At 37.4% G+C, this 288358-nt stretch overlaps 2 protein-coding genes and 1 long non-coding RNA gene across 6 annotated transcripts; 2 read left to right on the top strand and 1 right to left on the bottom strand.

Annotated features, from left to right (window-relative positions):
- The first annotated feature begins 44979 nt into the window (after positions 1-44979).
- Positions 44980-61256, top strand: LOC148224770 (uncharacterized). Its single transcript, XR_015801392.1, has 2 exons — positions 44980-45259; positions 58631-61256. It is a non-coding gene; the product is annotated as an uncharacterized LOC148224770 (long non-coding RNA).
- Positions 61257-65700: 4444 nt separating this feature from the next.
- SACS (sacsin molecular chaperone) lies at positions 65701-98180 on the top strand. Its single transcript, XM_014879657.2, has 8 exons — positions 65701-65791; positions 68440-68527; positions 71551-71636; positions 74004-74115; positions 75247-75393; positions 76646-78128; positions 81025-81116; positions 85050-98180. Exons 4-8 carry the CDS (start codon positions 74100-74102, stop codon positions 96608-96610), a joined length of 13299 nt encoding a protein of 4432 aa, XP_014735143.2. The 5' UTR covers positions 65701-65791; positions 68440-68527; positions 71551-71636; positions 74004-74099; the 3' UTR covers positions 96611-98180.
- Positions 98181-102567: 4387 nt separating this feature from the next.
- Positions 102568-206603, bottom strand: SGCG (sarcoglycan gamma). 4 transcript variants are annotated; one of them, XM_014879659.2, is made up of 10 exons: positions 206402-206596; positions 175501-175592; positions 173574-173702; positions 153902-154099; positions 141510-141611; positions 137923-138010; positions 127776-127895; positions 122334-122406; positions 105426-105549; positions 102568-103905 (listed from the first exon to the last, which is right to left on the bottom strand). In XM_014879659.2, exons 4-10 carry the CDS (start codon positions 154094-154096, stop codon positions 103732-103734), a joined length of 876 nt encoding a protein of 291 aa, XP_014735145.1. In that variant the 5' UTR covers positions 154097-154099; positions 173574-173702; positions 175501-175592; positions 206402-206596; the 3' UTR covers positions 102568-103731. The 4 variants fall into 4 exon arrangements, with proteins under 4 accessions (XP_014735145.1, XP_088015620.1, XP_014735144.1 ...); XM_088159494.1 differs by having other exon boundaries at positions 153902-154096; XM_014879658.2 differs by lacking the exon at positions 173574-173702 and having other exon boundaries at positions 206402-206603.
- Between the last annotated feature and the right edge of the window lie 81755 nt (positions 206604-288358).

Here is a 288358-nt window from a genome sequence, read left to right as displayed (position 1 = left end):
ACTTCACTTTTATACTTTTTGATCATCAGCTCATGCTTTCTCTTGTAGTCACTAACCTAGCAAGGCATTCAAGCACAAGTAGTCTGAAATCCATTAGGTTCCCCTCTAGATACTTGATTCTAATCACTGAAATTACTGGGGTAGAAACAGAGAAACTGAGGACCCAACATTTACTCACTCTCTAGGTATCCTTTTCTGGAAGAAGCACTTGTGATTCCTGTGTGAAACCAGAGAGGTGTCTCCGAAGTCCTGCAGAGGGAGATGCTCTCTTCCTAATTAATTGCTTAAATTTCTCTAAATTTAGACAGATTTTTCCTTGAGAAATATTAAGTGGGTTTTTCCTTCTCTTTTTACCGCATGAGGATCTCAGGCTCTTAGATTCCTCTTTAAGGATTTTTAGGGAAACAGAACAAAGTGCCAGTGCTTAACTGGGTCAAAGCCATAAAAAATAGTCAGTTGATGGAAATAAGAACTTTCTAGAGGTGTTTCTTAAGTATAACTAAATATTGGGGGAAATTATTTGTGGAAGAAACAATCAAATCAAACAGAGGGGTTTGTACCCCTGCTCAATTCTTAGCATATCTAATATCTAATATTCAAGCTAAGCCTTATACACTTGTATCACATCAAATGATTTATCATATTGCTTTACACAGGTGCTGTCTGCACCTCTTTGCTGCACCTCTTTCCTTTGCTTTCCCTCAGTACATAGGAGCTCCAGCAGACGTTCAGAGAGGAGGTCAGGAATCACCACAGGAAAGGCAGTGCCATTGTTACAGCCCACTCAGTAGCCATGCAGCCGTTGTTTGTGGCAGCTGCAGCCTTTCTAAGTGTGGCATAAATTCTGGATATCCTATTATAAATATCACACAGCCAGCATTGTTGCAGTTTCAAGCTTTCATCGTGCACATCTACTGTGGCTGCTGTCCACTGTTGATAAGTGGTGAGATGCTGATTTAGAGAGGTGGAAGACCATTTCCAGAACCTTTTATGGCAGGTCAGCACTATCTCTGAAGCAATGCTTATCTATCCTGGTCCCAGTTGATGTCAGAAGTGCTGATCATTGCTCTCCTAAAGCATTAGGGGGATATTGTTCTGTAAGGCAAGTCGGTCCTGTGGTCAGGAGAGATATTTTAGAATACCCAAATCCAACCTCCTGCCTTATCTGTATTGCCATCCCGATAAAAGCTAACATCCTGTTTCTGCTGCATCACATGAGTGTTGTTAGTCCAGGTGCTGCTGATACCTACTCCCACTTCCTGCTTCAGCACTTGCAAGTTCCTTGAGAATCATAATGTTTAAGAACTTCAGATACAGCACCTTTAGGCAGAAAAATCAAGACCCTTTGGCATTTCCTGAAAAACTGGCTCACTGTTATCACCTGGTGTGTATCAGACTCACCTTAATCTGCAACGCTCTGCACAGTCAAGTGCAGTGCAACTTGCACTAGTTAATACTAGCTTTGGATGTAGTTCCATTAGTTTTTGACTTTCAGGGAGAAAAATTCTGTCTGCCATTTATGTGTTCTGCAATAGCAGGTCTCTGACCTCATGACTTGGGTGGAGTAAACAGCTTTGTTTTACCTGACTTTGGTCCTCAATTTTTATTGCACTTTGCCTGTGGGTTTTTCCCCCCATGGGTCTTCATAGGAGACAGCTTTGACTTGTTCCCTTATGAGTACCTTAAGATCTAAGCAAAATGGAGATTTTTAGTTCTTGGCTCACCAGGTGGATCACTCTAAGGGAGGCCTCACAGGCATTGCTACATCTAGATAACGTGGTAGGTTGGGAATTTGGCTTTGAGGTTGTCCTCAAGGATAATGTAGATGCATGCTGTAGGAAGTAATAGCTAATTTACCTGTGATTGGGAGTCAGAAATTGTGGTTCTATTACATGATTATGACTGGAGGCAAGTTACTTTTTCTCACTGTGTTAGATCCTCAGTTGTGTAAGTTTTACCTAAAATGAAATCAAAGGCATAGTGTCAGTTTATGCTCTATGGCCATCCAGTTCCCCTCAGTATGCTTCCCCATCCCTTTAGAATAACATAAAAATAATTGTTTGCAATACCATACCTGAAATAATGCAAAGCAATTCTTCAAGAATTCCAAACCAAAACAGTCTGGTTCTGAAACTTCAAAAGTTTCTGCATTGAAAGTGTTCTTGAAGATCAATAAGAATAACAAACATCCCTAGGGCAATAGTGTGCTTCTCACTTTACTGTGTACTGAAGTTTCACAGCCCTTACTTGTCCTCACACACATCCAAGAAGTGAAGAAAGAAACTTCTGTCATGTCTTCATTTTTTATTGTTTCATTAAATGAAAATGCAAAGTTTCTTCCCTCTTCTACATAGAGTTTTTCATTTGTACTGAAACGGTCTACTGTGATTTTCTGCCTGTTACAGTTGGTGAAGTTCTGCCCCAGTCTGCAAACTTTAATAACCCAGCACTCTTTCCAGAAGTGCTGGTGGAGTTGTGTCTGAATTGACTTCCCCAAGGCTGCTGAAGCTTGATTAGAAGTATTCCTCATGCAGCTGAAAGGGGAGATTCAATGATTTTATAATTTGTATTTCAGAAGCCAGCAGATATTTTTGAAGCACTGTATTCTCATCCTACTTTAAAGAAAAATTACATACCTTGAAGCACACCCTTTTCTTCAAAGCACTTTATCATCCAACCTTTACTCTTAAAGCATACTGATATTTCACCCATGAGATGTCATGTTTTGCAGAAAACAATATAAACCCCTCAAAACTCCAAATCGAATTCTAACTGCTCAATAGAAAATGCAATGAAATCAAGCTAAGTGGAAAGAAAGGGAATGGAGAAACAAATCTGAGATGTGCAATTCAGTGATCTGGAGCAGAGATCATAGCTGGCCACCTGCCTAGTTGTTATCAAAACACTGAGTTTCAGAGGCATTCCCTTAAGGAAACTTAGCAAAATAATTTCTAAAACAATTTCTAAAAGATCATGAAGTTAATTGCAACTAAAAAGAATGTTCTGATTTTAGACAAAATGTTGTTTATAAATACATATGTCTCATCATAGAGGCACTGCAATCACATCACCACACTTCTGTCTTCAAGCATTTGTTCAGTTTTGTTTTGCCCTTTATTCTCACTTCACGGTTCAGAATTCTCCCCATTCAAATAAAACACTCCCAGTCTATTTCACAGATCTTGTACTACCTCTCCCTTCCTCTTCCCTCATTTCTGCCAATCTTAAACAGAATTGGGGAAAATCTTTATTTTCCCCACAACTAATCAAGCACAAACTGAGAACAAATTTACTGACTTCTTTTTGGCCAGTGTTTTATTTGAAATTGGGTTTTTTTGCTTTACTTGAAATTGTTTTCTAAAACACTCTTTTATACCAGAGCTTTGATTCAGTACCTATTGAGGTAAAGCACAAACCTGTAGGAATGCAGTAGTCAAGATGCTCAAATAATACTTGTAGTTTCCTGTGAATTATATTAGTACAGACCTTTACTATACAATTCTAGTTTCCCTTGTTTGCCATTACTTTGGCATCTGGGAGTTCACTTCAGTAGTTCAAATGAAAAATCCTGTACTGCCTATATCAAATCCTACATTCCAAAGTACACATACTGGAACCAAAAAAATCTAAGTTTCTGTGCTGAGCAATTCAAGTTCCTTATGGAATGACTGCAAACTGTGGGCACTTACTCCCTCTGCAGTCAAGAGCCTAACCTTAGTCGCTCAAAAACTCATAGTCAAAAGTCAAAAGGGGGAGAGACTTGAGATATCTTTAATTCCAGCCATATATCCGCATAGCAAAGCACTTATATGTCCGTTTCTTTAAGTAGGAGACAGTCAGTAAGACATAAATAAATGCATATTTCTGAACTGAGGCCTGGCCTCCATGTTATTTTTGGATACTCAGACATAAAGGACCTGTCCTCAGATGATGATATAGTAACTGACTCTTAGAGCAGCATTAGTGTAATTTTTGGCTGAGTTTCACCTCCCAGAGAAGAGTAAGTTTATTTGTAGAAATTAAAGACAAGAAGATACACAGATTGTCACCACTCTTAAATAGGCAGCTTTGATAAATAGCACTATCATTAAGAAGACATCTGAACAGAATCAATGTCTCAGAAGAAATAGTAACTAGATCTAATCCCTAAGCAATTGTCTGCAGTCCCAGTTGTAATATATCATTTTTTTCACATATTCTACTTCGAAAGAGTTGATAGATTAGCTCTTTTTCTTTTTTTTCCCTGTTTCCTGGTTATAGATGATAAACTATACTTTGTCTGTATGAAGCATTCACAGATTTATCCTACTGTCCTTAAGAAATCTTCCATATTAGCTACAGCCATAAAAATACCAAACAAATAAGGAAAAATATAAACAAAAGAGCAGAGGTTATAAAAGAGATCAGGCTCAGCTGATCTGCTGCCAATTTTTTTCAGAGCAAATGTTCTTCTTCTGACATTCATCTGCTTTTAGTCTGGAGTTCTGTGTCTACTTTAACATGCATTTCCTAGCTCCCGATTTGCAAAGTTTCAGTATATTTTTCTTATATACATTTTTGCACTCTTCCTCACCTTAAAGCTCTTTGTGCTCTTCTAAAAAGCAATGAGCTATGAAAAAAATAGTTGAAAACGATAGAAAAAACAAGAGACTATAAAGAATAAGTGAAGATGACTCAGGAAAAGCAATTGTAAGTTCTAATAATATCTTCAAAGTCATATTATACAAGAGGGCAGCTTTTTTTAGATTTCTTACCAAATTTCCACAGAAAAGTAATTTCTTAGAAGCCTGTTTATTCTGTGGCACATGCCCTTGCATGACGAAGTGTTTTATTTCTTGACTTATTTTTGAGTGACATGCTTGCTCTCTCTCAAAACGTTGAGCTATAGAAATGTGGATCCATTATTTATGTGTTATATCTGAGCTTCTGACCTATTCTATGCACTTGTTTATTAAACACACACTTTTATCAAGGAATGAACTGATCTTCATAGCATGGCCCAAACATCAGTAACATGATAATGCCCCCATTGTTCTGCAACTTAACATCATGCTGGATGAAGCAATTCCTTCTTTTGTTTATTCTGGACCTCATGACTTTTTTATTTGATACCCACAAATTCTTGTACTGAAATAAACAGGGAAAATTTGTTCCATACCAACACTTGGATTTTGTTTTAAGTTTTAGTAGTAGTAACTAGCAATTGAAGGTTGCCATAATCTATGAGTTATTGGCTTCCTACATGATCCTCAAGATCACAGCAAATGTCTAGACCAAACCCTCTGCCCCAACAGGTTTCTCATTGGACTCCTTTTGTGAGCAGGAACTGTGTGAAGACAGTCTACAAGAAGCTACAGAATGGGAATAAATCTATAGGGTAATTCTGAGTTGTATTCTGAGGTCACCATCTTCAGTAGCAAGTGTTATCAGAAATTTTAGGTGCTACTAGTATGCCAGTGTAACAGTTTGCAATGATCACAATAGAGATCTTTTATTCTTTTCCTCCTGAGCCTGCAGCATCTGGCCCTACACTGCCCCTGCCTTTCTCCTGCAAGCCAGGACAGATGTTACTTGCAGAGGCTCCCCTCTCTAGTAGAAGAAGGAGCAGAGCCTTGAAACTATCTGTTTTCACATTCTTTTCTCTCTTCTCTGCTTCTTCTCAGAGCAGACTGGAGGATTCAGTAGAGAATCTGTATGTCCTAAAAGAAGAGGATGACAAAATGGGTCCTGTGAGACAGGAGAGGTGAACACAGAGGAGACCTCAGGCCTCTGAGAACCAGACTGCTTTGTGGCACCCACTGTCAGAAGTTATTTCCAGTCATAGAGTCAATCATAAAATACCAGGTTAGAAGGGACCTCAAGGATCATCTGGTCCAAACTTTCTTTGCAAAAGCCTGGCGCAGCACCCTGTTCAGCCAAATCATAAAATTGTCCAATGTTGGGTAGTCCACCACTTCCCTGGAGATATTATCCCAGTGATTCATTTCTCTCATTGTGTAAAATGTTCCTCTCATGTCCATTTGGAATCACCCCAGGAGTAACTTGTGCCCATTACCTCTTATCTTTTCCATTTGACTCCTTGTAAAAAGGCAGTCTCCATTTTCTTTGTAGCCACACTTTAAATACTGGAACATGGTGATATGGTCTTCCCTAAGCCTTCTTTTCTCAAGGCTGAACAAGCCCTGTTCTCTGAGTCTTTCCTCAAATGGCAGGTTTCCCAGTCCTTTGATCATCTTTGTGGCCCCTCTCCAACCTGATCACATTTTTTTTTTTGTATGATGGGGATCAAAACAGAGCATGGTGTTTTAGAAGAAGACATCCTGTACCCTCCATGGTACAAAAGCGAGAGTTCTGGAATGGCACTGACTGTTTCTGCAAAAGATTGTAGTAAGACTAAAACACTTATGACTTCATGACACTTTTTTGGTACTGGTATCAGTGAAAGGTTCACAAAGTATCAATCATCACTACTACAGGAAAAACATGTATGAAAGGGTTTCTGAGAACATTTTGCTCTTATTTCCTGATCTTTGATGATCTTCGCTGTATTTGCTTACTTAAAGTGAATAAAATTTGTCATTTCATCAGCTTCTGCTGATATCTGTCCCCAGTACACTATTTGTTCAGATAAGGGAAAATAAATCATTCAAATCAGCTGTAAGTACCTGTTCTGTACAGCTGTGCTGCACTCACATTCTGGTAAACTGCAGCTACACTGACTTCTCCAGCCTTGGTTAGTCACTGGGCTTCCTACAGAGGCATCTTTTGTGCCAAACAAAATCGTGCCAGTATTCAAATTTCTTTACAGAGAGTCTAATGGAAGAACCTGTTTGACCTTCCCTTTTGCATGCTGGAAAGTGTTTGTAACATGCCAGCAACTTCAGTTCAATAAAGCACATAAAGCAATGCCCAGTATTACTTCACTCTATGACCTGAGTTACAGCCATAGCCAAAGAGCAGCACTTTCATCCAGTGTCTCCTTCTGTAGGAGGCAGAAAGACCACCAATGTCAAGAGCTTTGGCTTATCCTCTGGAGGATTCAGTGAGGGGCTGGTGGGAGAAAATGCAGATTTGCCTACAAACTTGGCATTATATCGACACCAAGAGCTGATTTTAATAGCTGTGCCATCTTCTGAGCTGAACAGTGATGGGAAGCAGGTTGGCTGATACTACATTGTCAGGCTACGTGCAGCCTGCCATTCAGTTCTGTCATGCTGAACAGCAAGTATTTCTGTCAAATGCTACCTGAAGATATTCTGGTTGGAGAAGGAAAATTTGTGTTGCTGGGTATTTGTGAGGCAATTATTCCTGTGATTTATCCAACCTGCATGAGCAGTGTTGATGAACAAGCACTTTACTGAGATAAGGGAACAGCTAGAACAATGATTTTATATGTTTGCTCTTTATTTCACTTCCTATCTCTACTGGGTATATATACATAAACAATTCAATATAAAGAATAAGTATTATTTCATTTTATACCTCTTCATCAGCCACAGAGAAAAGAATAACAAGCACTGGTAAGGAGGCAATAATGGGACATCTGATATCTCTGAGACTCAAATATCTATGGGACAAGGGGGGGATCTTACTACCTCCCTATAAATGTACAGGACAACTGCTCATTGTTCATTCAGGGAGCCCAACCTGTTTCTAGTGTCCTGCATCACAAAGCTGTACACTGTACCTAATGGAAGATATAATTACCCAAAGGCTTGGTACTCGGTGGTGTTAGAATTTTGGCTGATTGAAAACAAGAGGCTTTTGTTCTGTAAACCTCTCTGAATAGTGAAGTGCCCAGTACTGTTCATGCTATTTATGCTGCCAGGAAAAAACTTTAGCCAGCAGTGGGTTCAAGATATACTTGATGACAGATGTGGGCTTCAGGAACCCTCAGAACACCACTGCTATCTGGACATATCAAATACTAGTCATTTGAGGCATTGTTGTGTGATTTCAAATACACTTATTTCCTGGACTCATTATGTTGATAGGAGTGCGCAGACACAGGCCAAATCCCATTACATAGAGTCCAGCTTCATGAAAGCTGTCTTTTCCTGACGATGGCCCACACATCCCTTTAAGAATGAATGCCAGTGGAAAATACTAAATCACTGGAAAAGATCTCTAGCACGAAGTCAGTGGGCAGAGTGGCAGGTGAACACAGACGAAAATGTGTTAAAATTTGCATTAACACGACAATCAGTAATTAAGAGGTTTGCTGCAGTATTTATGAAAATATACAGAGATTTACAGATTAGTGTTACATTTTCATGCAAGACTTAACAACAGAGCAACTTAGAAAAGTATGGGACCTTGCATAATGTTACAGTAACTTAAAGACAGAATTACAAATAGCAATAGTATAATAAAGACCCTTTCTTTTGCAACATAAAATGAAAGGTTCTGATGTAAGAACCTTTTATGATCCTTAGTGCCGTAAATATGTTTGTGTATGTTATTGGCGCTATGATTTACTACAACATTTTCACACTATTAAAAGCTTATCTTTCAGTCAGCTATGGGAAAGTGACTTAATTGCCAGCAGTTTGGGGCTGTACCAACACGCTGCGTAGATTAGCTCTGCACATCTGCTCTTCCTTCAGCCCCTCTGGTTCAGCCTGGCCAAAGCTCACTGTTGCCTGGCTCAGATCACACAAAGGTTTTGTGGGGGTGTTGACTCCATTGCTGAAAAACAGCTTGCCTGCATATCCAGCTCAGCAGAAAGCCCTTCATCCTTCTGTCCCGAGCCGCAGCCTGTGCAGGCTCCCTGGGGCCCTGCCTGCATGGACAGATGCTGCCCTGGGTCTCTGGTCAGTGAGCACTGGCTGCCTTCAGCTTTTGCAGTCTGGTGGGGCAGTGATCCTCTCTGAGTCAGGGAGCAGATGCTGCCTGCCATGCTGTGGGAAAGGCAGTGTGCAGCACATGGTGTGCTGCTTGATTCCTTCTGCCTGACACATAGGGAGCAGCATGTCACACCACTTCAAAATGGGCAGAATCAGCCCAGTAAATAATTGTACTACTTATTGGATCTTCAATCCTTTGACAATCGTGTCAAAGCTATATGTGTCTTGCCGTTTTGATATCCACGGCTTTCATGTGCCTCTTCCTCAGCATACACACTTAGAAAACAAAAATGCGTGTTAGAAGACTGTAGAAGGAGGAGAATGTAAGCTTTACATTTTGGGAACTGGCAATCTCTCTGGTTTAAAAGGCTTTGATAGCTACCTTTTAATTAAGGATGTGCTAACAGGAGTTTTCATCCCTATTTCTCAAGAAATGTAGTTCTGTTCAAAGCTATATTTTAGTGTCATGATATGGTTGCCCCAAATACTTTTTAGAGCTAGGCTCTTCCTCTTCATGCTGACACCATACAGAAACTTCTGTTGAAATAGAAGGTACTGTGAATATGATTCATGCTTGTCTGTCGTTATGTCCATTTCACCTTCATCTTTTGTGAATAGTATTTTGTATTTCCAATAAGTGATTTAACTTAAGCACTGCCTTCCACAGAAGCTCACAGTTAAACTCTAAATGTTATATACTTCCCTTTAATTATAAAAATACACCAGGTTAGTTTGTAATTAAAGATAATGATAACGTTGTTTGATACCTCATGGGAAAAAGTTTAAATATTTCATGACCAAGGAGTTCTAGAAAAGAGGGCAGCAAAAATAGCCAAAGGTTCTTTTTTTTACCTCCATCTTCTGGCATGGAGAACAAAGATAACAACCCCTAAGAAATCTGGTATGTAAACAAAATGCAATAAGCTGGTAAAAGTTGAACACTCACTGGATTCAAGGGAAGAGAGGTAGTACTGAGAACCCCACAGATGACCTCACACAGATCTTGAGACCCACCTCCAAGAGGTCACCACACCATTCCCAGATAACTGCTTGTGTTCTCCCAATGGAGACAGTGCTCCAGTGTCCAAACATCCTCTGGGTGAAGACTCTTTATCTAATATCCAACCTAAACCTCTCCTGATACAGTTTCTTTCACTTGATTTAAGCTGTGCATAAAAAGGGGTTATCAAAATGCTAGACTTGGCACAAAAGTGGCAGAGACTTTGTTTTAGATCCCCCTTGAAGAATTCTTCTTTCAAAGAAGTGGAACAGACAGCTGGAGCTCCTAGTTTTGCAGAGCCACCACAGCAGTGTGCACTAGAAGTGCTTTGTCAGCACTCTTAAGCAAGGCCTTTGCAGCCTCATGATTAAAAACAATATCTACTATAGACAAACATGCATATGTGAAATTATTTTGTGTTTTGTCAAGGCTGAATATTTCTTGGAATGATTGGTTCATATCTGATATTTGGGCATAATGAAATTTTCCTGCATCTGTGCTAATTGTATCTTTATAAAAGAGAAGAAATACTGAGAGTGAGGGCCACCCTTTCACAACTAAGTATCACTATTTGAAAATTCCATATGTACTCCTAGCATATAAATGAAAAAATTACCTTGGCCATTCCTGTTGTTTCAAACTACGAATGCTCAGCAATGTATTTATTTGATGTACCTCTGGAGGTTTTAAATTCCAGCCCATAAAACACTTTGTGGAGGATGAATTTCCTTCTCTACCTAGTTAGAGGAGGATAAATCTGAACTGCTATTTTTTAGTTTGCTGCTCTTTCATCTCTTTCATGCTTCATACATGTATATATATTAGTGATAATCTCATGTGGGAGTTAATCCATCTCAAAGGAGTTATTTTTACATGTGAAGTATGCTAATATATGTGGGAGACAACACAAGAAGGTCCTTAACTCAGCTGTAAAAGAATGGACATAAATCAGTCTGTGTGGGTTAAATGTCACTGAACTTATGGGATGGACTGAAGACTGTATAACTTTCATAGAGTTTGGAAGACTTGATTGTTTATTTTGTAGTAATTTTGTAAAATATACTTTGTGAGACATTGAGAATCTTGTAAAACTGTTACAGTAATGTTTTATCTACAGCTATTTTAGAAGGCAATAAAGTTTACAGCTGAGATCACATTTAAATTAATATTTGTAATGTTGTCTGGTTTGATTTTTAAACATTTATGACAGATGTACCTGGTCCTTTGTGAATGTTTTCAGGCAGGAGAAGTGGGGCTATTAGTCATAATTCCCTACATTCTTTAAGTTTGTTGAATATAAATACTGTGAAAAATACAATTGCATGCTAGAGAGATTAGAGAGGGCAAAGAAACTTTAACACTTTCTCCGAAGAGACCAAGGCCTCTCCCTTGATGTGGGTTTGCCACAGCAGAATCAGCTAGCAGGGTTTTGGATATTCCTGTGGGGCCAGACCATTGCTCTGCCATCCTCAGAATAGGAAGACTTCACCCCAAGTATTAACAGGTAAGTTACTGTTACTGTAAGCAGTAACGACCCTTTTTGTAAAAGTCCTTTTACAAAATAAAAGGTTCTTTAATAACATAATGTGAGGTTATCACTGGGAGGTGTGATGGCAGTAAGTGTGGGCACGGTGAGATGATTTTCATTTAGCTAACACTTTTTGATGTCTATGTTGTGGCCTCGGATGTGCTGTTGGCCAACGCTGCCTCGCAGAAGTCTGAAGCAAAAACCCATCTTTTCCCTTTCTGGCAGCTGCAAAGAGCCTTATGTACCTCAGCAAACTGCTGTAATGGACAGAAGTGCCCTGAAATATTGGAAGGATGCAGCTACAAGGGCTTTCCATACCTGCCCAGCTGAATGATTTCAGCCCACAGAGAGGAGACTGCTGCAGGCAGACCTGCTGAGGGTGGGACTGGCTTTAATGGTCACCAGGTCTCCTGTGTAAAGTGTCACTATTTCTATTTATGCTTTACTGGTAACTGTTAGAAATACTTGGTAATTGTTAATCACATTTCATGGTGATGATGCTACAGTTCATGTAACAGTATCTGTAATGGGTTAAATCCATTTGAAACCAGTAGCTGGAACTTTTCATCTTGTTATATTAACACTTGAAACAGAATAATTTTCCCTGTGTATGCTGCTAGATTATAGCATTACTACGTACTTTTGACTTAGATTATTTTGTTCTGTTGAAGTTTGCATTTAGAGCAGGCATAAGCAGCTACCACAGCTCAGGTGAGACACAGCAGCTTCTCTCCTTGCTCAGCCCCTAGTGCAATGAGATCAAGGTAAACAGAGGAGAAAAACAAACTTCTTTGAGTTAGCTGTCTGAACGAATCAGAAGCAATTACAGATGTTTGTCAGTATGAACGCTGCAGATGTACAGGAGGATGTCTGTTCTGATAATCACTACAATAGAAATACTGAAGAAAATCTAAAATAAGCAGCACAAAGAACAGAATAAAGGCTACTGTGGTCCAGCACTGCAGAAAAAAATGTGGCAAAAAAGCTTTTGGGTTAAGGGCTGACTGGTGCAGAATTTGCAGCTCTTCTTCCCATTGCTTGAATTATGCTGTGCCAGAGAACTGAGACCTTGCCCAATTTTTGTATCAAGAAAATACTCAGTCCTACTTAATAAATTCTTTAGCCCCCAAAAATGGACAACTGTCAAAACCAGCTAGTAGGTATGGAAATATATAAGAATTTTATGTTGATACTAATCTGAAGTAAATTTCTTTTTTATATCTGGAAATTATTTTCAGTACAATAGGGAGAAAGGGAACAAAGAAGTCTCCTTGCATGGTAATGATTTTGGTATTTTTTACAAATAACATAGAAGGTGAAGACATAAGGAGTTACATAAAGGATAATTAACTTCAAAAAATAGGTCTTAAATTTGCCCTACTGTCCTTTTTGACCTTTTTACTTGAAAATTCCATTACTTGCAAAAATAAATACAAGTTTTGACAAGCCTGGACTTGTTTGATTTTGCTAGATGTCTTATTTCTTCCACATTTCCTACAAATCACACTGTGAGGTCTCCCACTGTCCTCACAGTGATGAGACTTCTGAGTTTTCTTTAAAGAGTTCCTTTCTCTGGCTTCTCACTATTCAGAGAGTGTAAACCAGGGATAACCAGAGCAAGCCAAAATTTTTAGTAATCTGACTTTAGTAATCCTTTCTCACTGAATTGCTCTTCATATGCCCTGATGTTATACAAAGTACTACCAAGGTGGCATAGCCCAAAGCCTCAAAATAAATGCTTCAAAAGAAAGCACAAATTCCTGTAACAGATCATAGTGGAAAAAATCCCAGCACATAAAATCCTCACAAAAATTCCTGAGTGCCACAAGTTGACTTGTGCTTGACATCCTAACAGTTTCATAGTCCATAGATAAAGAAGTGGGTTCTGTCTAAGGTAGAATCTCTACATATTTTCATCAAATGCAGGGATTATGTCTGGGGCTTCTTTTGTAAAAATGTGCTTGCTCAAGCAAAAGATACAGTATGCTGTAAATTCTGAGTTAATTGTGATCTCTACATTTAATTTAGTATTTCCTTTTTCTTTCTCCAGAAAATATATTAAAATCATTAAAAATGCACTGAATTCTTATTTGCCTTATAAGCTTCTCTTCATGTGTGAGGGACAGAATGACAACAAAACAAAATGAAGAAGCTTATGTTTATGACATGGGTGACAATATGTTATCACTGAACAATCAACACAGATGCTGGAAAATAAAATACGTAAATGTTTTAAATTTAATTACTGCAGACATTTTGAAAAGTATTTGAGTTACAAAAGGTGGAAAACATAGGGATTTTTTTTTCTTTTTTTTTTTTGCTTGCTACATCCACTGGTTGAAGTAAATAGAACAATTCGCTTTACTAAAAAGAAATTTTTATTTATCTGCTTTAAATTGAAGACTTCCTAATGTAAATTTTAACTTCAAAGTATTATGGATACAGTGTGCTGAAGCACGTTTTCACATGTTTCCCAGTGAGCAGATGCTCCTTTCAGTAGGAGGGCAAGATAGAAGATATCATGAGCAGAATTAGAGGGCTCTTCAATTAGTATGAAAAATCAGCTCTGTTCCCATATTTTAAGTCTAGTACTTCCTGATGGATTTCAAAGTCTATTTCATTCTGCCCACCCATAGAGTAACTTGAGCTCTTACTAGTTAGAATTTCTGAATATTACAATTGGTTAGTGTGATTTATGTTCTCCTAGTGCTGCTGTCTCTTAGCTGTCATTTGTCTGGCAGGAATCTGTAGCCACCTGCCATGGTGTAAAAACAGCATTCTACAGTTTTATGCTGTGCAGCCTTATCTAAACTGAAGATGTGTCATGGTTCTATGCTTTATCATTATATTTCAATTTAGCATTCCATGTCTCGTGCCAAAATAATTTCCTGGAATTGTGTCTATCTTGATGCAGACAATTGTAGCTCTCTCTTTTACATGTAGCCTCCCTCTTTTGCATATGTAATTTCGTAGGAGGTGGAAGTGTGTATAATCTGATGTAGTTGTTCCATGCATATACCCACCTCATTTTGTATGCAGATGCTCTAAGCTCAGAAGTTTTAAACAGGTTTTTCTGGGCTATCAGAATGCCCCAGGTTTCCCCTTCCCATGGTAAGGCTTATGTGATATACTCTCTGTCAGGAAATGTGTATGAAAATCTCCTAAAGGTCTTTTAAGGGAAATAATACTTTGTTTGCCATTCTTTAAGCCCAGAGCCCTCTCAAGCTGGGCAGATATCCCATATCCTCCTTGGTTCATTGGGAATTATGGCAATCCCTACCACTTTTGTTTATTCCAGGGTCCGGCTGAGTGCTCATCCTAAGGTAACTGCAGAAATGTGTGGCTAACTCAAGGGTGAGAAGCAGTTTGAATGAACAGCATGGTGAAGAATAAATTATCTTGGACTTAGCACTGTCATCCTATGTTGCTATTGGGCTCCAAAGAATTTAGCTGTAAGCAAGGCAGGTTATCTCCATCTCACAAGTCAGTCTGCAGTCTGGTGGTGTATTGTCCTCTGAGGACATCCCAAGTCTGTGCAAAGGAGAACGACCTGCAGCTCTACTTCATCTTTTTTGGGGAACACTTCTGGGCCTGTGGAGGAAATGCTACGTGATTCACAGTCCTGACTTTTGCTGTGCAAGCCCTGCCTTCTGCCACCTGTGACAGGTTCTCCTGGGGGTGCCTGACAGATGGGTTAGTGGCAGACACACCCTCCAATGTCTCTTTTCCCAGAGGAGGCAGAGAGTGATTTGGGGGTGTGATGAGGGCCACATGTGAGGAGTTCCCTGCAGGCACTGAGGTGGGCCAGTAGTTTAAGCATCATAGAAGATCATGCTCACTTAATAAGATCTTGGCTAGTTTGATATTCACAGTGGTTTCATTTCTCTTGCTCTTTCCCACCCTACTAAGCAGCAGTGATTAAGAACTACTTTTTGGTTGATTGCTTTTTAATTCTGCTGCTTTAAGTGGTAAAACTGGATAAGATACACAAAATACGTTATACCACTTGTGCTTTATGACTACTCAGCTCTCTGGAGTTGCACTAAGGCCAAAAGAATCAGAACCAAAAATTACTCTGGCCTTTGAAATTAGCTTTGTTTAAACACTTCCACATATCTCATAGCCTGGGGTGAGGAAGCTTGTAGCCTTTCAGCTGTGACTTGCAAGTGGTTCAGATGCAGTTCTCATGATAAGGCTTCAGCAGAAGGCTGCCAGCAGTGCTGTAGCTTCTGGCTGCAGGAGGAGGAGAACAAGCAGGAGGTGGGGGACATTCCCAACATCAGCAGGGAATGTGACACCAAGCTCCACGCTCTGCACTTCCCCAAATTACAGCAGGACAGATGAATTCCCACTGCACTGCTGTCACCCTCATCCTCTGAAATATGCCTGGAGTTTCCTGTGTCCTTCAGATCTCAGGGTATATAGTGTGTGACATTTGGCCTTTTCTCCTGTGAAGATTTTAAATGCTTACAGGAGAAGAATGGGTGTCCTAATGGCAAATCTCTAAAATACATTTAGGCAAAGAAATTAAAAGCTGTCTCACCTTGTCTTCTTCAAATGCACTACTTCTTCCTTTTGGTCATATTTTAATAACAACATCTTTTGCTTTTTTTCATTGCTCTAAGTTATGCTCTGTGTAAATGATTTTCATTTGGCTCAATGGTTGACTGAAATATCAACTTTGATCAAAGGAAAATGTTCTTGAGACATTCTGTGTGCAATTTCCCTAAAACTAACGTTTGTGACTTTGGGATGGTAAAATGTCATAATTGCCAGTGTTAACACTGGCAAATACATAGAGATATGGCAAATGCACATACAGATATGTGCATGCTTGCAGACAGATACCATGTGGCAAAGTTTTGCTGTCACTTATTTCACTGCATACTTGTCACATTGTTATGTTTAAATATGTTTAGGACAATTTCAGGTAGAAAAAGCTGTGCATTTTTCAATATCATTTATCTGCTGAAAAGGCTTAGAAAAACATCAAGAAGGAGGCCAGAAATTAATGCTATGGTAGGTGAAGATCCTGGGTATGGAATGAAACCAGTTAACACAAAAAGCATCTAAACTGTTTCCAAAGTAATAGAATGTTGAAAAATAAAATAATTACTGCAGAATAAGGGCACATTATTAATGTAAAAATAGCAAAACCAGCAAATAACCAGTTTGTTCTTACTGTCATGAAAACAGCAAATAAAATTTTTAGTTAATACAAGAGTAATTATAATAATAGTATCTTGAATTGTTGAATGCTTCGAGGTGAAGATTCTCAATTTTAAAAAAGAACAGGCTAGAATTATTATGATAACAACAACAAAAGATGACAAAATCAACTCATATCAAAAACATCCATTGAAAATCTTTTGGCAAGTATTAAAAACAAGACCAGATGTGTCGATGTAGAGGAATTCTTATATCCTCGCTGAGGCAGTAATTTATGGAAAGGATTTGTTGTGGAATTTACCCCTTACTGCAGAATTGTTGTCTCCATTTCGAGGGTGTGCCCACACTTGTGAAGCTACTGGAATTTATTGAAGTAATTACTCCAGAATAAGTTGGTAAATTTCCAGAGAAACTCCCAGCTCTAGTTTGAAAATGTTTCTGGCCCCAAAGTTTGAGAAAGTATGTGAGTTTATTTGTATGGTTGTCTGGAAATAGAATTGCCTTCCTGAAGTCACAGAGAAAGCCAGAAATAATAGAGTTGAGAGATGGGATCTGCCCTGTACCAGGCTTGTTTAAACTTAAAAAGGCAAGTCCACAGCATAGTAAGGATGAAATGTAGACCGAAAAATGAAATAAAAACAACTCACTATCAGATAGCACAGAAGCAGGATTATAGAATGGATGCTTCCTCGTCAGACTAAAACTTAAAAATGCTTGAAAATAGAAAAAAATTCAGGGGTCCATGAAGTCATAAACTTCTGGCAATTGTCCCTCATGTACTGCAAAATTTGGGATCTTTCCTTTAAAAAAAAAAAAACCCAGCTTTCTGCAGAGCACACTAAGACTCCGAAAGAAGCTGCACGTCATGCTTGAGGTCTGGCTAGGAAGATTTTACTGGGTAAAACTACACACACTTTCAAACCCAACCTGCTACAGCTCTGTATAAGAACCTTATGTCCTACAAACACTCACATGGGAACCTCTCTTGGTAAATGTGACTCAGTCCTGCAGGGGCAATCAGAAGAAACATTGCTCAATTCAACAGAGTGCCTCAGGATGTAGAATTTATATTATATTGGCATCACATAGCTCCAGAAATATTAATAAATTCTCTTCCACCTCAGTGAAGTAAATAGTTTGATTTTAAACATGTGCACATATGGGAGAAGTTATATTAAAAAAGTGTATTAAGGTGAGCAGTAGAGATCTATTAGTAGAGTCAATTCTGATCTGTGGGTTAGGGAGTCTGCACTCTCTAAGAAGAGTATCCATATTCTCTGTTTCTCAAGCTCAGCTGTTCTGTTTTGGGTTTTGTTTTTGTTTACTTTTTTATTTTTTAAAATTAACAAATTTTGATCATCAGGAAAACTGGCTATTTTGTACAACAGTGATTTTTTTTCCAACAATTTTATTTTTTTCCCCAAAACCTGTGAATGAAGCATTCCAGTCCTAGTGTTAAGGGACTGGCTCATAGACATTGAAGTCAGGGGTAGTTTTATGCTGATTTCAGCAGACTTTGAGGATCTGTAATCAGTTTGTCTCAACTTGTTCCTGTCTAAAATGTTTGCAATTCATAGAATTAGCAGAAAGTTGTGGCTGGGGATATTTATTTTCCTGTTTCTAAATTTAATATTGCTTTGATGTACAGCTATGAAAGAATAAAATCTAAAGTATTCTACAGAGCACATTATGAGTGGGTGATATTTTTCAGTTCAGAAACCCATGATATACTGGTTAAAGACAGTTTTGATATATTTCAAATGTCAAAGTTTCTAGAAGTTCCAAGGAGCTGTAGAAAAATTTGATTTATTTTCCACTCACGATTATCTTAGTAGATGAAGATATATGGTGATTAAGTATCTGTAATGGACTCAGAATATGCAAAGCTCACTTCAAGTTCTTTTGGGGGAAGGAAGAATTATTAAAAAAAAAAAAAATTCTTTAAATACTGAAACACACGTACATATTTTAATATGCCTGTCGAGATGATCTGTGTGAAAGATAATGTAAAATGATTCTCAGTGCTCTTATATGAAACTTTGTTCTGATGTTGAGATGCTTGGGGAAGAAGTAAATTATGAAAGACAGATTGCAAATTCTGGCTCATCTGTCTCTCAGTAATTGAGTGTACAATTACCTGCCATTAGTAAGAACAGCTTGATGCTACTGGTAGTAACACTTGAATTCATAAATGGTGTCCTGATAGATGTTGGCTGTGATGTTTCCCTCCCTGTCTCAGTATCCTTTGCAGGAAATTTTCAAGACGATTGTCATGAGAACATGATACATTGTTGAAAAAGAAATTTTCTTTCTTTGGATGTGCAAAGAGTGAAATATAGACTGAAAATCAACCTGAAATATTGTTTGTGGCTTTAGATGGTCACAGAGCTTAGGGAAAAATTTAGTCCGAGGGTCTCATGTCTACATGTCAAGAAGGTGAAGGGCTGTAGCAATGACCAGAGTCTGAAAATCTTGCCTCTGGGTGAGATTCAATGAATGCTTAAGTACCTATATCAAATCCAGAAACTCACTATGAAAAGGCTTTTTGAACTCTAAAACAAACTAGGCTTTAATAGCCTCCAGTTGGTGCAAGATGAAGCAGATAAATGTAAACTACAAATAAAGCACGCATTTTTAATAGAAATGTTAATTAAACTCTGGAACAGTTTATCACGGGTTGTGGTGGATTTACCATCACTGGAATCATTTAAATCGAGTTCATATGTGTTTCTCGAGGTCTCCTCCAGTTGAGAGGAAGTTAATTCAAGGCAGTCGTGTGGCCAGTATTATTTAGAGAAGTTAGGTGATCTCAGTCGTTACTGGCCAGGTTAAATATTAATCTAACAAACCCTACTTTGTCTACATAGAATGAGGAGAATTAACTATAATTTGAAACAAATAGAGAACCACAAACTATTTCAGAAAACAAGTAGCCTCAGAGATGGAGCATGAGTTGGGCAGATGAATAGAGATCTTGGAAGACAAAAAATTAAAGATGTAAAAGGAACCAGAGTAGTAAAAAAAGGCCAAACAAATATAATGAAAATGGAAATCAATAAAAAGCATTTATCGTTTGGAAGAAAGAAACAACAACAACAACAACAAATCAAACTACCAAAAAAAAAAAAAAAAAAAAAAAGCCAATACCTCCCCAAAACAAATGAACAAACAAAAAAACTCCCAAACTACCCAACATGCTTACATGAAATGAGTGGAAGGAAGAGAATATATGGACATAGAAGACACAGAAAGATAGTGTGGTCAGAGATAGCTTATGCTATGTGTCAGTGGGGAAGAAATCAGCAGATTAATCTGATTCAGAGTTCCTGTCTGAAAAAAGTAAAAATTAGTTGCACTAGTGTTGAAACACATAAAGTACTAAATGATACACATTGGAACAGCAGTGATCTTTTGCTTAGCACAAATCACTGATGTGTATAAAGTGTTGCAAATGGTGTTTACAGAGGACTAACAGGTAACGCTAACATGCTTTAAAAAGCTGCTAAAATTCCCTAACCGTTCCTTAGACTATTAGCAAATACTTTTTTAGTGCATATGCACTTGGCTAGATTGTAAGGTTATGCAACCCTTCAATTCTTTTGTGTGCCATCCATTTAATGATATGTTTTCCTCGGAATGCATTTTAATACATTTTCTTCTTTATTGGGTGTAAATTGCAATGACCTTATTCTAATTTGGCAGGTTGCTTCCCAGTGATTGCCATTAATGTAAAAGTTTTCAGCTGACAAGGATATACAGTGCTAGCACAGTAATGAAATCAGGCAGCCTAGTCTGGGTTTAGTGTCTTTAACCGAATAGTTTGTCAAAAGCACCCCAAAAACCAGTACTCCAAAGTAGTGCAAAGGATCAGATTTCTTATACAATTGGCTAATTCCTTGTTCTATAAAAGAGCTGAGTGGGACCCTGGACTATATTTGATGCTCACAGAGGAGTGGGATTAGCCCACTTCACTTCACTGGCACGAGGCTCGTGTGCTGGAACTGATGCTGCCATCCGTGTTTCCATCTGACCCCACTTCTTCTGACGGGGGTGGATTCGTCTGGGGACATAACCGTGTCTTGGGACCTACCTGAGGTGTCCCAAGGTAAAATGTGGGTTGGGGGGATGCTATATTTGAAGTTTAGAAAGGATATCCTACTCCAATCCAAGCTTCTGTGAAAGAAGGTCACAGCAACAGAGCTGTGGAGCTTGGAAATCCTTTTTCTAAAATAATTGTTAGGTCTTAAAATTAATTTATTGGAAAGTTTTAAATGCAGCATCACTTAGAAAACTTTAAAAGTTGAATTTTAATCCAGGCTGTGGATCAAAGGCACTTCTGCTTTGCAAAGAGGAGCAAATTATGTCTCTGCATGACAGGCAGCCCTGCAGGTTGCACCCCACTGCAGCAGGAAGCACAGCCCCAGGAGATGACCAGGATGCTTCTTAACTAAGGGTGGGTGGCTTTTGGTTTTTTTTGCCATGACAGCCCCTTGCAGCAGCAGTGGCTGGAGCTCTGAGAGCAGCCTGTGGCTCCTGCAGCTGTGGCCTATCTGCCAGGAGGTGGCACCTGGGCAGGCTTGTGGCTGCTTGTCACTGCCACTTTCTTCTTTGTCCCCCAGCCCTTCTCTGCCTCGAGGCACCTGCAGTTTCCTTCTCCCAAAGAAATAAGATGGGAGCCTGAGTGATGTACACCCAAACCAGGCAAATTCCTTCAGTCTTTACTTCAGCCTTCAGTGTTAGCAAGCTGCACATGGTGCTCAAAGAAAAAAAGCTGTCTTGGGACCTGGATAGCATGAAGAAATGTGTTCCCATTGTGACAAGGGATCCCAAGGACATGGGACAGCCTGAGTAGCACCTCCCATTGTGGTTTTGCTCTAGCTCTGTAGAATTAGAGTTACTCACATGCTCTACTGAGGGTTGGTTTGGCCATCAAGAAGTCTGGGATAAAGGGAATGGAAAAGTGGCTGATACTTGTTTTCTACACCTGTATCTCTTCTCCACCAAATGTGATCATTGTACAGCCTAGTTTTATACACTTACAGATGGACATCATCTCAAGATTGGATTTCAGGGAATGTTACAGACACAACCCACAAAACCTTGGGCTTTTCTTTTCTTTTCTTTTCTTTTCTTTTCTTTTCTTTTCTTTTCTTTTCTTTTCTTTTCTTTTCTTTTCTTTTCTTTTCTTTCTTTTGGTTGTTGTTGTTGTTTTTTGTTGTTTTTTGATTTTTTTCTTTCTTTATTTATCATAGTGCTCAGTTGTGCCTGCAAGGTAGTATCTCAGCAATTTATTTTCTCACAAAGATTGCATTTTTGGGCACAGGAGAGCCAGTGACTCAGTGGTCATAGCTTCTCTCAGTTATTCTTCCAGGACAGCAGTGTAACTAGTAGCAAAACACATGTAAAAGAAGAGCATTGAGTTTTCAACTTGGTGGTCAGCTAATGAGAGAAGAATGCACTTATCCCAAAAGCTTATCTTGGGAGGCAAGTAGGTCAAGTGCACAAAACATGATGATTCCTTTTAAAAATGTAGATTAAAGTTGGCATCCAAAGGCTTAAATAACATCAAGGTAATTAACTATTTCACCCTTACAGCTACTTCTGTTAAATCTTGTCAGGGAAAAAGATGTTTATTTAAATACCTGTTTTCTTCATTCTTTGCTCTTTTGCTAGTTTTCATGGCGTAATGAAGATATCATTTAAAGTCTGAGGTTTTAAAATTAAGTAATTTATAAAATTATAAACAAAAAAAGTCTGACACTTTAAAAGATCTGAAAACAGATGGCATTTTTATTTGCATCTCTTAGTTTGATGTCTTTCCTCAGATGGGGCTGGGAAAAATGCTTAAAGAACTTTTCTGCGTTCTGGCAAGAAACAAAGAAAAAAGAGACTGTGTAGTGGTGGGTTCAGGGGAAAGGAGGGCTGAAAGGAACAAAGAAAACAGAAAATTTGAAAGAGGGAAAGCTCATTTCAATGTGAACTTTGATTCAGCAGATGTTGGTACAGATGCAAAGTTTCTTCTGATTCAGGGCTTCAGGACTGAGTTTGTTATAGATGCATTGTTAAGTTCTTAAGGATGATTATATTTTCTTGCCTGGACTGCAGATATGAAGTGAACATTCATCATATTTTTCATTAAACCTTGTCTTTTTCTCACTATATTTCACAGATTTTATATTAATTACCTCTTTCTTAAGTTTTTATACATGGTGATAGGACTTAGATCTATATTAATTCACCAAAACATATAAAATTTACCTTCTTCATTCATTCACATTATATATATTTAAATATTTAATACATAATTTGGGGAAGTTTCCCAAAAGTATGATGAAAACATGTGAGTATTGTAAAAATCATAAATTAATTTCCCTCCAGAATTTCAGCAATGCATGTTTCTTAAAAAAATCTGCATCAAGGCCACAATAGTTCATTCTTCTCCAGCCTGAATTCTCTCTAGCTTCCACAGAGTTTGTCCCACAATATTATTACTAATATATTAGTAATGGCTATGAACTTATCAAGAAATCTGTGGCATATGTTTTGTTCCTGTCAATGATCAGCCTAATTTTGGTTCAAGTAGTTTATGCATGAAATTCTAGCACCTTCTAGCGAATGAACTTGTTTCCAGTTGTCAATGAAGGCTATTTTTTTGCACTATTCTATGTAGCCTTAAAATGATCAAGATATTTATCTTTATTAAAATATGTAAATACCATTTTGGGAAAATATTCAGCTCCCTTTCACCACCTTGTTAACAAGTTAAAAATGGTTTTGAGTGATAGCAGAACATGACAGGTTAGAGAGTGTCACATAGCATAGAGAAATATCCATGTATCCAAGATGGAGATTTAGCTCTCAGGAATTTTTTTCCTGCGGTTTCTTTTCCAGTTCAAGACAGTGAAATAGGAGGCTGAGGGCTAAAATTATTCTTTGTAGAGTTAGTGCTTGGTCTTGTTTATTTTCTGTGTCCTGAACGCTGTGAGATGCTTTGTAGTCAGAATACAACATCTCAAGTTAGAGAGGCACCTGAGTCCTCAAGTGCACAAACTTCAGCTTTATTTTTGTATCCTTTCACCCCACTCTTGACTGGCACCTGGTGGTGTAGCCATAAAGTGAATAATTTAGTGAAAAAGCAAAACATAGAGAAAACAAACAAATGTATGTTTTGGTGTATTTTCTAGGCTTGGCCTCCATTGCTTTCTTATGAAGCATGAATCATCCCCACTTTCAATCAGTATTAAGGCACAATTTTAAGGTCTGCAACATGTAAATCACGTGAAGATGTATCAGTCCATCCTGGAAGGGACAGGCTGTGAACTGGCCACACAGCAGGTAAGAACATTGGGCCCTGGACACTGAGAAGCCAAGATAAATAACATCCAGTCAAGCTACAGCGAGAAGTAAAGGAGAAGAAAAGGATTATGGGAATGACTGGGAGTGACCATGCAAATAGAGACTATGCAATGGTCTGTAATTGGCTGGAAGCTTTCTAGCACATTTCCTCACAGTCTATATAAGTGTGGGCTCATCCCCATTTTGGGGTCTTCTGAAGGAGCTACATAGGCCTGTGAACATCAGGCTTCTGGGGAGCAAGGACTTTATTTCTTACAGGTAGCTGTGAGCATTTCGGTTTATGTTTTATATTACACCCTTGTGCGCCCCCTTTTATTTCTCCTTATGTTAAAGCTTTCAGTTTCTAGCCCTTCAGTCATTCCTGTCCCTTTATTATTTATTTAGCCACTTTCCATCACCATCCCGGGGTCAGAGCAGGCTGGACCGCTTCATGAAGGTACCTGAGCTAGCTTTTTGTAGACATTACATTCAGTTGATAATATATGATTGTCCTGTCCTAAAAGCAGGAGAGACATCCATTCACCACTTCACCTCTGCTGACCTCTGAGACTGAAATTACACCTACTTGTGCCAGCATTGGCCAAGTGAGCCCTAGAGGGATTCACCTGACTGCTCCAACTGCCTTCACAATTTCTGGATGAGTGGAACAGCTGTATTTGGTGAAAGCTCCTTAATATTCCTCCACTGCATAAAGACTGATGAAAGGGATAAGACTCTTGCTTTCCAGCCACCCCACTTCTCCCTCCTCATAGCCAGCCCTGAAGTTGTAGGGGATCTCATGAGCGATGGTTGGTCTCTGGTGAGAGCAAGTCTAAGCAGGCTAAATTTAGGTAAACAATCTGAAAGCTGCAAGTAGTTTCCCAAAGTGTCCTGCTCTGCTTCACTGATGGTAGATGAAACAGTGAGTCTGGCTGAATGCAACCAATCCGTTTTGTGATCTGTCTGCTTGAAAGATGGGATAATCTAATCCAAAATTCTTATACAATCTGAACAACTGTTCTTTAATCAAAAGGCATCCATACACATTTTTGGTTGGATTGGCTACAAGCCAGATCTGACAGCAGGGTGCTGCATCCTCAGGCCGACAGGAAGACACTGGGACCTACCCTTCTCTCCCCATTTTCTACTGGTTCATGTACTTGGCAACTCAGTGTGGTCTCCTGTACATATCTCATTTGTAGATGCTTCAGACTCCACCAGGTAGTGTGGACACTTCAATATCTAATTTTGGTTATGAATTTGATTTTTGCCCCATCATGTTCATATAGCCTCATTCCACAGCAGTGCTCCAAGCATTTAACTTGTCTGTCATATTTGACATTGCTGGGCATTAAAATGACATAGTCATTGCAGAAGTGCTGAAGAGCCTAAATATTATCTTGTAAATCCTTGACAATGTGTTTCAGTGAAGTCAGTTATTAATACTGGTTTGTGCTACACTGGACAAGATATCTCCTTTACATCAAGCACGAGGGCTGTATATTAATCACAGCATTAAAACCATAAAATGAGAAATCTAACACTGTCATTAGAGATATAATTTTTGATTTTACATTTTATTTTTCACAGTAACTACATCTACAAATGTTAAAGCCTGAGGGCTGAATCACAATATAAAGTACCTAGTTTCATATATCAGATAAGTGCTTAGGAAAGATTAAAATCAATTATGCTATTGTAAAGTTTTAAAGTTCAGAGGAATTGAGATCTGTAAAAAAATGTTCAGATATAATCTCAAGGCAAAGAATTAGGCAGTTATGGCTTCATTTGAAAGTCTCCTCCATAATCAAAAGCTATTTCATTCCACCAGTTTTAGCTTGGGCTTCAGTACTGCAGTGTATTAACAGGGGATTTGATAAACCTCCTTCACGCTGAATTGCAGGAATCTCATAGCTGAACTGGCATCGCAGCAAAAACATTTCTATTTCCATTTGGTTAGCCTAATCCATTAAGAGATTGAAATATTATATCATAAAAGCTCCTGATAACTGGGTTTTTTTTTCATTTTGTAGGCTCACAAGCTCCTGTGAGCCCTGTTACTGAAGTCTAAGGAAAAATATGCCAGGAGCAGATAGATTACAAGCATACCTCCAGCAGTATTAGAGCTACAGCACAGAAAGTTTAGGAAAGAGCAGCCTGTAGTTTAGCATTTGCAGACTTAGACCTTCATGTCTTACTGCCAGGCAAACTGCATAGCTGTGGGGATCCCTGATTTCACAGCAAATTAACCCCAAAGTCACTGCTGGAAGTGGCAGCACTATGCAGCAACCTAAGCAGTGGGGCTGAGACCTTTCTCCTAAGAGTTTGAGCTACTTTGGATGGAAAATCCTGCAGTCCCTTTTTCTGCAATCTTTTCATCTAGGACAAGATGATATATACAGCCATCTGTGCCAGAGCTGAATTTCATCCATGAAGACTAGAGAAAAGAATAATGGTTTGCAGGTTTATATTCGTATTCATCATGAGAGAATTTGGTTTAATGAAAAAGAAAAAAGCAAAGGCTTTATCTTAGAGCTAGTGATGTTAAATTCATTGGAAAAAGTAGTTCTGAGGGACTGGGAAGGAGTATATCTGCATATATATATACATATGGAGAGCAGGAAAATACAGACCCTTGTGCTGTGTCTGTATGGGCAGGCGTGGGTGCTTGCATTTTGAGCCTGTCAGACAAGGGCCAGCTCAGGACTGACATCCATGCAAACATGCTAGTGTAATATGAGACACTGCTCAGAAAAATTAATTCCCCTTTATTCAGGACTCTGTTAATACAGATGCCTTGAAGGTCTGCCAGGCTTGGGAGATGAGTTTGGCAGATGTGCAACCATTGGTAACAAAATACAGAGACATGGCCACAAGCCCCCGTGCAGCTGTAGAAAGAGTGGCAAACTTGGCTTTCCTTTGATTTTTTACATAGCTACTTTTATTTTAGATTTTATTCCACCCCTTTTATTTTTACAACTGTATTCCTAGACCAGGATGCTCCAAGCCCTGTGAGTGCTGGGAAGCATGACACCAAGAGTCTGCCTCCAGCATCTCGACAGCTGGGTTGCCTGCATGGTTTGAGGGAGCTCAGAGAGGTGCCTGTGGCTGAGCAGAGCATGTGCAGCAGAGCCCAGCACCCTTTAATCTTTCCTTCCCCACAACCAGCTGGAGTGAAGTCATAAGGAAAAGAGGTTTTGCTGGGAATAAAGGCAAAACTTGTCAGGGCATACTCATATGTTGCTCATTTTATGAGACTACGCTTTGCTTCTTCTGTGTTTGCAAAGTAGCACTTAAGAGAATTTATAATTAATAACAGTAAATTATTCTACATTTTCTTATCAGATAATAAGAGATCAAGCAGCTGTCAAGACATGTTGTGCAGACATATACAAAACTAATGATATCTGAAGATCCACAACAAAAAGGAAAATTTTGGAAGGTCTTCAGTCAGCACCTAACAGCTGCAAATTTTGCTTAGCATGAAATAACTAACCCATCTAAGGGTCTCTCTCTGAGAACAATCTTGCCAAATTATTCTTGTCAGAAGCTGTATTTGGCTCCTCACCTTGATATGTTCCCAAAAAAGGAATTGGAACAAGCACCTCAAAATGGGTAAACCTAGGTAACATTAGGGTATAATGAATAAAGAAAGAAAAAAGTAGCCTTATATGAAATTGTTCTGCAAAACCAAGACACACTGGAGATGCTGCTGAAGTTGCTTTGGTATTGCTTACCTAAATATCTTCACTCATATTTATATTCAAATTTTACACTAGATAATATGATGTGCAAGATAAAACTCAAATCTAAAATCAGCCAATGCCCTTAAGGCCATGATACAAATGCTTCTATTTGTATAGTATTTGATTAACTATTATATTGCTCTTGTTTCACAGTTTAGATTTCTGCAATGAAAATGAGTTGCTGTACTGGCAACTAACAATGCAGGAGCTAGTGAGGGAAAAAGGGACTAGTTTTGGAGCAAACACACTGAAACAGAGATTCATTTGGCTGAGATAGAGTTAATTTGAGATTCAATCCGTTTTGTTTCTTTGAGACTGTTTCTGTCCACAAACAGAATGAATGTCTTCTTCACAAGTGCAACTGTTTAAGGAAATACATATTTAATTGCATAAATATGGATTTGCCTTTTTTTGAGACAATTGTGTCATCATTCACAACAATGACTTTTTACTTGAGAGTTGTAACCCTTTGTTGAAAAAATCATTTGAGTGATGTAGCAATTGTGAAATTCTATTTATACACTGCTGTAAGAATGTAGTTTATTAACTTCTGGGCAAAACTGATATTAATTTGGAAGTACTTTTATGTGTATTTATTATTTTGGCAAACTCACTGGTTGAAGGCACATTAATCAGCCATGAATTAGGGACAACAGCATAATATGGATGGTGCATGTTAGCTGAAGGCAACAGCTATGGCATGTTCATATAGAGAAGGATGAAAAGTTGTCACACAGCTTGGTGTGTGTATATGAGTGTGTGATGCACATGTGTTTGTAGCAGCCTGGTCCCCACACTTGCATCTTGTTTTTTTGTGTGTATCATTGATACAGCTGTAATAAAGCTCTTCTGAATGTGGAGCCAAAGGAGTTTGGTTAGAAAATTTGCTGGTATGAAAGACTTTAGATAGACACAGGGTCCCTCTGTTAACACAACTAAAACTCACCATTTTTTGTTCTTTTTCTTTCTGGCCCAGAAAGTACTAAGCTTTAAAAACAATATTCATATATTAACTGCGAGGTAACTACCCATTCAAATGGTCAGGGCTCCTGTGCTCAAAAGTGTGCTGTGTTGTCGAAATGCATAAACATCAGTTAGCATTGTGGAATGGGTGGCAGGCCAAGTTAATCAATAATTTAATTATCAGTGACCCATTTTGTTTACTTCTAGTTGAAAGGGAATTTCTGCATTCTTGCGTAAGTTATCATTTATTCAGTTTTTCACAGACGGATTCAGATGATGCTTTTCCTGCCTTCAGGATGAGATGAACTTAATCCAATGTTATAAATTAAAAACAGGTGTCCAGATGCACACTTTCCCTGACAGCTTGCATTGCATTTATTTACCTAGAATAATTCCTGAAAAAATTTGCTGTCAAAAGTTTAAGCTACCTTCACTTATGCTGAGTGTGGCCATGGATGCAATCGCTGCAGTGACTGTCAGCAATGTTATTTTTTAAAGCTGCAAGCCCTTGTGAGAAGGCTAATGTTCACGTGTTGTAGTTATTATTATTACTCATTTTTATTGAGAAGGCAGCTGGCTGGAGCTCCAGAAATAGAACAGTTTTAAAGTGAAGCAGAACTTTTCATTTGTCTCTAAAAATAGGTCGTCTTCCAGAATGGAATTTGAAACTGCCGGTTTTTGTGCTTTTGAATTCCCAGAGTTATTCCTGTTGGATTTCTCTTCATACAATTTTAATATGAACCCTTTGAAATTGGATGCTGGCTGAAGTGTTTCTTTGGCTTGAAAGTCGGCGTTTCACTTACAGTTGCTTTAGTTAAAAAAAGAAAAGCTGGACGAGAACAGGTGGTGTGACATACTTTTTTTAATAAGCATTCTGCATTTATGTGGTGTGTGGCATCACCACAGCCATCACCACAGTCAGGCTGCAGCAGAGAAGCACACATTACATATCCTTTAGAGATCAAACTTCAGTTTAATCTGCCCTTTTGGTTTCTCATAGTATGAAGTATGATATGCTCTATATAGATGCTATAACACTTTGCAACAAATTATTGGGCATGTGTTAATTATAAAACTGGCTAGAGATCTAAACAGAAATTAGAGCGTGCATGTCTTAACCCTCAATAAGGAACTCAGGAGATCATTATTACCCCTGACAGCAAGCAACATGGACAGCACCATTTTACCTCCACTATGCAGACGAGAAACCTATGTGCAGGAAAATGAAATTATTGTCCCAGAAGCATTAAGCCTATGTCTAGACATCATAACCCAGGAAACATCTGAGTTTCTGGCTCAGAATGTGCACAAAGGCCATGTCTGGATCACATTTTGAGGTAAACCCATATGCATGCCAGCCATCTCACCTCAGATACCTGGTTTTCATAGGAAAGACATCTGGGGATGTCCTAGCCAGGCTAAAGCTACAGTGAACTCCAAGAGATGCCTGGCCAGCCAGGGAGCTGGATGCAGATGATGGAGCACCTTGGCAACTACTTGTGCTTCAGGCAGAGCCACAAAAAATAAAAATAACCCCCTCTAAACTTTACAAAGGTAACTCCAGTACTTAGGTGCACTGGTGCAAATTTGTCCTCTATGGGTCCAAACATTTAACAGGACTAAAATGTTTAGATGGTTCTCAGTGTGTGGGTACAGTTTTAAATAGGGTGATGGGGAAATGTTTGGAATATTTCCACTATTGTGCGGAGCTATTTGCTGGATTCTGGGAACAACACTTCTGTACAGCCACACTTTTCAATGAGCAGAGGCACAGAGCAGATTGATTAGGCATTTTTAAATATTTTATGATGATTTAAAAAAATAAAATGTCTGCTACACCATAGGTGGGTTACTGGTGAACTCCTAGATGTGCTAAAACTTTTTGAATGTATTAAAGAAAAAAAAATAAAGGGGCACTTCAAACTCAGAATCCTGCCTCTAGGCAGTGTCTAGTGCTACAGTAGCAGTGACCATTTAAGGACATAAGCCAGATGAATAATATGAATAGAGGTAATATGGTCTATATTATCCAAATATGGTCTTTATTACCTTTTCCTAAAACACTGTCTTTATGTATTTACTTCTGATCTGTCTTACTCTCAGCACAATGGTCTCTAGGTTTTTCTGAAAGTTTTTATGATAAAACTACTGCCCAATGTAGAATATTTTACGAAAAGCCTTGTGAGCATTTGAAGACAAAGCTTTGCTTTTATTTGCACTTCAGACTTCAATATAGCTGTAAGATTTATGCCTGCTCAACTAATAAGATCTTCAGAGAGCACATTCATTTAATTTAAAAACCAACCCCCAAATGTGAAAATTCACAGATGTTAATGATTACACACATGTTTTCCCTTATTGCTTCAAAGCCAGCAAAGGCCAAATTCAGCTGTAATTTGTACTGCAGTGATGAGATTTGAGTTAATATCAATGACATGAAGAAACATATTCAGGGACTTGGAGGTTTTTGCAGATAATGGGACATTTCTAGAAATGTCAGCTTTGGAGAAGTTAGTCCTATGCTTCAGCTCATAAAGCAGCAGGAGGGTTACTCCCTAATGTAAAGTCAAAGCTGTGCAGAAGGTGAAGAGAAAGGACAGAAGGCACCTTGTGCACCCCATGGTACCAACCACGTCTTGGAACCACAGTTTCCATGTTATGGAAGAAAAGGGGAAAAAAAAGAGGAAATGAAGTGATGGGGAAAAACATGACACTCAGGAGCAACTGCAGTGGTGATAACTGTGTAGCATACACTCTTCTACTGAGACTTTACTCATGCCTCCTATATCTATTTACATATTTCATGTTTCCATGCATGAATTTTTGCTGATATATACACTTTATATTATGTAGTTTCCCCATTCCTATAGTAATTCTAGTACCAATCATTGTAAAGTAAGACACTGAAATGCAAAAATAAAAGAAGCCTTTACATACAAAAACATGTGATCATAAATAATTTAATAACATGTAGAAATGTGTGCCCTAAGAAGAAGGTTTTCATATGTTTTCTTGCTTCAAAGCTGATGCAAACATATGAGTTTGTTCAAGTTTTTTCTACACAATTGCTAAGATTTTTAGAAGACACTTGGATTCAAAATCCCAGTCTTAGCATATAAGCCCTCTCCTGCACTTTCCATTCATGTTAGAAATATTCACTAAACAAAAATTTCAGAACTTTAAATTGTTTAAGTACAAAGCTGGCAGACTCAAAGCAACTACTTCTGAAAATTGTGCTCTAATCTCTGCAGCAGCCCCTTTTAAGGGTCAGGTTCTATTTTCTCTGAGAGGAATTATAATGCCTGTAGGAATACACATGCACACAAATATTTTTCCTGTCTCTTTAATATCCAGACAAAAAGCTGATGCTGTGGCTGAAGGCACCACTGTAAGGCACTTTCTAACTCACTTCATGACTGGGCTCCTACACAAGTCCATGCAAAGAATGTGCTGGTGCCTTTTGGGAAGGGCACTCCTCACCCACTCCCCCGTGGTGACAGTTCCATGGTGAACTTGACTCCTGGCTCCCCACACAGGAGCTTTGCAGCGATGGCCACTGTCCAAATGCCTGATATACTTAGCATCAGAAAGGAATTCAAATTCTTTCAGCTCATGTCTTCGGATTGGAAATTTATTCCTCTCTTCAGCCACTCTTTAATGACAGGACAACATTTTCCCCTTCTAATCAGCCACTCACAAGGTTACTTGATTTCCCCCTGGGTCATCCAGCACTGAAGCTGAAGTGTTTCTGGCTAGTGCATGCACACACACACACACACACACACACACAGACAGAGTGCTTTGAGTGTTGCAGGACGTCTCTGAGGTTTGTTTCTGAGGCACCACATGTGTCGGCACAGCCTCATTCCCCAGTTTCACTTGGTAACAGTGCTGTATTCTTATTGAACATTTTTGATCTGGGAATTAAGCAAGAGTTTTAGGGAGCTTAGGTAAACAAACATTTAAGTCTACTGGACTGTATTCTTACAGTGTCCTAATCATAAGTCACTTACACAATTTCGAGGCTGTAAGTGAACAGGGCATTTTGTCAAGACAAGGCACTGTCTAATTTTTACAAAAGCTAAAGCAGTTCCCCTGCTGCAGCAATGGTCTTGAATTACCTGAAATAATTTTGCCATATTTCCAAACTCAGTTTGATGGAGCAAGAATGCAACAGACACCTGGATTCATCACTGCAGTTAGTGTGAACAAGTTTTAAAGGGTTTGGGCTATAGAAACTCTTCATGGCTTTGACATCTGCCTAAGGGGAGCTCATGGCAGGACTGGGTCCAAAATGACCTGTTTCTCATATGAGGCAGTATCACTGCAGGCAAAGGGAGCTGAGGAACCAGATTTTCAGACACTACAAAGAGCACTATTGTGTGAACACTGAGGGTATTGAAGGGAGAGGTCCAATCCTGTATGGCATTTTTACAGTTGCATCATTTCAAACATGAGAATAATCATACTGATGTAAATGAATTGCTTACAAACTTAAAATTAAATGCATGCTTTATTGGATTAAGGCTAGGGCACAGTCTCCCCAAATTTAGCCCCTGGATCTTTCTAATTGTACAACTAGGCCAATCTGTTCCTCACCCATTACCTTTTGCAATAGCAATTAATTTGCAGCGAGTTGGTCTCTCTTATGATTTTAATTAATTTTTAAAAAATTGAGTGACAACCATTGAGATGCAGCATTTACCAAACCGAACAGGATGGTTAATTTGCTGCTGCCTGCACCTGCCTTTCATGTTGATGAATATTGCAGAGGTATGTGTCACTTTCACTACCACAGACCTTTATTCACATTCATAATTCAGCTGGAGCACACCCCTGCCTGAAGTCATCTCGATGCCTACCAAAATGCAGCTCCAAATACGATTCAGTGACAAGTGCTGTGTGAAAAAATTTAATGCACATCCATTTGCTAGGGGCCCACGCTTGGCAGCAAAATGTTTGCATACCCATTAAAATTTTCAAAGCAGCTTTGAAGAGAAAATAGTTGGGTTCATTTGAGGGCTTACTAGAGACAGAACATTTCTTTAAATTATTCAAAATATTTAGTCAATATCTTTTTTCCCCTCCTAGTTCTACTTTTATGATTTTGTTTTGTTCTTTTTTCTAACTTACCGTATGAAAAGAGTGCCACATGTAACTGCAGTCTTTCCAACACAGGCACACATAGAAGTGCAAAGATGAGACGACGTGGCAGGAATTTGTGAATACCATTATTTTAAATACCTTCTTAGGTAAAAGAACCGCAAACACCATTACACACCTGGGCGGATAAGCTGCCAGCAGACTGCTCTCTACTGGATCCGACTATTCCTGCTCTTATTCCCAATACAGATACATCCCGCGGCTGGCGGGGCTGGGGGGACCTCTCGCGGTGGCCATGCAGGGAACAGCCGAGTTCCTCGGCTCCCGGACACCCACAGCGAAACTGCGCTCCCCAGGGAAGCCGACTGGAAGTGGAAGAGGGAAACCAAGTGCAAATCAACAAGAAGAAATTAAACAGCAATTGCTGTGACCGCAAGACGTTGAGGTGTTGGAGTGTGCAGTGTCTGGAACACAGCTGCCATGAGGAGAAGCTTGTGGAGCTGAGTTCCTTAGCCTGGAGAAAGGAAGGCTCAGGGGGGAACCTCGTCCCTCTCTATAATAGCCTGAAAGGAGGTTGTAGCCAGGTGGGGGCTGATCTCTTCTCCGAAGTAAAAAGTGACAGGATGAGAAGAAATGGCCCCAAATTGCATCAGGGAAGGTTTAGTTTGGATATTAGGAAAATCTCATCACTCAAAGGGTGGTCGTGCATTGGAATAGGCTAGCCAGAGATGTTGTGAAATCACCTTCCCTAGAAGTGTTCGAAAAACTTGTAGATGTGGCACTTAGGAACACCTTTTTTTTTTTGGTGGACTTGGCAGTGCTTGGCTAAAGTTTGGACATAATGATCTTTTCCGATCTAACAATTTCATGATTCTGTGATTATCATAGATAGAACCATAGAACAGTTTGGGTTGGAAGGTACCTTAACATTCATCTCATTCCAAACCCTCTGTCATGAGGCTGGTCAAAGCCTCATCAACCTGGCCTTGAACATTTCCAGGGATGGCAACCACTTCTCTGTGAAACCTCTTCCATTGCCTCATCAGTGGAAGAATTTCTCCCTAATTCTAATCTAGATCACATCTTTTTCAGTTTAAAACTCTTCGTTTTTGTTCTATCACTACACTCTCTGATAATCAGTCCCTCCCTGACTTTCCTTCTAGGCTCCCTCTAGGTACTTAAAGGCTGCTCTAAGGTCTGCCCAGAGGCTTCTCTTCTCTAGACAGAACAATCTCAACTCTCTCAGCCTGTCTTCACAGGAGAGGTGCTCCAGCCCTTTAATCATCTTCATCTCCTCTGGACTTGCTCCAGCTGGTCCACATCCTTCTCATACTGGGAGCTACAGATCTGGACAGGGCAGTTCATGTGGAATCTTATGAGAGAGGACTAGAGGGGCCGAATCATCTCCTTTGATCTGCTGGCCACATCTCTTCTGATGCAGCCCAGGGTATGACTGGCTTTCTATGGCTATGATTCTATGTCTGTGATTCTATGACTATTACTCAATGCCAGTGCTGGTGCAAACATGAGCGCCTGCCTATATTTTAAAAACATATAGCATGAAAATCCACAGTTTTCTGAGTAATTAGTGCCTATATTCATTATGCAGATGTAATATTCAGTTCTTTCAGTGACACACAGTCCCAACACAAGAGTTTTTCATCCCAGTCTGAGGGACATGCTTTCATCCTTCCTCGGGCACTAATGTTGGAATTTTTTATCTATTCCTGTAGCATTAGTTTTGTGGAATTAAAGAAATGTCAGTCTATGCTTATATAAATCAATGTTTCTTGGTTTTTAATGCATTCTGGATTTTTTTCAATCAAAAATACCTAAACTATGAGTTTGAAGAAATTTGAAGATTCTAGTTTCATAAAAAAATTACGAACAATGCATTTGGTCGGGGAATGAAACTCTTCAGCCATGACCTGAACTATGCATGAGACAAATTGAGAACAGAATCAGATGCAAATGTAAACTCACATACTGCTCACAAGTGGGTTTTTTATTACCAGCTGGAGTATCCAATGGAAATGTACCTACATGAGTGTCTTCAAGGCACATAGCCCAGATTCCCATTTAAGCTTCTTAATGGAGAGATAGAGGGGCTTTATTCAGTCGTTTTTTACCTGTTTGCATATATGAAAGTAAGGTAAAGGTGCAGTGTTTTGTTTATTTCTTTATTTGTTCAGGACTTTTTAAACCAAGAACTACTGTAAGGAGGGATGAATAAGATTCTCCCACTCAGTGTACAAAGAAATCTGCTTCAGCCAACTTGCTGAAGTACAGCTGCACTGCTGAGATTGGACCTCAGGTAAGTACAAGGTAAGGTACAGCAAAAGGTTGGTCTGCAGATGCTTCCAGGATAGAAGTGAAACTGCTGCTGTGATGTCTGCCAGAATTTTAACTGACTGGAGGGACACATTTTCAAGAGGATGGATTCTAGGGATCACAGGATCATAGGACCACAGTATAAGCAGGCTGGACCACAGGAGGTATCTGGTTCAACTTTCGCTCCCAGCAGAGTCAGTTCTGAGGTCAGACCAGGCCTAAAAGGGTTTCATTCCGTCTGGGCTTGAAAACCCTCAACGATGGAGAGTGTATCACCTCTCTGCACAACCCATGCCTCTGCTTGGGTGTCCTCATAAGGACAAATTCTATCCAGTTGTTGTGGTTTAACCCCAGCCAGCAATAAAGCACTATACAGCTGCTTGCTCACTCCCCCACAGTGGGATGGGAGAAAGAATCTGAAAGGTAAAAGTGAGAAAGAAACGAATGTATTCAGATAAAACCAGTTCAGTATTTTAAAAGTTGTTTTGTTTTTTTAATTGTAAGGAAAAAACCCAAACACCAAAACATCAAAGAGAGAGCAAAATAAAACATACACACACAAAATTATGTATGAAAATTAAGTGTTGTTCATCACCCACCAAATAAGGCACAGTCAAGTCCCTGAGCAGCTGCCTCCCTGCCAACCTCCATTCACAATTTTATTGCTGAGAATGATGCCATGTGGTCTGGAATATTCCTTTGGCCAGTTGAAGTCAGATATCCTGGCTGTGTCCCTTCCCAACTCCTTGTGCATCCTCAGACTTCTTGATGGTGGGGTGGGGTGAGAGGCAGAAAAGATCTTGACCCTGTGCAAGCCCTGCTCAGCAGTAACCAAAACATCTCTGTGGTATCAACACTCTTTCCAGCATGAGTCCAGAACACAGCCCCTACCAGTTACTGTGAAGAAAATTAACTCTATTCCAGCCCAAACCAGCACAGCATTTTAAACTTATATTCTTTCAAAATATACCTGCTGGTTCCCATCTTCCTGTCCTTCACTGCTGTGAAGAACCCAGCTCCCCCTCAGTGACCTCCCTGTTGGCTCCAGGAGCTGTTAGGTCTCCTGAAACCATCTTGGCTCAGGCTGAGCAATCCCACTCCCCCAGCATTTCCTTATAGGGCCAGTGCTCCAGCCCTCACTCAAGTGGTGCCTCTGCTGAACTTGATCCAGTTATAGTCAATGCTTCTTCTGTATTTGGAGCCTGGCAGTAATATAATAAGTGCAGAGTTCAGGGGAATAATCCCTTACTTTGGTCTCTGGCTCTGCCCCAGCACAATATCTGTTGGCCTTCTTAGGTGCCAGGGCAGTGCTGGCTCACACTCATCTTGCTGCTCACTTGCTTCTCCACAGAGCTGTCACTAGCCAGGCAGGATCAGCCTGCACAGGTGCCAAAGGCTCTTTCTTTCCAGGAGCAAGACTTTGCATTTGTCCCTGAATTTCACGAGGCTGAACCATTCTTCCATCCTGTCTACATCCTTCTGAATGGCCTGTACTCAAGTGTGTTCACTACTTTACCCCCAAACTGGTGTCATCTGCAAAATTCGATTAGAAGTACATCCATGCATGTAGGCAAATGATATGGCTACACGATTTTTTGTAGACCAGCATCTGCTCGTTCTCTTTCTGCTCAAAGTGTTTATGTGGCATCCAGCCTAAGATAATATATAGTGCCTCTCAGCAGAGTTTAATAGCTTGGGATCAAGATTACCCTAATCACAGCTAAATAGTTAATATTTGCTCTGTTGTAGTGTCGTAGATTCTCAGAAGCCCATAACTCCGCCTTGAAGACTCTGAATTGATTGATGCAGTGATGTGGTTCATTTGCTATAGTCTCCAGTTTTGCCCTCTAAGATCCTACACACCATTTAGAGACCTGCTAGCCAGATTTCATCATCAAACAATTCCCTCAGAAAACACAAAAAAGCAAATAAAATGTGTTTTGACAAAGAGACCAGTAAAAAAAATCTGAACTATTGTGCCACTGTTGTAGAGGGGGTTTCCTGAATTCAGGGACTCAAGGTGGCTCAGAGAGGGGCAAGCTGCCCCTTTCTTCTTGCAGGTAACTAAAAGCCTTGTGAGTATCAGCACTGTTAAAGCAGCTCAGTTTCTCTTGCCAGCAGGCACTTGATGTTGCTACCACCGAATGGTTCAGAGGATCTATTGTCTCTAGGCTCACCATAGACGTGCCAAGCCCTTAGAGGACTGTGCCTGAGAGAGCCAGGAATGTAACCTAGAGCTCTGACCAAATGTCCCAGCACTGCCAGTGCTGATCTTGTGGCTCATGAGCTTGGTACGACTCACTGGAATAATTCTCACAGAATCACAGAATGGTTGGAGTTGGAAGGGACCTTAGAGATCATCCTGTGATTCAGTCCTCTGCTGTGGGCAGGGACACCTTCCACTAGACCAGCTTGCTCACAAGCCCCTACCCAACCCTTCTTGAAGAACACTTCTGAGGACACGGCATCCACAACTTCTTTGGGCAACCTGTTCCAGTGTCTCACCAGTGCCACGACAAAGAATTTCTTCCCAATATCTAATCTAAACCTGCCCTCTTTCAATTCACAGCTACTGCCCCTTGTCCTGTCACTACATGCCCTTGGAAGGGTTGTTTGGGAGGGAAATACTTTTTAACTTTACACTCAATGGTAAGTTTTGCTTAAAAATTTGTGAAATGTGGAACAGACACACAAAGGGTAAAAATGCATGAAAAATGAGGGGAGCATTTGTGAATAAGAAATTAATACTGTCCAGTAGGTTAAAAGTACATTCTGCTTCCTGGTTATCTATGGCTTTTGCTGGTAATCAGTCATATTTTCTTTCACTTCCTTTTGATAAACAAATTAAGAAGGTTTAATCTCTTTCCTTTAAGGTGAATATTGCTTCTCTAACTGCTTTGCTAAGGCTTCTCTGAACCTGCTCTCCATGTCTTCTTGGGATCCCACTTAATTGTGACTGAATTAGAATTACATAGAAACTTGTAATTAGTTCTCATTCATTAGTAACTTACCTTTTTCTGTCCTCTGTGGATCACACTTTGCTTCTTTATAGCTGCACTATGACAGCAGATAATGGTTATCAACACTTTTATAATAATTACTAAGATTATCAAATTTGTAGTTTTTGGAAAGAAACTTATTTATAAAAAAATGCACAAAAAATCATTGTATTTATTTATCTATTGAATATACACAAAAATATAACATATTTTTATCGTATTTTTAGTATTATTTGCTGCAATAATTAATAATATTTTCTCTGTCTGCTGGATGGAGGCAGGGTGCAGAGTGTTGACACTGCAGTCTGACTCATGCTACCCCTCATTTCACACAGCCTTTTCTTCTGTCCTGTCATGATGTCTGGTAAGCAGGTTGAAGAGAGAAAGATGAGAGCCCTAGAATGTTTTCCAAAGCTTTACTTTTATCCACTGGGGTTCTGCAAATGGTTATGTATAGGTCCTCATCGTTCTCTCTTGAGTAAATTTCTTTGTTATTTGAATTGTGGAAAATAATGTGTTAAGCATGGCTCTGCCTGACTGTTGAACACAGTGGTTCATGGTAGCTCATGCCTACCTTACACTCCCTGTGATATCATGTTGAAGAAGGTATTAGCTATCAGTGCTTAGCTGAAACATCTTCTCATGTAGGAGAGGTGAATTAATAAATAAACAAATCGAGACTGGAAGTGACACAGCTCTGAGCTGATTGCTGATGAACAGCCAGCAAAAGAGCAAAACTAATTCTACCTAGTCTTTCAAACTCTCCCATGGTAAACAAAACAAGCCCATCACACGAAAAGCTGATTCAGTTATTTATATCTTTGTTCACCACAATAAAGCACAGGAAAATCTCCATGCTGGCACCTTTCCAGACGGAAACTACACAGAGTTGCTGCCTTGGAGTGAAATATACATAGAACAGTACAGAAAATGAAGAATAACAAATTGCCAGGACCTAGACATTTTCAAAAATCGGTTAATTTAACAATTCTTAAGGGAAATATCTGAATGGCTGTCCATGCTTGCAAATTTTCTTTCAAAACCCTTTGCTTCTCACAGTGCTGGAAAGCAACTGATGGGACCATTTTTTAAAAAGGGTTCCTACAGGGATCTGAGGAACTACAGACTGGCATGTTCATTATCTCTACAGGAAACTTACACAAGATTTATAATAAAGAATAAAATTCGAGGACACATGGATAACTATGACTCTGTGAGAAAGTCAATATGAATTTTGTGAGGGCAAATCACACCTCACTACCTATTTACCCTGAGAGGAGCAGCACAAGGGGTTACAGGAAATCCTGTCTACCTAGAGTTCCAAATGCATTGGTGTCCACTGATGCAGGTTTTTTTAGGAACTCAGAGTAGTCACAGAATAAGACTTCATAGATACCTGGAGAGTTGATTAAATAATAGAAAATTGAAAGTTTCAGTAAATGGTCAATATGCAGATATGATTTTATAGAGAGTACAGAGTGTGCTTATAGATACACATATAAATAAATGCTACACAGATCCTAAGATGCAGTGTAGGTGCAATTCTGAGTTGAACACTGATGGTCTGAGTGCCACAGCCCAACAATCTTCTGTGACACGACTTCAGCCTTCTGTAGCTATCTGCTTCATGGCCCCACTTTTCCTGGACAGCCTTAGCCAAGGTCTCTGCCATGACATTTTTGCCCTTAATGTAGAATTTTGCCCCTCATTGGTGTTGTCAGTATTTATCATAGAAAAAGCCCAACTCGTGAATTTGAACATTTGGTGTCAATGACAACTCTCCCCATGGACCCACCCCCATATTCTGCACCCACCCTGGGATGCAGAGAGGGCTGCACTGCACTGCAGTGGTTAATGCATCCACTGCCCTGGGCAAATGGGGTCAGTCAGGCTGCACGGCCCTGGCTGCATGCCGTGGACTGACTGAGCTGGCATTTAAGTTTTAGTCTGAGGGTGAACAAGTTTCATCATTGTTTTAATTTCCTTGCTTGGAATTCCTACTTGATAATCCAGTCTTTTCACTACTTCCCCTACACAATATGTTAAATCTCCCATTATCATGGTGGTACAAACAAACACAAATATTTTTTTTCTTATGATTACGTAAATATTTGAAATATGCATATGCATATTTCAATGAGGTAAAGAAAAATCATCATGTCAAGCTAATATGAACCTAAATTAATTCTCAAAGGGCTATAACATTCCACACCATTGATGGTGCTAACACTAATAGCTAGGACTGGCAATATACTAATCACTTTGGCTCTAGAAGACTAGGCTGGTATTTTAATCACACAAACGCTAATTGCCTGGCCTTGCTGGCATTAAAATTGTTATGGCACTAATAGCCTGGGCAAGACGGTATTTTAATCATCCCTGATCACAGCCTAGAAATGTTAATTTATAATATTTTTCCTTTAATCTAGGTTAACAAGAGGTCTACCACAGATATGATCAATTACAAAATGCAGAAATCACAATTTCAACGTAAACCAGAAGAAAATCAAGTGTCTTGGCACTTAGAGTTCTTGAGAATTTTCGGTTAGGTCACCTCTTCCTCTTATTTTGTCTTTTTTTAAAACGTTTTCTTGCAGCAGTTTTAAACCACATGTGAGTCACTTGAGACAGCTGAGGCAGGTTGTGCTGAAGAGTTTGCTGTTCCAAATATTACAGTGATCTTACTACATGATCCAGCTAATGCAGTTCCATATATTTAACCTCAGAGGATTAAAACTCTGCCACTATTGTTGATATTTAAAAAATTATTTCAGATTGTCAACAATTCAGCTTATCTTCAAATGTCACTGATCCATTAAGTTATACATTCACCAGCTTCAAACACCCCACTTCATCTTTGCTGTTACATAGTGCAAGTCTCTCACGTATGGATTTTGTAGGAAGGTTTTATGGCTAAATTTTATTTTTATTCCCTTCAATTGGAGGCTGGCTATGTTGGGGGCTGGGGAGAAGAATGAAACAAAAAATTGCCAGTCCTCCTCCTACAGCTGAGGAGCGTGATCTTGCAATGCCTGGGAAAATCCAATAACATTGTGGAGGAAATAGAGCGCACTATAAAAATTAATTTTGATTAAGATTTTGCATTTTGTTTCATATTTCTCAGAGTGGTTGGGTCAGCTCTTATGAGATTTTCCACAGTTAAACCTTCTGAACTGGGTCTGTTACCTACATGCAATACACTGCCACTTGAAGAAGATTTCAGCTCCCCTCATTATGGGATGGCTGTGGGCTGAATCTGAGTGATGAAGCCATTTGCTTGCACTGGCATGTGACAGTAGCCCTGTACGTGGCAGGGTGAGTGAGGGGTTTTTGGCTGCCTCCAGCCCAGTGCTGCCATTCCCAGTGGGAAGCCAGCTCTGCCATTCTGCCCATTCTGCCAGTGAATGCCCAGGAGGCACAGGGGGATGTGACTTGGTGCCTCTCCTTCATGGACAACACAGAGATGCTGTTAATGCTGAGGGTGCTGTGTGAGACGATGTGTCTTGTTTGAGGAGGTGAAATTAAAGAGGAAGAGAAATAAGGAAAATGTTTCTGACTGAAAGAGGAGGCAGGTGAACTTTACAAGGTATCAGCTTTGCAGGCCACCAATTTGAGTAGCTGGCTGCACTTCACTCGCGTCAGCACCAATAAAAGTCATACCAAACTCAGCAGCAGCAGCAGCAATGAGCCTTCTAATTTTACTTGATTTTCACAGCTGGGATGCTAAATGCATCAATCAAATACTTATTTTTGCATTTATTTAAAAATGTCCCTGGAGGGCAAATTTGCCCTTCACCTGCTTCCCACGTGGGAAGCCCAGCTGCTTTTTCAGGCTCAGTTTTCAGACACAGGGCTGCCCTCAGCTGACATTCTTCTATAAGAAGATTGCTAATAATGCTAGTTGTTCACATTCTATTTTCACTCTAGGAATGGAATTTCAAAGGAGGGCTCTTTATGCCTGCTGCTTAAAAAGGATTTGAGCACTTTGTGAGAGAGTGCTTTTAAAGCATTTTAATTTCGACGTCCAGTCCTCTATTGTCTCCTATCCTTGCGACGCTTCATGTGTCATCTGTGACTTCATTCCCACTCCCCCATATGGATTTTTTTCTGCTTTCAGAATGTGACGTTGATAAACAGGGCTGATGCCATGCTACTGGCCTATGTGGCCAGCATGGCCACGGGCAGTTGCAGCCAACACCCGTGCCCTGCTCAGGAAGGTCGTTCTCAGAGTGCTGCTGCACTGGGGCCAATCCTTTCAGCAGTGAAACTTAGGAACAACACGACAGCTGTGTCAGATCAGTGTGCTGCAGGAGCTTATCCAGCAGGGCAATGTTTTGGAGACTGGCACTGCACATTTTCCTGGTTAAACAGTCTGCTCTGCCTGGTTACAATGTCCTTTTGTTTACTTGAACTCAGAGAGGATTTCTTACTGTTTCTGTAGTTAAAGCTGAGATGTGATGACCAGAAAAATGTGTTTTCCTTGATCTCTATCCAACACAAAGCAATATTCTAGGGACAGTGTTGTTGCTTATTTATGCTCAGTTCCTCTTGACCTTACATGATCAGAACTCCAAATATAAGGAGGTTGTTCTCCTCCGGTAAATTGCTTATGATAACACAAATAATTTCACTTACTATCAGATGTACTTTTAATATGAAACAGACTTACTTTCCTTGGAAGTATAATATTTTCTCTTATACAATGCAGCAGTAGCCTCTTAGTGTTTGCAGTGTTACTTAAACTTTCAACATGAGAGAAGTCAGCCTCAGCTCCTTGGCAGGAAAATAGGTTTTTCTAACCGAAAAAGAGTTGCAGTGACCAGCAGAGTGTTAGCAAAATCCAGGAGCTCTCTAAGGAGGAGTCCTCTGTCTGTACAAAGTTGCATTAGCACTTTGTGTTTGTTTTCTCTGCCTCTGTTGTCACTACCCTGTAGAGAAGCTATTTCTAGTGCCTCACCTGTGCAATTCAGGACTGCAGAGAGAAAAGAGAGCTCCAGACTCCCCAGAAATCCCTAACCTCATCCTTTGAGCTAGTTCTGAAGCTCTTGTGAAGTTCTGTGTTAATCCAGCATTTTAAATGAAGACTGACAGGTTGGAATGATGTGCTTCTGGCAGCAAGCTACTGGATCAAGGGGAGAGGCAGCATTCTACACTGTGGAATTCAAAGGAACACAACCGGCAAGATTAGGAGGGCTCTGAAAGGTTTCTTGATTTTTCTGGAGGACAACCTGACAGGTTAACAAGTGACCAAGGGGAGAGAATGAAAAATCTTAGAAACGCCTTAAATGCTGAAGTCTGCTTTATGGAGTTGATCACATGGATAGGAATATGAATGTGAGGTTAATAGGAGGCGAGTTTGAAAATGTAGAAGTGCTAACAGTTACCTGTGCCAGCTTGGAAAAGTGAAGCCAAGCTTGGGATGCTACTGATAGCCCACAGACTTCTGACTCTTGATGTAATCAGCATCAACAAAATTAATTTAAGGAAGTACTAAAGAAGAGTGTGAGCATACTATGTTGGCAAAACAGAGGCAGAACAGTAAACATATTTGCTAAAACTGCTATATAGACAGAAGTTTTAACAGGGGACTTCTTCAAATTGTGAACATTGTTTACATTTAAAATGTAAACATTCTTTGACATAGAAGGATAGTTGAAGAATGAAATAAATAAGCAGAAAACTTATTATTTCTATGACATAAGCTGAAAAGATACAAAACGTGGAGAAATAAAGCAGCAAAATGTCAAGAAAAAATTAAACAGAACCACTCACAAAATTTGATCTGATACAGGAAACAGCTCAAATACATTTTATGCCTTGAGTAACATCTCTTCAAATTGTGTTATTTTGGTCTTCTGTCTTGGTATCCTTCCACATCTGTTTGACTGCCTTGTGCCTGGAGCTTGTATTGTGCTCCTGAAACCTGAGGTTAGTCAGGACCATATCTCTTTAAAAAAAACCCCACACAGACAAAGAAAGAAAAAACCCAGGCTAGGAAGGGGGAGCTAAAGCCTCTGCTGCATTGGGCTGTTTGGATACACGGGCTGCAGCAGCGGTCACACATCCCTCCGCAGCCTGCTGATTTTCCAAAAGAAGGGACAAAGGATCATTTTGCAGTCCAGATGCTGTCAAACACAAGCAATCAAAGGAAGGAATGGCACAATAAGCAGACAAGTATGTGGAAGCAGCTTACGAAGAAATAGTTAAATACCGAGCTTTGCCCTGGCTGATGCTGTAATGTAAGTACGAGCTCAACAGCAGATCCCGTGGTCACTGCAGTTGTTTGTGGGAGATGTTAATGGGTATCCTGATGCTTTTAGCAGGTGGAGGAAGCATTAACTGCGACAAGCTTCGTAGTGTATTTAAGCAAATAACTCTATTGTCTGTGTCTCTACAGGATTTTTGAGTGACTCACCGGCTGCAGTGTGTTGGTAGGGTGGGTGAAGAGTAGGACTGTGCACATGAGCTTATTCTCCTTTCCTGATGGCTTCTCTGGGCTCTGCTCTATAGATGTGTTAGCAGATTGCTGCAGCACCACTCTCCCTGTGCAAAGGCCTCTCATTGAATTTCAGCTCTGCTTTCAAGCACAGGGATGCACTATACATTTTTCCCACTCCCTAGGATTATTTGTTATACAAACTTACTTCATACCTACTGCTTTATTTTTGTTTTTTCTCATATATGCAGTTGTAGAAAGCTTATGAAATTTCAATAGCTCTGTGTGTTACTATCGGGAGACTAGCTCTTAACATAGCTCTCCCAAGGAGAGTGCCAAGTATGATTTATTACTCAAAGGAATGTCCACTTTCCTATCTTTGGTCCGTTGCTAGCTGAAGTAGATGTATATATTTTTAAATGTAAGCCTTTTTCTTACAGGAATCCAATGTCTTTCTCTTTGGCAAATGATTTGCTGCCTTTTACTCTGCATATGCCGTAATGATCTAGTAAAGACCTGGCTTTAAAAGCAAGAGAAAAAGCAGAGCTAGGGAAAGTTACTGCACTCCATTTCTCAGCAAATTTTTCTGGTAATCAGACAAAATTTTTATTGTAGCTAAAACTACACACGTCAGCAGAGTGAAAAAATGCAAGGAGTGAGTGTTTCCTTGTTATTTCATGGGAATATTAATTTTGCTTTCATCTGTCTAAGTACTGCATAAAGCAGTGGTGATTTGCTCTAAGCCAGAGAATATAATCTATTTGATGTCCTCTGCAGCTGCACCTTGGTACTTAACACAGCTCCTGCAGAAACTGCTGGGAGATCTCACTCCAGTGTCGGGGAGGTGACAGCAGGGTAATGGTGACAAGCAGCCTGTGTGGGCCTGTTCAGAAGCGTGGGTAGCTGCTGCAAGGAGGAGACTTCTTTTGTGCAGCTCCTGATGCTGAGGGCTGGGGGGGATGTAGGGCAGAGCCTCCCTCACGCCAAGGAACCCACAGGGAAGTTTTACCATCGTTGTTTTGGAAGCTTCCCTCACCTTGTATTCCCAGAAGTATAAGAGCTCCATCAGCTGCCTATTTGAAAAACAAATTCTTATTGCATGCTATCAGAAACTGAATTATAAGAAGTCAAATTTATCCCTTAATGAGCTTATAGCAAATTACTGTTACCTAGGGAGTGCTCTGGCAGTGATTGTGAATGGTGAGGCTTGGTATTGACAGTGTTCATTCTTGTCCCTTCCTCTCTCCTGTGTCAGGATCATCACCCTCTCAACATCACAAAGAATCTCTGGCTGGAAACTGGATTTCCAAGATTAAGAAAGTAATCACTTGCAAGAATACAAAAATAATAAAAAACTCCTCTGTTCCACATAGCAAAGTTCTGTTCACCCACTGAAAATGTGCAGGACTATTGGAGGAAATAGTTTGACAGGCTGCTTACTGTTTTGTAGAGACAGTGGGAAAAGTTCAGCTCCTGTGTACTTCCATTTTTTTCAGCAGAATTACACTGGGGTGAATTTGGCATTTTTGAGGCCAACTCAAAAACCTTTTGTTTCTCTGTCCTTCTTTCTTGATTGTTTTCCTGTTTCTTAGACGAGATTTTTAAATGACCTCCAAGGCAACAGGCACAGATTTATAAAGTATAATAAAGAGGAGGTAAGAAGCTCAGGTTTGGACTGTATTTTCTTTCCATTAATGGAAGCACAACAACACTTCCAGAAAAAACTGATATATCACACATATAAAACTAGCACATGGTCATTGAACTTCACAATTTTTAGGGGCCCATGGACCCTACTCTCAAAAGTGGAGTTTCAAAAATACTGGATTAGTTTTTATGTCAAAATATGCAAAAGTGTAGGCTTCATAAAGCAAAAGAGCATTTCATTGAAGAGTTTAAACACTGTCTAGTTGTCAATTTGTATGAACCCTTGGAATAACACAGAATTGAAAACATGCATGTCAGATTTTGAAATACTTGATCTTTTGGAAGATTTACTCTTGTTTGAAAAAAGTGTTAATTCACTAGCATTATTTTTTGTTATACACACAATTATTCAGCAATTATTTCTGCCTCAGCTAAGAAATATAACAACTCACACAATTATTTGGTACAGTAGGTTGACATTTTTCTTCTAAGTGTGTACTTAATGGATATATTTGTACTTTAGCAGTCCTGAGCTAAATCTTTAAATGGGGTGATCTAGTTCATTAGCATTTTTGTCTACTTTTTGATCAGCTTAGCAGAAGGTGGTCATTGTTTGGAACTTTTAGCAAGCTGTTGGTTGTGATGGAGGTACACTAGAGCTGTGAGGAAGGAAGGTGTCACTTTGACCTACATGTGTTTATGAGCAAAAAAATGTGCAGCCATGAATGTCAGACTAGAAATAAATGATGCTTAGTTGACTTCCCTAAAATTATCTGTAGAAACGTTCTCCACCCAGGTGAAACCAAAATAAGGCATTATTTCTGATAGGTGATGATTACACTCATGAGAGGATGGCCAGGTGTTTTGATCTCCTGTGGTGACCTCACAGGAGGACACGAAGGTGCCTCAGGCCCCTCTCAGTGGTAAGGTTTGGTTTCTTTTTCCTTACAGGAGAATGTTACAGCTGGCTGCTTATACCAATCGTCACCTATTTCAGATATGACAGCTGGTGGAAAATAGCAAAGGTCAGAGTTTTAACACTCTGGTCTCCCATAAGGAAGGAAATAACAATGTTAGTATTTAAATTACTCTTTTGTCTTCTATAAAATTAATTTTCTTCCTGGAAGCTGGCACGGTGCTGTGTTTTGGATTTAGTATGAGAATGATGTTGATAACACACTGATGTTGTAGTTGTTGCTAAGTAGTTCCTGCTCTAAATCAAGGACATTTCAGTTTCCCATGCTCTGCCAACAAGGAGGCGCACTGGAAGCTGGGAGGCATTACAGCAAGGACAGCTGAGCCAAACTAGCCAAAAGGATATTCCATACCATAGAATGTCATGTGCAGTATATAAGCTGGTGGGAGGGGCTGGTTACTGCCCAGGGATGGGCTGGGCATTGGTCAGCAACTGTGTTGTGCATCACTTGTTTCGCTTGGGTTTTGTTTCTTTGTTGTATTCCTCTGCATGAAAATTATTGTTATTGTTATTGCTATTGTTACTGTTGTTTAATTACATTTCTTACTCTATTCTCATCTCAACCAATGGGTTTCACCTTCTTTCTGAGTCTCCTCCTCATCCCACTGGGGGGAAGATGGGTGAGCAAAGCATCTGTGTGGTACTTAGTTGCCAGCTGGGATTAAAGCACAATAGAGTTTTAGTTAAAGCTTCAGTGAAGCAAAAGGAACTGCCTGTACTTTTTTTCATTTTAAGATAGGCTGATTTACCTATCTCATTGTTATATATGGTACAATGTGGAGCTCTGCAGAGGTAATAGTAAAATTATTGTCAGATTTTAAATGATGTAAGCTGAGATCCTGGGGAATGTGGTAGTTGCTTCAGAGTGGTCTGATGTGCTTTACAAGAAAACACCAGCTGTTGCCAAATCCTGTCCCATAAAATCCTTTACACTATGAAAGAAATTGCTAATGTCAGGTGGCTGGAGACCTGCTGGGAAAGAAAGGGAATTGCAGGATTGTGCCCTTGATCCTTGTTTGTGCTACCTGTACGTTCCCCATAAAATGCCTTCTGTAAACCTTCCCATTCTTTCTCAAATTTCTCCCTCCATATTGTTCTTTGTCTCCATACCAGAATAATTTCTACATGAATCTCCATTTCTGACCAACACCAATGCAGAGTTTTTGCAACAGCAGTGTCCCCAGCCTGCCCCAATCCTCCAGCAGCATCTTGCATTTCTCCTACTCTCCAGCCCACAGATGTACTGCTAAATAAGAGGTAGGGAACTAAATATTACTCAAGTCCTTAGCTCTCTGTGCTCAGAGGTGCAGCCAAAATCCTGCCTGCGTGTTCTGAGCCAGGCTCTTGGTCTAGGGCAGTCCATGGGTAAGAGAGAGAGCAAGATGTGCACTGGAGGATGATTTTTGCACTATAGAGTGATGTAGAACCTCATTCCAGGTGCCAGCATATTTCAGTTCACAACCTTCATGTTCATATTGGACTCGTATTGGAAATGCTTCCCTGGATCTTAGCACTGGCTTGTGTTACCCCACTCTATGCCAGTCAGGATCTCAGCCTGACATTGTTGATCCACCATAGTGAAGTAGATTTAAGAGCGGAGGAACTTAAATTGCTCGAATTGCTTTCTGGCTTGTTTTTGTTGCTCCTGTCGATGGTAAAAACCTTTCTTTGACTCATGCTGGTTGCTTGATGTTTATACAATGTATGTATATGGACACAGGAGCATCCCTCAAACAGCAGTAGTGTGGAAAGCTCATCCCTTTGGGACATACACAATGATATACAAGAATCTTTTTAGTTGTATAGGTTAGCAAGTCCTTCCCTACTGCAGAAAAATGGATCATTAGATCTGAGATTTTTCATATCTTCTGTGAGAGATGCATATAGATGGATTTATTGCATTTTCTCATCAGCTGTGACAAGGATGATGTCAGACAAGTTGTGCATGCCCTGTCTTATAAATAATAAATGAGAAGGACCCTGTCTCCTCTTCAGCTAATGGATTAATATTACAGCTGGGTGGAAAAGCCACCAGCTTAATTTATGGAAGATAATGGAGCAACAAATCTGCTTAGACTCCCTTAAGTGTATTTATTCCAAGGCCTCCTGCTTGACCCTTTATCTTGATCTTTGGCATCTCTCATCATGTTGCAAAATTCAAGTAAAAATGAAGTCATACTGTTTTCTAAAAAAACCCCAAGAAATAATAGAACAAATTGCACTATTTTTGGTCAACCTAAACTCTATAATATAAAAATCTTCCACATACCCTTTCAGCATGGCTTCATTTATTAATTATTAGCATAGCAGCTGCAACCTAAAGCATACTTCTCATTTCTTTCCTTTTATTGTAGTGCTTGCATAGAGAGCTTTGTTGTTATAAGCTCATCATTAATCATAATTTTCACTAATAAGCTGTAGTTTAATCAAGTAGTTCAAAACACTCTGCATACACTCATGAATGCAGCTTTATTTATTTATGCATGCAGCATCTAATGCTTAATATAGCTCTCTATGAGTAACGTTATAGCTTTTTCATGTGTTGAAAAGTCCATGTTCAGACTCTTGGTCATTTTCTTTCAGTGTTAGGCCACATTTTTAGCATTTTTGATGGGTGGAAAACAAAAAGGGCATTAAAATGTAGAAAGTACTATGTAGAATTGAGTATGCTGTGAAGCAAAGGAAGAGAAGGATGTGGTGTCAAGTCATGGGTACAGCAAATCTGGGCAGAGTTTTAAGGATGTTTTTCAGCAACAGTTGCTGTCATGAATGGCACCTGCTACATAAACAGGTGACAATTCAGTGCTTTTCTCACTTGGGGGCATCTGCAAATGACTTGGGTAGTTTCAGCTTTTAAAATATTTCCTGTGCACTGTCTTGGTATGCTGTATCAAGCCAGATCTGTGTTAATCTCCTTGCTTCTGCAACATTTGGCATTCCTAGTTGAAAGTCTTCAGCACAATGCATCCCAGTTTAGTGACAAGCTCCCCCCACTTATGAAGTAGAAATTAATACAGATGAATTCCCTGCTTAAAAGCATACTAATCATAGACAGAAAATGCCATTCCATTTGTCATCAATTATGGCTGACAAATGACATAGAGGAAAAAAGCACTTCTGGTCATGTCTATCAAATCATATCCATACTTGTACAAGTATGTAGTGATGATAAAAATATCTTCCTGATTTTTTAATTAAAAAAATGGAGAAAATGAAGAGAAAAAAGGGGGTTTTTATTCACATCAAGAGCTGAACAAAAAAAAATATAGCTGTGCAGCAAACACTACAGAAGTACTTATCTGTTGGTCTGAATACCCTTTGCTAGGTATATGAACAGCACTCATCAGAGCTGATCTCTGATGTCTGTTTCTGACACAGCTCCCTGTCCTTCGCAGGAAAATTTGGCTGGTTACCATGTGGAATTGCTCTGGAGAAAGTAGATAGCCTGCAAAATATTCCCCACTTCTGACTCATGGACCTGCCTCTCTCCTTAATACCAGTCATGGAGACATGCAGAATTTACTCTGTGCTAGTAACTTTGTGCTAAAGAAGTACCAATTTTACACAATGTAACTGTCATTATTTCAGGTCTTTCGACCTAAAATTATCCCTGTTTCTTCAAAGTTCCCGCAAATCTCTCAAGATCACTGGGAGGTTGTAGGGGGCACAGAGACTTGGGAGCAAAGCCACCCTCTGGATGCATGGCCGAGATCTAGCCTGGTTCTGACCTTGAACATGGTGAGTCTGTGCATCTGATAATCCAGTTTCTGCACCCGGGACCAAGTAATGCCAGGCACATGTGCAATCCCTGAGAGTAGTGGCTGGAGGGATCTGGGGTTCATGGTGGGCAGCAGCTCAGTGGGAGTCAGCAGTGAGCCAGGAGGACAAACCCCTGAGCCAGGAGGACAAACCCCATCCTAGGATGCATCAAACAGCATCACCAGCTGGGCAAAAGAGGGAGTATTAATACACTTTTCCACAGGTCAGGATCAGCCTGGTCCAAAGTAATGTTTTGTCTTCTCTCCACACAGGTCTGGTCTATTTGTTCAGGTGGCTGTGATGTATCTGTAGGTTCTGAATTACATAGTTCCTTCTAATAGTTGCAGATTGGGTGCCTTTATTCTAGATTTGATACTACAGTGCTATGAAACAAACAACTATTGCAAAATATTTTGCTCCCTGGCCTAAGTCAGACAGTCTTGTGGTGTGTCTGGGTGCAAGGCAAAATTGATTTGTTTTGCTCTTCTACTCTTAGTCGAGCAGTCTTGTGGTATGCTTGGGTGCAAGCAAACAGAACAAAGTCACCAACATCAACATCGAAATTCTCTGCCAGCTGACTGAATAACAGTGAGCTTATGTTTCAGGAGAGAACACTAAGACAGTTTTTCTTAATGTATCCATTAATTTTTGGTTTATAGCCTACATTTAGCAAATCTGAGATGCATGAGTATGCTACTCATGGTGCACAAAGGATCTGTAGTTGCTCAGGACACCTTTTCCCAGTATCTAGTACTAATCTCTGATTCATTAAAAAGATTTCCTACAAAAATGGCAATTTCAGAGATAATCTAATTATTTCCAATTAGAGTGAATTAACTTTAATTCCTACCTCAGTTAGAGAATTTCAGTTTCTGCACTTTTTTTTCCCTAATAGCCATGTCATCTCGGTTCCCATGTTGAATGCTAAAAATAACAGGGAATGCTACTTGCCTTTGTTACCTTGCTCTGTAATAGTTCGTGAATGAGGCTTTCTAAGTAAAAAGGCTATATCTCAAATTGTACCCAGAAATTATTTGGAAGCTATTGCAGGGTAGGAGATGCATCATTCAGTGAACAAGTGCACTGCACACAGCCTGCAGTCCAAAACTGCTGTCCTGATGAGATGACTCAGAGCTCAGTTTCATCAGATGTATTTATGTCAGCAGTACACTTTTGTCTCACCTGAGGATCCCTCAAACTGGGGCTGTCTGCATATCTCATCCCTCCCAAAGGACAGAATGACTTGGCAGGCTCATGATGTCATCAAGATTACCTCATCATAAGCTTTCCAGTAACCCAGCATGAAGAAAGGTTCTTCATAGGAATAATCGAGGCCAGGAGAAGTATCAGGAGAAGGTTTGCCTTCATAAATGCTCCTTTGAGAGTTGTTAGTATTTCCCCTTCCATGAAAGTATTGGAAATATGCTGTAACTGTAGACTTGAAATTCTCTCATCAGACTTTTGTCAGTCAAATGCAGATTTCTGAGTTGTAAGAATTTCAGTCTAAGAATTTCAATCAAATTCTAACGAATGAGATATTGCAAAACCCATTCATACAATCAATCAATCAATTAATCACATGTATGGATATCTGGTACAGGTTGGTGCGTTTTGGCTATCAATCTTTCCTGAATTCGAAAAACTGTAAACAAAAGGGGGAACTTCTATGTAATAATAGATACTCACTTAGCGAATGCAAGAAAAAAATATTTCCACACTTGAAAATGCTTTGCTTTTCAGAACTTTCATATTACTGTGATTAGCAATTCTTTCCAATCTTCATTTTAATAATATTAACATTAACAACAACATCAACAATAATAATAATAGACACTGAACTGTCCTTGGAAGACAGAAAGTCTAACTAAAAACACAACTACTCTTCTCATCAGGCATCCTTCCTTCCTGGCTGTCTGTGCTGTAATGTGACCAAAGGGGAAAATGCTAGGCCAGAGAGAGTAGTGAGGCTACCTATCATGTTGATAGCATTTAGGGAACAGTAATGTCTAAATCAAACATCAAGTCATTTTACTCATTGAAGATAATTTTTAAAAGAACTGAACCCATCTACTTTTCATTGAAATGCTGAAGTTAGATCAGTAACAATGTTTGGACATAGCTAAACCCTTCACTAAAGGGTAAAAACAAAAACCATTTTAGATACAATGTGTGAAAGGATAACTTTCTATATATGTGTATTACTTTTTATAATTATTTGGAGTTTGATTTACTTAGTAAGTAAGAAAATTTCCTAAGTATATTTTTTTCTGCTTTAAATATTTGAATGTAAGCAAAGAGTTATTTGTGTACATTGAAACCAAGTAAATAAAGTATTCTTATTTAGTATAGTTCAGTATACCTAAGTCTGAACTGCCTGTTAGCTTACAGTACAGGAGGCAATGCATAAGGAATTTGGATATGAAGGTTAGGTATTCAGCATTTAGGTCGTAACTGACCTTATAGTATATAACTATTCTAAGTTCATCGTTGGAATAAGTTCAGTTACTGTTTCAGTTTAAGTGCTTATCTGCAAAGTGTACTTCAGGTGAGCTCTGAGGCTTCATGTATCTGTTATAATGGTTTTCTGTGTACAGCACAGTACAGTGCCCTTATGTAACCAGAAGGGTGTTTGGGTTTCCAGGTATTTCAGCCACTAGTAATGTTGCAAAACAATAATTACAGGTGTGAGTTTTTCCAGGTTACTCTTGAAGAAAACTGCTTGAAGGAGATTTTTTTTAAAGTTAAATCCAAACAAAATCTAATTTAAAAGAAAAAAGAGAGATAGACAAGGAAATCTGTAAAAGTACTGAGTTCCCTTCCTTCCTGTGGAATTGTATTTTCAGAGCACTTGACCAACCCCTTTTCCTTCCAGCCCTGTATCACTTACAGAGACTGAGTTCAATAAAAACTATGTAATTATTCTGAATTTTTAGTATTTTCTATATAAGGGTTCTGTTCCTATCTTGTTCTTCATCTGGTTTCTCATCAGAGATTTGTAAGACTGACACTCTGCTGTTAGATAATTCTTAAACTCTTGCATTGGCAAGTCTGCACAGAACAGTGTGTTGCTGTGGTGGATGGTCCAGACTGTTTCAGACTCTAGAAATTAGTGTTCAGCTCAGATTTGCTGTACCCTGCTTTAGAGCAAGAAGGACTTATCAATTAAGCTGTGTAACTGTGAAGGCATCATATTATGCAGTCAAGTCATAACTCATACCCTATTTTTTCCTCAGCTTAATAGCCCATTGTTTATATCTTTGTGACTGCAGTGCTCTTTAGGCTTCTGTATTACGGTTCATAGACAGTGTCAGTTTCCATTTCATTGGAAAGCACATTAAAAGTTTCAGAACCAACACTAAATACAAATGGTTCTCCTTCTGCTTGTCCTTTTTTTAATGACAACCATTGCTTTATATTTCAGAGAAAAGGTCTTAAAATCTCCACATTTCTGGATAACAGCAGAGAGGTGTTAACCACATGGCTCTTTCTCTCAGTTTTGTGGGGGGGTTTTAAGACTTTTCCTCCAGCTGCTATGCGTTGTTGAGAAATCACTTTGAGACATTGTCATTTGGTATCTGAGTTTACTTCATCAGAATTTGATAAAAGGATTCTTTATACATAATTCAACCACACAGTCCCAAATGGTTATGGTGAGGTCATTTGAAAACCATAGAATCAAACTTATTCATAGCACTGCAAGTAATTTTTAGAGTTTTCCTACTGTTTTGCATGTAATCATACTTCTTGAGTCACCTTTTCCGTAAGTGAAGTATGCCAGGCCTTGTGTTAAGCACATTTACATTTTAAGAATTGTGTTGTTTTTTTTTCCTCTAAAAAAGATGAAGTTGGTATAGGACCTATTTTTTGTTTCAGTTAACTTATTCTTTTATGTCTGAGAGACAAATTTCCTCAACTCCATGGCTTAAGATTGTTTTTGCACTTTGACTGCCAAACCTCTTCCATCAAAATTCAATTAAGGACACACATAAAATTCTCCAGCAGAGGTGCTTAATCCTAAAAAGTAATACATTTCACAGCAGAAAATTGGCATAGGCATTGGTTCTAACTGTTTTTTTTCCCCAGTAGAGATTTATGGTTGGCTATAGCATATAATTCAATTAGAGAATACTCTCAGATGCTGCACCTCAGTATGATATAAAAGTATAAGGTAACCTTTATGCCCAGCTCAGGCGCTGGGGAAGTGTAAGGTTAGCAAGTTAAGTGTGCCAGGATAAATCTGTATCTGGTATCTGACAGCCAAGTTGGCTCTGTTTCTTACCATGGGAGACAACATAGACATGAATGTGTTGAAATCTTTCTAGGATTGTAATGTGATCTGGTACCAAAGTGACAACACATTTTGGTCACATCTATGCTGGCAAGACCAAGCACCTTCGAGGACTATTGGAATTATTTGCTGGTGTAGAGATGTCACTTCACACTGTGCTATAACACATTTTTCTGCTAAGCAAACTATTCATTGTATCAATAATTTTGCACTGTTTATTAGCTAATTTGGACCTCTCAGTTTTCGGAACATGTTGTAATTCTCAAAAATCCTAGAAGATATTTTTGTTTTCCTAGCATGTGTCAGTACCAAGAAAATAACATATCAAGGGGCGATATAATAAAGGACAATCTTTGAGAGACCAAGTCTAGAAATAGAATGGAGTCTGAGAAACTGTGTCACTCACTAATTATGTAGAGTCTGTCTCCTAAAGTCATAATTAGCTTTCTATTACTTTCTATTATAATGTATTTTTCCTTTGTCGTTCCTCAAGGCAATTGAAGCTGCTCAAATAACTTGAAATAATTTTCATGTGTGATTTTTCTCATGACATCTTGGGGGAACTGCTATAAGCTACCCTTGTCTTCCAGCCATGGGTGCACACACAGTGCCTGGACCTCTTGAGCCTGGCTTTCCACAGCAGCCAAAATATCTTTCCTTAGCACTCCCCTCCCAATTGCAACCCATTATGCAGCTGGGCTGCAATTGTTTTGCTCTCTTCGAAATCATTCACATATGGGAAAATGGGGCTGGATTTGCAAGGCCCTTTGCTTCACTCTTTATTGCTTAAGTATGACTTAAGTGTGGACTTTGGATTAAAAGGTAGATAAACATCTCAACATTCACAGAAAGAAAAAATTATATTGAAGTCACCTAATAACACATTATGCTAACTTAAATTATTCATGATGCTTGTGACAGTAAACATGCATTCAGAATTCACACATTTCAACATTTTATTTACTGGGTAGGTAAAATCCTTAAGTATTAGAAAAAGAAAGAGAGAATTCAAGCCACAAATTCTACTTCCCCTTGTTTCATACCATTTGTAATTCAATATCATGCTTACATCTAATTAATCTTTTGCAATTTAGCCACAGTTGTTTTCCTTTCCGGGTCAGAAAGGAATGTCTGTGCATTGCTGTTTGAAGAGGGACATACACAACTGCACATTATGAAAAGACTTGCCAAAACTGCCAAAGGCTCAGAGAAGGATTTACATTTGCACAGATGCAGAACAATAATGGAACACCACAGTCAGTACTCCCAGCTCTCTTAAACATATCTTCCTTGAGTAATAACTTAATATTGAAGTATGTTGCATTATGCAGCTTGACAGCACATGCCTTGCCTCACTTGTACGTTGTGCTGGTGCTACAGAAATTCAGTGGAAATAGTTCCCAAAGGTAGCATCGGGTAGATGTTGACCTATATAGCTTGGGACTGAGGATTAGCTGGGAAGAGTTTGAATCCTCCTAGTGGAAAGTCATTGCAAGCTAGTTAATCTCTTCCCCTATCTGAAAGCCATTTGAATAGAAGGGCAAAATCCTTCTCCATGAATGTTCTGCCCAGCCTGTTATTTTCCTTGATGGCATAATTTTATATCCAGACTGTAATATCTAGCATACAGAAATATATGTCCTTGAACAGTTGCCAGTTGTACTGGTTTTGGCTGGGAGTTAATTTTCTTCCTAGTAGAGCACTGTGGTTTTGAATTTAGTATGAGAATAATATTGATAACTTACTGATGTTGCCATTGTTGCTCAGTGTTGCTTAGTCTAAATCAAGGTTTTTCAGTTTTTTGTGCTTTGACAGCAAGGAAGTGCACAAAATACTGGGAGGGATCAGAGCCAGGACAGCTGAGACCGAGGGGCTGAAGGGATGTTCCAGACCTTAGAACGTCAGGCTGACAATATAAAGTGGGCTGTATTGACCATGAGGGATGCATCTCTACTCAGGGATGGGCTGGGCATTGTTCAGCAGGTAGTAAGCAATTGTTTTGTTCATCATCTTTTTTGGGTTTTATTTCTGTCTGTCTTTTTGTTGTATTTCCTGGTATTGCCATTATTTCATTCTTACTAATATTAATGATAATTTCAATTACTAAGCTGTTCTTATCTCAACCCAGAGATTTTGCCTCTTGCTCTGGTTCTGCTCCCCATCCCACTGGGAGGGAGTGAGCAGCTGCTGGGTGCTTAGTTGCCAGCTGGCATTAAACCATGACACCCATTCAGTCAGCATACTTAAAGCTCTGTATGTTTGTCACCGTGCTGATTGTATGGTATTAAAGTGGAGGAGAAGCAGGAAACCTCACTGCTCTGTGTCAGCTCTCCCTCCGTGTGCCTACAAGCAGTGTACAAGGCAGTTTATAATTAGTATCATGACTCACTCAGTCCTGGTAACTGCAAGTATGCCCTCAAAGGAAATGACTTTTTCATACCCTTTGGTTCAACTGTGTTTTGTATTAATGGCTCTTCCCTTTTCCCTTGTGTCTCTTCTTCCAGAACTCATGAACTTATGTTACAAAGCAGGTTTGATGAAGAAGACACGTTAGACTTTGGGCCTCACTAATACTCTTCCAACCGTGCCTGCTTCTAGAAATAAAGGAAGACGAAGCAGAAACAGCAGCTTGCAGAATCCCACTCTTCCAGAATCCCACTGCTTTTCAAGGAGATAAATATAAATCAATTGCACAAGAATATAGCCTGAATTCAGGCTATATTAAAGAAACTGAATGAGACCTCTTTACTTTCTGAGTTCTGTCCTATTACATCTGTTCTTGATTATAAGAGAATGAACTTCCATGAACAATAGAGCAAGTGGCTTTAAAAGAAAACTGAAGAAGTAGCAGATGGTGATGCACAGAGACATCTTGGGTAGAAAAGAGATGGAGTGAACGCTGAGTTGATTTGCATATGCTTGGGCTTTCTGGTGTCCACTGAAGAGATGATAAGCAAAAAGGATTAAAAAATAACTTTCTAATTTATAAATCCAATATCTGCTTCATGTTCCTATCAAGAAGATATCAAAGAAAAAGAGACAATGGAGATCAAGGATAAGAACAGGTAAAAAACAATCAACCAAACAAAAAATCTCCTGAAAAAATTTACTGTTATGCTGACACGTTCTTGCACCAATATCCATGGTCAGTAGTTTAAAGAAATATGAAAATTGCCTAGTGTTTGTACAAAATTGTTATTTTTAAAGGTGAAATTAATTTCTTAAATTACAAAATATTATATAGGTGCCAGGTTCTGCTGCATTTATTTACAAATTATCTCCATTAAATTAATGAGAACTGCTTGAAAAAACTCCTGTGATTAAAGGGTTCATAGTCTAACTTTCAGTTTACAGTCTCCGTTCACTATAGCACTTTTTGTAAACAAGTGAAAGTTTCCTTCCTGTGCTTGCCTAACTCTGAATTTAACGTATTGTATAGGATGAATGTATAATATTGCCAACAGCTAAAATGCAAAGCAAATTCTTTGTGTGAATGGTGTCTAACAAATTTTATGAGGTGTTTACTTGTAACTTACAAAACATTAAGTTGCAATTAGAAGTGTTCTTAATTTGCTGTCAGTGGGCCTGCAGGAAGAAGACAGCTTCCACCCTCAGTCTTACAATCTGCAGAATCTCCCTTGATGTCATTCTTTAATATACAGCCTCTGCTTTTTCCTGTGTGTTAAGAAGATGGCCTTTGCATGGTGTTAGACAGTGGTTAGCAACAGCTGACTACTCTTTCAGGGCCTGTTCCACTGGCTCCCTCGGTAATTCTGTGAAAAGTCATGGAAGTTATGTATTTCCTTTGCCAGGTGACTGTGGGATAGAAAATTTGGGGGTTTTAATCTCTCTCTTTTTTTTGTAGGTTAGTTATCTAGGCCCTTCTAATGCAAATCTTATACATCTGGGCATCTCTGAGGATTTTTTCACTTCCCTGTGTTCACCCAAAAGAGGATGACCTGTGTGCTTTCTTCCCCTTTTCATCTGTTCCTCTTACTAGCCCTTACATGTGACTCATGTTTCTTCTTCTGTGCCACCTGTCCTTCTGTTTCCTGAAAGATAAGTTGTAGCTTGTATTGCTGTATGGAACTATGTTATGAGTGAGACAGAATTGATACAGAGGTAGAAAAGAGCTAGGATTATCTGGACGGATATTGCTGGATATCATCCACTAGCTCATGAAGCGATAGTTGCTAAAGTGCTTTAAGTTGTGTTTTTCGACAATTATTAAAACTACTTGTCTTGTATTTCCTTCTATTTTATATTCTTGTTTTCTCTGAACACAAAGGACTGTGTTCACTGATGCCTAGAAAATGTTATGAAACTTTGGAGCATGATTAAATGCAGTATTCAGAAAAAAATAGGGATCAGTAAATACTACTTAAAATGTTTAATGCATGTGTAATCCAGGCCATTTTAGTTACTGAGTTGATTTTCCTCAGTGGAAAGATCCTAGCTTCAATAACTCTGAAATTAAAATAGGAAAAATGTCTTAAGGCAGTATGGAAAAACCCTAGCTTTGATAACCTGATGAATCTGTGTCATAAACGGAGGAAAAAAACCTAGGCCTTGATTAATTAATGTGTTTAGGAGCCTACATTAGGCCCTGAATTTAATTTGCAAATTTATGCTCTGCTCTTTTGATGTTTCAAGGTTAGAGTGGATGTTCTGAATCTGTCCCTTTTATTGGCACCAAAGGCCAAAAGAAAATACCACCAGTAATTTAACATATTGCTTTTTAAAAAATGTATGCCAACAGCAGCTCTTGCAACACTGTAGTCCCTCCTATTGCAATCCCTAAAGAGCAGTTGAGGAGTTTATTTTTATAATTTGGTTTAATCTTTTGCATAATTTGAAATGTCAAACATTTTGTACTGGTATTTTGTTATTTGTGCCATCTGGAATTGAACATTGTGATTCTCAGCAATTCAAATTTGTGGAGTAACTGTTACTGCACTGTAGTTCAGTTGTCTCTTCAAGGACTTAGCTTAAAGTAGTATTTCCTTAAAGGTGGATCTAAGAGGAAATTTTACTACAGCATTTGAGATTTTGAAATCCTGTAATTTATTTCTGCCTTCTTGCTTGGCTCTTTATTTGCAAAGAATAAACTGAAACAACTTTCATAAGTCATTTAAGTATTTTCCATAGAATTTGCTTAGTGCCATCAAGGAACTCACTTGAACACCAAAGCAAATCACAGAGAGATCAAAATCATTAGATAATGATATATTATCTAATATCGTTAATATAACAGAAAATAAATGTCTGTTCCTGTCTCTGTGCCCTTAAAGGTTTTGCTAGTTTTCAGTAGTATTCAAAAGTATCCTGTTGTGTTGATATTTGACATTTAGAAACACATCAGCTTCAAAAAGGAATAAGATAATACTTCAGTTCTTCAATGTTTGACTAAGCTATGATCATGTAGATATTTTACCTAGAAACTGCTAATAATGATTTCACATGAGGGGTGCAAAGTAGGAGTATTTATTTAAACTCACTGCACCAATCTAAAATTAATTGTTTCATCGAAATATTTAATTTGTGTAATAGATCTGACGAAAAATTAGATACTTGCTTGAATCAAACACTTCACATTCTATAGGCTGGGTATTTTTTGGCCATTTGTACAGGATAGAACTCTAGCTAGAAAAAAAAGAGAGGTTTTCTGTTAGTGAAACAGAAATTGTACAGTAAGGGATGGCTTGCCAATGACTAGCACATGTGTCATCAACAAACGGTAGGCTTTTCTTCAAACTTCTTGAAAAGGCATTAGTAACCAAGAGTAAGGCAAGTTCCTGGCAGTGACTACAGACCAATGCAATCTGTAATCTCTGACTGCTGGAAAATACATACAGTGCAATGTTTAAAACATCTGCTGGTAACACTTAAGGAGTTGATTTAAGAATGAAGGTCAGTGCCTGCTATGTCATAGAAAGCTTTGCTGTAGGTTTGGTGTGCACTGTCTCAAACCCAGATGAAGTTGTTGAGTCACTGCTCCTTGCCTGCCAGCACTGCAGAATGTTACTTGCTGAGCTGGAAGCTGCTGTGCTGAAGCGGTTTTCCTCTGGCAGGAGTGACCTAATCATGTCTGTATCTTATCACAGCATACGCCCCTTTTGTAGACTCCATCTCATCTTTCTAATCACACTGACAGGATGGAAGGGACTTGCATCCATCTTTTTTCTTCTTCTGCAGTCTTACTTTAAATAACTGGAAATATAGGGTGATTCTGCAATGCAGAATTTTCTGTCTTTAAAGAAATGTTACTGTGAAAATAGACTTCATTTTATAAAAATAATTTAATGTTTCAGAGATTGTTAAAATGTTAAAAAAATTTTACTGCGTGTTCCTTCTTATATGGGTTATATGACTTCATTCTGAACCAAATAGAATTTATTTATAGCCACAGGAGAATTTTCCATATGTATTTTAAAATAAAACGCTAAATGCTGTTTTGCTTGGAAAAGTGGTTATAAAATTGTTAGCATAGGAAATTCTATATATAATATTTAAAAACTCTCAAATCAGACCTAATCCTTTTATATGTAAAAGTTTGTTTGTTTGTTTGTTTGTTTTTAATTACCATGGGTAGTCAAAAAATTCCTAGCTGGTAAGGTCAAATGATTTTTTAAAAATATTGTCATATAAAATCAGTTTTAGTAGTCCCGCATAACAAATTTGTACATGATACCTGGACTTTGCCAGGATTACCCAGCTTCCAAGTCCTGTTTTCAAACGGATAAGTTAGATTTTAAAATTTAGTTTTGTTGTTGTTGCAAAAATCTGAAAGCTGAGACACGTAGTCTTTTTTTTTTTTTTCAGTCAGTCAGTGTGATTTCTGTATCATCAATTTCCAGGATACATTTATTTAGATACGAAGAAAAAGTAAGGGGATCAGATTTGTGAGAACAGGCATGGCTAATTTCCAATAGCTCGAGTCCAGCTGCTTTGTCCAGAACTTTGAGAGATTCCACTTCTGTTTTACCACTTGTTCTCAACTCTTCCCCTCTACTAAGAGGTCACATACTAGACAGAATCTGTGGTACACAAAGAGTTCTTCCTCTAACATTAATGTTAAATCATCACAGGACATAATTTGTGAGTATTGTCTTGTTATGTGATGTAGCATAGGTTTGGGAACTTCAGCCTGGCGCCGATAGCAGGATGCTCCATAGCCCCAAATGTGTCCCACCATTTGAGAAGTTTCACCAGGAGAGGTGGCTGTTACTTGAGATAGCTTTGTTCCTCTCTAGGGTCCCATTCAAACAATTGTGCATGCTTCATAAGATGCTAAATCAGTCTCGTGATCCCAAGCAGAGAAGAAGAATTAGATTTTGCCAGTGCAGCTTGATGTTTCATAGCTGGTCTGGGGAGTATTTTAGTAGCTAATATGGATGGAACTGCATTGGCTTTCAACTCCTTCCATTTTGCCCAGTCACCCTCATTTGTGTCCCTTCTGCAGGTATTAAGACATAAAAAGATAAACATAAGAGATTAGAAAGCAGCCTTCTCATTCTTTTGGACATAGCAGGAAAAGTTCTGTGATGATGAACTCTGAAGGGGATGTAACAAAATGGAAAATTGAAAGGACAAAATGATAGAAAAATGAACAAAGTCCTAAACCAAAGCAAAGAGAGACATCTTGTTTATGTTAAAATTGGTTTTGTCTTATTTCTGGTGAAAGAGTGATCAGATCCACAAAATTGTTAATGTTTTCTTACAATCCTGTAGAATTACTGTAGATGAATAAAATCAGTTGTTGTAGCATTGGTAATCTGGTTGTAGCACTGGTATCTACCTACTTAGATACCATGTTGGATCCTGATCCACTGGATCTTTGTGGGTGTTTTTAGCCTTCTATCAATATTAGTGGGTTTATTTTTTTTTTTTCTTAGCTTGATACACTTTCTGCAAAGGTTCATTGTGTCCTTTTCCCCTCCCATAGAAACACTGTTGCCTTTGGCTGTCAAGCATCACTTTTAGCTCCCTGTCACTGAGAAAGGTCTTAAATGTTGTTAGTTTAGTCTTGGATTGGAATTGAGAACCTATTGGAATGAAGTGGAACTGTTGGCTGGAGGTCTGTAGTCCATATTTTTGCTCAAAGCAGGAGGACCAGTATTGGTTCAGGTCAACCATGTACCTCTAGACAGCTTCTCTCCTAGTGTCAGGATTTTTCCTGCTGTTTCATGTGAGCAGACCAAGCTACAGCTTGTTGCCATTGCTCCTTGTTAGCCTAGCACTACTAAGCAGAGCTTAGGTCCGTGGCCTTTGAAACTGCCCTTCAGGTATATGCAGGATGTTACCATACTGCACGCTATGGTCTCCTCATCCTCAGACTGAACAGCTCAACTGCCCTCATATACCCCTTGTAGGTCATATGCTTTGGGGCCCATGTCAGTAATCCTCTGCCTGGGAACAAAGCAAACCCAAAACACCACTATGTTCTGGTCACAGTATCCTAGACCCAGCCTCATGAGCACTAAGCAGAGACTCGGCTTTCCTTGATCTGGAAAGCCTGGTATCTCCCAGCTCCTTTGGAGCAGGGCTGCTGTTCAGCCCCTCTCTGATGCACAGCCCATGGTCCCAAGCACACTTTGGACTTTTTACAGGATGAGCAGTAGCCTTTCTGCTGGCCCCCTCCATAAGTTTCTCAAAGTACCCCCTCAACTCACTGGGATCACAGGCAGGTTAAGGCTCACCTTTCAGAAGCGAGAGCTCTCTCGTTAAGCTGTGAATGGTATGAGGACTTGACATACACCCTGTGAGATAGGGCAGGATGGAGGACCTTGTAGGAAAGCGACAGGCTTTCCGACAGAGAGCAGAAAAGGTGTTTCCTTCTGTGTTTTGCATCCTTGAGAAACAATGAAGTTTATCAGCTGTAACTGTGTGTGCTCCATGCGGTGGTGCCTGGATGCTGCGAATTCCGTGAACCACGAGCCTGCTTCCCTGCCGGAGGAGGGATGTGCCTGCGGTACCATGTCTGGATCCCACCCACAGTCACGGCTCACGCCCTACATGCGGAGCTGCAGCCTCTGCCTCGCCCCAGCTCTCTCTCCCGGGGGCCCTGGGGAGCCGGGAAACGCCTCCGTGTGCCCAGGCTGAAGAACCGCCCGGGCCCTACCGCACCTCCGCAGCCACGGCCGCCGCTCTTGGGGCGGCACCTCCGCCGCCCCCGCCTCCTCCTCCGCCTCCTCCGCGGCGCGGGCCTCCGTGGGCGAGCCCCACCCCTTCCCCGTGCGGGGAGCGCCGCCGGCGGGGCGGGTAGCGGTCCTTTGTGTGCGGCGGCGGCGGGATGTGAGTGCGGGCCGGGCCGGGAGACTGCGGGATTGGGAGGCTGCGGGATCGGCTTCGCCGCTTCCCCCCGGATAGCGGGACGGGCGCCCGCCCGCCCATCGCTGCACCCCGAGGGCTCCGGCGCCCGTCTCGGGCCTCCGCGGTGCCCGAGGGGGAAGCGAGCGGGCGGGCGGCGGCGCTGCGAGCCTTTTCTCATCTGGTGTCTGTCGTGTTGCCGCAGGCTGGCCCGGGTGACCGTCCTCCATGACTGCCTGGGCTGCAGGACCTTCGAGCTGCCGCCGTCCGCGGCCGTGCGGGACGTGAAGAGGCGGATCGAGGCGGAGGCCGGGCCGCCCCCCGGCCAGCAGCGCCTGTGGCACCGCGGCAGAGAGGTGAGGGCCGGGCGGGGCCGGGCCCCTCCGGGCTGCGGGGAGTCCCCGGCCGGGGCATTGTGCCGTGCGTGGGCAGCGCGGCGTGTGCTCCTCCTTACGTGTTCCTGTTTCCTTAAGTGTTCCTCTCGTGGGAAGCACGGAGGTCGTTTGGACGACCCTCATACTGCTCTTGATGGTGCCAGCTTGTATCATCTGAGTTTTTGTGTTTATTTATTTATTTCTTTCCCTGAAGTTGTCCATGTGTTTTGTCCTAATTTCGTTGGAGAGAGCAGAAATTCACCAGGGTGTGCTGATGTGTTTGTTCTGGCCTTCTCCCATTCTGGCCAGTTTCAAGAGCAGAGTTGACATCGCAGTGAGATGAAAGTGACAAGTTAAAATTTGAGGTCTGGGTACAGGAGAGAGTCGAATGAATGAATGACCTTGTTCTGTTGAAGGCATCAGCCTGGTGTCAGTCTTTCAGTGCTGCTTTGTGTGCTTCTAGCTGCACTCTTGGGAAAGGGGAACCTGGAGACCTGGTGGGATGGGATGAGTAGAGGCAGGGAGGGGAGAGAGAGGAGGTTGGAAATTAGTGTTGAATAGGACAAGGGGATTTGCAAAGGTGTAGAGAAGAGAGGGCTCTAGGGAAACTTTATTGTGGCCTTTCTATATAAGGGGGAGTTATAAAAAACTTGGAAAGATATTTCTGCCAAGGGACAATGGCTTTAAACCAAAGGAGGATAAGTTTAGATTGGGCACAAGGAAAAAATTTTTTAGGGTGAAAGTGATAAGACACTGAAACAAATTGCCCAAAGGAGTTGTGGATTCCCCATAACTGGATATGTTGATGACCAGGTTGGATGGAGCTTTGAGAGACCACCTCTAGTTCCTGTTCATGGCAGTGGTAGGAAGGAAGTGGAACTACATGTTCTTCAAATGTCCCATGCCAACCCAAACCATTCGATGATACAAGGAAAGATACACATGTTGGTTGTATTGCTCAGGAAGCTTTTAAGTAACACAAGTGGTCTTTGAGGGCTCAGGTTTGAAGCAAACTGCCTGTGGAGTTTTTCTTTCATTTTCTTGCCTGGTTTTATGTGTCCTTGATTTTGTTCTTGCCAGGCCTTCCTGTTTTGGAGGACAAACTGTATCACTTTCTAAAATTTGCCTGGAAGCAAAGGTCTGACTGGCACAGAAAACTTATCTTTTGTGGGGAACAGTCAGTAAACAGACTGTAATTGCTATTCCATTTGTTTGGTGTTTATTTTGTAATAAATTAGAATATATATAGGAATATTTATTCTGTACTGTAGCAAATTTGAAAATCCTTTATAAACTTCTGAAGTCCTGTTTATTGGGATCAAATGATTTTTTAATTTTCTGAGTAGTGGAATATTCATTCATAAATATTTTTTTTTCCATGAGAACTGTTATGTGCAGTTTACAGATGTTAAGTAAAGTCCAGTATATTTTCTGTCATAGTCCCTAACCATATTAAACTATGATTTGGATCTATTCAATGCCCAAGTTTCTAGTGGTGTCTTGGTGCAAAATCTGTACCTTAGAATATTTGGTTAGTCTGTCCCTTTAATGCTTGGCGATAGGTTCCAGCGTTCTGTGGATTGCTTTATATTTTAGTGATTTCAGAGTAGTTATGCTCAATTTTATGTCTCAAGAAAGTTAAACTCAAGTACAGTATTTCTGCAGTTTTACAATAAACCCACTGTTGTTTTAATCATTATTTAAAACTAATGTAAGTAAAAACGAATGTAAGGTTTTTTTCTTACTAATGTTGTTAAATAATGATTACATACTCTGGACTAGGGCTGTCTTTTATTAAATGTAGTTAGATTTATAAGCATCTATGTCTGTGTAAACACCAACTGCTTTCCAGTGATTTGTTTTTACCCACCAAAGTGAGGAAGTAGTCCCAAAATCTACTATAAACTGACACTAATATAATTTCACATAATAATATTTTAATGTAGTTTCTAATTAGTACAGTGGCCTTCTAATTCTGCATTTGTTGTTGCTTGCAGGATAACATATGTTGTATTTGAATTTTCTAGCAACACTTTGTATATGAATGAGGCACACATCATATGAAATTTGAATTGCAACAAAACCTTTATGTGCTATGATTACTTAATAGTTTTCCCAATGGCTGCTAAGGGATGTGTTGCTTAGTTTGCCTCAGTTTCTCTATGATGTTCCTGGTGGGATACTGGAGGTTGGGTTAGCTTTCTTTCAGTGGTCCCTTCAACCTTGATCATGCTGTGGTGAGTCTGCATGTAGAGGTAATGGGGGATGAGGCTGTTGAATTCTTCAGGGGTGTTTCTCTGACACACTTTTGTCTCTACACAGTGTCTTGCCAGCTGCTTTGAGCTGATGCTGCTTAGTTTAAGCCCTCTGTGAAACTGCATACCCAGATGTACTTGTGGAGTATACAGACCTTAATTTTTTTTTTGTGGGCATGCACCTTAGAACAATAACTGCTTTAGTTTTATGTTTCCAGAACTTCCCTGAATACAAAACTTTTTCAATTGTAGAAAAAAGAGGCCATGGCTTGCTCTTAGTATGCTTCTATAGGCATTTTTTCCGCCTGATTTGTTTTGGTCCTGTTATTATCAAATTGAAACTTCTGACCAAAATCTGTCTTATTTTTCCTTCAGTTGTCGGATGGTATCAAGATTGTGGATCTTCAGAAGTCTCAAGATCAAGTTTTTCTAGAGCTTCAGTCAAAAGGATTGAAAGGTGGAGGTATGGAAAATATTTGTCTCTGTTTATAAACTGGAAGCTCAAAGCATTTTCTGATGCAATATGGAGTTAATTGAAGTTTTTATCTTCTTTAAATAGGAAGCAGTTATTTTTCATGTAAGTCCTGGGTTTGTCATTTGTTTTTTTCATTCTACTCTAGAAAAATTAAACTTCTCTTTTTAAGTGCCTTGGTGTTTGTTTTTTTCCTGTGATATAATGTGTAGAATTTAGGTTATTGCTCTCCTTTGGAATCAATAAGACTTGCCTTTCAGTAGTGTTGTAGCTGCCTTGTCTCATATAAAATAAGCTGGATACTTGAAAACAATTAATATACTGGAAGGATATCTTTTCAGTAACTACCATGTAAAAAATTATAACACTGGTGAAAATTTCTGAATTTCTTCAGTTGTTTTTAGGGGTTTTTCTTTGGTAGTTTGGTTTTCTTTTGATTTTTTCCGTTATTTACATTTTAATTATAAAAACCTGAAGGTGTATCTTTTCATATGGTATCTTGATAACTGAATATCTTCAGAAATGCTCTAATTAAAATTTGTCATGATTATTTTGACTGCTAGCATTAATATTCTTCTCACAATAACTTTGTTGTAAGGCAATGAAATAAATGCTAATCAGATGGCATGATGAAGAAGGAAGCTCTTCCTCTCATGCAGATATTTTATTTGGTCTCACAAAATATTGTATTTCTTAGCCTATTCAAGGCATGGATGTACTGGATTATGCATTTTAGTGACAGAGGGAAGTTTGTATGTTAGCCAGATGTTCCTCTAAAATCTGAAGTGATTAGAAAAAAGCTATGAAAATGGACCTCATGGTTCTATGACATCAAACAATTTTCATTCTGTCATTCTTGACTGCTTGCTCTGATGTTTTGGTGTGTGTAGGCTGTGGTAGACTAAATAAAGAGTCTTATTTTCTGCTATGCCAGTATATAGAGAATAAACTGTAGTGGCCCTAAGAAATCTGTCATGGGAAATTAAAAGTGTTGCTGTATTTTTGTGCCTAGGATTGGAGATTTTCTTAGAGATGTCACTGTAAGCAATGTCTATGTCTTTATCAATGTCTAGATAAAGTGCTTAACCTTTCCTGGCCCACAGTTCTGATGTAAGTCAATTTAAAACATCTGAAGGCTTCAGTATCTGCCTTTTGTGTTCATTCTGGAGTCTTCCAGTTCAGAGATTTTTCCTTACAGAGGTGAATCAAGACGTGTCCTTAATTTCTAGCTTGGAAGTGCACGGTCAGTAGGACCAAGCACATGGGTTGCTGAAGAACTCTGAAGGTTATCCATGCCCCTTTCTGTTCATTCATTGTTGGTGTCTATTAAATAATGCATGATCTTTTCATAAATAATGCATGATCTTTTCATATGATCCCAGAATAATTCATATTGGAAGGGACATCAGGAGGTTTTTATTCTGCTGCTCAGAGTTTGGGCAGCTCTGAGGTCAGACTGGGTCAGTTGAAGGTTGACCTGGTTGAGCTTGAAAGAGGATAGAGACTGCACCAATTTTCTGGGCTCCTAAGTGCTTGGCTCCCCTTATGGTAGAATAATTTTCTCCTTGAAATTTTTTTAACAGTTTTGTTAAATATGAACAGCTGTAATACTCAAGACAAATCAGTTTAGCCTTTCATAGGATGCAATAAATAATGGCCTATAGCCTGAGTAATTGTTGTGACATGCATAGAGCTCTGCTCTTAGAGAGAACAAAGTTCTCTTTCCTGTCACTTAATGCTATTTCATTCCTGTCACTTAAAAGCTATTTGTCTGTTTTTGTGGTGGTTCCCATGGTGAATGAAATGTGTTGTTTAAACACTTCCACCTGCCAGCTTAGAGATCAGTTTCTTGATTTTAGATAATTTCTGTTGATCAGTTCACCTTATTTTGGAGGTATGCGTATTGCTTATTGGCTTTCATACACGTCTGTATACTGCAAAAATAACAGAAGTTATGAAATACTTCACACATTCAACTGTCAGTTGCATTTTTTTGCTTATTTTTTCACTGATGTTATTAAGTTACCTTAAAGAAAGTGACACAAGAAAATTTTAAATACAAAATATTAGATGTTTTTCCTTGATGCTTTCTCAGCAAATAGAACTCTTATTTGTCCCCCTTTTTCCACTTTGCTTTTTTATCCTAGTGTTTTATTCCAGAATATACATAATATGCGTGTTTGAATCTGTGTGCTTCATAAACACACGTATATATGCAGAAGAGAGGGAGAGAATAATTACTTGTTAATAGTTTTAAAAGGAAGCTTTAGATGGGGCATGATTAGGGTCTGTTTTCCTTGTGAGGATTGCATCATTACTATTTTTTTTGAAGCTCGTGTTTTAGAGGTTTGGTTTAGGGAGCTGCCCTTCAGTCTCAAACTGGAGTTTGAAATGAAGAGTACTGAACTTTTCATTTTGTGATACACTTTTTCTCTTGGAGCAGATGTTCATAATGCTGGGACTCTTTTCCCTCCAGCCTTAGACCCTGGCAACACCAAGGCTGTCACTAGGTCCATGCCCAGAGTATGTCAGAACAGGAAGTGTACACTAGAGCCAAAACCTTCTGTGGCTGTGTGTGTAGCTGTCAGTGGGGATCATCACTGGCTGTAGAAGAGTTAGAGCCACTGCTGCCCTGCAATACTGTCCTGCTGCTTAAAAACTAGTAGTCCTTTAGAAATTGCTACTTTTGAACATCCAGTAGTTGGAATTGTGGTATAACTGTTGCAAAGACTTACCCCCTAACTTTATTTCATCTAGATGTATGAAACAGCTCGTTGACTTCAAGACTGCTATTTCACCTTTTCTAATTAAAAGATTTATAATGTAGGATTTTCACAGTTGATTCTGGAAAGACAAGATTTTACAATAATAGGCCTTGAGTTAATTTAAAGAGACTATTGTTTCCAGTAATTGTTTAGTATTTTCTTAAATCTGAAATTAAGTGCATAGTAGCATAATACACAGCATTTATTTATTTATTTATTTATTTATTTATTTATTTGGGTTTTTTTCAGGTCGTTTTGGACAAACAACTCCACCACTTGTTGATTTTCTAAAGGATATATTAAGAAGATACCCAGAGGGAGGACAGATTCTTAAGGTAAACAAATAAATAGTATTTTTAACAGTCATTTAATATGCATGACATAATGCCAAAGTTTAACACTTCCCAGCAAAATCTTGTGGTTGCTTTATCTTATATTCACTGTACTACAGAAGATCTATATTTCCATTTCTGTGGACAAGGCAAAGCAAGCTGAGTGGTTTTTAGTTTGTTTTTTTTTCTTTAAATATTCCTGAGTTTGCTCAGTAGAAGAGGAATTGTGTGATTTATCATAGCTTCCTATGCGAATGTCTGAAAACAGCAGTTTGATTTTTTTTTTTTAGGAGAATGTGGGGCAATTAGTTGGATGTTAAACTTCTCCTCCAGCATGCTTCATCACATGGGTGGTAGAAACTTGATTTTCTTAGTGTATGGGAACACTAGTTTCTAATTAGTGGGATTTGATACAGATATATCTTATCTATCTATACATGCATACATACAAAACACACAAATGTTGACAGATGATGACGGTTCCTTATGTCTGTTGTCTTCTTTGCAACCATGGAACTAGAAGCTGATTATGCTTAGTGGGAATGCCCAAGATAAGCATATCTTCAACTGTTCTGGCAAATTGCCTCCTGGATATGTTCTGAGCGTTGTCTGCAGCTAGGAGGGGTGCTTACATTTTTATTATTTCTCAGCACTAAATGCATCTGTGAAATGCATTTGAATTAAGAACGATTCAGACCTCCTCAACATTTTAAACCCAAACTTTCATTCTAACATGAAGAAATAAGGTAGTATCTTTCGAAATCATATAGGTAAATCTACAAGTAGAAATGATGCTATTTTCATAGTTTACAATTTAGGGTTAACAGATTGTTGGAGAGAGATTACTACCAGGAATTTTGCTGATACCTTAAAATTTATTTCAGTGTTTTGATTCTTCAGATACAATGCTGTTACAGCTGAATGTAGCAGTTAACCCATGTGCCACAGCATGAATGCAAGTCTAACTTCATGGTGATTGCCATGCTTAGTATTTAATATTTCTGGAAACTTTGGGATATCTTACTGTGTCTTCATGAAGGACTGTTATGCTTGTTCTTTTAGAAGAAGAACTGCATATGAATATCTTGCAAAGATTCTTTAAAAATTTGTTTTTTATGCTTAACTGTAGATATGTTTCTTGCTATCTCATAATACTTCAAAACTATGTAGAAGTGACAATATATATAATATGCATTATAGACTGAACATACTGTCAAGAAATGCAAAATAAAAGGGTAATAATTTTGGAACCAGATATTAGATAATAGCGAGCTTATTTTAGTCTCAACAGTATACTTGAATGTAACCAAATCTTAAATACTTGCTGCTAGTTGTTGCATTTTTTTAAGTACAAGTTCATCTTGCTATCAAGTCTTTTATGTATAACTGGATGAAATTAAAGTGTATGAATACATTGCATGTGATACTTCTACATTGCTTTTCAATTCAGCTGAAGTACTTGCTTATGCCAAGCTTGCACATCCTCACATAAACATACACATGTGTTTCTGTGTCTGGAGCCCTGGCACACTGTGATGATTCAGTGTAAATAGGCCATTGTGTGAGGCTGTAATCCTGTAGGTATTTATAATCACGCTTGCGTGTCTACTGTTGATGAAAACGGGACTGGATAGGCGCATTTTATTAATGGTCGTGTTTACAGACCTGCTTTACTGACATCTGAGTTTTCTGTGGCTCTCACCACTGCTACTACTATTTAACAAATACTCAGTCTTAATATAAGCCTCTCTCCAGTCTGTGGGTTTCATTCAACAGGGTTGCTGCTCTGTTGGTTCATGACTTAGGCAGCTACTGGTGAGAACTCTTTTGCAGCCCTTTGCCAGAGGGGTGCTAGAAGGGTGGGCACCATGACCCAGGAATGGTTGGTTCATACTGTGAAATGTTAACTCAAACCTAATTCAGTTGATGTAAAGAAGAGTGCTGTGCATTACCCTTTTGTGAATGGCTGCCTCACTGTTATTGTACAACTGTTTGTAAGGACTTACCTAATAAACTTTGATAAATTTAAAATTCTTTTCTTCTCATGTTTGTCTTGATTTGAAACTTTTACAGCTTTGATTCAGGATTATATAGCAGTAACAGTTTGCTGACTTATTTCTCAACTTTTTGACTGCTTCTGTATGGTATTTGAGCTCCAAATTAAAATCATATTTATAGTATTTGCCTGAATATTTGTTTTATAAGAATAATTATTCTCATACATGTAAACTGGATAAAACCATTTTGGTTGAAACATACGAAAACAATTGCACTTGAGATGCTTGTTTTCTACTGTTTAAGTTCAAAAGCCATTGCTAGAATATGTATTACTGCATTACACTTTGTTTTGATTTATTTTGTCTGCCTCAGGAACTGATACAGAATGCAGAAGATGCTGGTGCCACAGAGGTTAGGTTTCTATATGATGAAACTCAGTATGGAACAGAAACGTTATGGTCAAAGGACATGGCACAATATCAGGGTAAGTATAAGTTGTATTAAATTTGGCCATTATTCTTCAATATGCATGTTATTTGGGGTTAGCTGTCCTGGCTAAGTCCCTTCTCAGCTCCTTAGCAGCCCCATCCCACTCACTGTTTGGGCCATATGAGAAGCAGAAAAGGTGTGGGCTCAGCATAAGCTGTGCTCAATGATAACTAAAACAGCTCTCGGTTATTTTCACTGTTTCTAGCACAAATCCAAAACACAGCCCCCAGCTACCATGAAGCCCTAGGCAGCACACCAGTTTTTAACATAAAGATGACCTTTGCTCTTTACATTTCAACATTTTCCAGGCAGTTCAATTTTCTTCCCCATCCCTTTTTCTCTTGACCTTATACTCAGCTTTACTCCATGTTGTCTGTATACTGCAAATCCAGTTTCTTGCAACTTTAAAATTTTTATATCATTTACTATGGCTTTGTGAGATAAAGGTCAATTATGTATTTAAAAGTGATTATTATTATTATTATTATTAATATTATTTTAAAAATTAGTTTGCATAGTCATCCCAAAAGGCATTCAGTTGTGATTTGAAGTTTCAATGATGGATGATCCATTACTTCTTTCTTCCAGCTTTTTTCAGTTGTTAATCAGCCTTATTATGTCTTCCAATATGAATTTGTCTGTCTTACTTTCTAGACACAGGTTATTATTTTATCTTGCCTTATATTCCCTTCCAGTGGAGGTATCTTTAAACTGTGACTAGGACATTTTTCAAACATCTTTTTGATAGTCTGAACAGATTGAGTTTAAGCCTTGTGCTACATGACACTTCTTTCAGAAGTTTTGTTGTTTTCTGCTTTTTGTTGAGTTTTTCAGAATCATTCTTTTAAAATATGGATGCGAGAATTAAATATCACATCAGAATACAAATCTAAGTACCATTTACAGAGGTAAATTCATCTCCTTGCTTTTGCATTTGACTTTTTTTTTTTTCATTGCCAGGCATCATTTGATGTCAGCTTAGAGTCATAGCTTCCCCATTAAGTTTGCACATGCACTTACTTCAAATAAATGCTTTCTCAGGTCTGTGAGTTCATTTCCTAGAAATCTTAAACATTAAATAATTTTCTTCTTCTGTCATCTTTTAACTCTTGCCTGTTTATTATAGGGCCAGCATTTTATGCATACAACGATGCAATTTTCACCCCCGAGGACTGGCATGGTATACAGGAAATAGCAAGAAGCAGGAAGAAGGATGATCCCCTGAAAGTTGGAAGATTTGGAATTGGCTTTAATTCAGTTTATCATATAACAGGTAATCTTAGTAGTTATTTTAAAAAGAAAAAGTTGAAGTTTTAAATAGTTAAATAACTTTAGATATTCACAAACATTTAATGTTTTCCCTCTAGTGTGTTTTAAAATTAGTTCATGGCTAGATTTTCTTATGAAGCATTCCTATTTTTCTGTAATCCTATAAGGTATCTATTTGGTTTGGAAGGTTTTTGAAGAAGATTGTTCTATTAGCATCATAATGTACTTAGCCCTTTATATTGAAATGAAGATTCCTTTACACTGGTATTACAGTTACACACTGCTGCTCATTTTATAGAGGCTTATAATATAGGGTTGGTATCCAAGTAAAGTGTGAAAGTTCTACTCACTAGACTGAAAGTCTTCTGCAGGTTCTTTGTGTAAGTAGGGATTTTTTTATTTATTGCTAGGAAAGATATTATGTAATAGAGGTATATGCACGTTTACACTTGAAAGACATAGTACATACTATTTTGCAAGCTTATAATATTCAGTCTTGAAATCTATTATTCTACCAGAATGTTTTATTATGGTACAGAAGAAGCATAAATAAGTCTCCAGAGTTATAATAATGCAGGATAAGAGGCAAATTTTAGCTGAAATAAAAATGTTTACCTTGTGAAGTGAATTTGTAAGACACATATTTTTAACTATATTTTACCTAGCTGAGCATGAATAAAAGTAATGGATTCAGTGGTTTCATAATACTGTGAATTTGTACTTTTAAATGTACAGAATTACTATTTGCCAGCCTTCAAGATCTGCAAAGTATGAATCTAGTAGAACACACATCTAGTAAATTAATTTGTTGGTTTTTTTTCTTGAAAATACTGGAAACATAAAAACATGTAGTTGAAAGAAATTGTAGTTGCTGTTGCTCACTGTCTGCTAGAATTCAAATGGTTGAATGAGTATTTATATATTTAGTTGCAGAATAGGTGTGTGCTTGTTTCCTGTTAGTAAGCACTGAATTATGTTATCAGAATCACAGAATCATGTAGGTTGGAGAAGACCTTTAAGAACATTGAGTCCAATATAAGCCTAATGGTACCAAGTACACTACTAAGCCATGTCCCTAAGGGTCATGTCTGCATGTCTAGGGATGGTGACTCAGCCATTGCCCTGGGGACTGTACTCAGTTCATCACAGTTTTAGAATATTTTATACTTGCCTTTTAAAAATTTGTTCCTTAACACTGTATTTTTAAAGCATGTTGTTTTAGGGTTATTAATAATCGTAATTTTTTGTGTATACAGATGTCCCTAGCATCTTCAGTGGTGACCAGATTGGAATGCTTGATCCCCATCAAACCCTCTTTGGACCTCATGAATCGGGCCAGTGTTGGAATCTAAAAGAAGATAGCAAGGAAATAAATGAACTTACAGACCAATTTGCACCTTTCATTGGTGTATTTGGCAGCACTAAGGAAACCTTTAAGAACGGAAACTTTCCTGGCACATTTTTTCGTTTCCCACTTCGTCTGCAGCCTTCCCAACTGAGCAGCAATGTTTATGACAAACAGAAGGTTTTGGAGCTGTTTGAATCCTTCAGAGCAGATGCAGACACAGTATTGCTTTTCCTGAAGAGCGTTCAGGATGTTTCATTGCACATTCGAGAAGCTGATGGAACGGAGAGGCTGGTTTTTAGAGTAACTGCCAGCGAGAACAAGGCCTTGAAACATGAAAGACCCAATTCTATCAAAATCCTGGGAACTGCAATAAATCAGTATTGTAAAGGAGTTCCAAGCAATAGCATAACGTGTGTGACATACCATGTAAACATAGTTGTAGAAGATGAGAGTGTTAAGGACGCACAGAAAACATCTTGGTTAGTGTGTAATTGTGTGGGTGGCCGAGGAATGTGTACAGAACTGGATTGTTTAGCTGATGACTTGAAATTTGTTCCTACTATTGGAATAGCCATGTCTTTAGCAACTAACGAGGAGGAAAATGGAGCCGTAGCAGACTTTTCAGGAAGAGCTTTTTGTTTTCTGCCTTTGCCTCCAGGCGAAGAAAGCAAAACTGGACTTCCAGTTCATGTTAGTGGTTTCTTTGGTCTCACAGACAACAGGAGGAGTATCAAATGGCGAGAATTGGATCAGTGGAGAGATCCAGCAGCTTTGTGGAATGATCTTCTTGTGGTAAATATAGTGCCTAAGGCATATACCACCCTTATTTTGGAAGCTATCAAACGAATGGAGACTGAGAAGAATTCAGATTTTCCATTGTCACCTGAAAGAATTTATAGGTTATGGCCTGATGAGAACAAAATCAGGGTACCCTGGAAACCAATTGTAGTACCTCTCTTTAAAGACCTGCTCCAGCATACAGTTATTTACTCAGTGAGTAATCAGTGGATAAAGGTGGAGCAGGTGCACTTTTCTGAAATGGATGAGAGTTTGGAGTACACACAGTCTGTTCTCAACTACCTCCAGAATTCAGGGAAGCAGATTGCCAAGGTACCAGCAAATATTGCTAGTGCAGTGCATCTTACTCTACCTACTGCTAAAGCTGTGAAAAAAGTGACTCCTGCTGTAGTGCGGCAAGTGCTAAGGAAATCTGGACATAGTGGACCTGCTGAAGAAAAACTTCATCTTTTAGAATTTGTGCTTTCTGATGGAGTCTACAGTGAACTGATTGGATTGGAGCTTTTGCCTTTACAGAATGGGAATTTTATTCCTTTTTCCTCATCTGTGTCAGAACAGGATGTAGTTTACATAACCTCAGAAGAATATCCCAGGTATGCTTAATATTTGTAATACTCTGGGGAGGTTTTTTTTAGGTGTTTCCTTTTTTTTATGTATATATTAAAACAGAGTTTCAGACTGTTCTTTGCTTGTCAACAAACAAGGCATGCAGCAGCATGTACTGTGATGAAATAAGGCATAGATAGAACTCATTTTTCTGTACATATGTATATGTCTGTGTGTATATATCTCATTTGAAAAGTTTGACACCTATTCGCCATTAACCCTTTATAAATGGATTGTGTGATCTGTGCTTTAAGAGATTACCTCAGGATACATACATTTCCAGTTCATTTTCTTCTTGGAATTATAAATATGAGGTGATTAGAAACATACATACTAGGAAGTTTATTAGATTAGGTAATGATAAGAGCTTTTATTACATTTAAGTCTTGAGATTACATCTGACTTTTTTTTTTTAACACAACACTTAATTTCAGTGAGGTAGTACTAAAAACTGGTATCAGGAAATAAGCAGATACTGTGATGAGCTGTCTTTTACATCTGCTCTCCCTTTGTTATTTCCAGTCCCTCTCCAATTAGTTTTTGTCCTTGCTTATTTCCCAGCTGCCTCAGTGCTCCAATTTGGTTCTCATTTCATCAGCCAGAAGAGCTTGCACTGACACTGGGGAGGGGATAGCAAAGAGCAGACTAGCTGGAATAAATGAGCTTGGGCTCACTGGGGAGAAAGCATGACTACTGCTTTTTATGGCTGTACTGGATTATGCATGTATTAAATATATGCTAAATCTGGACCATTCTACACACAATGACTAAAGGCTTGAAATCACTCAAACACAACAGATGTTTTACTGTTTTCCCCTTACAAAGTACTAATTCTATGCATGATTGCAATGAGCCCTCCTTCTACTTTGCCTCAGAGTTCCACTAATTTCCAGACCCTCAACTTGAGAGAATGTGACACTTGGCATATGTTTTGCTGCTTTTACTGCTCTGTGGATGGTTTAAAAGGGAAGGGGAGGTGGTTTGGAATGTGCCCATGTAGGTATTATTAAGGTAAAAAGTGCGGTCCTTATGTAAATTGTGTTTTGAATATACATTTAGACAGCCAGTCTTGAAGAAAAACAGTTGGATGCAAGTAACTTTTCCTCCCACGTTTCTTGAAAACAATTTGCATATCTTCAAGCCTGCTGCTGTTCTTTTTCTGCTCTATTCTAAATCAATTCAGAATCACAGAATGGGTCAGGTTGGAAGGGACCACAGGGGGTCATCTGATCCAGCCTCCTCAAGCAGGACCATCCCAGAGCACATGGCACAGGATTGCATCCAGGTGGTTCTGGAATGTCTCTAGTGAGGGAGGCTCCACAGCCTCTCTGAGCTATCAGGACTTATTCCAGTACTAGGTCATTGCACAGTAAAGCAGTCCTTCCTCGTGTTCAGCTGGAACTTCCTGTGCATCAGTATCTGCCTATTGCCTCTTGTCCTATTGCCTGGATCCTTGGCACCACAAAAAAGAGCCTGGCTCCACCCTCTTGACACCCTCCCTTCACATACATACAGATATGGATGAGGTCCCCTTTCAGCTCCCTCAGCCTTTCCTCATAAGAGAGATGCTTCAATGCCTTAGTCATCTTTGTAGCCCTCTGCTAGACCCACTCCAGGAGCTCCATTAATTTAAGCCCATAATCATAAACCCATAATCTTTTCTTGTTCTAAACAATTCAGGTTATTTATCAGGGGTATAAAGCTACTCAGAGCCTGTGATTCTAGTATCTTTTTCTAAAAAAAAAAAAAAAATGTTTTTAGCATCTATTTTGAGATCATTTATCTTTTATTGTTCTTTCACTTTGTTAATCCTTCCAGAAGTTAAGCCAGTATATTAATACAGCAAACATTCCCATGATGAGACTAACAAATTAGAGCCCTGCTTCGGACTAGTCATAAGATACTTCTTTTGAAACTTAAGGATACCAGTATTTCTTATCCAGTTCATGTTCCATTGGAAATGGACCTGGTTTGATTAGCCTTGCAAAATGGTTCAAAAGCATATTATAACAGGCATAGATCTCCTTGCTAGCGAAGATGGAACAGAAATTTGAAATAGTAATGCTTTCTTTGCATCTGTTCCTGCCTACCTCAAGTATCTTTAATTCTAATGTTTTAAGTATGATAAATTATGTATGTTAGATGTTTCAGAACCCTGTCAATTTAGGAGATTGGCTCTTACTCAAATTTGGAACCTGCTAAGAAGGTAAAAAAAGCTCTTAAAAATTTTCTTTCTGCTAACTGTGGAAGAACAAGATTCTATGTTGGTTTATGTCTAATGAACATACATGCAATCAGAATTAAACTGGATATTTATTTTTGATTTCACAAAGGCCAAAGTCCTGAAAACCGATTTAGTTTTAAGTGCCAAAGTAAGAGAAGGGGAGGATGAGACTGGCTCTTGGCAAAATAATTTTAAGTATTGACTGCAGATTTTCTAAAATCTGTAGATCTTTTCAAATCCACCGATCTGTGTGACATTCTAGAATTATGTGTTGTATTTTATGTAAACATTTCAAACAGAATTCTAAGAGACCTAGAATGGTAGGTGCTATTTTAACTTTTTTTTGTTACAGTACAAATAGGTGAAAATAGTCTTTTAATCTCGGTTTTTCTATCAAAGAAAACTTGCTTAGATATGCTTTGAAAAGTAGTTAGAAAAATTACTTTCTTACTACTCTCTGCTTCTAAATGTATAACTTTATTTGTCATAAAATGCTCACTGAAAGCCCTACTGTTCCTATGCACCTGATTGCTTTGCATGCTACTGATCTAGTAATGATTGCCATGCTGGTAATGTCTATACAGTAACATAAATAAATGAGGCTTTGCTAAAGTGTGGGGGCCTTTTTTTTTTTCTCTTTTATTTTCATGATGTGCTAGTTCACTCTTTCCTGGCCTGGAGGGAAGGTTACTCTCTGATGACCTGAAGCCTGAGGTCCTTGCTGCTTTGAAAGAAGCTGCCAAAAGCCGAGGTAATGTGTCTTTTGTATTCTCTTCTAGAACTTCTAATGGTTCAAACAGACTAGTTCTAAACCCAAGTGTAAAGTAATGCCTCTTGAAGCTGACTTCCCATAAATAAAACAGTCAGCTAAAAAAAAACCCATTAAGACATGATAGACTTGTTTGAATTGGAATTGCACAAATGAAAATTATAATTGAACCAAAAGGCAAAGGAAGAAGGATGAAAATTTGTGATAAAATAATAGATACTCATTTAGTAAAATGTATTCAAGGATGAAGAATTTTATTTAAATAGTATTCTTCCACCTAAGACAGTCTTATTTCTGTTTTGTAATTATAGTATTTGCATATATGCAATAACTGTATCATAGTTTTAGTATTGTGGATAATCTTTTAACGCACAATTGCAGGTGATCATTTCAGTACATTTGTTTTAAATCAGATTAAATCGGTTTAAGTATCTAGCCTCAAGCATGCTGTAGATCAAATAATTTCTTCATGTGTTTCCTGATTGTTAATTCATGGTTTATGGTTATATCAGTGTGGACCTACTGAAATACCCCCAGTCATGATCAAAAGACATGGTGAAGGAGTTTGTTTCATCTATAGATAAGATACCTATATGTTATCTGTTCTTCTCAGAGTTTGTCTGCACTTACCTTTCCACCCTTGTGTTTAGCTTTTGTTTGATAAATTTGAAGCCTAAGTCTCAGAAATATTTTCACGTAAACACAATTCACAAACCAAGTCACTTGTTAGCTCACCATATATTAATATTATTTAAAAGTAAGCTGTTCTTCAATGTCTAGAAAATGTACTTTTCAGGAAAAGATTATTGTATCTTTTTTTTAAATTATTTGATTCATCAAATTCTTTCTTAGACTGAAGATATTAGAACTAGGTGTAGAATACTATTGAATACTATTACTCACAGTCTTGATTTGCTTTTCTTTATATCCTTTATATCCTCATGGTCTTCAGTCATTTAGTCTCTATTTCTTCTGTGACCTTTTTTCCCCTTCAAACCTTTAAATCTTTCCTCTTTATTATTCTTTTTGTTGAGTTCTAAAACTCCTCCTTTCTCCATTTGATCATTCCTTCATTATCAAAAACAAAAGAAAAATAAGGTAATCCTGAGGCAAGATGATACGTTTTCGAAGTATGGCAAAGAATTTATGAAAAAATTAAAATAATTGAGTGACTTTTGCATAGTGTAAAACATGTAAATATTTAATATAAAATGTATTGAATATATTACATCTGGGACTTTAATGGAATATGAAGGACATCAAATTTGAAATCATTATAAAGAAAACCTTTATTTTAAAAAGGAGAATTTTGGAAGTCCTATCAGCATATTAGATGATGGATATTGTGTCTGTTAATGCAGTAGAATATGCTTGGTTTAATTTTTTTTCTCTATTGTTAATTTTCTGCAGTATTGTTTTTAAACAGAATGTAAAGTGTTGAAAGGAATGACTACTTTAAATTATATATCCAAACAGGGAATATTCGTGATCTAGGGTAGAACCAGAAAGAGATACTGTTTAATAATACCTTTTAAGGAATGAGTATATATTCCTTAGTATATCAAGACAACCACAGTGAGATTAGATGCATGAAGATTTTATGTCAGACAGCAATGTCAGTATAGAAAAATGCCTGTTCTGTGGGATGAAACCTTGAACTGATTTTCGAGATGTACATTCCTAGACAATTTTTTCTAAGTGAATGTCACAAAGCAATCTAAAAGCAGGCTTAAATTAAAAAACAGAGCAAAACAACAAAAAAATTCAGTATCTGCTTGAATACATCTTAAACAGAAAACGCTGACATGACAGAATCAGAAAAGCCCCTGTGTGTTATTAAACCTGTCCCCTGCTGAGTTCTAGGACATTGCTTTCCTTGCAGGCTTGGTCTCAGAACTGCAATGAAGTATTTCTAGCCCTTTTAGTTACTGGGGAGATTTTAGGTCACATTTAAGTCTTGCTTTTGTTTCTCTTTAATTCTGGCAGAGTCTTTGGATAATATTTTTCTAGGGACTTATTCTTGGTAGTATGCCTCTCATTCATTAGAAGAACATATTTTTGTAAATAAATATGGCTAGTATTCTTCTAAACGTTCTCTAAATTATTAAATACTATTAGATAATCCTTTACAAGATTCAAGTGTCCTAATTTTCATTCTATCTCCTCCTAAATTATTGTTCATTCAATGATTCTGCATAATTGTACAACAGCACTACCATAAAAGTTGTATGTTACTATAAATAATAAGTATTAGGGGGCGTTTTGACAGGTTTAGAAATCATAATCTGTCAAGAATTTTATTTATATAGCTGTAGAAATTCCATCAGAGAGATTTCTGATACAGTTGTAGGAATAGAAGCTTTTTATATTATTTCTTTGAGATGGGGTGCAATTTTTTTTATTGTGTTGTTCAAAGACAAACAAATCTGACTTTTAGTCTCCTAAAATGTGAACTGTATTTGTCTAGTTAGTAACTGTTTCTATACTTAGTGTATTAATACGTAGCACACAAGATATTTTCTAAAAATGGATTTGATTATATTCTAGCCCAACAGCTTCTCTGGGGATTTTCAGGTATGATTATTAACTGAAGATGTACTGGTTTGGATTGAAGCTTGATATTTGTGTGAATTTGGTTGTTAGCTTTTCTCATTGCTCCAGCTTTCTTGTAAAAAAACCTTGCCAAATAGTGCTGCCAAGAGATAGCAACCTAACATAATTATAAAAAGATTTCTAAATACAGATGAGGGGAAAATGTATTTTGATGAAGAAAACCTTGTAATTATGTTACATGGAAATTACTAATATTTTCATTGGTTTATTTATATATATTTAATAATTTGACATGCAGGAAGATTTCCAGTATTTTAAGATTACTGTATATTTTTAAAAACATTTTAAACTTCTGTTCTCAAATTAAAAAAATGGTATTTAAGTTTAGCTTCTAAGTAGATTCTTCCTTGGGCCCCTTCTGCTAGTTTTCCTGACTTTCACAAGGCTGATGTGTTTGCCTGTTTTCTTTTCAGTAGAGCTATCACAATCCATAGCTCTGTCGGCATGAAGTGAAAGAAAAAAGATTTTTTCTAAACATGTCTATAATTGCTCTTAATTTGGACTGATGCCTTCGAGAAAATGCCATTATTATCTAGATGTAAGATGAAAGATCTAAAATTCAAATAGATGTCTTGCTTTCACTTCTGTCATTATTTCTGACGTGTTGGGAGGTAGTGGTATTTTTTTATTCTGTGCTATTTTACCCCCAGAAGTTCTGTAGTTTTTAAGTATAAACTTTCCTAATGAAAATAAAGACATAATTGTAAAGATAGAGTTCTTTTAGTGAGAACTTCAATAATAAGGATAAAAACATATAAACTTAATTTCAGCACTTCCTGCCTAACTGAGTCTAGTTTGTTTAAGTTTTGTCAGTTTAAGTTGTAAGATCAGCTGCACCTGAACCACTTTGGTATATCTCATAAAAAATGTTCCAAATCTATTTGAACATTTGCAGTTATAGACAAATAAAGGATTAGATTTTTATTTATCAGTGGGCAAATAAATAGGGAAAAGAATCAACTAAACAAAAAAATGTTTGTAGTTCAATTCTAAATCTCTAGTTTCTATGTATGCCTGAGAACTTTTGTGTTAAACTAACAAATGTAATAACATATTGATAATTTTCAATTTGTTTATATTTTCATACTAATATGGAATGTATTTTCTTTTAATTAACTCCTGAAAGCAAAGGAAGCTGGTATTTGCACTCCTGTTTAATAAACTTTTTTTTTCCCCACAAAAAGACAAGGAGCAGATTAGACATTTTTCCCTTGTTTTCCGTTTTCCTTGCCCCCTGAAGCCATTTGCTAAGTAACTCTGCTCTGTGGTTTTCACAGCTTTTCCCTTCTGCTGTAATTGCAGGGAGGCCATGCACTCAGCTGCAGCTCCTGAACCCAGAAAGGTTTGCCCGGCTCATTAAAGAAGTTATGAACAGCGTGTGGCCTGGGAGAGATGTGGTTGTACAGTGGTATCCAGGCTTGGAAGAAAAAAAGCACCCGTCAGTTTCCTGGCTGAAGATGGTCTGGAAGAATCTATATATACATTTTTCTGATGACTTGAGTGTGTTTGATGAAATGCCGCTTATCCCCAAGACGCTGCTGGATGAAAATCAAACATCGGTGGAACTGGTTAGATTTAGGAATCCATCACCCATCATTCTGGAAGATGAATCTGAGACTCAGCTCCCCGAATATTTAGCTGATATTATTCAGAGAATTGGTGGAGTTGTACTTAAGAAACTGGATATTTCTATCCAACATCCACTTATAAAAAAATATGTGCATCCACCTTTGCCAAGTGCTGTTTTACAAATAATGGAAAAAATGTCCTTACAGAAACTATGCAATCAGGTTGCGTCATTCCCACCAACACATAAAGATGCTCTTAGGGCTTTCTTAGCTAGTTTAACAGATGCAAGTGAAAAAGAGAAGAGAATTATTCAGGAATTGCTAATATTTAAAAAAATTGAAAAATCATCTGATGAAAGTGCCCCTGTTTTTACTGGGCTAAAAGGTAGTAGGGTATTACACCACACTGCCAAAATTCCTCCTGGTCTAAGGTTTTCTGTTCCAATAATTGACAGCAGTGATGAAGCAACTATTCGGTTAGCTAATTTGCTGAAAATAGAACAGCTAAAGAGCACAGACTGCTTGAAGTTTGTTATAGAAGACATAAGAAGTGATTTTTATTCATATGATGAAACAGCACAGATAATGCAATGGGTTCTTGAAAATCTGACTTTTCTGAAAAATGAGAATACAGATGTGATAGAATGGCTGACACCACTAAAGTTTATCCAGATCTCACCGGAAAAGATAATGTCAGCAAACGAACTCTTTGATCCTGAGGTAGAACTTCTGCAACATTTGTTTTATGCTGAAGAGGAAAGTTGCTTCCCCCCTGTAATTTTTACATCCTCAGATATTCTTCATTCACTGAGACAAATAGGCTTAAAAAATGAAGCCAGTCTTGAGGAAAATGATATCTTGAGAGTGGCAAAAAAAATTGAAAGTTTGCATGCTGACTCTAACACCAATCATGATTTGCTGTTAAGAAAAGCTAGAACTCTCTTGATGATTTTGAACAAAAACCATATGCTGCTTCAATCATCTGAAACAAAAGCTGTAATGAAAAAGATAAAATGGATCCCTGCAAGTAAGGACAGGCCTCCAAATTATCCAGGGTCCTTAGTTTGGAAAGGAGATCATTGTAATCTGTGTTCACCACCAGAAATGTGTGATATATCACATGCAATTTTAGTTGGTTCCTCAGTTCCTCTTGTGGAAAATGTACTGTTGGATGTAGAAAAAGCACTTGGCATCCCCACCAAGCCCAGCATAAAAGCAGTTTTGAAACATTTCAAGGTGGTGGTTGATTGGCATAGCTCTAAAACCTTCAGTGATGAGGACTACTATCAGTTTCAGCATATCTTGCTTGAGATTTATGGATTTATGCATGACCATCTAGAAGAAGGCAAAGAAGCTTTTAAAGCCTTGAAATTTCCCTGGGTTTGGACAGGTAAAACATTTTGTTCCCTCACACAAGCAGTTATAAAAACAGTTCCTGATCTTGATCTCCAACCTTATCTACATTATGTTCCAAAAACTATGGCAAAGTTTCACCAGTTGTTTAAATGTTGTGGTTCAATTGAGGAGTTAACACTAGACCACGTTTCTATGGTCATTCAGAAAATATATCTGAAGAGTGAGCAGTCTCTCTCAGAACAAGAGAGCAAGCAAAGCCTCCACATTATGTTGAGCATCATAAGATGGCTGTACAGCAATCAGATCCCTGCCAGTCTGCACACACCCATGCCACTGTACAGTGGCAAACTTCCTTATAAACTTGCAATGAAGCCAATTCATGAGTGCTGTTACTGTGACATCAAAGTTGATGACTTAAACGATTTGCTTGAGGATTCTGTTGAACCCATAATTTTGGTGCATGAAGACATACCAATGAAAACCGCTGAGTGGTTAAATGTCCCATGCCTTAGCACAAGACTGATCAACCCAGAAAATATGGGGTTTGAGCAATCTGGGCAAAGAGAGCCTCTGACTGTGAGAATTAAAAACATACTGGAAGAATACCCTTCAATTTCAGATATCTTTAAGGAGCTTCTTCAAAATGCTGATGATGCTAATGCAACGGAATGTAATTTCCTAATTGACATGAGAAGAAATATGGATATAAGAGAGAACCTTCTGGATCCAGGAATGGCAGCATGTCATGGTCCGGCTTTGTGGTCATTCAATAATTCTGAGTTTTCTGACTCTGATTTCCTAAATATAACTCGATTAGGAGAGTCTCTAAAAAGGAGTGAAGTTGACAAAGTAGGAAAATTTGGACTGGGATTCAATTCTGTTTATCATATCACTGATGTACCTATTATTTTGAGCCGGGAGTTCATGATTATGTTTGATCCAAATGTCAACCATATAAGTAAGCATATCAGAGATAAATCTAACCCTGGCATCAAAATCAACTGGAGTAAGCAACAGAAGAGACTACGAAAATTTCCAAATCAGTTTAAGCCATTTATAGGTGTTTTTGGTTGCCAGCTACCACTGACAGTAGAATCTCCCTACAGCTACAAAGGAACACTTTTCAGACTGTCCTTTAGGACTCAGCAGGAAGCTAAAGTGAGTGAAGTCAGCAGCGCATCTTACAATACAGCAGACATTTACTCTCTTGTGGATGAATTTAGCATTTGTGGTCATAGACTGATAATTTTTGCTCAGAGTGTAAATTCAATGGTTTTGAAATACTTGAAAATTGAAGCAGATGATCCCGGCATGGCACAAGACGTTGTCACTATCAGAAAAAATCTGTGTTCTTCCAAAGCCTTGACTGCACCAAATGTAAGCGTTTTAAAGGAAGCAGCTAAACTCATGAAGGTGTGCAGCAGCAGTACTAAAAAGCTTCCCACTGAAACACCAAAGGCATCGTGTATCCTGCAGATAGTAGTAGAAGAATTTCACCATGTGTTTAGACGAATTGCTGATTTACAGTCTCCACTTTTCAGAGGTACTGAAGAGGATCCAGCTGCTTTCTTTGAAATGGCTAAATCAGGACAGACGAAAAGATCAGGTGATGAATTGCCACAGAAAACAGTAGATTCAACAACGTGGCTTATATGTTCTTGCATGGATGTTGGAGATGCTTTGAAATTTTCTTTGCATGAAAGTGGACGAAGACTAGGCCTAGTTCCCTGTGGTGGTGTAGGAGTGTTGCTGTCTGAAACCCAGGATCAAAAGTGGATTGTGAAACCTAATTGCAACAACATAGGTGAAGTGTTCTGCTATTTACCTCTGCGAATAAAAACAGGCTTACCTCTCCACATAAATGGCTGCTTTGCAGTTACTTCAAATCGGAAAGAGATCTGGAAAACAGACACAAAAGGAAGATGGAATACAGTATTCATGAGGCATGTTATTGTAAAAGCCTACATAGAAGCCCTTTGTGTTCTACGTGACATGGCAATCAATGGTGAGTTAGTTGACTACAGTTACTGTGCAGTGTGGCCAGATCCTGATTCAGTTCACGACGATTTTTCTGTTATTTGTCAAGGGTTTTACGAGGACATAGCTCATATGAAAAGCAAAGAAGGGATCAAAGTGTTTTCTGATGGGTCATCTTGGGTTTCCATGAAGAATGTAAGGTTTTTAGATGACTCCATACTGAAACGGCCAGATGTTGGGCCATCAGCCTTCAAGATCTTTCTGAAGTACCTTAAAAAAACTGGTTCCAAAAATCTGTGTGCTGTAGATCTTCCATCTTGGGTAAAGACAGGATTTGAAGAAGCAGGATGCAAATACATATTATTGGAGAACACTTTCTCTGAGAAACAGTTCTTTTCTGAGGTATTTTTTCCTAATATTCAGGAGATTGATGCAGAGCTACGTGACCCTTTGATGCGTTATGTTCTGAATGAAAAACTTGAGGAGTTCTCAGGAATTCTTCGTGCTACTCCATGTATTCCCTGTTCATTGGATGGACATCCATTAGTTACACCATCAAGACTGATCCACCCTGAAGGAAGAGTTGCAAAGTTGTATGATGCTGAGGATGGAAGATTTCCTTATGGTACCACTCAGGACTATCTTAACCCTGTTATTTTGGTTAAACTTGTGCAGTTGGGAATGGCTAAAGATGATATTTTATGGGAAGATCTGATAGAACGTGCAGAGTCAGTAGCTGAAATTAACAAGACTGATCATGCTGCAGCTTGTCTCAGGAGCAGCATTATACTGAGTCTTATTGATGAAAAATTAAAATCTGTAGATCCTAGAGCTAAAGAATTTGCAGCAAAATGTCAAAGCATTCCTTTCCTTCCTTTCCTTAGCAAACCAGCAGGCTTCTCACTGCACTGGAAAGGCAGTGATTTTCAGCCTGAAGCAATGTTTTCAGCAAATGATCTTTTCACTGCTGATCATCAAGACATAGTTTGCCTCACACAACCAATTCTTAATGAAAATTCCCCCTCATTTAAAGGTTGTGGTACTTTGTCATTAGCTGTCAAAGAATTTCTGGGTTTACTTAAGAAACCAGCTGTTAATTTAGTCATAGATCAGTTAGAAGAAGTTGCGAAGTCATTTGATGGAATCACATTGTATCAAGAAAATATCACTAATGCTTGTTACAAGTATCTGCATGAAGCAATGTTAGAGAGTGAATCAACAAAAGCCATGATAATTGAGCAGCTAACAAACTGTAGTTTTATTTTGGTTGAGAATGTGTATGCCGATCCATCAAAAGTGTCTTTTCATTTGAATTTTGAAGCTGCACCCTATCTCTATCAGCTGCCTAACAAATACAAAAATAGTTTCCGTGAGCTGTTTGAAAGTGTGGGTGTAAGGCAGGCTTTCACAGTTGAAGACTTTGCTGTAGTTCTGGAATTAATAAATCAGGAGAGAGGGACCAAACAGCTAACAGAAGACAACTTTCAGCTCTGCAGGAGAATAATTAGCGAAGGAATATGGGGCCTCATTAGAGAGAAGAAGCAGGAATTTTGTGAGAAAAAGTATGGTGAGATTTTGTTGCCAGATACTCGTCTTGCACTTCTGCCTGCAAAGTCTTTGTGTTACAATGACTGCCCATGGATAAAAGTCAAAGACACAACTGTTAAATATTGTCATGGCGATATTCCCAGAGAAGTTGCAGTGAAGCTTGGAGCCATACCAAAACGCCATAAAGCTTTAGAAAGATATGCATCAAATATCTGTTTTACTACCCTTGGAACAGAATTTGGCCAGAAAGAAAAACTGACTAGTAGAATTAAAAGCATTCTGAATGCTTACCCTTCAGAAAAAGAAATGCTGAAAGAGCTCCTTCAGAATGCAGATGATGCAAAAGCTACAGAGATCTGTTTTGTGTTTGATCCTAGACAGCATCCAGCCGATAGAATATTTGATGAGAAATGGGCACCACTTCAAGGACCAGCACTGTGTGTTTACAACAATCAGCCTTTTACAGAAGATGATATTCGGGGAATCCAGAACCTTGGAAAAGGTACAAAAGTAGGAAATCCCTGTAAAACTGGGCAGTATGGTATTGGTTTCAATTCTGTTTATCACATTACTGATTGCCCTTCTTTCCTGTCTGGCAATGATATACTTTGCATTTTTGATCCTCATGCAAGATATGCACCAGGTTCAACATCAACAAGTCCTGGCCGCATGTTTAGAGATTTAGATGCAGATTTCAGAACACAGTTCTCAGACGTACTGGATCTCTACTTAGGAAATCACTTTAAACTGGACAATTGTACAATGTTTAGGTTTCCTCTTCGAAATGGAGAAATGGCAAAAGTATCAGAAATTTCATCAGTTCCATGCTCAGATAGAATGGTCCAAAATCTTTTGGATAAGCTGCGTACAGATGGGGCAGAACTCCTAATGTTTTTGAACCATATGGAAAAAATTTCTATTTGTGAGATAGAAAAAACGACAGGAGCACTGAATGTCCTGTATTCTGTACAAGGCAAAATCACTGATGGAGACAGACTGAAACGAAAGCAATTCCATGCATCTGTGATCGACAGCGTAACTAAAAAGAGGCAGCTAAGTGAAATACCTGTACAGCAGATTACTTACACAATGGACACTGAAGACTCTGAAGGAAACCTCACCACTTGGTTAATTTGTAACAGGTCAGGCTTTTCTGCCATGGAAAAGGTATCCAAAAGTGTGGTTTCAGCCCACAAGAATGAGGACATTACTCTTTTCCCTCGTGGTGGAGTAGCAGCTTGCATTACTCATAATTACAAAAAGCCCCACAGAGCATTCTGTTTCTTACCCTTGTCATTAGAAACTGGATTACCTTTCCATGTGAATGGACACTTTGCTCTGGACTCTGCAAGAAGAAATCTGTGGCGTGATGATAATGGTGTTGGAGTAAGAAGTGACTGGAATAGTAGTCTAATGACAGCGCTGATAGCACCAGCCTATGTTGAACTGCTGATTCAGCTGAAGAAGAGGTATTTTCCAGGAACTGACCCTACAGTATCAGTGCTGCAAAACACACCTATTCATGCTGTGAAAGACACTTTAAAGAAGTTTTTATCCTTTTTCCCAGTTAATAGACTTGATATTCAACCAGACTGGTATTGCTTAGTGAAAGCAGTTTACAATTGCATTTATGAAGATTTGAAGCGTCTTTTACCCGTTATGAGAGCTCCAAATGTTGATGGTTCTGATTTGCATTCTGCTGTTATCATCACATGGGTTAACATGTCTACTGTGAACAAAGGCAGACCATTCTTTGACAATTTGCTACAAGATGAATTGCAGCACCTCAAAAATACAGAATACAACATCACAACACGGAAGACAGTGGCCGAAAATGTTTACAGACTGAAGCATTTGCTCTTAGAAATTGGATTTAATTTGGTATATAACTGTGATGAGACTGCAAATCTTTACCACTGTTTGGTAGATGCAGATATTCCTGTCACCTATGTGACGCCTGCTGATGTCCGATTGTTTTTGATGACATTTTCTTTTCCAGACTCTAATTGCCACATTGGAAAGTTACCCTGTCGTCTTCAGCAGACAAATTTGAAACTGTTCCATAGCCTCAAACTCCTGGTTGACTACTGTTTCAAAGATGCAGAAGAAAATGAAATCCAAATTGAGGGTTTGCCACTCCTCATTACTCTTGACAATGTTTTGCAAGTTTTTGATTCGAAGCGACCAAAGTTCTTGACAACATACCATGAACTGATTCCATCTCGCAAGGATCTCTTTATGAACACATTGTATTTGAGATATAACAATATTCTGCTCAGCAGTGAAGTAGCTAAAGTCTTTGATATCAAAAGTTTTGCTGAGTTGTTATCATCTGTGCTGCCTAGAGAATATAAAACTAGAAATTGTATGAAATGGAAGGAAAACTTTGCAAGTGAATCGTGGCTTAAAAGTGCTTGGCATTTTATCACAGAGTCTCTAAATATTAAGGAAGAACAAGAAGATACACAAGCAAAATTCGATGGTGTTATTGAAACTTTGAAGGACTGGACTTTGCTGCCAGGTGTAAAGTTTACTGTCTCAGCCAATCATCTGGTTGTGCCAGAGTGTGATGTTTTGCTGCCACTCAGCATCATGCACATAGCTGTCTTTCCAAACGCTCAGAGTGATAAAGTTTTCCATGCTTTAATGAAAACAGGCTGTATTCAGCTGGCATTGAACAAAATCTGCTCCAAAGACAGTGCTTTAGTGCCTTTGTTGTCAGGACGTACAGCAAACATAGATAATCCCTCCAGCATTCTGAAAGCCATACAATATATGGTACAGACATCAACTTTTAAGACTGAAAAGTTAGCAGAAAGTGACTTTGAGGCTCTCCTAATGTACTTCAATTGCAACTTATGTCATCTGACATCTCAGGATGACATTAAAATTTTAAAGTCTCTTCCGTGTTACAAATCGATCAGTGGCCGATACATCAGCATTGCAAAATATGGGACATGCTATGTCCTCACGAAAAGCATCCCATCAGTAGAAGTAGACAGATGGACACAATCGACTTCATCAGCTTTTCTTGAGGAGAAGGTTCATTTGAAAGATTTGTATACTATGCTTGGCTGTGTCTCTGTGGATGATCTTGAAGTGTACTTGAAACATCTTTTGCCAAAAATTGAAAGTCTGTCTTACGATGCAAAATTAGAACATTTGATCTACTTAAAGAATAGGCTAACTAGCATTGAAGAAACTTCAGAAATGAAAGAGCAGCTGTTTGAAAAGCTTGAAAGCATTTTGATCATTCATGATGCAAGCAATAGGTTAAAACCTGCGAAATACTTTTATGACAGGACTGTAAAAGTCTTTGAAGTTATGCTGCCTGAAAAATTCTTTATACCTCAAGATTTTTTTAAGAAGCTAGAGCAACTTACAAAACCAAAAAATCAAGCTGTGTTCCTTCCATCATGGGTAACTTTTCTGCGACATATCGGTTTGAAATTCATCATTTCACAGCAGCAGTTACTGCAGTTTGCTAAGGAAATCAGCATGCGAGCAAATACAGAAAACTGGTCTAAAGAAACACTACAGAATACTGTCGATGTTCTCCTCCATCATATATTTCAAGAAAGAACTGACCTTTTTTCAGGAAATTTTCTGAAAGAATTGTCTTTAATTCCTTTTCTGTGCCCTGAACGAGCTCCAGCAGAATTTGTGAGATTTCATCCTCAGTACCAAGAAGTTAATGGAACTCTTCCTCTTATACGATTCAATGGGGCACAGGTGAACCCTAAATTCAAGCAGACTGATGTGTTGCAGTTGCTGTGGACGTCATGTCCTATTCTTCCTGAGAAAGCAACACCGTTAAGCATCAAAGAGCAAGAAGGGAGTAGTCTTGGTGCACAAGAACAGCTTGAACAAGTTTTAGCCATGCTGAATGTTAATTTGGACCCTCCTCTGGACAAAGTTATCAATAACTGCAGGAACATATGCAATATAACAACTTTGGATGAGGACATGGTGAAAACTAGGGCCAAGGTCCTAAGAAGCATTTATGAATTTCTTAGTACAGAGAAGAGGGAATTCCGCTTTCAGCTTCGAGGAGTTTCTTTTATAATGGTGGAAGACGGTTGGAAGCTCCTTAAGCCTGAGGAGGTGGTGATAAACCTTGAGTATGAATCTGATTTTAAACCTTATCTTTACAAACTTCCTTTGGAACTTGGTACTTTCCATCAGTTATTTAAACATTTGGGTACTGAAGACATTATTTCAACAAAGCAGTATGTTGAAGTTTTAGGTCGCATATATAAGAGCTCGGAAGGAAAGCAGTTGGATCCTAATGAAATGCGCACAGTTAAGAGAGTAGTTTCAGGCCTGTTCAAAAGTCTTCAGAATGATTCTGTAAAGGTTAGGAATGACCTTGAGAATATGAGAGATTTTGCCCTTTACCTTCCTAGTCAAGATGGTAGGTTGGTAAAGTCTAGTATCTTAGTTTTTGATGATGCACCCCACTACAAAAGCAGAATCCAAGGTAATATTGGTGTGCAAATGCTTGTTGATCTTAGCCAGTGTTACTTAGGCAAAGACCATGGCTTTCACACTAAATTGATAATGTTATTCCCTCAGAAACTGAGGCCTCGCTTGCTCAGCAGTATACTTGAAGAACAGTTAGATGAGGAGTCTCCCAAAATCTGTCAGTTTGGAGCATTATGTTCTTTGCAAGGAAGGTTACAGTTACTGTTGTCTTCGGAGCAATTCATCACAGGACTCATTAGGATTATGAAGCATGAAAATGACAATGCTTTTCTGGCTAACGAAGAAAAAGCAATAAGACTTTGCAAAGCTTTGCGAGAAGGTTTGAAAGTTTCCTGTTTTGAGAAGTTGCAAACAACACTAAGAGTTAAAGGGTTTGCTCCTATTCCCCACAGCAAAAGTGAAACATTTGCTTTCTTGAAGAGATATGGAAATGCAGTAATATTGCTTTACATACAGCATTCTGACAGCAAGGACATAAATTTCCTCTTAGCCTTGGCCATGACCTTAAAATCTGCAACTGACAACCTGATTTCTGATACCTCATATTTAATTGCCATGCTGGGTTGCAATGATATTTATCGGATCAGTGAGAAGCTTGACAGCTTAGGAGTGAAGTATGACTCTTCTGAGCCATCAAAACTTGAGCTACCAACACCTGGCACTCCTATACCAGCTGAAATTCACTATACACTTCTAATGGATCCAATGAATGTGTTTTATCCTGGTGAATATGTTGGTTACCTTGTTGATTCTGAAGGTGGTGATATATATGGAACATATCAGCCTACTTATACCTATGCAATCATTGTGCAAGAAGTAGAAAGAGAAGATGATGAAAGTCACAGTTTTCTAGGGAAGATTTACCAGATTGATATTGGATATAGTGAATACAAAATAGTGAGCTCCCTTGACTTGTACAAATTTTCCAGACCAGAGGAAAGTTCTCAAGGCAGGGATAGCACACCTTCTACCCCAACCAGTCCTACAGAATTTCCAGCACACGGACCAAGGGCAATTCCACCTATCTTCACTGGTAGAGACAGCCACAAAACAATGTCCTCAAAACACCACTCTCCCAAAAAGATAAAGTCAAACTCGTTGCCAGAAATATTAAGAGAAGTGACATCTGTCATTGAACAGGCTTGGAAGCTTCCAGAATCTGAAAGAAAAAAGATTATTAGGAGGCTGTATCTTAAATGGCATCCAGATAAAAATGCAGAAAATCTTGATATAGCCAATGAGGTTTTCAAACATTTACAGAATGAGATTAACAGGATGGAAAAACAGGCCTTTATGGATCAAAATATGGACAGAGCCTCAAGGAGACCATTTTCATCTTCTGCTTCTCGATTTCAGTCAGATAAATTTTCATTTCAGAGATTTTACACTTCATGGAATCAGGAAGCAACAAGCCACAAATCTGAAAGGCAACAGTACAAAGAGAAGTGTCCCTCCTCCACAGGGCCATCTTACTCCCAGCGCTTTTTTGTCCCACCTACGTTCAGGTCCGTTGGCAATCCCGTGGAGGCACGTCGATGGCTTAGGCAGGCCCGAGCCAACTTCTCAGCTGCACGAAATGACCTTCACAAAAATGCCAATGAATGGGTGTGCTTTAAGTGCTACCTTTCTACTAAACTAGCCTTGATTGCAGCTGACTACGCTGTGAAGGGCAAGTCAGACAAAGACATAAAACCAGCAGCTCTTGCACAAAAAATAGAGGAGTACAGTCAGCAACTTGAAGGACTTTCAAATGACGTTCAGACATTGGAGGCTTATGGAGTAGATAGCTTAAAAACTAGGTATCCTGACTTACTTCCTTTTCCACAGATTCCCAATGATAGGTTTACTTCAGAAGTTGCTATGAGAGTGATGGAATGTACGGCTTGTATCATAATAAAACTTGAAAACTTCATACAACAAAAAGTATAAATGATTTGAAGAGGCTAGGGGACTGTTTTGTCAAGACTTTAGGTGTTTCATGTGGTGGGATACAAATGCAATTGTACAGATTATGGAATGTTCAAGAGGTTAAATGGTGCCAAGCAGTTTAGAAGTGTAGTACGCAAAGGTGGATGGTACAGAGGTACTTAGAACTGAAATTAAATGGGATTTTTTTCTTAACTGAGCCTGCTGTTAAGCAAACTGTAAAACCTGAATATTTTTTAGAATTTGCAAGGAAATTGAGCTGCAAAAATTAGATGTATGCACAACATTGTGATTAATTGGCATATTATTGAACTGCACTTTATATAACCAAAGCTTAGCTTTCTGTTAGATGAGGCCTGTAATTATAACTCCTTATTAGATGTATTTCATTTAATGTGATGTTTCTGAAAGGGTAATGTCAGTTTTCAATGTACTTGTCTTTAAGACTGGACATACAATGAAATGGGAAATGGAGTGGAAGTAAAAATAACTTTGGAGATGTTGCTCCAAAGCATATCTGTATTCTTTTGCATTCTGTGGACATTCATGTCACTCATAGTAGTACTCTTATCAGCTGGATCTGATTATAAATTTGCTGCAGCATCACATTGTAAACATTTAAAGGATAGTTTAGTACCTGTAAACTGGTACAGTTATTTTAATGCTGAATAATGATACTTGATTTAACATGCCACGTCATGTCATGCATTGATTGCATTTACCTTATTATAAAATAATGAAGTATTTAATTTACGTTTTTTTTAGAGCCTATCAGTTTTTGTTTAATGATAAAGCATGTGGATGATATAAAATCTGTGAACATTATTATATGGTGTTTTATGATTTTTTTTGGAACACCAAAACTCAGTTTTCAGATGCCTAAATGCTTGAGTTCCTTTTTTTTGCCCCTTGTGTGTGCCTTTGTTGTGTGTACATATATATATATATTTTTCCACAGACATTGGTAATAGTACAGTTCAGTAACTCATTTTTGGTGTACACAAAGCACTGTTTTTTGTTACATGTTTAAAGGTGCTGCAATGTAATGCTGGTTTTATTTTGTTATTCACTACAGCCCTCAAGAAATCTGGTTATTAGTTCCCACTTTTTCTTTTATGGTTTGTAATACTTTTGGTAATGTCATGCAGTATGTTCAACATTAGCTTTTTGTAAAAAGAAAAATTAAAAATAAAAAATGGAAGGATAATGCTAAATAGAAAGATTTTTCTTTGCTGGATCAGCCACATTAAACATAAATGTCAGACATTTTCCAGTGGCATGCTGTTACATTTGTCTACTTGACAGCACAGTGAAACTGCAATTTAACTTACTGAATACAAAGAAAATAACAGCAAGCTTGCAGGGCTGATACAGCTGTGATAGTATTGTAACACAAAAATTAAAAATCATGATGAGGTCTGCCTCAGTTTTGAGTAAATTATAAAGTCCTTGTTCTCAAAGAAATGTGACATTTGGAAAATGATACAGCTTCTGATTGTGGAGCCCTATTATTATTATTATTTCTGCTATTAAATTAAGTGCCATACATTTAATAAAGAAAAACGCAAACATATTTCGGTCCGATGTGTTTTGGTTTTATAATGTAAGCTAACTTTACCTATTATTTGAAGCTTTTATATAGGTAAATACACAATATTTTTTTTAATTAATTCTAAATAATTGTACAAATATTAAAATACTATTGAAAAGGAAACTTTTTTTTTGCATTGACAAATGTTTGCAGTTTTCTCAAAGAAATTGTACATTTTGCTGATGTTTTGCAATAAATAGCATGTAAGTAAAACACAAATCTTGGTGTGCCATGAAATAAATCAGTTTAGTTAATTCCCTATGTTTTTAAAATAGATTTCTTTGTGGTTTTTGCTTTGTGCATTAAGTCAGATGAACAGCATTCAGGGTAAGCAAAGTACTTGAAAAGGAAACAGTTCTCATGCTTTTCATTTTAAATGGAGCTAAAACATAAGGTCTCATGGAAGCATGCAAAAGTGGAGCACCATGAACACTTTCCTGTTTTTACATGAGCTCTTGAGGAAGAAAATCTTCTCAGTATATAACTGTGTTTTATAAACAACTTATGTTGCCTTACTAGTATTATTATTATGAACTGTTAAAATGGCTGTGTAGAACCACTAAACGATTCTGTTATAATTTTTATTTTGTTTATTTTGTATATACTGTTGAGCACTGACACTGAGAAAGAAAAGGGTGCCAGTTCTTAGGAAGCTAATGATCTGAAGCAATTTTAAACTGAGCCAAGCTGAGAAAGAAAACTTGAATGACACTGAAAAAGTAATTAATTCTGTTATTCTTGAATTGAAACTAACAATAAAATTTACATCTGGCAGCAGAGAGATGGGCAAGAGTGGTGTCTCAGTTGGAAGGCTCTTAGTTTTTTATTTGCTTAACTCGCTGTCACAGCTAGCCTAAATAAAGAGACTTTGTGAGACCAGGAAACCATATTCTGAGGGAACATGATTTTTAAAGTGCTATTTAATTTCTGATTAAAAGTAAAAACAAATAAATAAAATGCTTAATTTATTCTTCCTTTTGGCTCAGCTGGAAGATTTGGCAATGTCAGATGTGGAAGCTTAGAACAGTTAGGATGTGATGATTCTGTAGAAAGGGTATGAAGAAGTAAATGTTAGAAAGAAAGTTCCATAAAAATAGATTTAACAAGTAATTTTGCATGTTAAATGAGTTCTCATTGGAGAAAATGCCTTTTCATTCAGGTCTATCTCCTACCTTCCACAGGTAGCAGGAGTTTATCTAGGAAAAGCAGCTTCAGTTCTTGTCTCCCAAAATTACAGTTGAGGAGTTTAGCAAAAAGTCAGTGGTATAGGAAACTGATTTAACCATACATTGGACAGCTTAAATCTAAGGAACTGCAGCTGGAATAAGCCTTGACAGGCTTGTTACTATCTTATGCTTTAAAAACTTTTCTCTCAAACAATGGCATATACAGCTATTCTAAAAAGCACAGGACACTTGCCTCAGCAATTAGTGACAAGAAAAATACCTTTTTATTTCTTTTTTTTTTTTTTTAAGGAAATAGATTTTTGTGTAGCTGACTATCAGAAGAAAAATAAATGTTTTAGTCATGTAAAAATTGCAATTTTGAGATATTTGTACTCAAATCATTATCAGTGAAGTTACTGTAATGATTTGTAAAATAGGATTTAAAATTTAAGGATTGGTATACTTGGATTTCTTTAAATAAAGGTGTAATTAAATCTATTGTAATTTCTCCCATTAAAGTAGAGGAGGGTAGTACCAACTTTGAGATTTTCTGTTGCTGGATCTAAACTCTTTGAGAAAGGCTGGATTGGTCTTGGGGAACAAAGACAGAATGAATAGTTAAAAAATAACTAAACTTGGCAGCCAAAGTAAATGTTTTCATTTGAAGAAGACACACATTTTTTCATGTGAAGGGATTTGTCAATGAATTTTTAATCAAAACTGTTTATCTTTTCTTTGGTTTGTTTTCTGGATGATTAAATTCAGTAGCACTACCATAATTTCTTTGTTTACTTTCACCTACTACTGATTAAGATAAAGGAATTCTAGATGTCAAATGAAACCTAATTGTAAAGCATTGTAAATTCTGCGAAGGACATTTTTAGTTGGGACCAAGAATTTTGTTCATATTTTAAATAAAGTACATTTCACATTCTTAGTCTTGGAAAAATAAGTTTCTTTTAAAAATGAAAATATTAATTTACACTGTGTTTCATTTGAATACAAAAACAGAAGCAGACTGTTCAAAATGTATAAAGTTTATTCAAGGACTCAGTTTCCAATTCTTGCAATTTCCTTTTGCATAAAGCTATATAAAGACAGACAAATGCAAATACTAAAGGACTATGAAATGGAAAAAAAAAAGCGCTTGTGTTTGGGCAATCAACAGTGAACTTTTTCTATCATTTTTCCACTGTGTAACAATTGCAACCCGTTGCAAGAACTGCTGTAAATAATTATTTTTGAGGGAGTAAATATGCAAACAAATCAGTTCACTATGCTGGTAGTGTTTTTTTCTCTTCTCTATTTGGATAATACTTTTGGAAATAAACTAGAGAACTGCATACTCTCACTTCCCTGTGCCATAATTTTGTTACTCTGTAACTAGTTACTGAAGTTTGATTCAAATAGGAACAGTAATTTTGAATGAACGATGTTGAGATTAACAGCAATTCAAATTGTAGCATCAGCTGATTACACTCTGGTAATTTTAGCATAACTTTTGTTTCTCTACTAACCTCACCTAAAAGAAAAAAAAAATAGTGACACGATGGTGCCAGTCATGCTTGAAAAAATGTGCACAACTTCTATACTGGAACAATACTTCTGATGTCAGTGTTGCAGCATAATGAAAAGGAGAATGAAATTTAAGCAATTAAAAGGATCACTTTGATGACATTGGTGACTTGGATGATGGCAGTTCTGAGGGTACAGAAGACTTCTAGGTTTTGGTACTACTCAGAATCCACCTGTGAAATGAAGCAAGTCCAGAAGATTTATCTCCACAAGAAAGGTGGTAGTTACTGCAGTGCCTAAATGAAGTGCCATCCTACTTAATAGTGTTACCAGCTAGGGGACTGCACCCTGCTTTTCCTAGCACTTTAGGGTCAGGTTATTCTTGCCTGGAAAGCCTCAGTTCAATCCCTTGCTGTGAATTAACTGGCAAATCACGTTTCAAAATGTGCCTCCAAAACAAAAGCTTAAGATATATAACTTAGAGTGCTGTGCTTCTACTGCCAGCAGAACAAGCAGATTTAAACTATTTTACAGTATCTGGCTAATATCTAGGGGTTAGATTAGGTGAAGTAGTTGTTTGATACCCCACAGAAGTGGGCATATGTTCCTTGATGTCAGAACAATGGCTGAAATTTCTAAGGACTCAAGTCCCAGTTTTGCTGTTAATACTAGACCTGTAAGACACTGGTGACATTACAGTTCTCCAAGTTCTTTGTAGCAGCAGTTTTTAGGTATCTAGCACATGCAAGGGCATTTGCTGACCTTTATTTTAGTACTCATACTTTCTATCCAATGAGTAAGCTAAGTCTGCTTGTATTTTGGTTTGTAAAAGCTTGTGCATGGAGCTGGAACCACCTAAATTGACTTTAAAGGAATACTGAAGACAAGTTTCTGTTAAAATGTTAAAGTACGCCTCAGCTGAGGGCTTAGCTGTAGAGACAGACACAGACAAGAAATAGAGCTGTGGAGGTGAACATTTCTCTCCTTACAGCCAACAGCCTTGGACTCTCTCCTGAAGACAGGAGCAAGCGAGTCTAAGCCGGAGAAAAGGGATTTCAGATACGGAAGATGTGTGGCTTCCTGCTTCTCCTTTAGGCAGTGTAACAGCAATTGGAGCACTCTCCAGGTGACATGTGAAACCTTGCTTCACTTGCTTAAGCTCACCTTGAGTGTTTCCTAATTGCACTACTGAAGCTCTTCGAGCATTAATTACTGAGGGCTGCACGCTGCTGCTGAAGGGCAGGTTCAGTTCTGTACATCAGACTCTTGGAGAATTGCAAAGGCAGCCCTTGAAGCAGGGACTGCCCTGGGCTTTGCCACACTAACAGTGGAAAATGTTAACAGGGGACTCTTTCTCAGCTCAGGTTTTTGTGTGTACCTGGGGATCTCATTTGAGTGTTGGTTTTCTTCCCTTGTTCACCAGAGCCGAAGTAGCAAGTTTTTTAAAAGTTAATAGTTATTTTGAATAGTCCTGATTCATCTGTTTTAAGGATGATAATTAATTTTTTTCCAAAAGGGGGACATTCATGGTTTACTAACACTATGGGTTAAATTCCTTCTGTAAATAGACACCAAGGCACTGTGTAATAGCTCCTTCCTGGATAGTAAAATCATAAAGTATATACAAAATGGCATCAAAGGAATTAAAAACCCATGAGGTTTAAACAACAGACAACTAAATACAAATCTTGCTACCCAGAGGTGTGCAAACAATTTATTTGTGTTCAGTGCAACACCGTACAGGGGAACGGGTCTGCAGTTGTGTTTCTTTACACGGCCAATAAATGGTTTGTCAGCTCTGGTGAGCATTTACTTTGTATCCAAAGTCCTAATGTAAAAAGTAGTAACAGTTTTACTCTCTCTGTGATGGGAGTCCCACTCTGACAGGATCAGAAATACCAGTCAACAGGCGCAGCAGATGGAAGTGAAATATTCCTCTTAATTGAAATTTGTGGGCTGCATAAATGAATTTTTTCCCACTGCCCAAATAGTTCCTTATGTCAGACAATCTGAAGACACTTTTTTTTTCTTTTTACTAGACCAGCTGGCAAAACAGATTGCCTTGTTGAATTAGCATGTCCTAAAATAAAAAAGGATTTAAATGAATATGATGGTACAGGCAGTAGAACAAACAATTGCTATTATAAAATATAATAACATATTTCTCTGTTGTATAGTGAATGGATTTGAGACACAGAGGCCTTCATGACTTCTGGAGCATTTTGCATTAGTTGTTTTTGCATGAGTCCCAGTAAGAAGCAAATCAGCATATGTGTTGCCAAATTAAAATAGAAAGCTATTAGCAAATTAACATATTTTACACAGAACTTATACAAATACCACATTTTTCTATCTTGTGTTATTGCAAGAACAAAATTGCATAGACCATTTGCTGGCACTTTCTGAATTCTCCAAATAATGCTTTGTCTTACAAATAATTCAAGTAGTTCCCTCAATTTAATTTCACCCACTAATACAGTAAGTGTTTATATGCAGTGAGAGGAAAAACCCACGGATCTCAAAAATATGAACAATGACATAATCATCTGACTGAATAATAGTTCAGCAAGGAAACATATTTGTTTTATTTTTTTATGCTCTCTGTAAGGCTATTTTCCAAGTGTTACTGACAAAACAATGTAATTTGATTCAAGTCGTTCTTCTGAAGTGGAAATGTCATTTGTGCTCTTCTTCCCCTTACACCCTGTATTCCAGAACTGTAGGTGCAGATTTGTTTCCTAAATTGTAAGTGCTTTCTTTTAAAAATTTTGAAGAATATGCTTTCAGTAGCGCTCTTTAGGAGTAATACAAAACTCAGATGCACGAGGGGGCGTGTGGCGTTTTCGGGTGCCTCACTGGCAGACTCGGCTGTATTCTTGGCAAGTGGAGCCCACGCCGGCCACTGACAAGTAGAGCTTTCCATCTGGACACACGCAGATTTCATAGAGCCCCTGAGAAATCCCAGATCCACCCCTTGCACCCTCGGGCAGCTTGGGCAGTCGCACAGTTTCAGCATCGAGCAAAAGCTGTGTGGGGAAAAAGCAGGACAAATGGGGTTGTTAGAGCTAATAAAGTAATAACATGCCATGAGATAAGCTGAATTTGTCCAGGCAGAGGCTTAAGAATGGCCTTTTACACAGGGCTTATTATATAAAAAGTTTCTCTGAGCCCTAGGCTCTTGGCAGACATAAACACAGGACAAGAATAAGCTGGTGCTGACTCTTTTCTTAGCAGAGAACTGGCGAAGTTCAACGAGGCCGAGTGCAGTGTCCTGCTCCTGTGTTGGGGCAATCCCCCAAATGGACACAAGCTGGGTGATGAATGGATTGAGAAAAGCCCTGAGGAGAAAGATGAATGAAAACCTATGTATGAGCCAGCAATGCACACTCACAGCCCAGAAAATCCATCACATCCTGAGCTGCATCCAAAGCAGTGGTCAGGGGAAAGAAACGGAGGGGATTCTGCCCCTCTGCTCTGCTCTGCTGAGACCCCACCTGCAGTGCTGCATCAGCTCTGGACCTCCACATATGACATGGACCTGTTGAAGTGAGTTCAGAGGAGGGACACGAAGATGCTCAGAGGGATGGAGCACCTCACCTATGAGGAACGGCTAGAGAAAATTGGGATTGTTCAGTCTGGAGAAGAGAAGGTTCTGGGAACATCTCATTGCAGCCTTCCAGTACTTAAAAGGGGCCTACAAGAAAGCTGAGAAGTATCCCCTTTATGGGGAATACTGTTTTAAATTGAAAGAAGATGGATTTAGATTAGGTATAAAAAAGAATTTCTTTTAATGGTGAGGCACAGGAACAGGCTGCCCAGAGAAACTGTGGATGACCCATCCCTGGAAGTGTTTAAGGCCAGATTGGATTGAGCCCTGAGCAGCCTGGTCTAGTTGAAGGTGTCCCCATCCATGGCAGGGGAAGTTGGACCAGGATGATCTTTAAGGTGCCTTCCAGCACAATTCAGCCCATGATTCTAAGGCGAGTGACAAAGTCCTTGTCCACACACAGCACAGCAGGACACAAGCACGGCTGCTGGACCCGGGTCTGTCACAGCCTGAGCACTGAGGGTCACCGTGGAACCAGCTGGTTTAGGATGGACATGGGCTGTAGTTCCTCTGTGGAAGAACTGGCACAGTACACCCTTGCAGAGGGGATAAATAGGCTGCTGCATTTTGCCTCCTGTTGATTCTGCAGAGGTTCATTCCTAAATTTTGCCACTCTGGGGCGGCACCTGCTTCTGAGCCAAAGTGCCTGGGAATCACTGTGCTAGTGGGGAGCTATGCAGTATCCAAGTTTTATTAGAAAGCATCTCTCTAAGCTAATACAACATTATGTCTCTTGGTAGTATTATTTACATATAATAAAATAAATAATAAACAAAAAAAATTTAAAAAATTAAAAGCTTTATTATTGGCACTAATAATTTTAATATCCTGCCACCTAAAACCTGAGGAATTAAATTGATAGAACTTGAAAAAAAGACTTGAAGTTATAGTCACACAGAAGATCAACCACAGTTATGGAAAAGAAGGGCTTGTACTCACCACGCCATCACTGCTGTGTAGTTTGATATCCATCTGGGAAAGAGCTTCAATATTCCCAGCTTGTGCTTTGATATTAATTCCTCGTGGAGCATCCATGCTCAAAGATCGAGTTGGTGATTCCAGCCTAAAAGCAGGAACAGGAAATCGGACAATAACACAATCTCGTAAGTTCCTTTATTTTAGAACAATATGTAAACATTGAACAAGCTCTTGAAAGCTCTTGCCTGAAGTCATATAAAAGAGGCACCTTCCTTCAGGCAGACTTGAAAATGGAGGCAGCTATGTCAAAAACCAACAAAGCATCCCAAATGAAAAATACAGATTAATTAATAATACAAATGCAAGGTATTATTTCATACATAACTGCAGATGATTTCAGTGTAACAGTAATTTAATCTATTAACCTGAAATCCAGTTTTACATTAGTTAAGTTTCTTTTCATTTTTGACATAATAAGACATTGAAATGAATACAGTTAATACAATCTGGAACTTTTTCTAATAAATGAGATTTTTGACACTGCAATTAGTTGGACCAAGATTTCACTCAGTGTGTGTGCATGTGTCTGTGTGTTGTTTAACCAGATGACATCTGAAACTTAAAAACTGTTAATTTGAAATAAAAATTATACAGTATAACAAACAGGGAGTTGCAAACCCTACAGTGCCACAAGATGGCAGGAAGGCACTGTAGTATCTGAGTAATCACCTCGTCGGATCAGCTGTGCAGGAATAATGATTTTTATTTTTCAAAGAGATAAGGCTTTGTTCAGAATTTTGGTATCATTTCCATAGAAAGTAACAGGGATAGAAGTATAATTAAAAATCATGAGAAGGAAGGAAAAAGCCCAATCCTAGCAACAAGCTAGTGACTATGGTGCTTCTTTTGACCATTACCTAGAACTGTTTCATGTGGAGGCACTGCAGGATCAGAATTGTTACCTATTAGGTTTTGATCATGAATATTCACTCACCCTTTCTGATGACACCAGCCAACACTAAACAGGTGAATATGAAGGCTAGAAAAAGTGAGACAACTTCTGGTCCCTCTTTACATCTGTGCTAGCTTTCCTATTCCCAGGACACATACCAAAGCATGTGGGTTGCACCCACACTGCAGAACACAGACACACTTGTTCCCAAGCCTGCATGATCTCACCCACTGTGTTTTCAGAAATGTAGAGGGGTGTGTGTGTGTGTGTGAGTGTGTGTGTGTGTGTGTGCATGCACTCCCAGCAGATGCTGTGCTGGCTCCACAGCTGCCAGTCCGGGCAAGTGGAAGCTGTGCCCAAGCAGGTCCTTTACTGGGAATACATTGTGTAGTGAGTCCAGACTTTACCAATCACTGGCAGGAATTAACTGTCTAATTTACTGAGACTCTTTCAATTCTTCCTTTTCTTTTGGTTTTCCAGTTACTTCATTAAAACCAGAAGGTAAAAGAAGACAGTTTGTGCTTGTGAGAAAGTTCAGTTACATCTTCGAATCCTGAAGAAGCTAAATCCAGCTGATAACTTAAAACCTAAGTCCATGATATCTAAGCCACAGTCACTGAAACTTCATTTTTTATCCTTAAATCTGAAAATAGCTCAAGCAATATTGGCTTATCTCTGCTGGCCAGAGATAGCAGAAGATTCTATGTTCTCTGATCTTCAAAGGTCTCTTCCAACCCAAACCAATCTATGACTATGTTTCTATGATCTGCCTCTCGCTGACACCTCCTGGGTTTATCACCTTCAATTAATTTAAACTCCAGACTGAAAAATAAATAAAATACTAACAATGAGTAAATGCATCATGGCCGCATATTGAGACCATATCCACAAAAAAATTTGATGCCTCATTCCATGAATCGAGATAGCACAAACTTCTGTCACAATCATGCTGTGTACCAGGGCATGAATATGAGTTTGTTCTGCATCAGACAACCAATACAATATTAGCAATCTTTACTAAGCAGTGTTTTGAATTTAACAACTTTTGTATGAATTTTCACTTTAGATCTCTAGATTTATACCTCTATGAAATAGAAAATCAGTTCTTCCCTGAGTGATTAATGTGGGAGGTCTGCTCCATGGGAATATTTTTCAGTGCACATTTATATGCATTATATACTGAAAAATTAAACAAAGTTTCTATTTTCAATCTTTTAAATTTAATATATTTCATAAGTTAGTGTCAAAGTAGTTAAATATAACTTTGCCATAGTTTGTCTTGACAAAAAGCTATAAACTCCGAAATAGCTCGTGTTCTTTGTAAAGTATTTCACTTACATAAGCAAACTATATGTAGGCATAAATTTTTATTTTAAACTCTATTAAACATCACAAGACAGCAGACTGGGACAAATTTCTGAGAGTATATCAGACCTGGAGTTTAAAAAAGCCATCAAACACAAGAGAAATATTTCTTACTTTCTACAAAAATTAATGCTGGCACGAAGCCTACAGACTTCGGAAGCACTTAGATTTACGATATGACATATACATAATTTAAATTACATTGCAGAATTACATTTGCTATATTAATCACAAAGCTAAATTTCTGCTGTTTATACAGGTCCTATTTCTAGATTAACAGCCTAGATTTGTCTAATTAAGCACGTCATTGAAGCTTCCTGGCAATGCAAACTGTCGTGAATCAGTGACGTGAACTGTAATTTGTGAGATTCCAGCAAAGGCAAGAGTCAATAACACTAATGATGCATTTCTTCATACAGTATTTAAAGGTTCAGTGTCTGAAGTCCAGATGTACTCAAAGGGAAATGGACACCTAGTGTAGAAATAGCCTGAGTTGAACCTTGACTTTGAATGTCCCTTCTCAGTCCCCACATTGATGTGCAACCCTCAGGTATCCTGGCACAAGAACTCAGTTTGTTTGCAAATGATGGAGAGTGCTTGGAGTGTAAGAGGGAAGAAAGTAGTTGTCTTGGAGTTTTTGGTCACTTTATAGTGTTTGAATTTGTGCATTAGAATGATGAGGGAATATATTGTTACCAGTCACTGTATCTTTTTTTAAAACTTACAGACACATAAATTACATTTAAGAGGATGAAGTGAATGATCTTTATTATCTAGGGGAATTAATCTATGTAATCTACTGTCCTAAATGTGACATCTGACACAGCCTCTATCTCACTTGGGAAGATGGATTCTATACTTACAAGTAGCTTCTAGGTACTGCGGTAGCTGCCAGGGTCAATTAGCAAGGGGTGTGGTGCAAGAGAAATTGATCTGGGCAGCACAACATTTGATGCCAAGGACGTGACAGCCTATTATATGTGTCCTGAGGAGTACTCTGGACTAGCTGCTGCAAATTGGATGCCCAGAAAGGTTGGAGCACATTAGCTGTTCTCCGAGAGATCACAGCTTTCAGATTAGTTTAACACAAATGCCACCTTGCCCATGTACCCCAAACTGTTCCACAATGAAAATCAAGATGTAGAGAGCTCAGGCCATTGGGAGATTTCCTTCAGAAGCATGTTTCTAAAGACACTCAAGTAGACATGCCCAAAGATTATAAGGCAATGCAAGCCTCAGCTGGGCCCACTTGCAGAATAGTTATTTTGCCCTGCTCCCTTTCACCCCGACCCCTGCAGCCTGAAAAGCTGCACCATGTCAGCTTATGAAAGGCAGACAACAGTGAGGGAATAGGTGGTACTATCCCTGGCAATATTTTACAGCTGTCATTAGCTGGATATTGGTTCTCCATACTCCACTGCAACTAGAGAAATTTATTACAGCAAAGACAATATTTTCATTGCTGTCTTCTTACTTGTTGGTAAGAGTTCCAGGAGTCAACTATACTGGCTTGTATGGCTGCCAAAAAATTTGGTGCTGAACTGTGCTAAATAAATCATGAAGGACTATGTGAAAAATATTCTGAGGGAACCTCGACAGCATCCAGGCTCCAGATCTGAAATCATTCCAACAACCTAAAGGCTTGGAGGTTTCCCTTTTCCTATGAGCATGTTGCTAAATTGTGGAGATGCCAGATGCCCAGAAATTGCTCAGTTGGCTGTTAGGGAGGATGTGCGGGCAGTGAGAGCCTGCAGCAGTTCTGGTAAAGAAGCAGATGGCACTGCCTGTGCATGCTGCAGGAATACTGATCTCTTTTTTCATCCTGGTCTGGCAGGAGTCAGAAGGATACCTTACACATCTTGTAAGTACCACAAGGCACTAGAAAGCTAGTTCTAGGACTGAAGAAAGAGTACCACAAGTTTCCTACTGCAGTTTAGGGTTGCTTGACCCTTAGAGCAGGACAGAGGAACCAGCTTGCTCTTGGGTAATTGTTTATCCTTTCCTGTTGGCCTTTTTGACTGTTCCAGCTCATGAGTCACCATCTCTCCTAAATTCAGTGGGAAGAGAATTCTGTGGTATGACCTTAGACAGAAGTTGCCCATCTGTATGCATTCCTCCCAGCACCTATCTAAGGAAGATCAGGGTTACAGTAACTGGACTGAACAGGTCCAGGATCAACACTACCTCTAATATTGTAGTGCACTCAAAAACTGTGCATCCCTGGAAGTGTCCAAGGTCAGGCTAGACAGGGCCTTGAGCAACCTGGTCTAGGGGAAGGTGTACCTGCTCACAACAGGGCGTTAGAACTACATGACCTTCAAGGACCCTTGCAATCCAAACCATTTTGTGATTCTATAATCAAAACATCTTTTTCACATCATCAGGTAAGGAAGAGACCCTCATATGCCCTTGGTGTACAAAAAGAAATCCTGCCATGAACACCTGCCCCAGAGTTCACCTGACTTTGTAAAGGGCAAAGGGGAACAGAAATTAAAGTATGCAATGACTAGAGGTCATGGAGCAAAGGATGAATAGGAAAGGCTAGAAATAAAGAGAGAAAAAAGAAAACACATGAGGGGAAAAGGGGAAAAAGGAAAATCTTTAACCTGTCAAGGAACTAATGTTTTGAAAGGCAAAAAAGGAACCTAGAGGATTCTGTAGACTTAATTGGCCTCAGTTCTCTGTAGATGTCTGCTTTGAGCCGTGCTTTTTGAATGCACGTTAACCTTTAAAAGGCAATAGGAGTATATTGATTTTTTGATTAGTCTGAAAGCAGTCTAATTCCCCAGCCATGCAGCTAGACATTGTAAGAGAGTAAACCATAGGCAGAGCATGCACTAGTCACACAGGAAAAACAGATTGTCAGCATTTATTTATGGGGCAGTATACACAATTTCAAACCATATCCTTTCTTTATGAGGAAGCTGGATTCCTGTTGACATGAGCTGAGCAAAACTGGGCTGGAGCTAGAGGTGGAGAATGAGCAGCAGGCACAGAGTAATGCCTACTGCCAATCCTCACCCATTTTCACTTATCTCCCAGCAGCTTGCTGTTTTGAGGTCAGGTGAGTAGGGAGGGCAATCAGGGTGTAGCAAGAAGAATATGATTTCCCAAACTTGAGGATCTTGGTGTTCTGCCTTGTGGTTTTTGATTGCTTGCCAGAAGGTCCAAAGGCAAAGAAGGACAAAACATCAGGACTGAGATCTGTGTCAATATATGCCTCATTTCTGTATTTTGTAGAAGTATTTTCTTTGGAACAGCTCCTAAAATTACATCTCCTTGCAAAGAGGAAAAACGAGTTTCACAGCATATTCTAACAACCGTGTCTATCTTAAGGACACGGAAGTATCAGTATTCAACAGTAAACTATGACAGCTCTTACTGAATGTCAAAGAACAGAAAATACTAATGACTCATTAAATCTTCTTCCCTGATCAGTTTCTGCATAATGGAAATATAACAGTTACTTAGTCAAGCCTTAGCACAAAATTCTGATTTGGCATAACTTCTATAAATCTTTCAAATGCTGACTGATTTTTCTTTCTAAAATGTCCATTTTGCATCACACCTATTGAATTCCTTCATTTAGAGGTGGAATAATCACTTCCCACCTAGATGATATTGTCTTCCATATTGCCTTCGTTCACTTTGATATTCTAAGTCTGAACTTCACTGAGTTAAACTAAATTAAACATAATGAGAAGAATTGACTAAAAACTGCATCCATTTTTCCTTGTCAAGCCCATTAGTCAGTCAATGGTTATAATCTATCGCCCAATTTTTTGGAGCTTAGTTCAAAAAAAATCATTTTCCAAGGATGATTGCCTCTGGGAGTTGCCTGAACTAGGACGTATAATCTGTTTCAGTATGACCAATACAGCTCCTATACACTGAATACTAAGTTAATTTACTATTAATGCCACAATAAAATGTAATATGCAAACCAGTATGTTTTTAATGAATCAAAATTTAACAGCAATTAAATTAAAAATAGAGAACATTTAATAAATTTCTATCACGTGAATCTGGCTCTTCTGTTGCAGAAAAATTTACAGGAAAACTTAGAGGAGCATGAGATACAGCTTAATATCAAAACTGTGCTTTCAACTTAACTGTGTCAAAATTATTAACTCAAATAAAGATTTTGTGCCAGGAATAAAAAAGATCACCACTCTCTTGTGAAAATATGGAAAAGTTTTCTGATAACACTGTAAGAAAACACACAGGGTACAAGTGAATTCAGAGAAAAATACAATGAAAGTATCTGTTTAGAGGTGAATGTACATACATAGAAACTCCGTCAGAGAAATTTATTCGGCTGGAATATAAGCAGCTGTTCATAAAGTACCTAATTTTCTCAGAAATTCTGAAGCTTTTAAAAATGTCTTCATTGACCCTATGTTGTAACTTAAAGACTATAAAATGATAGAGCAATCTGTTCCAATTTGATTTTAAAAGTAACCTTTTTTTTTCTTGATTCTTCTGCTTATGGCTTAAATGCATTAATGAAAATGTCATTTTGGAAGGTCCATCATTTTCCAATCACCTGGGGAAGTCTCAAAATGTGCTGTGCTTTGCTGACAGCTTGTAACAGCTCTGACCTCTGAAAACAGACAGAAATGTACCTTGTAATGCACTGAAACATCCCAAACACTTTCATAACAGCAGAACTCCCCTGAAATAACTATGCAATGCTGTAGTAGGCTCTGCTTTTTCTGGTAGTCTTCTTTCTCTGGGCAATCACGTTCATGCACATAGACAGTCAGTCCTCACATGTGAAACACAAGCAAGTCATTACCAATAGCAGCACAGGCCTTCTGTATGGCATGCTGCAGGATCCTTTCCTTCGTGTTTATTAGACTCCCCTTCTAGAGGTCTGTGTTGCTAAGGCCCAGGAACACTTCATTACTCAACTCATTTCAGGGCTGGGTTCTCATATCTGGAAGGTGAAAAAGCCTCACTGAACCTCTTTCATATATCCCTTTCTTCTAACCCTTGGGAAAGCGTTTTCATCATACACAACACAGCTGGGCTTACTGAGCTTGGCTGGAATGAAGGGGAGTCACAGTGAAATGATAAAATAATGTAATGGAGAAACCAATAAATCAGATCACAAATACTAGGCTCAAATAAGCAACCTATAGGAAATGCACTTTCTAAAGCTAAAACAATCTTGTAATGACCTTTTGGAATATTGAGCCACTGCAGTAATTGATCTTAGACTCTATGCTTTTTACATTAAGACAATCATCGTATGAAAAGAATAATTAATTAATCTATTAATTATTATTATCATCTATAATTTATATATTTTTCATAGATAAATTAATCAATTTATCATTATTTATTCCTGTACTGAAATAATTTTATCCACAGACTTAATACAAGCTTATAGCTCAAAGATCTTGGATATGGAGTCAAGTCTGTTATGTGCCCGACTGCTGCATCAAGGTGTCTAGCTTTTACATATTCCAACATTAGAGATACAGGACCTGGGAAATCAACCTGGACTGTGTTCCTCTAATGATGCCTGTGCTAAGGACTCTATGAAAGAAAAGCACTTACAATAGAAGATTTTCATCCTCTGCTGTGTTTCAGGCTGTGGGCAATCCGATGACTCCAGATTTGAAGAAAAGAGAGATTGTTCTATTTTCCTGATACATATTTGAATATTCATAAGCTTTAAGAAACAAGTCAGTTACAGGAGGACACTGGAGATGAGTGTGCAGTGTAGGATAGAAGACCAGTAAAATGTTCCAAATAAGAATTGCAGGAGCCAAGGGAACAACTGTATAAGATAATAAATATAAATGTAAATACACGAGATGCACCATTATCAAGATTAGTATAAAAAAGAAGTCTGAATTTGATGCAGAAGACATAGAGAAGGTTCTCAAGGAAGAAGAGATTCAGAAACTTGATAGCAATGAAAACACTTAGATTGTATTTGAAATTCTCTAAGTTTTTAGTGAGTATAAGACAAACATGGATTTTTACCAACTAAGAAAAGATGCTTCTTTTAGGTAAATGTGATGGTGTCATGACTTTCCTGAAAAGAAAAAGTTATAGCATGGCTGGGGCCACCAAACTAATTATCAGCTTGGAAGGACTCATTACCTCATGCCTGATATCAAACAAGAACCAGTAATTTCTAATCCTAGTCACATGGTTATATAAACTATGATTAGCAATTTAGATGAATATATGAAATACTAGGTTCCAAGTGGAAAGTCTTTATTCTGCAATTTGAACATTTCCCAGCACAGTGCCTCATTTCTTATGATGAATTTTCATTTCTTCAGACCTTAACCAAACATGGTGTAATTGGCAAGTGGCAAAAATCCTAAATAAATGCCATTGATCTCCTGTGTATCCTTCAAAATTAAGAGAAAGAAAGAACAAGTGCTAGAGTATAATTAATCTGCTCAGTTTTAGATATCTCTGTAAAATGTCCTCACAATACCCATTGCCTTCCACCAAAAGTGATGAGATGCAGTACAGGTATCTGTACCCAGCTGTTCAAATTGAATCACCTCCACCTGATCATCTGCCCAAACAGTTGTAAACCTTTGGGGTTTACAGGAATATTAGTTTCTGTGTGAGTGGCTTGTGGGAGGATCCCTTTCCACTCCAGTAAATGAAAAAATGAATGAATGAATGAATGAATGAATGAATGAATGAATGAATGAATGAATGAATGATTTTGCTTGAGAGAGGAGTATTCTGAACCCAGATGGACATCTGAGATGCATCTGCTTATCCTGGGCACACAGAGGTCCTCTAGCTTTGGACTCTGTTGTATGAATGCAGCCTAAAGATGTAGGAGATGAATGGTAACCAGGAGTGTGTGCTGAACCCTCACCTAAATCACACACATGAACAATGAAGAAATCATTTACAATCAGCAAAAATGTTAGTCACATGCAGATGAAGGGGTTTTTGTATGTTTTCAGATTTTAGCCCTACTCCATTTGCATAGGAAGCACAGTTGATTTTTAAATAAATCTACTGGCGTTTTTAAAGCTTATTTTGCCTTATGCTAAAAATGATCAAGGATAATGATCAAGGGCAGAACCCCAAGGCACTGCATTCCTTTTGGGTGCCATTCTTAAATATTGGAAGTATCTACAGCTCTTGAAGGTGTTTTCTTCAGCATCTTTTTCTTTCCATAATTTAAATAAAAAATTCTTACCATAGTTTTATTTCTTGAAATAGCCTGTGTTCCAAGTTAGTTCTGAATTTAGGTTGTAAATCTGAAATGCGTGGCAGCAGATGATTCTAGTAAAGCTCAGTTATGAGATTCTGGATTCAAGGGAATTGTTCAGTGTAAGCACAGCAGGCACTAACTCTGCTTATGGCTTAGGGGGGATCTCTGTGCACAAGCACAATTACAAAGCCAGATTTGAATAACAGATGTTTCTAGCTCCCAAGGTTTTGGTTAACAGATTTTTTTTTAATGTAAGCCACATAAAAGAAGTGTTCAAAGTTCTAGGACAAATGAATTCATATGTTCTCTTAAAAAAAGAATAAAACAGTTCCCAGTTTTAATGGCACTTTGAAAAGGCTCTAAAAGCAATTTAAAACAACATTTATAATGTATTCCAGCAGATATGATTATGACAGTGTACTTATTTGTTCACTAGTACTCCATCCATTTTAAATATTGAGGTGTTTTTTCCTGTTTGCCCACTGTCACTCAATGCAGAGTTGCTGAAGGAATGAAGACTAAAGATAAGACTGAAACATGATTAAAATAGAAGCTTCTCTCAAGACTGACAGTTGAGATGAAGAGTGGTAAGAACTAATTCAAAAGAGGTCTCTGTGATGACCTCAATTTTATGATGTGCTGACTCTACAGGTAATTAAAAATGACCAAGGCCCCAGTGAATGTGATTAAATCTGGCACATCACAGATGTTTCCAGCATAGGTATCTTTTTCAAATTACTTTAATAATATTATAAAGTAATGTCTTGTATTATAAAATTTTAATCTCATATAATAACAGCACTTGCATCATTGTTGTAAAAAATGGGGTTAGCATTTTCCTTATGAGTAGTTTCAGAAAATTCTTCCAAGTTGAAATTTGCCATACCTTTCTTTTTTATGTATCTCAAGCAATTTTTTATCTAATATGCTGAAACATAGCAAGATTTCAAGTAACTGGAGTTCTTCAGTACATGCTGTTCATGGTGTTCACATATTGTCCATGAAAACAAACACTCAAGGGAAGAGGCTTTGCTGAAAAGCAGGTCACACCTTTTCCTTCTTGTGTTAGTACAGAGGCTGAATGTGCCATGCTGTCACCAGATTCCTCACAACTGAAATATCACAACTGTGCACACAGACTGAGGGAGAGGGGAAAGAGGGAGTAGTGATGGTGTACATGTGCAACACATCTTGGAAAAGTTACTCTTATCAGGAAATGCTTCTTTTCCTTTTTCCAGTGTTTGCCACTCCCATATCCTTATGGTGGGTGTCTCCTGTTTCAGGCCTCTGCCCCAGTTCTCCTGACGTATGTGCAGATAGGTTTGCAAGTGAAAGGTAAAGTAAGGGATGATCTGCTCAGCTCAGTATTACAACTTGGATCAGTGACAGCACCATCAGGCTTGCAGACAGGGCTCCAGGTGGTCACCTGCAAGGTGGTGCCTAAACTGTGACAATCTCCAACGAAATTTTCACAGTGGCTTGTGCTCTGGTGGAATATGCTGTAATCACTGATGACAAGTTCACTTTAGCAAACTCACTGAGTAGTCTGACACTGTCAGGGACCCAGTTCAACAGGTGCATTAATCATTACAGTTTTGCTCTTTGTGCTACTGATACAAGCAGCCATGGAAAATACTTAAATGACTGCCCCATACAAGCAGCAGAAACAACTTCCATTGTTTTTAATGTGTTAAGAGACATCTCTGAAAAATTGAGGCTTTAGGAAGAACATCAGCCATGTGACTGGAGCAAGTGGAAATCTATGACAGTGCTTGCAAAATTCTTTTCACTTTAAGACTAACGTTTACAGGTAAAATCACTGCTTACAAGACAACCAGATGTGATGTAATACACAAGACTTTGCTAAGAGAGTTTTTTTTTAAATATCCAAGTCAGAAATGCGTCTAAAAAGATGATAAACATGATGCCCTGTACTATCTAATCCTTCTAAGTTACACCTTTTTACACATTTGAGTCCATCAGATGAATGGAAAGTAATTCTTTAAAGCTTCCAAAAGACATATCTGATGGTGTTCTAAGTTAACCTGATTATGAAAAGTATATGAATGCAAATTTATATCTAGCAAATTAAAGCCAGGGCTCAAAATATTACACTGCAGTAGAAACATCTCACTAGTCAGGGAGCAGAGGTGCCTTGCAAACACTGAATCATGACCTTAGTCTTACTTTCTGTTATGTAATTAATTCTTTTCTGACTGACTGGGCTTTTGATTTACATAATGAATGCAAATCAAAATGACTGTACTTCAATTGGTTAGATGGTATTTTTAGGCAATTAGCATGTAAGCATTAGTATTACAAATATGATTAAACAATTATTTGGCAAATGTTTTTCCCCTGGTTGGCTTCTATACATTTCTCTAGATCTCCTTTATAATTCTTATTCATACAGCCATAAAACTTCACAAATTCAGTTTCCAGCTTTCTCTCTGTCTTATTAACTATAGCAAATACTTCATGTGCAAAAGGAAAAAATAGTATCAATGGGGAATGGAAAGGATAAAAATAAGACTTCAGAAAAAATCTGAGAGAAGTACAAGCCATAATTCAATCAGTAGATTTACAGGACGGCACAGAAGAGATGTAAGGGTATATGTCAACTATGAATATATAGACAAAGAAAAGTCTATCATCAGTACAGTAATTTACCCTAACCAGATACCTAGAAGACATAAAATTGGCCTTCAAATTATTAATATTCTGTAACATGTCAGTTATATATCAGTAAATATATATTTCTATGCTTTTAAGTGTTGGACAGATATTTCACTTAAATATAAAACAGTGCTTCTTAAATTACACATTTAAAGTTTTATTTAATGCCAGTACTATACATTTGCTTAGAATACACCAGTTTCCCTGGGGAATATTGAAATATTTTCAGTATATACCCATAAACGATTAAATATACCCCTAGTCTGGTAACATATATATCTCTCTATAAATTTATAATCATACTCTGACAAAAGTTGACTCTCTGGAACAGTGATATCATTCCTACTATAGTGCTTTGCAAAATCAAGAGTAGTGGAATGATGTGGATCATTCTGAACTTGGATGTAAGCCCTCAGTCAAAGAACTGTCAGAATACCATGGGCTGAATGTACTAAAGGTGATTTCCCACAGGATTTGTGCTCAGAAGGCAGAATTGCTGGCTGTCAGACAGCCATACATGGCAAATATGAGAACAAAGATAGTACTAATTCATAAGCATTATATTCATTATTCATAGTATACAGTTAGTTGATAAATGGAAAAATGCCACATTCATAGGTACATTTTTGTAAATTTGGGAAATGCAAATGCTCAGCTCAGAAACATTGTTTTGAGATTTAAAGAGTTTTGCTGATCCAGTTTTCCTTCAGAAAACCACAAGCCATGTAGGTGACAAGAAGTGAACGGTATCAAAATGACAGAAACATCTGAAGATGCTAATTCCAGTACTTAACATGGAACCTGGGGAAAAGATGACTTTTAGGGAACTGTTACAAATGTCTCTGTCTACATCATCTAGTTCCAGTACTTGCTGCTACAGATTTTTGACCTACATTTTGAGTCACAAAGTACGTGTCTGAACATGACCTTCCTTAATTCTGTTTAAATTCAGGTTTTTCTGGGAAGCAAGACACCTGTTTTCAATTAAAACTTCGCTGTGATCCAGTTACAGGTGTCAGCTAAATAAAATTCTTGGGAAGCCCCAGGAGACCTGACTGGGGCAATTTCTCAAGGTGCGAAATACACACCAAAGTCCAAGGCCTCATGAAAAGCCATGGAAAAGACTACAGAAGACTTTGGCAGGAATAAAGAACTGGATCATGGTAATCACTGACATATTTCTGTTCTCACTAATGACAATTGGCTGTTTTCAACCAGGTGCCTCCTCAGTGGTATTTGTCTGGGAAGGCTATTTCCTGGATATATCCAAACCTCTCTGCTGACTGTGAAATGCCATTGAGATGTCTGTCGGGCACTTATTACATGCAAAGCATCGTTTTTAGGTGTCCATCTGGTGTTAAAGTCTTAAAACATTTGTAAATGAAAACTATGTATCTTATTTAGATACAAGAAGTCCACTAAAGGTACTAAAAAGTAGGCAATGTTATTTTAAACTTAGGAAAGCCACAATCTTGAAATGTAGATTTTGTTGTTTTAAATCTTCCTACCAGTTAGAAGCAAGTGCAAGCACATCTACTTTTCTTTATGAGTGAGTCAAAAATTTGATCTTTTAGACAGAAAAGGACTCAGTAATTTTCCTTGAAATTACAAATGAAAAGACAGTCACTGACCGCAGCGTAATTGCATTGCTCTGTCTCAATAAGTTAGCTATGAAAAGACACATTCTAAAACACATATCTCTTTGTTTCCAGAAAAGCAGTCTATCTTGAAATTCGGCATTTGGACAAAAAAGCCAGCAGAATATGTAATTCCGAGGCCATTTGTGTCAGCTTTGTTTGAAATCCTGCTCTAAATCTGAATGACAGAGAAAGAATGTGGCCCCTGTTCATATGACACAAGCTGAAAAATTACGAGCATTAACAGCTCTCCAGCCAGCTCCCTGAAACCTGCAACTCCATTTGTAGTGGATGGCGTTTCTCAAAACACTATTCCCCACATTTAATGCTGCAGACCATGGCACTTCATAACACATTCATCCAGCATATCACATCCACATGGCACAGCACAAGCACTGAAGGAAAAATAAAGGAAAAATAGCAGAAGATTAATAGATGGTGAAAGTGTGGAGATAAGGCTCAAGGTAAGCAAATATACAAATAACTCCATACTCACTACCCTAATCTGGAAAGGAAACATGTTCAAATCTAAAATAGGAAAATAATACTTAAAATTGCATCTTAAATGTTCATATTGAAGTCCTTTTCAGTGGGTAGGTACCTGTATTTAACAGTGTGGAATGAAATGGAATATTTATGAAGCATTACAAAACACTGATTTTTTGGTAAACTTGTCTGAGTGCTTTCGCAACAGAACAATGAATTTTGTTTATGCTGACATTTAAGATTACCCTTGAAAGTAACCTTTTACCAGCTTGACAAAATGGTCTCCTCTGCCTAGATCTTCAATTACCATCTGCACTACAGACCACTGCTTTTCCTTCTTTAAACCTCCCCAGAAGCCGTTCATGAAAAAATGAAATCATTGCCATCTCTGCTTTCAAACTTGACACCGATTATGACAGAAAAAGAAAATAAATTGAAGGACTGAGGTAACCTAAACTGCTATGGGTAAAGACCTACCAGGACAAGAGAGAGGAGAGGGATGTTTAACAAGGACATCTAGTGATAGAACAAGGAGGAAAGATTTAGTTCGGATATTGAGAAACAATTCTTTACTGTGAGGACAGTAGGGCACTGGAACAGGCTGCCCAGAGAAGCTGTGGATGGTGGAGGTGTCCAAGGCCAGGACTCTGAGCACCCTGGTTTGGTGGGAGGTGCCCATGGCAGGGAGGGTTGGAACTTGATGATCTTTAAGGTCTCTTCCAGCTCAAGTTATTCTATGCTGGCACAAGTGACTGGAGCACACATTGCACAGCCTCTTGCCCAGAAAATCAGTTTTCTTAAGGTTAAGCTAACTCAGTTTCTAGCACAGATGTTTAGCAGCTCTGGATTCATGTCAAATACAGTCACAAGTGTGTCAGTGGCCAGGTCACTAGTTCCCTGACATCACAGTAATTACTCGCAAATTTCTGTTAATTCTGGGAAAATCTGTATTCCCATTATTTTAAGTTCATCCAAGACAGAACTGAGTGGGATTTTATGTATTCCATTTGAGCTCTGCTAACAAACAGCAACATTCTGGATCAAAACCTGTGTTTATAGCTGACATGGTAAAAGTCACCAAAAAGGCAGGCTGTGGGGTTAACTCATCCATGTAGGACAACTTTAGGAACACTTTGAATTAAGCTCAGTGTTTTCCTTCCTACTGTTATCATATAGAGGCAGAAAAATTATACTGAAAGTAGTTGTGTGTAGTCAGGAACATTGTAACTCTTGTTAAACTAAAGTGCAAATAAGACTTTAAAGTGTAACAATACATAAAATGTAGAATAAAACTATATTAAGCCTATTAAAATATTAATTGATTGCATTTGAAGCAACGTAACAACCACAGAAAATAATAGACATGTATCCAATTAAAATTTGCAGACAGCTTCTTGACTTTGCAATTAAGAAATTCGATTTCCTACTTTGCTGAAGTCGAGATAATCACAGAAAATGTCAAATTTACAACATAATGAATCCACTCCCTACAAAACCAGACAGTGTACGCTTATAATACAGAATATTGGTCAAAGTCTCTCACATCCAAATTCTACCATAACAGAAGAAACACATTTTTGAAAGTGGACATCAGTATGTTAAAAATGTCTTGAGCTCACACTGTCTTCAAATGCAAGCACAACGTAAAGTAAATCTTAAATATAAATGAGAAAATCAAAATAATTGTCTTAACAGTCTCTCATTTGTCATTCTCAATTTGAAAATTCAATCAGCAAGATACAGACAGTGCTTTCACCAGCTTCCACTGCTCTCTAGTAGTTATCCCTATTGGACAGGAAAACTAAGAAGAGAAATTATGACAGAAAGTAAAAAACTGCCAAGGTATGAAAGGACAGAAATACAATCGTTAAAGAGATCCTCTTTCATTTCAAATCTTTCTTTGAACTGGCTTATAAAATGAAAGATAACATGTTCATGAAGAGACTATAATTTGAGTTTATTACCTCATCATAATCAGCCTATTATAAACTTATTGGGGATACTCAAAATTAAACAGAATAATACACAAAGAAATGCTATCCGAGAATTAAGGAGCTCTGAAACATACAAAGTATTTAATAATGATTTTCTCAGCCCAAACTGCTTTTTAGCCATTTTAAATGTTTTTTTCTTGATTTCACTTCTTTTCTTTTTACCGTGTTCTCTGAGGTTGCCCCAACCAATTTTTAATTCTCTTCATACATTAGAGCTTTATACATTTCCAAACTTTTCTTCTTAGTCTGCTTCCTCAGATACTAGTTTTCAAAAACCTTGACTAATTACAGGTTGATGACCCACTGTAGACAAGCAACTTCTATTGTAACATAGTAGAAAAAGTCATATTTCAAAGTATTTCAAAACTGAAAAATAGAAATTTACAGAAAATCTTCCCACAGGAGTTTTAAATAAATTCACCATCAGCAACAAGTAATTAATAATATATTTCAAAATTGCAGAACAATATATATGATTTTCCTTCAAAATATTTTGTCACATAAACCAGAAAAAAAGTTATTACCAATCCTGTGTTGAAAATCACATGTTCAAAAAAATGAGTATTTATGGAAAATAACATTTACTTATTAGATTTATGTATAAATTCGTACCTAAGCTGTTTAAAAGCTTCTGCTTTCACAAGTGGTGTTTCTACAGAATGTTCAAAAAGTGCTCCTTCAGGCCCTGCAAAAAAAAAACAAAAACAAAAACAAAAGAAGAAAAATATTGCAATGTAACAGTTCAATTATAACACAAAAATAGCAATAATTTTTTTTAATATGGCCACTTGGATGCTGGAAATCAAGATAAGAGAACATATGCTAAGAATGATAAGACAATTGAAATACAGCCACATTATTACCATTGCAGTATTGGTTGGAACAATACAATACAGAACTAATATAAATGTACAGCTGTAAATTCTTAAAATGAAATCCAAAAAGTCTGAAGACAGAGAAATTTTACTTTGACAATAAAATAAGTAAGTAAGATTCATACAATGTAACTTTCATTATAGTTAAAAGAGATAATTAAAATCCCACAAAACCTTTGCAAATACTACAGTCCCAAATAATCACATTTATTTTAGACTGCTCCATGGATATCACAACTTCTTTATCTGATAGCTTTATCAAAGATTTTCCCCTATTTATAGGCAGACTTGCTGAATATGAAGTGGTGTTTCTGCATGGAAAATGTCGATGACTATGGGATCAGATAGTTTATATCTTGATACACGACTAGTTTACTTCCAAAGAGGAAAAATCAGTGGGCACCCAGCCCCACCAGGAGCCTCCCTGTTGGACCTGAAAATCTTCCAAGGATCTTCATTTCCACTCTCCTGAGTATTAGCATTATTTCAGTATCACCAGCCTGGTGATCTCCTTCCACCTAAGCTCCACTAGGATCAGGAGATTGGCTGATGCAGGACAAAAGCCCTTCAGCAAGAGAGACAGCTCAAAAAAGCAGCTGAACATCACCCTCTACAGCAGGGGGGAGCCTCTCAGCCTCTGTTCCTTGGCTTTGTGAACATACTCATCAAAAATTGGAGAGGTCTTAGGTTGAGAGATCTTCTCTGGCTTTGAGGATTCACAAACCTGAGCACTTCCCAGGTGAATATGTAGCAAGGCAATATATTTTAATAGTTAGGATATTAGTCAAGGCGGCTTGTCTGGCTGCTCTTTATGCTGTTACACTCTGGAAAGAATTCTGGGCTGTGAAAATCCCTACATTAGGGATTTGGGCTCTGTCTAGACAGAGGATGGCAATGGATGGTTAAAAAGTGTGGTGTAGACTGTATAAATGTGGTATTGGGTTGTATTAAATATGGTATAAAGGGAAAAAGAGAATTTAAAATTGGTTAGGGCAACCTCAGGGAACACAGTAAATGGAAAAGAAGTGAAATCAAGAAAAAACATTAAAAATTAATAAATTGCTGAGACAACAGATAGGAAGACTGTTGCTTCATGAGGACTGCAGGAAAAGTCTCAGGATGTCCTGAGAGGGCATGAAATGTGCTGCTTTTTGAGAAGAGTTTTAGCTGAAATCGTGATTCCTTAGAATTAAATATTCTTGGCTTGGATGGAAGAGAAGTATACAAGATAGAAGAATTACCATATTAAATCACTTTAGCACTGTGAGGATTCATTGATTTACTAAGCTTGAATTTAAATTTTATTTAGCTGTTGATATCCTCCTCATAAATTTAAATAGATTAATCTTTCTGTAAATTACAAAGTGGCATGAATATAATACTGGAAAACTTAAACTTTATTAATTCAGACAGAGCTTTAACCCTGCTTCATTTACATTAAGATAATTCTGCACCTTAAGGAATTTAAAATGTTTATCAGAAAATGCTGATTTGGCACAACTAAGATATTTTGCAGGAATATCCTGATATGACAAAAGGGCAGATGTGGCACTTGGGTACATGATTTAATGGTAGACTTTGCAGTGCTGGGTTAAGGGCTCAGCTTGGTGATCTTAAGAACTCTTTTCCAACTTAAGTGATTCTATGATCCCATGATTCTGTAAAGACAACTAAGTGGTTACAGAGATAGCATCAGTTTCATGGAAATAAGGGCTAATGGAAGGAAGAGAACAGGAAACATCAGTGTTAATGTTCTGGGCAGTGGGCAGATGGTATAATATGGAATGAAAAGGCTTATTTCCATATTCTAAAGTTGTCACCTCTAATCAAGCAAAAACCTTGCCTTTAATGTGAGTAAAACTTCCTCATCAAACAGCAATAAGTTTTTAACAGTATGCCACTAATAGAAAAAAAAATCTCAGGGCAAATTTTTTTGGAAAATGGCTCTAAATTGATTTCCTGTCTTCATTTCTTACTTTATCTTTTTAATTGTGATATGACTATTGCTATATTTATTATTTTATAGGCTACCGTTTATTAAGATGCTGTTATTTATTCCTAAAATACACAAGAACAAGATACTAATTTTCTCAATGAGAGGACTGAAGTCAGCAACATTCATTAACACCCCATGCACCTTATCAGGCAAGGACCATTTGCCTCCTCAAAGTCTAACAGAATGTTTACTAATACCCCCAAATTGTCTCCTACTTAACTTACCTTCTGAGCAGAAGTGTTTAAATTAAACACACACTGTCACACTGCACTTCAGCATTAGCTATGCAAACTGAAAACCTTTGCACAGAACAGAGCACTAGGAAGTCACAGACAATACTCTGCAAATATTTTAGGGGATTTTTAAAGAAGATAAACAAGCAGAATGGAAGTAGTAAACTGGAGAAAGGGTGATATAAATATGCTTCTCCATAAAAATACTGAACCCCTTTGCCCTGCCAACTTTCCTTTAAGGTAAAAAAAAAGTGTAGATGTGGCACTTGGGGATGTAGTTTAGTGGTGAACATAGCAGTGCTAGGTTAATGGTTGGATTTCTCTAACTTTCAGAATTCTGTGTTTCTACGAGCCTGCCATGACAACATTACAAAGCAATCAGCACTTTGCCAGCCAATACAGTTACAAGGTGGTTTCACTGTCACCAATGCCAGCTGAATGCACAAAACCCTCCCAGAACAAAAAATGGATGTTCAGTACTGCCACAGCAACATAAAAAATGCCTGCAAAACGTAGGCCCTTACTGAAATAATATTAAAGAGGATGCAGCTGGAGTCCATGCTCCTGCAGGAGCAGAATTTGTCATGAAGGGTTAAGCCGAGCTTCATTTTCGTATATACTGAACTGTATATTGATACAGGTACCACAGGTGAGCCAGAGGCAGTGTTTCTTTGCCTAACTGTATGTACTTTCTGTCCTCTGGAACACCCTTGTGCATCCTGCCTGGCCTCCAGCTGCCAGCATCACAGGAAGCGTCTCCTGGAGGCAAAGTGATTCCATGTGCTGTCTCACACATGCCAGGGTGTTTCACACGCTGCTGGATGTTGATGTTTGAGCATGTGAGCTCAGCCTCTATCCACTGTATCCAAGGGAGGTGACAAGCCCTGGAGCACTCCCCAAGGCAGAGAACAGCATTTGGTGGGCACGAGAGCTCTGCCTGGGGCAGGTGCCAGCACCTCTCTGTGCTCCAGGGGAATGTGGCCACCCAGACCTGCCAGGGACCCTGCAGGGTATTGGAGGCACGCTCCTGGTGGAGGCTTTTCCCAGGCATTTGCTCTGCTTTGATTTGCACTATTCTACTCTACACAGGGGCCAGAGAATGACTGACTGAAATAGTTGAAACATATTAATTGTAGGAAAATGACAATTCTTGAGGTGTTGGATTGCATTATATTACTCTTAGACCTTTTCCTTTGTCTTGAAATATCATAAATCGTACACATTTGCTCTCTGCTATATTATATTTTAGTTGAAAACTGTCAGGTTTTCTTAAAAATCATTACTGAGCTTTTAATAATTCACATAAATAAGGGGAAGTAAAATCAAATAGTTCACTACACTGTGCATAAAAAAATGCAAAATGTTCTTTGTGTATTTTAAGCCCATGATAATCTGTTTTTTATGGTATGAACTTTTCAAAATTTATTTCACATTGATCTTGTTCTCTATCTAAAATGTTTAAAAATAATCTCGGTATGCAAACTATTACTAATTTATCCTTCATGCTAATAGTATCATTTAAATCGCAATAATTTATCCTTCATGCTAATAGTATCATTTAAATCACAATTTTAATAAATTAATTTGAAGCAAAGTAGGCATGAATCTCCTCTCACATTAATTTTACACTGAAATAATCTCACTGACTTTAATGTATTTGCTTTTGAATTTTACTACAGTGTAAAAAAAGAAAGAGGCAATGTGTCTCAGTACTATATCTGCTGAAGTAAATAATTATCAATACACTATAAAGATTAATATTGGATGAGTGAGTCATTAATATTAGCATAACAATTTCAACTCGTGTATGAATGATTTTTACTTACTTTGAGCAGAGACAGACCTTTTCCAAATCAGTTAACAATTATGCAGTTTTTCATATCTTTGTTAAACACGCTTTTCTATTAAAGTTTAACATCCCTTGGGCAAACAATAATTATTTGATATGGTTTCCTGGTTAAACAAAGTTGTAATTTCAATTAGGTTAAGAAGTAAAAAACCTTAAGATAAGACCCTCAGGCGTAAACAAAATGTATTAACGCAATTATTATAACTTAACTTTGGCTTTGAAACACTAATTGTATAGTAACTACCATATTTATAGTTTTGACAGTGAAATAATATGAATCTATTCATTAAAATGAAGACCTCAACATTTCAGAGGACTGGCAATTAGCCAAACATGATAGTTGCAATTAGGTAAAAAAATACTAAAAAATTAATTGAAAAGAAATTACAGAATAATTTCAATATTTCTTTTGACGAATTTTTCTGCTCAAACAGAAATCACACCTTGATGTATCTATTTTAGTGCAACTTTACACCTAGAAAATGAAGGTTGACTTTATCAGGTTCTATGAAAGGAAGCAGCTTTTCATGTGATAACTTTGACATATTACTTTGTAAATGAGTACTTCAGTGATTTGAAGAAACAGCCTAAGACAAACTTTTCTCTTGACAGGTGACATTTAAGATATACTACAAATATCTTCCTGTGACATATGTGCTACTCACAGAACAGAAATACGGTAGCTTTCACTTTGAAAGATAAAACCATATAAAAATATCAGAGATATTTCTCTCCCTAAAGTTTTCACAGATCAGACTTGTTACTACTCAGAATGGAATATCTAGAATTTTTCTCAGACACCATGTACTGGAAACATTAAATAATTTATAAAAAGATGCACCACTGCAGTTCCAGTTATTAATGGCTTTAAAATACATACATACAGAAATATTTACATATTTATATATATATATTTATTATTTTGTGTTAAAAATTCTTAATTATTATTTATTGAAAAAGGTCAGATTATCTTCATATTTCTGTTTCCTAATGAGGTAAAACCAGAACTGGCATTCACACATAATAACATATTTTAAAATGCCGTTCTTATTGTGCTCTTCATATGGGTATTATCTGAGTATTTCTTAAACCATTACAAACCTGTGACTCGAAGCTTATCTGTGCCAATTACAACTTCATTTTCATCCACTGTAAAAAGTGGCTTTCCATCCTTTGAGTTGATCTGAAATTGCTGACTGTGGAATTCTACCATTTTAGGACCTGCAAAACACAGTAGAATAATGGAATAATTTCATCATCTTTCTTCAATTTTCTATAGAAATTATTAATAATTTTAATTGGTGTGTTAATAATTTAGTGACTCATTTAAGTACATTGAAGGTCATGAAGCACTCAGATATTCTAATAGGGGCCTTGTAAGTTCTGAAATTGGGAAAGTCTATTTACGTGATCTAATTTGTTGTTCAAAACCATGCCTGGAGTTTTCCTTTGTAGTTGGGTTTCCAGAGAATCTAGGAAATCCCAAACAAATTGATCCAGACAAACATTCATGTTCTTGGTGTTGAAACTGCTTTGATCAGCATGAATATATCTTTTCTTTTTCTTTTTCTGAAACAGAAACTAATTATCAAAGTCTTTGCAGCATCATCCCTTTTCATTAGGGAGCTCAAATGCTTTAAAATTACAAACATCCCATGTGAGAGCAGGACCCTGGCTCTTCATAACAGTTGCCAGTTTGGCTCCCCATATCTAACAAATGTTACTGATCATGTAAGGGTTTCAAGAAGCTATGAGAATATTTGCAATTGATTCTGGTACTCCAAAAAAGAAAATAATATGAGCAGAAGAGTCCGTGCACACTTCCAGACGCTAAATTCACTAAAACATCCTGTTCTACAGTATTGGCTTGGTAAGTAGATCAAAATAAAACCCTTAATATTCCCTAACAAGCTGATCAATTAAAATTCACACCACATCGAGCCTGAATATCTATTACATATAGTTGTCATCATAAATCTATATTCCAAATTAAAATTACAGAGAATGGTCAAAGCAGTTAAGACACCTTTTCAGCAATTTTTAATAAATGTATTTCACAGACTATCCACAGGACCAAGAGTCACTGAACAGCTTCCTTCCCATTAAGAACCTGTTTTCCCATGTCTGCTCCCATAAATGTTAAATATATTCCAGGAAGTAATTCTGAAAAGAAATAGGACTTTTTTTTAGATCTTAAGTTAAAGCGGCATTAGATGACAGATGATTGATACTGCTATGAAATACATGCAGGTATTCAACAACATCTGGTTGGTAGCTGGTATGACAGAAGCACAGCATGAGACTCTGTACAAATTGCTTATTACTTTCACTCAGCAGATGCAAAGCATTGATTTTAACTGCCCACTAAACACATGAAGAGTTTGAGAAGCCATAAGGTCCTATTTTAAGGCATAAAATCCAATACTGACTCTACCTGAAAATGGTCAGGATTGAGGGCTGAGCTCTGCCTTGTTATGCTCTGCTGCACATGTGTGCCCAAGCACAACCTTATGGACCCCAATTTGGCTCTTCTCTAGAGCTACTCTGAAGCCCACGACTTTATTTCTGAGAAGTGTGTTGCAAAAAGTGAGATCAGAAAATATCTTTGTCAAGTGAAAAGGCCTTAAAACAATATTTTAAAAATTTTTTTTGCAGCAAAAGAAACAGTTCCGGAAAAGTGAGGCAGGGATGGATCCCTGTCAATGGTTTCCCAGAGAATCTTGATTAAGGTTTTATTTAAGGTTCCTTCCAACCCAAGCCATTTTATGGTCCAGTGATTGACTGTCCCTGTTTGTGCCCAGCAACAATAATGAAACTGGCCATTTATGGAGTGTAGCTAGATCCTTGTGTAGTCAAACAAATCAAAGGCCTGAGTAAAATGGATGTCATCAACTTTACCAGTGCTGCAGAGGCTGGTCCCTCATCCTTCCCATTCATCCAGCTCCATGATTTTTAAAGCTAGCTTAATTAAGGAAAAACTCTGCAGGCACTGTGAGAGCACTCAGTGAACATTTTATATGTTCCAAAGTTCTCTGAAACTCCAACTCATGGCCTTGCCCATGCTGGATTTGCATTCAGACTGTTTGATCCTGGACCTTGCACACTTGAATACATCCTTAACAAGAATCTTGAATACATCCTTAACAAGAATCTTTAGGTCCACAGTTTTCTTAACACAAGTGCCCCACTAATGTGAGATGAGGATTGACAAAAGATAATCTTCATTATCAGAGAATGGTATGGATAATAACTGATGTATTTTAAATCTTAAGAGGGAATGCTAGGGTAAACAAAATTCAAGCATATGTTTTATTCATGCTAGAGATGAGACATCTCAGGGTTTCAAAAATAAATAATAGGCCTTTGCATAAATGGGAATAATTTCATGTAATGAAAAGTAGCCATTAATATCTCTAAATGGTATTCCACAATACACATAAACTAGCTATATTGCAATGACACTAATTGTATTGTAATTCCAGTGAGATTAATTTTCAACTCACAAACAGCAGCCAAACTCAGCCTCTGAAAGTATAATCTCCTAATGCCTAAATGTGTTTTGTTTACCACCCTAGTATATTAACTGCATGTAAGTCAACTAATACTATATAATCACATTTGCTGATAAAATCCTATTATTAAAAATGTAACCTGACTGAATGCAGGTTATAAAAAGTATTTGTTTTCTGCTTGCTGTCAGATGTATCACACAAATTTCCAGGTCAATGGGTTATTCTTGCTAATCAGGCTGATTATTGCCAATTGTTTCTGTGTGTTTCCTCCTTTAATGTGCAGCCCTGAAGCAGACCTTGTAAGTGATCTTCACATCACATACTTCTTGACACTGAGGATGCTGCTTTAAATTATGAACTTCTATTTTCCAAAAAGAAACTGACATACTGCTAAACAGTTCTCTTTTCCATTTGTCCTCCTCGCTCTTTACTTCACTGGAGACTTTCCAAGGAAGGAAGCTCTTTTGTTTAGTGACTACATTTCAGTTGAAAAGCATTTTAATAAACTTTGAATTCCAGGCCAATACAAATACAGATGTACCAGACAGCAAAGGATCTTCTGTCAAAAACAGGGCCTGCCATAAAATAAAGAACCACAAATGCTTAATGCCAATGAAATTTGAAGAGTCTGAAATTTGAAGAGTCTGCCTACACGTTACCAGCAGGTAGACTCTTCAAATAGTTAGTTCTGCCAAATACTAAGCGTTTTTAGTGTCTTTAGATCTTTCAGAAGAAAAGGCTTTCCAACATTGGATTTACTTCTGTCATTAATTTCGTATCTTTTATTTTCTTAGTCTCTTTTCTTATCTGCCATTTCCAATTAACCTATGGCTACTCTGCATGCTTTGCTCTTCTCCTGCTACCTAGAATCATTGAAGTATTGGGTATAAACCAAAATCCTGAGTGCTTTTTGGTATTCCTATGCAATTTCCTTTTTTACTTAATTTTTATTAAACCAAAGCACCTTACTTAAAATAAGATCTCATTAAAGGTGTTTTAAAAATGTAATACTCCTACAGATTCAGTTCTCATTCCATGAGTGATAGAATAAAAAACCAATAAATATGAAGTCCTTACTTCCAGAAGCATAAAATTAGTTATATTTTCATATGGAATGGTATGGTATTTCATTGGAACAAAGGCATTATTATAAATAATATACAGCCCATTGCAAATACACATTTTATGTTCATATCATACATCTCTCATAGCTTTGAACAACTCTAATACATTAATAAAACACCTACTGCTCCTGTTTCCTCTTTTTCTCTCAGTTCTCCTTTTATGCAATGGGTGAAACAATTTTGTCCTCTCAAATCAAAGTAAGAGTGCCTTACTGTCACCATTGTTTATACTTTGTTGTTATCTGTGATTGAATACAAGTCTAGAGATCTTAAAAAAATTGGTCACCTTTTCTCACAGGCTTAATGAATCCAAATTTTGTTGCATAATAAAGAACTTCAATGGGAAAAGCTGAAACACAGCTCTCACACAGATAAGGTGAAAAGGAAAATACTAAAGGAGATGAGGCATGATAATTTGAAACCCTGCATGCAGAGAGGATAGCTGATCTGAGTCTCTCATTCCTAAGTGAGTACTTCAACCACTTTATCGTCTGTATAATGGATATTCTTCTTCCCCTTTTCTTCCTTTTTTTAAAAAAAGAAAGCCATGAGTGTACTTTCATAAGGTCAACTCCTGAACTGTGTTTCAGCAGTATTCTAAGCATACCTACTGGATCTGGGCAGAGGACAGTGTGAGAGGATCAGCTGAAAAGATGATTCAGTTCACAACACCACTGTCTAGTACCATTATACATTCTTTTGTGTTCTCTGCTCAGCCTTCAGCTTATTCCAGATGTCCTAGAGATATAGGGCTTCTATATCAGACCAGAAAGTCTGACATGGGGCCTGTAAGCAACGTGAGCCCTTCCAGTGTGTCAGCTGAAGATAGGATAAGATGGAATCTGAAGAATGCAAGCCAGAGGTCACCTTTGTATGTCCTACCTCCTAACCACACCAGGGTCAGCTTGGTTGGAAGTTAGATAAAGATGCTCAGGGTCTTGTCCAGGTGAAATTCTAATACCTCTGAGGAAGGGGATTGAGCAGCCTCCCTGAGAAATCTGTTCCCATGGTTAACCATTCTAACAGTGGTAATTCTCCCCAACCCTTCTATCCAGTTGCACTTTGCCTCTCTGCAACCCATGACCATTGCCTTTTACTCTCCTGCAGTTCACCCTGAAGCTCGTGGGGATTGGACAGCAGGAAATGGCCTCAACCAAGGGAAGATTCAGGTCTGATATCAGGAAAAATCTCTCCACTAAAAGAGTGGTTAAACCTTGGAACAGGCTACCCAGGGCAGTGGGTCCGAAACTTCAAAAAATGAGTAGATGTGGCACTTTGTGATATGCTTTAGTTGGCATTTGGTCAAAGGTTGGACTTGATCTTGGAAGTCTTTTTAAACCTTAATGATTTTATGATTTATCTCTAGCCCTCCTAGACGTATCAGGTGCACGTTAGAAGCTCTCCTTAAGCTTTCTTTTCTTGCAGGTTAAACAAACACAACCTCTCCAGACTCTTATACATCATGTGCTTCCACTCCCTGGCCATCTGCACAGCTCCCTTGGGCGCCTCTTGCACTGGCTCCAGGACTCCACAGCATTCCAGCTGCAGCCTCCCAGGTGAGGGATGATGCAGCCCAGAGTGCTCTTAGTGCTCATTGCCACAAGGCTACACTGCAGGTCCATGTTCCAGCTGTCCATCAGGATTGGGGTGTCTTCTGCAGACCTGCTGCACAAAGATAGGGGTGTGGCTCCTTTTTTGGGCAGTAGCTGCCATGAGGGTTCAAAACTATTGTTGCATTTGAAGTGACTAGGATTTTGGACGTACTTAATTATCCAAATTCTATCTTAGTCTCAGTAAATTTCTGCTACTTTAAGCTAACCTTTACAAATTCATCTAGCATTAACCGATGCCAAAAATTAAATTATTTTTGGTGCAGGAACTATCCTCACCTTTAGCAATAACTATTACCTTCTAATTACCACCCAATTACTTATGTTAATGATAACTGTAACCAAAATATACTTGGGATTTCAAATTTAATGAAACAAAGTTGAGAAGGTTATAAAATCTTTAATAATTCCCCCTTTTTCACTTATTTTGAATTATTTCCTCCCATTGGAATAAACAGACAATGAAGCTACTCAGGTGAGTAATTGCTCTCTGAGGACAGACAGGTGTCCCCCAAATGGTTATTTTCCAAATAAAAAATGGTTTCCCAAATATTAGTGGTTTTTTTTCAGAGCCAAACTCTGCAGACTTATGTCCTCTTCCAGACTCAGTGAGAAGAAAAGTGACAGCACAAGATTCAAGTGGCCTGGGCCAAGTTAAATTTCCCCTTAATGTAATGCTGTCATATTTAACAAATTTGCAATGCACTTTATCATAGAATCATAGAATGGTCTGGGTTGGAAGGGACTTCAAAGAATGTGTAGTTTCACCCCCGAGATGGGAAGGGGTACCTTTCACTAGATCAGGTTTCTCAAAGCTGCATCCAAGCCTGGACTCGAACACTTGCAGGGAGGGGGCAGCTACAGGTTCTCTGGGCATGCTGTTCCAGTGCCCCTCCACCCTCACAGCAACTATCTGATTAACTCCTAGTGGATGTTTTAATTCTAGCTTAAGTCAGCCTGCCTGACTGTGAACATCATCATGTATTTCTTCATAAAGATTTTCCTATTTGGGGACAGGGTCTGCATATCTTGCTGTGGTAAGTATCTTACCCTACACAGTGCATAGACCATCAATGGTATCTTTTTTCAGAAGAGGACACTTTTCATTTGAGCCTAAATATTAAACTGCGGTTTGATTTGCTTAGCTAGCTCTCATTTAAATGCATCTTGACTTACTGCTTTCTACTCTTTGTTTTAATTCTTTTCTACATGATATACATTTAAACACACAATGGTCTCATAAAAGACTAAAAGCATTTGCACTTAATGCATATTCTCTTAGAAAAGGAGAATTGGTTAAAACGTCTGTAGGATGTTTTAGCAGCCACCTGTCATTCTCTAAGTCTTATATATCTAACCAAATTTTACTTTAAAATAAACTAGCATGTATGTCTTGATATGATCAGATTCACTGACAGCTAAAATTTTTATACTTTAGCAAGTAAACATTCCTACTTTAATCTCCTTGGAATAAATAGCGAAAATTAATGATCATAGGAAGACTTAATCACCTCAAAAATACTTCAACAAATTTTCAGATTTATCTTTCTATTAACTGCTCCTATGTTGTATCTTCCTCTCTTATAGCCCAGCTGGGCAGCAATTAAAGTTATGCAAATAATCATCTTCTTGCAGACAAAGATCTTCAAGTAATACATTCTGCCTTTTATCTTAAAGATAAGAAAGAATTTATTTGGACAAAAATGAGTTTTTTAATGAAAGACTTCTGGGAAAAAATAAAGAAGGAAAAGCTAAATGATTTTATAGTGTCATTAAGTTTATGAAACTGGCTTCAGGGCTTTCCCTGCGAAAACAAGATCAAACTCTTCTTAAGAGTCATGATGCTTCCTTAGCACTGTTTTCTTCTTCCTATGCCTCTTATGAAAAAATACCATCACTTGAAAATGAAAAATTAAAATGCTGATAAGAAAACCGTACATGATTTGACTTTGGAAAGCAGTGTTTTTCTAAATGGCAATTATTAGTGCTAAAGCAAAGTATGAGGTACTGACACTCATCTGCTTCCTCAGAATGTTGTTCCAGTCTGAAAAGAGATAGCACAAATACTCTCATTGTAACAGCTGTTCAGATTAATGTTATAGACATGAAAATACTCTCTAAGCAGAATTTTGACTGTAATTCTGTTTTCACACTGCATAAGCCATTTTGACTTTCACCATATTCCCAAGCTTTCTGAGTGAAGCTGATTTCATGCTTAACAATGCAGAACAGCTTCATAATCCAACTATGTAAATAAATTCCTACAAGCTTTAAACGCTTTAAACTGAACCCCTGACCTGAAGCTACTGATGTCACCACTCCTTGGTGCAAAAAATTGAACTAGGACGAGGATCAGCAATCCATCCTACTGAAATCTGTTCTCACAGACCTTTCATGTCTTTGGAAACATCCTTTTATCTTTTAAAGTTTTGAACTTTATTTAAAATTTTCTTCTAGAAAAGACTTATTACAAGGAGAATTTAGGATCTTCTGTAGGTTGAAGTCTCTTTACACAGTCCTTGAAAGACAGATGTCTTAAAAATCTGGATCTACTTTTCAGCAGTGACAGTTGAAAACCTGCTGCTCTTCACTGACTTATCCATGACTGGAACACAACTGGAAAAGCTGACTGTATTATTTTCAACTGCTGATAACCTGTACATAGAAGCCTATGTTTACTTAGGTAAAACATCATTTACTGTTTGATACCAATGTTGCTCTTACTGATTTGATAATTGACTATATAATCTATATGTTTCTTTTATACATATTTATCATTGCTCATTATTGAAAAAGTTTGACAAGTTTCAAGTTTGAAAATATTTCAGCTTTGAAAATTGATAAGCAAACTGTAACAATGACACCAGAATCTTATTCATTATTTTAAGGAGAGGAGCTATTCTAATGAAAATATTTACCATCTGTTCTGTACACATTGTTGCCTTGCCTATAAGCAACTCTCTCCACAACTTTCCAAATTCCCTATGATTACCAAGCCAGAACATTCCTTTGCTTAGACTTCTTCCTTGCTATCTGTTGGCCAACATTCTTTGAAGTTTCATTTCTCCTAGAAATATTAACAAAGCAATTATGTCCCTTAAATAAAGCTCTTATATCCTTTTATACCTTGTTGTTTTGTTCTTGTTTGTTTATTTGTAAAAAAGTAATTAAAACAAAATGGGTATTTTAGTCATCCAGGGGGCCACTGAAGTAAAAAACTGTAAAGAACGCAGTTGGGTTGTTTTTTTTGAAATTATGAACCCTACTATTTTGAAAGCATTTTCCGGCAAGCAATTTTTAAAGTATTTGCATTTAGTAAGACTTCTGAAAGCATTGTAATTATGGGTCACAGTACAAAACTCAACATTTACAGCATTTTGTTTCAAAAAACAATGTCCAAACAACTCCTCCAAGAGGTATTTCATGCAGATGAACTGAGGGGCATGTAGAAGCTTTATAGCAAGAGTGATCATGTTGGAAGTTTGCTCACATTTTATGTCTTTCGAGTATATCTGTGATTCATGAGGGAATGCATAATGTGTGCCTGTTATCTTCATAGGGGGAATTTCACAGAAACTCAAGTAAAGATTTATTTCACATGTCTCTTGTGAATTACTTCTGTTGAAGATTGGGTATTTAAATCATTCTTAGTAACTTATTAAATTCTTTTAACAGATCATTTGAATCACAATTTCCATGAGTTAAAAGGTATTTTTGTTATAATCTTGAGGGAGATGCTATATTATACTGTCATTTCTGGAACAATTCCAAGCTTATCTATATGACTCCTTCACAAATGCAACTAGTCCTATTAATAAGATGACTAGTGTTTCAAGACATAATTCCAGCATGCTGGCAATTGTGGAAGGTATTAACTCTTAGGAAAGGCTTGAGCATATAAAGTAAATATGCCACACAGCTATTTATCACACTACTTTTAATAAATATTTAGGAGTATTTTCTTAAGACAAGTCGTTCAGATCTTTATGATCGACTGAATTAAAAAATGGGAATTTGAAAACATTTAAAGGCTGACTTGTGATAGAGTGTATAATTATACATTTTTAAGGGGAATAAGAGGCTCCTTTATATATTTTAATCTTTTTCCCCTTTTTTTGAAAACTGAGGCTTGCAAAACATTCTATGATTTGCAATGGTAATTATTCAAACAGGAGTTTTCACAGAAGTTACACAGTCTCAACAGTATGGAAAGGCTGCTCATCAATGCTCTGCTGGGTCCCAATTTAGTAAACTATTTAAACATGGCAGGTTAGGCTACAGTTAAATAAGCAGGAATTCATGCTTTCCTGCCTGAGGACCTTGTAAGAAATGAGTTAATAAATTGTTACATTTTTCTCCAATGTCAAATAATGGTTGAAAAATAGTAACAAACCTAAGAAAAAAATTGACATAGCTCACACATATTGTCATTCTTGCCTTAAAAATATGATTTTAAGAGTAAGGTCTGTTTATTTTTGTTGCCAAGATCTCTCACTTACATCTGTCTAGATCTATTGATTTTACTGAGTAAACCGATGTATTTTACTGCTACCATAGATAGTAAAAGATATAAATGTCCGAGTTTTGAACTTGAACTTTTTTAGGATGTCTGTTAAACTGTATTAGTTTCTAATATACTAGGAAATAAATAAAGATAAATAATAAAGAGAGACTCTAGCCATGTTTTCTTATTGGATTTTCTCAGAAATTGATTTCAACTACCAAAAGATATTTACACAAGGAAAAAGGGTAACTTTTGCAGAGACCTTTCTCGCATAACTCTGCAATAAAGAAGTGCTTCAAATATTTAAAGAATTAATGCTTAACTGAGAAATTGAAAATATACTGCTGCTCTTTACTGCGTGCCAGGTGGACTATTCAAATATGACCATAATAGTAATAAATAATCACATGTTTAGTGCTTTATATTCTCAAATCTCTGTACAAATATTCACTACAATGTTTCCAAAGCAGTGGACAAGGAATAATCACTCAGACTTACCCACATTTAATCTGCCTGTGACTTCCCCGTTTGAATTGCGAGCATTCACAGTCACATTGTGAGTAGACTGGAGAAGCAGTGATGAGTCCTGAAGTATGGAAAAAGAAAAAAGTTGGACAGAACAATTAGAACTGTGAACAATTTCAAAATTTAGTTTGCTGCTGGCATCAGCTGAGTCACTGAAAGGTCTTTGCAGCTACAAAAGTATCCACAGATCTCATAAAATAATGTGGGCAGATATTTCTGACTACTAGAACTATATATGATTTAAAGTAAGAAAAAATAATTAAGGGGAATACATCAGGTGAAGAAAATCTGTTACCGGACCAATGAACACGGCTGCTAACATTTTATCTTTTGGAAAAATCGCTTTAGTACTAGATTTACTACCTTTCAGTACATAACTGAGACTCCTAGAAGACAGCCATTTAATTGAGTGTGAGCACTACACTTGGAGAATCCATACTGTTGTATTAATTTGGTGAGAAACAGGCATGTGCATTCTGCTTCCTCAATGGTCCATGCAGTCTCTAGGCTGTGGCCTAATTCTGGCATGTGGCACTGACTCTCCAGGCAAGGAAGCTGCCACAGTGAGTGATGCAGAGAGTGGCAGGCTGACTACATCAATGCTGACTTTAACAGATGACAGTACAGGTGATTTTCAGGGTAATCATAGTGGCCACTGTCTTTACTTGACATTAGGTATCATAAAATTATTTGGGGACACAAAATCTTATCACGCTCATTTGGATCAGCAAACTGTAAATACACTGGTAGACTTCAAAAATAGGGGAGGAAGTTTTCTGCAGTACAGGTGCTTTCATACTAAAGCATACTTTGTGTCTAAAGGACAATAACTCAGTAAGTGATAAGTGCCTAGACAGATCTCAGTTGCCAAAGTATCAGGGAATACATCATATGAAGAGGGTATCAGCCAGCTGCCCACTTGTGACCTCAGCTGAGATACCTATTCCTAAATAAACGAGTTTCTAACCACCAGAATATTGTAAAAGATCAGCCTCTTTCACAGCTATGGCTTCTAGTTATTTTTCTGGACTCACCAGAGACTATGCAGACTACACCTGAGAGTATGAGACAACCTGATAGTTTTAAACACTTTTTATGTGATGAATTTTACTACAAACACTTATTTAGTAACAGAACCACAAACCTGATTAAAAAGTGATAAAATAGAAGCAATACACTATTTGGACTCAGACTTTTTTTTAAAAGAAACGGTAGTACAAGTAGGTAGAAATGCTCTCTCAAAAGAAGTCATTAAGTGAGAAAAATAAATGAATCACACTTTTTAAATTATATCAGGAAAACGTGAAAGCTCACAGAATTAACACAAATAATGAAAAGTCTTAGGGTAAAAGTAATCCATGTGTTAGAATGAACATTAATGGTAATAAGTTAGTATGAAGTGGAAAAGGAAGGTCAACAAAGACTGGGGATTGGGTAAATATAGTGCTTTTAAGTAAATCTGCCAAATGACCCACAAATCTAGGCGTCTTTATTTACATTTATTTGATTGCCACTGGTTGATTAAAAAAATAATTTATTAATTTGTGATATCAAACGAAAGTGTGAATAAACTGTACTCTAGACCTGCTGCTGCCACATGTGTGGTTTTGACTAATTAAAATCTAGTAACGTATTTAAAAATGCTCATCTTTTATCTTTCTATGAAGATGCTTTAGCAAAGGTGCAATGGTCCTGCCCACAGCTCTGCGCTGGACTCATAATGAAGGCACAAACTTGTAATAGGCTTCAGAGACAATGCACAGCACGTAGATTTTCTTCTACATATTTTCTTAGCACTTTGGAGACCTCATTAGGTGAGAAAATCTGTTAGGAGACTGCAAGGAGAAAACTATTAAGGCCAGAGAGAAAGCTGCTTTGAAAGCTGAGAGGGGCCTGGTTCTCCAAGACAAACTTAGAAAAAGAAAGCTTAACAAATAAGTAACGGAGAATAAACACATAAATGGCAACTCAGGAGACCAAGTTGCAGGCAATTAAGCCTTTAGAGAGTTCAAATATTTAAAAAAGCAAGGATACAAACAAAAAACTGATGAATTTTCAGTAGGCAGAGAGAAGCAGTAGCCTGAAGGCTCTAATTAATGCATGCTACTAATGACCATGATGGGTCATTGGACAGCTAAGTTTATATTAGATGCTGCCACACCTCTTTTTCCTATATTGTACTAAATGTACTAAGAGCTGAAAGGAATATTAAGAGAGCACAAATGGTAGCTTAACACTGCATAACGATCTTTGGGACAACAGGGAGCTCTTAAACATTAGCTGTGCTGGTCTTAAAAAGTTACATGTCTTACTGGATAAACAACCTCCAGGGAAATTCACCAAAGCACATAAATAGTTTTCTCACTGCCTGTGAGGCAGAAAAGAATATAACACAAGAAGCTAAATGGAAATACAGATGTAGTAATGGAATTTCACTGTCTTAATTAAGAGCTGTTCCTAAAACTGGAAATACTTGTTGCAGAAGGAGAGAAAAAGAAAAGCTCAATTTAAGTAAAATATGTTGGCAATGCTTAAATTTTAGTAATCCAGCATGTTAACAACCTCATTCTGGTAAATTTCTTTTCGTTTTCTCTTGCTATAGCAATACAAAAACTAACGTTTTTCCTAGATTTAGAAAAGTCTCATGGCTGGTTATTTCTTCTCAATTACATGTTTGAAGACATGAAAGAGCCATATTTGGCTTTTACTGCCACTGAATAGTACTTTATTCACCAAAATGTCCCATTGGTTGATGATAATATTTACAAAACATAAAACTTTATTTTGTGAGACATTGGACTATGGACAATAGTTCTGAAAAATATTTCTTTAATCGGCCAGAAGCAGACATTTCTCTACAAAAAATTCACTGGAATAAGTTTCAGAGTCCCCCTGGATAAAATCCAGATCAGATTCTCACTTCCTTTTTCTAAACCCACAACTTCCATACCTTTCCCATTCTCAGTGACATTTTAATCATTTTGATAAATATTTGACCAAGTATGGTATTCCTTTTTACCTCACTAGTAATAACAAGAACAAACTTTTCTGTCTAGGTAAACCAGATTAAATACTAAGTCTTTCCATTTAGACTTGCAAATTTTATATACATGAATAAATAAACATTCCAGACATTTCATGGCATTGTCCTTGAAGTGAAAAACCTATATATTTTAGAGAAATCACAACTTTCTATTGGGATCCACTAATCTTAGAGATACTGAAACTATTCTGTAGTGGATGAATAAACAAAACAGACTGTTTCCCAGGGAAGACTATATTAAAAAATAATCTCAGTAAAAATAATGAAAAACCTTTCTATACACTCCTTAAGTTTTAGCATGACTTACTAAGATAACAATTATAATTCCTGTTTGAGCTGCTTATCAAATACCTAAGAGATAAATTTTAATTTTGACAAAGGTTCATAACACTGACCTTGCAAAGTGTGCAGAAATATGTGTGTATACATATACACATGTATACAGAAATCATGGAAAATTCAATTATTCAGAAGTGCATTAATTTTATTTAGCATTATTGCGAGATTCCCCACTTACCACTCTCGAATGGATTTCTTTGGCATAAAGAGGGAACAGGAATTCAGATTCCCCTTCCAGTCGAAGGCCTTCTTTTGTAACACGCAGGTGTCCCATTCCAGTCTGAGGAGAAGATGTGAGAATTATGCAAAATTTACTATTGTTGCTGTATTTATTTTGTGTTCTTTTCATCAATTAAACACTTTCAGAGCTGCTTGCCTCGAGTCTACTGATAAATATACAAATAGTAACGCATTTAAAATGTTGAGAATTCCTTATTTCTTTCCAGGAGTAATTTGCTGTAGAAACTGCAGGTTTCATGAAGTTAACAAACTTGGTTGCTTTTTTTTAATGAGGGTGGGGGGAGGGTGTAGAGTGGAAAAACAGTTTTAGAGTCATTAAATTAAAAAGAAGTGCATTTGTATTGGCTGTGCTAAAACAGATTTTGTACTTGCCTTCTAAAAATGTAATGACCAATAAACTTTTACATATGAGTACTCACATAAAAAAGCCTTACATTAACATCTGAGGGTTCATTCTATCAGTAATATAAACCTACAAAACAGGCAAAAAGGAATTTTAATTTGCTTTCATTTTTGGCAATTACTTCTTTTTAATTAAGTTTTTCATTCATTGGTTTAGATTTTTTCTCCTTTAATTGTAGGTCAAGGCTCTATATCTCATTATCATGTATCTTTTTCTCTATCACCTGCTACTCAGTTTCCTCATCCTTTCTTCATCAGTCCCTCCTGCTTTCAGACCAATTATTCTTTCCAGCTGATAATTCTCTTCTTTCTTTTTACTTCCTTTCATCATTATCACAGAACTGATAATGTGAAAAGTGAGTGAGGAATTACTTCAGTAAGTACATCTGAGGGTTTGTAGGCTTCAGATGTAAAGTATTTCACAGGTATTTAGTTAATTTGTAAAGGATTCACCCCTTTCCCTGATATAAAGAGTGACAGAAAATTTGAAAAAAAAAAAAAAAAAAAGGCAAAAAAAAAAAAGCAGCCTTCCAGCTTGGCTACATCAAAATATTTCAAGACAACTGCTGCAAACTACAAGGAGCAGATGGAAGGGCTAACAGTTTTCAGGTAATTTTCCATGCAAGCAGAAGAGATACATAACAGGCCACCATTACCACCATCAATAAATTGTTCATCTAATGAATTATGCTTGCCACTGATGAAGTTTTATTTGAAGAGATGGTAATTGCTTTCAAATGTATGTTCTGACTAATCAGATTATATATGTAATGCTAAGTAACATATCAAACCAGGCTTCCATGAAAAATCATAGCTATTTTTTTAGCAGGCCTGAAAAGAGACAGAGAAACAAGTTTTGTTTAAATTCCATAAGGTGAAAAATGTTCATTCACTCCACTGGAGAGTACAACCACAATTCTTCCTCAGCCAGATTTGCTTCAGGAAAGCAGCTTTTAGAACAGCTCTTCATGGAACCTGTTTTTCAGGGTCAAATATTTTACTGTTTTGAAATATATAATGTACTGACTTTTCTCAGTGAAAACAGATACCCTTTCCAAATACTAGACCATTGCAAAGCTTGTATCAGTATATACTGACAAATTCCATAAGGCAAAACTTAAATAATACCTAAGACAAGCTTTTACAATGAGAATTCCTAGCCAGCACTGACTGATTTAGAAAGATGTTTTACTAGTGAAGACTATGGACAGTTTTTTCTAACCTGCAACACTTCAACATTATAAAGATTCACAGGTTTTAAGAAAAACACTTTTGAAAACTCTGATGTGAAATATCAGGATATTCTAAATAAATACCACCAAGTATCTCCTCTTTAATTAACCAAATTTAGTGTCTGATTATTTTCTCTGAGCTCATACCTTTTCCCATTAGGCCAAAGTAGTTTATATTAGCTATCACGTTGAAACAGAGACTGCATATTTTTAAGGAATATAAAAAAATAAATAAGTAGTATATTATAGAATAAGTACAAAAAAATGACATTGACAAATCTGAAATTTAACAAGGCAGAGGATGAAGTAGCAATTAATTCTTGCTCTGAAGCAGACTGGGGAAAATTAACAAACTCCTGGGTGGCAATCTCTCCTGCCTTTGGCAGGAAGAAATTTTTAGCAGAGATAAAGGAAAACAAAAAATTGATGTGGAAAAAAATTATGCAATGTACTCAGCACTTTACTTTTTCTTAAAGGATTCAGGTTTCCCAGCAATGATTATTATGAAAATGCTATATAGAGAAAGAAATGTCTTTGACATAAAGAATAGTATGTCACATGACAAAACTCAGCACTTTCAGCTTCTCTTAAAGTTCCTATTTTTTCAGTAAATCCAGTCATATCCCTCAGGATTACTTTGTGTAAGTATGTCCTCCAGTATGCCGTATTTGCTTCATAAGATATTTAATTTAAGCATTGACACAAAGCTCACATTCTCACATATTTGCCTAACAGCCTTATTATCCATTCTCATTGACCACTTGCGAAGTGCAAACCCAGAGAAATTTAGATTTAGGTTATGTGCATAAATGACTCTCTGTGAGGACCAATATAAGCTTTGTAACATGCACGCAAACAATAAAAATGTGGATTTTATATAATGATCCTCACTTCTATTATCTTTGTGACTGCAAACAATTATTATGATCTTAGTACCACAATATTTGAGCATCTTAAGATTGTAAAAGTACTGAGTTATGCAGTACAGTGAGATAGGGGAATTCTATTATGTCCCTTTTAACACTGGCTAATTGAAGTTACATGGAATATTAGAGAGGGGTTTAGAATAAACAACTACCCCAATGCACTGAGATCCAATGCTAAGTTCCATGAAAAGGCATAACACAATAATTACACATTAATGTTCTCTCAACAACCACTCTGCTTCTTACATTACCAATTCCTATTTACTGAGTATTGTGGCTTCCTTAGTGATGAACAAACTTGATGCTTTCTGTTTCAAGGATTTGATTCTGTTCCTATTCAAATAATTGAACAAAATATTACTACTGATTTGAGGAAAGGGACCCAATATCAGTTAGATGTGGACTTTGATGCAGTTGTACAATAAGCTATTGCTTAGGATGGGGAAACAAAAGTGCTTCATTAAACACAGGAGACGTATGGCAAGTCTGGATTCTGGTTATCCTGATGCTGGTGACTGTCACTGCTTGAGTTTGCTGGCCCTGAGCTGTAACAAACTTGTATACAGATGTAGCTGAGACTCACATTTTGTAATTACTCAAAGCCCTCAGCAAGGCAGGGAGGCAGCTGTACAGCAGGGAAGGATGAAATGGCATCTCTGTAGACAGCAATCAGGTTTTATTGCTGCAAGGAGTTGACTAGCGTGGAAACTGCTGGCAGCTGCCAAACTCATATGCACCAAAAATGCAACTTAGCATTAGTGTTCACAAAGGTGTGACCAGTTTTCATTTCAGAACTGCCTGACTTACTCTAAATGCAGCAACAGGATGTCTTCAACTGCAAAAGCAGCATTTTTTCAAAATTTGAAAATGCTCCCTTGCAGGTAAGTGCTTGGAGAAACAGAGACAAAGCCTTCTACCAAATAAATTCAATCTCAGAATCCTCCTAAAAGCTCAACAAAAGACTCCTTGATTGAGAAGTCCTAGTCTAAAAGACATTTGACACCTAGCTTTTCAGTGAGTTATCTACATAGGGATACTCCAAACCAGCTGAAATTAGTAGCCACCACTGCAGAATACTAGGTAAGATGCACTGTATTGTGGAACATCTGGATGGGAGGACCATCTTGGATGTCTTATCATTCTCTTAGACTCTAAACACAAACTCTAGACTACTAGGAGTAGAAAACAAGCAGATGCAGCTCTAGGGCTCTTGCATTCACAGTGAGTTGCTCTCAGGTAGCTGAGCCTCATGCTGCATATGGATATGGAAGTAAAAGAGCATTAGGTGATGTATTTGGGATTCACCTCCCAGGAATATGACAATGCAGGTCTGCTGCTGTAGGCATGTGGCCCTTAGAAATAAGCATGAGGCAAGGGGAACATTCATTCATTTTAAAAATGAGTATTTCTGGTCACCTAAATTCAATGAATAACTATAGCTTTTATTTTCCTACCAACACTGAAATTGATACACATTGGCTCACTATATCATATGTCTAATCATATGTCATACCATGTCACATCACATCATCACTATTTCTGCACCTTCTCGGCATTAGACATAAATGCAGTCCTCAGACTCCTCTGAATAAGAGAAATTGAACTTCTGCTGTGTATCAGCTAATAGCTGCAAGGGAAGATGTGTATTTTCTCCTTTTAGAGAGAAATCAAATACTGGAAAGACAGGCTGACCCCTGTGTTAGCATGGTTACACCAAAAAAATTCTCAAAGTTGATTTCAACATTAGTTTTAACATACATTCAATTCAAATCAAGAAGCTTCTATCTCATGAGTTAAAAGCATGTTTGATATGCAGTATCTGCTCCCTGAATATTCAACTTTTCCATATATTAAAAAGTCCACACATGCTGTAGTGGCTGAATGAAACCAGTAATGATACTAACTTCAGAGTGGAAAGGATGCAGCATTTCCACTTAGTTAAATCCTTTTCTTTCTTGTAGGATCCTTACATCTTCCTTCTAGGCCAGATCAGAGAAAGACCTTGGCAAGTTCAGACCAAGATGTCACTTGTTGTGCCCCAAAGCTAGTTCAATTAGTGGCTTTATAGATCCAGCCTGCACTGCAGCACTTCTTGCAGCAATTACTATTTAGAGAACTTGCTTTGCAAACAAGAGTGTACTGTTTCATTGAGATAATAGGACTGTGGGTAGAGATTGTTAAAGAGCAATCAGCAAAACAGGATTGGTAATGAATCTGATGAAACTCTCTGTTTGACTTACAATATCAATTCTGGAGCTAAGTACGTGCTTGGTATAATAATATTACTGATGCCTCATCTCATTTCCAGTTGCAAGGACTCTATTTGCTGGGCTCAGACAGAGGTTATCTGACTCATCTGCTTAGATGACAGTGGAGTCATCTCAGTGAAAGACATTGGTCAAATCAGAGCCCTTGGCAACAGCAAGCACTCCTGGTGGAGAAGTTAGTCACACCTGGCTTAGGGCTCAATACAAACCAAAACACCATTTGCAGACAAGACTGAAAAGTGAGTGGGTAGATAATATTTCGAGAATTAGAAAAGTAGATGGCCACTTTGAATTCGACAGATTTGTAAGAAAACAGCTATGCATTATGCAAATCATCTAACCACTGACGTTTGCTTATTTTTATAACATTTCTTTCATAAAATAGGATTAATATTTAAGATGCATAAAGATATTTTCAGTTTCTCTTTTATCTTTGTCCTGATATACAGAATAACAAACTTCCTTACTTAAAGTATTAATTAAGACAGGTGTTACTCAAGAGGAAAGAATATATTTTCAAAACAGATTCAGTTTTAGCTTCATTTCCTTGTTCAGCAAGAACCAAATTCTGTCTGTACTGCACTGATATTAAAAAAAAATGTCATTACATCTGGAATTATACCTCCTGTGTTAGAAAAACAGACTGAGAAGAAATAGACTGCTACTCCCACTGCTATATGTACTTATTCAGGAATGAGGTTTTTCTAAATTGGGTAATTAATTTTTTTATATTAACATTTGTAATTATACAAGTTAACTAAAGAAATGGAATTAAATATTTTCCTTTGATTTTTAAAGGTTGTAAAAAGTGTTTTCTTAAATCCAGTTCTTAAACTTGCACGTACACTCTACTGTTACTCAAATTTTTTATAACTCTTCATTAATATTATAGATTATTCCAACAGTCCAATTAAAACAAGTGTTCCTCCATACCCTTTTACATATATATGTTTTAATTAATAATATAATTTAGAATAATCAAATGCTCTAAGAAAATATATTTAAATGAAAATATGTATCACTACTGAAAAGTCTTACTTTGGCAACATCTTTCTGCAGTTTGCATTTCAATATTGTTCTACTCAATTATTACTATTTGCATAAAATATTTAAATATTTTTCTGATAGAGACAATGGGAATGACTGTAGCCTGATTGGAGGAAAATTGTATTTAACTTAATAGAAAAGTTGCAAAATACAGCTGTTTTGGGTATTCAGAATAGAAACTATGAAATGTTCATGTTCTGACATGAAAATTTGGATGAGAATTTGTGAAAAAATCAATAATTTATTTAATTTGAGTATTAAGGTAATTAAACATTCTCAAAACGGCAACTAATTCCATGGAGCACCCACTGTTAATCACAAAATGCATGGAAAGGCTGTACAAGTTCACTAATGGATGTCTTTAGTGAAGGAGAACTCTCTGTAAGTGTTCTTTACTGTACATTTTCATTGCTGTCTGCTCTGGTTTTAGCTGTTTCAAATGATTGAGCATCTCCAATTTAATAAGGCATGCTATTACACAGTCTATTAAGTCTTACTGTCAGAAAGTGTTAACTGATTTTCAGTTTAAATTTTGCTTTCTTAATTAATTACATTCCTAGTTTCATATTTCTATATTTCCTTAAGTAATTCCCTCCATCTTCAGTGCCTGAGTTTATCAAGTACTTAAATAATTGTTTACACAACTATTTTATTACAAAATTAGTTTTTTAATTTTAAAATACGTATTTTATTTATAGATTTAGAGCAGAACCATTAGCAGCCAGCTAATATGTATACATAGCAAGATTATATATAGTTTGCTTTTCAACATATCTTATTAAATGAACTATCAACAAATTACTATTGCCTTACAGAAAGCTTTGAAAAAGAACTAAAAGATAATTTTTAATACTTTGCCTATATTCATTTTTAATGGGAACCCCAGAAGTTTAGAAGGGTGCTATGTCTGAGATAAAAGTTTCTGGGAATGACTACACGGGTAGAGTACTCCTTAATTAAAAGTAGGGCAAAAGAAGAAAACACCTGTCAATAACACCTAGAAAACTCTGTATGTTTTTGTACAACTGTGGCAATTGCCCTATTTAGCTCTCTTCCAGAAATTTATCTTCATAATGGAGAAAGTAAAAGCCTACAATCTATCCTAAATGTGCAGAAACCCTCCCAGTTGTCATTGCCTTTGTGCCTATGTCCAGCTGAGGTGCAGGCATAAGAGCAGGCTAAACATTTGTCCAGTTCTTAGGAAGAACCATCCTTAGGACATGCATTGTTGGAGTGGAAATTGGACACTGCCCTCCACAGACCAAGTTATTCCCTGTCATGATAAGATGACCTGGGGGTTATTCTAAGGCTTAGTATTAGGACTTGACTTTCTTCTTGTTAGACTCAAGCACAAGTAAAGTTTGATAGGGACGGCAGGAGAACTTGAGTGCAGAGATGAATTATGTCTGACTAACAGTACATCTAAATCTATAAAAACCTGCCTATTTCTCTTATACTGTGCTTAAAATTTCTGTCAGAGGACACTCCACACTGAAGAAAGGCAGCTAGTTATCCTGGTGAACACTATAGTTGCATTACTATCTCTCCTTATCAAATTGAAATACAGTGCAAATTCCCTTCTTATTCCAGGAGACCATGATAGCTGGGGCATCCACTAAAATCCATGGAAAATCCATATGTTTCTCCATCAGAGGCTAAAAAAATGTAGAAATTGTCTTTGGCACACAACTGTCCCTGGTGTTATGGTAATGTGGCAGAACCTAAATAATATAATAACTGAATTAATGAGGGGTTTCTGAAAAAGATTTGCTAGAGAATCAGGAATGGTAATAACCTGGTCAGGTGCATTTTTCATACCTGAGTTTTAGCATGACAATGCTGGACTAGAGCTAGTGTGACCTCCAGCCTGAGTCTTGGAATTATTGAATGGTACCCCTCAACTGGCATAACATGCTAATTTAGTGAGCAAGCATTCTGTCACCTCCTCCAAGTCGCTGATTAAGCTTTTGAAAAGGACGAGACACAGGGCAAGACAACTGCAATGTTTATTTCTGCCCTCCATGCAGATCACAATACATTAGTATCTACCTTCTGAGCCTGACTACCCAGGCAGTTTACTTTTTATACTGCTTGATCACGCCTCATGGCTGTAATATCTTAATTTACAGGTACAGGAATACTGTGGGAGAGAGTCAGAAGCTTTGCTGAAGTCAAGGTAAATGATATTTTGTGTCCTCCCATCATCTACAATTCCAGACATTTTATATTAAAATGGCAATCAGATTGGCATCATTCACCCTTGGTAAATAAACCCATTTTTTCAAAGACAAGTGCAACATTTGCATTCCCCCACTCATCACGGATTTCCCCAGTCTCCAAAACCTTTCAAACATTGCAGAGAATGTATGCATTCTGCAAACAAATGCTGCATTCTTGCATCTCTCTGCAAGAGAATCAGTTCTCTCTGTACCAATGGATGCACACCACCTTGTTGCCACTTGCCCTTGGTAATTCTTAACTGAAGCTGAGCTTTGGCCTTCCTGACACAGAAAGCCTGACACATTTCCTGGCCCAGACATTGCTTCAAAATTTCTTCTTTGTAGCCTTTATCTGCTTCCAAGTCTTTTATACTGCTTTTTCACTGAGGCTCCATCACAAGTAACCTGCCTAGCTAAGCCAGGATATTTATCTTCCTCAGCATCAGGACTGATCATTCCTACATTTGGAGGATACAGCCCTTAAACTTGATCAAGCTTTTCTGGGTAACTTCACCCTTCACATCTGGCTCCCATGGGATCCTGTGAGGAGCAGATCCAGCTGTGTGCCACCTTTAATTGTCCTCTCCAGAAGCTGTTGCTGAAACCCTCTACAAATCTTCACTGCTTCCATCTTGCCACGCTTGCCTTCCAGCACATATCAGAGACATCAAAGTTTCCCTCTTTCAGACCTACTGGACCTTTCAGAATTGTCCACAGGACTTCTGATCTTGGCAGCCCTAAATCCCTTGAGATTCTTAGTTTTCTAAAATCTTAAAACTAGCAGTCCTCTATAGTGCTCAGAAAGCCTCATTATGTTAAAAAGAGAATCTGAAATTTCCATTATATGCAAAATGTTGTATGTTGTCCAGGGGAAAAAATCCAACCTTTTTTCAAATTGATTTTCATGCAAAAATAATGCTACTTTTTAAATTACTCTATTTCCCCTTGTTCACCAAGCTCAAGGCATAATTATTTGAATGTCTTCTCTGAAACAGCTGAATATAATGAATACATAGGTTTCTTTGCTCATCCCCACAAAAAGACATGAGACCCTGTCCCTCTGAGCTCCAAGAGAGAAAAGGAAAAAAAAAAAAGAACGAGACACAGCTGCTACCTTTCAATTAATGTGCACAATTTGGAAATGCCCATATGTTTTTTAATTGGGGCAGCATGAGAAAAAGGATATAATCTCTTTTCAGGTTTTTCTCTTTTAGTCTAGCTGAAATGAAATAATGAAATGAAATGGAATTAAACAATATGAATGAAATTCTGTTCAATTTAGTAATCTACATTTGATGCCAAAGGCTTCTCCAACAACAGAGCTTAGAAAAGTTTCTATCTTTCACCATTCCAAATTCTTACAAGGAGATCAAAATCTATTCATCTTGCAGCATATCTATGTCTGGTTCATGTTCTCCTTTATCAGCTTAGCTTCTTTGCTAGTACTTATCACACTGTCTGGTTTTATGGGGGTTAAGGCAGGACATGTGTGCATGGATTAATTCAATGCCAGAGCTTCTTCAAGCTCTGTTGATAATTTAATTATTATTTTAATCTAGATCTCTGAACAGAGACAGCATGTGATTTTTGTATACTGCAGGTTATTACTTAATGAAAGAGTCAAGGACGCTCTATAGAAAAAGAGAACCCTTCTTATACAGCAAAAGGAACTCTGATGTCTAAATAACCAGTTTTTCAGCTCTGAGTGGGCTTATGAAAGGGCTGTGCTACAGAACCATGTCGATCAATCAGTAAAGTACCAACGCCCCTAATACTGAAAAACTGTTTTCCTAATAAAATTATGTACTGAGTCATGTTTAAAGTTTTCCTTCAGCATAAACTCTCTTCAGGACTCTACTATAAAAATATATTTTGAAATGTTTGCAACTTTTTTTCCCAAATATGTTTAGCAGCCTTAGTGAGCATACAACTTGTTTCTTGTATTATTTTACAGAGAAAAAACTTCTTAATATCTTATTAGCTATCAATATTTAAATATTGTTAAGAGTCATCTTAATTGTTTTTATAGCTTTTAAATGTATTTAAAAATGTTTAAAATATTAGCTAAAAATACGATATCTATTGTGAATATTAAACATAGAAAGTCATATAATATCTACACAATATACCTAGAGCACAATTAATAAATATATTTTTTATCACAGTTGATAGATTCGTATTTGCTAAATAACTGATGATTACATAGGATAATATTTCACAATTACTTTTAAACTCTTCCCAGTCATGGGAATGCTTAATTGAGTAAGTGTGATATACATGAATCAACTCATTTCCTAAACAGCAAATACTTGTTGGAACTCATGAATCATAAAAATCTAATTCTGACTATATTGATACCTCTTTTTTCAAACAGTAACAAAATACTTGGAGGCATAAATGCTTAATGTTTTATGACAGTATTAATTATTTCTTATGACTGTTCACAATTTTTATTTCCTTAGACACAGGAAAGGATTGTGATGCTTCAATTATACTCTCAGACTTTGAATGTGCACTAACTATCTTTCTTAGACTCAGTGGCTAGTGGTGCTTCTCTGTGATTCTCTGGGTGATATTTCTGGCATCCTCAGAGTTACTTCTTGAGAGATGTAGTCTTACATTAAAACAACAACCAGCAAAAAAGTTCTTCTCTGCTTAAAGACGTCATGTATACTTTTGCTGTGGATTGTGACATACATATGCACTCTACACACATGTATTTACAGCTGATATTTATCTCAATTTCAGTATTTCCCTAAAATTATCCCAAATTAATGAAGACATTACAGTTAAGTCACTGTTCAATTGGATGTGTCAGGCACATAGATTCTTTAACACAGAATGAGGAATTCACAGCCCACTCTGTGAAAGGATGTAAACCTGAAATGCTAGAGCTGTTACTGCACTGCTCTTGTTCCAAAAGCAGAAGAACACTGTCCCTCAGCAGATCAAGCCATTTGGTGCCTTCCACACAGGAACTACATGGAGATAAGCATTCCTATAAGTAGACTTTCTAATGTTATTTTTTTTTTTTTTAGTCCTCACTGCTATCAGACAAGAAAATACCCAGACTCATCTGTAGAAATCAAATCAACACAAAATATTTTTTAAAACTCCTTAAAAATAGAACCCTGAGCCACACAGAAAACAACTATACATTTTTCATGTTCTCTGTGATTTATGACATGCAGGCACTAAAAGCACATCTTCCATGTGAGCTGCATAAGAGAAAAATTATATGTGATCTAAGATGTTTTGCACTGTAATCTGTATGACAGTAACAGTGCTGCAAAGAATTCATGTAGGGGAAGACCCTTCACAGGAATTCAAGCACTAAAATCTGTATTAGTAAGTAGGACTTAAAATCAACATACCATCTTTTCAGTGAGTATAGAAACATTTATATTAAGATAAAGAGTTCTTCACTTAGTGACAAAGGTGTAATAACAATAGATAAGAGAAACTTTCTTCAGTAGCCAGAGCAGAGCTTTAGAAATTTATTATTATTGTTTTTCTTGTAACAAGTCTATTCAAATCATCTGTGTATCACAAGTGCATGTTAGGAGCAAATTAGCTTAGCTTCAATACTCACTGATGCAGTTTATTGCATTCTGACTCAAGTCATATCTTGCAGACTTCTGAAACCTACCCTTTAATCTACTACACGCAAAATTACATTATAAATATTAAAATACATATGATAGTGAAAAGTTATTAAATTTAATTCTGAATTATATAGCTGCTTAGTCTCAAGCATGAAGTAGTGATAATTACCTCTGAGCTGTAATTAACTGGGAAAATAAATTGTTAAATTTTAGATGATGACAAATAGGAGAAAGAAGCTAAAAAACCACAGCAACTGCCAACAATATTTTAACTAAGGAATTCTGTATGAGAAAAAATTACAGCAAACACATTTATAAAATAGTAACTAAACAGATATTATGAGACAATGGTAAAATACATTCTCATAAAATGGTTAGAATTCACTGCAATCTAAAGCATCAACAGCCTCAGTATTTCAAAAATGATTACTAGTACAGAAATTACATATGAAGAAGTACATTCAAAGACAGATTTTTCTAACATACTTTTACCCAAAGTACAAATCACAGTTGAGAAGAAAGAAGAAAAGAACCATCCATTACCTACAGAGAAGCTGGTGTACACACATAGTAAGTGAAGTGGTGAGGCAGGGAAGAGAAGACAAGAATGAAAAATTAAAGAGGACACTTACTGGAGAAAACCACATCACTTTAAGAATCCAAATTGTCAAAGAAAAATTCACAACTAGGATGATAAGCAGGAGGAGAACAAACAGGTAGAGACAACGCTTTCTCCAGCCATAAATTCCAATTTTGTAGATGTATTCATTCTTCGGCCTTTCGAGGCTCGTGCCTGGTGTCGTTGTCGTGTATTGTTCACGTACCATCTGCTATGTAGAGAAAAAGAGAGAGGGACTGCTTAGCTGCTTAATTTAACTGACAATATTTATATAAAACTAAAAAAAAAAAGAAGATATCATTGTAATAGCTAGAAACCAGAAACTCTTATAAAGTTTTACCTGGGAAGCATTTTCATCATGCCCTGTACAACTTACATCTTAAGTTTTTCATACACACAACATGACCTTTTAAGATATGAACTGCATTAACTGCTGTTTTCAGGAGGCTTAAGTTTATTTCATCCTATAAAGAATAGCAAAACTTTCCTTCCATTTGTCATAATATTCTAATTTTCCCATCATAAAATAATTAATGGGATCATATCATAATCTACAGCTCACAAGTATGTATCAGTTGGAATGGCAATATATATTAGGCTTCAGAACATGTATGTAAAGAAATGAAATTATTCTTTATGATTTATAGGAAATAATGATTTCTCAATTAATTAGATATTCATATTTAAAGATATATCAAAATTAAAAGCATTGCCTACTGTTTTTTTTTCTCTTTATGCTATAGTTCTTAAAGAACCATTGTTTAAATTTAAAGGAATCCTACAAGGTTGCACTTCCTTAAAACATAGAGAATATTCGCTAACTTCCACTTCTACAGCACAGAAATCACCAGCAATTCAAAACCATTCATTAAAGCTTACAATTTTGGACAAAAGAATAAAAACTCAGAAGCTTTAGCTTAATATCAAGAACAACAGTGGGCAACATCTGTCTCATTTACACTAAATACAGCATTACACTAGATAAAGCAAAAAAATGACCCCAATCACGGATGTCAAAAACAAAACAGGTATTGTAAATTCAAGCCCTTCCCATGATCCATGTATGTCCACAGGCATCTTACATCCAAAAACTGGTCCACTTTCCTATAATGTAATGCTCCCAAATGAGAGTGCCTTCAGAAAGGTTTCACATAAGGTCTACTCTCAATTCCGAATTTTCTCCTATCAATGAGATCGCCATGCTCTGCTCACACAGCTTTCAAAACATGATCAAATGACATCCTTGCCTCTGTTCAAGTTTCCTGCAGAGCCATCCTGTGTCTGTAACATGCTTGTGGCTCTCAGTTCTAACCCTCATCTTTAAAAGATGTCATCTTTTTTCCTGTAGCTTCCTAGCAAGACAGAGAATGCCATATCATTTACAACTGAACAGAAGCCCATGCATTAGCCCCTTGTATATATGCAGTACTCAATTCTGCACTTCCACGAAAAAAAATAATTTCTTGTTTATTTATATTCAAAAATTAGACCAAATAATTTGCAGTTCATCATGTAACTTTGCTTACAGACATGGTATAATATTGTAATTATGTTTTTTCTGCTATCAGTCTCAGTTGCTCATAGACTACATATATAAATATTTTCATTGCTGAAAATACTATAACAATTTATTACTGAGGAATTAATATTCTGAAATAACTTGGCTTAATATTAGTGAAAACTATTTACAAGATTTACAAGATGCTACTTAATATTCACCACATCAACTGTGCTTGTTTAAAAATATCAGATTATGCATTTTAGTTATGTGTATTACTCAACCACATAGTACTTATTGCAGAACGCTGTTTAAATATAAGTTGATACTATTTTTTTCCCGTTTTCTACCTAATTATTGTATAGTAAACCACATTACTCACACAGAGGTTGCCCCTTATCTGAAATCTCTGCTACTGTGCTCTGCCATGAGATATTGGGACATTTATACATACAACGGTTCCATAAGATGCTAAGACAAACCTTTACCCTTACTTCCACACAGATTTCTTCTCCACACATATCTTACAGTACAGGATGCAGAAACTCTTATCTGGTAACAACCAGAGACAAACTTTGAGAAATAAGCTGTGCAGTTCTTGCCCATGAGTAGTACAGCTGTGTCCTGGCTCTGGCCAGGACTTGGTTAATATTTGCAGTAGCCAGGAGGGGCATGGATAGGACTCCGAGGTTATCCTACACAACCTCAGAGGGTGCAGGGGGTGATGGGCAAGGAGGGATCCTTTCTGGTCCTGCTGGACACGGCTGAGCAGTCAGGGTGTTGCCAGTTTCTACGTGGTGACTGCTTGCACGTGAATTTGTTTGCATCTCTTCCACGGCCCCTTCACAAGGCTTTGCCTGTTCCTTGTGCTGCTGTCCCCTGCACCTGCAAGGTAAATTCTGCAGTAGAGACCATTTGCCACAGAGTTAATTAATTGTCACATCTTCATGTTCTAATGCAGCCTCATTACAGTGGTCTCTGAGGTTAGAATTCATCTCACAACGTTAGATACGAACAATTTAGCCCTGAATATCTGAGCCAGTCAACCTGGACTCCCTTTATGGTTAATGGAGATAGGTCTCTCTGCTGGGAATTATTTATCTGACTTATGTTAGATGTGAACTTTAGACATCAAATGAACTGCTTACCTTCTCTCCATCAAAAGGGAAAGAAAGAGAGCCTGGGATAATTTCTCATACATGTGTGCCTATATGTTTTAGACATTTCAATTAGAATTATTTCCAAAAGCATGTAATTGAACAACAAGGTAGGATTTTTCTGATTCCTGTTCTTCTCTGTTCCATTTTTACCCTGTTGTAAAATGTTTATTTTGTGAGTTGAGGGTTTTATACATAATGTATTATGTACTGCTGTTTAATGAGGTGAGGTCAAAATCCATTATGCATTTCAGCAAAAAGCCTATGAGTTTTGTGATTGTTTTCAGCCCTGCAGAAATTCCACAGGGGACATCTCCCAGCACAGCATTGTTCCCTGCATGAACTATTTTTTCCTGACAGAAAACAGTTCTGTTGTTTTTGAGCATTATTAATACTGCTAAAAATTGCTTTGGTCACAGTAAATAGGCAATGAAGACAACAAGACAACTAAATGGTTTGAAAAGGATTAAGTTTTTTCTCTCTAATATAACATTCCATGAGTTTTAAGAGAAAGTCCTACTAGCAGAAATCCTTTCAGAACTGATACTGTTGGACTGTTTCTTTTGGGAGAATCAACTTTCAATATTACTGACTTTTATGTTCACGAGCTGAAATCACATAGGAAAATAATCTCAGATCTGTCTGGAGAAGTAATAGAGAAATCTTTTTAATAAGTCTGGGATGTTTTAGAAAGGTGGGCTGAAAGGAAAGCCTTAGACAGACAGACCTCATAGCTGTGTTGTGAAGTCTGTCAAGATTCAAGATAGACTCATAGAAGAAGAAGAACAGGTGTTTAATACTATGATGAGAAATGTGATTTATCAGTGGAAGAACCATGAAACTGGTTGTGTCGGAGCATTCTAAACAGGCATCAAGAATGAAGTGGTGACTTAGACACTTGGATGTACATGAGGTAGTTGTATTAGGAGAAGCAAGAAACTTGCAGAATGCACAATGACTTCAGTAAATGTTATCTTTGTATTATTTTACAAGGAAGCAGCAGACAGTGACTAACAGTAAGAAATACTGGCAACCTACAGTGCAGATAAAATGGCAATTGAGTTTCAGAATGAAAATTCTTACATCTTTTAAATGGGCCATGAAAATGTCTTATTTGCATCAGGTCAGCAGTACCATAATAAACAAGCTACTACAAAAATAAAACACTTAATTGGAAGTGGAATTTCTTGCTGTTCCTATTCAAGGGCCAACACAATCAGCACATTCTTTATAGATCAAGCTCTATCATGATAGTTTGTTATTTAGAAGTATTTTCTAATTGTCATCATCTATTTTACTGGAATCCATTTAAATCCAATTACTTCTTGCCTCTCTGCTGATTTAAACCAGATACTGAATGCTAATTAGCTGCCAAAAGATTTTTCACAGATTTTAAATGATAGATCAAACTCATGAACAACCAGTAACAATGTGGATTTTTGACCATGTGAGATTTCCCATGTGTTCAGACATTGTATGTGTTGCACGTAAGGCATGAAACTCATGCTGTAGCAATACATATGAGCTCTGCCCGTGAAAGACCTGTATGTTCTTCACACTCATAATTGTCCTCTAAAAATACATAACCATGACAGAACATTTCCCTAGCTCTAGTGCACCTTTTTCCATGCAAGACTTAGAAACTGGTCTCTGTCATTTGAGTGTCTCAGGTCCAGGAGATTTTTATATTAATATTGATTAATGAAAGACATTGAAAAACTGTCTTTCACTGATGCTACTGTTGGACTGAGGTTAGCTTGGGCATCAAGTTCAAAAAGCTATTCTGACAGCTCTGAAATATTCACTTAAGATAGCTATATTTTTAAAAAGCAATTTGAAAACTTCTCCTTTAGCCTGCTTTGGAAAGCAAACCTGAGTAAAAGCATGTTATTTGTACTATTTTCAGGAATGACTTATCTGTAGGAAATACTGAAGACAGAATACTAATTCAATTAAAATAAGTAATCTTAGTATATTTCAACTGTAAAAATATATTTTCATTGTTTTTGTTAATAAACGGCTGTTATTTTTATGTAAATAGAATTCCCCTTTATACACAGTTCAGAACCGTGTCACTCAAGTACTTTGTCATGCTGTCATAAAGCAACTGATAATAACATACAATTAGAAAACACAATTCAAATACAGAACTACTTAGTTGGTTAATACTAATAACCAGCTGTAATTCCAATAATAATTATGTAATTATCAGCATTTTATATTTTCAGCAAAGAGACAAAAAGCTTAGCATTCAATAAAACCTTTTCAAATCAGAGTTCAGAAGAACTGGCGAGGTTTCACAATGAAATTTGCACCACTGGTGCTCGTACTATGCATGTTCTTCTGCATGAACATACATCAATGCATCTTCTCTTCCCTCTTCTTCTGGTTTTGGCCAGGACAAGGTTAATTTTTTTTTGTGGCAGCTGGAAGGAGACATTGTTGAAGGGGTGTGTTTAGGACCCTGATGTTTTTCTATAGCAGCAGGCCATTGCCAGGGGTGAGGGAGAAGGGAGTGGCTTCTGAGGAAAAGGGCATTCCTTTCAGTGGAAGAAAACTTGTTTGGGAAGAACTGACTGGTATTTTTCTAATGTTGAAGGCTTTCTGTGCAAGTCATTTCTTTGTGCTACACCTTCTCTTGTTAATATTGTTGCTGTTACTGTTTCCTTCTCTCATTGCTGTTTCCAGAAAACTGTTCTTATCTCAACCCGTGATCCTTGCCTTTTGTGCTTCCTATTGGAGGGGAGGGGGAGCATGGTATTAACAGGAATACTGAATTAGAGAACACCATCCCTAAACCAGGACACCTCTATACATGAAGTGCATTCATTCATATGCAAGAAAATTCACAGCATGTGTGGGCATGAAAGAGGTGATAGTGCTAAATAAAAACAGTACAGTGAAAAGACCATTTCAACCTCTTAAACTAAATTCTTGTGCCATTTTATACAAACTGTAAACTGAAATTAAACAACCTGTCAACTGAGGCATGTGAGAACTTTTACGATCTGCATACAGTATCTTCATGGAATATTATGTTCATTTTTTATGTATGTTGTATTGGGCTAGATGGGTATTACTATAGTAGGAACATCAGCACAGCAAGAATTCACACTTTAGTGCATTCAGGCACACACACTTTTGTCTTTGTGAACACAGAAGGAGTCCAATGATTAACCAACAGGAAAGAGGTGCCACTGGAACATTTTCCTGAAAGAGGAAAGACAATTGAGGCAATCCTGTTGTTCAGAGAAAAAGATGAGAAACCTTTGGAATCCATATGGAAAAGCTTTCAGGACAAAAATAGAAAGGCAGGGAAAAAATCAGACTCTCATAATTAGGTGAAAATTTTGTAATTACTTCCAGCCCTTCCGTCATATTGTATTTAATCTTGCCAAATCTTGCTTTGTTGAAATTTTTGTACTATATAGCATATTAGAGTTTGAATTGTAAACTAGTGTCATCAGCTGAAAAGAGCTGGATCCCTGCAGCATCATTCATGGAAACCAGCAAAGAAATTTATATGGCCTAGTTAACTATTTGCATAGCCTGCAGTGCACATTTGCATAGTAACTATGACATAGTCACAATTAACAGTTTTGAACATTTCAAGTAGAGCTGAATGGCATAATATTATATAAATATGAATTATGTCATTATTAGTATTACATAAATATATGCCAAACTGCTATTAGAATATATTGTTAATATTAATATATTATGCTATATAAATTATTTTGTCTAATGTCTTGAATCTCATTGATAGTAAATTTTTTAACCTTGTTTTCTAACTTTCAATTTGATGTTTTCCTCTAAAAATTCTGAAAACATAAATAAGATACAAAAAAAAATAATGTTACTCCCACCAGAATTAAAAGACCACACAAGAATATTACACAGACTTTTTTGTAAAATATTTTAAATTTTTACATACTTTATGAGCATTTGAAGAAGAAGCTAATTTGTGGTATGAGACACCTCCTGTCTTTTATGTAAAGTGCCTGAAATAATTTTAATTTAAAAAAAGAGAAGTGAACTTTCTGTCTCTGAAATTCAGTCACTATTACAACTATAAGTGACCTCGAGCACCACAATACGAAAGGAAAATTAAAATCTCACCATTTAAAAAATTATTTTTCTGGGTTTTTCAACATATATGTTACGACGAACAAAACCACAAAACAGAATAACTGATGTAGAAATGATTGAATGATGATGTGGGTGAAGCTACTGTTTAAACCCTGGGAGTTCTCATCACAATTACAGATTTTAGAAATAATCCTTTAAGAAGAAAGAAAAGAGTGGTCTGTACAGCCATTGTTTTCACTTAACAATTAAAGACCGAGACCCATTAAGCGTGTCAAGATCATTTAACTGTTTCCCTGCTTACTGTTCTTTGTATAATGAACTTCATTGTTTTAGTGTGCAAAACACTCTCTTGTCCTGTTCAATATCATTCAGTGTTTTTCAATGGGGTTTATTACCACAAAGATATTTTAAAACATCAAATCTACAACAGATAACTAAATCTCTTACTAGTACAGTTTTTATTCTCCAACCCCTTTGAGAAGAAGATATCTCATGGGCCTTGAGTAGAGGATAAAAATGCAATAGTGAACAATTTGCTTTAATGAATCTAATTGTAAAATAAATTTTGCCCTCTAAAGTCCAATACACTTTTCCCCCGTAGTAGCTGCTCTTCAACATGATTTATTTTTTCCATGATGGACTGCAAGTACACCAGATGCATCATGTACTGCCACAAATATCAGAACAGAAATTGCTGTAGTCTTCTGGCTATGAGGTTTCTCTCTCTGAGGCATAAGCCAGAGTAGATTGATTCCCCTAGATCCCTCTTTTTCTTTAGTTGTGCATTTAAGGAAGTGTTTATAACTAAGCTAGGTGTGAACTTCAACTGCCTGGGTTTGCATGGGCAAGTTTTTAAAAAACTAGCAAGAGATCTGTAGCACCTATCTTGAGACAGGTGGAAGAAAGGAAAATACTAATGTGCAAGGAATGCTGAGAGCCTTCTTGTTCTTATGGAAAGGCTAAGAGAATCACCCTTCTTTGTCTCCTTATAGTTTAATAAAAATCCTGTCTTTATGAAGAATAAGAACAGTGTGCATTTAGTCTCCTATATAAAGGACTTTCTCACTAAGAATGACAAAATAAAATTAAACACACAGATCTCCTGAGGATTTAATAAATTTTCCAACTCTAATTTATAAAATGAGAGTTTAAAAGAATTATAAAATTACTTTACACTGCATCCTCTCTTATTCTGTTCATTTGATCCTTCCAGGTGTCAAAGGGCTTTTCTTCAGGTCAAAGTGGAAGGTTTCCCTTGGCACTGTCATTCCTTGCAAGTAATAAACGTTTACAAAGCAATCTACATATAATCTGACACTTCAAGGAGACAAATGAAGAGAAGGTGGCTGTCAAATTTACAGAACTTTCACTATAATCTAGTTTAAAAAAACCTACAGGTAGTTTTTGTTCACTAGAATTTTAGTTCTTTCATTCATGACAGCTAAATGATTTCCGTATTCTGAAGAGACATGCACATTACACTGTATGCAGATAAAGCCTTCCCATTCAGTCCTTGTTATAGTTAATTACGATGTCAGAAGTCTGACATTGAATTCTGAAGGTCATTAGCAAGTAACTAGGTGAACAAAATTCTGAATAAAACATAAAATTATAGAATTTTGTAGAATTTCATAGACAAAATCTAATACCAAACAAGGATGTGATGGCTACAGACTATAGTATATAAATTGTGTTATCTTATGTGACCTATCCCAGACATCCAAGTTTTTATGATTACTACAAAAATTTAATTAAGTCAGGCAAGACAAAAGTCAGTCGAAATCAGAACTTAAACATCACAATAAAAACCACATATTTGCTCAGACCAAGACTTAGCAACATCTTGCTCTGTATCTACCAAACAAAGGAAGTCAATAATACTTGAGGAAATTACTAAGATTATAAAATCACTCTGTGGAGAACAAGAATGCCATGTGTTACACAATATCAAATCTTCTGAGAGAAAACTTGTTGCTTTTATAAAAGGGGATGCTTCCTCATTTGAAATATACAATGTTTTACCAACTTGTACAGAGGAAGTGAACTGTTTTGCATCATGTAATAGCTCTCTGGGACTATATAACTAAAATGTATGTTTTTATTTAGATTTGCATGTTGGGCACAAAGGACATCATTATAATTTTAAAAAAATTCTAGAATGTGCTCTGATATTTATGGATTAATTTTTCTTAATTCCCTGCTACAGCCTTTTCATTAACAACTCCAAATGGTAAATTATTTGAAATTTCTTGCAAAGATAAAACATATTGCGCTCTTTAGAGATACATTTCTGTTTCATATTAGAAATTTGAAGACACTTAACGCAATTCAAATTTTTACTCTTGATACCATATTTTTACACCACAAGCTGTTGTGCCTGCAAAAGCAATACATACTGACCTGCTAGAAAGTGCTCGACAGAAAATGACATGTGAGTCTGCTCTTCATTTCCAGGGCTGCTCTACAGAAGCATTCTTGTATTCTCAATTGTACGTTAAACTCCCTACTGTCCTCCAGAGAAAAACTTTTCCACTAAGATTTACAATATCATTGGCAAGTCCAGAAAATTACAGCACTTGAGAGAGCTACAGAAAATTTGTGGTTTTAAGACATTGCCTTTATTCTTTGAGAAAAACTGTTTTTCACATTGCATTACAATGGACTATGGAGATGTCCACAATGCCTTTGGAAGTTCTAAGCTTATCAGAAATTATTCTGTTCGATGGCTGTAAACTTATAACATTCTTCCCCAATTGCTTCCAAACATCTGATAGTCTCTGTTTGCCTATTCTATTCTCCACTTATTCATAAGTGGCTCTTCCTTTACAATCCCTTTATAACCATTTCTAAACACGACAGAAGTTACATTTTGGCTTAAACGGACATTATTGTGCTCTTTTTGTTTATTCAAAATATGAAGACAGGGATAATCTGCCTGGGGGTATTCTCTGACAATGACAAAATTCTTCCTGCTTGCATATAAAAATTAATAGGAATTGCATAATATTTGAAGATTTGTGTTTCTCATCACTATTCTACGCTGTACTCAAGCTCTTGGAGGAATGGACAGTGGGGATATATTGTGGTAGTAAAGCTAAAATTATGCACTTAGCAATACCTAAATATCCTGGAAGTTCTTGGGGCCAAAAATTAAGATGAAGCCATGTCTGGTGCTGTCTTGCTTCTTTTATCAGAAAAACACGTGAAGAACTTCATGCCTTCTGAACATAAAAGAGTAACATCTGGTACTGATGACATAAAGATCATTATTATAATTTTTATTGATTTGTCCCAAAATATCTTCTAATGATTTTTTCTCATTTGGGACATTTCTTCAGAGCCATCCTCCAGAATGAAAAGGTATCAAGAGAAATTTCCCAGACCTCCTCAGTGGGGAACATGGATGTTAACTCCTCAGAATTTTCTTTTCAATATCTCTGTTCAGACACTCAAAATATAAATCTTCTGTGTATATCCAGTACTCAAATGTATAGTATTAGCATTAAAAAACAAATACAAGTCAATAAAAAAAACCCTAACCCACAAAGGAATTGAATTAATACATATGACTGCAAGAACACACCTCCAAATGCTCTTCTAAAGTGTCAGGTTAGATACTTGCAGCATCAATCACTGAAAGTATTATTCACAGTATTTAATAATTTTTAATACCAATGGTAAATGACTGTTAGAAGTTATCCAACTCTGCACATCTTCTGTTGAGGAAGATATTCAAGTCTACCTTCTCTGACCATTTTGTTAAAATCCATGGAGAGAAAATAAAATCACTATCAAGACAGTGATCCACATATATCTAGGTACATACAAAGTCATTCAGGAAGTACCACAAAGCAGAATGTCTGTCTCTATGGTCTAAATACTAATTTAACACCTACCAACGTTGACTTGTGATACCTCAGTGTCCCAACACAGGAATTCTTAGATGTTACAAAGACATGAGGGACTGGTCCTCACTACCTCTGACCATGAAGCAGGTCACACATGGTACTCGAACATATAGGACATCTTTTATGAACACAGCAACAACATTCTGAAACAAACTCAGGATTTGTGTTGGGAGGTACCTGTTTCATCTGGGAGAAGGGCTGAGAAAGAAAGGGCAGACTCAAAGCCCAGTTTATGCACAGCACTTAAATCAGCAGCAAAGATGAAACTAAAGTTAGCAGCAAAGAACAGAGGGAATAAAAAGTGACTAGGGTACAGGACCTATGTATGTTTGCTGTTGCTTTCAGTTGTGTCTAAAAATCCTTTAAAAGCAGCAAAGTAACAGTGAAAGCCTAATTAACAATTTGTACTATAACCAGAAGTAGTGATGAGGCCTAGTTCTGTACAGATCTGAATATTTGGTTAAGTACTCAAATCAGTGCTGTAATCTCATTATTTTTGCTCTAGCCATGTGTTTTATAAAAATTTCCTGAGCCCAATATAACACACATCAGCACTAGCTAGCTTCAATTTTGTATTCTGATCCAGTAGATATTATTCACATGCCAACAGAATGCACCATGACAGAGCTTTCCTCTGATGAGGGCATTATCTCACAAGACACTTTCACTAAACTTGAAAAAACTTAATTACCTTGAAAACCTCTATGCCTTTATTTTATCATACTCAAATTTGACTGCAAAGTCAAGAAAGATGGGGCAGTGGGATGGGTAGCAACTCCGAGGTGAACAACACTAAGTTGAATTCTGTCAGTTTAATTTAAAAAAAAAGAAAATTCAACCAGAATGAAATATCAATAGACAGTACCATTCACAGAGTAATATTTTATACAGCTTTTACAAACAAATTAAATTTTAAAATAATTTTGTTTTTCTTCCAAGTGTGAAAATTTTGATAAATTGGAGTACTTATTTAGCATACTACTTATTTGGAAATAACATCTAAGAACCTCCTTTAAGTCATCACATTCAAACTTTTATTATAACAGGTCAGGAGTACTATTCTTAACCTAGGTGATTAAACAGAATTCTAGCTCCTTTAGAGTGGTTTTAATGTCTCTGGGTGTGGTGGACATTAAGAGAAAAGTTTATTTGACTATCTGACAAAACAGATACATCCCACGTCTTTGTATTGCCATTTAAATTGTTGTTCTAAATTAGATTTATTTGCTCAGTATTGTTACTGTACAACTTGGATGCTCTCAATTACTTTTAATTCCTCCTTTATCATCAAAGTACAGTATAAGAAGAAAAGAAAGAACCACAAAGTTTTACTTTCACACTCACTGAAGTTAAACTCTGCAGACAAGATGTGGTAGCTAGTTAGTCTGAGCTGCAGCAAAAATTAGGAAAATCTGTGTTCAAAATTTCATTTCTTAAGCACCATTAAATGTAAATAAGAATAGTTTTGTGGCCTTCAATTTTCTTTCACAGGAGACAACACCAGAAATCCCAAAACACTTGTACACATACATTAAAAAAAAAAATTTGCTGTCATTTGTCATGCTTTTTCTGGTTATTTGTTGCACTTAGAAGTGTGACACAATGACCAGAACTACAAAGCTAACGTGGGAAGGAATGGGAAAATAATCTTTGTTGGGGTCATTGAAAACACATCAAAAGACCTGAAATTCCAAATAAATGTGAAGAAAATGAAAGCAATCCCTCTGATGGAGGCAAATTAAGAAAAAAATCTCTGCTTTCATAATCTTGTATGTATGTTTACCATACAAAGAATACATTTAGATACTTTTTAAAAAAGCAATTGCATATTTTTATCTTTAAAAATACTTTTTAAATTATTGTTATTTTCTATGTGTGTGATAGAAGAGGTTTCCTATCATACCACAGTGATTACCAGCAGCAAGGCCAAAATATATCTTATACAAATAGTGCTCCTAAAGCAAGTCCTGTTTTTAGGGGGCTTTTAGCAAAAGCCCTTTAACATTATCCTCAGTGTTGTTTGCAGGAAAAGTATTTCATGTCGTCAGAGCTGGGAAGAAGTGAGAGCGAAAACAAATAGCTCTATTTAAGTACATAAAGATATACACACTGGCATAACTTTTCCCTTTTTTTCCTTGTCTTGCTGCTGCTTTTATGAAAGTGCTACTTCCAGGTAGAATGCTGTTACCTCTTGAGAAGTATACTTCCAGTTCATTTAGTAAACTTCAGCATAACTACAAAATAACTCCCTTTTGTGGTGCTTTCCTGTGTTGGTTGTGGACCTTGAACAGCAGCTTAATTAGCCTTGATAAATGATTTCATGTAGAAAACGGAGTTATACTGCTATTCTGTGCTTTTTTTTTTTTTTAATTGAAATAAACATACACCAAAGAAGGAATAGAACTAGATGTAGAGGCTAGAGATGAAAATTAATCCTCAAGTCTTCTTTCCCTAATTCAACTCATCACATACATACTTTAAAAAAACATGATAGAATAACTTGACGTTGCATCTGTTAAGTAACAACTGTACCTTTTTTGACAAGTCACATGTAGCTAAACTGAAGATTCAAAAATTCACCTTTCAGTAGCAGGGGAAGCAAAATGCTTTCCTATGTATACTGTGTCTCATTACATACTTAAAACCTCTGCCCTTTTCTGGTGAATTTTAAATGTCAATGACTACAAAATGATGTGCTCCCGTTGCTTTGCAGTCCTGGTCATAACAACTTTATTACTCATTTTTACTCACACAGGGGAAAACCCAATTATTTTAAACGTGTATTAGACACATAAGGACATCATCAAAAGACTTGTACTGCAGAAGCCTTTTTTGGTGATGTTGACTCAAACTGTTTAGGCAGCAACCATCTCTAAGTTTCTTTCTAAGCAACTGTGACAAAGCAATAATACAATGCATGAAACACAGAAAATTAAGAACACGGAAAAGTGTATAAATACTGGTTTTAATCAGTATACCAGTTCTTGGATTAAAACCTCTAAGAAAGACATAGCTGATGTTTCAGTTAGCTGTAAAAACAAATGAAGCAGCAACAAAACCTAAATTACCTGCTATGTATGTAGGCATTCCAAAATAAACAAAAAGGTAAATCTCTTATTAGATATAACATATATACTCCTTGTATTTCAAAGTAAAATTTTCCATACAAAGTACTTAATCCAAAATGGAAATCAACAGGTATTACTAAAATCCTTAATTTTAGTTGAAAGTTGATTTACTGATGTAAATCGAATAGTATAATCTGAAATGTATGATTTATTTTTTTCATTTTAAAGATTTCTTCATTTTAATGATTCTAATTTGAGTAACTGGAAAACAATTTCTATTTGGATCAAATAACAAGCACATTACCTTCTCCAGAAAGTATGTCTGAAGTTTCTAAAGTTTTCCTTTAGCCATACAAAGGAAAAGACATTCATAGAGCACAGGTATAACCTGTCTTTTTAAACTTCAGTCAGACTTTGTTCCTCAGATTTGGACAGTAGTGCTTGACCCATTCATCAGTTCTTGTAGCCTGAGATATTATCAGAGAACCAAGAGCTGCAAATCAAGCTTTTCTAAACTCAAATTCTGGAAAAATACGCAAGTTTCTAGTGGTAAAATAAAGATAAATGACGCTATATCTTAGTGCCTGCAGGTTCACCTAGTCCAGGTTTGCAGTGCTCTCTACCAACTGGGTAACTAAACTCAGCTGAACTCTGCCTAGGATTGATTCCCTCCTTGGCAGTGGAAGAACAATGTCACACATATTTCTGGAAGGTAATCACATTTCAAAAAAGCTTAGGTTCAGCATAAGGACATTTTTGTCAGCCTCTAGTGTACATAAGCAGAGTGCCCTCAAAGCTTTAGAATCAATCTATTTTTTCAGTTTAAAGAAAACACTGGATAAATTCAGCTGAAATTTAAAATCATCTACCACAAGGTGGAGATTTCTTTTGGTAGGGAAAATTGTCTTTAAAATGTTTTTGTTTCTTTTTATCTGTGAATTAACAAAATATGAGATCAGATATGTAAAAAAATCTCCACATTTTAATTACAGTAAAATAAACACTGTGAGTAGACACTTGAGGATAAGAGAAAAAGGTTAAGCAGTGAGTACACTCAGGAAATGAACATGAGATGCATAAGTGGAGATTGTAAAATATGGGGAGAAAGAGGAAGTACCTAGGGATGCTGAAGAAAGTGAAAAAAAAAATAAAAGAAAAGGCACCAAAAGATGGAATCTTTTGATAATGTAAAGGAATACAGATTAATTTTACTTTCTGCTGCCTTTGTTTTCCTTATTTTGCATTCTAGCCATTTATATGCTTCACTTACTAAACAATCCTAAATCAAAGATTATTTCTACATAATTTTTTAAATTTTTTTCTTGAGTTAAAGTAATTTGTTACTAGGTGCCTTAGGATTTCTGATACAGGAAGACAGTCATATTAATGTTCTGAATTTAAATACTATTTTATATGTTTTCAGTATGACTAAAGGGATACAGGTCTTTCTTCCATAAATGTGACTAAAATCAGTTAAAACAATCACCAAGGGTGAATCACAATACTATCAGTCCAACAGATGTTTAACTAAAAGCAAAATTATTTAAATAAGAATATCTATTTAAAAAGCAAGCGCTCCCACAGATTGTGGAAGTTGTTATTAACAAATTTCAACAGAGTATCCAATTCAGAAAGAATGGCGGGTACCCAAATAAATACAGTGATTTTGTCAGATATAGCTTAGAAATGCTTTTTTCTCTGTTATGACAATTAATAGTCTTACACAACTTTGTCAATATAAGAACTGCTTTTCTGTTTTTGGAAGCATTATCTCCACACATGCATCAAACATAATATTAGATGACTCATTAAATAATTCAAAATGAAATATTTTGTAATGCAGTTCCATGTTTAAGCAAAATAACAGTTTTCAGCAGATGTGATCAGTATTCTCACTAAGTGGGAAATACTTACAATAACAGAACGAAACTAGAAGTAGAATGTTACAGGGGCGAAAAGTGTTGCTAAAAAAATAATCTTTTCTTATACCAAATAGTAGGGCTGAAAATTAGGCAAGATTTTGGTGTACAGGCTACATCAGGTCTGTTTGAGCATTTGAGACTAGAAAAATGGCTTGAAAAGCAGCATGGGCAGCACAGGACCACCAGGTCTTATCTCGGTCTTGCTGCCCACCCTACAAATGGTTTGGCTCACCTCCGTAAAATTCTATGCTGCACCCAACTACACTTCATAAAACACACTCTGGGTACCCTCTGGGTGAACTCTGACCACCTCAGCCCTGAAACACGACTTTTTACAGCACCAGAATGCATGATAGAAATCTTGGGGTGTACTGCGAAGGCACAGCGACTGCCAGGACACTGCCACATGAACGTGGAGGGAACAAACGTGACACTGCCTTCTCTGCTCAGCCTTCAGTGCTGGCTTTTGGATTGTTCACCATCCTCACTCGCTTGCTTGGCACTCAGGCCAAACTCAAATCAACCTCTTCTTCCTTCACATACTGAAATCTGTCTTATAATTTTATTATCCCTACTGAGAAAACTTTCACTCAGGCAATCAATAACAGCAACCTTTTCTGACAGGTGTACAAGTATCTTCCCATGGCTTTTCAGCTCATAGGGAATCCTGATATTAAAGTAATACTGTCAGATTTTTAGCTTTAAGTTCTGAATCCATGTACTTCCTTCCTTGTATTTCCAAGTAAAAGTCAAATATTACAAATAATTCTCATTAATTTACAGCAACTTTATGTGGCTTGAGAATACTGCTAGCTACCAATCTCACGTATTTATTAAATTGTGATGTCCTCTTCTATGAGCTCTGAAACATTGCAGACAGGACGAGCTAGTAGACAGGTGACTAAACAAAACAAGTAGGTAATTAATAATAACAATAAAGTGAACAGTCAGGAAAATCTGAACAAATTCTGAGAATCCTAGAAAAAGTTGGGCTGCAATGGACCTCTGAAAATCATCTATTCCAGTTTAAACTGGACTGGAAGAGGCCTTTGGAAGGAGCTTGGTATCTCCAGCACTGCTAACGTAGGCTGGTCTGTGGTTAGGGTTCATTACCACAGCTATGCTCTGTGACTCACTACCATTCCAGAGCACTTATTTGTAAAGAAACTCTTCCATTTTATTCTGCTTAGAGCAGTCTGGAGTCACCAGACTGTTTTTTACTTAATTATTACTGCCTCTCACTTAAAATCCTTTCCCTCAAAACTGAGGGAATTGGGTGCAGTGGAACTCTGCAGACATGTCTACTTCCATCAGGAGCCTGCATGCTTCTCACAGAAAGGTCTAACAGCTTGGAAATTCAAGGTAGGACCTATGCGAAACTTTAATGTGAAACAGGCTATTGTACTTGACACAGTCAGCCTTTTCTGAAAGCCAGTAGTATCCACAACTAATAAGGCAAGGATGCAAAAAGTCTGTATAAAACTTAGTATCTGACACTTGGAATACTGGAAAAATTAAGGTGAAGCAAAGGTACTAAAACTTCTGCTCCTCAGAGCACTGACAGCACAGCAAATAAAAAAGGAGGAACTGAAGAGTTTTAACAGTCATTACTACAAGATGATTCCATCTCTACATCCCTTTATTGAAAATACATATATACGTGATTCTTAAAGGTAACCCTCTGGACACATATACCCACAAACACAAACATACACCTTATTGAAAAGCTTGTGTTTTATGGCTGCCACCAGCATTATCCAACACTTGAGTACATACCCCATTCCATTTAAAAAAACATTTATGTATTCTAGTTTATTTTTCTCTTCACAGTCTTATACAGAGTCCATCCACCATAGAAACATAACCAACCATGGCATGAAATGCAGCAGCTGTTTAACAGCTTTTGGCAGATATACAGAAAAGTTTAATGAGAAGATGGCCCAGGTAGCCAAAGCTAAGATGCATTAAATAGTGAGAATACTATTACCCGAGCTGAAAATTTGACCAGGATATTGAATTAACCTGTTATCCAAGCTGCCATGATGCTTTTAGCCTGGTTTAATAAATAAAAAAGCAACCAAACCTTATGTCAATGTCTAAATCATCTGCCTCTCATTCATTTTCTCTACCTCCTTCAACAGCTTTTGAGTTTCCTGGCCAATTTCAACAAAATTCACCAGACAAGCAGATGCCTCAAATACTACATTCCTGCAAACTTTCTGAAAATGAGGTAACAGAGAAAATAAGAACCTTTGTTTATGTCTTTACTGTGGGATCACAATGGGCATGAAGACCTTATAAAATATCTGATGTGAGAAAAAGACCTTGTAGGTGTTACAAAAAACCTCCAGTCACTGCTTGTTAAACATGTAAGACAATCAACTCTGAGAAGTAAGTCCACAGAAAATCCATCTTACTTAATTCCAAGTCATGAAAATAATTAAAAACAGTAAGAGGTTAGGACCTGAGATTTGTATTTCATGTACAAGGCATTACTATCCACAAGAAGGAAATAAATCTCATGAGGCTATTCAAGCAAGAGGCTCTTTGTATATATAACTTCGTGTGCCTTATGATTATGAATAAAACTCAAAATATAACAATCTTTAAACCACTGTATTTTCAACCAGGAAAGAGCTGCATGCTGTTAGCAAAAGCATAAAAGTTTGGAAAAGAGATTATAAGTGGTTCCCTCTAATGCTGGGCTTAATTTAGACCCTTTTATTTTTAATTTAATCCCATGCAGTTGTTCTTAACCTTTGGTGGTATTCTAGGACCATTTTTTTTTCATTACATAATAGAAAGGAGGGGTGTATCTAATAGAACATTTGTTTAGAAGATAAATAAAAATGCATTTCAGCCAAAGAGGCATCATTTGTGACTGTATCACAAACAAAACTTCCAAAATCTTAACTGATGGCAAACTTCCAGAACTTTATGGTATGAAGTTCCTACAGTTCACTCAAATGGATTACTCATTTGGAAGTGGCTGTGCAGGCCAAAATTCATCTCTCCAAACACAGACAACACCAGCCACACTCACCTAGGCCCCCTCCACAGAAAATGGAGATAGACGGACACTTCTAGGACATGATTCACCTCCTCCTCGAGTAGGAGGAGATTTAAGACAGATATAGTTGAAACACCCATACCTTGGTAAAAGGAGCCTAGCTGACTGGTGTTGATGCACTAAAATCACATTCCTACACTTTGGCAATATCCTGTTTTAGGAACTTATGTGCTCATTCAGATTCATGATTAAGTATGCAGTGCAAGCACCTGTTGGTGGCAAGACACCAAGTATCATGCAATAAATCATTTGATAATGAGTCAGTAATCCACTGATACCTAGTTGGTAATTTTCTCTCAGGCAGTTAAATTATCCAAGAGAAAATATATCTAAATTCAAGGAGATTACAAACTTGCAAAAGGAGGTCTGTACACACATAATTATATGCCCTATATTAATTCAAGTACGCTTCATGGAATTTTGGAAACAATTCCTCAGGTGGGAGGTTCTTATCACACAATCAAGCCAAAAAGAAGTGTTCAGCAGAACCATGGATCCACTCTTGACTAAATTTAACTTTTGGTATGTGATAAATAAACTGAGAGATACCTATAGCTACAAGCGTCAGAGGTTTACTACTGCAAATCAGATATTTATATAAGTACAGTAACACGATACTGTAAAAGATTTAAAAGTTATTGAACTTAAAATTTCTAATTTAGCTTCTTAATATTACAGAAGTGCAGGTTTAAACTATGTAAGTTAATACTACATTAAATTGTAAAAACAAGTATAAATAAACTATCTGAATCTAAAATAATAATTGTAGTTAAAAATGAACACATAATTTAGGCCAAGGATCAAAATGATCCTTCAATAAGGACAAAGTCAGTCTGAAATGCTGCACAGAAACTTAGGGGAGAAGCTCAACACAACCATGTGACAAGTAAAGAACAAATAAAAAGAACTCATTTGTTAACATGCTGATGTTTTAATACAGATATAAAAATAAATTTTAAAAATTATTACTTACCTTAGAAATTTGAAACAATGTGGACTTGTGAATAAACTACAACCGGTCTCTTTCCAAGAGAGAATTGTCTAACTTTTCCACTACTTTCAGATCTGGAGTGGAAGATATTTTAGGTCTGGCCAAATATCACTGGAAGAAAATTCGTTCACATGTTTGGCTATGTTTTGCATTCCATCCTGTTGCTCTGGCACACAGACACAGCTAATTATAATCTGTGACATAAGCGGTTAATTCTACTGCTAAAACGGTTGTGCACTGACTCCAGAAATGAACTGCCCCACTGTAAGACACAACCAATCCATAATGTGCACTGAAATCGCTCAACCTGTCACATAACACCAACTTCTTTATTAAAATCTGAGAATGTGAGCACTCCACAGAACCTGCATGTGAAAACCATTATCAGAGCTGGCTGCTAGCAGCACACAATGCAAAATTAGGAACAAAAAAGACTTCAGCTTTATTTTCTGAATCTGTATGGAACATCTCAACTGAATTTTAAGAGTTCATTTTCTGAAAACTTTTCATTTTAATGCTAACATTATTCTAGCTATAATATATACTGGCTGGCATATGAAAAGTCTCTTAAAAAAGGAAATACAGCTATTGCAATATACCTATAATAGCACATATAGATTTTATACAAGAACCATACTAACAATTACCAATCTTTCCAAGAAGTTAATCCTATTTGGTATCTAAAACACAGATATAAGCACAGATACACATAAATACTAGGAGCTATATATATATAAAAAAAAAAGTTGCATATATTATATACTTTCAGATTTCAGACATTATGGAAGTTATAAGATCTATTTTTTTTTGCCTTTTTGCAGTACCATTAAAGCTCTGAGCTCTCAAATGCAGAAAAAGAATCTCAGTCTGGCATCTGGCACTGCTTACATTAGACTGCCTACACAAACATTGACCAGCAGACTTCTTGCTCAAACTCAGATATGTTAGAATCTGTGTTGCTAGCTTTCCACGATTTAAAAGGCATTAAAGCATACATTTTTAAGATTTGCAGAATAAAAGGTTTGTGCTATGTGAAGCATTGCAACCATCACCCACGTTTGGACAATTTCATTTCTCAAAGCACTGTGGTTCCTTTTCTCAGCCTTGTGCTCACACTGTCATCACGCTTTAGAAGACGAAGCTCCTATCACACATTTAACAGCTGCAGATCATAAATTTAGGACTGACACAAATCCAACTGATCACAGGCTTACAACATACTTTTTTCCCTTCACGAATTCTCTGGCCATAAATCCTTTATCAGACTTTGTTTACATATACAAATGGTGTTCTTTTCTCTGCAAAGAAATTAATTCACTGGTATCTGCCAAAAATGACAAACATTTCCAATAAAAAATATTTATCAATATTTAAAAAAGCTATTTTGTATTTAATTTCAGGGTTCTATGAAAGCTAAATTGTGAGGAAAGCATTTGTATGTCGTGTTAATACCAAATCTTGTCTTTAATTGAAATTCCTTCTAAGTATTAGAGGAAGACACCTATAAATTATGGACAGTTTTGAAAGGTTCATTATTTAGGTAATTGGGTATTTATGTCTATGGATTTTCTGCAAAATCTTGTGCCCATTCTTGGAGAATATCAGAGGATTAGATAAAACTGGGTATATTATCCTCAAAACTCCAATGTTTTACCTGCATTTTAACATGTTTTCTTTTGACATATTTGTAATTATTTGATTTCTCAACATATAAAAAAGATTGACTAACATAGTGCCTAGCTATTGAAAGATTAGAGCCTATCAGTAGTTCTCTTTATGACAGAACTTCATGCTATTTTCCATATACGATTTCTCTTCACTGGTCTAGATGTCTCCTTGGTCTTCCTCTTCCACATAACTAATTTCTGCAAAGTTAAAACTTGAAAAACTGAAAAGAACAAATAAATACCTCAGTTAGTAGCTTCTGAAGTTCTCATGAAGTAGGACTGAAGCAAGAGCAACTGTCAGTGAGTTCTGTACCATCTGAAGACAGCTGTCTTCCTATTTAAATGCAAAGAAAAGAAAGAGAAAGCAAAATTTTGCTTGAGTATGGAGAAAAAAAAAGATATATTCACGAACTTCCCCTCCTCACTTTAACTGACAATATCTTAAAAATGATAGGCCAAACATCACTCAGCTTAGAACTGTGACACAAATGAAATGCTGGACACCCAACAGCTGTTTGGATTGCAAATGCTCAAGACAGCAGAGTTTGCAGTAAATGAGAAAAACAGTTAACAAAATCTATGCAAAATAATAAAAAATATATCTGTTGAAACTTTAAGATTGCGATCCATTAGTATAATGAACAATAGGTTCAATTATGGAGTTGGTTATACTGCATTTGTACAAAATCGAAATCTTTCTCTCCCTCAAGTAATTTTCTGCAAAGTTCAAGAGTGCTGATATCCTATTCCTCACCCCAAAACTGCCAACCTCCTTTTCAATTGGATTTTGAAAGTCAATGGTTGGTGACTTAGTCCTGGAAAGGTAGCTGAGCAGACATAGTTATCTTCCACATTGCCAGAATCCACCCATACCAGCAAATGACTAACTAGAATCACTTGCAAACTTATCTCAGGATAAAAACCCAACAGAAATTATGGTTTCAGCATTCTGCTATTTTAACCGATTCTACTTTTCTTCCCTTTTTTTTTTTTTTTTTTTTTTTTAAACAAAAGTTTGGTGTGTGCCTGTGAGATTTCAAGAACATCTGCTTATTGCTCAAAGTACAAAACAACACAGTGGTGGAGAAGACACTATCAGGTATCAGTTTAAGTAATTTATCTAACTAAAAAGGACATAGAAGACATTTGGTCCTGTCAGATATTTTTCAAGTGTGTGAGATGTTTAAAGACTGTGATAAGGATTTGGTAAGCAAAGGGTATTTAGGAAACGAGAATATTCTAGCCTGTATAGAAAATAGAATTTATCTGAAATACTGTGATTATGTGGAAAACAAGAAAAATAACTAAAATACTTGTACAGATGTGGAACTCTTCATGATAGCAGAGATCTTTTTCAACCTAAAAGATTCTATGAACAGGAGTTTTGACATATGAAATATTAAAAGATACTTTGGTAAAGGTTTAGAAAGGTCAAATAGTGCAGCAAAAGCAAATTTAAAGATAAAATGGCAGAAACCTTGGGGAAAAAAGTATGAATGCAAAATCAAAAATTAACGAAATTCTAAAACAACTGAAGTGGGGAATGATTTTAATAATGTCCAGAAAATACAGAAAGTAATTATTTACCAGACATCTCTGGACTACCAATAACAGAGGGGAAATGTCCAGGTATCCTCTGTTCTTCTTCTTGGGCATTTTATTTACTCATGAGTTTGAATAAGGACGACAAAGTAAAATCATCTTTTCAAAACTGATGTTTTCCAGTTCTGACTTCCCACTATGTTAGAGGCTCCACTGTGATATCAAGCAAGAAGTGTTGGAAATAATTTTTCTAGTGTTTCCCTCCAGAGCATTTTGAATTGGCTGTGTTTAATGTGCTTTTTAAATTTTTAAGGGGTAGGGCAGCTGCTCATTTATTGATAGATTGAGACCTTGCCTCCTCCTAAAGATAGGGCTATGGTGAATATTTAAAATGGGATGTAATCTTCTAAACCTGAGCATATTATATTTCCCATATAAACAGACAGAAACACTCAAAAGTTACTCTTACACCAATTAAATCTATAAAAATGCAATTGTTTTAAAGAGTTACAATGTGGAAAATACTCCAATAGGAACCTTTTAAAATATAAACATACGACCCACAAATATAAGGCTTTAAGGGAGATCTGCTTGGACCTTTCCATTACATGATATCTATAAGGAGGTTCAAAACAACTTTGAAACTTGGAATATCTATGCTTCATTAGAGAATGTACAACAATAAACTAAAAGAGAAAACTCTGGAAAGTACTATGCAAGACAATATGAAAATTAAAGAACTTGTAAGTACCCAACTGCTCGTGTGTCAGTGCATGGCAGGGCTGATTTCTAGGAATTTTTTCATCTGTGAGCACAAAAAGCTGGCTGTGGATCTACTGCCTGATCACCCTCACCATGTTTCAATCGCTGCTTCAGCTGTTAGGCTTCTGTTCCTTGCTGCCACACCCCTTTTCTCTATGCCACTTTTTGATGCATTCTGTCACCTTTCTTCCCCAGTACACTCAGTGGGTCCAGAAGAAGAATATTTTTCGCTTATTGTTCACTAGCATTACTCAATCTCTTTTCAGATTCACATAGACACAAAATTAATTCATATAGAACTGTTTCAAATTGTCATAGAGGGCTAGTTAAGTTTTTTTGGGGGGAAGGATGTGTTAAATGGTATCTTCTGCTTGGATTGCATCTGCACACAATCTGATTAAAAAAGATTTCATTTCTGTGAGTATAATTCTGCATGAACCATTAAAGAGATTAAGTAGTGAAGCAACAAGCGAAAAGCTGCATGAGTACTCTGTGCTCACCACTGCACTCTGTGCAAAGATGAGCCTGACAGCTGCCTTGGAGTACAGATAAGATGGGATAAATTTATCTTCTAAGAGCAAACAAGAAAGTTCATGTTTGTAGACCCTTCCAAAGAGTCCAGCTAAAAAGATTAATTTGGAGTCTGCAGCTTATGCAGACTGGAAGATACAACAGAGGGACTTTGCTATAGCACTACCCTCAAAGCAGAAGTTGCCTAACTAAATATCAAGGAGGAAAAAAACCCACCAAACACTAAATATCCAAGCAGACTTGTAATGATTTTGTCCTGTTGCATTGTTGGTATAATTCAAGCAATACTCCTAAGCATGAAGTGCAAACACTGCTAGCTTGAGGAAGTTAATTGTTAGCTTTTTCTTGGGAAGCAAACCAGAAATGTTTCTTTCTTTGGTATACTTAGCAAAGTATACAGAAATGTATACTTTGGTTTATATTAAACTCTCTAATATTCTGGACAGGAGGGTGGAGCAAAGCACTTTTTAATAGATGTGCTATTTTGTGCATTGGGATCTTTATTTTAGGATATGATTCATTGTGCACCTACTCACAGCTCCATCAGCAAGCACTCTGTGACAGGCAGAATAGCTTATTTACAATTCTATTTTGTACAGTATGTCAAATCGCTTCTACAACAGATGTCAACAGCACTGAAAAGCAACAGAGAACAACATTTCATTGTCTCTGGTCATAACATTTCCTCTTACATCATCTGGCCTTTACTAAAAACAAAAGCAAAACCTGAAAAGCACTGAATGTCTAGAGCAGGATGCTCTAGTCTGCCTTGGGATATCTGAACTCTGAGGCATGGAAGTGGAACACATGGCTGTCACCCAGCATAGGTGGCTGTATGGAACAGAAAACGGAATGACTCCCTCCATGGCAGAACAGGTTTATCAGGTCTTGGAAGCACTGCCTCTGTACCCATATTTTCATATTGCATAATGATACAAACCCTAAAGAATATGATGATTTTAACACTGTCTTTTGCTTTCTTTCTGTTTCTTTTATCTTTTTAAATTTTTCTTGCATCCTTCCCTATGCACTGACAGAGAAGTACTGGTGATCAAAAGACATAAAAGTCTGCCATTTTATTATTAAATGCTATATTTCAGTAACACAGTATATATTTAATTCTGTGAAAGCAAGCTTTTATCTAATTTGAATTTGAAACATAAGCATATAAAACACACAAATCCAGCTATTCAGTGTCTACTTCATTAATTAGAATAGTATTCTCATTCAGTACCACCATGCATCTTCCCAGAAAGACAAAAAAGAAAGTTAAGGCACAGAAAAATGTCTCCAGTTTCAAAAGATTTAGAAGAGAAGTGAAACCATGGAAATTACAGTGCTCTGGCCAGAACCCTATAACAGGAACCATTGTCCCAGAACTCATGCCCTTGCGACAGACTCATGCTCAGAATTTTGTGGATTCTAATTTTATATTTGGAGCAACTGACTATTAAATTATGGAAGGAAATCTCCATTAGTTTAATTTCCTTAAAACTTCAGTCTTCAATAAAAGGGATAAAAAAAATGGAAAACTATTTAATACTGTAAAGATACAATACTAAAACAGTGCTTCTTCCTTGTTAAACAAGAGGGAAACGTTATTTTAGGATGGTCATACTATAGACCAGTATGTACGTTCAAAGAAAGAATAAGTCAGACTGGCTATTTAGCATAAATAAATGAACACATTTTTAACAATTTGTTATGAGACCTAAAGAGAACTTCCTTAAATTCTTTTGTTGCACAGTTCAGCTTACAAAATATCAAAAGTACTTGCAAAAAAACCCCCAAACCCCATAAAACTAACATTTAAAAGCTAACAGAAGAAAATACATGGAATTGAAAAGGGAGTTAATCCAAAGGCATGTTTTAACTAATATGTAAAATGCAGTCATTTACCGAATTATATCTTGATACAAGTAAAATGAGGGTGTTAGCATAAATCAGTGAATGAACAAAACGAGAATATAAAGAATTTATATCCTAAATTTTATTTAGCACTAATCTAAAAGACAAAAGAAGTAATAATTTTTTTTTCATTTTACATGACTGCTTTTGTTCACGCATTCTGATGAATATTCAGTGTAAAAGGGAATTGGGAATAATGAAGGCTTCAGCTGTATAATAAAGTTACATGAGTTTACACGATCTATTTCTAGACAATTTTGTTTATATTTATGCATATACAACAGAACTTTAAAGTGGATCTGCTTCAAAGTTTCCTTTATGGTGAGCTCCTCAAAATAAGTCTCAAGATTACACTATTTTTTAAAAAATTTTTTAAATAGTGAACCTGGAAGCAGCCAGATAAGACAGAATATAAACAGAAGAAAGCTTACAAACAAGTAGTTTTTCTTCGCTCAGGGAACCCTTCCTTTCAGACCTGATGTCTGTCCCCTCAGTAATTTTACTGCAAAAAACTCTGAAGTTCCCCCTAGAAGCAAGGAGGCTTCCATTTTATCACCTGTGAAATTTGACTTGCAGCTCTGCAGGCTTTGCAGCAATTTCTCCTCTTAACTGTTCCTCTGGAGCTGCAGGTTCTTAGACTCTTACTGTGCTTCCTCCTGCTTTTTTACTCCTTGATAAATCTGTGATTTCTGAAATTGTCTTTTTTAGAGTATTTCTATATGCCCTTAAGGAATGACAATCTTCTCTAATTCTTTCTGAAGTCTTACCTGATACAGTCAGTCTTATGAATAGAGCACATTAAGTAAGAAGAAAAAAGAGTCCCCAGGTTAGGTCATACACCCCTATGTTGTAGAATGAATTTGCTAATGGACAAAAGGACGCACTGTTCTTCAACAATATGCACAGTATACACCATAATATAACCTAATTATGTATTCTCTGAAATCAGACATATTTTCACTGCCACTGAATGAATTCATGTCTTGCAGTCAGTGTAGGAAAAGCTTTTATCCAATACTGATTATTCCTGTGGTTTTTTTTGGTAGCCAAGAAAAAGCAATGTTCTCAAAGCATTTTACTTTTCCTTTAAAATTATGCTATAAAACACAGAATGATTAATAATTTTTCCTTTTACAAGTTCACGTTGTAAAGCTGTTCTGAACTAGATTACTATTAATTTTGCAATCAAAATCATACTACACCCTATGAATCACTAAAATAATGCCAGGGAAAATAAGCCCTAGTATTTTAAAATGCCAAAAATGGGGTGGAGGGTGAGAAAAGGCACAAGAAAAAGCATTTTGCGTGCTACAGAATAAAACAGCCTAAACCACAGATATATTAACTATTATTCTGGAAACTAGAAGTGCACAGTATTTTATAGCATTTCCATTTTTGACTGTGAAACCGAGTCACTCACTTTTAAATTCCCAAGAAATACTTAACATACGACTTCTCTCCCAGCAATGTCAGGAACAACATGGGATGAATGGAATGCAACCCCCATTTCCCCATCTCCCTGCAATGCTAGGGAAGAGGAAGAAGGCAGAGATAAGAAGGAGGGAGAGGTAGGGGAAGGTGTTTTTAAAATTTGTTTTACTTCTCATTATCCTGCTCTGATTTTGTTAGTAATAAATTCAGCAATATCCCCAAATCAAGTCTGTTTTCCCCATGACAGTATTTGGTGAGTGATCTTTTCCAGTCCTTATCTCAACCCATGAAACCTTCATTATATTTTCTCTCCCCCATCCAGCTGGGAAGAGGAGAGACTGAGCAGCTTCGGTGGGTGCTGGGCATCCAGCACCCACTACACATTAAAAAGTATAATTTAATTGATAAGTGAAGATCACTTCATGAACCATATTTAAGAATGCAAGATTGAAGTACTTAATTCAGAGTCACTTCTCTGGATCAAGATGATTGTCCTCATCAGGCAGACAAAGGAAGCTCAGCACTTAACTCAGGAATTTTTAGCTCTTCTAATGTTTCTAAGAAGACAAAAAGAAGGCCAATGCAAAGAAAGCAGAAAAGGGACAAACAATTCTTCTTATCAACCACCATAATAAAATAGCAATTTGTGCTCCTGCTTTCTGTAGAAAAACAAAAACTGAACAGCTCTTAAAGAGCAACAGCAGAAGTGTAGAGAAAATAATTTTTAAAAATATGGTTTGACACTCTGAACTTGTATTGAAGCAGAACCTTAGTACCAAAGGTTAAATCACAGCTTTTGATCCATAAGATTATTTTGAGCTGCCACCGTAAAAATAACAATAATAATGTTGTTAGTATACCCCAACTATCTGTTTGCCCTACTGAGATTTTAACTTTGCCAAAATGTAAGCAGAAAAATTAGGCACATGAGAAGTGAATTTAATTAGGAACTTGCCATCTGGCATAAACAAGCAAATGTTAAGTGGCGCCCTTTTAATATAGAAGAAACTATGATCAACCAGGGAACAGACTATAAACTATTTCCTGTTTGATTGAAATGCTTAAATTAACTATGGGAATAGTGTAATTATCTAGGATTTTGAAGGGTTATCCTCGAGGCTGAGCTGTAGGCAACCACAGCAAGCAGAGTAACCATAGTAGAAGTTTTGACTTCAAATTGACAGATGTAAACTGATAAATTTTGGCAGTCTTTAAGAATATGACATCCCAACTTACGGAGTAGAGTTTGAATATATTTGCAAAATAAAGTGTTGTATTGGTTTACACAAGAATAATAGTAGTGCTATCTGGAGCAATGTTTATCATAATTTGGCATCCCATTCTAACAGGCTATTTTGAAAAATAATAAATAATAAAGAAAAAACAAGTAGTCTGGAAATGGACAATAAAATGAAGTAGGCTCTACTCGGCTGCTCTAGTTGTGCAAAATATAAGACAATTTGTTTGATTTTAGTATGAAACATTATCACCAAATGCCCAAACTTCTCCTCTAGTGAACTTGTCACTCCTAATACCTTCACAATACTACTCAAAGTAATTGACTAGTAGGGAATACATTCATTTTAACCATAATCAGAATGTATGGTTAAAAGTCTTTTCCCCTGTTATTTACTCAAAACATTTAATGTCACATCTTTACTTCTCACTCTTCATTGGCTTTGCATCAGCTGAAGTGACAACAGCTGCATCCTAGTTGGTATGATCATCTCATTTACTGTCTGGATAACTACACAAACAGGCTGCTTCATTTTCAGCTGTGCAGTCAAATACCCAGTCCATGGCCTGGTACAAAGTGGTTGCAGGGCTAAACACAAAGGCAAGGCACAGATCAGCCCCTCCAGCAGAAAACAACTTCCAGAAATTCACTGCCCATTTCCTAAGATAAAGGTATCTGACCATCTCCAACCTACTGTGATGACCCAAACTTCCCCTTAAGGGTGGGTTGTTACACCTACTCTGTTATGGTGAATTAATACAGCAGATAAGCACCATAAACAATATAAAAGTGCACTGTTCTAGTCAGCTCTGGTACAAAACTGAATGGACTCTTTCATGTACAGTGTAACTAGCTGCACATTCAGTTTAACCATGACTTAGAGCCATCTCTACTTTTTCTAGCACTTTCTAAGGAAGTATCCTTGGTATTTCCTAGAATATTGATAGGAAGAGGCCTTAAAGGATAACCAGCAACATACAAGTAGTCAGCACCAAGCCTTTCAGATTTTCAGAATGTGCACATATCTTTGGGGCTCTTTCTCTTTAATTGTCATAGTTAGACTTTATAATCAACTGATTTTAGTTCCTCATAGGAACCTTAGAATCTGATTCTGGGCTTGGCAAAACCATCAATACCAGAACACTTTATTTTTATATTCTCAAGCAAGTTGTAGTAGACACTTGATGTACTTCTCTTTCCTCATTAACTTCGCTTGACGTGCTTAGATTTTAAGCTTTTTCTTAAGTCAAGGGCATCTTGCTTTACTATCAATAGCTAGCAGTTCTTATTTCTTATACAATTTAGTGCTCCTTGTCTGTCTTCTATGTAATATCCCCAAAAGAAGGAAAAAATTATTGAATATGCATTTTAAAAACAGATATATACCCTAATACATTCACAGGTGCATGTGAAAATACTTACAGGTATCTCTCAAAATTCCCCCACAATTCTCTACTGCTTGCTACAGGACTGAGCAAATGAAAGAATGAAAGAAAGAATGGAAGTTTTATTTGCTACTGAAATAGTCTGGGGAGAAAAGGTCTGTCAAGACTATATTCAGATTTTCTTCTGAGAATGGCAGGAAGAGAAGCAATGTATTTGGATATTTGTGTTCTCCTTACATTTTTAAGACTGAATCAAGGAGGGATTGGCACTTTGACACCCGAGGCTAGAAGAGAAGTTGCCTCCAGCCATACTGATTTTCATGACAGCTTTCCTGGGTATGTTGTTAGCTGAAGACTGGAAAGTCAGAGAAGACAGACACGGAGCGTTGCATTTGTGATATTTAGCATGCAACAGCACATAGGAATACTCCTCCTGCAGTGATATGGATACCCAAGTGACTGTGAAAAAGTGAAGACAATGACTCACCTTCAGGTTACACATTCAGGAACTGGAAGGAGTTGAATGAAAATGTGTTTGCACTGTTGCTAGGGAAGTTGTTTAATCCTTGGAGCAGATAGTAACAATGCTTCATGTAAAGGCCATGCATTGAGAGACCAGGATGAGCAGCTGGTAAAGTACTGCAGGAAAGTTTGACCTTACTCTGTGAGAAACTAATGGAGGAAATCCCACAGAAGACAGACTCTGAACAAAGAAGGAGCATTTTGATGCTGCTGGGTAAATACCCAATCTGCAGCAGGAAAAATACCACTTCTGCTCTTGATGCTTAATGTGCAAGTTACAGGTTAAGGACAATGGCCTTTAAGATGTAAAAATCTACCTCTGTGAGCAACAAAACACACTGAACACTTTCCAGCAGCACCTTCCCCAAGATGATACAGGAAATTAGAATACCCTTTGAATCATAAAAAGCAACCTCTACAAAACAGGCCAAAAAACCAAGAAATTCTTCAACATTAAATTGTATCTCTTTGCTCAAGTAGCATTTTAAATCCTCATATATTGCAAGGCTCTTGTCTTCACTGCAAGAGAAGTCTTCACTTGTCTTTCGCTGCTAAAAGAATAGACTGGGCTTTGTTCTATACCATTATTTCTACATATTCAGCATATTCTTATTATAAGACCTTAGGCAGCTTGCTTTCTTTTCAAACAATCAACATTTGAAACAGTGATTTTTACATGGTCTATAAACTGCCAAATAGCTCCACTTTAAATCTTCCTCTTATAGCAGCACAGATAATCAGGTAATCTGCATTTGTTAATGACTGTATGGTTAAAAAACAGGAAAAAATATCAACCTAATTAATATTTATTTGAGTTTTATACACTCCTTTATAATAAAAAAAATCCCAACATAAATAACAGAAAATATTTTCGGCTATATAAACTTTTTAAATGGCATGTTCAGAAACGACAAAAATATGACAAGACAGATTCATAGTCCTACTTCTGCACTCAATAAACAGTAACATTTACATGCTTACTTATATTATATTCTATATACTATGAAAAGCATAACTATCTTAAAATTTTTTTTTAAAAAGTTTTTACTGGAAATGCCACATAATGTCAACAACTTGCTCTGTGTAGGCCCAGGGAACAGATTCAGAGGAGGGCAAAGGCCCTGATTAGCAAGACAAACAGATGAACAGATGGATGCACAGTAACTAAGAGTGTGTCAAGTTCTTACGAACCAAAGTGACCTAATACTTACCTTGCATTCCTAGAAGGTAACTAAGCATAAACGAGCTTTGCGGATTTATTTCTTTTTCCAATTGGAAGAGTAATTATAATTAGCAATGCAGAGAAAGTTTTGTGTCACTTTTTCAGAATCATCAACAATTTCAGACTTTGAGATACATATTTAATGTGCTTGGTGCAGAAGCAGCACTACTGCTAACTGGCTATCTCTGAAGGATGCTTCCCAATTTTCTGTAGATTGCAATGCAGCATCTGTAACAATGTCAAGTACTAACAATTCTCACTCCTCATTCCTAAGACAATCCCATGCAATTCATTACAGTTCTTGGTTTCACCTGCTTTAGGAAGGATTTATAAATAGCAGTCTTGCGAGGGAACATACAATTCCACAAATTAATGCTTTTCTGAGTATGAATAGTGCAACTTTTTTGGGGAGTTGAGTCCACTTCAGCTAGACCCAAAGATGTGCCTTTGGAGATATCTGTAACTTTTCTTGAAGATGGATGCTTTTGTCAACTTGTTTCTTTTTAGGCACTATGAAACAAAGATTCAATCTTAAGAGGAAAGACAGAATTTAAGGAACAATGCTTGCAATCATTAGAAAATCCTGACTTGTACAGAACTGTTGAGATAATTCTTATCAAGAATAACTCTAATTATGAAAATGTAAAGTATGTAAAGTATAATTTTGAGAGTGAAATTAACAAAGGTCTGTCTGTACATTTGTGTTAATCTCGGCTAATGATCAGGACAGTAGTCTTTTTTGAATAAACTACATGAAAAATCTCAATGTCTCACTTAATAAATTGCACAATATTTAAAAGGCGGATATTGATTTTATAAAGAGAGACATTTATGGAGCCACTGAAAATTTACACTAAAATAATCTCCAAAAGAAAGTTTTACAAATTAGATGCTTTGAAACATTTTAAGAAAACTTTTTGCAAATGACTCAAACTATAGTAATGCAGGGAATTCTGCAGCTATAGAATATTTGCTGCATTTCCCATTTTCTTTATAGCAATATGAAATCAATGTGAAAGAAGAGGATTTTATGGCTGTGACAATCACAGAATCTCACACCAACAGACTTAAAGAGGGCCAAACATAGAAAACTGTTGAATGTGCCTGGATAAAGAAAGCCTATAAAGTCAGCCTATAAAGTAGAAGAAGGTATCTACAGAAGTTCCAGAAAAGCTTAATGAGGGGAAAAAAAAGACATCCTGGTGTATCACATCCATCCCCCTGCCAGAGCTCTCTTACTGTCTTAGTAGCCACTCAGCATGGGACTAGAATCTAAGTCCCAATATAAGAACAATTAAAGAAGCAGCAGGACCATACATAGTTACAATATGACATTATTTGGTTTTTTTAATAACCAGAAAACAAACAGTCCCTTTGGAAAGGTATTTAACTTCCTAGAAAAGCTTTTCTTAAAAAGTGAGTTCATTGAAATTTCCCAAATCGTAAATAAGAAATTGTCTTCCACTGTCTATAAATATTTTACTTTCCGTGCTAGAACTTGATTTGATGAGTAGCTATTGAACTCCATTTGAGATAAAATTTTCTCATATCTACTTTCCAGCTGCTTCAACTAATTTATAAAAAAAAATGGAAAAAGTGTAGCATAAAACCAAAATACTCACTATCTACCCTGCACCTGTCACTAAAGTGGATGACTGTACAGCTTTTTTTACCACAGGACTTAGTTCCAGATGCAGAAATAAACTCTTTTCATCTAGCTCCTGTCTGTGAAACTCTAATTCAGCATTACATATGGGAATTCTCCTATCAGCATTCATAAACACCACACATTGTAGCTAAGAAGAGAAACAAAGCTTATCTCTGATGGTTTTGTTAACACCATCCGACATCTTCCACAGCTTCTTAACTGAAATGGCTGTTATATCTCCAATCCCCCTTTTATCCTGATATTCTTGCTTAGCTGCATTTTAAAGCCCCTTCTTATGAATGCAGCTTTCAAAACCAAGGGGGGAAATTATCCTGATCAGTGATGGTGTTCCTTCCTTGGGTAATTCCCAAGTGCATTTTAACAAAGGGTAAATTTATCCTAATCACAAAAAAATGAAGTTTTCCCTTGCAGTGTCCATGGGAAGAATTCTCTAATCCCTGCCCCACTGACACTGGACAAGACAGGACATACCCACTGCCATTTTTGTACCACTGATACCTTCGATCAGTTCCTTAGATGCAGAGAATACACAGAAAAAACCTGCCTTTTCTACCCCACTTTCTTTGATGGGCTCACTTAAGTGTTCTAAAAACAGCTAACCTCCAATTAAACAATGGTGAATTGAAAACACAACTGAAAATTGTGGTGCTGTGCTTGGTAAGTGGCTTTGCAGTAAGATGTCTGAGGTGAGATGTTAAAGAGCACAGGTACTGAGGTCACTAAGTACCAGTAAAATCCTACAATGAGTTGGTTTGGGTTGGAGAGGACCTTAAAGATCATCTAGATTCCACTATGGGCTGGTACCATATGCTGGTATCAGAACTGATTCCAAACACAACACCACATATGTCAGGACAAATTACTATGCTGAAACAACAGAACCCACTTCCCACCGTGAGACTGAGGAGCTAGGGACACTTTCTGTAAGGCTTACACATGCAAAAGTAAAGAAAAAGAGCATCCTTTTTTATGTTGAGCACATAAAAATTTAGAGCTAGCTTCAGAAGCTTAAGGCCAACAAAGAACACCAAGGGTGACTCTCCCTAGATTAACTTTAATGGTACTTTGATGCATTAAGGAAAGGATCAAGGGAACATACTGAGGGATTTTCTGTCTCTCTATGTTACCGATGGAAGATCCCTTCTGACTGAAGTATTCTGTTCTAGTCTATTCTAGCATACCTTACATTTCCATCACCTGGATTTGCCATTCTGCTGTCTCATCACTCAGAATCAGAAGGTCCTTCTGAAGGTCTTCAATTGATCCTATTTCTAACTTCTTTTCAAACATCAGAGCTTCAAATCCTAACACAGCCCTTTTGATAAATGCTATCATAGAAAAGACATGAGATGTGCATTGTGCAAGATCTGTGTTATGCAGACAGGTCTCAGCACAAACTGTTGCGTATCTACAAAGGCAATGTTTCTCTGCTGTTTACTCTCTGTTTTCCAAGTTTTAGCCATCTGTTTATCCTTTCATAACCCTACTACTTGTGCCACAGCTGCTTAGCTTTTTAAATTTCTGGTTAGGGAATATCTTGAAAGCTTCCTGAGGAAATCTGAGGAATCAAGAGAATTTTTACTGATGTTATTTTCCCTGTGCAGGGACACGTGATGTCATACAGCTAGAATGAAATTTAAAACTGGAATTTCTCCATAGGCTGATCTAAAAGTTGAAAGCAAAAAATATCTAGCCACATCCCAAGTCAAAATAATTTTCTTTACTGGTTCTTTTCATAGCTGCTTCGCCTTCATGACACATACTTCAGAAGCTTAAAAATTCATCTAATTTTTTAACTTCTCAGGATACAAGAACAACAAAATCAATGTCAAAAAGCTGCATCTAAAACTTTCAGATGCATCAAAGAAGCAAAATTGCAAGCGACAATGCTAAAGACTGACAGAATGCAAAGAAGCTTTTAGTTAGGATCCAATTTTCTGAAAATTAAAGTACAACTACCAAAGGGGTAGCAGTATTAAAATGAAGGTTGAAAACTGACAATTTTTGATAGAAAGATTACTTTTAAAGTGTTAGAAACTAGTCAGATGTTTCTAAGTCAAATAAAAGCACATTAACAGCTTAAATGTTCAGGTTTACATGGCATAGATGCACACTAGAATACAAAGAGAAAAGTTTTTAAGAAAAAGCAGATTCCAGCTTACGGAAAGGCAGAAGAGGGTGTCATACCAAACAAAATTCCATAGAACTGAAAAACCATGTAATTAGAATTATTAATGTAAAGGAACATGCTACTTAAATCAGGTAAGGCTAATTTACCTATTTAATGAACCAGTGCAAGGAATTCTGAAATCTGTTTTGGCAACCTATGCATAGTGATCAAAGCACAATTAAAAAAGGGAGAAAGAAAGGGGCAGTGATTTTCATCGTATTCTCAACTCCTTCTAAACCCACATGTTCTTAAGAATAAATTCTTTAGGAGAGCTAAAGAAAAGACTAGTGAATACATACATATAGAGGAGCTCTCTCCATTTCTTTCTTTCAGGTATCTTCCAGATCCACCATCTACAGCAACACAACTTTTTGATTTACTCAAGGTAAACTACAAAAACACAGACAGCTGTTAGACCAGTACCTATTAGACAGAAACCAGTTCTTTCATTTTCTTTTCCTCCTTCACACACAATTTCAGAAAAAAAAACCAACAAAAAACCTCAATGAAAACAAAACCCTCAAACTCAAACCCTCTCCTCCTCCTAACCATCAAAATATGGCTCCTGCCATCACTATCAGGAATACAGACTGCCATTTACCACCAGCTGGTATGCAGGTTATCTTATTTATACATGTGATCTGAGATGGAATGACTCCAGCCTAAATATCCACACAGAAAACTGCAGCATTTTTCTTTCACAATATGTGCTTCAAGATGTCAAGCCTGGGAAACAGAGTCCAGCTACCAAAATGTTTGATATTATTGCCTTCACCGACTCTGATCACATTTCAGACCATGGCTGTCCATATGCTAGTCCATCTAGTGGGGAGATACTTGGCAAATGACTTCAGACTGAATTACAGTTTACTTCCAGGGGATGGTAGGAAATTTAGCAGGCCTAAGAAGGATTCTTTCACTAAACTCCAGGTCCAGAGCAAGGAGGAAGAAGAAAAGGACTTGGCCTGATTTCCTTCCTTTTTTTCACAGGGACTTCCTAGAATAGGAAAATACTGAAAACATGTCACAGTACAGAATTATTTCAGGGCAAAGAGTAAACAGATCAAATGCAATGATGTCACTAGACAGCCTACATGCTAAAAATTTAGCCAGATTGAAAAGGTAAGGTAGACACATTCCTGGAAATCTGTCAAAAACTCATATACGAAGGCATGACAACAGGCTCTGTTAAGTCTTGAAATACTCAAAGAGAGTAGGAGAATATTTTGGGAAATATCACTAAAATATGATGTTTCCTGTCCTTATATTCTTTCCTAGGCATTTGTTGTGAGCTACTGTCAAAGACAGACTTTTGGGCAAGATGGAGCTGAGGTATTTCCAAAATTTATCATAAATACGTCACAGGAAATACCAGCACCTCAAACACCTCTCAAGTCTTCATTTTTATACTAAAGGGAGCAAAGGTATAATTCATTTCTACCTGCAAGAGCTCAAGACTGAGCTGCTGTCCCTGTACTGGCTTCTGTTATTAAAGAATAGTTGTCACTTGCAGTGGGGAGCACAGCTTGAGTGGTACCATCACAATGTGGACTAATACTCTGAGACTGATACCAATTGCATCTCAGGAGAGGTTAAGAATGCTATGCATGTCATTAGAATAAGTCTGACCTACACAATACACATTGAGCTGTTAGAACCAGTCAAGGAATCCACAAATCTTCTCTGGCTGTCCACATCTCTCTGTAGACATCTATGTGCTGCAATTGCCAGTTATAAACATTATGTAGAGAAAGCCACATAAACAGACCCCATCTATTACCCCAAGACAAACGGGAACTCCCCCTGAACATATCCCCTATAAACCTATAAAGTTTTTCTCCATATGGATGATTTGCAGTTGTATTTTCTACAACTGACCAAGGAAAAGACTCAGATTTTACTCACTTAGACTGAAGTAATTCCTGAGGTATGAGCTGGGGATTGGCACACTCTAAAGAAATGTATCATTCTCCTACTCAATAAGGACAAGTGCCCAGAAAACAGAAGAGCGGGTATCAGATATCCCAGGCTCTAGACAGAAAAATTCAAGACACAATCCTGATCTCAGCTGATTAGGACAACTGAGTTTAATTTTCTCAACCAGCATTCCGTTTAGCAAGGACTAGCACTTGATGAAAGCCAACACACAAAGAATCATCCTTCACAAGGCAGCAGTTTCTTTCAAAGCTCACTGTATAATAGATGTCAAATTACATTTCATGTTAGTTCATGAAGTTGTATTCCATAAACCAGGATAACCTTATATAAGCACTCTGGGATCACAGCTTCACCAATGGTGAAGTTACAGTGACATCACATCTAGGTAATTACCACAAACCAACGGCTTGTATAAATAGCACAATACATCCTAGAGATAAAGCACCTCCAGAACAAGGAAGCCCATGCTGTGAAAATCCCAAGTCTTCTGAAGTAGTTGCTTACACCATCTACACTCCTGCTTATATACAGCAGGGATACAACTCATCTTTCTGAAGAGTCTCAGGCTCGGGAAGAACAGACAGGAGCCAGTACCAACTAATCATCTCAAGGAACAGATGTAGGCAGTGGACACATTTCCCTCTGAAGTCTTTTTCTGATTATACTACAATATCCCCTGTTATTATTCTCTCTTATATAGAAATCTATTATTCTTTGCTGCACAATGATCCAACATGAAACAGACTGGCTTGAGACTGAACCTATCTAATATTAATCCACAGTCTGGCTGTTAAGGCATTCTCTTGTAAGGCAAAGTAGTATGCTTCCATAGCTAGTAACTTTCTGAATTTGGTTTCCTATTTCCCTGTCCCTTTTTTAGTCTATAATAAAAAATGTGTCTAGGTCATCTATAGCTTTTTCCAAGTTACATTAAATAAAATTCAGGACTCTCCTGTGTAAAACAACCCCTTTGCTTCTGCTCTGGAGACAGAATTTTAGACTTGCAAAATTTATAGCCACTGCACTATTTGACACTAACTGTATGTGCACTATACACCAAGTCATAAATGATTTTAAAGACCTATTGCATAGCAGGCCATATTTATTACAGGTAAATGCCTCCCAAAATATTCTCAATAAGAAGTAACTTCAGAAAAGGAATATCTTGCTAGTTGTGAAAAGGTAAGCCCTCTATATTAGATTGTATTTCGTCTTAAGCATTTTATAAGCTTGAATACAAAAGGTTCAATGTTACAAACAGCATTTCCTTTTTTATAATCTAAGAAGAATTAGATTATACTTAGTTTGTTTTTACTCAACATGCAGCAGGTAAATTGCAATTCTTTTTAAATCTTTCAAGAACTTTAAGAAACACATATAAATTCTTAACATAAAATCCTAAACACAATCTGGCAAAACACATCAATATGATGAAACTTATATTCATTTGGTTGTAACCTATAATTTTTCAGGATGACAGCTTGGGCATGTGAGGTATTTTCAAAGATCACAAATTCCCCTCTTAGGATTTAGCATTTAACCTGTCCCTGACATCTACTAATATTTATGATCTCCATTATTACCTATGTATGTATCCTGTACTCTTGGTACTTTAAACAGATGGGATACAGTTTAAGAATACCAACATTCCAAACATCCAATACCTATAAATCCATAGGATTTGTAATAAGATTGACTTTCAATGAACTCCAAAACAGAATTTGTCTTTTTACCTATGCAACATGTGTCACATATCTGCTTGTACAATTTCTTGTAGAGTGCATTGGCAGCACATGACAACAATTCACTTCAGATTTAGCCTTCTCTCAGCTACCCCCTTTCACAGAGAATTTTCAGAGCCAGGCTATTGGATTAATTAACTTTAACAGCAATAGCAGGCCAATCCACTTCTGGTACTTCATTTTTCAGGATCCTTGGGACAAAAACCAAGGAGCAAGGACTATACTGGAGAAGCCCTTCTGATGGTGGTGCATTTCCAGTGAGCTGATTTCCAAAGAACCAAACAAACTACTTCCTGTCACAGTGGCAAATGCAATCTCATGCCAAAGCAGAATCCATAAATCTTCAGAAAAAAATAGTGACTGGCACTGGACAGCCATAACAGAATGATCCACAGCCTTTCCCTATTGGCCCACAAAGATCTTTAGGAAGAGTTCAGGAGTAGGGATAATCACTTGTTTTTGAGAGCAGCAGCTCACTCCAAACTACTTGGAGTACCACACAAAGTCTACAGCGAATACAGAGTAAGCCTAATATTTCTAGCTTGTGGAAAAAAGCGTTTCTAAAAATTACTTTTAAGATTTTATTTTCAGCAATAAAAGGGAGAAATTTAGGCCCAAGCAGTTTGATAAATGTTCTCCCCTTGTCCAGTTACTGTGACCTTGTTTGCTACTTACAGAAGAAAACAAAGATATGGTATTTTTGTTTGAACTGCCTGCTAGGATTGCTTTTGATTAGTAAATTAAATGCAAGGTCAAGCTGCTTTAGCAACAAGGAGTTTTGATAAGGTGCTCCCATGGTTGTATTACAAAAACATGATGACCTCAATGTTACTATGAACTCAGGCTTAATGAAAATGTGAAAAAGTGATTTGTGTAGCCAGGAAATATTACATAATCAGAATGTATCAGCAAGTCTAGCTCAGAAGTAAATATGCAGATGTAATACAAAAAGAAGTGTATGTGTATGGATTCTTATGTATACACATAACAAAATTAGGAGTGTTCCTTGAAGTAAACATTACCTCAGAAGAAACTTATCTTTAAAAAGTGAAACAGGACAATAGGAAGGCCTGGTGATAAAACATAACAGTTTTTATTCCAGTTATAGAAGTGTTCATTCTACCATCTATCTGCTGAGGTAAGCCAGAGAATTCTTATTAAAATTTCAGCAAGACTGGTCATTAAAAAAAAAAAAAAAAAAAAGTAGGAATAGTTAAAAAAAGATAATTGGATTCTTTCATGATTGCAGTGTAGTCTGACACCTCTAAGTAAGGCTATACCTTCTGCCACTGAACAAAAGGTTACCTGGCACAGGATGTGTGGCCAGTCACTAAATAAGCTATGAGATCTATTCACTTGGAAAGTTGGGCCCTATTTAGTCTGCTATTTACAGAAGTTAGAATATTATGATATTATTATAAAATTAAACAAATAAGGGGAGTACCACTTGTCACTAACACATTACTCTAGTTACATAAAATATGTATTAAATCTGCTATTAAAATGTAAGGCAAATATCCTGAGGCACTCCTAAGGGCACAAAACGGTGTTGTTACTTCCAGAGACAAAACTGAGCTATTCAAGAACAGTAAGTCATCAGTACCTCAGCTTTAATTATATCTGTTTAATTCTGTGAAGAAGCACAAGTGAGTAAAATGTTCTCTTAGTTCAGACACTTCTGTAATGGCAAAAGTCCAAAGATCTCTTAGTGGGACAAACAATCATTCAATAATGATGATGCAGAACACTTACATAAAAATTAGAACTATCAAGCTCATTAAAACAAACCTCATGGTTTCTTCTGATGAGAAAGATAATGTACACTAACAACACTAATGACTCCGCAGAAAGCTGAAGCTCAAGAAAACTCGTATCTATAATGTTTCCCCTGTATTTTACTTAAAACTAATCTGTCATGATCTCCTGGAACTGCTTATAGACAAATATTTCACTAGGTTAATCAAAACTTCCTCTTATTTTTCCTTCTAGTTCCTGGAGCTCACTATAGAATTTTGTTGTGCAATGAAGGCAGACAGCTTTTCACTGGACCTTCAAAATTTAGTTGACTAATTCTTGGGAAGAAAATAAGAGTCATCTATACTAAAGTGAAGTGATAAGATTGCTTTATAGGAGATAAGAGACTTAAACGTAGGAACAACATGTGAAAAAGAAACCAAGAAATACAACGAGAGAAGCAAAAAAAAAAAAAAAAGAGACTGAGAAAGGGTGGAGAGAACAAAAATAATCTGCAGCGGTAAAGCACAGAACAGAGAGTAACAGGAGTGTCCCATCAAAAAATAGCCTGATGTCCAGTATTTCATAGGATAGATGGAAAGTACTTGCTACTATGAATTGTTGTAAGCTTAGAGAAGTTTCCACTTTCCTTAAGAACTGAAGGGGTTTGGAACAGAAGCTAGTTTATTTACATGATTTTATAATGAGTAGATACAACTGCTGAAATTTCAACACTGGTTAGCAAAAACTTCAAAACTAATGTTATGAAAGTAATGAAAATTCTCTTGCTTATAACAAGTCAGTCAGCACTTAAGTGCTAACCAAGGTATTAACTTAAACTTAAGTATTAACCTAAAGTATCACCAAAATTATTTTATTTCTCAAGTGAATAGTGTATATTATAAGACTCAAATACTATGAAACAAAAATTGTTACTTTGTTAAGTTTGTAGCAGTAAACTCACTTGCATCTACCTACAGGAAATGGAATCCTGCTATTCCCTGGAGAAAAGAGCATTTCAACTACTTCTACTTTAACATTTTCTGTTGGATTAGCATCTCAGAACTTTGTAATGTTCATAAGTATCATAAATGTAATTTTCATACAGAATCATAACAACTCAAGCATTTGATCCTCATAGATTATTTTTAAACATTACTTATAATGAAACACTAAACAATGAAGGAAAAAGAAAGTTACACTTTTCCATTTTTAGCTGCTCTACTAACAATTCAAAATCCAGTTTTAGAAATTCTTACTAAACTTTTCACAATAAAGCAAGCATTTCTCAGCTCAAGGAAGTTCTAGAATATAAATTATCAGAATAGAGAACATATCAGCTGAAATTTTAAAGTATATTGGTAAATACATATGCTCAGAAATAGAGAATTTTGTATCAGTTGTCTAATTAGTTCTTGTGACTCCATAAACTCTTTGAAGATTTCTCTTCAAATAAAGTAATGTGTATTAGTGTCCTGGTGTCACTCAGTAAAGCTATGTGAGTAACAGTAAGTAAAGACAGTGCACACATCTTCCCACAGCACGGTGCTTCCTTCATCTAACAATTATATTGGCAGCACAGTCACAGCCAATTCCACATTAGTTGCTGGAACTCGGGTTCCTGCATATATCTGCACGTTCCCCTATGCAGACAGCAATCCCTAGCTACCTATAAGATTATCTCCATTTGGCTACTGTATGATGTAACTCTTTTGGGATGTACTGGTGTCCAAAGCCAGGCTGGATGGGGCTTTGAGAAACATCGAGTCAGGGTCGGAATTGGATGATCTTTACCATCCCTTCAAACCCAAACAATTTTACAATTCTCTTCTAGGATACAAACACCTCTTTCCTTGTTGCAGGAAACTTACTTCACATACTGTAAGAGTACACCATTTCCTAGAACTGTTACCAGAAAATTATTATGATTTTAATACCCATTATAAATAGACAAATGAAACTGCTTTGAGTACCTTTCAGGTATCTTTACATTTGTTTTCATGCTATCATTGACATACAGTTTCAGTCAAAGATTCTCATTTGTTCCCATTAACTGAATCTAAAGAATAATGATCCAGTGTAAAGCTTTTTACAGGGGGAAAAAAAGAGAAAATACTTTCTTTCCATTCAAATCACCCTGCTTCCACAGTCTACTGTGACTATTGAAGAGATCACCAGTTATCCCTGTTCCTCATGCAGTACCAATTGGTTTTTTGTGACAAAGGCCTGGAACATGTCGATTTTATCTCATGATTTTTTTTTTCCCCACCAAAGACCTAGATTGTGAAAAAGCAGAATTCACGTACTTAATACCAAATGCGTTTACATCTAAAACTAACAGGAAGAAAAGACATGCCAGCATCTCGTTTAGAATAATGTCTGCAATAATAAGTTATTCAAAAGGATAAACAGAAAGAATGAATTAATCTTCCAGACTTAAGAAAAGTCAACTATCAGGAGATTTGTATCAGCAATGGGCTACTTCTAGGTGATGTCTGTTGCAGCTGATTGCAGAGACAGCTTGTTACTACAACCAACTTCAGTCAAACTACTTATTGTCAGGTATAGCATTTTCTTATTTTTCCACAATTGCCAATAAAGTCAAAGAAGTATGATGGCTGATGGTTTTAGTTAACTGACTACTTTCATGAAGGCATTGTATTTGCAGAATACTGCCACAGCTCATTAGTAAGAGATGGAAAAATCACATAGTAGTTCAACCTGCCAAGACAAATTGAAGTGCCAAGAAGTAATCTTGTGCTAACTAGTAAATATATATTAACTTTTTTAGAATATTTTGCCACATGAATAAGAAAAAATGGCCTGAAAAAATAAGTGAATTGTAACATAGCTGTAAGGTAAGCATGTAGTGAACTCAACCAAAAGTGTATTCCCATAGCCCAACTAAATTTTCCAAAACCTTATGGAGCTTCAATTGAAATAAAAACAGGATTTCACATGCAGTCATGAAAAATATTTTAGTCTAGTCACTTCTGCTGTTACGATTTTCTGCACACTCCTCAAAAAGACTCCTTGAGTTCAGGCTCATCATTTACACAGTGGGCTGAAAGCTGCAGTACTCATGGGAAAGAGACTGACCCTGATCAGAGATTATACCTGAAAATGACAGTAAAATCAATAAACTTTAATGATAGATAGGTAGATGAGAAGTAGATTTCACAGATGGCCTCAACTCTTGGATATTTGCATAAGGTGCTGATTTCTGGACAGGCATGGATCTTGGTGTAAGCCTGTCAGCCAAGAGTGGATGCAGCAAAATATTGGCTGGCATTGTGGGCTGGAAAAATGGCAAAATTTTCTGTACTTGCTCACCAGCTTGATAATAGGACTAAAGAAAATATATGAATCAGTATGCATGTCCAAAAATTATTATCTGCCAGTGTAATGTCTTCAATCAGTGTTGCATTCATCACAGATAAAAGTCTGGCACGCTCAAAGACATATGTGCAGACATAGGTGCCAACTATACAAGCAACCTGAGACAAGAATTCACTGGTATGCTTAGGCACACTTGCATTTTTTTTGGAATGGAGGACTGAATGGATTTGTTATTAGCATGTTTTTGGAATCAGCTGAGCAAATAATAATAATGGATGCCTAGTCGGGTTACTGATTCAACTGGCTGCAAAGTCCACCATTTAAACACCAAACAAAATAAAACAACCAAAAAATATCTGAATACTGCTCCTGAAAAAAACTGCCATAATTAACACATGATTTCAAAATGTCAGTATTTCAAAATATTCTGAGGAATTCAGTACTTGTAGTGTATGAGACATTGTATGACAGTAAAAGTCCCAAGAAAAAAATATAGATGTGTCTTAGAGAGATTACCACAAAACACTCCCAAAACTGAGAACAGTTTGGCAATCATTAGGGTTTAACTAGTAGATAAAATAGATACTTAGCACCATACTTAAAAGGGAGGGATAGTTCCTTTTAGCACAGATATTTCAATTATCTCAGATTTAAGACTGACCTTCACTTATGGGAATAAGAAAGCAATGACAGTGAAAATTTCCTTATAATCTTCCTTACTTCCTTTATTGCTCAAATGCTAGTGTTCAAAAATATATAAGCAATACCTATTCTTGGAAAACGTCTAAATAGGGATTAGGAAGGCAAGATACAAGCTGTACAAAGAGCAGAATCATACATATATCCTGAATATACAGTATTAAGAACCCAATAACCCATGTTGATGGGTTACTGCAGACACTTCAGAAGCAGCATAATGAGTTCCCCTAAAAAGGCAGGCCTGATGAGACTGCTATATTGCTCTACGCCATCAGAGAAATGTGCTGTTAAGAAGACAGCATATGCTAACAAAAGTGTACTATTACAGAAGATTAAAAAATACCTTTTCCCATAAATGCATATGGCTTTCTTGAAACTCTGGAGGACAGGCACAAATTTTCACTACTGATCTAAGTAAAGCTGACTTTGCTTTTCCATTGAGAAGTCAGAATTCAAAATTTCAGTTGCCTCAAGTCTAGCATATCCTAAACACGCAATGCTCAAACGTAACATGAAACCAACTGTATTCCTTAAAAGGCAATATTTTTAGTTGCATTTTCAATTTCTTAATGTATTCCCTTTCAATATAGTCAATAAAGACCTGTGCAACACTAATATGGCTGTAGCTTTCAAAGCTATGTTCAGTTGCATCAAGAAGTACAGCACATCTGCAATGCTTAACCTGAAATAATCTTTTGGAACAGACAAAGTCCTTAGTGATACCTTGGGTAAATTGTTGCAAAACTTAACTGAAATTTCATGGTAATTTCACCCTAGAAAAAGCCATGATGAAAGAGTGTTCTTATCCCCCAGAGCACAACCTTTTTTTTCCTTTTAAAGTGGTATTTAAACCAAGGAGTATCACAGCTTAACATGACTATTAAGTTCAAAGGTGTAATAAGTGATTCAGACCATCTAAATTTAATATTGTAACTTTCTCTACACAGACTGAACAAGAATAAAGCATTAAATGTTCTGGAATTAAAACACTGTAACTGACAAGATGATTTAATTAGACTACAGTAGAAGGCTCTCTGAAGGCTATCTGTCCTGGTGTCACTCACTAAAACTATGTAAGTAACAATAAGTAAAGACAGTGCATGCATCTTTCCACAGCACTGTGCTTGCTGCATCTAACAATTATATTGGCAGCACAGTCACAGCCATTTCCACATTAGTTGCTGAAACTCAGATTCCTGCATATATTCCCGTGCATTCCTCTATGCAGATCGCAATCCCTAACTATGAGCAGGATTACCTCCAATAATATAGAGACTTCTGTACGATCCCTAACTCTTTTGGGATGTTCTAGTGCCCACTTGGATGGGGCTTTGTACAACCTGGTGCAGTAAGGGATGTTCCTGCACATGGCAGGGGGTTTGGAACGGGATTACCTTTAAGGTCCCTTCCAACTCAAGCCATTCTACAATTCTAGGTCTTCTGGGAGCATCTTGCATTAGCCAGCCAGTGAACTAAGGGCAGAATCACAGAATAACTAGGTTGGAACAGACCTCCAAGATCATCAAGTCCAACCTGTACCCTAACACCTCAACTAGACCATGGCACCAAGTGCCACCAAAAAACATCCAAAAAGAACCCAAACAAACAAAAAAAAAACCAAAAGAAAAAAATCCCACAAACAAACAAACAAAAAAAACCAACCAAACTCAACCCTGGCAATTAATGGGGTGACAGATGTTGCAGCTGGATCGCCCTCACATCTCATCCCAAGAAGATCCCAGTGCCTAAAGGCTTGGTAAGCTCATCACATTCCTTTAAAGATCCTGAGAAGACCTCTTGACTTCCTTCTATATCCATGAAGAACACAGCTCATCCAGCAATGAAATGTCCTCAGAGAAGTAATAGGATCTTGCACTTCAGATGAAAAAGTAACTGACCATTGCCAAGGCACAGTAAATGGTTTACTAAAAACTGCACCTTCTTTCTAAACAATAGCAGGCTTCAGAACCCAGTGATTCTGATAACAAGGAGGAGGCAGGATGTCTCTGGACTTCCACAATGGCTGCTATTGCAGTCTTTTCAGGACTGGTTACAATTTTTTTTCACAAGTTATCTGAGAAAGTTTGTTTTTGAGAATGGATTGAGAGATCCCAGTGAAATTTATTTAATTAGCCAGATCTTTCCATTTTGTTTCTCTTTCGTCGGTTGTTTAAGCACTTCCAAGTTTTGAAGTAAGAACCAGGAAAAGACTGAGTCCTTTTTATTTATGTTCATATGTACCTCTACATGTAAAAAATATTGCTGTCTTCAAATCTCTGAGCAAAAAGTCTTCAAAGCCTGAGAAAGTGCTGCATCCAAGAAAATCAAATCAGGGAACCAGCATCATGCTATGATTTTTCACATACAACATCTTTCTCAAATAAAATTGTATATTAGTTTATAATTCCTCATTAGAAAATAAATAATTTGGGGAAAGTGACAGATCGTTATGGACAAAAATTCCTTGTTTCTGAAACCAAATAAATTGCTGGTTTAGAATCAACTTTTCTATGTTATTATGTCATTTTTAGATTAATGAACGGGGGTTTAGGTGTACATTGTGCAATTTCTTGAATCTTGGAACTCCTTCCTCGAAGCTCCTATCTGAAAAGCGATCTACTTTTCTGTAAAAACCATGTTTTTACAGTATCTTTGATAATAGCAAGAATGTTCAATACACAAAATTCCTTAGTGCAATTCTTAGAAAACAAATAGAAGCTAACTCTCCAGTTTTATACAGGCATGATATTATAAAGTTTTCAGAATCATTTATAGTAAATACATCCTCAGAAGTACAGAATGCTTAATGCACAACCACAAGCAAGGAATTTATTTAGGTACTTTTGTATGACTCACATATATCCAAGTTTCCAAAAGTAATTCTTCAGTTTCAGAGGCTGATACATGTAATGTGACTTGACAGCAATATTGACAAATATATTAATTTGGAACATCACAGTGAGTCAATTCAGTGAAGCAGAAAAAAAAATAATTAGATGTTCAGAATCACTCTGTTAAACCTAAGACTCTACATATTAGTAGAAAACAGGTAACATCAAATTTCATAAAAGACTCTTAAGGTTTTCAGTGCCATGCACCCCTAACAGAAAATCAGTTTTCATAACACTATTTTAGTTTTCCTCTAATGTTTCCATAAATGTGTACAAATGTGAAACTTGAATGACCCTTAGAAATTATCTAAAGCATAGCAGTTAATCTGACAGCTCAGTAATTTGACATATTATTCCCCATTACCTGGTGACTAAAGTTACTTACTACAAATAATTGCCAGAAACTAAAAAGTAAAACTAGCACTTCTATTACCTTGTCAATTTTCATGAGGTTTGTGTACAGTATTTTAATTACAAATAGTATATGTGATACAATTGCAAGGGACACTGCCCAGGAGTATTTTGACCTGACTCAGGAAAAGGTATTTGGTTGCTCAGTAAAACTATTGTATTAAAAAGAATTTCTAAATTGAAAGGCACTTTCTTTCCTTTAAAGCTGTGATGTTTTGCAACAAAACCTTTCGAACATATACATACTACTCCTGCTTTGGACTTCATAATGGTTTCTAAAAGACACTAATACCCATATTTATACACTCTTATAATACCTATGGACTGAAACCCATTAGATTGGTTAATTAAGAAAACGTTACATTACCATATAAAGAGAAGGCTCGTCTAGTCTTTCCTGATAGATATTAATCACTTTATTAATATGAGAAGTGACAGAGTATAGTTTTTACATCCAAGCATGACATTAGGTCAAAGAGATCTAGAAGCCAGGACTAGAAATCTTGGTATACAGGACTAAAACTCAGAATAAGGATGTTAAACTGAAAACATGATCTAGGAGAAAATTAAGATACAATTAAAGAATGCAAATAGTTTAACTAAAAATAATCAACTGAGAAAATAGTGGATTAGGACACACAATGTGTAGCTATTCTGGTATTTTGGTGGTTAGAGTTACCATGAGTAAAAATGACCAGCAATACTATATTCTTACATAAAAGACAACACACTACCTTGAACTCAAGCTAATCTTTACAGTTTACTGGTTGGTAAGGCTACAGCTGTAATTTCCTTACAGAACATTCTCTACTATGGAATAAAGGGAGAAATTAGAGGAATTCAGCAGAAAATATTAACTCCCAGAGGTCTAAAAAAGGTGACAAAGAAAGCAAAAATTAAATAATCAGGAGTCTTTCAGTTGAGAGGAAACCAACACCCAGAATGTGCATGCAAAGTGAAAGCTCATTCTGTAGGAATGTTACTTGTGGTGACCAGAAGGAATCTTTTCCCTAAATCTAGTCCTGTCTTTTTACAGATTTATCATATGTACTTCTCAGTGCTGGGAACTGAATTTGTAATTAAGATGCAATTTTCTTTAGCCAGTATATTCTACTTTTTATCAGTTTCTTGCATTTGTAAAAACACTAAACACAGTTAACTAGTTTCACCATGATTTTATCTACTCCAACCACACCAGATAGGTTTAACAATGAAGTAAAAAGTTTTCTATCATGGTCCAAGAGATGCCTTTAAATCAGTTTGCAGTTTTGTTTGCAGTACAAGGTCTGCAAACAAAACTATAAGAAAAAAAGCTGTATATGTAACCACAGTTTTCAGGTAAAAGCAAATACCTCACTTGTTCCCTCATGAACACCTTTACCCAAAATTCCAAGGTATGCATTACCTTCAAAAGCAGTAACTTTGTTTTTAGAGCAAATGTTTATGTTAAAAACCCAACCAAACAAGCTCCCCCTCAAACAAACAAAAAAAATCATAGCAAATAAACCCCAAACCCTCAACCCCTAAGTTCCTCCTTCTTTTTCCCCCTTGACCTAGCTTCCCACACTTTCATACCTTAATGGCAATTTCTAGGCTCCCCTTGCTTTACCTGGCTAATTTCATTGCTTAAGATTTCGCATGCTGTAAAAGAACATTTGTTGGACACCCAGTCACATTTAAACTTCTGACTTCTAACATGAGCTCAGCTTTTGACAGCAATTCCTATATACAATTTGGATATTTTATCAGAACAGATATCTTATTAGCAAACAAAGCATTTTGCTTCAGTATATTCTGTCCATATTCTATCTCTGCATAGCTTAAGTACCAGTACTTCTGTGAATTTAACTAAGATGCTGATATGAATAAAATTAATTCAAATATCTGGTTACAGAACTGAGCATTAAATCTATAGGCTTCTAAATATTACAACTATACCAAAAATCCTAAATTAGACCAAATATCACTACAGCAATTCATCCTTCTGTTTTAGTTACATCCTAGAAGTGATTTTACAAGCAATATATTCACCTCCATAAAAAAAAAAAAATTGAAAAGTTTTTCACACAGTTCAGAATGACATCTCCTTTTAATACACTGCACATGCTCGCTCCTATGTGAACCAAGTTTTAACTGTCACAGTGTCAAGAAAAATGATGATTCCCTAGTCATATCTTATCTTTCCAAGGAAGTAAGAACTACAGAACATTTTACAATAGAAAATTGTATCATATGTTTAATAAAACCTGCCGCTTGCATGAAAGCCCAGAGAGATGTTGTATTTGAAGCTGACAATGAAAAAGAAAAAATAAAAAAACCCAGTGAACAAAATGCAGAAAAGTGGGAAGCATTTCAAGTTTTACACATGTCTATTCTCCTGTTTCCTCAGCCCTCTCTCAGCTTAATGCAAGATAAAAGTCCATTAATAAAAGCCTGAGCACATGTAAAGAAGCCTTAGAGCTGCATTGGGTCATTAACTGTGATAGACCTTCTAAAGGGATATATCCATGTGCCTATTAAGAAAAGTCTCAACCTGAAAATCACCTTAAGTATGGTGCCTTATCAATATTCAACAACCAGGCATTATCTGCAGCAACAGATGTCGTTACCAAATCTAGTCTGCTTTTGAATGCTCCCCTAAATCTGGTTTCAAATTTGTTCTATTAAAAACCAAGCAAATAAACTCCCAAACCAAAAAAGCTACTCATACTTCTTTGATCTAATGAAATTAAGTTTGTTGCATTTAAGTTTTTCCTTCACATTTTGCAACAAATATTGTGGAATTACCTTGGTATTTGAAAGTTTGTTAAGTAAAACGGAACTGCAGCTGATAGTTAAGGTAGACTATCTCCAATTAACCAAGCGTGTTAGCACAGAACATTCTCTGTAAGGGGAAACTGCCTCATTTGAAACGGCTTGAATCTTTCCACTCTCAGTGTAATTTGCAATGTACACATCTTTGTTCAGGCTGGGAGGGAAGGAGGCTTCCCAAGGTACAGATTGTTTGATTAGTTATTTTTCTTTAAAGTCGTTCAATGTTGTTTGTTTGCTTTGAAGCAAAGGTACCTAAAACCTCCGTGTGGAACTCTGCTCACTTTGGATTCCTTAAGTTACTTCAGTTAAACTAAGCAAACTACTTGAGTCTGCCCTTTATAAATTATGAGCAAAGGGGGAAGAAAATAATTGCAAAACATTTAAACTGGGATTTGATCTCCAACAGCGTTATGATGATTCACACATTTTACTAAAAGTTTCTGCTTAATCCACAGATGTTCAGCTAAAAAGCCCCAAAGAAATGTGAATCAAAAAGAACAGCAGTTGCATTTACTGTTACGTCACATAACACAACAAACCTCCTGAAGTCTCAGGCGTACTCCTGTGCGTCTCTTTCAGGTAAGACTTCGCAGTTTGTTTTTCCTAAACATACCTAAACTAACACAAGCAGGCAGGTAAATTTCACACAAGAGTAAGATGTAGCCATTAAAGATGCCGACACTACATTTGCAGGGATACTTGATCCTATTCCTCCGCCAACAAACCGAAGTGAAAAAAACGAAACAAGTTGAGCGAACTGCTGGCAGCACGGCTCCTGCCACCCGGGGGGAAGCTGCGGCACCCGCTACCCACGGCACACACACAGGCTGCTTCTCCCTGTCCCTGGCGCTCCCGTCCCGCGGTGATCCTCTCCCTCTCTCCCTCTCTCCCGCTCTGCCCCTCGCCCCGCTGGAAACTTTCCGCGGGCGCGCTGCGGCCGCTGACAGCAGAGCCGAGCCGCGGGATGCCGGGGCCGCGCTCCCAGCGCTCCCGCCGGGGAGGCACAGCCTGGGGCACCGGAGCTCCAAGCGGCTCCTGCCGACACACCGATGTGCCGCCCTGCACCGCGGTCCCGCCCGCCTCCCCTGCCTTCGCCCCTCGGCTGGCGGCGGCAGGACAACTTTCCAGGGGACGCTTGCCCTCTCCCGGCACTGGAAGCGTGTGGCTCGGGCCGGGCAGGAATGTGGGGCGATTACCTGATGTCCCCGCTCGGCTGCAGGGCAGGGCAGGGCAGAGTCCCCGCAGTCCCCTTCATGCCCGAGGGGCTGCCTCGCCCGCACACACGTCCTCATCCAGCTTCCTGCCCGCGGGCTGCGCCGCCTTCCCTCGCCCTGGCGGGGCGGGCGCCGCTCTCGCGGTCTCGCCGGCGCGGCAGGGAGGGAAGGAGGAACAAGGGGCGGGCACCAGGAGGAGGAGGAGGAGGAGGAGGAGAAGGCGAACAGGGGGCGGGAGACGAGCTGCGCCCTCCCTCTCTCCGCCCCAGCAGCTGAGTGGACGTAGAGCAGCCGCGAACGGGCCGCGCTCCCCGGGTGTGGGAAGCGCCAGGGCTGCCCTGACCTCCGCTGCACCGCGTCCCTGCCGGGTGTCCCCGGCTCTGGCCGGCAGGGCAGGGCAGGGCTCGGCCGTGCCTCTGGAGGGCGCCCCGATCCCAAAGCTCCGCGCTGTATCGGAGCGACCCGGCTCCAGGCTCGGCGGCTGGGCCGGGCAGGGTTAGGCGGGGCTGGGCAGGGTTAGGCTGGGCAGGGTTAGGTGGGGCTGGCCTGGGCTGGGCAGGGCTGGCTCCTCCGCGCCTCGCCAGCTGCTGGGGATGGAGTTTGGGGCCGGTCTCAGGGTGGGACGGGCAGGCAGGGAGGCTTCGGGATGTGTGGTAGGAGCCGGCGCAGGACAGATGTGGTGGAGAGCAAAGGAGCTGGGGAGCGGATGCCAGAGGAGATTGTGAGAAGGTTTGCGCGGTTCAGGAGAAGAAAAAGGGATTGGGGAGGAAAAGAGAGAAACTGACCGAGACAGAGAAGACGGGCGACGTCCGGATTTGGAAGAAGAATGATAAATACATTTTTTCCTGATAAAATTTGCAGGAAGGGTATTCAGAAGGGCAGGGAGGAGTAAATACCAATGGGATAACTGAAGAGGAGAAAGGAATAGGAAAGGATTGTCGGGCAACAAAGGGGAAAATGTGTCCTATCAGTCGGCAAAGGTTTTGGGAAGGTGAATAACTAAGGAGGTAAGGATTCTGAGGAAGCCAAAATTTTACTGGGCTTGGCAGGAAATACATGTGAAACGTAGATGATGGATACGGAGAAGAAGTTTAGCGACCTTATCCTAGAGGTTTAGAAAAATGAGTCGCTGAGGAAGTGATTTTAACTAAGAAGGGATTTTAACTAGAGGAAATATGCCCAAGTGGAAGCGTTGGAAAATTAGGAAATAAGCACAGCAGGAATTGCTGGGCAAGAAGGAACTCTGATATCAAAAGAACAATTCCCAGCTTGAAAGAGCCAGTGCATCTGAGCAGAACACATGAATTCTTGGTTGAAAGGAGTGGGAGTGTCGCTTCTATATTGGGTAGAAATCACTCTGTCCAGAAACTTCTTCCATAAGAATAGTGCAGTATAACTTATCATTTTCTGGCAAATCGTGCCATCCCACATGTGTAGTGGAGAGTTGGATTCAAGCTCTTCAAGCTCTCCAAACTAAACTCACCATTACAACCAGTGTAGCAAAGTGGACCCTGACCAGCCAGAACTAGCAGCAAAAGCTGTATTCCCTACACACTTGATATCATCCTAGTCCTTGGAAAACTGAATTGAGTTTTAGCTTTTAGCCAGCCCAGACTGAAGAACGTATGGGCATGCAGATTCATTGCTTTTAGTGTTTACTGATTGGAAGTTCATTCTGCAGAACTGAACTACCCAGAAATGTCTACTGTTCCTTGTGGGAAATACCTTGAGATATGATGGGATAATACTGGGAAACTGGGATACGTGAAACTGGAGTAGAAATTACTGTGTGTACACTGAAATATGTCATTTACTGCAGAAATGAGAGGGGAAAATGGTGAGCATCAAATTAATCTCTTCATCCAGAAGATAATTTATTATTGGAATAACCCCTTCCTCTGTTGACCTCCTGCAACGTTTTGATCTACAATAAACACTCTAAAGTGGTTTTGGGTTTTTTTAAAGTGAGAGTTTTATTCTGGTCTATTCTAACACCTTGCATCTCAGCTATTGTGAGACAGCTGTAGTGAATTTGTGTCCTGCACAAGGCTTGTATTGTATGAGTAATTTACAATAAACAGAATATTGTAGGCACAGGCTAGCCAAGGTATAGCTTGGATTAAAAAAAACAAAAAACAAGAACAAGGTATCCTAGCCTGCTTTGAGGTAGGACTATGTAATCTATATCTTTCCCTTTGGTTTTCTCTCTTCATTTTTCTTCCTGCCCTTGATTGTGCAGAATCTTCCTTCTCATTGTGGCTCATCAATCCTACCACTGTACTAAAATATCTACATATTTTATGTATCTAGAAATTTTTATGAGAGTTGTTACCAGAGATACAGTGAATGATACTTCGGTAGCCATCTCTTGCATAAAAATGGTGTGCCAGCCTGGACTTCCAGGTGCTGTCGTAGTATTGGAGAAAATAATGATGTTTAGAAATGAATGTTTAGCTGGTTGTTCATAGGAGTTGGAAATTCTCTGGCAGTTACCTGTGGAGCTGCTGCTCAGGACTGGTGAAAATCTTGTATATATGAAACAAGGTGAGATCAGCATTTTCAAGTTATTTCTGAGCTTTGTCTTCCCCAGTTTTTCTTTGGTGGTCATTATGAAAATCTGTAGCTAATCAGGAAATCTTTTGTGAAAAGCCACTCTCAGAGGTGCTGTTTGCTACCAGTTTGTATTGTGTGTTGCAAACAGTCTGAACTGTTATGTGCCTGATTCTGAGATAATGTACTACAGATTATTGTCCTGGATACACTAGCAAGTTTAATCAAAATCAGTGGAAAATTCAGTCATTTTCTTAAAAGTATGTACTTGTTAACAAATTCTATACTTGTTAACATAATCCATAATGTACATGGATTTGTAAATCCAAAGTATAGTTTAAAAATTATTGGTATGGGTAAAATTCTAATAGTATGCTTTAATCACTGGGACAGCATTATAGTTTGGTATGTTGATCACCTAGATTCAATAGTATTAATAATTTGTGCATAAGAATCTATTCCATAGAAAATGAAATACTGTATTATGGATACCAGCTGTAAACTCCCTGAAGAAAACACATTTCTTTTGAGTGACTCTTTATTTTCTTTTTGAAGACAGATTGCTTGTACAGTGGAATAAGCAGTGAGTGAGATATAAATGTAAAGATATTTGTATTTGTAATGAACTGGCTAACGTGTTGATCAGTTCAGGTTTCTATACCATCATGTAAACAGCTGAGTTCACCTTCTCCTCCCTCACCTGTCCCCACCGCCCATCGGCTCCTCACTGGCCATGTTGCTTATGTCTTTTTATGGATTCCTTCTCAGCTGTGACAGAAGCTAAATAGCTTTCCCGATAAAGAAACTCAAGGTCGGAGTTGGGAATAGCTCATACTGACGGCATGGATCCATCTGTACTCAGCTGGCTCAGAGCAGCTTAGTCATTGCTCTCCAAAGTCGTGGCCTTTGGGCTACACTAGGTGCTGTCATGTGCCATGTAAGTGTTAATATGCCAGCATAGCCCTACACTTCAAAAATTGTATGCTGGACTGTGAAATAGCCAGGTTGTCTCTGGGAAATCTCTGTGGTTCAGTGCTACAAATCTGATGCTGTTTTTTGGGCACTTTAGAAAAACAGCAATGACACCCTCCCCCCCAAAAAAACCCAAACCAAACAAAAAAACCCCTAACAACAAAACAAAACCCCTAAAGTTCCTAATATTTTCAGGAATTGTGCCTGAGTGATCATCTTCCTTCTGAGAAAAAAAAATTCTTAGGTTATTTTTTAAGGCCATCTTCCTGGACACCATCCAACTGTGTAAGTTGAATTCTGAAAAATGCAAGGTGGTCTATCTCAGGGCTATAGGATGCTACAGCTTTTCTGTGGCTATGTGTCATATGACCTGCTTTTTCTGTGAGCACCTGTACAAAACATAAAGCAAGCCCTTGACAGCATATTAGCCTCTTCAAGAAAGACAGGGCTTTGTCTGAGTTCCATGGTCAGGTACTGGTAATAGCTTCCCTCTTGAAATCCAAGGATAGAATGACAAGGTGTTTCTTCACATTCATACTCAGTGTCCATGAAAAGAGCCCAGCCTAGGTATAAGCTCCAGAGGACTGGAGCCCATGGGTAACCTTCTGTTGGGAAGTATGCTGTGCTTCTTATAACCCTGAGCTCCTGAGAAATTCATACATATTCCTCTTCAGTTTTTCTGTTGGCCATTTTATTCCTCATACTGCATCTGGAATCCATGATTTTGCCTTAAAGTTGTTTATGCTCTTTACATAGCCACAAGAAGCTAAGTGCGTTCTGAGCATTCTGGAGACTGGCTTTGAAGATTTCTGGCTACTCCTATTAACTCTACAGCCACTTAGGCAATGATATCAGGACTCATTTGCAAACTGGGGTCAGCAGTCTTTTCTGGCACCTTTTCCATTGAGGGGCCCCAGAGTGTAGATATTGGTTTAGTCCAAAGCTCCTTTCAATGTGATCCTGCTACATCCAACCAAGAGGAAACACAGGATAGTTTCCTTGGTTGTTCCTGGCAGGCAGCTTTTTGCATGCCTTCCTTGCCTCCTTTTATTCCTTCATCCCTCTTAAGATTTTTTCCTCTTATATTTGCACGTAAACTTTCAAAGATTTCTTGCTGCAATGCATTTTTACTGTAATTAAGTCAGACTGCACATTTTGCTTGTCTTTTGTACCCTTTAGATCTGACCGATATGAATGCACTGTTAGCAGAATGAACACAGTTCTCATTTCTACCACTTCTGTACCAATTTATATTGTATTATTTTCTTCCCAGTTGCTAGTTTACCTTTTTTTTCCCCTCTGTCTGTGGAGAAAGGGATAAACTAATTGGATTTTAAATGCCATATTGCAGTTCTAAATAAGGTATTACTCATTAAAGATAACCTTTTATTATGACTTACTTTGTCACAAAATGTGTTGTAAGGTCATGTGTTGTCCCTATGTAAAATTGTCAACAATTTTTTTTTTAATTTATTTTTTAATTCTACCTGCTTAAACCAAGTCAGTCAGTGATACAATGTAGTTGGATAAGTGTTTTGGTAGTGTCCTGGTAAAGGTGGTTCATAAGCATGAAACTCGTTTTAAAGCATTTGTAAAAGGGTGGCAATTGCTTGAAAAGTAATTATCTCACAATTATGTATAGTAAAATAGTGTATTATGTTTAAACTGGTCAAATATGACAACTGAGGCTTGTCTTTCTTTTTTTAAAAATGGAATTATTCCCTGAAATTATTAGAATCTCTTTCTTAAGTCATACAAAGAATGAAGATCTCTGTTGTAGATATTCTAGCAGTGGTTATAAACAAGCCCTTTAATATTCTTTCTGTAAAAAGGGTTTAGAATACTGTTAACAGGTGTTTTTTTTCTTTGCTTTGGTTCTAGTTTTACTTCTTCTATCTAAATTGTACTATATCTCTTGCCGAATTGCTATCAACATGCATGCGGCATAACAATTTTATTTTCAAATCTTTACTGTCAGCTGAATAATGTCCTATCATGACACTATCTATGGAAATGTGAATTCCTTGGAGGCTTTGTAATAGTAATCAGTACTTTAAAAATTTCTTTTGTGCCGTTATTCAGACTTTAGCAAGAATGTCATACAGCTCTGAAGAGGAATCATTTTGTTGAGCCACTAGTTCCTGTGTCAACTAGATGAATTTCATGCTCTCTGTACGTCTTTTAAATGTACCCAGTAATGGTGATAATAAATCTGGTGCTTCAGCTATGTTACTACATTGGAATGTTATTTTACATCATTCTTTTATTGTGCAATATTTGTGCTGGAATTACCTCAGCCATCACATCTTATATCTGTCATAAAATTTTAAGTTTCGTTTATGTTAGTATGTATATCTTTGTTTCACTTTTTCCTTTTAAGAATATGGATAACACATATCCCAATAAGGAGCACAAGGAAAGTAAATAACAATAGAGAAATTAAATATTGTGGGTTACAACCATCCATATAGAAACAAATTAATACATTGTAGCACTATCATGAACAGGCCAGGAATTCTATCCTATTTGTAGGCTGTTAGGAATATATACTACTCACTTCAGCTGCTGTACTGGGTATATTCAATCATATATATGGCTAAATATTTACAATGTGGACCATTACTTTATGTACAGTAATGCATAGAGAAGTCCTTTAATGGTACCTATAGATAAAACCATTTAGAATAATCCATGAGAATCAGTGCTCAGGTCTTCTCCCACAGCGTCACACGTGGAATAGCAATGTGCCCTGTTTGCTGTGCCATTGCTTCTGTCCCGACTCAAAAAAGAAAAATTTGGACTGTTATGAAATCCGCAAACAATTTAGAGGCTTTCAGAATTGCTTGCTCCCAATTAAAGCAACTTTCACCCTTCAAGGCATTCACATTGTAGTCTTGAGGCTACAATGATATTTGAAACTGTTCTTCTATGAGAGGTTAGTGACAGAATGCACCCCAAATTGTCCCCTATCTGCTTATAGAAGAATTTCTACTCTATGTTCTTACAGAAGTTCAGAAAGATTCTGAAGTTAGATTCCAGTGTGGCAAATCACTTAGAACTTCTAAAGGAATATGGGATCTTCTGAGAGCCCTCAGTCCTGTGTTTCTGGCTTTCTGAAACACAATGAAGAGACACATAATTTCCCACTGAAAAGAAGGGAATCATAGCAAATGGCAGCCAGAATAAAATAGCTACTTTAGAGTTGTGTCTACTTTTGCAAAATTGAAGCCCAGTTCTGTGAAAATACAAGAATTTTCAGGAACAGTAGTTGAGATGAAATAGCCACGAAGGCACTATTAAATCATAGAATTCTTTAGCTTATTTTCTTAGTTAACAAAAAGAAAAAAGTATCTCAGGCTTTATTTTAGTATTTAACATGCTTTTTTTCTCAAACAAAATACAGTTACAGCTTTGAAAAGGATGACCAAATAGATCCCGCTTCTGTGTAACTAGTGCAGGATATAAATTTTCTTTGCAAAATGTAAATTCATTTAGGATAAATGTAATAGAGGTGAGAGTTGCTTGTACAGACATAATGTAGGAAAAGTGTTTTAAAATCTCTTCTAAATCCCCGCTACTCCCGATTCTGGTTCCAGTTTTCAACCCTCAGTGTTTCTATAGGCATAAATGTAGTTCCTAAATAACTTATTTCTAGGATCAGTATTTTCACTGCTGTGTTTGTGAGCACGTTGGTTTAATTCTTCAGAAGTTCTGAAGCGAGTAGAAATGAAAGGCCAGATATCCTTCTGCAGGCAGTGTTTCTTAGCTCTCTGCTTCACCTCTGTGTTATTTTGGTTTTCATTATGAGAATCCTATTTTTGATTGCACATGGTGTGTGCCTTATGGAACCTAAAGTAAGTTCCTGTATTTCAGACCAAGAAGTAGAGTCTCCATTAGCTATGATGATTAACAGAAATCTGATACATTCTAGTGTCAATGAAGTATGTGTATATCTGAAGCCATATGCTTAAAATTACCTTCACAGAGTAATTACTTCATTATTTTTAAATTAAGTAATTAAATTAATTAATTATTACTTCATAGAGTAGTTCTGTTCTAACAGGAACACTGGAGGTCATCTTCATTCATTCCTTGCTCAAAGCAGGTCTAATTTGGTCAGATTGCTCTGGGCCATGTCAAGCTGAGCCATCTCAGAGTCTGTAGACAACCTCTCTGTTCAAAATTTGGATGACTCTCAAGGTAATTTTATCCCCTTAATATCTGCTCAGAATTTTCTGTGTTCCAATTTGTGTCTGTTTCCTCTCTTCCCACCCCAAGTTCACCTCCAAGAAGAACATGTCTCCCTCTTTATGGTACCTACTGGTCAATTCAACTTGACTTGCATAAACACATTAATGGATATATTCCTAAGTGATGAGGGAGATAGAACATTTATTTCTGCAGGCTACTGGGAGAAACAGAACCACCACTTTTGCTGTGTGTCTCTAATAGAAGCACTTGCAGTTTTCTGTGCAGAGCTTGCATGTTATTTGGGCTGTTTGATGTGTGTCACTTCAGGTCAGGTGGGATCATGGCACTGAGCTGTGGAAGCCAAGTTGTTCTGAGCACGTGTAAGTTCAGAACTGCTTGTGAATAAAGGGCTTTCCATCACATCAGGAACCCTGTAAATTAAGTGCACCACTTAGCCAGATTTTTGTCTCACAGCCATGTAAATGTTATAAAACTCACGTCAATTGGCCATCTATAGGGCGTTTGATATGCCCTAGGGGTATCCTACTTGGCACCCTGCAGTGTGCACCTTCCCCCCTTGTCATTTGTCCCATAAGGGTTTCTTGGACAAGGTAAGACAACTCAAATGACATTAGACAGTTGTATGTGGATATATGCTTATCTCCATTGTGTGCTTTTTTCCTCCTGCTCTAAAGATAGGATTCAGTTTGAGATTTAGAAGCCTTCACGCAACTGCCCATCTACATCTAACTGTAAACTAAAGGTTTAGTTATTGTCATTATCATCATCAGGGACCTGGGCCTTGATTCACCTGCTTACACAACCAAGTGGGCATGGTGTGCTCTAGCATATCCAAGGCAGCCAAGAGATCAAAACAGTGTGAGATGGGATTTATGGGAGACAACTGTCCTTGTGGGGCACCAGCTGGAATCCAGTTAAAACACCCAACAGAATCTGAAATTGCAGTAAACCTTTCCTGGCTAGCTGAGAACTTGTTACGTGCGTGTTTCTTTCTTCCCTTCAGGATATATTCCGAAACTTTTTTACCCTTTCTGCTGCCTCTGCTCCACTGTGCAGCAGTATGTCACCCTGCTGTCACTGTTCAATTATCACTTAATTGAAAATTGGCTTGATTATGAATTGCGTGCTTATTAAAATAAATTCAAACATAAATTGCTGTATAATAATATACTTTGATGTCATTCAATGTTATTAGTAAAGATGTTATACTTTTTTCATTGATGCTTATTTCAAACAATGAATAAATATTTTATTAAATATTTTATTAAAATGTAGTGAAAGGTGCCTCTTCCTTACACACAGTTTTTGTAGCACATGAAATGTGCTTTGCAGACCTTTTTCTCTAGTTCTGTTAAGTGCAGTTGCTTCTAGTTATCTTTCTTTGAAGTTACAAATATGAATGTATAATGCATCTACTTTTATGTATATTCATATTTTCTCTTTCACACTGTGTACAATAATAAATCATCTCATTAAGTAATTTGAGGAATACATAATGAACAACTTTGGGATATAAACTTTATTGTATACATGAGCTGAAGTCTTCATAACAATCCTTGAAAGAATTTTTTGACTGATGGGATTAATTATATATCACACAGATGCCTGTCATACACTCTGTTTACACTATAGGGAAATGAAATAGAATAGTTAATTTCCTTTTATTCTGTTAAAATGCCAAGGTTTAATTAAACTGCTTCGGCTTAAGGGTTGCACAGCTACTTTCAGCTGTCACAAAGCATACTAAAAATTGATTTGTCATTGTCTACATGCCCAAGAAGACATTCAGCAGGCATCGTAATTTCAATCAAAATTGTTTTTATTAATCATAGCTGCTTTTCAATTTCTAAAATTTGTATGGGAAACAGAGTATATTAAAAGAAGTTTCAGCCATATGCTCAGGGAGTAAAACCGATGCAGATGCCAAATATCTTAAATCTACATTCAATTTTGAATTAACATCTGGGTTTTTCTTTTTTTATGTGAGATTTTTATAACATTGAAATTTCATGCATGTCAGAACACTTTACATAATCATTCCAGTTATACAATAACAATTAGATAGCATCATGAATTAGCAATACAATTGTGAACAATAAAAACATGGTAACAGACAATGAAAACTAACCACTTGCTTGCAGCAATGCATACTTGCATGCAATGTATAATAACCACGATATAGACGATTTTAAAAAATGTTGGCAGAAGGGACATTAAGCTTGCTCACTTCAAGCATTCCACACCAAACCTTCAGTGATGTGATAAAAACAGCAACTATGATGAACAAGAGAATGCAGCCATTACTGAATGTGCATTTCCACTTTAAAAACCACAAAGCAAAAGTTACATATATAGGAAGGCCCTTAGTGCTATCTTTAAACACTTAGGGAAAACTGGTGTTAACAGAATCCCTTTTCCTCTACCACTGTCTGAGTTTGCAGAGAAAGCTCCAGCTGAAGTCTGTACACAGTGTGCTTCCAGCATGCACACAACTGCCTGGAGTTTGGCAGTATTCCCTATCAGCTTCTGCACTAGTGAGCATGTAAGGTTTCACACAAAATGTAATCATTTGTAAGGGAATAAATGCAGAATACGAATACAAGTAAAACAAGTGCTGTCTGCAACCAACTCCCTAGGCTAGGATCTTGTATTAAGCTCATTATTGGGATATCATTTTTGATTGAACTTTCCTGTTTTCCATTTCCCAAGGGTAGCTAAAATTTTTGTAGTTTCTGCAGCTATAATCAACATGGTGTTATTGAAAATTCTGTATCTCATATGGAAGTAGAGCATAAAAATTCTGACATTTTTAGTCAATGAACTGATGGCTCTTGATCCTAACCTGTAATTTAACTATGGATAAGCTGTTTTCTTTAGTGATAGAATGAGGATAAAATATGTCACTTAGAGAGGAGATGATCTGAAGCTGTTTCCCATCCAGTTTCCTTCAGCCAAATTAGAGGCACCTAACTCTTTCTGAAAGGCTGAGCTTGGATTCTCTTACATACTTGTAGTTCGTGCTGCCTAACTTAGTTTGTCTCTTGCTTGTCCTGCAAGCAGGCCTCTCTTCTTGACCCTTCACTGATCTGAGAATATGGTTTACAACTAGCAACAACTTATTAATTGAGCATTAAGGTTTTATGCACCTCTCATCAGGGTCTGTATGTGAGGTGAGAGTGCAAAACCTCTCAGAGTGATGTGAACCATTGCAAGTGTGGTAAAAAATTACCTTCTGATGGTCTCAAAGCCTGGTGACAGAACAAATTAATTTTAGGAAACTGGATATAGAGTTCTAGAATACAGTTACTTATATTAACTGCTAAAGGAAGGTAAGCAGAATCTTTAGGCACTACAGTAATAGATAAATCTGTAGTATTTCAATGAGGTAAAGGGATGCAGTCTAATACATTCCTTGTATGACCTCCACCAGTTTATTTTTTATATATACATTGAGATATTTAAAACCATTACAATTGCATAGAAATTGTTGTGCTATACACTTATTTGGAGAAGCAAATGGAGTGAATGTTTCTAAATATCATATACCTAATACCATTTTGGGAGGAGGAATTAGATCATCACGTGGTGTAAACTGACATGGATCCTTTCCTCTTACTGAGGGTGATGCTGCTCACAGTGTGAGCCATAGACTTTACACATAGAACCTTAAATCAGGAAGGAAATCCTTTCCTTTCATGTGTACCCATCAAGCACTCCGGGGATACTTCATTTAAAATAAAAAACCTTCAGCTGACATAACACACCTTAAGGTCTCCAAGTAAAATTCTTATCATTGTTGCATGATTTGTGGAACAGTAGAGAACCTTGTGTTTTAATTCACCCAAGTTTGTCTACCACATTTGGTTTATTTTAAAAGCACACGCTGTGAAGCTGAAAATACTTTTTTTGGGAAATTGCCTTCACTTTTTCCCCTTGCTTCCACTGTCATCCGCTTCAGATACAGTAAGTGACATTATTCATACTCGTTCATGCAGGGATGCACTTAATAGGCTCACTGGAAAAGTATTCATTAGTTGATTGACTGTAACTTGATTGCCTGTGGATAGCATTCACAGGTTTGTTACTTCATTTCAGCAAGGAATGGAATCTGCCACACCTCAGTCTGCATAATTATGAATAGAGTTCTTACTGTCATGAGGAAACATTTATGCAATTATAAAACATTCAATATAAAACATTCAGCTGGTGACGTCTTCAATAACACCAGGGTATTCAAAAATCAAACCATACTTGTTCTAAAAGAGTGAAAAAGGTCCTTTAATTTTGCTTTATGATCAATATTTTAGGAGCATAATCAAATAGAAGATGCAAACTTTCTTGTAAGGAGGGTCTGTCCAGGACGTTTGGGTTAGTGGAGAAGTAAAACATATAAGTGGTACCTCAAGGTGTTCACAAGACAAAAAACATCTATAGAAAACATTATAAACTTAATAAAACATATATGCAAAATAAAACAGCTACATTTATTAATAATTTTTGGGGAGGCTGTGTTTGCAAGATATGTTAGACAACTTGTTAACAGGATTCAGTACTATTTTAGAACTTTGTTTTCAAAATTCCTTGGGAAATTTCTAATCTTTGGGAGAGGAAAGAAATGTTTGTTTTCAAGAAACGTTTAGCAAACATTTAAAAAAGCCTTTATCCAAGTATAGATGATTACAGAACAAGTGGTTGGAGGAGCACACCTCTTCTTAGTGTTGAGACAAGCAAAGACTCCTTGCTTTCAATGCTTGCACCTTGTTTTCCATCTCCTTTCAATGGAGGCAGCAGCCCTGTATCACACATACACAGAGCTATTCTTGATCTGTTTATCTGCCTCCCAGCTCACCTGTATGTTCATGATGTTTCTCTGCATTACAGGATTCATGAATATCTTTGTAAAGAATGAAAAAAAAAATTAATTTCACATCATAGATGTTAGGAGCTAGGCATTCTCTCCATCACTTCCTTATTAATCAATCCTGGAAGTTTCCATGTACATATTTCAGTTTATCTTTACATTTCAAATAGATTTATTATTTCTTCCTGCTTTGTATAGATCTTTTCACAAGTTAAAGGAGTGTTTTTATCAGGTTTCTGATAGAATAATGGGAATGGATATTAATTTGAGTGGAGAAAAAAGATAATGTATTTCCTTTATGACTCAGATGAAAGGAAATAATAAAAGGGGTGAAAGCGGCACATTGGAGAATTTGTAGATGTATGTAACATAATCATTCATTTCAGGGTGAGAAGAAAACAGTCATCATTCAGAAATAACAGGTTTTTACTGTGGTTTTAGTTTGAAATTTTGCTATGACTTAGTACAAGTTAAATTATACAAAATAGTCCATTTTTCTTGAACTGGCAGAATTAGCTGCTGCTTCGTAAATTAATATCTCTCTCCATTGATTAGAGAGAGGGCCTGGATTATATGAAGGTCTTTAATAAGGGTATATTAGTAAATGGGGATAAAACAATGAAATTTGAATCCTAAGCAATGTGTCAAGTATTTTTAGAAAATGTTTATACTGGAAATATTTGGAAAAGCCAGATCTTTTTATGCTGGCTGAAGTTTGCACAGCACATCCATGACATATCCTCAATATGTTTACTTGCAGAGCTGCTGCCAGAGAGACACCGGTGTTATAAGGCCTACATAGATGTCATAAAAATATAAACCAAATTACAGTATTTTGTGCTGTTCTGTCATGCCCGTTCCAACCAAGACAAGTCTGTGGGGATTAGGATTGCTAGCATTATCCTGTTAGTGGTACTAGCAGTATTAGCTCAAGGGACACATTGCTACCCCACTAGTTTTGTTTTCCCATGATCGAACAGGAAAGCTCTCAGTCAGATGAATTTTTTCCATATATGCATTGTCAGGTAATTTGGACATTCTGAGTAATAGTTGAAAAGAACAGAGAGCTTCATACAGTTTTCCTGAAGAAAGTTTATCATGAGGATTATGCCGACAGATGCTGCACGCCATTAATTGTAACACTCTAATTAAACACATGCACTGAGAGTATAGTCATAGTCAAATGGCCACATAGTAACTCTCTCCTCTCTATGGTCTCTTTTTGGAGTTGGCTCAGTTTAATGATGAGAACTGTGGAGCAGTGGTGCTCAGTGCAGTTGCCTCCTGTTTTCCCAGAGCACCTTGTCTTGCTCTTAGTTTCAGCCTGATGCTATCACTGATGTGTCTCACCAAAGGTCATCAAAGAAGCATGCTGCCACCTGGCTGTTGATAGGAGACTAGATTAATTTTAAAATTAATTTATTATGAAAACTAGTACCTGACTGATTACTGAGCTTCATGGCCTCAGGGAACCCTTTTAATGCACAGCTCTTCTTTTGTAAGACTCCTAATGGAAAACTGAACACTCTTCTGCTTCACAGTGCCTTCAGAAATCTTGAAATACTGCCGACTGCTGCTGATATATCTTTATTCCATTTCAGTTTTTCTCTGATTAATGAATGTGTAATAATTATCTTGTGGTGGAGATCTCCAGGCAATAGACTTTATTTGCTTCCCTAGACTTAAGGAGCATCATGTGCACAGTATGTTTTGCTGATATCTTCTACTTTATCCGTGGGTGTTTATACAGATAACGGTGCATAATATAGCAGAACAGAACTGCCATATGGATCACAAAAGAGTAGTGGCCTGTTCCCTGCAGAATATAGAGGTCATCCGGTCCTCCCATTAATATTTCAAGTAGAAGTGAAGATAGAGTAGCCTATATTGAGAATTTAGATTGTAGAGAATGGAAAATATAAGACGAGGTTAGCAGGTCATCCAAATTGGATGCAACATGTTTGCTTGATAAAGGGTAACATGTCTTCATGCCTTCCTTGCACTCTTCTGCCTCTGGCCTATAGAATTTATGGTTTCAATCTTGGATTGCACTGGGGAAGGGCCAGTTAGGAGTACAAATTCAGAAGTGGTAGAGAGTTTTGGAGAATTTCATTAAATGTCAGTGGGAGGAATAGAACCTCATACTACTTGGAAAGGGGGATAGTAGCTAATTCTGATGCATAGATCTGCCCTAGTTTAAGATTGTTCTCAGTTTATATGGGGTAACTGAGTACAGAGTCCGTAGATCCCAGATTGCAGCCATAAGAGAGGCAGGTTGCTATTTGGCAGAGGTGCCTGCAGTGTCTGCCTCCTGAATGACAGACACAGTGGTTAGGTGAAAGGAACAGGATAAATCATGTAGGAAAGGAGGCAATGCAAGTTATGCAAAGAGCAGCTGATTAATGTAAACATATTGTAAGGAAATGATTGATTAATAGGCATGACTAATACATGAATTAAGTCATATTTTTCAGCAGCAAACACTATCGCCTCACATTTTAAATCTATGTCTAATTACAGTGATTATGCATGCAAATCAGATAATGACATATACAAGTGGCCACTTAGACGCACAACCGGCCATTTGCATATAAATTTGCATGCAATCATGCTATAGACTTATTAAGTACAGAAGTTGGTTAGTTTTGTGGGCATTGCCGTTCCCTCAGTGAAACAGATCCTCAGAGAAAAGTATTTTATGGCCATACAGTTAAATAAAGCACCCAAACACCTGAAAGCAAATGTAATGTTACACAGGAAAATCTCAAATCCAACATTTGCTAATCTCTGCATAGTTAATTTTGCAGACTTAATGCTTTAATTTTTTAGCATTGCTTTTAAATTGTATAATTGAGTTCAGATTGAGCCTTATATATAATAATTAATTTTTACATCTAAATAGATTCTTAAGATAAGATCCTACTATCCTTGTGGTTCTGAAATCGAATGTTCATGAGTCTACTGTGACCAGGCTGGGTAAATGTTAACTCATTTTCTAAAAGGGTGGCCTTTTCAAAAGCATGTAAGTAACTTTGAAGCCTGTCCCATTTTTACAACATGACTTAGTTATTTAAAATCATAGTCCTGAAGACTGCTATTGGAGTTAAGGCTCTTGAATCTCTTGCATGTGTCTGGATATCATATCCAAATCTCTGTTTCAAAATGTCTGAGGAGCATATTTTAATAGTTGTATAATTACCTAAAATATTTGTGGGTGATAAATGAGAATTTAATACTATTTGTGTTATTTGATGTATTTCTATTTGAATCACTTATGGCTCCCTCTGTCTTTATCTAAATGTCTTCACAAATCTGGCCTTAAATCACTTTTGAGAAAATCGTGGCTTAGTATTCCAATTAACTTAGGTACTTTACAATGTTGACTCAATATATTAACTCTCCAGATTTTAGTGTTTTTCATCAATCATCTATCAAAAAAACCCAAACCAAATTAGCTTGAAATCTTGATCTTTAATCCTCAAAGTAACCATTGTAGCATGAAGACCTTGGGGGAAAATCTGGAGAACCAAGGACTGAGTTTCTAATTGATTTTTCTTTAATCCATAAATATCCCCATTGTCTATGATTGTAAAGTATTATGGAAAAATGTTAAGTGTAATTGAAGAAGAGCACTCTCTAGGTTCTCAAAGGCACCTGCAAGTACCACAAATAATAATATGTATGTTAATCAAGAGCCACTTTCTGTTTTTAAGTACTTTTATGACAGATTTGATTTTCTCCCATGCTTGTGACAAAATTTTTGAGTCTACAGTTAAAATGGAACTCTGTGAGGTTTCTACAGGTGCCTGGAGCCATTAGTTTTAGTGTCATGTCAGTTAGGGTATCCATACCTCCATTTACAATTAGAAAAGGCTACTGTATCAGTAGTCTTCCAGGGTTCACAGCTGTGATATATATTGCCTGATGTTGACTGACCCCTAAACAGTCTTTACCAGCTGTTTCTCTTGAATAGCCTTCAAAAGGAACATCCCATTTGAAATCTGAGCAGTCAGCTTTGTTGCCTTTTAATGGCAGAACAAGACTGAGAAGAATAGAACAAATTGTCTGTGTGAACTTTTGTCTGCAAGTTTACTTCAGATGAACTTCATTCCTTTTCACAAAGGAGGATACACACACCCCTTTGTTTCGGTCTGTGAAATATTCAGATAGACCATGTAGTTTGGTTTTCTTTCACACTTGTGATTGCTTTTGAAAGGAGGCTCAGTGTTTGTAAATGTTACTGAGTCACAGAACAGCTGAGGTTGCAAGGGACCTCTGGCGAACCTCTAGTCCAACAGGGGTCAGCAAGAGCAGGGCCATCTCCAGTCAGGTTTTTAGTATCTCCAAGGATGTAAACTCCAAAACCTTTCTGGACAACCTGTGCCAGTACTTGACCACTTTCACAATTAAACAGGTTCTTCATAAATGCAAGTGGACTTTGTTGAATTTAATTTATGCCCATTGCTTCTTGTCCTGTCACTGAACAGAATCTGGCTCTGCCTTTTTTACTACTCTCCATCAAGTCTTTATAAATGTGGATGAGATTGTCAATGAACACCCTCTTCCAGAAGTTAAGCATCCTTTCTCAGTCACTTGTATGTTAGATGCTTCAGTCTCTAAAATTTTCCCTTCAACTGTCTTCATGGTCGATCAATGGACTCACTCCGGAATGGCCATGTCTTCCTTGTGCTGGAGACCCCAGAGGTGGATGCAGCACTCCAGAGGTGGCCTCACCAGTGGTCACCTTGCTGGCAGCATTCTCCCTAATGGCAGCCAGGATGCTTCTCATCTTCTTTGATGAAAGGAAGTATCAATGGCCCATTTTTCCTGCCTGTTGAGGTCCCTTTGAATAGCAGCACAACCATCTGGTGTATCAATATTTTCTCCAGTTTTATACCTGAGGGTGCACTCTGTCCTGTTGTCCAGCTCATTAATGAAATCGTTAAACAACATTGGCTTAGCACTGACCCCTGGGGTACTCTGTAAGTAGCTGGCATCCAGATGGATTTTCTGTCACTGATCATGAGGCTTTTAGAGTGGCAGTTGAGCCAGTTTTCAGTCCACTTCATTGTCTACTTACCTACCCTGTACTTCATTATCCATGAGGATGTTATAGGATACAGCAACAAAATGCTTGCTAAAGCCAGGGTAAAAAACATGCAATATGTTTTATGATAGAATGCTCTCACATTGGCTAGCCACATTTTTCCTTCATAAATTCTTGCTGACTACTCCCAGTCGTGATCTTGTCTTTCATATATCAGGAACTGGCTTCCAGGATTATTTGATTCTATCACTTTTCTAAGGATTTGAGGCCTTTCTCATAGACAGGGATGACTTTTCCTTTCTTACAGACCTCATGAGCCTCCTCTAAGCACCACTCAAAGGTCACAAGTGGCTTTGCACAGAACCATAGAATCATAGAATCACAGAATCGTAGAACCAACCAATTTGGGTTGTAAGGAACCTTTCAAGGTCCTGTAGCCCAGTGTCCCTTCTGTGCAGAGTGACACCTTCAAGGAGATCAGGTTGCTCCTACCACAGTTGTGTGAGTTTTTGTGCATGGGTGGACTGTGTCTGAGCATGGAAGAGGTGATCCTTGAAACTCAATCAACTTTTCAGGACCCCTCCACTCTCATAATGGCCTCACATGGGATCCTTCCAAGAAAATCCCTGAAAGGATTAAAATCTGATCTTCTGAAGCCTAGGATTGCGGTCCTTTTAATTGTCTATTTTCCTCTTTTCAGGAGGAATCCTCTCTCTTAAAGCAATAATAAAACAACTCCTTTGCTTGTTTGTCTGTTTTTAAAGAACTGTATTATATGGCTCCTCAAGTTCAATTATGCTTGTAATTATTTGTAAAGTATTGGAAGAGTATTAACTGTATTTGAAGATGTTTATTCTTGAAGACAGAAAATACAGTATACTTAGTACTTACATTGTAGTTTGGTTAATTAGTGAAAGACTTGAGATGAAATCATGTAGCAGGAATACTGAAAAAAAAGTAATAAACTAGGGGAATAGATATGGTGTTGGAATTAAACATTGTAATTGCAATGGCTTTAAGCTATTCATGTTATCCCCATGTGCAATACAAGAAGAAAATTCCTGAGAGGTTCAAGGAAGACATAGAAGGTTATTTTGTTTCTTATGGATATCAGTCCTTAACAGAAGACAAACGAGAATCCCTTGGAACAAAAATCAACATTTTAAATGCATTTCCTTTAGGGGTAAAATGCATGTGCAACAAACAAGACCTTTTCTGTAGTAAGCTCTTCAGAACAGGATTGAAAAGGACGTAAATTTAAGGTGGCACCAGACCTTGAATATTATAATGGTCAAATAGAAACTTAAAAGTGTACTGGTAATTAATATTAAACACCTATGTTAAAGCATGAGCTGAGGAAAATCTTGGAAGCTCCATAGCCATTTCCCTGTGATCTGCATTGATACCTACACACAACCTATATTCAAAATGTAGACTACATTTTTGTATGTATTTTTGCTCAGTTCCAACAATTTATGAAGCCCATTTTTCCTTTCCTGTATGTAGGGTACTCATACATTCCTGAAGTGTTCTGATCGTTCCTGAATTTATTTAAATGACAAGGATTTATTTAAAGGTATCCATTGTATAATAAAAACTAATTTGCATTAATATAATGAGGTATTTAGTCTAAATTATTCTAGTGAGAGTAGCTATGAAAATTGTTTTGAAGGATTTATTTTCCACTTATGAGTTTCTTTCAAATGAGGATTACATACTCAAAGGAGAAGAAGTAATTGATAAAAATAGCTTTTTGTCTTTCAATGTTTTCACTCCCATTATCTTGCTCTAGAATAAGATGTTAAATCTTTACAATTTGAGACAATGAAATAATAACCATCCCTAAATCCTTACCATAGTCAAAGAGTTTTAAATTGTTGGGTACCTGCACTATAAAACTCACCTAACATAGTTGTTCAAGGTCTCAGAATTTTCTTGTCTGTTTTGTTCAAAGTTCTCAGTTGATTACAGCATACAATGAAAACAAACCTCTGGATTTGCCACATGCTAGTGCCTCTGTTAATATTGTAATAAAGTAATTTACAACCCAGTGATAGAGCTTGACTACTGCTGAAGAGTCATAAATACAAAGCAAATACGAAAAGCAGCAGTTTTCTGAATATATAAATACTCCTTGCATGCCTACATGATCAGCTTTGCCCACAGCAGAGCTGGAGTTCATTCTCCAATTGTACTCCCATCCACCCTGCAGGTACCTCATTGGAGGGCTAAGAAACACAATTCTGGATGAGATCAGTAGTGCAGTCTAAGGAAGAAAAAATAAATTATTTTCATATTTTTCTTTTTTTTTCTTCTTTAACCATAAATTATAATAATCTCGTGTTTTAGTATAAGAGAAGGTGAAAGATAATTTGTTCAAATCTGAAATTCAGAATAAAGGTCTCTGATGAATTTTGCTTAGTCTCCAATCGAAGAAACACTTTTTTTCTTCATTAGTTTTTATCTACTTGAAGGAGAAAAACAGTTAAAGCCAATCACCAGTAAGAATGTATGAACTTGGCAAACCCTTTCTTTTATTATTATAATGATGTTTTCCATGTAGTTTCTGGCCTACCTGTGGCTGTTTGGCCTTGCCCTATGATTTTGATGGATAGACTCACATTTGTTTGGTACACAACCTAGGAATTATATATTTGTCATGGAAAACTTCTGTTTCCAAATGGGATGATATTAATGGCCCAGTACAGAGTCTGAAATCAAAGCATTAGAAATCAGTGTGATGACCAGGTTTTCAGCCTTCTGATTAGTTCAGATGTGGAAGACCACACCTGGGTGAAAAATGAAGTTTCATGTTATTCTTGCAAGAGTTCAGATCTAAACAGAATAGATAAATAAAAACTAGCTTATCATATCTTCCTAAACTTTGCATTCATACATTGACTATTTAGAATATTCTTCTTTTGATTTGTTTTTGAACCAATGCTGCAAATTTGAATGTCTTTTAGCAGGAAGCAAAGAAAGTGACTTACACTTCAAAATACATGCTTATAGAGTGTATAATTTTCCATTTAAAACTCAGAAAGTTCCAGAAAAAACCTTTCAAAAATTCATGACCTTTTAAGATAACATATGTATGTATATAGGAGTATATATAAAATACTTACGTTACATTTTTCAGGAAAAGTATTTGCAAATAAGTTTTTATTTCATTAATGTGCATCTAAGTAGGATTAAATAGGCTATTTAATTATTGTAATACAGAAGTTTCTTGGATAATTCCAACTTAATCTTATTGCTAAGAATTTTCTTAATTGGTATCCTTGTAAAACCTGCAGGACTATCTATGGAATCTAGGTTACTTCACCTTGATTTTGAAAGAGAACAAAAGATGTGGTTCTTGGAAGAGGCAAATACATTGAAAAGTTAAATCACGTCTAGAATATCCATCTTGAAGGAAGGGATTTCTGAACTTTGGAAGAAGTCCAAACCGAAGCAATTTATTGAGTGTCCTAGGGATATGTAACAGGAAATTATAAACTCTGTAGCAGCTTGACCCTGGCTGGATGCCAGGCACCCCCCAAAGCCTTTCTAACACTCCTGTCCCCAGCTGGACAGGGTGGAGAAAATACAACAAAGGGTTCATGAATTAAGGATCAGGAGGGATCACTCACCAAATTCTGTCATGGGCAACACTTGAATTAGAGATATTAATTTAAAATATTGCTAACAAAATCAGGGCAGTACAATGAGATGTAAAATAAACCTTCAAAACACCTTGCCCCCACCCCTCCCTCCTTCCTGAGCTCTGTTTCTCCCAGTGGCTCAGCAAATAGGGTTATTGTCAGTTCATCACATGTGGTTTGTGCCACTGCAGTAACTTTTAAAAAGTTGTTCTTAGATATGTTATCTCAGAGTCGTTACTACCATTTCTAGTAGGTCCAGTCTTAATCAGCAGCACTTGGAGCTGCCTGGCGTTGTCTCCACTGGATATGGAGGAAACTTCTGTCAGCTTCTCACAGAAGCCACCCCTGTAGCCCACCCCCACTATTAAAGCTTGGCCATGCAAACCCCATACAACTGCCTAGCTTATCATCAGTTGTAAGAAAGCATTGAATCTGACTCTCTGACTTTAAATATGACCCTCTTATCTAACAGATAAAAAGGGTAAGGTAGATCTTGTTTAAAAATTGTTTCCCTGCCATTAAATGGCCAGCATTCCACAAGGAAAGCAGTCACAGCTTTTTTGTTTATAATAAGATTTTATATGGATAGAGTCCAAAACAGAAAAGTTGAAAACCAAAAATAAATGCTGCAGAAATGATTCTGTGTAATCTTAATATTATGTAAATATTTGAGTACAGAGTGCTAACTTGGCAATGGAAAAGAAACACATGGAAATTAATAGAAGCTAGTAGTTTCTGAGTGTCATGGCAGCAGAGGAGTGGTGGGAAATTGGGGGAAGATTTCTGGCTTTGTTGATGATACCTACCAGAGTCATGGTTCTACTGCCAGGAGGTCAGATAGGGCAGTCATCCAGATCTCTTCAGCCTCAGTGGAACATTTCCCAAGTCTGTACTAAGAACAGGATGAAAAAAAAATGCTGCTTCTCTCTTGCTGACCTTGCCTACCTATACTGGTCAGGTTCTTCAGGCCCCAAATATTTCCAAATAACAAAACAATCCTGTAAACCTGTTAATCAGTAGTTTTCTTAAAATACTCTGATTAGTTTTTGTGTTTTATTAATATTTTTTTCAATAATTTTCTGACTATCTGACTGCAGATTTATACAAAGTCTTTGTCTGAAATATTCAAAATCATCAGAACAATGTCACGGCTTTTCTCCTGAAAATGATTGTTTTTCTTAGTGCAGTGCTCTGAAATTGTACATAATGACTTCACTGTAGTCTGTATAATTTAAAACGAAAAAAGGCCTTTGTCTGAAAATACTCTCTGAAGGGAAAATTAACTTAATTATGGAGCTTTGGCTCCATTTTGAGTCAATAGGTCTGTTGCTTGGAGGCTTTAGGTACAATGGTCTAGGGGACTGAAAATGGAGAAAAGGTAATTGTGATATTATTGTGCAACTAAACAGTTATAAAAATAGTGGGTTTTCCTCTGAGCATGTCAAAAAATGTGGTTTGAGTTCCTGAGCTGTAGTCTGAAGCAGCAAAGGAGTAGTATTTCACAGTATCATAATGAACTACAAAGGGATACTCTGAGGACCTGACTGAAAAAACTAGAATAATCGTTGTTAGTGCATTGCTGAGTTAGGAGGTGAGAGAGACCCACTGAACTGAGGCCAGTACACTCTTATTCCAGACAGTCATCCTTGACGGGAGTACTCAGAAAACTTAGACGAGTCTATTTAGAAACTGAAGTGTTGATTTTTGTTTTAGCTAATGAGAGGTTCACCCCCCCACCAAAGCTACCTCTAATGTAATCCCAGGGCAGCTGCTTTTACTCCCATTTGTGGTCTGATTTATCAAATTACCAGCGCATTTCTGACAGAACTGGCCTTTTGCTTTCCTGCTGCATGTCTGTAGACTGCCTATTGTACGTGACTGTAGAGAAATAATAGATTATAATTGGGATTTTTTTTCCTTTTTGATTAGACCTACTGCATTTCTTTTACACGGCTTGCATTAAGTCTAAATCCTAGTTAATAAATGTTAAAATATTTTTGGGTGAAAGTCATACTTTTACCGAAGTAATCCTAATTTGAGCTTTTCAACATGGTGCGTAGGTCTTTGCTGGCCTTCAACAGAAAAGACCTTTGTATTTAGAAAGGGTGTCTTATACAACCATAAATTACCAAAATACCCTATACATGAATGAATCTGTGGTCACCAAAATCAGTTGGATTTTTCAATTTTTATTGGAATAAATGTGAGGAATTCAAACTAAGTATCTCTAATCTAGCACATAAGAACTATTATTGTTCTGTGGAATTTAAACTTTAAAGTTACAAATGTGCTTGGAAAATTTGCTAAAAGTTCTCTGAAATATGCTGTCACTAAATATAATAAATTAAATAATTATCAAGTGTATTTTTTCTGAAATATGAAGCATTATATAACAAACTGCTAATCCAAATGGAAACTGTAATTACTAAAGACTGCTTTCAAATTTCAAATGTCATCAAAGCTCATCTTTGACCTCATACGTTGATGTCTCATACATTATTTTTGCCAGAGAATGATGGTAAAGGCTTATGAAAAGATGACTCATTGAACAAAAGGAAAATTAAATTAAAAAGCAGGACTTCACACAGTCTTGCTTCCTTAGACTTCAAAGATGAAGTGAAACTGGTTCAAAGCTTTCAAATAGCTTAATTATTCTCACTGCAGTTTTTACTGATTCTTTATCATTTCATCTGTGAGGTTTATATTAATCATAGCTAGAGAGTTACATTCCAAGATGCAGCTATGCTTAGGAGCAGGGAGTACTGAGACCAGTTCTTTAATCCTGCAATTCTACCCTAAAATAGTTGTCCTGCCTCCTTCTGTAGAGAAGGAAGGCTAATTTGCAGTAATATTATGAGGTGGGAATCCCTTCTATACATTTTAGGCAGCTGTCATGGCTAGGATATAAGGATTGGCCCTTGTAGTGCCTGCATCTTCCTATTGACCAAGAGCAAACCCAGGAATCTTGGTCAGAATAGAAAAGAACAGAAACTGCAGGTTTAGCATGAGAAAATAGCATGAAGTTATTTGAATCCCTCACAACTTAAATAGTGTTATGCTTAGCCTCTCCTAGGAGTCTCTGGCTCTGCTTCTGCAGATGAAACATATTTTCTCACCTATATTTATCTCCTGCTCTGTTTGCTGCTAGCATTTATTGGTGCCAGCTGTACTGTCTCAAGCCCACACAAAGAGATGTGGTGTTGTTGTCTGCTGATGGATCAGTGGAATACAAATACAAGAGAAGAGCATATTTCCATGAACTGGCCTGTCACCTCTCTTTCTCCCTGGTTTTCTTGAGTTGAAGCCACACTGGAGTCATCAAAATGCTTACATGGGGGCTAGAAGAATAAATAGCTTTTGCTACTCCCTTAAGAAATAGAGCATGAATAAAGACAGGACAAATCAAACACTGCTTGCCCTTGTTCTCAAGGAGAAAATGATAATTCTTTTTGCAGGAAGCTGTGACTTAAATTTCTTGATGTCATATGAAATAACCTGAGTCAGAACTTCCATAGAACCAGTTGTGAAAATAATGCTAATTCAGTACCATTGCAAAACAAAGCAGAGTGTGGCTAAGCTTGTTATTCACATGAAACATTCTGATATTGATAAAACCATATACTGAAAGCAGAGCAACTTATATATTATTAAGATATGTATAAATATTAAAAAAATAATAATACTTTCATAGAGAATTTTCAAATATTTTAAATTGTCTGATTAATAAGCTAAGCAGATAGTATACAACTCTGATTTTTTTTAATAAAGATTGCGTTTTTGCCCACAGATTCCAATGGCAAATGAGACAATGTTTTCCACTAATCTGACTGCCCAACCCACATCATGCAGTTCTGAGTCTGTACCACAAGTCCTGCTTCAAACTGATAACTTCTCATTGGAAACAAATCCCTTCCAGAGACATCACCAGCCTCGATCATCAAAATTCAAGTAACTGAGAACCACCCCCTGCAAAGACCTTTTCAGACTTGTTAATTATCGTCAGGGTTGATAACATGGGAAACAAGTCTGCAGTCAGTATTTGAGGCTTTGGTCACGTGTGATGAACAAAATCCAAAGCAAGTCAAAATGATACTTTTTCTGTACTTCAGGTAATTTCTACTTTCTGTAGGATTACGGATATTGGAAATGTGTTCTAAAGTTCAAGATATGGGAAAATGGTCTCCAGAGAATATTGCCAGCTCATAATATCATAGCTACATATAATCTGAATTTATATTTACAGTTAGCAGATGACAGTTTCATGAAGAGAGAAAATGTTTTTTTTTAAAGAGCTGGTGGGTTGCTCAGTAATAAAGAAAAGAACACCCGTTGGACAAGGATAATACTGCCAGAAATACCAAATATTTGTAAACAAAATGAGACTAATTAATTATAAAATATATAGAAATTGCTAGCCTCATCTCCCTTTTCTTCACTTTTCTTTAATCATAGATTTTAAATTTTCTTCCTTTGCTAAAGAAAATCTGTCATCTTCTGTTCTAACTTTTGCAACAGACATGAGTCCAAACTTACTGCCTTAATTAAACAGAAGAAAACTGAAAATTTTAACAGTTCTTTATGAGAATCAAGAAAGTTTCCAGATCTGTTGCATAGACACAAATCAAAGATATGTCGATTGTGCTGGCAAAAAAATAGTTTGCTGCTGATTTCAAATGCAGTAATGACTAATAACTTCAGTGAAACAATGAAATCTGTTCCTTTTTTTCATATGCTGTAGCTTTTCCCACCACTTCAAAACCCAGGGAGTCTTGGTAACCTTCAAGGATCTGTTAGTCTTATCTCTTGCAATACTGTAATGCCCTGGCAGCAACTTTTCCATTTTTGGAAGATTTCTGTGATATATAAACATTTAACATTCTATATTCCTAGTTTAGTCTTTTTCATATTCAAGGTGTTATTCATACTATAGGGTTTTTTTTTTCCTTCTGATGTTTAAAGTAAAAAAAGAAAAGCAACAAGAACAACAACCTCCACCAAACCAAACCAAGCCAGGCCAAACCAAACCAAAACCCCAGGAAATCAAAACTGATATGCCATCCCTTCCAAATGATAATAAAATACAGCTACTGACCCCAACTCAGCATTTTTCAGGTTTTCAACACAGTTTTTAAGGTGGTCCACATTACCAAAGTAACATGGGTTGGGCTCCAGTTTAACCTTTCAAGGTCTTGCTCTAACAGCATGCTGCACGCTGTAGAATGATAAAACTTCAAGAAGTCCTGCAGACATCTGTGGAGCTCTGTAAGGATGCACCAGTCTATTCACACATTATTAATTGCAGGATGGGTCTCTAAATTGTTTATCAGGCAGTTTAACTGGCAACAGCAACCACCACAAAACCTCAATCATAAAACTCCTTCTTTCATGTAGAGATTAAGAAAAGCTGAAGACCTAAAAATTATTTTGCATTACGAGTAGACAAATTGGCAAATAAAGAAAAAATTACAGGTAGCAGAAATAAAATTAAAAATTGCGTAGAGGTTTTAATGGCAAAAAGTAGTTAGATACTTTATCCTATTGTCACAATCATTCTTCTATGAATGAAATTTCTTATAATGAACTATTATAAGGTATCAATGCCTCTATATAAATCTCCTTCCTTTAGAAAGAAAAAAGAAGGCTTGGAATTGTCATCAATTGTTCCCAATTATAATTCCACACTATGCTGCTTTGATATCATTGCTATTTTCAAAGACTCTGATGTTGAAGTGAATGAACAACATCTTATTTTATTACCATGTCACAAAGTGTCTCACATCTTCTGTATTCTCACAATGATATCCAAAACAGAAGCGGATTTCTTTTTTTTTAATGGAAAATGAAAGGAGAAAGTATCAATGCAATTGTCAAAGATAAGTAAAGAGGGGCTGAAACGAATCAGAGAACTTGACCAAGAAAGAAGAACCACCTGGGAAAGTTGGACTGATTATATTTAACATGGATTGCTCATTTCTGCTAATATGGAAAAGATTTTAAAAAAATGTCAAGCAAGCACAGCATTATTTCTACCTCTACAAGAGGAGATTTTTCCCTGCTGCTCCTGTATTGCTTGGTTTCTCTCTGGGCTTACTGAGATGAAGAACCTATGCCAGTGTAAATTTTCTTGAGTGGAAGAAAAGGACCTGAGTGTCAGAGTCCTCTGCCCTGTGACTCTGCTCTTTCTGTGACACTGACTGGAATTTGAAACAGATAATTAGGATCTTTCTGCAGTTAAATAATTTTACAAACATATGAGAGTGTGTTCACATGATAACCTGCTGCAGAGTGTGTTTGCCATCCTTTACTGATAATAGAGAAATAATATAGTCAGGTGTTAAATGTGAGTAGCCCTAGGCAATATGTTAATTTCCCATATATTCTGTGAAAATTAGTCAGGAGCAGAGGAATTCTGCTGGGTTTGCTGGCAGACAATAGTTTTATGTATTGTGATCTATTTGTTAAACAAGATGCTTCTTCTAAAGGATGTTTCTTTGTGGGTTTTTTCCCTAATATTAAATTTTTTGTGGACAGTACAGGGTGAGGAAATGGTCTGTGGAGTTATCTTTGCATTCATTTTCTTTGATCATTAATGTGGTTGCTCAAGAGCTATAAGCAGGCTGCTGCCTGCTCCTGGGAATTGGATCAGTGACAAATCAACTCCTTTATTTCACTGGACTGTTAAGTGTTTTGTGCTACTTCAGTATTTCTGTCAAAAAAAAAAAAACCCAACAAAAAAACAAACAAAACCCCAACTGAAAACTATAAACAAGTTTTCAAAAGATAACAATGTGTCATGCTCCTCATAAGATTCTAATGTATACAATAAAAAAGCAAATACAAATTCAGTAATGAAATATTACAGTGGGATATAGAGACAAATGGCTGGTTTTAATTGCATGGGGAGCAGCCTCAGAGTCCTAAGTAAGGAATTCTGACTTTATGCCACATTTTGGTGCTTGTTTTCACTTCTCTACTTGAAAGTTATGCAGTGGCTGTCTGTACCAGCTAAGCTGTTAATTCATCCCAGTGGCTCTGCTCTACCCACTGGAGGAGAGGCAGAAATTTTGTTAGCAAGGGAACTCATACACCAGGAGATACCTGTGCCATCTTTTCCTGCTGCATAGGTGAACAGAGCTTTTCTCTTAAGGGGAAGTTGCCTTCTCCAGATCTCCCTTTCAGTTGATATGGAAATCCAGAAAACCATCTGACCTGACAAAAACTTTAGGCTTGTCTTCTTGGTTGTTGACCTAGAAATCTTAACATCAGCATCTGCAAGGGTTTCCTACCAGGAACTATGGAGCACTACGCTGAATCCTCAAAACTGAAAAAGGTTTACTTGCCAAGAGGATGTGACTTGAACTTTTAGATGTGTCTCAAGAGTTTTAAATGGATTTAAAACAAAGTAAAAGGGACAGAGAGCAGGACAGATTCCTGTGATAAAATGCAGATGGCTCTAGCTGAGCTGGCCACAGAGGTCCTTCTTCACTGTCAAAGAAGAAACATGGACCTGGCTGATCTGGGGTGATTTAAATGCCCTTAGTTCTTCCTCATGACTTTAAATTATCTGAAATCAAGTAGTTCAGAAGTAAGTGTGTATGGTGTAGTAATTTAAAGTTGGGCAATGTGAATGTTACTCATTCTGTCCCACCTATATTAAATTCCAGTCTGCTCACCACAAACCTGGGCATCTGGGACTTTCTGAGCTGATGGCTATTGCTGTGACAGCACAGTCCCTCAAAATCCTTCCCTTTTTATAGTTGTCATATGGGAATTAACAGCCTTCTCCTTTGAAACATCTTAGTCATCAAAACAATCAGTGTTCATCGGGATAGATGAGGCATTTTCCAATTAACACGTTCTCCATTCTTTTCTCCAAGAACTTCTATGCACTATACAGTTTTGTCTCCTTCTTGGTCACTTCTAAAAATCCTCTAGATGCAGCTCTATTGTAAATTTGATAGTTTTCTAATATAAAAATCATATAGATATGTAATATCTTAAAAGAAAATATTGAGGTTTTCTCCTTGGTTATCCACAGGCCAGAAGAAGTTTCAAACTGATCAGCAAATTTATTTTCTATTTATGAGTGAGTAGTCTATAGCATAGTTAATTCTGAGTAATTTAAATTCCAAGTATACCATTGTACATAACATATTTTCCTTTCCTGTTTCCTTTCCAATTATCTTTTTATATCTTATTAGTAAAGAAAATTTTTAGTGTCCCTATCATCATATAATTTCAACCACTGGGAACAATTCCTAATATTAAAATTGTTAGGGAGTGACAGCAAAATGTATTATAATTATTGCAATCTTTTTACTGTTTTTAAAATAAAGGAGCCAACATAATAAACCTGTTACATTTGTTTCTCTTTTATATCTGTTTGCAAAGTGTTACAGTCAATTGTTTTAAGATCTCTTTAGTACAGTATTTTTTGGCCTACTTGTAATCCACTGTTTTTAGTATCATGTCAGTTGATATCGGGTCATTTACCTCCATTTTTGCCATTACTCTGGCGATTATTGGTAACTAGGAAAATCTCATAAACTAGAACACAGGGGCTCCCTTTTAATGTCTCTACTTGGATAAGAAAAGGAGAAAAGTCTTAGTTTGTTTTCCCTGGTGTCCATTTGTTTGGAAGTTTTCTTTATAAGTACTCCCATAAGCAGCAGTGATGTCTCAGTGCACATAGGTCTTGTCACCTTCTTTCCTTTTTACAAGCTTTATTTGGAGAGGCTTGTTCCAATTGGTGTTAGTGAAATCTGATAAAATGTCTCTCATTTGGGTTATTTTTATATATATATATGTATATATAAACCCTATCCTTTGAGAGACTGTGATTCAAGCCTTGCTTCATTTTAGCAATTACCTCTCCATTTTCTCCCAACCAGGGCAGTGCAGAAAGCATCAGAAAACCTGTGTCTCTGAAGCTAATACTTTTAGGTTATGTATTGAGAAAACAGAGGATCAACCTTCCTCACAGCAGAGCTCCCTTTTTAGCTTGTGAAACTGGCAATTCAGGATAGAAATTGTTCATTAATGATTAAAAAAATGGTTTCATATCATGTATTATTTTAATCCCATATATTATTTCTATTTCTATAGCATTTAGTATCTGTGTCCATAAGCAGCTACCTGCATATATTAAGCTCTCCACAAACACAAATCAAAAAAGACCAACTCCTCTCCACCTCCAGATTTCTATGAGAATAGAAAGAAAGGCAGCAGATGAATGCAATCAAAAGTACAGAAGTACTGAGGCTCTCTTGCTTCATCTTAGACCTTAGCAGGGCTCAAAGTGCATTGGCAGTCTAACTCATGTCTGGCACTTTCTGTGTGTAAACATTGCACTAAAGGGCGGATTTGTTGGAGAACAAGGAGGTGATTTTGTGGCTTTTTACATGGAGCGCCTTCCAAGTAGGAGAAAGCAAGATGCTGTTTGACTTGCAGAAGTCTGCAGCCAGTTTAAAACACATTGATCAGCAAAAGGCTAATCTGCCTGTACTATGAAATATTTAAAGGTCTAAGATATGTAAATAGTGGCAGAGTTTGCGAAAATGTGTAAATCAGATGGGTCAGGATAAAAGCGCATTGAGAGTGTAACAGGATTTTTTTCTTTTCTTGATTAGAAGACTAAATCTTTTTGAAGGGAGGTGTTGAATTGACCTGTCATTAAGTAGTCAAGTAAGTAAGAAGGTAGTAAGTAGGGAGAAAGATCCCATTTGTTCTGATCCATTCTGCTGACATGAGCAATAGAGACCAAATTCTGCATGGTTATTTGTGAAAAGGCTTATGTATTAAACTGGACGACTGAAAACAAGAGATGAAAGACCATCACATTATGTTGAGCTGACCCAGTGTTCCTGCTGTTCTGGGTGCACTGTGCTGCAGTGGTGCTGCTGTGTGCCATTTGCATCTGGTGCTTCACACCCAGTCCCAAAGCAGGACAAAGCTACTGGGAGGCAGCAGCTTCTCCTCTCTGGGTGACGGGCTGAAGCAGAAGCTTTCCCCATGATGCCTCTGTTCTTCTTGTCAAGTCACTGCTGGTGTGCCATGTTTCTTTCAGCACAAACAAAATGCTCTGGGAAATGAGATGAACTTGTGAGGGAAATGCATTATTTGAATTGTGTTCTTGTGCTGTGCTCGTGCATCCTTTCATTTGTACTGGTTAATTTAAAATAACATGCCTGCAAAAGGGAGAAAGCTGCTGAATTTCCATGCTGAGCATAAAAAAGATAGCGCTTTCTATGCCACAAGGTTATATTTATGTTCTTCTTTGTTGTATTTCTTAAATAACACAGAATTTGGAGAAATTTATTCATAGTTCCTGGACTATCTGAAGCCACTGATGAGGAAAGAAAAAATTAATGCATTTGTATGTTTCAAAATATCTTCATTAAATCCACCCTGCAAAGGTTTTACTACACAGGAGCACAACACTCCAACAGAACAATGGTCCCAGGGAGGAAAAAAGTACCATTTTTCACATTTTGTCCTTGCTGCTGTTTCAATTCTATTACAGTGGCAGTTGCTAATTGCTAAATAATACAAGTCACTTGTCAGGAGTTTCTATTAGCATGTTATTATCTCTGCAGTAAAAGGGAGATTAGCTTAGCACTTCAGCTACCAGATCTAGGGAGGATTTCATACAGAAAAAACATCAACATGCAGAGCACAAAGTTTTCTCATAAGGCCGGATAAGCACAGGAGCTTTTGGTTTGATTGTTAATACAAAATAGCAGCATGATATAGATACAAAGTCTTCAACGTCAAAACTTTAGCTATAAATTTATCAAATTTACAAATTACAGATGTTTATATTCTTTTATTTCAAATAAACCTCAGGAGAATATTTTGTTTACTCTTTTAAAATTGTTACTCCTGCAGCAAAGGCTCTCTATTGTCTTATGCTATCTGGTTACTAGATGAAATCAATGTTGGGATAAAATTTGTTGTTGAACTCATGTTATGTTAGAAGAAACATATTATTAGTGTATATCCCTTAATAGTATTGAGAGATCTCATACATCATGAAGTCATAATAAAAGAACTGTTGTCCATGCTATTTATTGGCAAGTAGGAGAGGTTTCCTGCTATTTTCCCCCATTTTGTATACATTCAATTACTCCGATTGAAAAAATCTGACTGCAGTGCTAGAAAGACAAGGTCCTGCCCTGAAGGGTTTATAGTCTAAAAGGCAGAACACTACAAAGAGAATTAAAACACGCAGGTTTCTGTGTGGTTAACACTATGATTCATGTCTTTAATGATACTGTCTTCTGTAGATTCCCAGTTTTTCCTGGGCTTTTCCTGGGCTAAATATTTTGACTGCATCTCTCATCTTCTTCTAGCACAGACTTATTCTCCAAGATGTATCCCTAGCTTTCCAACTCCCTTAACTCCCATCTTCCTTACATTGCCCTGGCTTTTGAATCAAATAAGCAAAACCAAAAAATGCCATCAGAGACAGACCACAACATGAATTTTGATTCTGAATGTGGAAATATCTTATTATCTAATAATTCAAATCAATCTCATTTCTTCACATGGTAGCCATACTCCATGAAGGACACATGGATTTTTAAGGGGCAATAGGTATGGGAAGCAGAGAGGGGCTGCTGTAATTATGTTTTTTTTTATCCTTAGATTATATGATTCATTTCCCAGAGACCTAAGAATCTGAAGTTTTCTCCTGATACACACTTCTGCATAAGCAGATTGCAGTCTAGCTATCTGATAGTGACATTACAGCAATGGCATGATAAACTGTTCCTGTTCCCAAGTTTGAATGAGAGACAGTCCTTAGAATGGCAAATCCGGACAGAAATCCTGAGCTTCATACACAGGAGGTTTTATGAATTTTACTGTCATTTTTGTCTGATCTTATTTCAGTATCAAAGTACATACAGGGTTTCATTTTTAAATTGCAGGCTGCTTTTTAAAATCAGCTCAGTAACTCAGCTGGAATAGATTTTCTAGATATTTTAGCGACCAGATCCCCTCATTTCCATCTTCACTGACATTCAGAAGAGTTTAACACTGAAGGTATGATCACCTTAGGCATTGTAAACCATTCTCTGTCATTGCAGGCAAACAAGATACACAAATTCCCTTCATTAAGTTCTTAAATTCAATTCTAAACATGAAAAAAAATTGTGTTCATGTTATCCTTTCTGGAAAGCTGTTCCAGACAGGTCAGTGTGTAGGTTTATTTCGGTAAGGTCAGAGTTAAAAGGTACTTGTGTTCAGTTTATTACTCCCAGTTGTTCTTGTTCAAGCGTTACTCTTTAGCATAAACAGTTTTATTTCCTCTAAGTGTTTAACCTAACATGTATTTATTAGCAGTCATATATTTTATTAGCCTGTATTTTGCCAAACCGAGCAAGCAAAGGCTTCACTCTGGGTGATGCTATTCTTTACCTTTTTCAAGTCAAAGTCACTCTTCTTGGGCATTGGTGACAAGTTTTGTGTTGTATTAAAGATGAAGTGTCACAAGCACTTTCTACAAGAGGAATGATGCTTCACGACCTGTACAGCTAATGCTTCCAAGTTTTGTACTTGGCTGTTTCACAAATAAAAAAGAGCTATTCTTACCTCCCCTCATGATCATTTTCATTCATTACCTTCTAACTCACAGTTCCTCTTACCTCACTTCAAAGTTTTCTCTTAGGGCAGTGCGCTCCTTGTGCAGATTACCAACAGATGGAAGTGGTTCCAGCAATGGTTCAGAGCAGAATTGCTCTCTAAACATGCCCCTTTCTGTCCCTTCCTTTTGGCTTCTGGGCAACAGACTTCCAAATTAACTGAAGTGAGGTGTTTGAGCTAAGGGTGATGAATACAGATCTGTGTGTGTGGCACTTAGTTCATTCCCTGTGATCCTTATCACAGCATCACAGAATCAATTAGGATGAAAAGATCTCTGAGGTCATCGAGTTCAACCCGTGGCTGAACACTGCCGTGTCAACCAGACCATGGTACTGAGTGCAGTGTCCATGATGACTCTGTCGCCTACCTTGGCAATCCATTCCAATGTCTAACTACCCCTTCTGTGAAGAGATTTTTCCTGGTGTCCAACCTAAACCTGCCCTGATGCAGCTCGAGGCTATGTCCTCTCATCCTCTCACTTGTTGCCTGGGAAAAGAGGCTGACCCCCACCTGGCTACCCCCTCCTTGCAGGGAGCTGGAGAGAGCAGTGAGGTCCCCCCTGAGCCTCCTTTTCTCCAGGATACACAATCTGGAGAAGCTCTCTCATCCACTTGTCATCAGGCTTGTGCTTCAGGCTTCATTTCTCTTCTCTGGATCTGCTCCAGCCCCTCAATGTCCTCCCTGCACTGAGGGGCCCAGAACTGGACAAAGTGCTTGAGCTGTGCCGAGTACAAGGGAAGAATCACTTCTGTAGTGCTGCTGGCCACATCATTGCTGATCCAGGCTAGGATGCCATTGGCTTTCTTGGCCACCTGGGCACACTCTGAGTCAAGCTCAGCTTCTGTTGCATCCCCAGGTCCTTTTCTGCTGGGTCACTTTCCAGCCATGCTGCCCTCAGCCAGTAGCACTGCATGGGGGTGTTGTGGCCAAAGTGTAGGACCTAGCACTTGGTCTTGTTGAACCCAGTTTGATTCATAGAAACAAAAATGATCGGGCTGAGATTGAATCCACAGCAATGTCTGCGTTCTGTTTCTGTATTTACTTTCAACAGTTACTGCCACCTCTTCTTAACCTGCCCCCTTACTATCCTCCAGCTGTTTATCCTGCAGTGACCCAGGTTACAGATGTCTGTTGTCTTTAGTTGTCTTTACTACCCTCCAGACATCTGGGACATCACTCTCCAGACAATGGATGTGAAAAGCTTGGCTACATGGTTAACACTATCAGTACTTCTGATTTTGGTTAGTAGCATGGGAGATGTTTATTTCAGAAGGATGTGAAGAACAGTTGCTCCATATGATCATGCCAACTGTACCACCCTTCCTCAGAATGATTCTTTATAACAATGTTCAGATCTGCAGTAAAGGCAAAAAGTTAGTGTTTTACGAGTGCAACAAAACAAATCAGAGGAAACTATCAATATCCTGGGTTTTCCTTTTTTAAAAAACATAGTAAATATTTGTTAAACAGGCTGAGCAATACAATGTCAGAAAAACCTGACTGCAGAATCTGCAAGCTGATATTGCAGCTCTAACAAAGCTTTGGTCAAAATTCACTGGTATCTTGGAGTTTTGTTTCCACTTATTTCCATTCCCATTATGGTTCTGCTTTGCCCCCAAATTCAATATCATTAATTGTATTGACAAGTGAAGCAAGTGTTCATTTCGTTTTGAGGACCTTTCAAACTTATCTTTAATCTTGACCTTCTCAACAAATTTCTTTTTCCTTGCTTTATTTTAATTAAAAGGTTTGAGAAATATTTGCCACTGTTTCAAATAACCTTTGAAAGCTCTAGCAGAGCCTGACTCTTGAACTCTTGATATATAGTTGTTTATTCCAGCATTTCAGTGGGAGTTGAATGTTAACTTCTTCAGAAAATCTAGCTCCAGGAATGAGTTCTAAGCTCATAAAAATTCTAGCCTGAATTCTTAAGTATTTTCAAAAGCATGCAAGAAATGATGAAGGTTAATTACCAGTGACTTCATGTAAGTCATTTAGATATTTTTGAAATTCTTTTCAGGGGTATAAAAAGTGTCAGTCACACAATACAAATCTTTTGTAGTTGGCTCATTTTGTATACAATGAAGAACTACTAATTTATACCTTCTGCATTTTCAAGAGTAAAAAAGTCAATCTTTTTCAGAAGCAGCTTTCCATATGTACTTATGATCAGTGTAAGTTCACTGCACATGTTCCTTATTTACCATTTTACACTTTTGTTTTGTGTTAATACAAAAATTACAATGTATCATCTTGTAACCTTTTCACTTGCTGGTTTATGTAAAATTAGTTAATTTTTAAAATAATAAATTAGTGAAAATTATCGTATTTTAGGATGAAGAAATGAAAAGATCAAAGCTGTCTACTAAATTGTTGGGGGTTTGCAGTAACAATTATAAGACTACTTCAGCAAACTAGTTTGAGGCATCTTGCAAAATGAGATACTACTCCATAATTCTACATTCTGGATTATTCCTAGGGAACCAGCTGCAAATGTCCTGTCTCTTTTAATACTGACAATATTTTTTACTTCTGTTTCATGTATAAACGCTGGCAGTAAGCTGAATATTTAAAATGCTTTTTAAGAAGAAGTTTCACGGTATTTCTCATAGAGTATATATACATTGATAGTTCTGACAGCTGGATAAACACGAAATAGACTTTTGCTAAAATACAAAACTGTATAGAAATTAGAAAGTGAGAATCTGACATACTTTCAAGGTTATATAAAGACAAAGTGATTAACTACCAAGACTGTATGCATAAAGGGAAGACTTACTGTCTCTGCATACATTGGGATTAAGAGCACAGCTGACTATTCTGCCAGGACCAACAGACATGTAGGAGATGATAAAGTACCACCCTTAAGGCAGGAACAGACCTATACAATTTGAGTTACTGATTCTCCATCCACTGGCATAGAATAAGAGTGACACAAAAGACAAGACAGTTCAACAACTTCCATCTTGTCTGGAACTCAAACTCGGGACTGAAATGGTTATTTTATGAAAACCTGATAATTTGTGCACAAGGAGAGGTATAAGTTTCATGTGGAGTTCTGGTTTTTTTGGCATTATGTGAATATGACGTATGGGAAAACTGCCCTGTGCTGCCTTTGGGAGATGTCCCGTCATTCACAGGCCACTGGATGTGTTCTCTGTGTGTCTACACTCCTGACACCCTCAGTCTGCTTGGTGAAGGTACAGCCTGTTTGTGTGACACATGACAGGAGTGGGTGTCTCTGCTTTGTCTGTCCCGTATTGCTCGTGCCATGGCAGCTCTGACTCCTTTTATCACACCCTGCCTCCCCTGCGAGGTCTGCATCACACTCTGTGGTGGCACTGGCATGCTGCATGCACGGCTGAGTGAGCCTGACACAGCCAGTCCCTCATCCCTCACCGATGTCCTTCTGCCTCCAGCTGCACCTGAAGGCAGGGGCCTGGCTTTGCTTGGACCGTGGCTGTTTGGAGCTTTTGCATCTCACAGCAAGTGGGAGATGTAGGCACTGTGCTTCTGCCCCAAGCCTGGAGTCAGGGATCTCATCCTGTTCCCAGAGGTAAGGTGTGGGGGTCCCACCTGTGTGCTCCTCTTCACCCTCTCCAAAGTGCCAGGTGTCAGCCAAGGCCATGGCTGTGGTCCTACTCTATTTTACCAACACATAGATGAAGCTTTGGCAGAGGGCTGCAAGGGGCTGTTCCATAGGTATAGGGCAACTGGACAGATTCTCTTACTAAAATCTACCCAATGTAAGGAGGCCACATTCCCAGATCCATATTCAACAAATATTCAGCAATTGCCCAGCAGCACCAGAACAACTTCTGAGGTTCCACTTCCTTTGCCAAGAAGGTCACTATGGTCCTGCACTGCACAGCCACTCTCATTGATTCACTTACTCAGATTAAGATGAGGAAAATCCTCATTGGCTTGAATATAAACAAAGTACAAACCCAAAACTCTGTCTTAAAACTAATTGCAGTGTTATGCTGAGTGTAGTAGTCTGTAGCAGCTATTACAGGGAAGCGGGGATGGCAAGAAAAATACAGCACTGACCCTGTATCTCCCATATTAGAGAGGTCAGCTCTGGGTGGCCCACCTGACCTTCAAACGCCCAGACATGCCAAGCCACCAATAGCTGACAGACAGGGTAAGTTTGGTAACTTGTCACCTGCACAAATAAGAACAATTCTTGACTCAGCAGTTCCAAATGACATAACATACCTTGACAGGGAAACTTGATAGCAAAGCAGCTTTAAATGGAAAGTTATTTCTGGTGGCCTGATCCTTTGCCTCAGGCACGTGGGGTGTGATGTCTTGTGTCTCAGAGGCTTTGTGGCTGGGATGCTCAACAAACCTGAGCGAGTATTATTATCCAGTCACTGAATCACATTTGGCTACTGACAGTACAGAAAGATGGTCCAAGTCCAGTGGGGAACTTCAGGATCAAAGACAGAATCTCCTCAGAGGTAATTGATCTTCTTTTGCCAACAAAACAGTACTTAATGATAATGAATATCTCTATTTTTAAGAGCAAGAAAAAGCTCTGTAAAGAATGTGGTACTCAAACACTCAAAGTGACAAATTTGAGATTCTTTCTAATGCCTGTGAAATCAGCAAGGTCTGATGATTTTTCCTGGTTGAAAATATACATTCTGATACCTACAAGTAGCTTCACAAACACCATTAAATTCAAGTAGTGTCCCTCTCTTTCCTGTGTCTGCACAGGAATAAGAAGTTTGGTACCAGTATAACTTATTCTTTGTTTTGTGATCTAAAATTCTGGACACTTACATACAACTGAAATGTTATTGTCTTGGTTGTCCAATACCATGGAAATATCTTCTGTTAGTCTCTTGTTATCAATTAAAAATTTTTAAGCATAAAAAACGTTTCCAATTTTACTCATTTTTTACTCTTTAAGAATGTGGCTATCATTTCAGTTTTTAATGAAATAAACATGAAAAGAAAGAAAACCAACAATGGAATAAGTATTTCATTCCTTCTGGTATTTTGCTCTGAAAAACTAATAAGAAGCTCTGGAAAATGCTATAGTGTCTCACCTCACTGAATAGTAATTTACAATGCAAATATATGTAATTTTCCTTAAACATAGCAGACTTGGGGAAAAAAAAATAAGGTATGCAGTCAATCCTGCTCTGTAAACACATGAAGAAAACTGCTCCTGAATCTTTAACTCCAATCTCCTTTTCCTTTGACAAATCTATTTTCGCTGAGATGATATCACATTGTTTGCTATAATGACTGTCCTGGCAGTCTTATGTGGGAACTGTAACAGTGTAAACATTAATATAACTCTTAAAATAGATCTTAAAAAGCAGAAAATAATTGATTCCTTTAAACAAACCTTTCAGTCTCAGTTCAAAAGGAATAGTCTCATATTGTCTCTCATATTTTAAGCCATAGGTGAGGAATAGCTATATTGGTAATTGAAGGTCTCAGTATCTGTCCCAGCAAAAAGTCAGCCTCAGGCTCCTTCCTGTATTTGCTGAGAAGTGCTAGAAGGAAGGATGGAGGAGGAGAGGAGGGGTTGTAGGGTTCATGTTTGTGCTTGTCTGCTATCACAAGAAAGAAACATGGCTGTAGGATTTACCTGTGAAATGTTTTCTTACCAGACTCCTTTCCCTGCCCATGGAGCCCAGCATTCCTCCTCTGTAGCCGTCTGCGTGCAAGAAATTGGAAAGCATTTCAGCAAAAATATTGCAGCCTGTGAAATGTTTCTCAGTGGTCGGATTAATTTTTCCCTCTCACCTTTGACCCACTGGTAGTGCTAGCATATTTCTTGACCATGGCATCTTTCACACTTTCAGGATTTACAGTTATGCAAAACATGGTATTGGCACACTGAGTAATAACCCAATAAAGTGTCTCTCTGTTATTTTCAAACCTAAGGCAGATACTTCCAGTGGCCTTTATGCCACTCAGATGATGTGGCTTCATCTCCATTAGGGCTTCATGTTGGAACAACAGTGTGAGCTTATAGGGAAGTCCTGAATATCCTCATTTCCCACATCTCAGAACTTACAAAGCAGTTCTGGGGGTGGGAACTGGATGTCTTTTGGTGGAAACTTAATGGGAATCTCCCATCCAGGGTGCATCACATGCACTGTAATCACAAATGCACACAGGCAAATGAACCAAGATGTTTCAAACTCTTCAAACAGCTTCAAGCTGCATGCTTCATAACCATGTTCAATCCAGGAGACCAGACTATATCTAACCAGATAATATCCATGAGCCATGGGCTGTGGGGGATTAGGGGGCTCAGCACTACCTCTTTTGGTCTACTAATCCATCCCTTTAGTGCAAAATTAGGTACGTGCGTAGACATACCCTGGGTCTTAGAGGTAAATTCCTCTCTTCCTAGAGGAGTCATCACTTATATATATTTATATATATACAAAAATAAAATACTGATTGTAAGAACAGGGACTATCAGCAAAATTGAAACGAAGTCTTTTTCTACTTCCTAAAAATGCTGTAATTTTATCCATGAAAATTCAGTGCTCACAAAATGTGATTTTCCATCAGACTGTTTGTTTTTTGATCATTTTTCCAGGGGGGCTGATTGAAGCTGAGTGGGTGGCAATTGAGTAACCTGCCAAGGTCACACATTGAGACATTGCTTTTCCCGAGACTGCAGCCCAGCATCTTGCTGACTAGCAGTCCTGTGTAATAGAAGCAGTCTCTACCTGTTAGAAATTACTAGAAATGGTCATATAACTACCAACCACTGAGGAAAAAATGTAACAACATTGAATAACCTCTCCACATCAATGGATCTAGTTTTCAGGTGAATACTACACAAAGGCAAAAACAATTCTTTCAGGTAGGCTACTGGGTAGTGTTTTCTTCTGTGGTGATCACAGGCAGGCTATTCTGCTGGCCAATTGAACATGTCCAACACACTTTTAGGATGCAGTCTAAAATACTCTGTAAATATACTAATAAGTATTTAGGATTAAAAACATAGTCCTGTGCTCTTCTTAGTTCTGAATTACCTTGGTCAAGATGAATGTTAAAGTTGTCCTATGTACATTACAATGTTTAGAAGAGCAATTGTCTTTTATCTGTGTTTCTTGTCGTGGAATTATTTCCTAATGATGCCTCATCTCCCGCTGCTCAGATATATTGTTTTGCTCCATATGAAGTCAATATGTGAAGAAAATGACACTTTTTGCTATTCAGACCAGAATAACTGAAGTGCTTTTCTTTTTAGCCTGAATTTCTGGAAATATTTCATGCCACTTGAGTCTTCTTTGTGCTAAGAATCATCAACTGAAAGGATTAAAAAAAGGGTTAGTGAAGCATGTAAACATGTTAAGAGAAAATAATTATGAAATGCTTGATTATGTCACTCAGTGGCAGCGTAAGCATACTTTGGAGGCAAATATCAGCCTAAGGCTCCAAAATCAGGGGTGATATAGAGAAAATAAAATTACCTCTCAAAAGTAGAAGAACAACATGAAAATAAAAAGAACTTAAAATGGTTTATAATAACGAAATAGCTTAGATTAAAATAAATGTTGACAGAAAAAGCTTTCTCTTTATTAAAAATCTTGGTTCAAGTATAGGATAAAGTGTCCACTTAAAGGGTTTAGATATTAATATTGTTTTTACCTACATGATCTAATTTTTATTTTCCTGACTAATTAAAAACAATATTTTCAAATGCAAATATGCAAGTAGCCAATATATCTCTGAAATTACCAAAATACAGTGTTAGGGCTCCAAATTCAGTTAAAGATCTTTCACAATGCTGGCTATAAAACACCCGTTTGCCTGATATTCAAATCATTGCACTGTGAAGTCATACTCTGGTGGATTGACCCTGACTGGATGCCTGGTGCTCACCCAAAGCCACTCTGACTGCCTTCCATAGATGGACAGGAGGGAGAAAATAAGAGAAAAATCTCATGGGTTGAGATAAGGGCAGGAAGAGATCACTCACCAATTATCACAATGGACAGAACTGGGGAAAATTAATTTGATTTATTACCAATCAAGTCAGAGTAGGATAATGAGAAATAAAACCAAATCTTACACAGTCTTTCCATCACCCCTTTCTTATTCACAGACTTCACTCCTGACTTCTCTACCTCCTCCCAGCAGTGGTGCAGGGGGAATTGGGGTGCAGGGAGTGGGGGCTGCAGTCCATTCATCACATGTTGTCTCTGCTGCTCCTTCCTCCTCAGCAAAGAGCTCCTCACACTCCTCCTCTGCTCCAGCCTGGGGTCCCTCCCATAGGAGACTGCCACCTCCACAAACTTCTCCCACCTAAGTCCTTCCCAGAGGCTGCAGACCTTCACTGACTGCTCCAGTGTGGATTCTTCAGGAAGAGGCTGCTCCAGTGTGGTTTCTTCCACAGGCTAACAACTCCTGCCAGGAGCCTGCTCCACTGTGGGCTTTCCATGGGGACACAGCTTCCTTCAGACATCCACTTGCTCCAGCATGGCATCCTCCAGGAGCTGCAGGTGGATCTCTGCTCCACCATGATCCTCCATGGGCTGCAGGGGCACAGCTGCCTCACCATGGTCTGCACCACAACCTCCAGGGGAATCTCAGCTCCAGTGCCTGGAGCACCTCCTGCCCCTCTTTATTCATAATCCTGATGTCTGCAGGGCTGTTTCTCTCACATGTTCTCACTCCTCTCTCCAGCTTCTGCTGCTACTTCTCCCCTGTTTCTCAAGTCTGCTATCCCAGAGATGCTGCCACTATCACTGATGGCTTTTTTGATCGATGATGTTTCTGTCTCAGAGCCAGCTGGCATTGGCTCTGTAGGATATGGGGGAAGCTTCTGGCAGCTTCACCCAGAAGCCACCCCTGTAACCACCCACTACCAAACCCTTGCCATGCAAACCTAGCAGACACATGAAAAGCATTCACAAAGAAACAGGTTGTGCCTGACTGGTTCTGAACATCTGCCTGATAAGTAATTCCTTACTAATACCGACCATTTCTCAGTGTTCTTATTTTAAATCCAGCTCACCAAGAAATATTTTCTCAGAACAAGCATTTAAAGTAACATCTCTCATGTTCCAAAATGAAAACTAAATATTTCTTGTTACTCCAAATGATCTCCAGCAATTGCTGTAAATTAAAATACACCACATCTTTGAAATAGACGATTCAATGTGAGTTATTATGTAAAGACTGATTTTCAATCATTCCTGAATTTTGCTTTACATGTTCTTAAGGAGAATTCTTCTGCATAGAGCAATTTTCACAATTCAAGACACACTTTGGAAATGATATTTTCCTCCATAGATCAATCAGAATTTAGAAGAATCTAATAATACAGGCTGGAAAAACCTATGTGAGTTTCGGACCAGCCTCACCTAAGGGGTCTTTCAGACTGCACAGAGAAGTGTTCCTAAACAGATGTGAATGTGTGCAGCTTTATCAAACTCAGCTAAAGCTAGTTAATCATCTGGAAAAATACATAACAAGAGATCCTTTTTCCATCACCATCCTTTCCCTCTTGGGCTGCCTATCAGCACAGGAACTGCAGAGATCTCTCTAGCTCCACAATCAAGGGAAGGATCGATACAGCTGCTTTGCCAGGAAATCTTTGCACCTGCTGAGAAGAGCCATGCATCCCCCTCGTCATTCACATCAGTGCTTCAGCTGCTGGAGGTCTGGGGTGTTTTCAACTCATAGCAAATACGTTGCTGTATTCAGAACTGCTTTGTGTGGACAAAGAAAAGACTCAGATGCCTCAGAGAAAAGCAAAAAGTGAGGAGGCCAAGGATTTTAGTTGCGGTTTGGGAATTTTTTGCTAGTCCAAGAAACATCCATGCCTGTCCAAAAACACCCATCCAGAAAACATCCTGCCTAGTGCACTGTGTGCTTTGCTGCAGCCAGGTATCTAAATCTCTAACAGGATGCTTTACCGTGTTACTAGAGCCTTGTTTCCTCCCGTTAAATAGATAAATGAAAAACCAATCCTATTAAGGAAGTACAGATAATTTATTCATTACTACATCTAATAAATTTTAAAAGTCCATGCAGAGAGCTAGCAATGAGAATGTCACCTCCTAAAAATATTTCAGTGGAGCAAAAGTAGCCTGTTGTGTGTGGATGCAATAATTTCTCCTAACTAAGAAGGTTAAAACAGACAATGAGAAGAAGAAGAAGTCTGTTTTAAGTCACTTTTTTCACAGGAGAGCTGTGATATAGGTCTTGCATCATGCTTAAAGAACTAGTAGCCTTATGAATATGGGGAAAATTAGATCATTTACCAAGAACCTAGTTATTAGGTACAGCCTAATGGGATGCTCAGAAGATCTGAAAGTGCGTTCTTGTTAATGCAATAGATAATGTTCAGAAAGAGTTTAAGTGAACAAAGTTGCTTGAAAAAGACATATTCAGGTTCTGAAACCTTTCTAGAGCTTTGTTCATTCAAAGACAATAGCTGGCAGGCTGCCTGAGGAAGAGAATGTGATAAAGAGAAAACTATTATATCTGGCACTTCTTTTGCAGGAAACTGTAACTCCTATGTCTCATTTTTCTGCTCTGCTTGATAATGTAATAATTCTCATGAAAGGAATGCACAGAAATATAATGAAAAATGATACAATTGTGCAGTGAAAGATAAAGCAATTTGAAACTTCGTGGTTACAAAGTACAGCACGGAGCTTTAGCTGTGTGCCTGTCCATTGAAGTCAATACAACTCATTAACGTCCAAGTGTTCACACTACCTTGAAAATTGAGTTGAGTTCAGTTATAGTCTTAGTCTCTGCCTACCTGGACGTATCTACAGGTAGTTATTTCAGGCCCTGTGCATGCATGGAGCAAGTATCACAGAACTGCACCTAAATTTTCCTTCTAATCACAGCCAAAGCCTATTCAAAGGGGCAGGGTGTGTGTTTTTGTGTGCTTTTGAAATTCCAGCGTTAACAGTTCAACTCCTCTTTCCACTACCACAATAAATTTCTGCTACATCTGCTTCTCTTTTAAAAATATGAAATGCGAATATGTACAAATGTTTCTAAATAATAAAAAAATACGATCTGCAACTGCCATTGGACTATTATAATCGATGCTGTTGTTATCAATTAATCCATCAATCCATCAACTACAGACAAACTGCCAGTTTGCTTGTAAGCATTCCTGGAAAATAATTAATTCAAAACTTAATGGAAATTGTATGACTTTCACCAGCAGGGTTTCTTTCTATGTTTGTTTTAATTCAGTGCAGTAACCAACTTTAAATAAACTTTGGACATCTCCCATTAGATAAGTACATTGAGAATTTGATCTACCTGATTTATTAAAAGAAGCACTGATCAATCTTTTTCTTATGTGGTATTAGCAAGTAGCATTTAAATCTGGAAAATATAATCAAATGCCAGGATATCTCTATCTCAAATCACAGAAGCATTTGGAAACACTTGAAAGCCTTTGTACTAATGAGGACAGAGTGCTCTTTGCAGGCAAGGTGTGATCACTACTGGGGTACTCAGCCTCCTGCGTGCTCCACAGTGGGATGTGCTGCTCAGGCTCCTCCTGTGGATAAATGAAATTCTCCCACTGGGTTGCGGGGCTGTGCAATGAGCAATGTACTGCAGAGTCAGAGAGAAAAAGAAGGAGATCTGAGTGCTGCAGAGCACTCATGCCTCAATGGAGCACAAGACCTAAGTTCAAGTGTCAAAGATTGATTTCATTTAGACACATCCTCCTAGCACTCAGAATACAGAGCAGCCTCAGGGCTAGGCCCTTCAAGACAAGTGCTATCTGCCACTGCACCCAAACATTGCTCTTCAGGGATAAACCGAGTCTCTGTATTTTTGTGACATTATAGCTACCAGATTAATTTTAAACTAATCTCAAAAGTTCTGAAATACTAAGAGGAAAAGATCAAAGTAATTTAAAGTTATTTATGAACCCACAAATAATAGTTTCTTGTACAGATAGATGACACTTGGGACCTGAGTTTAAAAAGATCAAATCAGCATCACAAATATATGACCCCAAGGAGCAACAATTCAAGGACTTCTCCTTGAGGGACTGATTCAATGCTATAAGTAGCTTCGGATCACTGGTCTTTAAAAACAGTTATTTTATGTGGCCCTGACTAATAACACTTCAGCTAGGCTGAGGCCAGTTTATCCGATTACCATCTGATATGCTGGCAAAAATTATGCTTACTAGAGCAATCAAATAAAGAAATACATTTCTCTATGAACATCTGTTATTTTAGGATCAAAAAATATCAGTCATGAGGAGAGGCAAGGATAATGCAATGTAGAGTCGTAAATCAAAATCTTGGAACATTAAAGTTACATTAGTAATTGTGTTAGCAGTAGAATAAGTTATAATTTGGAAGCACTTCACAACCGTCAGTAGAAAAGACAGAGAGAGATCATTGCAACAGAAACAGCAGCCTGACCCGGGACAGCACATCCATCAGCATCAGATGGACAAGTAAATAAGACAACTGGGAAATGGACAGATACACAGACCTTTTAGGGCTTAAGGTTAAAGGGATTTTCTCTTTTGTAGAATTAGAGGTTTAAAAATTAAACCTCATTGGTTCAAGGGAAGGGTAAATATATTGTATATTAATGACTAGGAACTACCAAAAAATTCTCGTTGAATAAGCAGCTCTGAGTCAAAAAATGAGAAAGAGTGTGGAATCCAACTTCCTGCAAAACAGTGGAATCATCTTTATAAATTATAATTCACAGTTTCATTATAAGTATAATGAAATGTGAGCTTGCAGATCAAACAAACTCATCATTAAAAGACATGAATCAAAGAAGCATTAAAGCAAAGATATATTTTATAATCAGATGCAGATATTGAAATTGATATTGGGCTAATAAATTGTTCTCCCTAATACAGAATATTTTAGATATAAAGATGTTATCATAGGCTGCCAAAAATGAAGTTTTAAAAAACTGATAAAGAAATTCCCTAAATAGCTGAAATCTTCCACACTTTTCTTCTATGGTTTTAGGCTTTACTTCAAAACCTGTACAGTGTTTAGAACAGAATAAGGAGAAGACATTTAGGAGAAGATGCTTATTTTGAAGATAGGTTTCAAAAAATCACGAAGTGGTAGAGGTTGAAAGGGATCTCCTGAGATTGTCTAGTCCATCCCCACCTGCTCGAGAAGAGTCTGCTAAACCAGGACTGTGCCTTGCTAGGTTTTGAATATCTCTACAGAGGGAGATGGCACTGAGCACTACTGAGCAGATTCCAGCTCCCTTATCTTAATTCCCTCCCAACAGGTATCAGTACACATTGATAAGATCACCCCTAGGCCTCTTTTCTCCAGGTTTCCTCTTAAATTCAGCAGAATAAAATATTACTTTTAAATTCAAGAGGATATTGGGTAAATATCACATAAATTTCCAGAGTTAAAATACTTGGAAATTGTGCTCTCACTGCTCTAGAAATTTACTACAACTGGAATTGCCAGAGTTTGTCTCATCTCAGATTTTACAGTGCATTTTGAGAAATCTTTCAGAGACTCTCTGCTCTTGGCTCTTTAATTGTAGTAAATTGCTAATGAAAAGCTGTGAGCATAGTTAACTTCAAAAAGGTTGGTTTCATTTGCCGAAGGGAGGATCCCAAATAGTATCTCTTTTTAGTGCTGTGTCTGTCAGCAGAGAAACATTTTACCTTGAAATCCTTACACAGATCTAAATACATAAGGTTATACATAAATGAACTTGTAAGCTAATATAACAGAGGAGCCATAGCTTGGTATTTAACTATATTCCCACCAATAATATTAAATATTAATAATTAGAAGGTAAAAATAGATGCTGTCCTGTATAATTTGAAGCTGCAATTTACCTTTTGTTCTGTAGGTCATAGGCTGAGAGTTGTACCACATCTAAACTCTTAACATTTATGTCCTGAAATATGTATTTATTTATATAAATATAAAACATATATATTTATGTCCTGATTGGAAAGTGACATGTGCAACTAATTTCAAGCTTTGCAGGTGTCTTGGATCCCTGTGGCCATTTCCCTGAGCTAAGCCAGCTCCTAGTTCACAGGAGAACTGAAGGAGGTGAGGCTGTCCACAGGCACACAGCCACTCTCCAGAGGGTCCTGTATCCCTAGGATCCCCCTTGCAGCTGGCTCAAAGTATAGCCAAGTGTCCTCTACTTCAAAATGTTGTGTGAGGATGATGTCCGAAAAGGTGACAAAAAACCCCTGAACCCTTATGTAATTTTGGAGGTGCCTTGGACACCAACAGAAGACACCCATTCGGGGCTCTTTGAACAAGTAGTAGCTCATTATCTCTTGGAATTAGTCTTGATTTGAAAATCGGCAAACTCCAGGAAAAAAAGAAGTATAGTAGCCTTCTTCAGTGATCAGAAAGCAATTGATATTCTGCAGATCTCAGTGCTGTGTATGTTCTGTGCTTTCACAAGAAAGAAAAAGAAGTGAACATCCTGATGAAAATATAAAGCAGTCTGTGTTTTATTGCCAGGCATGTTGGAAATACCCTTTGGTTGGAGAGTTTACCTGGCAGTTTATTCAGCTCCTTTCCTGGCAGGAAGAAGGGATTGATGATATTTTGATGTGGCCGAAAAGGATTAAGAGGAGTTTCACCTACCTGAGTGCTCAAAATGAGATAATAGAAATTCTGGCATTTAAATCTGTGAGCATATTGGTTGGTTTTGTTTTTTACAGCATTATTAGGTGTTCCTTATAATTTTAAAATCAATGTTTTACTTCCATGAAGTGAACAGTGGCAATAAGGTCCTTTCAACTAAATACTTAATAGTAGTTTGATTTCTTTAATATCAAACTTCATATTCTCCACCTAACTGGATTCACAGTTCAAAAGTAGCTATCAGAGCATTTGAGTAAAGTGTTCTTGGTTGAGCTAGAAGTGACAATTATAATGAAGATAAAACTGCCAAAGCTAGTAATTCTCAGAAGCAAAGAAGATATATTTTGGGTAGTATTAAAGACTTAGGAACACTGAATACATTCTTCTGTATACCCATGTTTGTGTAGGCAGCAAACATGATATTTATTAGTATTATATTAAAATAGTGTATGGTCACTTAGTACATTAATGATAATATCTACTCAATGTGAAGATAGTTTGCATTAATTGCATTTATGCCAGGGAGGCTTATTCAGGGAATAGAAATCTCATTAATTAAATGTGAAGATGGTACCAACCTCAGAGCTTTTCTTACTTTTAGAGAAGAAAGCAAAAATGACATGAGAATGAAGAAGTATTAATATATTCAGTAAATGAAAACTTAGGATTTTTACTAGAGAAAATCCAGCTAATAGGTCTGCTCGAAAATTGTGATATTCAATATGCGAGAAACATGAAAAGCAGAGGAAACAGAGGGCATCAAATGATATGTTAATTTGTAACATAATACAGCAAGAAAATAGATGAAGACTGTGCACAAAGCCTGCAGTAAGCTGGTGATGGTCTCATGCTACACTACTCTGTCAGAGCAGAAGTTCTGCCTTTATTTTAGAGGCCTTCTTTAAATGGATAAAGTAAAAAAACCTAAAATGAATTCAGAAACAGCTGTGAGGAAAGACAGTCACAACAGGAGCTGCTGGAAGGCGTCGCTATGCTCTCTCCACCAGGCGGGTAGGGAGGCAGGCTCTGCAGTGCTGTGTCAGGTCATGGCTCAGCACAGTAAAGCCACGCCTGGTCACTGTAACCCGTGTGAGTCTGTGCAGGTGGCTTTTTAAGGGCTACAGACAGCTGCATATGGAAAATACACCTTTGGGTTCTTGCACACTATTAATTCCTTTTCCAGTTCCATGCACAGCTAGTAGTTTCCCCAAGCTGGACAGCTGCATGTGGCACTTGGTATGGAGAGGGCAGCACCTCCCACTAGTGAGAGTTAAGGAAGGCATCAAAGACTGTGTGAGATTTCTCTGCTTGGCCCAGAGGTCTGGGATGCCTTGCTACAAACTGCTCAACCTAGTGAGACCAGCTCTCATCTGATGGGGGGCACTGCTCCTGCTCTGATTTGCAAGAACTAGGATGGGGTTGAGGTAGAATCTGATGTTTTCTGTCCTGGTAACTCCTCAACAACCCTCTGAGCACTGGGAAGCACTGAGCTCTCTAAGGAAGGAGAAGGTATTTTCAAATGTGAATCTGAGAAAAAAGAAAAGTAATAAATATGAAAATGAAAATGTATGTTGGGAAATCAAAACTGGGACCTACATGTGACTAAAACCCAGTCTGAGATTTCAAAACAATCTGGAGAGATCAGATGTAACAGTGAAAGTGTTGCCATTTTGAAATTATATATTTGAATGCTGCTGATAATCTTTGATGCCAACATTGAATGTCAGTACCTGGTGTTTGTAAAATGAACATCCTGCATCATCACTATTACCATTATTGTTGGTATTGGTATAGTAAGATTCTGATTGAACGTGATTGTTAAACAGACATGGGATAGTGAGCCCAAAGTCCAATCTTAGAACTCAAAGTACTTAGGTATGTTACTCAACATATGGCATTTGCCCAGTAATAAAAGCTAAGAAAAAAAGGAGTGGGGGGCACTTGTAATTACATTTGTCTTCCAGAGAAAGATAGGTCCTGGTGGAGAGAAATATTTCTAAAAGTATAGTTTTGATTTCTTTAAATAATTAAAAAATTATATGAAATAACTAATGGTAATTTTTTAAAGTTCTAGAAGGAACAACACAGTAAACCATGTAAATAAAGACTCTGCACATTATAAGACATGCTTGTTTTTAATGAGGAATATTCAAAGTTGCCTGTCTAATATGTTTTAAACTGTGCAATTGATTTTTGCATAAATTTCTAAATAAACAGGAAATTCAAGAGACGTGGATGTGTGTTACAACAGATTTATTCTGTACAACTTTTCAAAAGTATAGTCCCTATAATCTGTTGGAAGAAAATGTGGATTGTTTCTCTACTAGGCTGCCCCTTGGTAACCATGGAAACTGCAGACTTGCCTAGGACATAAAAGAGAACTATATTGCATTGGACACATTTATTTGTTTAGATTCGAAGTTTTACAGCAATGAAAGTCGTATAACATTGTGAGCCGGTTCTCTGTCTGTGACCTCCACACTGCAGCAATACTCCTTGGAAATAAGGAACTCTGTAAATCTCTGGTGATCTGGTGCAACAACAGCTGTTATGGCTGTCAGCTCTGTGCTCCTGAGAAGCAGAAAATCAACACAGATCAATAAATCAGACTTCTAAGGAAATACTGGAAAATGATGGCTTCATCTCTGTTCCATCCTTGCAGTGAAGAGAGATGCAGCGAACACAGGGGCTGCCCCAGCAGCATCTCATCCCTGCAGAAATGCACAGGAGAAGCCCTCAAGCCCTCATCTCCTCTTTATGAAAATGCTATGTCTCACTCAAAAATTATTAGCTCATGAAGGTGGCCCTCATCCCTTATGTCTGGAGACAAGAGTCACATCCGTGCCACGGGTGCTGCCATCACACAGGATGACTCTGCTCTGCTCCAAGGTAAAGATGATAGGAACTGCATGGGAGTGAGGAACTGGCCAGCTGGAGCTCAACGTGCTGAGAAGGCTGTTACTAAAGAAAGAGAGAAAAGTTTAAAAGGAATTTTAATTCAAATTTGTCTGAGAATTGTTCATTGCAATGTTCAGTGATGAGGCAGTTCCATAAATGTTTTTTTTCCAAATGACATAAAAGAAAGAAGAGATACTACTTTGATTGATATAATTTTGTCCAGAGTCATTTGGAAAAACTACTTTAAAGAAGATTTATTTAAAATTTTGGGTTAACTGTTTATATATGTAAACCTTACAATTAGATTAATAGCTAATTGTTAACATTCACCCCCAAAACATAAATGCATTAAGGTTTATTGAAATGAATTGAGGATTAAGTAATGGAATAAAAATTTAAGATTCATTTTAATTTCACTTCTACGGTTTTTGAAGACTCTCTGAAGAGAGAGTCAAAAACTTCAAAACCTGCTGCCATGCAAGATTTTATTTAATATGTGCCCTATCCATTACAGATCAAACCAAAAATATTCTGCATTGGAGACACTGCTGGCTTTCCTTGAAGCTTCCCTACTGCCTTGGGCAGCATGTGGCCAGTTGACCTGTGCAGACAACAGCATTTGCAGCTGCATGGCCAAACAAAACAACAAAAAGCAACAAAACAAAAATCCCCTCCAAAGAAACAAACAAATGAACAAACAGACAACAACAACAACAACAAATTTTGTGTTAGGAGTTGAAGTAAAATTCTTTAGCCTGAAATTCTTGTCATTAAAGAATTGCTGTAGTTGATTTCAAAATTAGAAACATTATACAAAACATAATGGCTAAGATTTTTAAAGTATCTATTTTTTTTTAAATCTGAAAATATTAAATAAATACTGTTTGTAGCATGAGCAGTTTTGGTTACTCTTTGTATAACTGTACACAATTATTAGTTGTGTACTTCAAACAAATGTTTTGCTGAGATCTGTTGAGCAGTTTGTAAAATCATAAAAATCTTTACACAGAGCACAGATTCTAAGGAATTATTTCCAAAGCAGACTTGTTTCCTGGTGGTTTCCTTGGTGGTTTGTTGATTTTGGGGTTTTTTTGGGGGTTTGTTTTCTTTTTGTTTGTTTGTTTGTTGTGTATTATAGGGGGGTTCATTAAATATAACAAGCATTAATTTGGAAAATAAAATGCTATCCTTTTTCTTCAGCAAAGTTACTTTGTTTACTTTTAAATTCCAGCTTTTCAGAATAAAATGTTCCAAAATGGTGCAGGGAACACCTGTTCACATAGTGTTGTGGCTTCATTTTCCCTTTCAGCCATTTTAATGGTTTCTTATATTTCTCATATTTTATGTGGAAAGATATTTCATAGCATTAATTTTTAAATAAATGTGTAAACAGAGAAGCAATATTGGTGAAGGCAGTTTATTCATGCCTTGAAGAGTTTTGACCTAATCTTTAAAATCTTATTCCAGCAGTTCTTTCTTAGCTTTAATGTGAGTACAGTTTGAATATGATTTTGGGCAAGGGTCCAAGGAGGAGGAAAGAAAAGGTGAGCTTTCTGCTATTATGGAGTGTAAGAATGAAAATTAATAAAATTATCTGGAAAGCTGCCAATACTGTGAGAGATATATTTATTAATCTTGCATAAATTTTAAAGAAAACAAAATAAATACAAAATAAATAACAAGATTGTGAAAGAACGGACTCATATGAAATCTCAACATGTAAAATAAACTAAAACTGTATTTAAATTTCAGATATGACAGATAAATAAAATCTTTCATCACATTGGACAAACAAAATTCTTTTGTTATTTACAGTCTTTCAGGTAATTTGAGAAAAAAAGTAACTGCATATTCTAAAGAGCTAGGACAAAAGAGAAATATTGTGTGAAGATTGTAGAAAGTAATTAAGTGCCAACTCCCTTGGCAATTAGCAATATGAAAACTCTGTAAACATGCTCTTAGGATTATGGGATTATTATAATTTACTAGCTCAATGCATTCCTTTGTCTTTACATGCAGGAAAAGAATTTGACAAGGTTGAGTGGTCAGTTTTTAATCAAGTAAACATTTTTAAAGTGTTTCAAGGATACAGAAGTGGAAAATGAGTTTTAAAAAGCGGTGGCCTTGACAAGTTTTCCAAAGAAATTTATTTCCAAAGAGAAGGTAAAAGATTTCCAAAATTCACCTTTTTTTTTTGGAGAGGTGTATTTAATTCCATTTCCCACACCCAATGGTGTCCTACAAAGCAATCACAGCAAAAATAGAACATTTTGTTAGGATGTCTACAAGTGCCATTTCCATTGTAAAATCTATTACTTTGCGGATGTATGCCATATAAGGGAATTTAATTGTGATATGTAAGCCGAAAACGCAATAAAAGTACCCAAAGTTTGGGCTGTACTTGTCCGAGGACAGGAGCACAGAGGTGACAGAGCCCTAAAGAGCTGCACACCAGCAAGCCCCAGCTGGCCAGAGAGTGCAGTCCTGGCTGGGCTGAGCTGCAGGATGGCATCTTAGCTGATTCCCACCTTTGTTCAGAGGGGAACTTAGGGAATTGTTGATAGTAGGAGGGAAAGCGGGCAAAATCCTAATTGGGTCATCAATCCTGTTCTCATCAGGAGTTAGGGAGGGAAGAAATATTGAATTACATTTTCTGCTGCTTCTCATGACAGTGAGAGCAGGGGATGTACAGCTTAGGGGATGGAGGTGTTTAAGGAAAGGGGTGTTTGAGGAAATCCTCTAGAGCAGATTAAGTGATTCATGTGGGAACAAGGACTCCTACCTCCACAGGTGGCAAGCATTATATACTGACAAGATTGTATAAAGGGTTGGAATAGAAGATAGTATCTGGCCCATTTATTTTCACTATGGGCTTTACTCTTCTTTATTTGTTAGTTTTTTCAAGGAAATTTATGCTAGCAAGTATTTAATAGAGTTTTATTTTTAAAACCTCATTAAGTTCTATCATATTGGCAGAGAAAAAGAATAGTTAGTTCTATTATTACGTATTTATTGTTCTCTTATTTAAACTTTTGCGGAACTTGTTGCAGATTAAAATAATTTATTTTCACTGAATTGGAAGATGAAGTAGTGTGTGATTCCTCTGAGGTTTGGGATTGCTGTTGGCTTGTACATGTCATTCTCTTTGTGAGTGAATGAGAGCATCACATTGTGTTGCTCATAAATATGCCATTATGATATACAGTAGACTTTAAGTCTCTCATTGCAGCAACATATCCACGTATTCTTCTTAATCATAAACGGAAATTAAACTTGTTCAACTCATCTCTTAGCATAATAGGGGCATCCTCCCCTATAATTGCAGAAAAGGTTTCAAAGCGTCTCCTCTGCTTAGAAGACTTTATTAGGTTCTTCAAGGTGTATGAAATTGAATAAAGGTTATATCAAGCAATTTGTCACTCTCAGCAAGCCAGAATAGCAGGAAAAATAGATTTATTCAGGGTATTTTTCCAGACAACGTATTTACAGCCTCCACATTTCCTTGAGATAAAGCTAAGCCAATTCCTAAAGCTTTTTCTTTCTTTTTAAATGATTTACAGCAAAGTCCTCCTGCATATTTTTATATTTTCTCTCTTGATTTCTATGTCTCCATCTCTTCTTAATATTGAAAAATCGTTCCCAGGTGGGTGCTCTTTCCTCTGAGAACATCTCTGGGATTTTTTGCGTCACTTCAGAGGACACAGGTGCTATTTTTGGGGCATCACATCAAACTGGTTTTGTCTTGCATTTGCCTTTTATCTCTTATTTCAGCACAGTCGTATTACCAGGACTGTAGGTATAGGTTTTTTTCTTTCTAGGAAGAGTGGTTTGGTGAGTTTTTTCCTCATGCCACATTTCTGTGCAGCTGTGTGTGCTCCGTGATGGGAGGAGCTGTGGAAGTCTGTGAGTGCACAGTGTAGTGCCTTGAGTACAAAACGAGGTCAGATGCCACCCTAGACTCTGGTGCCAGGGGCTGCAGGCAGACCTGGCTTGGAATCATCTCCACAGAGCTGTGGAGGTGATTCAGGCACGGTGGTTATAAAAGCCAAAGGACAGGGAGTAAGGAGAGAGAGAACCACACCTGCTGCTGCTGCTACTTCCTTCATCTAAGGCCTTGCTATTTTTCTCTCTGCACTAAATTAGGGTATTTGGTTGCAAGTGACTTTCAAAAGACAACAGAAAAAAATAATGCATATTACTTTGTAAATAATCTTGTAGAACTTGTAACTCTGCTTTTTGCCTGTCAGAATTCTGGAGGAACTTTAAGTCAAGATTATTCTTCTTGTACATACAGATACAGAGGTAATATAAACACCATTCCTCTAAGATTTGCTTTATAGTATAAACACTGATGCAATATACAGTAGAAATTAAATACTGAATATATTTATGGCAAACCAGTAACACAGCTAAGACTACTCAAAGAAATGGCTGTTACAGAATTTCCCTTTCTCAGTAGGACAGGCTGGTATTACTCTATAATTTCACTGTAAACCTAAGGAACAGTCTTGCTGGCTGGTAGCTGAAGGTCTAGAAAATTTAAGGTTCTGGGTGATGTGTGTATTTATTTCCATATTCACAGCTGTAGCACTATAAAGTTCACATGTACACCAGGATAAATGAACAGCCAAAGTTGTCAGTTTTTTTGCAGCAGAAAGATGTAAAACTGAGGGTGAGTGCAGTTAAATATGGAGGACCCATTAAGTGATGGAGTCTTAGTAAAGTACTGATATTTACATCAGTAAGTATGTATTTATGTATGTATGTATGTATGTATGTAGTATGTAAGTGCCATCAGGTGGCTAAGAAAGAATAGAAAGATGGTCTGGCCTTCAGACAAGTCCTTCTCCAGGATTTTCTTAGAGAATTCCAAATCCAGGGCACACACATGACCAGAAAAACCACCTATATCCGTGCTCTTAAGCCTTAAGGACAAGAACACACTTAGATGTTCAGCTGGATCAGGACTGAAATAGTTGTGACATTTTCAGTCTGATCCATCTCACTGGAATCTGAATGAATGTTATCTCCATCCATCAAGACCACTTGGGTGTCTACCAACATGGCTATACCAGGGAATAAAGCACATTATGCTCAATAAACTGAAAAGTAGCAGGAAAGTTCTTCTTCATCTCAGAACTTGACAGGTCCACTGAAGCTCACAAGAGCAATAGAGCAACTTTAATTTTGTGAACGCTTTATATTTTGAATCATATGAACCATAAAAAATCTTTCTGAAATCTGTCTTAATTCTAAAATATTATTCATAGGTTTTCTTCTTGTCTGGAAATGTTGACTGAAAAGGCTGGGCATTGTAGCCTCACAGTGCATGTGGAGAATAGCAGCACCACTCTGTTACAAGACAAGCACTGCCCATTGTCCTGCATATAATCCTACTGAAACACTCTGCAAACTTGATGACAAGAAGATTGTGTTTTGGATGTATTCCTCCAGCTCTCTTCTGGGAAAATGAAATGGTTAATAAAATCTTTTAATCTTATATTGGCTCAAGGCAAGGAAAAAAAAGATATTTGCATACATGTATGTATCTGATAAGAATTATACCTCTATTCATAAGTTCTCCCACTCACTGCACTTCCAAATCAAAGATTAAACCCCTTACAGTTAAATTTATATTTAATATACTCACATATTACCAATTTACATACCAGTCACAGTATCACAATCCTGATTTTGGGAGCTCTGAATGTGCTACAAGATTCTTATTGAAGTGAACAGTAATTGAGAACCTCAGCATAATAAAAGATCAGGCTGAATAGAGGGTGCAGTATAATGTAACTCCTCTATACTAATTTCTTGGTTGTTCTGGTAATAGATAGCTTTTTCTCTTCATTTCTTATTATTTACTTACTGGATCCACTTTTGTCTCCCTAGATTGTGAACAAAATTCATTGCTGACACAGATGGGTACATCTCCTCTTATTGATGTTGTGCTTATCTGCCCCAGCAAATCATTGACCTCGACCTCAAAAACAGTCAGTGATTCAATTCCATGAATAGGCTGCATTATTTTGCCCCATAACAGGTGAATAGTGAACTGAGAAACACCTGCATTATTTTTATGACTTGTTTATCTTCCTGCTGAACTATTGAAAGAGGCTCCTAAAGGACCAGGTAGGAAGGGTGACCTTGGTGTGGGGCAGGCCACCAAGAGCAGCCAGCTACAGGCTTGGCACAGTCCCAAGCTGGGTGACAGGGGCTCACTGAAAAAAGCAGATGTAAACTGAAAGGACAGAGTTTCCCCACGGCCCTGGCAAACACTGTTGGGCCTCTGTCACTGCGGGAGGATGTGTTGTGGCCAGGCACAGACCCAGTTCTATCAGATACAGCTACATTAATTGCAAAATTCCTGATCATACAGGATGAGACTGAAGGAGAATGCCTGGGTGTCCTCCATCAGTCAAGGACAAGAAGGTGGTTCTCTTTTCCTTATTTCGGCCATGCCAAGAGAAGTTTGACTACTGAGACAGACCTCAGAAACTCAGACAAGGACATGGAACAGCAAAAAATGTCTAACAATAGAAAAAAGACTCCTCTCTACAGGAGAATTAATTGTTTTGCTCCCAATATTCCTCCTGGCACTGCTCGCAAACTCATGCTATTCAATGGCCTGCTCTCATTTTTAAATAGTAGGATTATAGCTTGTTTTAAACCACTTGGAATAATACCTCTTCTCTCTATTTCTTGCTGACATTGAAAAGATAACTTTTGTCTAGTAATGTGTTGACACATTTGAAGAATCTATTTTTAAAAAATAAAATTCATATTACAAGTTTTACATAACCTTTCTCTTCATGTAAATTTAAGAGATGGATTAAAGTGTTTTCAATTCACTATTGCTTTAAAGTTGTTGATTTGATAATGTCAGATAGTATTTAAATCCTCTTCCCTATTCAGTCAGTGTCAGTCCTCCTTTAAGCAGCCCAATGGCATCCTTTGCTTTATCTGGAATAATTGTGAAGGGACTGTAAACGCAAAAAATGTCCCTGAAAAAACCCTCTTTTTAAAAATTGTTTCTTCATTTACTAAGCAAAATATTATTTCTGTTTGGTCTGTCATTCTACAAGTTTCTAATAATCATTCAATGTGATCTCATCTTTTCTGATCCTCAAGATTTTGATTCAGTCATGATTTCTGCACTCTGAGAATATGATTTAACTTAGGTTAGAGAAATTTCAGGCTAACCAGTTGGTTTACATGAACCATTTCTTTTGCAATCAAACAGCAGTAGTTCCAGATGACATGGCTTGGTATACTTGGTGTACTTGGTATGATTGATCACACTGAGATCTCCTATCCCAAATTATGTCACCTTGTCTTTGAACAGAGAGATTAATTAAAGGACCTTTTCAAGTAATGTCTCAGGCTTTTCCCAGTAGCTTGAGGGGTCCAAAACAGTAGGTTCTCATAATAATTGTTTTTCACTAGTATAATATCCTTAAACCCATTTATGGACTAAGTTTTATTTAGAATATCTTAAAATGTACTTGGAAAACAAACAGGTTTCTGGAGTTTTGCCAGGCTTTGTATCAAATCCTCCCTTGAAGTCTCCTTGGTTAGACCATTTCTCAGCAACAGTGAAGACATCTTTGAATCAACTTAATAATTGCTGTTAGTGAAAGCATAGAGGAGGAAAGAAGGATGATCAAAGTTATGGAGAAGCTTCTACAGAGAGAACAACACCGACAAAGACTCTAGCTCTTGGAAAAAGTTTCGCCAAGTTAAAATACAATTAAGTTCTTTCAAATGAGTGGCAAAGCTGAGAAAAACAGAGAAAAAATATTTGCTGCATTTTTGAATAAAATTGAAGTGGAATCAGGTCATTATTGCAAGAGAGAAGTGCTTGTTCACACAGCAATGGTAGAGCTGTGAAACTCCTCTGGTGCAAGAAAGAGTGGAACACAACTTGCAGAGGATTACACTGAATAAAGAAAAAGGGTGAGACAAACGCACAGAAGAAAAAGTTACACAGGACTATTAAATAAAAACAGCAATAAAATACGTCAAACCTTTGGCTCAGGAAGCCTCTAATCCATTATTTTTGGATGTGAGAAGAATGTATACAGGAGGTATCACTATTTGCTTGTCCTCTTTTTTGCTTTTTCCTAGGAATTCACCATTAGTCATTGCCAGGGACAAGAAACTGGGCCAGAGGAATACTTAGTCTTACTCAGGAGAACTTCTTTTGTTACTCCTTTCCAAGTTTCACATTGCTTTAGAAAGTTTGCTATTTCTAGAATTTTCTTCTCATTTCTTAGAGGAATGATATATAGAATTTTCTTTATAAAAAGTTACAAAAGTAGCATATATTCTGTTAGAGATTGTAAATAACCCTTAGCAGTTGGTTTTGTATATAAAATCAGAGACAGCTCCTGAGTAGTTTTAGGCTTTAACATCAATAACTTGCAAATTTAATTTCCTTTTACAGAAAATGTTTCGTATGCCTAAGGGGTTTTCTAATGGTTTCTGTCATCATATGCTGTTTCCTTCCAGTATTAGTGACTTCTCAATACACTGTTTTGCATCAGTATTCCTGTGAACCCCTTACACATTTTATCTTTTGTCCTAGTTTTCACTTTTCTTCAGCTCTGCTTATCAGCTGACTGTCAAAGCCTGTTTTATGACATCTTTCAGAAGATCTTCTCTTCTTTCTCTTCTTTCTCTTCTTCTTATGATTTATTTGAAAGCAATGTCCTCTAGTTTTTTTGCAAGTGAATCTCAATCCTGGGGAAGATTAGCTTCTTACATGTGATATCACTTCCACTGCAATGTGATCTAAGCACACTAAAACAGCAGGATCTTTACCACTTACAAATCCAGAAATTAGTACGGAATAAATGTATACCGTGACTAAATTAAACATTCTTATTCCTCTAGTAGGAACAATTGATCCAATTATGAAAATAAAAATGTTAAATGCTTCACTATTTATATATTTTTATTTCCTGGCTTTTTCTAATAAAATGATTCACAGCTGAAGTCTTTCTACAGACATAATTTTTCCAGGGTATTGCAGTAATTCAAAGAAACACCTAATATAATACTTACACTTTCTTTTTAATTTGGAGTGTACTATATTTTTGCTAATAACTGACAAACGTCCCTATTAATAAGACCAATTATATATTTTTCTTAAACATACTGCTTTTAAAAACACACATTTGACAAGTGTTTCTTTTCTTTTTTCTAAAGCAATAAATATCCACCAAAAAGTCTCTTCCACATCCCTTGAAAAATGGTGAAATAATTTAAGTAAGGATATTTTAATGTTTCCAGTGTTTTCTTCCCTTTAATATTGCTAAGAAGAATATTGCTTAGAAGCCACTCCTTTAAAAGAAGGAGATACATTCAATTTATCAAAGAGCCTGGAAAGCCTTTGGATGTTCAACATGATTAGCCCTTATTGGCAAAAGGTTTGGGGATTTTTGTGTGTATGTACATAAGGAGTATGCATGAATATGGTTTGACTGTACCATAAGAATATTAATTTCTCACTTTCTTCCAATCCCTGCCTCTTCTGCAGCCTCTTCAAGTTAAAAAAATATAGGAAAAGAAAATAAGAAAACATTTAAAATAACTCTAAATGGATGAAGATTGATGAGCTATAACTTTCTAGCCATTGCACCTGGATGTGTGAGCTGTTTCTTTTGCATTACAGAACAGGTAAATTTCCTACCTATGGTATCAACTGTATTAGGGACAAAGTACCTCCAAATTGTGCTGGGTGCTTGTTCTGTCTTTCTCTACTCTCATACTGGAGGTCACGCTGGTTCTTTCTTTTTAGCCTATCTTTTCTCTGTTTTAACACACAGAGACCTGTTTAAACTACTATAAGGATGTATGAAGTTAGTATGCAACTGGTAGTGTTTGACAGTCACTCAAAACCTTTAAGGCTTTGGGAAGAGCAAACATCATTATTGCAGCACTGGCATGCCATCCTTAAATCAAAACTACTACAGGTTTCTCCATAGCTTTACTTTAATTTTGGTTCAAGTGTTTGACACGACATGACATTTATCACGCCTATCTCTCTCAGTCTAGACATGGGGTGTTTAATATAAGCTGGTTGTCTCAGTCCTGTTTGCAGGAGATATCTCCTTAGTGTGATTCATCCCAACTGTGCTACATATTATCTTGAAAGACTGTGAATTTCTTCTGTCATTTCTCTGCCCTTTGAAACACAGAAATATCTGCAGAAACTGCAGGTAAGTGACAAAACAAGGCTTTGTCCTGCCCCGCTCTAGTGACCCTGACCAGAAGACTGTCACACATGGAGCAGTTTGAGGTGCACAGAGCAGGTACCCTGAGCACACCCACAGCTTTCAGACCTGTGCTGGGCTGCCAAATTCCTGGGCTGGGGAGGAACTCCTCCAGTTTATCATGGCAGAGCATCCTCCAGGCTTTTACCAGTAATTATGGCTTTGCCTTGATCTAAATGTCAGCAAGGAGTTCTCAGGTGAACATCATCTGACTGTAGAAATGATAGAGCTGTTTACTCTTGAATGACAATATCAATACAAGAAGGCAAAAACTGCTTCTACTGCAGCATAAAGAACAGAGAACACACAGATCCAATTAACAAATATTATTTTTCAGACTGTAGTTGCATATGTACACCAAAGCCTATAGAATTTTGGCACAGTTTTATTCTTCCTGAAAAAAAAACCTGTAATCAAATATAACAAGATTAAGTCCACAGTTAAAGAGAATTGTATATGTGCTTGTGCAGATGCTAGCTTTCAAGTATCCACATATAAGTACAGCATCTGAAAGTTCTGAGAACATTAGGGTTTTTTTGCTTCTCTAACTCAAGCAGTCAAATGGCATTGACCAGTATTTCCAAACCCATTATTTGAGCCAAGCGAAAACATGGGAAAACTTCAGCCTAAAGGTATTTTGATTCAGGAAGGAATCTTTAGTTTGAAATAGTGGCACTGCAAGAAAGACATTTCCACAAGCTCACGGCCACCTGTAGTTGATGGGATTAGGAAATTAATTAAAAAAGGAAAAGTTATAGCACAGATTGAATAAAAGCATTTACCCAAATTGGCCACATGGGTTTTTTTAACCACTGAAGATATACTCCTGCATTTAAAAGTAGTGAAGAAAATGCTGATATGGTGGGAAGCAGAAGACCTAATTTTCTGGTAGGGGAGTCTTTCCATAGTAATTTAAGAGCTGTAATTTCTAGAATAACAGAGGTTAGCCTGCTAGTCCCTCAGTTCAATTCTTTGTAGTCTAGTATGAATTAGATTTAGCAGGGTCTGTGCTCAGGGCCTGTCCAGAACGAAAGCTGAGGAAGATACCGATGACCAGGTGAGTCCTTTTGAAATTAATAAAAATTCAACTGTTGCCAAAATGAAATGAGAAGTAATTAACTTTTTAATATATTTTAAAAATATAAAACTAATACATATACATATTTTATATATAATATAAAACGAAAATATTTTTATAATATAAAACTCAATTTAATTAGTTTCTCTTTTTAAGCTCATTTTAGACAGTGCAGAATAAAATCCAATTAGGTCTCAACACTGCTGAACACAGCAGCCACAAGATCACCTTATCTGCTAGGTAGGTTTTTCCTAGACACACCAAGACACTTCCAAGATGTTTGATGTCCATGGGTGTCCAGCCACCAGGACACAACCAAGGCAGAGCTTGTTCTGCATGGTATTCCTGTGCCATTAGGGGCCTCTGAGGGGCACGTTTATTTAGGCAGTCTTGTGAAGTTTAGAAAGCTGCCTGGAGCAGGTGCTGGCCTTAGAAATACAGATGGCTTTACTCCAGAATGCCTTTGAAGTGAGTTTTGGCTTTGAACCAAGCTCGTAACATCTCAATCTGAAAACATCTGTGATTACTGCTAACCAAGTTGGTTTGCTCAGTTTTACCACAGTGAATGAAAATGAGTATGAAATAAATACACACATGCTAGCACTAATATGAAATGTGGGACTTAACTACCTTGATCTATATTAATACTTTTTTTTTTAATTTAAATTTTTTTTAACCTGCAATACATAAGGAATTTACTGGTGAGACTCCGAGGTCACAAAATAATTATCTGTCAAAAGTAAAACTCAGTAGGAGAGCAGAGTGGGCTTTGAAGTCTTCTGATGGCACACATACGTGGTTGAAAGCCCTTTCAACTTCTAAAATAAAAATTTCAATATATTTCCAAATTTTATATAATATTTTCCTGAAGATTTGAAGGGGTTTTTTAAGTAGAGGGAAAGGAAGAAAGAATTTTTCAGGTATATTAAGACTGACTTTTTTTGTAGCTGAGCTTTACTGTTCTTTTAATATATTTGAGTCAGGTAAAATGTCAGCATTTCAACTTTTTGTTCTATTTCGTTAAAGATAATTTTTTCAAAGCCTCACAGGATGGAAAGCTTAACCTGATAGACCCAGGTCTAGTTTTGAAGATCTTTTGCATAGATTTACTTTGAGCAAATTTGAACAATCTGTTCCAGGACTTCTAGTCTTGTAACTTTGGAGATAAATGTTGGAAGCATTAGGAAAACAAGGTCACTGGTGGCAGTAAGAACTTGATTAGATGCAGAAGATAAAGGCTACCCTGTAAGTACCTCTTTCTTTTGGCTGGCTATAAAAAGGATGATTAGTTTGAATCCAGACAGCCACTCTTTTGACACAGGAATGAGAATCCCTCCCAGAGAGAGTAAAAAGAATTAAAATAGCTGGTATCAAGTACTTTGTCACTCACTAAGTAGGACATCTGAAGTATCTGAAATTTTGTTATTGTCCATTCATGACAACCAGCATGACAGATGGGATAAAAATGTAACTGTTCACTAGTAGAATAGTCAGAGAAGTTTGGGAGACACATGGGGAGATGGGACCAGAGATACTGACTGATTTATGTGCAACATTTTAATAAATGTAGAAAAAATGGTGGTGCTTGAATTTGATACATAGAATGGATTTGGGATTGGATCCTTCTGGTACTTGGAGGGAGCCCACAAGAAAGATGAAGCGAGACTATTTACAGAGAGAGCATGTAGTGGCAGAACAAAGGGGAATGGCTTCAAACTGAAAGAATGCAGGTTTAGATTAGATATTAGGAAGACATTCTTTACTGTGATGGCAGTGAGGCACTGACATAGATTGCCCAGAGGAGATGTGGTTGTTCCATCCATAGAATATTCAAGGCCAGGTTGGATGATGATCTGAGCAACCTGTTCTAGTGAGAGGGGTCCCTGCTCATGGTAGGGGGGTTGGAACAAGATGATCTTTAAGGCCCCTTCCAGCCCAAGCCACTCTACAATTCTATGATCATCTAGTTCATCACCCTGCCATGGGCAGGGGCATCTTCAACTAGAACAGGATGCTCAAATGTCTGTGCAACCCAACCTTGAACACTTCCAGTGATGAGAAATGCACAACCAATTTTTCAGCTGTTTGATATTAAAATAGTATTTCTACTTTCCAGTGCAAATAGAGGAGATGCAGAGAGATGTGACACCACTTTAATAAACTTTTATGGAGCACTGGTCTAATTTGGCATTTCTCTTCAAAATGTCTGGAACAAGACACACATAAGAAAATAGCCAGAGTCATTGAGCCAGCCACTTAGTAGTTACCACATATTTGTTTGAATTCTTTTTCTTGCAAAACAGTAACAGCACATTTAAAAAAAAAGTTCATTTTCTCTGTTTCAGCTTAGAAGAGTTTATTGTGCTGTCACTTTCTTGAATCTGAAGTTAAACACCCTCAATGCAGGTGATTTTACCCATGGACAGCACCCTAGACACTAAAGCCACCATGGTTTTCCTTGTAATCCAGTGCACTGAGCATAATTGGAGCACTTGGAACATATCTAGAAATAATTTGTAGGACAGCAGCATCTAGTTATGTTGGGCACAGAAGTCTGGTAAGTAGCACTAACTACTGACAATTGTTGCACTGAAAGTACTTTAAATGAATAAGAAGTGTAATTTAAATGGTAACATCAGGATGATGAAACCAGTTAATGTAACAGAAGGAAAACAAAAACTAATTAAAAATATTGTGGACTGTTCAGAAAGACCCTCTATAGCTTCACATAAAAGTTAATTCTCACAGTTGTTGTGTCTCTTGATTTGTTTTGGTTTTTTGAAACAAGGCTCATTAGTCCACATAAATTTCTGTGGTTAGATAAAAATTACTGTTCTTTGTGGTCCTTTGTTTTCCCAGCATGATATGTTTTGTAGGACTAATCCTTTCCACAGCCTGTCATATAATTAATGTTGGTGTGAATCTGAGTTGACATTTGAGAATCTGGTAGAATATAATTTTATCTGGAAACATTTATTGGGACAAACAAGTTATATAGTGATTGCTTGCTGTTTGGTTTTTTTTTGTTGTTGTTGTTGTATTTCTCATTTGCAAAATACTTAATGAGCCCTGAGAAGATGCATTTTTTTCTCCCAGAGACTTTCACAATACTGCCAAATGACGTTTGATCTGGGAGCAAGCACTCTCCTCAGGGAGAGATCAGGGGGCTGCTTGGGGCAGCCAGTTTCCAGGGGCAGCACAATTGCACAGGGACTGCTTCCATGAGCTGGCAAGGTTGATATAGTAATATTTGTATTACTAAAAATTTCCCAGTGTCTTAGGTCACAATAATTTCTGACATGAGCAACTCATCAACTCCCCCTAGGAAAGTCATGAGAAAAGAGTGGAGCTAGTAGACCCGGAGATTTTTCATCACAGTCGTAAAGACAAATAAACCATGCAATATCCAGAAATCCTTGGGTAGGGTGGGAGACAGCAGACTGGTTGGGCTGGGCACTCTGCCTAGGGCAGCAGACCCCTCTGGAGCTTACCCTGTTGGACTTGACCAGGCAAATAAGGACCAATGCTCATTGAACATATGGCTGTACTGCTTAATGTGAAGGTCCTCCTCTGATAAGAAGTAATTTTGGGCAGCTGGGTAGACTTGGACTTGGTAAGTGGCTGGTTTATTTCTTAGACAAGAAAAATGAGCGGGTACTGAGTAAATTAATTACCCCAATTAAGCTTTATTTTTAGTATAGCATTGGGTAAACACAGATAAAAAGGACAAATCTGAAGTATAAACTCAAGATTATAGGAGAGGGTAGAGAAAGAAAAAACCTTGGCTCTGCAAAGTGAAGGTGACACATGGCCACCCTGTAGTTTCTTCTGATAGCTGATAAGTGAGGGATCCAGGTGCTGTCATCTGTCGAGAAAATTAGCTTATGAAATTAGTGTGGGAATCTCCCACCCTACCCAAGGATTTCTGGATATTGCATGGTTTATTGGTCTTTATGATGTGATGAAAATTCTCCAGGTCTATTAACCCCACTCTTTTCTCATGACTTTCCTAGGGGGAGTTGATGAGTTGCTCATGTCAGAAATTATTGTGACCTAAGACACTGGGAAATTTTTAGTAATGCAAATATTACTGTGTCATTAACTTAGTCATGCACCAGACAAGGTATATTTGCTCGTGAATAAATTAAATTATCAGGGGGTTTTTTTGTGGGTTTGTTGTTTCTTTTCTGGTGGAAGATATGACAGAACTTGCACTTCTCTGTACAACAGGTACATCCTCCAGGGAAAGAAGAGTGAAAATTCATGACAAGACTGAAATTGCAATTAACTGGATGATTGGTTCCCACAAAGAATGGAGATAAAAGAGGAATATCAGGCCAATTACCTGGTGTTGAGGTAACAACATTATGTGGTATGAAATTCAGTGTTTGGGAAATACAGCATTAGTGGAAGGTGGAAAGTTCTGTGACCTCTGGCTTGTAGGCAGTGCTAAACTGATAATTTAACAGCATGGAAATAAGCAGGAATGTCAGCAATATTTACATAGCTTGGCTGTTGAGGCAGACAAGACAAAACAGAAGGAAATATTGATACTAAAAAATTAAGACCACAAGACAAGAGGGAACTGCTTCAATATAAGATTAAGAAGGGGAATGTGAAAAAGAAGTCAGAAGTGAAAATTTCCCTGGTGGTATTAGAACTTACTAAACCTAAAAAGATCTGGAGAGGTAGGATTTGTTCAAATGCAAACAAGATAGAAATGTCTTAGAGTGGCAATGTTTTCAATAACACCTTTAGGGATTTTAGTACTTCATATTAAAGCAAAAGAACTGTGGTACCATTTTCAGCACATGGGCTGAATACTTTGCCAGATATAAATACTTATCATTTTTATATTATCAATAACCGATTCTCAGGAGTAAGTGTTCTGTTTGTAAACTGAATGTCAGGAGTAAAAGTATGGTGGACATGAGAAGATATAAAGGCCTAGTGTCAGAGTTCTTTAAAAAAAATTTAGAAATCAATCCGAGAAGGTCAAGAAGCCTCATACAAGCAGACTTGTATTGAAACCACCAGCACAACTTCGTTGCTTTTCTTCTTCTACTGAAAAAGGTATTCTGCAAAATGGTGTCCTCATATGCAAATAATCAGTGCAAGTATCATCATCTTGGAAATCTGTCAAAGGGCAGAAAAGGAAGACTTATAAAAACACCTTACAGTTAATGGGAAAGAAAAAAATACTTAAATGGCTCATATTTCACTTTGTAATTACTAGCTTTTCTTTTCACAGCATCTTTAACAAAAAATGCTAAAGGTTTATTAAGATATATTAGTCAAGGTATTAAGAAAGAGATATATTTTGAGACCTCAAGTATTGCTTAAAAGTATGATGATGTAGGGAGGTAAGGACATATCATATCTGTGGCTCTCATTTATTCCAAAGATATAAGGACGATGTATTGAATATATAAATGTAGTAATTGCCTAAATCATCCCAAGGCACGCTATATAAAAATGAAATCATTGTGCATTTTCCCCCTTTTCTTTCCAGTAATACTATAGATAAAGAATAAAAAATAATTTTAAAGAGTTTTTAATGAAGAAATATAATTAATTAAAACACTTTAACTAGTAAGCCAGAATTTGTTTTAGAAAAATGTGTATCCCAAAGAAGTGTTTTTATTAGATTTCCATTAGATTCTGGAATTCCATATTTATTCTCATTGGAAATTTTCAGATAACTTCAAGATGAGCTTTTGCATCTTGGACTGTAACTTCAAAAGCTCATAAAATGAATGATTTTGCATTCCATTTCCAAAGTTAGACAGCCAGGACCTGACTGTTACATTTCGTTGGGTTTTTGAGTAAATGTCTGGGGATCTGTAAAACAGGTAAAATACACAGCAGTGAGGTAATATAAATTAAGAATCAGGACTGTTGACAGTGTGAGTACTTCTAATGTGCTATTAACAGAGGGACAGTTTAACTAATGAGGTACAACGTCAATAGTGTACTTTAAAATATTAATATATAATGCTCAGATATTTGTTAAACCATATTAACAGAGGGACTGTTTAACTAATGAGGTACAACATCAATAGTGTATTTTAAAATATTACTATATAATGCTCACATATTTGTTAAACCATAATATCCAGTGAATATTCTCTTGCTATTTAATTAGGCATTTAGGTTACAGAAAATGGGCTATTTAATCTCTCACTTTATATTTAATCAAATAGCTACATTCTTGTAAATATTTGCCATCAACATGAAATAATATAATTACCATCTTGTAAAGACCAAGTTAGGTGCCTCATAAAAGCACAAATGGATAAGGCCACAGCCCTGTGATCCCATAAGTTTTCCACCTCTACCTTCAGTGACTTAAAACCAAATGCACAATGTTCCTGTTTTGGAGCAGGAGGCACTTGCCCAGTGCTGTGTGTGAGAAAGGTCAGCATCCTCCGAGAGAAATGAGCCACTGCCTGACCAGCATCTAAACACAAATCTGCTGGGCAAATGATTCCTGGCTGGAGCCACTGTCTTGTCTCCTCAGGTGGAGAAGCCTTCTGTAGCTGGCTGTCCCACCACGCTCTACTGCAGCTCCAGCTCCCTGGGGATGGGGTCTCCAGGGGCTCCCCAGCGGTATGAGTGGCCCATGGCACTGGGAAAAGCTGCAGTGGTCCCTTTTACCCTGCCTGTGGGAGTGGGAGGGCTCCCCTTGGTTCTTCACTTCCCACTTTTGTAAGTTTTAGAAAATGATGTGCATTTGCTGAATGAAGTCCCACGACTAGTTTGACTTTGATCATACAAGTCCTGATCTCTTCTTCAAGTATTGTGGATGAGACTGAATGAAATGGTGTTGTGGTTTAATCCCAGCTGGCAGCCAGGGCCCACACAGCCATTCACTTACCCAACCCTGGTGGGAGAGGGGAGACAATAGGAAGGGTAAAAGGGAGAAAAGGGAGTTTTCTAGGAGGCTGTGATAAACACAGTGTAACAGGGAAAGAAAACCGCCCTCTGTTCCAAAGGTCCCCCCTTTCTCCTTCTTCCCCCAGCTTTATATGCTGAGCATGACTGTTTATGGTATGGAATATCCCCTTGGTCATCTGTGTCTCTTCCCACACGTTGAATTACTTCTTTACATAGCCATTTCCCCTCACCTGCAGGCTTCTTTGCCATTTCCCCTACTTAATTTATTTTGACTAGTCTAAAAGAAAATAATTCTTACTGCAAATAATTTTATTTTATTTATTTATTTAAGTCCGTATTTTAAAACAATGTAAAGATTCCCTCTGGATCATTTTAAAAGTTTAACATGTAAAAAAGACTTCTGAATACAAAAAAATATTTTCAATATAATTTATATTTCTTTTTCTCATGCTATCAGTTGTTCTCAGCTTTTTATTCAGGATCAAAACTTTGGATTGAATTTTAAAAATATAAGTGCACATTTCACAGAATATTTCCCTGAACTGCTTTTTGTCCTTCATCCAGCTAGAGTTTGTTCTTTGAAAATACTTCCTCTCCCTAAAAACAGTTGATGGAAGACCCTATCTCAAGCTTTATGAAATTTAAAAATAATTTTTAAAATTATCTGGTACAGTTAAAGAACTGCAATGGATAATTGAATTGTATGATTTGTTCTCCCTCTCTTTGCAAGAATTCCCAGTGCTGACCATAGGAATTCCACAAACAAAATCTTGCCTTTTCTGACAGACACCTTTTGAGACAGACTGTACTTTGAAGAGAAAATGGTATCATCTAGTCACTCTCTTTTTTTAGGCTGTGATAAGGTCTGGGAATATATTGCCTAGGAACTACCTGGAAGATTAATTTGAATTTAAAAATTTATTTTGGTTAGATCCATGCTCATATTGCATTTGTTTTCTATAATGAACAAATTTATAGCTTGTGCCCAGCTAAAAAGTTTTTATTCTGACATAGGAACAGCTGACCCTGAAATGAACAGCAAGGTGAAGAAATGATTAATATGAGATTTTGTGACATATTAGAAAGCTTAATATAATTTTCTCCAATGTAATTTTTTAGGGATGTTATTTGCAGAAAATGAGATGATTTACAGAATATACGATTTGATATCAATTTTTCACCTGGTGTTAACTTTAAGAAAAAGAAAGCAAGCACGGGCTTTTGCATTGTTTGTACATCATGTTCCCTCTGCAAGGTCAAGCACTGCCAGAGCTTAGGTGAAACTTTCAGAACAAGTAGTGTGATCAATATGAGAACTAAGGATGCCTGGTTCCCCACAGATTTCTTTTGAGGTTGGCTGACTTTGATGTCTAAGCAGGCAAGATCTGTGAATGAAGCTTTTCACTTCTTGACAATGTTAATAATGGCTCACACCGTGCAGAGGTTTAACCTCCAATTTCATCAGTGCAGTCCTTAACAGGCTTCCTCAGGTGCCTTTTTTTTTTGCTTGGCACTAGAAGAAGAAGAAGCAGATTGCATTAGAAAGCAGAAAACTTCCACTAGTTTGAGTGCCACTGGCCACTAGTTTTGGGGGAGATAAGTTATTTGGGAGGCAAGGCAGACAAGCAGATCTAGGATAGGACTACACAAGTTTTCCCTAAAGAACAAGGAAAGAACCACAGTGATTACTAAGTGGTACTGAAGCTGAGGCCCTCCCTTCTCAATGTGAGTTAAATCTAAGGCTGCTTGTTGTTACAAGGAGGAAAACATCCAAACATCCCTGCATGTCTCATGATGGACAAGCTGAAGCCCTGACCTCTGATGGCTTTCCCTACTCATGTAAGAGGAGCTGCTACGGATTTCTCATCCAAAGCAGAGGGGTCTCTGCCCCTGATTAACCTGTGTGGTTCCCTGCACAGAGACACTGCTATCCACTAATGACTGAAGCTATTTTGCACCAGATGACTGAACCCTTCTCAGCAGGATGTAGGTAAGACAGTAACAGAAAGATCTGAAAACACAATTACAGAAATGTTCCCAAAGTCAACACGTATTTTCAAAGGTAGTGGCATCCTTGTGGAGTCACACAGGGAACAAACACTGAATCAGTGCTAATACAACTTATGAAAACTCAGGTTGTTGCTAGCAGGTGATGAGACTATCCTTATCAGGCATGAGCAGGAGCTAAGAAACTGCTCCCATTTATGACAGCCCTTATCAATATACTGAAGAGATCAAGCTCTCCCATCCTTCTGATTTTTGCTGTGAAACTTTTGAACTGCTCACTTAAAATCATGGTGTCTGTTCAACTTCAGACAGGTGAAGTCTTTGTAAAAATACATCAACATTTCAGTGATAAAAATAAACTTTCTTTTGTGCTGCAAAATTTAAACTAAGAGATTAAAAGAAGCCTTTTTCTTTTTTTTTTTTTTTCTTCATTTTTATCATCTGACCAATTTGTCATTTCTTACTTTCCAAGCTTGACCAGCCTCCACAGGGAGCAAAAGTTGCTATGGAGTGCTTTACTTTTTGGGGCTTGCAGAATCAGACCATGAGTTTCTGGTGTGATCCAAAGTAAGCCAAAGACAGTTAGAGTCTTCCCACTGGCTTCAGGGAACACTAGAGCAAGCTTTAAATTCTTACAGCCAAGGATAATGGTGTTATATTCACATCTGATAGTTCAGGTTGCAAAATATCACAACTTCTTTTTGAGATCTACAGAAATGAGGCTTTCTGCATATGTAGAAGCCAGTCTTGGCGTGGGCTACATTTTCAGCTGTTCAAGTGGAAACAGATGCTGTGCTTCAGAAGCTGATATAGATGCTAATTTAAGACATTGACACTGTTTATTGTGGTTCCTGAGAGGGTAAAGGCAACAGGGACATCCATTTGTACCAGGGATCTCAGGAGTCAGACAAACACGAGACAGTCTCTGAGTTCTTGCTGCTAATTGGAAAATTAGATACCATATCCATTCAAATATCTAATAACACCAAGGGATTTTTCACTATTTCTCAAACGAGACAGTTTAAAACAAATGAACCAGCTAAATGGAAAAGGAGGGAAAAGTGCAAGTTAGTTTTCTTTTGTTTTTCAAAAAAAAGTGTCCCTGACATGTTAGCAAAGGGAAAAGGACAGTACACAGACTCATGATTCTGCTGTAGTCAGCAACATCTAAAAGAAGAAAGCAGTTTGGCTAAAATTTGAGCTTGTTATATTTATACAGCAGCAGGTGGGACAGTGTATTTTATTTGACTTTCCATTGCAGCTGTTGCAATTGGTCTTTGTGAAGCCTAGAGGTGGGTATAAAAATATTATTTGACATTATTTGCAGGTTGCTCTTGCACTAAGTAAAATCCACCAGAGTTCTGTTTCTCCTATTTTAAAGTATAATAACTCACCTGCACATTTAGAACAAAGAAAGGCTTTATAAAGCACCTGCCAGTTGTCATGGAATCATATACAATCGTTTTAAATAGCATATTGCTCCTGGGCACAAGTAGGAATGATCATAAATTACATACAGGTTAGAAGAAATGGTACTGTCATTGGCAAGATAAGTGTGATCCACATTTTTAGGAGTATATGCTCTTCCTGTTCAGACTGAAGCTTTTTTTGAGTATTTTTAAAAATTTTTTCTCTTATAAAGAAGGAAAGATGTACTTTAAGTGCAGCTTTTTTATTTTTCCTCACAGAAAAAATAAAAACAGGAGGCATTTTTTATGAGTGTTTCAGTGTGTTGACATCATAAACACCTTTCTGTGTCACATGCATTTATAAATCTTGGGTTTTAAGGTTGCAGAGAATCCTAGCAAACATAAAACATCTTTTAAGCCTCCCATAAGAAAAATCTTTCAAAATGAGCCTATGGGGAAGTGGTAGCCAAATGTTCATGTCCTAAAAATTTGCGACATCATGTAAAAGAACCTGCCTCAAGAGTATTTAAGAATACTCAGCTGAGTATCTCAGTGCTGTAGTAGAATGAATGAAATGCTATATGTTCATAAGGAAAAATAGGTTATTTCAAAATTTGTAGTGGTACTAATAACCTACCTGTAGATGAGAGTAATGTATATGGATTTAAAGAATGCTGTCATCCGTTTTGTTGTCTCTCCCTTTTCTACCTGAGCAACAAACAGTGTGTGAAAGCAAACTGAGAACTATATTTTTGGTGTATTGAGCATAAGAAGTGAATGTATCTTGCAAAATCAAAGGGTTTTTTTGGTATATATATATATATATATATATATAATGTGTAATAGAAATAATGTTTAAATGCATCTTTTTAATTCTAAAAAAATGTAACCAATGTCAAAGAGTAAGTCAGTGGAGGCACGTCTCAAAACTAAAATCCTCTTAACTAATTAGATATTTTATTTCTTAATCCTTTCTTGTAGAGATGGTTAGAAAACTTCCATAGAAATATTTTATAATGCAAGGCAATAATCCCTAATACTTATTGATAGTATAAGAATTTGTTAGCTACACCCAGAGCCATCTGCCATATTTAGCAAACCTTTAAAATAAGCAGTAGAAGAGATAAGATGTTCCTTTTGGATGACTCAGGAATTCATTACACAATTTTTCTTAACAACAACCTCTAAAATCAAATACTTGTATCCTTCAGGTCTTGATAGCAAGCAGAAGCAGTGTAAGCATTCTTATAGACGTTGAACAGAATATTATTCAGTTCACTGGACTTACTTGAACTTGGAAGATATATTACTGGGAGTGTGTTGAAATAAATGGACATAATTTTGATGTAAATGATGCCATTTGCTCAAGTAGTGCAAATGGCTACTCATGATTCACGACAAAGTAGCTTAGAGCAGAAATACACCTCACTAAGATTTCACATTTTAGCCTCTTTTCTTTGTCAACTTTATTTTAAAAATGTAGAACGTAGAAACCAATAGCTTCCACTGGGTATTTTAATTTGACCAAAGGGCAAAACTGTTGCTTCTTTCTGTCCATTTCTTTTGCAGGTGCAATGAATAGGTACCTTTGGCCAGCTAATGCACTATTATTTGGCTCACAGCATTGATCCACAGTGTCTCTGTCAGCTGAAAAACAGAAGGAACCTGTGTCATTCAGGAGTCTTAACAAAATGGCATTACTCAGAAATGGCTTAAGTCTTCATTCTTTACAGGGCTGCTAAATTTTTTTACTGCTTTTCAGATCTTTATGTTAAGTGTAGTTGCCTGAAGTGAAACATTTCCACTCTGTTCATGGATGGCTAGGCAGCCCACAAAAAATTGTGAGAGAATGGGGAACAAATTAAAGGGAATCCTGCTAGACATAAAGCATGTTCAGCTTTGTTACCTGAGAGACATTTCTGTTATAGGAAACATGAAAGAAGTGTAGAAAGGTTTCTTATTCCAAAAGCACAAGGAAATTCACAGCAGCTACCTTTGCTTAAATGAATCTGCCATAGGTGATCACAGCCACTAGCACTTAGTCTAAAAGTTATAGCCTGAAACTAAAACCAAGGGTCATCTCTCATCTTTAAAAAAGATGAAGCTGTTTCAGAATCTTCTTTATGCAAGCCCTGCACAAGCCCTCAGTGACATAAGCATGCTTGCCAAGCACTGAAATCATATCATAGGAACAGTCAAATCAGGAGCCAGCAGAGCAGGATGTACCAAAAAAGCACAGAGCACTACCACGCAATTCGTATAGCTCTGCCTTGGGTGATGATTACTGGAATGAAATTCAGCAAGTCCAAGTGTTGGATCCTGTGTGCATTTCTGCATCCTGCAATTGAAGAGGGCCTCTGAGTGCATCCAGAGGAGGGCAATAAAGCTGGTGGAATTGGCTGGAAGGAATGTCCTGTGACTTTGAGTTTGTCTTATTTGGAGTAAAGGAGGCTGGGGGGCAACGCCATTGTTCAGCTTCCTGAGGAGGGGAAGTAGAGAGGGAAGTGCAAAGCTCTGCTCTTGGGACTCCATGGCAGAGCATGTGGGAGTAATTTAAACCTGCACCAGAGTAGGTACAACATGGACATTAGGAAGTATTTCTTTACTGAGAAGATGCTCAAATGCTGGGAGAGCCCTAGAAAGGTGGTGGATGCTCCAAGACTGTCAATGTTTAAAAGGCATTTGGACAATGCTCTTAACAATGTGCTTTAACTTTTGGTCAGCCTTGAAGTGGTCTAGAAAATCTCTGTAATGGATTAGTGAAATTATTCTATTCTATTCTATTCTATTCTATTCTATTCTATTCTATTCTATTCTATTCTATTCTATTCTATTCTATTCTATCTATTCTATTCTACTTTATCTTTAAAATTACCTATTAAGGTTGCTCTATTTTTCTACTTTTTTTTTCGTGTCTAAAATAGTATTTTTAAATCCGGTTGATTCCATTTTGAGAAAGGGGAAAATTATTTTAGCTAGTTTAATTTGCACAATGTTCCACAGAGAGGCTACACCTAGTGTGTTATTGGCAATCCCCTTCAATCTGACCCTGACTTTGCTGATGTCACTCACATCCTGGAAGAAAAGTTGCATGTATGTTTTACTTTGCCACTGCTGCTCTTGCAAGAATAGCCTAATCAAGTGAGTAACTATGTTTAGGAAAACCAAAATGAGACAAGTGGTGTTTCTAAAAGCTACTCAAAACGGTTTGTAATTTGAGCAGTATGGATGAGATTTCATGGCCAAAAGCAGTCATCAAAAATAGGAATTCCTGGGCTGAGAGGGAACATAGTCTCTGAGACACATTTATTTGCTATTACTTTAGAAGTAGATGGCCCTGGCAGCCAGTGCTAAGGTCAGCACTCACAATTAGCCTAATCTTGGGCAATGGGTAAAATATCTTCCCTTCCTTGCAAGCTCTCATTTTCCCTTCTGCTGTCTTCAGAACTGGGGGCATGAAACCTCTCTGTCCCAGGACAGCAGTGTGAGCTTTCCATCCATGACCACTTTTGGCTTCTTTTGGCTCCTCAGAGCCTCTCTCCTGGGAGATATCACAGCTTCTTTTCCCAATACTGTTGCCTCTATGATTCAGTCTTCTCTTGCTTATGACAGAGTTGTCAGGATCTTGGTGCGTGACAGTAGGACAGTCTTCCCCAAGGTCATACCTAGGACAACTATCCTGTACTTTCACCTTCTTTTAGCAAAGTTTTAGTCACCAAGGCTCCGAAAGGCAAAAGTTATTAAAATTGTCTTAATTTTCATGCTATACATTCCATTAACTGACTTAGGGATCATTTGTTTCACAATATCTGACAATTATAATAGTGATTATCAGTTTAATTGTGTAATAGTGCAGACAGGGGACAATGAGGAGAGATTTTGTTATGTGCACTGAAGCTTGTCTGAAATAGACTTCCTATATCAGTCTTGTTAGCTCAAGTGTTCAAAACCTGGAGTATGTCCTTCCATCATAGCCTAAAGCCATGAGATAAAAAAAAAATTCAGGCAATTTTTTAATATTTTATGATTCTGATTTTTAGTCTTTAAGAGAGCTTAAGTTTTCCTTCAGCATGCTTTCTGAGGAACAAATGCAGTTCTTGACAGACCACACAGTAGTGAATGAAGAGTTTAATGGATTTCTACTTACACTGAAGTTCTGTATCGGTAATTTTGTCCCATGTCCTTTAAAGCACAGTAGGATTCTCTTTCCCTGCTGGATCCTGGGTCCCACTGGGATTCTTTGCTGTTCACAGAATGGTAAAAATTGGAAAGGACCTTTGAAGGTCATCTTGTCCTGTCATCTTGATATTAAACAGGACTGGACCCAGTAATGAGACCTGGGGTGCCCTGCTAGTTACTGACCTCCAACCAAACTTTGTGCCACAGGTCACCAACCTCTCTATCAGCCTCTCTATCAGGGTCTTACAGTAGGCAGTGCTCATTATCTGGTCTATAGCCTCTGCTGGCTTGCTTTCAGTGAACTCTGAAGTCCTGATAGACAATGTCCACTGCTCTTCCCCCTCCCTTCCAAGCCAACCAGTTCATGACAGAAGGTTATCAGGTTGTTTGGGCACGACTTCCCCTCTGCTCATGCCAGAGTGTTGCTGGCTGCTACTGGGTTGTCTCAGCTGTGCTGGAGCTGACTGGAGGGAGATACCAGCACACTGCTGCAATCCCTGTACGTGCTCATTCTGGTCAGGGACCGATGTGAAGTTTACACAGGTCCCTTTGTCCTCTGACTATCTAGTTTAAATCCCTGACAAGTGACGCCAGAGTTAATGCAGCTAATGATACCTTCTATTGCATCTGAACTTCTACTCAGTGTGGAGTTTGGATATGGACTGATGAATATGGACCTGGAAAATCAGGAATCTGATTAACATAGCTCCTTTATATGCAGTATCAGATGCTAATCCAAAAAGGCTGCAATGTCCTGGAAATGAACCTTGTATCCAATAACTGAAGAGGCACAGTAGTAAATTTGCAATAAAAAAATTTCAGTTTATGCAATTGTGACAACTTCTTTTGTTCGCAAAAGCTTTTTGAGTAGCTGTACTTTCTACATGCTTACATTGGAAAATAAAATTAATCTGAAACAGGTGGAGGGAGAAAGAAATATCTAACCTTTCCCATGCTGTCTTTTGTGTTTTGAATATCTCATCCTGTAGTCCTAATGACCATTTACACACCTGGCTTTGGGAATCAGGAAAAACACATTTACTATGTTATGAGAACACAGGTCCATGTGGTGTGATTAATACATGGCTAACAGTACAAGTAGGACAACGGGGTTTTTTTTGTTCTCAAAAAGAAAACAAAGCCATAAACAAAAATATTTTCAGTGAGGAAATAAAATGATGGATGATTTTGTGTATCCTAAGGAAAGCTTGAGGATCAGTATATTATCACATGAGAAAGCAAATCTTTCTTGGCAAAATCAAGACAGAAAATTATGTCTCCAATGCAAAAGATGCTGCAGAATGCAGTGTCATGCCACCCAGACCCTACTGCTTCCCAGTTTTTGAGACAAGGCTCACAGAAAGGAAAAGAATGAAACTAATCCATCTAAAACAATGCCTCCAATTTTCAATAAATGTCAGAAAGATAGAATATGTGAAGTGCAGCTGTTTGTTGTGAGAAGGATATTAATTCAAGAAATCAAATGCAGGATACTAGAGACAGCTGAAATCATCTTTGGGAAAGCCCAGTGGTCTCCTCACTGCTCTGGCTCTGGCTTGGTTTAAAGTGAATCACAGTTTTGCTGCACTAACCAGCAACATTCCTTGGAGATGCAATTTTCACAAACAAAGAGCATTTGATTGTGGTTTTGTTGGTTCGGGTTTTTTTTTGTTTGTTTGTTTTTTGTTTTGTTTGTTTTGTTTTGTTTGTTTTGTTTTGTTTTGTTTTGTTTTGCTTCCACAGAAGTGTAACATTCTGGGGCGTTTTCCAGGTCAAACTGAGGAGGCAGATGGTCAATGTTGGCATGATGGCCAGTCAGGGCGTTGCAGAAATGGACCTTCAAAGCACTCATTTTAATGCAGGCTTCACCTGTGGTCGAATCTATTGAGAGCCATTTTTATTTACCAAATGTTGAATGATTGGGTCACTGTCCTGAAAAATGATTGCAGTTCTGTAATACATTAATCAAAGAAAGCAAATAAGCTCTTCAGAAACACAGCTTTAATGACAGTTGTGCAATTCATACATTTTAAATAAAGTCCCTAATTGGCTGGCTGTGAAGTAGAAAGAGAGTTGTGTAGTGAATGGTGTAAATGCAGCAATTACAATATTTCTTATTCTTTGCCAATCTAAAATTAATGAAAAACCTTTCTTGCTGTGACCTTGACAAATGGTGGTGTAACCTTTTTCAGTTCTCAGAGGGTGCTGAATTGTACCCTGTGAGAAAGTGATGTAAAGGAATTGCAGCTGAACATTTATAATTAGTAAAGTGAAACCCTGTGACAGGGAAGAAAGCTAAAAGGTACTGATTGATTTAACATATATTAGACACCATCCCCAAGGAATGGAATTGGAAGTTAGCTCTGAGTATTTTAATTTTCGCATACCTGATTATCTTGGGCATCACTGAACCCTGCATTATTGAATTGTCTGCAAAATTGATGTAAACCTGCTAGAACTCACCCAAAGAAAAGTCTGATCCTGTAAAATATTGGGTATGTTCAATTCCTAGTGCTCTGAGGAAATGCTTAACTCCTCAGGGAATGGGACAGAGAGTGCAGCTTCCCAGTGAAAGGTCTGACATTTGCACTGGAGATATTTCACCTGTCACTGGCATTACTTAGGGGTTTTGACATGGAGGTACAGCACAGCCAAACCAGCTTTAACCCTTTTACACTGCCAAGGTGGTATGAGGGAATCTGGAACCTTCACATTCAAATCTAATTTGTGTAAGTATCATTTCCATGCAGGTCTAGAACAGTGCTGGATTACTGAAAGTGATTTGTTGATCTGACACCATGAATACTCCAAGGAGACTCAAAAATCCCTAGAACACTATTTTCTTTTCCTGAGAGGTCACAATTGTGATGTATTCAAGCTATGTTGTGTTTTATCAGCTCTATTTTTATTCCTTCTAAGAGGCAAAGAATTTTTGGGTGATACATAAACAAGAGAAACCAGTAAAAAAAATGTACCTTCTCCTTCATATTTTTTTGTGTTGCTAAATCCTGTTTTCAACCACTAGACTGTCTAAATTATCTAGAGTGTCTTACAAGTGATTGCTATTATTATTTCCTAATTTCTTGGATAACTAAGAAAATTCTCAATCCCTTTTGAGAAGCTGAACATCTTGCGTTTTGTTTAGAAATTCATATCTTGACAATGCTCCTTATGAGTCCCACCTCCTTGACTCCTTTCTGAAAAGCAAACCAAGTGCAAATATAGGTCAAGAAAATATCCAAATTCCCTGTCCTTTGCATGGAGCATATGAAAAGTTTCAGTGTAATTAAAGAGGCTCTGCAAGGTTTGTGGAGCAGGTGTTCCTGACATTAATTTTTATTGTATGTTAACTGTTTTGCAAGTTCCTTTGATTTTAAGTTAAAAATAGGCACTTTTTCTTTCTAACAGCAACTGGTCCTTGGTCCTGTCACTAAAAAGTCAGTCCTCTGACAGCAAATGATTATGTTTGTGTGAGAAAGAATAGATTTTGAAAAGAAATAAAATTCAAGTATTTTCTGGTATGTCATCAGTGAAAAGTCAGTTGACTTTTCTTATGTTATTCTTTATTTTCCTTAGTTTTCAATTGAAGAATTGATTTTATTTGTATAATTCAAGGTAGAAGTGATTTCAGGCAGGGCTTTTAATTTTCTTAGCAATTCTTCACTGCAAGTTAAAATGGCAGAAATGGGTCGTGCTCTAATTTTATTTCCTTCCATCTTTTATTACCTCTTATACCCCTTGCCATACTCTATCCAGTTTTCCTTAGCTTCGTTTATGTCTGATTTTTTGATTGATGTAACCGTAACACTGATTTATGGAATAATTGTAAGTACTTGGTTTTAAAATTAGCTGTACATGGAAAATAATATGAAACATAATTGCACCTTAGAAGTGGAAACATAATAAAAATAATGACTCTGCTGTATGAAATTTTTTTTATCCGTGTGGAATGAGTTTTCCTACTGAGTGTCTTTAATACTAACTGAGAAATGTTAAGAATATATCAGTACAATGAGTAAAATTAGTAAAGACTAAATTGTTTCATCATAATAACTGCAATCCTAGATTTTGTTAAAACTGATGGAACTACCTTTTGCATGAAGATGTCTTTCAGATTATATTTTTACATAGGTATTTCCCTTCTAATATTGCGTAAAAATCCAATTAAGTGTCAGTGTTACAACAACAAATTTTTGTCAAAGAGAAAATTGGCCACATATTCACAGAATAGAAATCCCCAGCTGACAGAAACCTCTTTGAACTGAAGTCAGAAGTGGCCAAAAGGCACTGATGTTATAATTGGTGCTGCTAACTCTGCCAGCACCTCAAGCCAGCTTTGCATCCTAGGTAAGATTCTTTAACTTTCCTGTAGTTTTTATGGGAATAGAGCCGTTCTATCCCATGGTACTAACTGTTCATTCACGCCTGCGTTTTTCAATAATTCTACTGTCAATAATAAATTCCACCCACAATTCCACTCAGACTTAGTCCAAAATTCAATATTGTCAATGAAAATTGCCAAAGACTACTTACAAGGGCTCTACTAGACCTTGAAAAAATCTAAATGTTTGCAAATTCTTCATTGTTTATTGATAATTCCTATGAATGTTGACATTCTAAAGGCAAAAAAGAGAAGAGATCTTAAATTCCTATATTGAAACAG

The sequence above is a fragment of the Sturnus vulgaris genome, chromosome 2 (assembly GCF_052056855.1).
Source record: "Sturnus vulgaris isolate bStuVul1 chromosome 2, bStuVul1.hap1, whole genome shotgun sequence".
NCBI lineage: Eukaryota > Metazoa > Chordata > Aves > Passeriformes > Sturnidae > Sturnus > Sturnus vulgaris.
This window is presented reverse-complemented; position numbering and strand designations above follow the sequence as displayed.

What these genes read in the sequence shown, in the direction of transcription:
- SGCG (XM_014879658.2), bottom strand. Translation starts at nt 154,096, where the DNA reads ATGGTACGTGAACAATACACGACAACGACACCAGGCACGAGCCTCGAA. An exon ending in AAGTGATGTGGTTTTCTCCA is followed by an intron (nt 141,612 to 153,901) that starts GTAAGTGTCCTC and finishes TCTTCTCCTCAG; the next exon opens with ACTGGAATGGGACACCTGCG. An exon ending in TACACAGCAGTGATGGCGTG is followed by an intron (nt 103,906 to 105,425) that starts GTGAGTACAAGC and finishes TTCCCCACACAG; the next exon opens with CTTTTGCTCGATGCTGAAAC.
- SACS (XM_014879657.2), top strand. An exon ending in ACCTCAGAAGAATATCCCAG is followed by an intron (nt 78,129 to 81,024) that starts GTATGCTTAATA and finishes ATGATGTGCTAG; the next exon opens with TTCACTCTTTCCTGGCCTGG. An exon ending in AGAAGCTGCCAAAAGCCGAG is followed by an intron (nt 81,117 to 85,049) that starts GTAATGTGTCTT and finishes CTGTAATTGCAG; the next exon opens with GGAGGCCATGCACTCAGCTG.